Source organism: Caretta caretta, chromosome 2 (assembly GCF_965140235.1).
Source record: "Caretta caretta isolate rCarCar2 chromosome 2, rCarCar1.hap1, whole genome shotgun sequence".
In the NCBI taxonomy this organism is placed as follows: domain Eukaryota; kingdom Metazoa; phylum Chordata; order Testudines; family Cheloniidae; genus Caretta; species Caretta caretta.
The window spans coordinates 194305322-194570744 of NC_134207.1; the positions used below are offsets into that span (position 1 = coordinate 194305322).

Below are 265423 nucleotides of genomic sequence, written 5' to 3' on the forward strand. Positions count from 1 at the left end.
CGCAGATGGTTCCCTCTAAGTTGTGCACCTGGGTGGCCGCACACGAGAGACTGAAGGGCCACCCACCTAATTAGTGGAGCTGCGCAGGCGTGGCTTCACTAATTAGGTGCCTGGACCCTGGAGAGGATGCACATGTAAAGTGAGGTGGTAGCCTTGAGGGGAATAGGAGGTAAGTGGGAGGGGGTAGTGGAGTGAGAAGAGGGGGTGGGGGGAATTTGGGATGTGCAGGGCTGCGGCGGCCAGAGAAAGAGGTGATTTTCCCCAGTTCCAGGGCTGCAGCTGCTGGGGAGAGACAGCCCTCCTTCCCAGCCTCTGCTCTGTGGCTGCTGAGGCGGGGCAGAGACCCCCCTCCTTCCCAACCCCAGCTTGGGGTCTGCCACGGCAGGGGAGAGAGGGCACATCCATCACATTAGAAAGGTAAGACTACTGATATTAAAATATGAGTTGTGTGCTTTTATTTGTAGAACAAAAAAAACGTTAATTATTATTAATAGCACTTTTATCCATAGCACTTTACAATAGTTAGCTAACGGTACAAACAACATTTAGAAAGATCATTAAGTGGTCCACTGAGACCCTCAGCAATTTTCAAGTTGTCCACGGAAAAAAAAGTTTGAGAACCACTGCCCTATAGTCTATCTAAAGAAATTAAAGAAGTCAGAGGAAAACAGTCTCATTATCCATAAATAGATGAGTTTTGGATAAATTCTTTCAGTATATACTTGGATTATACTGGTCCAAAGTAGTAAATCTAATATATTAAATTATATTCTTGACTGAGTCTATTTAATATTCCACAATACAACCAAAGTAGAGAGACTTTTTCATATTAGACACTAAAGAACAAAATATCTACCCAGCAAGTGATAATGCACTATTGTTTCTATTTATTTACATAGCACTAAAAGTGTACTAGATTTATATTATAATTATGGAGCACTAATATAATGAAGCATTCGACCATTAAGAAAATATAGTGCAAAATGCAGTACTGCAAATGAATTACAGATTTATACAAGCACAACCACATGCCACAAAAAACCCAGAATGTTAAGATTGCATGTTATATACAAATAGAATGATTTTGTATAATATATGTGGGGTATATATAGAAACACACACACAAATAACACTAAATAATTGTCAGAGTATATTATCCTTGTGATGCCTGAGCATTTCCTTTTTAATAATGTACATATATTCTCAATGCCTTAGAACTCTCACATCACAAACTGCTAGACAAATATTGACACAGTGAAGAACAAATAGTGTGATTAATTTTTCATGCAGTATCCTTACACATGACCACCAGTGCAGCACCATCTAGTGGGATACAAGCAAAACATGCGAACAAATCTACAGCATGTGTGTTTCATCTAGAAGCCATTTTTCTATGAACAGGCACATGTAGAATTTTATAGTTCTTCTGGACTTTTTTTTTCCCCTCAGCATGGATAAAATAATTCAGCAAGAAAGATTTAGCTGTTGCAAGAATATTGTAATCATTTGCAGCTCCGTGGCTAAGAAAAAATTGGCAAAGTATAAGTTAGGGGTGTGAGCCATGGAAATTTGGAGTATTCAGCTTTTGTTAAATCTTCACTCTATAAAATGCCATGACTATTCTATAGTGTGTCATAGTTCAGGCTTTTGATGGCTTACAAAGTGACGACTCCCCTGTAAGCTACCATCTCTCAGGAAACAGAGAGATGTAAAATATGCATAAATCATCTACATTTTCTCCTGATTAAATGCATGAGGCTCAAACTTCAGAGAGAAATCAGCATTTGAAGTTAGACTGTTAAACCGACAAACTTGGGAGCAGAGATGACTTGTGCCTGTCGATAGTGGAGAGGCTGAATGAGGGCAGCTGGCTTCAGAAGGCCATGTGAGCATTCTCAGTACAAGCCAAACAACAAATCTGGGGGGCACGTGACCCTCGCATGCTCCCACTCACATGAAGTAAGGCACCTAACTGCATACTTAGACACCTCACTAAATGCCTGTCCTAATCAGTGCTATGTTAGCCAAGAGTCAGGCTGAGCAACCTAGCCATAAACTGGATGATTGTTTTAGAAGTGCCATGGAAAAGGACAAATGCAAAATATTTATAGAAGTAAATGTACTGTGATTAATTCAGCTGAACAAATGAAGTAGGCCAGGCTGTGGACAAGAGATCCTATGCCAATGATAGTGACAGTGACTGTGGAAAACTAGCCAGTGTTTAGTACTATGGAGGAGATGGTTGTGATTCCATAATTAAAGAGGAGTTCCATTTTGTGCTTACAGCAAGGATTCAACCTCTTTGTTGTGTGGAGAAAATACAGTGCATACTCCCCAAGGTGACCCCTCACAGACTAAACCAGTTGTCCTGGTTGGAAGCTATTGTCTGGAGCAATTACATTTCAGTGGTCAAGCATTTTAAGTCAACAACCCTCTTTTGTTATTCTTTTCCCTCCAGCCTCTGGAATTTCAGCCCAACATGGAAGCAAACCAACAACAGAGAAAACAAAAGGCTGCACATTCAAAATAGAATTTGTTGGTTGATAAAGATTCGTAGAGTTCACACAATTCATAAATTGTACAGGCAAATTCCCAAATTGTCAGACGTTTTGTCTGGTGGACAAACACCAATAGCCAAATTGAAAAATTGACTAAAAGATGTAAGATCTGTCAACAGGCACAAACAAGGCACCAAACCACTCTTGAGGGTGGCCATACTTACCATGCTAGTGCATACACATGGATTTTGTGGGACCTGTCCAGGGGCTCATGTCCCTTGCTGTGATCAATGACTCTTCAAAATGTCTGGATATATTGTGCATACTACCTACAATAGCATATGCCACTGAAATATAAGGATATTCTTTCAAAAGGACTGGTATCCCACAGCAGACCATCAGATATAATTGGACACAATTTAATTCATCAGAATTTCAGAGGTTTATTAAATGGCATGACACATTTAAAATTTAAAATAAAATATAATTTTAAATTGTGGGCAGTGGTTTCAGCTTCTTGTTGGGTAATTTCTTCTGATTCCATATTTCTTGTGAAACACATTTTATCACAAATACTGGGGTCCAGATCCTGCAAAGACTCATTTAAAGCAGTAGTTCCATTGTGACATTATGCCCCATATTCTTCATAGATATATTGTTATGATATGAATATGGCATACCTAAGATATGTTCTATGCAAGATGGGTCATGTGAAATATCATTGGGACTGTTATGAATGTGATTATCCTATTTGTATGCATGTATAGTTTCTGTATCTGAAGTTAGGAACATTGACTATGTATCAGTTACTAAAGTGTTTGCACCTGGGAAACGCCCACCAGACAGTAGGCAATCAGCCTGAATGGGCCATTAGGAAGGACAATAGGACTTTGAAGATGCTAATCTCCCACTTTCCCGAGAAGCTTCCTGGAATGCTGCTTTGACACTGCAGGGTCATGTGATCAAGTCATCTGGTACTGGACACCATCTTCGACTGCTGGTATTTTTCCACTGGTAGGGGGTGGGGAGCAAACTAGGAAACAAAGAATTCCCTCCATATGTAAATCCTATTTAAGGCTGCGGAGGGAGTTAATCAGGGTCAGTTCTTCACTGAATCCCCACCCAAGATGACTGCTAAAAACACCTAAGACTGCACTGTGGAAGAGCTGGACCCAGGCTAGAAGGTATCTGGCCTGTGAAGGGACTATCTGGAGTTCTAAGCTGCAAGCAAAAGAAGTTTGTCTTCAAGAATCTCTGCAACCTGCTTCAAACAACATTTAGGGTGAGAAATTACTACTTGTAGCCAGTTTAATCATAGAATATCAGGGTTGGAAGGGACCTCAGGAGGTCATCTAGTCCAACCCCCTGCTCAAAGCAGGACCAATCTCCAGTTTTTGCCCCAGATCCCTAAATGGCCCCCTCAAGGATTGAACTCACAATCCTGGGTTTAGCAGGCTAATGCTCAAACCACTGAGCTATCCTGTGGACTTTGAATGTGTTTTTCTTTTACTGAAATTCCCATAGCTCTGGGGCTTTTCTGGTAAAGGAAGAGCAGCCTCATGTGCCCCAAAATATCATATACAAGAAAAACTGACCTAAATAGTATTTCTTCAAATAGACTTTCACTCCATGTGTCCTTCCTGACAGCAACCCTGTAGCCTCCGAGCCTTCATTTTCATCTGGTACTGATCAAAAGCAACATCAGCTATAGCTAACATGCAAAAAGTCATGCTCTGAGAGCATTGCTGCACATGACATGGCAGTGTAATAGGAGTCTGCTTCATTATATAATACCCATGTGAGCTTCCTCTTTGCTCGTGGGACGCTGAAAATTGACCCAGGTCACCTTCCATTTTTTCCAGCCTTCTGTCTTGTTCTCCAGAATCTGTAGCTTGCATGGTTGCAAAGAAAATTTTGAACATGTGACCCAAATGTAACCAATGCACAGCGTCTTCCTGAATTTGCACACAGCCGGAAGCATACCCGCGACGAGAGAAGTGAACTGCTCCATTTATCTCATGGAGGGTACTTACTCATCCCCAGTTAGGAGGATTTAAACATCAACATCATTAGGTATTGCACTGCTGATCAAAAGAGGCATGTAAGGAGATGGATGAGATGAGTAATAAGATCTGCACAATCTACTGCAAGTGCCAGCTCATTTTGGTGACTCTAGGGAGAATACGAACACACACGCCCCAGTCTGCCTCAAGGAACCAAAATGAAAGGGATCATCTGAGTCCCACCAAGGCGAAACCAAACCCACAGAGCCCAATAGTGCATCCAAGCCTCCCCACTGACCAGCTCACGCTATCTCCACAGCAATGGGAGCCTGGTCTGCTTGGGTGATGGGTGTGGAACCTGGTGGCTTCCTCCCTCGCTCCAGGAGATGCTGCACCTGTCTTTGGCGGCTGTGTGCTTCTTTAAGTATATTAAGCTAAGTTTGCATGTTAGCTTTATTTGCTCAGTGATCTAACTCAATCTGTTTGCTATCCCTTATAATCACTGAAAATCTATTCGTTGTAGTTAATAAACTTGTTTTTGTTTTCTATAAATCCAGTTTGTGCAACTCATAACCGGGGGGACAAAAGCGGGAGGGGCAAAAAGCTGTGCATATCTTCATCCACATTAAGGGAGGGAGCAAATTTCATGAGCTTACGCTATACAGTTTTCTGTGCAGCGCAAGACAATACAATTTTGGGTTTGCACTCCTGAGGGTGTGTGCACTTGAGTTGATCTCACTGTCTGTGTCTTTCTGCAGCTGGGTGTGTCCCTACCTGTGTGTGTGTGCTGGAGGAGGCTTGAGTGCCTGGCTCCGCAGGACAGGGTGAGGGAGCCCAGGCTGGTGGAATAGGCAGGCTCAGTGGTACCCCGAGTATATCAGGTGGCACCCACAAGTGGGGGGTAACGTGTCACACCCATGTCTATTATTTGGAGCCTATATCTATTTTTTGCCATGCTGCCATAACATTTGATACTACAATTTGGAAACACAGTTTGTTTCTTTTTAATAGAAGTCACAGTGATCAACATGTATAAAATGGATATATAGAAAGCGGTTTTCAATTATTTTGTACTACCCTTAAATAAGTAAGTCCTGTATACAAAATTATTACTACTGTAGAATTAATTTTAACCATTACTTGCCTACAATTTACAAGTCCTTTGAAAGCCATTGTGTCATTTTTTCCCCTTGGCATTTTCAACTAGAGCAAACATTTAGAGGTAAGAAAATCTAACCTACTAGCCATAATCTATTTATCTCCTAAAATATTTTATGAGTCTGTAGAACAGTCCTTATAATTAATTATAGTTATAAAATTTTAATATAATAGCAGGAAAAATATAGCTTACAAACCTCCATAAATATCTAAATGTCAAAGGCACCATAACTCAGTATACAGTAGTTTCTACCTTATTAAAACATGTAATTTCATTTGCAATATATACATTTTAATATTACAAAGAACAATATTGTTTAACAATATACAACATTTCTACTTAATTTCTTTTTTCAGTCTATTTTTACTAATGAAAAACTAACTGTGGGGAAGATCATTATAATTAACATTAAGTGTCATCTGTATCCAGCTGGAGACTGCTAGTGGTGGTATTTATACTTTGCTGAAGAATAGAAAAGACTAATCTACAGGCATTCCAAATATTTTGGGAAGTGCTTAATAAATTAGCCAATATTTAAAGATTATATATTACAAAACTCTTGAATCGGCACCCCGTCCAAGAATACTGGGAAATATTATTAATATTAGTTAACGTTTATATGGCAGCAACGCCTCACAGCCTCAACCTGGTTAGGCCCCATTGTGCTACGCACCGTACACATATATATATAAAATGAGAGTCCCTGCTGCAAAGATATTAGTGTCTAAAAGAGAAGGCCTAACATAGAGAAGAGACAAACAAGCGGGTTGGGGTGTGGGCAGGCGAGATAGGCGAGACAGGGTAACAAAAATTATAGCATGTGCATTCCAGTGAATACTGTTACAGTGTACATTACTCCTTTTGAATGCCACATGTGTGCACCAATCTCTCTGTGACCACACAGCTCCAGGGAGGACTTTTCTCTTTTTTAACCTGGACCCTGTGTTAAGTCTCCTTAGTCAGAAACCAGTCCCAATGCAAGGAAGGGGTGGATGAGCAATGTGGTAGCAAGAGGTGGGGAACAGCAGACCTGGTACTTCTGTGAGTGTTCAGTGGATATAGAGGTTGGACACTATAGGGGAAAGCTTTAAGGGGACTGGGATACACCGAATGCCAGAGCCAATGGTCAAGCCAGAGTCAGGGTCAGCAGTTGGAGGCCAGGGTCAGAGCCAGGACTGGTAACTGATGACTGGGGGTGAAAGGCAGGAACTGGAAAAGAGGCAAGGATCAAGCATGGAGCAGGGGCATGATTGGAACAAAAGCAAAGGCAGGAGTGAGGCAGGAGGCAAGAGCCAGGAGCAAAGGAGGAAACAGGAACCGGGTTGGATGCAGGCGCAAGCAGGGTCCAATGCAGCCACAACAGGAAATCACCCTGTTGCTCAGACAAACTTCCTGTTACGCCTTCTGGATTAAATAGTGTGATTGGACCAATTGGTAGAGCAGGGCACTCCTCCAATCAAGGTTCCCGGAGGTGATGCCCTGGCTGAGGCTATAGTCCTACTAGCTTCTCAGCCCACCAGCTTTCAGCAGACATTGTGTGGAGGCCAGGATACAAGAGCTATCTGGGGACGTCCAGGCCTGGAGTCATAGACCCAGCACATCACAAACTAGTGTCTACCTATCTTGCATCCCCTGTTCAGCGCTCTTGGGGGCAGTGGTGTACATCTGCATTGCACTATGGCTCCAGGCAAGGGTGTGTTCATACAGGTTATACTGAGACACCATGGTGATGTTTAAACAGGACCAGTTTATTATTTATTTCTTTAAGATTAAGACACCTACACAAGAGCTCTAGGTGTCCTGGCATTTAGTCTTATAACACCATAATATGTCAAGCAGCCTTTTAAAAAAAATTCAAACAAGAACAAATTAACTCAACACAGCCAACATATCAATTATAATAAATCTTCTTTATTCCCCCTCTTCTTGAAACATTTTGCACTGAGCCCAAAACCCTAAAAAGACCACACCCTGGCAGGAAGAGGAAGAGTATGAGGTTGTCAGGAAGCGCAACTACATAGAGGCTGACGGGCTGCAACAAAAGTAAATAATGAACACACTACCCTGACTTTTCAAATCAGGCAGTAGCTGTGTTAAATTATTATCCTACTTCTTTAATAAATTTATCCTATAAAGTTCTGGAACATACTGTATTTACAAATCTATAATTACACTGAAGAAAATGTGTTATTGGGAAATATCCAACATGAGTCATGATTATTATTTATATTATGGTAGAACCTAGCGGCTCCGCTCAAGGACTAAGGCTTTATTGCACTAGGCGCTGAACAAATAAGTAACGAGAAGATAGTCTCTATGCCAGGCAGATCACCGTTTAGATTTAGAACAAAATGCAACATGCAAATGAAACAGAAAGATCAGGAGAAGGGGAGGAAACGATGACCATAAAACAAACATGTTTTGCATCACACTCAGTAGTCTCTGCTCAGCACCTGTTTAACCATGATCACCTTGGCAGTGTTTTGTGGGCATCATGAATACTCCAGTATTCCAGAGTGATACAATTGATTGAGACCATTTATGACTTTTCTCGGATTGTTGAGCATACGGGGGCAGATGTATATTACTCAGGCCTTTGTAAGATCAAAAACTTAATGTGAAACTCACTGCTCTAAATATAAAATACATAAATATGTATTGGCTGGTGTCTGGAATATGTGCAAAATAAAATTCAGATGTAACTTTGTGTGTTACAAAGGAGAGTGTTCTAGACTTAATACTATTTTTTATTTTTATAGCTATAGCCAGGGAAGGTGATACAAAAACAATTACTAAGATGTGGCCATGTATATTCTTGTTGATGCAGAACTTGTCTTTGGCTCTGTTTCCATGGAATTGGGTCAGTTGGTCTGTTCTATCACGCAGGGAAAAACAAAGTTCTGAAACCAGAAGATTGATGGGAGACGGGAAGAGTTTAAGTGCTGCGATTAGGAACTATGGGCAATGTCCTTATGAGGAAGATATGCAGATGGACAGCAATGATTTGCCCAGAATATAGCAAACAACCAAATATGGTGAGATTATGATTTTGTGATTCAGTTTACTACTGCATGCACTGAAACTGTGTGGTAGGGAACTTGGTAATGCTTTTGATCATGAGGTTTTACTGGTGCATTTGTGAACCCTAGTGGGAATCACTCTTAAATGATTCCATTCTTTCCTGTTTGAGAAATCCCAGAGTTGGTTTGGGTTATAACTCACATACATTCTCCTGAAGAGTTTCTCATGTGTAGTACCATAATGTTTTCTTTTGTTTCATCTCCTTTTTGACATATATAGAAGGTCATATGGACTATGTAATTGGCATGTAGATGTCACGCAGCTCTGTGACTGATTTTCATCATCTCTGAATGGAATAATGTCTTTGCTTTGTCAGGGTCTAGATGAGACTGTGATATGAATACTAGCCAGCTGACTGACGCTTAATCACTTGGGAAATAGGAAACAATGTAAACTTACATTTTAAAATGGGGAAGCAATATCATTGGGGTGAGGAAAGGTTGTCCAGGTACAGCAGGAATGAATCCCCATTTTTGAGGGAATTTGTTCTCCCCTTTAGTTCAAGTTGTTCACCCTCCAGCTTTTGGATCCCTGACTTCTTCTGGAGTCTCAGGTAGCAGCAGTAGCTGAAAGCATGATTTCCCATTTTCAACTAGCTGAGTATTTCTGATTGTTTCTCTCAGATCCAGTCCTTGAGTAATCTATGTATTTTGACCTCCACAATGGAATACCGCAATGCACTCTACTTGGGGCTACACCAAAAAACCACTAAGACAGTTCAGCTACTGTAGTGTGAGGCTGCCCACCAGGTTGGCAGTGTTAGTGACAGACAAGTGGTTACCCCAATTCTTTGCTAGCTATACTGTCTTCCTGTTGCTGATAGGTAGAATTCAAGATTTTGCTATATATAGCCCTTGGGTCATGGCTCTCTGACAAGCTACCTGTACCATCATAGCAACTGAGTTCAGCGAGGGACCTTGAGCTAAGAGTTCCCGGCCTAAATGAAATGAAGTTGGTGGTCAGCTATCCTCAGTGGAGAGTCATTGTTAATAAACAAACCTCAGCAAAAATTTTCTCCCTAATCTTACCTTTACTGTTCCTAGGGTTTCTCACACTGAATGTGAGAAAAGCTGCAATATGAGCTGCAGCAGACCAGGGGGCTCTTAAGAGCTATTAGTAGGGACCCTCTGAGGAAGAACACTGAGGAGTCCAGCAGCAGGTCCAGCAGCTCGGATGACTCTGAGGCAGAACGGCTCTGCAGATTGCCTAGAGACAACTAGAGACCAGGAGGATGGAAAAAAAGAAATCAGCCTTCAGCTCCCCTTGAATCATCAGTGTAGGAGGGCAGTAATTGCCCCTGGCGTCAGTGACAACCACCATAATTAGTTATAGACCTGGCTCGTCTCGACCACCAGAGACCCGCCATGAAATTAAAACATACACCCGCCAAGCAGGCTCGCGTCGTTGGGAAGGCCCTCGGCCCACTCAATCTGAACACAGCCCTGGATTGGTCAGAAAAGGTGAACTCCCTTCCTGGAATAGGGAAGGAAGATGTTTCTGCCATAGCCAGGGAGTGCATGTCCAGTGAGGAGTTCAGTGTGCTTCCCATTAACATCTAGGTGGCTGACACTGAATCCTCACTGGAATTGTTTGAGGGCATTCTAAGGTTTTACCACCCGCACCAGAACTTAATCGGCAGGTATTATTACGAGCGCCAGCAGCCTCATGAAAGGTGGGAAAAATACCTGAACTGAAAGGCTCTTATGCTGGCTAATGGGCACCCCGACTTGTAACACTCCCGAATTCTGGATTGACCCGAATCTTAAAGGTGGCTCTAGGGCCAGTAGACCACCTATCCACCTCCCTACAAGAGCTAGAAGAGAAACTTTAGGAGGCATACAAAGTCCAGTGGGACACTTTCCCAGCCCCCGGAGCCAGGAAGGTGGCGGCAGTGGTCACCAACAAGAACCACCGAGGGAAGGAGTCTCCAAAAAGAAACCCCAAGCTTCAACAGAGAGACAAGAGACCTGCTGCTTATCAGAGCAAAAGCAGCCATTTGACAACTTCAACAAGGAAAAGCAGAGGTCATTTAGGAATACCCTCTGGAAAAAGCTGTTCCAGTACGAAACCAAAGAGCATTGACAGACTACCTACGGAGGAGCTGCTGCAGAGGCTGGCTTGTCACAAGAGGAATCAGCAGCAGCAGGAAAAAGCTCCAGATCTACTATGATGGGGCCAGGCTCCCCCTCCTTCCCCAGTAACAGCACCCTTGACCAATGATAAGTGGAGAAGACCTTCAATATCTGTGGTCATGGAGGGAGAGTTTGGACAGCTCCATCAGCAAATGTTAGTTGACAGGATGCTTCAGTGTCCATCTGGTGCACGGACGCTGAGCCAAGAGCTAAGATCCCCATACAAGGAACCAAGGTTTTAGAGGGCTTCAATATGGGTAAAAGTGTGGTCCCCTTCACCCAACCCGTCAATTGCAAAATATACTATATTCCACACTATAGCTGCTAAGGCTGCCTTTGGGCTCCAAGCCCTGAGAGGTCAAGGCATTTTAGGAATGGACCTGATTTCCAAGTTGAGCCTCACTGTAGACCTTCCCAATAGAAGGTTGGTCCAGGACAAAAACAGCAAGCGTCATGAGATCATACCAGCATCTCAGAGTGGCTACAGAAAAGGCACCAGAAGATCTGGAGATGCCAACGTGGGAAGAGGACATGGCCAAGGTTGCCCTCAAGCACCAGAAGGTATTTGCCAGGAACAAGTTGCAGTGCGGCAAGATAGCAGCGAGGTCAGAGTCAACAGACCTGACCCAAAGCTGCAGAAGCAATATAGATACCCTGTTGCTGCTGAGGAAGGCATCCAAAATACCAACAAGGCCTTGGTCAAACAGGGAGTGCTTTTGACAACAGAAAGCCGCTAGTCATGAAAGTGTATGGCAAGACTTGGCAATTAACAGTTGACTACAGGAAGCTTAACAAAGTGACACCTTGGTTAGCCCCTGTAGTGGCCAAGTTTAACAAGGTGATGGCTGCCCTCTCATCAGGGGTTAAATGGTTTTCTTTCTTTTCTATTCCCCTGCACTCCTCAGCATGGCATAAATTTGCCTTTACTTATAACGACAAGCAGTACACTTTCAGCCGGCTCCCACAGGGACTACATAATGTGCCGTCTATATGCCATCACCACTTCTCCAGTATTTGGAGCACCTTGAAGAACAGAAATCAAATCCTTAGCTACATGGACGACATCCTCATGGCAACTACCATGAAGGAGGAAAATCTCGAGATGCTAGACGCAGTCGCGGATCAGATCAAGAAAACAGGCTTCCTGATCAATTTGGTAAAGGCTCAGCTTGTGCAACCAGAAGTCAGCTATCTGGGAATGACAATTGGTAAAGAAGGCAAATGTCCAGATACTCAGCATGTCAACTTAATCTGTAAACTTCCAGTACCCCAAGATATCTCTGGATTAGGTCGTTCCTAGGACTCAAGGGGTTTTTGAGGGAATTTATAGAAGGGTATGTATGCTGAGATGGCCAGGCCACTGTATGTGCTATTAAAGAAGAACCAACAATGGAGGGTGAACGACAAGCAACTGAAGGCTTTCTGTGATCTAAAGCAGGCTGTCACCCAGGCACCAGCATTGGCTTACCCAAAACCCAACCAGCCATTCCACCTAATGCCGGCAACATCAGATAAGGGTATAAGCGCGGTGCTCCTACAAGATCAGGGATACAGCTTTGACCTGTCACCTATGGGTCGAAGACTCTGAGTAAAGTTGAGAAGCAGTTTAACACTTGCGAGTGAGAGGTCCTAACCCTGGTGTGGTCACTTGGACACTGGGAATACCTATAGGTATGTCCTCAGTGATCCTTGAAACAGCTGATACCCCACTAAAATACATACTCTCAGGGTGCATCAAAGAAGGACATGTGTCAAGTCTTAGGCTGGCCAACTGGACACTGAGCCTCATCAACAGAAACCTGGAAGTACAAAAGACTCCCCGACTAGCCATCCTCCCATATGCTCTACTCACAGAGGGACAGGATCATGAGTGTCCGATCCCCAGTCTGGAAAGCAACTTACCCAAGTCGCCTTTTATTGTGGAAAGCAGTTATCAGGAAGCAAAAGAAAAGGGCCTGAAGATCTGGGCTGTGGATGGTGGCTGCTTCCACAAAAAGGGGAGCCCTCATGCAGGGTATGCTGCACTTCAGCCAGAGTGCCATCAAGTCCTGCAGAGAACGGTATGCCAGTTTTCAGCCCAGGCAGCTGAAGTGGTAGCGGTATTGGCTGTCCTATACGCAGAAGATCCTGAAGCCAATAACTGCGTGTGCTCAGACTCAGATTGGGTTATCTAGGCATTTAGAGTGGATGACATTCTGGATCCAGTGAAAGATGAAGTCACCAGACAGGCGGCCCATTGCGCACACAAAATATCTGTTGCACGCGTGGGAGCTGGCCACCAATAGACCAGGTGGCACCCACCTGCTCAAGGTGAGGGCCCATCACTGAGACTTTGCAGAAATCTGCAGCCTCAACAACAAGGTTGACTAGCTGGCCAAACAGGCGGCCTTGTTAGGGGACTTTGGGTCCACTCAGAGGAGAAGGTGGTGAAAATGGAACCTGAGACTGAGGATCTCTCTGGTCAGCTTGACATTAAGGGACTGCAGAAAAGAGATCAAGAAATCCAAGGTCTCTTAGGAAAGCAAGAGCACTGGAAGTACCAAATCTTCCAGGACAGATGGACAGAATGTCCTTGAAAAAGGACATACAACACCTGTTCTTCTGCTACCTACATGTTTACACCGAGAGATGGTTGGCTTAGTACATAGCAATGGCCACTTTGGCATAGACAAGACTATGAATCGAATAATGACTGTGGCCTGGTGGCCAAGCATCATGCAAGATGTAACTAAGTACATCTCTAGTTGCCTCAACTGTGCTAAAAACAACCCAGATGCCAAGGTCATCAAGAGCCTGATGCATCACCAACTTATCGGAGAGCCATGGATGTACTTTCAGATGGACTTAATAGGCCCCCTGCCAAACACCGGCAGAGGCCACAAGTATTGCCTAATTATTGTAGACTGCCTTTGTAAAGCCTTCACCTAGTGGATGGAAGCCTTCCCCACCAAGAATAATACGGCAATAACAACTGCCAGAGTGCTCCTAGTGCAAACCTTTTGAGGTCTGGCCTGCCAGAATGTATTGACTCAGACCAGGGACCCCACTTCGTGGGTAAAGTCACCAGAGCAATGTGCCAAGCCTTGGGGATCCAGCAGAAACTGCATATTGCAGGTCACCCGCAGAGCTTGGGCCTGTTAGAACGCACAAATCGCACCTCGAAACAGCGCTCTGAAAGATTGTCAACTCCGAAGGAATGGACTGGGACTTAAAACTGCCCGTAATCCTAATTGTATTTAGGTCATCAATAGCCTCGCATAGGTTTATGCCCCATGAGGTTATGATGGGTGTTATGAAAACACCTGAGTACTGGTGGGTAGATGGGGCTCCACCTGATGACTATCAATCTCGGCTCCAGGTTGATAAATTTATGCAGAAACTTTTACAAGATATAAGCTCCATCCAACACAACGTAGCTATCCAACTGAAGTCCAATGCTAGAACTATGCACAAAAGTCTGGGAAGTTCTCTTAAGTCTATTGAGTGGAAAATTGGGGATAGAATGCTCTGCAGATACTATTCAGAGCAAGAGCATACCTTCAGCCCCAGGTGGGTTGGGCCTGTATGCATCACCAATAAGACAAGCTCAGCCATCTACGAAGTAGAGCTTAAAGGTGCCAAGGGAAAGAAACAGCTTAAGTGGTTCCACTGGTGCCAATTAAAGGAGTGGAAAGGTGCTAGGAGCTGAGCATATGTAATTTCATCATGTAATTGTTTCTCTTTGTCTGTTTGCATCACAGGAGCCAAACTGTGCCAACTGTCTTTTGTTAACTATGTTACTTGTAAATATATGTTATGCATGGTTAATAGAGGAGAGAAATCACTACTTTTGTTCAGCTGAGTTTATAAAAGGTATCACAAAGGCTGAGTCGACTGGTAAAGAACCAGTTAAGGTGTGGGGAGCTTACCATGGCCTAGTCTTAGAGGACAGCATAGGTCCTGTAATGATTTCCGCATACAAAAATGGTCCCAATTGCATATTGTATTGGAAGGAGGAACTGGGGACAGGTCAAATATGGTTATGGTCCCATACAACAGTATGCAAACTGCTCTGCTACACAAGAACTCAGAGCCCTTAGGTAGGGTGGTAAAGTTCAAAAATAGCTGTGTTTGGGAACTCCAGGATAGAAGAAGAGTGGTAAACTGCTCTGGTGGGTTAGTAACCAAAGACCCCCTTAGAGGCACTTCTATGTCTTCAAATCTGACTCATCGAGTCAAGGAGGGGACACTACAGGTAGAGGTATTCATCAGCACTCAAGACAATATACATTTTACCAGAGTAAGAGTACACTCTCCCTCAACAACTATGTTTGTAAAATTAAACTGTAGTAGTAGTGCTCGTGCCCATCGATGAAACTGTTCTGGCAATGTGAATAATTTCTGTCCTTTGAGCAGAGTTATGTTTTTAGCTAACTGTTATGGTTTCATAACTATTTTGGTTTCCACAAATGATTCTGGGACCGGGTACATGTCAGGAATGTTTGGAGCAAAAACATGCCAAGAGGTGACTGTCATTCCCAAACCCCATATTAGCAGAATGGGTCCAGTTGTGGTTAAGCAGGATCTTAAATGCTTGCTTATCATTAACACACTCCTGAAAGAATTGTAGTAAGCATGCAACTTCAGGCCAAGGATATACAGCCTGAGCGTGCACCCTATCTAAAGCCATCTATGATGGGCTGGGATGTATGAGTGATACCCCAGAGTTAAAAAGGATCTTACGGCTAAAGTCTTGGGCAGAGCTGGCAATGGATTAGGGGTAGTTAATGCCAGGAGTGCTGGCACACTACCGCAAAGAGTTAGTAACATGGGCCATAACATGGCAGAGTTGGAACAACCATTAACAGCACCCCTAACTCAAATTAATGATTTTACCTACAATATAGTTTCTACCATTTGGGCTGGATGCCCAAAACCAGAGTCAATTCCAGATAATCAATGCCATAAGTGGCTTACAGAAAAATATATCATGGGCACTTGCCTGCATACAGGTTCAATCCTGGTTGCAGAACATGGCAGCGGGTATCCTTAGAGTAGAGTACCAAGGAGTTATTTCTGTTGAAATCAAGAACCTGATGATGAAAGATGCAACACCTTTTGAAAAAGGACATAATCAGGGGTGGAAACTTTTAGATTTTGTTTACAATCCAGGCTCTAGAGAAATAGTCGCACATATCCTTACCATTTCCAATGCCAGCACAAACTGGGTGTATCCATTAATTTCCTTAGGAGTTATTGTCAACAACACTATCTTAACTCCAATAGATATCCCTAAGTGGGCTCTTGAAAGTCAAAGTGAATACCACAGTGTAAACATAGACGCATGCATCTGGGAGGAAGGCAATGGTTACATTTGTTCCACCAATGTATACCAGGGTCAACATTTGCCTTAACGCCAGTCAAGGCAAATGTCACTAAGACTTAGAGCCACACAAAGTTAAACCAGTCCCAGGTAGTCATTGTAAATAGTAACTGAATCTGCATTCGTAGTCTTTGTAAAAAGTTTCTGGGGAATTTCTTTTACTGTGTTAAAAATGATCCATATGTATACCTTGTATTTGTTTCATATTAGTTGTTCAAGTATGTGATGTCATGTTTATTTCAGAAAAATTAAATGTGCAGCGTATCAAGGCAACTTATGAGCTGTACAGAAATGTTGACCCAGTCAACATAGTAGTCAACATTGACACTTTTAAACAGCTGATGCAGCATTCTGATTTGGAAGCCCATAGCAAAAATTTGGAAAAAACAGGGCAGCAACTTAATGATCACTGTGCATCATTCAAATGCACAAACAGAACAGGTGCTCAAAAGGGTACGCAAAAGTTCAAATTTTGCCCATTCCCACAGAGTTATCCCAAACATGGCGCGTCCTTGTGCATCCATTTGTTGTAATTTTAATCATTCAAGGTCTTACTCTTGTGTTAATTATAATGGTGGTGGGATGGATAAGGTTGAAGTTAAAAAGAATCACCAACTAATCTAGATTTTCTAACTCACCTGGAGTATAGTTAAGTGCAGGTGTTGTGACAGGGTAGCAACGTTACGAAGGAGGGGAAATGTTGGGTTAAACTTTGTTCTGTTACGTTTTCCCTCAGTTGCCATTTTGGATTTATAAAAGAACTAGTCCTTCATTTCGGGACCCCTCCTTCATGAAGTGTTTGGTGACTTTTTCCCCCGAAGAGCGGGAAAGGTAGGGTCATGTGACAGCCTAAGTCTGCCCAGCAACCGCTGACTACTTAAGGGTGGCACGCCCGTCACTCTGGGCTGTCCATCAGAGTGGCAGTCAGTCTCCCACACACACAGCCTGCTGCTATTAGCCCCAGAGCAGACCAGGATTTGGGTGAATTCTTGGGATCCATCCAGCTTCCTGTAAAGAGTCACCTGCACTCATCTGTCTTAACATCGTACAGGGAACAATCCGTATACCACACACAGGACGTCATGTTCAAGAACAGAAGACGATCTGGGAAGAAGGAAGGCCACTTACTTGCCTGAGTGATCATCTGTGTATCCTGTGTTCCTGTTCTCGATCCCGTCTTCCTGCTCCCCGTCCTTGTCAACGTCACTGTCTCTCCTGTGTCTACAAGAGATGGTACTGTAACTTGTCTCCTCAGTTTCCCTAGTAACTGTAATAAGGGTTTTGGGGCTCTGGGTTTCATATCCACATAACGTCTGTTAACAACTGAGCCATTATTCATTGTTGTTTACTAGTTTAGTTGTGGTCTTGGCCTTATTGTATCACCTGTTGCTGCAATAAATGTTATCTTGTTTGCACCTTCATCCTGCCTAAGTTTTCATTCACTGTTAAACACCGTTGAATAGATGTGGATGGGGGGTAAAACTTGTAGATAGCCCATCTTCTGACAAGCAATTTTAGTATAATCTGTCTCAGGGTATCAGGACCAGCCAAGCAGGATCAGTGTTAGACTCTCTGGGGCGGCCCAGGGCAGAAAGCTGAAGCCTTGGCACATGGGGTCAAAACCCAGGACCGTGAACCTGCCACCCGGGGCTCAAGCCGAAGCCTGGGCAATTTAGCTTCGTGGAGCCCCTGTGGGGTGGGGCCTCGGGCAACTGTTCTGTTTGCTACCTCCTTATGCTGGCCTTGGCTTTTATATGCAGAAAAATAGTTGTTGTAGCACTGGTGGGCTGAGGAGTTTTTACAGCACGTGGGGGTCAGGGGGCTCAGGAAGAAAAATGTTGAGAACTCCTGGGATAAGAGCTCCCTCCAGCCACATTCAGAGTGATGTGAAGGGCATGCTTGCCTCTACCAGACATTAATACGTGACTTTTGTTACAGCAGCACTGTCAATTAAAATTGTAAATGTAGTTTATTCTGAAATGAAATTTTTGGACGGAAGTGTAGACTTGATTCTACACTTTGTATAGTTTCAATAATTTACCATTATGTGTCCGGTATAATTATGCTGCTGCAAAGACGCACTCATTAAGAAGTTTTCTGTCGAAAGAAATGCATTGCTTCATGTCAGACCTTGAATCCCACAGGACCCCAGTGGAGTTTACACTATGGATATTTGTTGGTTAGTAAAAAACTTTTCCAGATTTTGAACCAAATGCAACTGTTTCTATGAGACTGACACCTTTTTTGTCTGGAGTGGACCAGGAATTAGAACTGAAATGAGAGATGTGGAAAAATAATAGAAAAGCATTTTTTAAAAAGCCAGCCTAGCTGGGAGGACACTACAAGCTGCACAAATCGTATCACCCCCATCACTGTGAGAGTTTACAACTATGCTCAGCAGCAGCCATATTCAGCCTGTTTATTCAGTTTCCTCTATAGAACAATACTTACCTTCAGCTAGTACTAAACCTTAACAGCAAATAGACCAGATACAGACAGATATGAAACAATTTAAATGACAGCAACACCACTTGAGTGGGGAAAGCTATTCAGGGAAGAGAGGGCAGGCCCATTTCTAAACCCTTCTCTTCCTCAGTAACAATCATAAGTTTCTGCTGCCAGAATCCCATTAAACATGCAGGAAGCACGCTCTCTCCCAGTGCAGGTCTTCTCATAGGCAAGAGCTCTTCAAATAACAAGTTATGTCCGCAGCTACTTACTCAATAGTCTGATCACTACTAAAGGGATTAAAATCACAACAGCCATGATGGAAATAAGCCACATTACTCCTTTGACTTATAAAGGTGATACAGCAATACCATTAATCTAGCATTACACAGTACCCCATGCAGGTACTTGCAGACTAGAATCAAGTCACCCCTTAACCTTCTCTTTGTTAAGCTAAACAGATTGAATTCCTTGAGTCTATCATTATACAGCATGTTTTCTAATCCTTTAATCATTCTCATGGCTCTTATCTGAGCCTTCTCCACTTTATCAACAGCCTTCTTGGATTGTGGACACCAGAACTGGACATAGCACTCCACCAGCAGTCACACTTTCCCAAATACAGAGGTAAAATAACCTCTTTACTCCTACTCAAAATTTCCCAGTTTCTGTATCCAAGACAACATTAGCCCTTTTGGCTACAGAATTACACTGTATCCGAATCCGATGAAGTGGGCTGTAGCCCATGAAAGCTTATGCTCTAATAAATTTGTTAGTCTCTAAGCTGCCACAAGTATGCCTGTTCTTTTTGAGCATTACACGGAAACTCATGTTCAGCTGATTCTCCACCATGTTCCCCAAACCTTTTTCAAAGTCACCTCTTCCCAGGATAGAGTACACCATCCTATAAGTATGGCCTGCATTCTTTGTTCCTAGATGTATACATTTACATTTGGCCATATTATTTGCTTGCACCCAGTTTACCAAGCAATCCTAGATCACTCTGTATCAGTGACCTGTCTTCTTCATTATTTACCATTCCCACAATCCTTTTGTCATCTGCAAACTTTATCAGTGATGATTTTATGTTTTCTTCCAAGTCATTGATAAAACTATTGAATAGCATAGGGCCAAGAATCAATCTGTGTGGGACCTCACTAGGATGTGAAGAGCAAAGACACTCCAGTACAGATATGTATCTGTTGCTGTGATTGTTTAGACCTCTGTATCATACTAGCATCTATTCCAGGTACCCACCAAAGCATCATACCTTGGCCATTAATCCTCAGATTTTGCAAGATGTTCAGATTGTATCTCTAATGTAAGAAATAAACTAAATAAGCAATGAAACTGTAGTCTGAATAGATACCAGATCCAGAATATCTGCAAGTGAAGATCTTAATATCAATTTTCAGTCTTCACTTCGGAGTTCCTAACACAAATTGCTGTTTAGACCATTAATTTAATTGTCCTTTGACACTAGGCATCCTGAAATATAATCATTTAGCTCAGAATTCTACCAATATAAATCACAATTTATGGAAAATGTGCAGGAAAACCTACAACTGAGGTAGGACTTTTTGCAGAGCTTTGGAGCTGCTATGTATATTGGTAAGGGATTTTTCCTTTACTATAGTCTAAAGGGATTGCCCAAGGTGCTGCAAAGCTGAAGGGCAGTTTAGTAAACACCTCCTTCTTCAACAGAGATATACATTACTACCTCACTAGTATGATATGCTTCTATTGCTGACAATTAAGATGGCTTTCTGTAATCAGATCATACAGAACTGGATGGACTTGCTGATTGTTGGGACACTGACTGAAATAATGAAAGGCCTTACTATTGCTTGCATGCTCAGTCCTACCAATCAAATTACATCCAGGCAGGCTACGTGGACAAATCTTACATTTTATACAATATGGAGCCTGAATGACTGCCATACAAAGCAATGCACTTTTTGACTAGAGAAACATTCATCTGACTGAACAGACTTTAAAAAAAAAAAATGGGGGAACCTGCCCCAAACATCTGCTAGATAGTAGAATGTCCTTGCAAACAGCCAATGGATTTTGGAGGAGCCAGTCTTGTCACAGACTCCAGTGGCTGATGTACCACCAGTCCATGCCACTCAGCTACTAAAAACATGAAGATGTGTAAGCTGAAGTTCTTAGCCAAAGGATTTATGCCCTGCTCCAATCACCCACTGAAGCCAATGGCAGGACTCCTGTTAACTTCAGTGGGTGTTGGCTCAGGCCCTTACTGGAGAGAGAGACAGCCCATAGTGTCCACCTGTTTTTTGTGAAGGACATTTCCCAATTTTTTTCAGGAAGGTATAATTAGTTTTCATACGAAGCAAACTTAAGTATAAAAGTAGGCCAATATCCTGATTCCCTCTCACACACCACACATCAATTTGCGGTGCCTATGAGCTAATAATACCAATTTATGCATGTACTCTTTCCACAGACTACACTGTATGTGCTAACAAAAGGAAAATAATATGTTAAATGGATAAGGGAGCAGAAATACCTTTGAAGTTTTTAACTGATTGTGAACGGTATTTGGGTGGGGAGGACAGCCTGATGCTTCAGTCAGTAAGCTATTCAATGTAGTGCTTGTTGCTGTATGTTACCAACTGTGAAACTTCCTTTTTTCCTTAAAACTAACTTTAAATAATATTGCTCACTGAATGAAGTAAATATGGTTAGTAGCAGTCACTTCACAAGTTAGTAGCTGTGACCTGTACCAAGCTCATTTCAAGAGTCTTCAATAATTGCAAGCACATATCCCAGTTTCACACATCAATGCAAGCTACCTAAGTGTTTTAGGGTTCATGGCTGGCTCATCAAAAAGAAAGAGCTTGCAGGTACGCTTTCCTGATTCTTGTGCATCACACAGTCAGACAGCTGCACTGACACTAAGTGGACATATATGTATGGCATTAGAAAGAGGATGAATGTGGTACAGAAAATCTCACTTAAGCAGCCGACCAACCACCCAAGGAGGGATGTCACTAAGTTTCAACACTGGTTTTCAATGAAGACTCCTTCAGCTTCTGATAGTAGCTTGTGATGGGGTAGGGACATCATCCCATGTTCATATCTGTTTACTTTATTTTATGTGCAGTACTGAGGCTGGTCTGCCACCGTCCATCAATGCCATGTCAATCAGTCCAAACTATGAAAAATGTCTCCTCTTTTGCTTTGCCTCAGTGTTCAGATTTACCCTCTTTCTTTATCCCTTCATTCTCACATTTAATGGTACCACCTTAAACATCTTTCTTTTCTCATTTCTCCCTACTGTACATGCCCTTGTTCAATTCCTTTGTTTGCCTTCTTACAATCTTTTTTCTGTAATTTTATTCTTTGCTACTATTTATAAATGATATTCTTTTCTTGCCACAGTTCTTTGCATCTCTATTCCCTCTCTCCATTTTGTTGACTTTCTTATTTAAAAAACACATCTCACCCTAATTTTCATAGTGTTCCAATTCAGTGATAAATTAGGAATCATAAGAGCTGCCAAAAGACTCCATAAGGTACATTATGAAATTCACCAGCTGTCCTCCTCCCCCCCCCCACTTCATTTATCTGCTAAACTAGTGAAACATAGGCCTCTTGAATCCATTAAAAAGAGCCCAAAAAGAGAAAGTGGCAACACATATGGGTCAAAACATAGTTATTGATGGCTGACTGTGGAGTCGGCCAATGTGCCCTCAGATTAAATTCCTCCATGATGTGAACTGCTCAGATTTTAGTGGAACTCTCCTGCCCAGCAGAGCACGCTGCATGTGTCTTCTGAATGCCTCTGCTCCCAATGCCACATTGGTTGTATGCGTATCACCAGGTGCTGCACTGTCTGTATATAAGTATTATAGTGCCAATAATGTGCTAGTTGCTTTCCAAATAAAGACATGATCAAGAAGCTCAGAGTCTCAAGATAGACAAGTAAACAAATAGCTGTTAGGATAAAATGAAGCAACAAATATACAGTTGGGCTAGTAAATATATAAGTAGGATATTATATCTAAGTTATTCATCAAGTGTGTGACAGTGTCAGTTTTAAATAGGTATCATGATAGAGGTGGGTACTTCAGGATGGCCTTGGATATAAAGAGGGTATAAGGTCTTCTGGATGAGCTCAGGAATGTCTTTCTCTCAGGTGAATCCACTACACATAAACCACAAGCTTTTGTGCTTCCTAGATAGAGAGGACTTTTTTTTTTCCTTAGAAATGGCACCTTTTATAAGGACCACCAATTAATAAAATAGTGTTGATTATATTATAAAAACAAAACATTAACATGAAGTAGTGATCAAAAGAAAATGAAAGTAGGAAAACTTGTGTGGTAATGCTGTAATACAGGTCCAAAGTGTAGGGCAGAAAACAGCCATTTAAAATGACATAGTAAAGTCAATATGAAAACAGCAGAGGACAAATAATTAGTGATAAGAAGTGATTTAACAAACAGATAATTCCCTGACACATCTTCATTGTCTTGATAATTGTATTTCTTCATCTGTCGTCTTTATTTTGGTTATATTTTTCTTTGTTCTGTAAAATCAAGAAAAAATACAAAAGGTAAAAGTACTATTAAGCTTCTGCTATCTTTGAGCAATGATATGATCTACAGAATATATATAAAAATAACTGAGTCATTGCTCTCTCAGATCTTGGGTTCGGAGTAATTATCTGATTTTTCAGTAAAACCTTTTATCTTGACACAGAATTTTCTATAATATCATTTTTCTTTCTTTCTTTAGATGCAAAAACCCCCACCCTAGAATAAAGAAAGTATTCTGCTTGCTTGAAACTAGAGCAAAGTAAAAATTTCACAGCAAACAACGTATTTGACAAATTGATCCTCTTTCTGCTTGCAAAACATCCATAAGCAGGTATCAGGTTTCTTCAATATACTGTATCTGTTATTCAAAAGTATTCTATTAATAGATTTTCAAAATTTGTTACTATATGGATTGATCGCAAATATTCTGAATTTGAGCTGTGTTGCTTAGTTGTGATTGATCAGATAGATCACATGGTATTGTTTCTCTTCCCTGATTGCATAAGAAAACACAGGCACTTCTGGTGTGAATACTGAAGTTTGTTTTGACATTCAACTTTCCACAAATATTTGTGCTAGTAAATTCTACCCTAATAACTTATATACCTATATCATCAAATTGATAAGAGATTGATAAGAAGAGAACTGAAGAATATTCTCAAACCTCTATAGCAAAGAATGGTATGCCACCTAACTTTGATTCCAGTATCACTGCTTACCTTTAAAATATTGGATGAGATTTCAGGAAAGATTGTGATTGTGTGATGAGGGCCTGTCAGAATTAATTCCTAGGCAATCTTGATCCCCTGTCAAAAAATTTTAAGGTGGCTGTATACACTCAGACCCTAGGGAACACAGAGCAATCCCCAAAATAATCTTTTTCTTCGTCATACAAATATATGAAAAAAACATGTCTACGTTTACTTTGCTTGAGTGCTAGGTCTTTGCAAAACGTATGTCTCAAACATAGTAAATAATAAATAAGATGAATTATAGAATGATGCATTTTTAGACTTATTGGTCTTAAATTCTTCCCTATTTGGCTTCACTGATGTTACAGTAGGGATTAATCTGGCTCATTAAAACAAACTAATAGGTTATATACATGCTGCAGAGCTCAGTCCCAATTATTACAGCACAGCCAAAGTCCTTCTCCCAAGGATTGCTAGAACTGACAAATTTATCCCCTAGCCTATAGCAAAGATATAAGCAATGCAAAAAGGAAGAAATCCAAGGGGAGGGTTTTTCCCCCCACATTGCCTTATAAGACAATTCATTTTGAAGTTAATTCTCTTTTGTTCCCTGGGTAAAAAAGAAGACAACTTGTGATGTCGCGTGTGTGTACACCAGCAAAGCCTTACAAAACATGGACCCAGAACTATTTGAAAGATTTTAGCTGCTTGTTTACATAGCTGTCATTAATGCAGGATCTCTCTCTCCATTTTTATGTTTGCCAGATGAGACTATAATGAGTCTCAACAAGTTCTGGGTGTGTGGAAGTGTGAAAAGGAAAAAGAGGATTTGTGTGCAGTTATTTTAGTTTGGTTGAGAGACAGAGCAAGAAACAGGCCTGTCTTGTTTGTCTGACTTGTTGCTGACAAACTCAGCGTGAAGACTCTGTTTTCTTTTACAAGTTGGTGCCGTGACTCGGATAGCAACGCCCGGCTGAGAAAGCGACAACTACTACGGACCGTTCCCCTTCAAACCCCAAGGCGCCAATCAAGAGGTAAGAGACATTTTGAAATCTCTAATGGGATATTGGAGGAGGACTGCCCGTGGAGCCGTCTGTCCCTTTTGGGCTCACACCATGCGAACTTATTGAATCTGCAACAAGGTCAGATGCAAAGTGGTGCTGAGGAACTTTTGCTGCCCTCATATAAGGTTAGTTATACACGGTGCTGAGGATTTATTTTTGCCGTCCTCAAGTAGGTTAGTAGTGTAAAGCGGTGCTGAGGATTTTTTTCTGCTCAAGTAGGTTAGTTGGTTGTGTAGAGGAACTTTTGTTGCCTCATATATGGAAAAGGTCAGACCTAATCAGCGCTGAGGGGTTTCGTTGCCCCAAACAAGGGAAAGGTTTTATTAAGTCTGGACTTTGGGAATTATTGTAAATGAGATGCATCTAGGTATGAGAAATGAATGAGAGTGAGTATGAGTGAATGAAGGGGGGGTATAAGCCGCTGACCAGGTCTAAGGCTTAAGCTGACTCCAGCCGCACCAAGGCTACCCCATGTGGGAGTTCTGAAAGCAAGGGGGGGTCAGCTGAACCTTGTGACCCAGTGGATAGGAACTTTCCCTTACTTATGAGCTGCTGACTCAGCGGACAGGGCACCTTTCCCCGGAGTGTGTGAAACCCTTCTTTAGCTTATGAGCCACTGACTCAGTGGACAGGACACTCCTGTGTGATTGGAAAATGGGTGGGGGATAGTCTAAGAATACCCCTACACCACCGAAGGGCACCCCTGCATACTACATGTACATGCATTATGGTCCTAGGACCTGCAGGTATTTAGAGAATTTAAATTTTTACACGGGTGATAATCCATCTAAACAGTTGCCACTAGAAGGTACCTTTGATCTAGATAAAATCATACATCTCAGATGAAGCCACAAAGAGACTCTATGAGTCTTGAGTGTGGAGTCTGAAGGACTCCCAGGCAAAATTAAAAACTCAAGTGCAGGATTTAAAAAAACAACATAAAGCATCCAGATGCCTCCCTACCTGAACTACTGCATCAATTCCCTTGGCTCCTTTATATCCCCAATTAGTTAAGGCTGAAAGTGAAGAGGGAAAGAAATGGGTTAATTTGAAAAGTCAGCTTGGCCTAGAGATAAAGAGAAAGCTGCTCTGCGTTCAAGGTCAAGAATCAACACAGACTATGCCAAGTACAAAAAAACAACAACAACAAAAAACTGCTTTCAGCCCCAGCTGGCTGTGAAAAATATAGACAGAGGCAAAACAAAGGCAACACAAGTTGCCGGACTGAGATTACATTTGCAAAGGTTGGCGACCCAGTGAGACCCAACAGTCTGCCTTTGCAACCCTGGAACAGGTGTGGTTTGGGGACGCTGAAGGAGCCACAGGCAGCCGGCCTGGACTAGAATACTGAGCAAAAATCTCTGAAAGGAATGCGCCAAGAGACCCCAGGGCGAAAAACCCTCTGAAGAGCGGAAGCAAGTTGGAGACTTCTTTTTTTTGCAGTGTACCTCTGGACAACCTGTGCACAGGATAACCTCCCAGATCCACCTCTCTCTCTCTCTCCTACGCCCGGGCCTGGCCAGCCATAGCAGCATGTTGCGAGTTTGAAAAAAGGTTGCAGGTCGGTCTACCCCCAGTGGTAGCAGGACTGGGCAATAAGAGGAGTTGGGGAAAAGGGAAGAGATGTGTATCTGACCGCTAGAGAAAACTGAACAGTTAAAATGCCAATTGGCCATGCATTCTGTCCAGGTGGCAAGCCTCATGGCGGAGGACTCAAGTAGCCTTGTGAGTGAGAATGTTTAAGGACAAGACCAGGAGGGGTGGGGACTAGTTGAAAAGCCCACCCTCCTTGCTAAATTGGTAGTGGAACAAAGCCTGTGACCATGGAAAGAAACGGTTCAACGAGAAAAGGAGGATCAGGCCCAGGCAAGCAGGCAGGCAACAGATAGAGAGATTGGAAAACAGGTTGGAAACTTTGAGGGCATAGTGGAAGGAAAGGAGTAAGTAATCACAGGCATGGGAAATTGAAATCCCTGGAACAATAGTTGGAATGGTAAAATTTGAGTTGATTGGGGTGTCGTTGGGAAAATAAGCAAGTGATTTAAGGAAAGAAAGTGAGAAATTAATTCCCTCCAGCAACTATAGAGTTATCAGTTGAATTTTGTAAAAATGCTAAAGAAAAAGAATTCTTGGTTTCTTTGCAGCCATTCTGAAGGAAAAATGGGCCCTTTTCCCAAAGAAACGTCTAAATAAATCCAGGCAAAAAGATTTGACTGAAATCAGTTGGCTATGAACATTTTAGTCGGAGTAGAGAAAACATATGGAGTGTCTGTTGGAATTTAACCACCCAAAATATATGAAAGGAATGTCAAGGAAAAGAACACGTATAGTGTATATTGTAAAAGGGGTGAGGAAAATGCAAATATGCAATGCTACTTAATTAAAATCCTATTAGACTCCAAGGGGCTACAATAGGTGGTGTTTTCCTTTTCGGATTACTGTGTGTTTTGAAAACAGGAGTTAAAGGTAACAGGCAATCAAATCTCTGGTAAAAGTTAATTGTGTCCCTTTTACGTAAAAGTTGTTAACCTATGAATGACTCTGGATCCAAAGCAAACCAGAAAGCATCTGTGTTAATGCAAATTACCTAACTGATAAAGGTAGAAGCCACCGAAACCTAGCCTGCCTATGAAAGAAACACAGAAAAATATGGGGTAATTCCTCTGTTTTGCCCGCAACCAACAAGGGTATTTGTATAAGAAAGAAATATTTTAAACAATGACCAATTGCCCCAGAAGGGGTAGAAAAATGTTTTTGTCTTTCAGAAAATTAGAGAAAGCTAATGCCAGCTAAAGAGCAATCCAACAAACCATGCTTTACTGGCACAATAGAAATTGTGTTCTGTGTTCTTGTGGTGTTTTGTCTTGTGGCTAGAATTGTTGTTTAATTTTCTACAGGACAGCCTAGTTCAAAACCAAATGGAAGGGTTAGAGCTAAATGCAGATACTTGCTTTATCCAGCTTGGAATACAAAGTGTTTTGGATACTATCAGGAAATACTAAGGTTTTAATATACGTGACAGAGGGTGTGCCAAAAGCTGAGAATGTTCTTGGAGTGCTGCTGGGTGCACTTTACACCCTGATCACCTTTGGCACTCTCTGGACGGCCGCCTGGTTGCGCCTCAGGTGCTCTTGCCCTATTTGCTCGCGTGCACCACTGGATGGCACACGTGAGCAAAGAGGGGATGACTGCTGCAGTTAATGAGACTGGTACGAGACTGGTATGTACCTAATTTTAATTTGCCTGGTAGTTTGTGTTTTCCATCTTTGGTAGTCTTAGATCTGCTGTTCTCCTTCCTGCTGGCCTTGCTATTTTGCAGGCCTGTGCAGCTGGATTTCTTTCGGTCACATTCAAGCCCTCGTCTTTCTCGGCTGTCAGCCAAATCTCGGCTGTGAGCAGTGTCCTTGGGCAGCAGCCAGCATCTTATCTTCGGACAGAGCTTGCTAGCTGCAGTGTTGAATTCATTCATTCTCTGCTCTTTTCTTCTTCTTCTCTTCCCCCCCTCGGCCTCTCGTATCTGCAAAGGAAATTTCCACTTTCCACTCACACACCTTTGACCCCACCCAAAATGCTTTGCGATGCTTCCAACAGTGTTGGCCACATACAGTGCTTGTCTGCCTTCCCTGGAGACTCACTGAGGGAGGAGAGTAAGCAATATAATATTGGAATAATACTGCCAGTTATATAATATTGGAAACGCAGTTAAAGCTTAAAAAATAAAAGCAGCATACCCCTTAGGGACCTTTTGTAAATATTCAGATTGATTTTATTCAAATGTCTAAATGTTGTAACTATGAGTATGTTGTGTTAGTATTAGTTGATGTTTTTTCAAGCTGGATTGAAGCCTTCCCCTGCAGAAGGGCAGACGCCAAGTCTGTTTTGAAAATTTTGCTTAAGGATTTCATTCCAAGGTTTGGCATACCTGTGAGTATCAACAGTGATCATGGTACTCATTTTACTGGACAGATTGTAAAGGAGTTATGTGCAGCCTTGTAGATCCAACATAACCTCCACTGTCCCCACCACCCGCCGTCTGCCGGGACAGTGGAATGTCAGAATGGGATCCTGAAGAATAAACTGGCTAAGATTTGTACAGAAACAAACTTGAAATGGCCAGATGCCCTTCCATTAACATTAAGGGTCACCCCCAACCGAAAAACTGGACTTAGCCCACAGAAGATCCTGACAAAGTGCCCGAGGCGACTTCTGGCAGCACCTCTGCTGGCCCTAGCCCAGATGGACATTCATCTGATGTATGACACAATGCTCAATTACTGCCAGGCACTGATGAAATGTGTTCGGTCTCTTTATTCACAGGTGAAAGAAGCACTACTCAAGGATCCTGAGCAACCCTGTCATTCATTAGAACCAGGAGAGTGGGTCTACATAAAGGTCCATCAGCGAAAGACTGCTCTGGCTCCGCACTGGAAAGGCTGTTACCAAGTTCTGCTAACTACCAACATCACTGTGAAGTGCCAAGGACTAACTGCCTGCACTCATGCATCTCACTGCAAGAAGGCCCCTCCACCTCAGGATGACCCTCCGACTGCTGATCAGCCTGTCCCTCCTTATGGTACTACTTTTCCTCCTTCTGGACAGCAGGAGAAAAGGACAAGGAGAAGTGCTGGTAACTTCTCCCTTGTTCACTAACAGAATCACCATACATTCACCATCTCTGGAGGAACCCAGTTATTACAGGGTGACATGCTGGTAACCTCTCCCCTGTATGATGCTGAACTATGACTGTTCCAGAAAAAAAGAAGAAGTTATCTGTTCTTTGAAGATTTGCCTAAGGACAGACACTCTGTCTTTCCGGCAATTGCATGAATAAATTGTCTCTGACTTGTTGCTGACAAACTCAGCATGAAGACTCTGTTTTCTTCCACAGGTGGTTAATAAAATTCATCACTGTTGGACATGCAGACCTGTAAGTATTACACTTTTTCCACACTAGTAACTTGAGTGACATTACTGGGTGCACGCATTTCTCCTCCTGCGGGGAGGTTGAGAGAACAAAAACAGGATAGATGTTAATCATGTTGCTTATTGCACTACTAGAAAGTACTCAGATACTGTGGTGATGAGCATGGTATAAAAAGCCTATATTGAATAAAATAAAATAGAATAGAACTAGGCATTCTATGGGGCTTGTGTAAGTGAGCAGGTAGCCTGCATAGGCCTGCTGTTCTTACACAAATAGTCATTTGCCCAGATATCTCTTTCTCCCCTCTATCTACTCTTAGACACTTCTCAGTGTATCTCAGTTATGCTAGCAAACATATTTTTTTTCTGATTGGTCAACAGTATTATCTTTTTACTTCTGGAAATAAATCTTAGGTTTTTCCCTTTACCTTCTCTAGATAAAATCTCTACAGACTTTTTTTGTAAGTCTCTACTCTTTGAGATTGGGGTCATTTTTATCAAACTCATTTTACTGATTTTTATAATATTTTGCTTAATGGTATATATAACATATAGATTTTTAGCTAATGACCTGAGGTCTGTGTATGCTATATGTCCCTATGTAATTTAGGTGTTTATGGATCCATTTTATCAGAAGTTAAGTGGACAGGAGGGGTTTTTTATTTAGATTGACTTACAATCCTTCAGTTTTTGACTGACACTTTAAACCTGACATTTATATTGTGTCAGAATGCTTACCACCAAGAATGAATGAGGGATCACTGACAAAGAAACAGACCACGAGCAAAAACTAATTTTGTGCTTTCTGACATTGGTCACTCCTTTCTGTTATTTTCAGTGTCTCTGGTGTGGGAACAAACAGGAGACAGTTTAGAAGGCTTCCCTACTTTGTCTTAGTTCTAAAGGAAAGGCAGCATTGATGATGTATCATTTACATTAAGTGCTACCCTCAGATCAATATACATAATGGGTATCTATTTTTTAATTTAATTTTATAGAAGCAAAAACCAAATCAGTAATACTTTATGTAAGAAATTCCAATTAATGCTAGTGAAAAAGACTTGACCATATCTACAACTAGAAGAATATATCCAATATTTTCTAAGTATTATTGTTGAGCTTTGCTAGATTTTGCTATTCAGGACACCACGTAATTTTCTCTCTCACACAAAAAAGCAGCACGCTCTCTCCACTTCTTAGCAAGAATTTAAAACAGAAGTGCTGAAATGAGGACTCTCATTAAAAAGATCCATTGCTTTTACAAACTATCCTGTGGAACATTTAATCATTCTCATTCACATTTTCAAAAGACTCTATAAACTTGATCTGTTTAATCCTCACAGTATCCTTATGTGGTAAGACAATATAAACCCCACTTTCCAGATGGGGAAACTGAAACAAAGGAAATCATGAGACTTACTCAGGTCACATGCCAAGTCAGAAGAAGAGGCATGATTAGAACTCAGTAGTTCCTGGCCTTCTATCCCCACAGTGTACCTACTTCATCACATAGCCGCTCTAAACTTATTTATCTGTTTACTAGTATACTGTGAAGTATTACAAACAAAATCAAACTTTTTTATCAAACAGTTGAAAAATGTACATTGTATGATGCATTATTCTTGCCTTTTTTACTATTTGTTTGCTTACTTGCTAAATTATAAAATCTAGTAATTTCCAATCCACTTGTTAGTGTAAATTAGCAAGGGTCCACTAATGTCAAGTTCTCTATAATATTATTGGGTATTCTTTTCTTGTATAGCTCCCAATTGGTCCTTGTAATCTATGGAATAGCATTAGGCTTGTACATGTATTTGCAAGTGTCTTTGTTTTTTATTTGATTTGTATTTAATAAAACTATATACTAAAGATGTCTGGTTCAGCTGCTCTTTTGTAAACTGAGACCATCTATAGCTATAATAAGAAAAGGAGTACTTGTGGCACCTTAGAGACTAACAAATTTATTTGAGCATAAGCTTTCGTGGGCTACAGCTCACTTCATCGGGTGAACTATAGCTCACAAAAGCTTATGCTCCAATAAATTTGTTAGTCTCTAATTTTCCACAAGTATTCCTTTTCTTTTTGCAAATACAGACTAACATGGCTGCTACTCTGAAACCTATAGCTATAATAATTTTTTATTGTTAGACAATCCTCTAGGAACTCTTTTCTTCCATTTTGAGAGCTGGGGTTCACAGTTTGCACAAGAAGCAATTCAGTCTTCAATAATTCAGACTTCCTCCTATAGTCTATAATCAGTGTTTCTCAGCCTTTTTGATACCAGGGACCGGTTTGCTGCCTTCCTAAACTGTGTCAGGGAAATCTCAGGGACAGACACAGGTCGCTGAGAAACACTGGAATACATAATTTCTGATGAAAATCTCCTGAATGCTTCCTATGTTTCTGAAATTTTGAGTACCCATTTTTGGATCCATCTGTTTGAGAGGTTCATATACACTACTCTCTTGCCTTAAAAGAGCCAAAAATCCTTGCCCTTTGACTTCACTGGATTTTAAATTAAATCCCTGTTACAAAACTCTGATAATTGGCTTATCCATTATGTAATTTCTTCCTGGAGCCAAATTAGTAGAAAGAGCAGAAGAAATTTTAACAGGGGAATTAAATCCCCTTTTCTTAGTGCAGCCCCATTTTACCATGGCTAGATGGAATGCTGGAGTTCACAGTTCCATGGCTGTTCGGATAGGACAGTTGATGCTTCATTGGATGAAATGGGACTCAAGTGGGCTTGAGAAGTAGCTGAGGCGGAGAACCACTGTGCCTAGCTAAGCAAAATAAATCTTAACCAGACAGCAAGGAAGGGAGCAGGGAACTGCTGTTTCTGAAGAGGGGGATCCCCTCTCTCTGCTGGGCCAACAGGGACACTGCAATGGTTTCTAAGCCCTCTGAGAGGTCAAGCTATTGTGCTAATAGAGGTACTATCAGGAACTGAGATATAAGGAATCCTACAAAGCTTCGGTGGCCCAAGAGCAAAGGGGTGTAATATCTAAGAGGGAGCCACAAGGGAGCCTCCAGAACACTGATCCAAAGAAGTGCTGGGACCCCAGATAATTGCTGGCATCTTCTGCTGCTGCTGCTGCTGCTGTAGAGAAGGAGACACACTGAGTACAGGGAAGGGCAAGTATTACTTCACTGAAGGTGCTGAAATATTTTTGTTGCAGGGTCTGCAGTCATGTGATACGTACATTTATAGGTTCATAGATTCCAGGACCAGAAGGGACCATTGTGATCATCTAGTTTGACCCCCTGTATAACACAGGTCACAGAATTTCCCCAAAATAATGCCAAGAGCAGATCTTTGCGAAAAAACATCCAATCTAGATTTAAAAATGCCAGTAATGGAGAATCTACCCCAACCCTTGGTATATTGTTCTAATGGTTAATTAACGTCACTCTTAAAAATGTATGCCTTATTTCCAGTCTGAATTTGTCTTGCTTCAACGTCCAGCCCTTGGATCGAGTTATACCTTTCTCTGTTAGGCTGAAGATATCATTTATCAAATATTTGTTCCCCATATAGATACTTACAAACTATAATCAATTCACTCTTACCTTTGTGTTTGTTAAGGTAAACAGATGGATTACCTTGAGTCTCTCACTATAAGGCACATTTTCTAATCCTTTAATCTTTCTTGTGGTTCTTCTCTGAACCCTCTCCAATCTATCAATATCCTTCTTGAATTGTGGACACCAGAACAGGTCACAATATTCCAGCAGCAGTCATACCAGTGCCAAATACAGAGGTAAAATAACCTTTACTCCTACTCGAGATTCCCCAATTTTTGCATCCAAGGTTCACATTACCCATTTTGGCCCCAGCATTTCACTAGGAGCTCATGTTCACAACCCCTAAATCTTTTCAGAATCATTGCTTCTCAGAAGAGAGGCCAACATCCTGTAAGCATGGCGTACATTTTCTTCTAGATGTACACATTTACATTTATTGTATTAAAATTAATCTTATTTGCTTGCACCCTGTTTACCAAGTGATCCAGATTGCTCTGTATCAGTGTCTGTCCTCTTCATTTTTTAACACTTCCTCAATTTTTGTGTCACCTGAAAACTTTATCAGTGATTATTGTATAATAAGGTATTACAAACTAGTTACTTTCTTCTAGCCCTGAAATAATGTAATAATCACTTTTATATATATTATATAGATGATTATTTAAACTCAATTTGTTGTTGCTCTGACCAAGAGTAGCAGCATCAGGATAGAATAAACTCTCTTACATTAAAATTACCACAGTCTTTCTGATTCTTCTAGAGATGCAGTTAATCCATTTAGTTAGCATTCAGTGAAATGCCAAATGTTAGCTCTTGATATTTGTTGGACACAGTACAAATCTGAAAAGGTATTAGTTGGAATTTTGGTCTGTCTAGGTTAAACAGGAGTCTGACAGAGCTACTTTTGAAGCAACACTCTTGCCATGATCTCATTTGATTTTTAAGTAGTATTTAAATCATATCATAATGAATATTCCATCATAAAAGTACACCGTGCTGCACAGAATGTGAACTGGGCCACACTAGTAACAAAATCTCTACCCTGATTTACTAAATGCACAGGCTGACGCCATACAGTATAGAATGAGTACAAACTGTGTTGTGGCCATTAGAAGTTTGTTTTAAGGAGAAAAGATTGGGGTATATTGAGAAAGAGACAGACTTAGGCATACAATGCCACATGAAAAGAAGTATGAAGTTGTGAGTGGGTAAGAGACAAAAATAATCGTCAGGAAAGAAGCATGGACAAAGCAGAGAGGAGGAAGAGGTGTAAATGAGAACAGAGATCATGGTGGGGTGGATTTATGGAGTGTATTACAGATGGGATGGAAAGTGGGATGGAAACTTGAAATTTTTGCAGAAGAGTGGAACCACGCTATTAGAGAGATCTGAGGAAACACTGTCAGAGTGTCAGGAAAGGAAAATGATCTCCATGACAGCATTTTGATTACCTGGAGGAGAGAGAGATACCAATAAGAGCAAGAAGGCTGGAGAAAGGGGTACTGGATAATCAAGGCAGGAAATAATCTTATCTTATTGAGTCTTTAGCCTTTAGAGGGGCAGAGGAAGGACTACACTGTCCCACTGTGTGCTACATTTTTCATATTTTATTTTGCATTAATTGTAGAAGGATTGGATCCTGCTTTCTTTTTATATTCTAAAGTACAATAAAGAAATTAAGGGGATCCTATAAAGTTGATTTAAGCCTAAAATGTAAGTACTTTGAGAACTGAGATTTCAAAAAACCTAGCAAAAACAAATATTTACATATTCTTTTAAATTCCAATTAAAACAGCATTTTTAAAAAATGTAGACACATTCCTCTATAGTGTTTGCAATCTGTATGTTGCTGAAGTGTGCTAGCTAATGCATGGGAACAAAAATATGAAATTGACTATACCTGAAAGTGAAAATAACTAGTTTATTTTATTGTCTTTATCTGAGCTGAATGAAAAGAGTGAACAGTGCTAATTGTGCAAATTGAGTCAGATTATAAAATTGTTTCCATTTTAATAACATAAGGTTTTAATAATAGAGGTAAAGAAATTAGATTTTATTAAAATATTTTTAACCTCACAGTGTCTCTTTAAAGTCTTGACTCTTCTTTCAAGAATTCTAAAGCACAGTCAAATTGAGGCACTTGGATGGGCCCGTTCCATGCCATCTTTTTTTAGAAAATTCTTTGAATGGAGCACCACCTGGTTTTGCAACACAATCCACATAGCTGCTGACATATGTCCTTTCCGGAGGTCTGCCTTCCCTTATGATCCTTGTAAAAGAGATTTTCAAGCAGCATGATTCAAGTCAGTGCTTACACTTCTTAACTGTTCCTCATTTTGAAAGAATCATTTAAAGTACACATTTACATTCATTTCACACAAACCTGGCTTGATCCCACTTTTCATTATTGTACATAGTTGACATCATAAATACTCAATCTGAAGCTACAAATCAATAAAGTAATTACTATCACATCATTTCATAGCTCCTCCTCTATTCCTTTCTGTTGTGTCTCTCCCTTTCTTGATCTTTGTTATGCACCTTAAAAGCCTGTGTTACACATCTGAGTTGGGAAAGGTTGAAATTTGCTCTCCAAATAGGTCAGACATTATACTTTTTTACAAATACCGGGTCTGAAGAATGCTGTTATTGCTGAATGCTGTATAGCTAAATCCCCTTATTGGATCTTTTTTGGTTCTGAGGACCTGGAACACCATACACTTCAGATAAAACCTTGGTTATCTGTACTCTCTGCCTTGATTAGCTTTAATTATCTGCCCACTGTCCTTTTCTGCAGCTAGTATCTTTAACACACACAGGCACTCAGTCTAAAAAAAGATCATAAGCAATAGAAGACTGCATACTGTTTGCTTCCCAGCCTACATGCTGCTTCTTCATTCACAGATGGCTTATGTTGAAAAATCTTATTATATTTCCTCTGCCTCATTTGAATTAATGATACATTATCTCCATTTTACAGATGGAGACATAGAGGCATTGTAAAATTGATTTGACTAAGGTCACATAATGAGCCAGTCAGTGGGACTAGTATCTAAATCTATTCACTCCCAGTCTGTACTCTTAACTCCTAGGTTACCTCATTAGTCCTATTATTTAGAATATATTAAAATACAAGTGTTTATTTACTATTCCTAGGTCCCAGGTCTAGAGTTCCTGAAACGTGAATGCTATCAGGCAACAAGTCAAGGTGCATTGGATTTTAATCAGGTGTCTTCTCTTTCAAAGAACATCCAAGAATAGTGTGGGACTATTGGGTAAAACACATTTGTTAAGGTATGTACAATGTTGGTGCCACTGCTACTATTTTTAGTTTAAAATGATTAAATATTGCTAAGTATAATTATTTTAATTTTGATAGCATGTGTTGGTAATGTAAAACTCCTTTAGAATAATACTATTCTGTACACTTATGAATTTTTAGAATGATTGCATAATTCTAAAACATGGAAGAATATTCTTCTCTTACTTTGTGAATTTTGTGTCTAACAAATGAACTATCACTAAATTTGAAACTCAAGCTGTCTCTTTGGCTATGTCTCTCACAAGCTAACAAACTTTCCACCATTGCAGTATTTACTAAGAAATACATGTCATCTCTTTGGAATTCTAACTTTATTAAAAGTAGATACAGAGAATGAGCCAAATTCTGTTGATATCTGTTGACACTGAATCTAGTTCATTGTGGACAAAAAGAGAAATGCAGGCTAATTTCTTTCACTGGATAAAGCGGTTTTTTACTAATTTTGAGATGAATACCTAATGTTCTTCAAATTCATGTTTGAGTACACTGCAAACTGGTTTGATTTTTAACAATAAGCATTTTGGGGGTTTTGCAGGTCTGTGAACTTATCGAGATAACTTAAGCAGCTACCAATCCTCAACTCGTGTTAGGTTGAACTACATTACTTAATGGGTTGTCAGGTTCCATTCCGGGCCTAGCCTATATTCTAATCCATATTCGTTTTAAAGTAAACTTTCAGACCGTATTTAGTATCGATAATGTGCTATTTGTGGTGATTTTGTATTTGAATGTCTTCCTTTAAAGAAACAAAAAGGGGAAACACTCCTCCACAAAAGGTAAGTAACCTATCACCTGACACAGCCAAGGGCTACTGCTGAGGAAGGGGGGAGGTTGAGATCCTAGACAGTTCCTCCCATTTTAGACAGTGGAGGGCCCCGCCATTTTTCCGTGCGTCTGAGGTGGTCTGTAGCCTCCACGCATTCCTTGCAAAGGGCCTAGAGATTCCTCTTTCTCTCGCCCGAGCTCTTGCTTCCTAATGCTGACTATGCCGCGCACGCTACCATGGGCAGCGGTGGTTGCACTGTTGTCTCCCGTTTACTCGATTTACCCCGCCCTGGCTTGGACCCAGCAGGGACCAACCTCCCTTCTAGCGAGCGTGGCAGCGGTCGGAAGCAGGTGCCCCAGGCCTACAGAGCCGTGAGCAGCTGAGCAGATCTCCTCGAGCTAGCGACAAGGAGCCGCGCCAGCGCCCAGAACCGCTCCCCGGAGAAGCTCGAGAAACGCTGCGGCTGCGGGGGGTGAGGCGCCTCTTTCACAACTCGGCCTCAGCCCTGCGCCTGCGCAGCTCCCCCCCCCCCTGCAGTGTGCGCCTGCGCAGGAGGCCGCGCCGCGCCCTGGCTGCTTCTGGGCGAGCGCGGGAGGGGGCGCGCGCCGCGGGGCGGGTGGCGGCGCGGCCTAGTACTGGCAAAGGCGCTGGCTGAGTGACTGGGGTGGCGGGGCGCTGCGGGGACACGGCTGGAAGCAGCAGGGTAGGCTGAGCAGACAGGCGGGTGTGAGAGCTGGAGCGGCTGCCAGCTGTGAGGGGCTGTAGGCAGCGGTCCTGCCCGGGGATCTGTATTTGAGCTCACAGGTCTTTAGTTCGTAGAGGGCGCGGAGTTCAGAGACCTCGGGGCGGCGTGGAGCCCGTGAAATCGGCAAGAGACTCCGAACAGCCCCCGGCCAGGAACAGCAGGCGGCTGGCTGAGGGCGGCTGTAACTGTTCCTCCCCTGGCCCTAGCTCGAGGGGGCGGTTTGTCGCGTGGGGGCTGGTTGATATGCACCTACTCTAGAGGCAGGTGGAGCTTTCTGACAGAATCCCGCTGCTCTGCCACGGGCACCATCGCTCAAAGTCTGAGCCCTCCTGGCGCATTGGGAGCTGTTTTTAGGAGGCTACTCAGGTTGTCCCCGAGTTTCCTCACCATCGGTCCTGCTCTCTCCCCAGATACTGAGGCTACTGCCAGGTTGGTTTGTAGTCTAGCTGCAGGACTGGTTTCTGCCGTGGCTGCTTGCTTCTAAAGGCAGTTTTTCTGCAGAGCCTGGGGGCCCTTTCCTTGCCTTCGGGATGCCACAGCTAAGACCTCGGAAAGTGCAGCTAAGTAGGGCGGCACTGACTGCTACGATGGAGCCCTGCCCACAACCTGTGGATGTAGGGATGGGTGCGCACTCTGGGGACTTCTCTGTGGCCAAGGGGAACCCTCAGCGGGAGGCAAAGAGAAAAGCAATGCATTCCTTATCCTGCTCTTCATCACCTATCCTGTTCACCAGGGTCCCATGTGAGCAGCTCCCAGCAGTAGCATCTATGGAGGAGCAACATGGAACTAATACGAGGCTTCTAGGTAAAAGAAAGGAAGGGAGACGAGGCCGCAGAGGAAGAGGCATTGCTGCTGGAGGCAGAAGAGAAGCAGCTTTACAGGTTTCAGACCATGCTGCAACTGAAGTCTGGGACCAGGTGATGGTGCCAGTAGGGAGGTGTTGGGAAAAGGCTATCCAGAGAAAGAGAGGACAGGGATTGCAGCAGTTTTCCTCTGGAACTAGGTTGGAAGAGAAATTGGCAACAGAGATTGAGGGAAAAATAAGAAGTAGCTCCTCAACAAATTTGGGACTGTTAGGAACCCAAGAGGGATTAGGAAGTCCAGGGAAAAAGAGCAGACATTCCTTAATGGAATTAAATTTACAAATTCCATGCCCCAAGGAAGAACTGATGAGCCCAGAGAGGAGTGTCAGATGCACCTTGTCAGAATCAGAAGTGCTGGGGCCTAGGAAGGATGCAGGGAGCCTGATGGCACTGGACCTGCAAATCTCAGACTCTGAGAAGGAAGTAGTGAGCCTGAGTGAGAGGAGCCGATACACCTTGGTAGAACCGGGGCTTCAGGAGGAAGTGAGGAGGCAGGGAAAAAGGGGCCGGCGCTCATTTTCAGAACCAAGAGTGCTGAGGCCCAAGGAGGGAGAAGAAAGCCCAGTGAAAAGGGACAGATGTTCGTTGGCAGGGACAGAGTCTTGGGGAAAAACAGGGAGCCTGGGGAAGAGGGGAAGGCGCTCCTCATCTGTCCCGGGACGCCAGGAGAAAATAGGGAGCCCAGGGAAGAGGAACAGATGTGTTTTAACAGAGGTGGGGGTGTCAGGGCCTCTAGATGAAAAAAGGAGCCTGAGAAACAAGGGTAGGCAGTCTTTGGTGGAAGTGAAACTAAGGAGCCTGGGGAAGAGAGGCAGACACTCATTGGCAGTGCTGCAGCCACAGAGACTAAGCCTCCGAGAAGAACCAGTAAACTCAGGAAAGAGGCTCAGGCGTTCCTTGCAACTACAAAGCTCAGGCCCCCAGGAGGAAGTAGGAAGCCTGGGGAAGAGGGGTAAGCAGTCGTGCACCACTGAGGAATCGCATCTCCAGAGCTCAGGTCCCCAGGAGAGTACAAGTAGCCCAAGGATAAGGGGCAGGCATTCCATGGTGGTACTGCAGCGACAGAGTCTAGGCCTCCATGAGGGAGCATGTAACCGAGAAAGGAGAGGCAGGAGCTCTTTTGTGGAACTATGGCTACCAGGGCCCCAGAAGGAAGCAGGGACATGTGGGGAAAAGGGTAGGACTTACTTGGAGGCGACAGGAACCTCAGAACACAGGAAGAGGAGCAGGGGCTCCTCAGCAGATGAAAGGGTGAAGATGGTGACCCGGGCTGCTTCTCAGCCAAGGCTGATATGTGGGAAGGATTATGAAGACCAGCACTGGAGGCCAGGCAGGGGTTCTGCTGCTGGAAATACTCGAGGGAGCAGACGAGGGAAGATTGAGCAGCAACAGGTTGTAGGGCAAGAAGTGGGTTCTACACCCGCTGATGATCTGTTCAGTAGTAGAATAGAGGACAATGGTGAGAGTCAAAAAGGTGGAAAGGAAGAGGCTGTGATTTCAGCTGAACTAAAGTTAAAGATCAGAAAGCCTAGTAAGATCTTATTCTGTATCTGCCTATATATTTGTTCGTTGCTATCTTATATCCATACCCCCCCCCCCGCTTCCTCTGCGTATATGTTGCTGTCTTTCTTGTTGCTCCTCTACTTTGTAGGATGCTGTCCCAATTGCTTTAAGTTCTCAACCTTATTGCCTCTTTTTAAATACCATTCAAAATAATATCCCACTAGCAACAGAAACAAAAAGTGCACTTGTGAGTGGTGGGTTTTTTGCATGTTAATAGTGATTTTCTCAAAGTGGGACAAATTGAACTAGGGAGATATTTAAAAATGAACAAAGTTGTAAATTTTGCTGAAAGATACAAAGTAAAATCTTCATAAGAGGGAGAGATTGTAAATATACCTGTAAAATTAATCCATTTGTGAAGGAATTTCTTTCCAGTGAATTGGAAACTTTGATCAGGTCTATGTCCATAAATATGCGGGTTGGGAACTAGGAGCACTGATGTTGCCTCTAATTTATTGATGGAAATACAAACTTTTTTCTGTATTCTTGTTAAAAATAGTAGTATGTATTTGAGCCCTTTTTCATATAGGCATGATTTATTGCAATAGGAAAAACTGTAATAATGAAATTATGACCTATTTTGAAAATTTAAGATCTTACTAAACAAGCACCTTAGTTTAGTGGTTTTCAACCTTTTTTCGTTTGCGGACCCTTAACAAATTTCGAATGGAGGTGCGAATCCCTTCGGGAATCTTGCATTGTCTGTGGTGTCGTCCCCCCACCTCCTCTGGGATCCACGGACTTCAGGTTGAAAACCATTGCCTTAGTTTAATTATTTTGTTACATTATGTAAAGTATTTTTAACTTTCTCACAAAGTTTTACCAGTATGTTTTGAGATTTGCAATGAAATGTTCACAAATAGTTTTTAGATCTAATGAATACTTCCTGTTAAAAGAACAGTAATTTTTTTAGTATAATAAAGAATTTGTCTTTCTGATTCTTCTTGAACAGGGACTGTAGTTCTAAAAAATTATTAATTTTTTTTTTGCTCTTTGCTCGAGTGATCTTGAACACATTGTAATTTTGAATATATTTATTTCAACACATGATATGTGAACAAAAGGTTTTACCTAAAATTTAAAAGTGGGAATAGTATCTAACATTTTCTTGCAAAAATATGTTAGTTTGATGTGCCAGTTGGGATATGTTTGAAGTTACTATCAGTTCTTTCAATTTTTTTTTCTTATAACAGCCTAGCGTTCTGTAAAGACTTTATATAACAGATATTTTAAGCCAGTTAATATGCTAGTTATTTTCTGTATGTAAAAATGTTAGTCAAAATGTAACACAACTACATTTCACCTCTATAGTTTTATTTGGTAGATAATAGTCTTGAAGAACCATGTTTGCAGTATTTTTTCTAAAAAGGCAATAGTTCAATTTTTTCTTAAAACACTTGTATTCGTGTGTAAGACTGACTGTGATTCTTTTTTTTTTAAAATCAGCAAAGAAAAAAATAACAGTTAAGGAAGACTCAGATGCACAGGATGGAAAGCAGCTAGAGACTAATCTAAATATATCAAAAGATTGTAACATAAAGAAACCACTAGTAGCGTGCTCTGAATATCTCCAGGTAGCGAAGTCAGATGGAACTCAGAGCAAGATACCAGTATGCCCCGGTTTAACAAGGGGATTTGCAGTACAGTGTAACAGGAGAAGAAATAGAATCACCAAGATCAGATGTTTACAGAATTTGGATGTAAAAGTAACTGAAAATAAAGTGACAAAGAGCAGACTGGTAGAGTCTGAGGATGAAAAGTGCAGAGAAGCCCCAAATTATCATAATAGCTTGCCATCCACAGTAGAAAAGAATCCAGTTGTAAAATTATATGACTGTCAACACCTTAATACATTTGTAAAGTCTTCAGTTGATGCAACCAACAGCAGTTACCAAATTGGTGGTGGATTCTTGCATGTAGCACAGGGTAAGAGAGAGAGTTTTTGTCCTGACAGTGTTATGGGACAGAGTGACATGAATAGCAAGCTTAATGTAATGCAAATTCCCACACAGAAAAGTATATCATTTGACAAAGAAGGAATATGCCAAAATAGAAAAAATAGTCAAAACGAAAACAGTAAGTGCTTGAGGGAAAGAAAGTGGAGTATTGATAGAAAGCCCAGGAAAAGGATGAAACTTTCTGAAAAATCATCAGTCCAGAATGTTCTCCCAGGTATGGACAACAAATACTGTGAATATGAGTTACATACGGAAGATAAAACTGTAACAACAGACTCTTTAGCAGTTTTAGAGTTAAATAGCAATAAAACTACTTCCTCATCTTCGTTCGATCAAAAATCAAATCCCCATCTAGAACCAAATACTCAAGGAGCACAAAATGGTTGTAGTGCCTCAGTTAATAGAAAAATGCACTTGAAACCCTGTACAACAGAAGATAGTTTTGAGAAGAGACTTGAGCTATCTGAAATTGCAAAAGGAGAAAAGGGTGGGTTTGATTCAGAAAGCATACAACAGCAAGACCGCTTGAATACCTCAAATAGTCCAGAAGTGGTTACTTCGGTCAGTGACTACATTTCTGAGTACTACAATGATGCCAGTTGCCAAAAGAGAGAGAAGATAGTGTCAAATGAAAAATTGATAAGTAATGTTGAGAAATTACAACTATATAGCTGTCAAAGAATAGTACCAATGTCTGGTAAAAACGTTTGGCCTCGTGAATCATGTGCTAGGACTTCTGAATGGTTTCATAAAAATCACATGTCTCTCCTGGAAGGAAAAACTTCAACTTCTGGTTCTCAGGAATGCTCAAATGAAAACAATACCGAAGCTGTAAGAGATATGGTTTTAACTGATAACTCCAGGCAATTAGATCGAAGTATGTTAGAGGCAGAAAGTGTCAAAGAATCTGCATGTAAAATAATAATGGATTCTAACATTGAATGTCTGACTTCTGTTAGAACATCAGAGTCATCGTTATTGGATATTTGTGGGACTTTGAGGGTCACCTGTAATGAAAATCTAGAGTCATCAGTGGATAGTAGTCCCATAGTTTCTAAGTCTGAAGGTGTCCATGAAGCTCAGGTGACCTTAAATTTGGCAGTAAAACAAAATGATAAAAACAAAGGAGCTTTAACAAAGAAAAATCTGATGATGGCTCTCCAGGATGGCATACCTGAAGATGACAATATAAGTAAAATGATTGTTAATCATAAGACATCAATGGTGAAAAAAGCAGTTACAATTCCAAACTTAATGAAAATGTTAAACACGGGAAATCTGTCAAATTTCAAAATTCCTTTACGCAAAAATAAAACTGAATCCAGGAAAGTGGACTATATTAGATCATTAGATAAAGAAACATACAGTCCACTGGAATGCCTTCACAATTCTGCTGCTGCTCCAGCAAGGCAGAACAGATCCAAGGAGAATTCCTCTAGGGTAGTCTCTGAGCAGCAACCTGTCTCTGAAGAGGCTGATATCTCTGTAATCCCCTTAAAGGAAAATGCTGACCAAATGAGCAGTAAGGACTTTGGCAGTGGTGATTCTGAAAGTCTTTCAAATGAAATGAATATACTTTCTGAACATGTTTCTACATATCAGTGTGCTTTTCTTGAGGGAGAATTGGAGTCATCTGCTCTTGAAGATGTTGTTGACTCTTCTGGTACTGCACATATAGATCAAAGTCACACACTAGATTATTCCAGTAAAACAGTTGACCATTCTGTTTCATTAGAAATGCATGATGATGATAAAAAGAAATCAAGAATGGATCTTGCACAGAATAAGATTGAAAACTTTCCAGATGTTCTTAAGGCTTATGAAGATGATATTCTTGTGATTGATGTAATTCAGGATGACCCTGACCTTTTTGGAACCACTGATGAAGGGGAGCTTGCATTCACAATGAACCATGTGACTGAAAAGCGCTGTAATATCAGTACTACCCCGGAGGAAAAACAAGATGTCAAGCCAAAATGCCTTGTCCTTCCAGAAACTAAGAATTCAAGGGATTACTTTAGGTATGCATATCATTACTTTACCTTCATAAAAATACTTGTGTAATACTGAGTATGTTGAGACATCAACTTAGTTTAGTCCAAGTATTTAGGTTTCTCCAAAAACGCTGTACATGTGTATGTTTAGCAGAGTGGGCAGCACAGTTATGCATTCAATGTGAACAGAAACGTTTTCATGAAATTGAAAAAAAAAATCAGTAAAAATGGACTTTGGGAATTGAAACATTTCTTGGCAAAGTTCTGAATCCTAACACAGTGTATGGTTACTGCATGAGAACCAGAAAGTAAAAGTGATTATAAACCAAAGTAACTGAATTGGTCAGGCTGAGTGAAATGAAAAAAAAATGCTGAAAAGTACATTAATTATTTAAAATTCTTTTTAAGTAAGGTGTGGGAGTAATACTGGTAATGCTGTAATGATGTATATGTGAATTATCTCATCAGTGTCCCTTAATGATAGCTTTAGGTTGTAGTATGACATTTCAAAATATTTATAACTTTTTCTGTGGCTGTAACTTCTGCTGTTTCTGCATTCCCATGAGTAAGTGATTTTGGCTATCCAAATAGTAACAATACATTTTTCTCACATGCTGAATAATTTTTAAAACTATCCTTTGTCTACTAGATTCTAGTCAGTATTTTTACCAGTCTTGCATTTTGGTGTTTGATCTACACATTGCGATCATAGTAGGGTTCAGTAAGGGGGCGAGAGCAGAATTAAATGTACTAGCAAACTTCTATAAATGGCAGCTCACCGTGTGTGTGATTCAGTAGTTGATCAGCCCTGAAGTTTTAGAGAATATTTAATAAGTCTCTCTAAACTCAAAATCTTTTTATAGCTGCTTGATATATTAGCTGTTGTACAAAATTGGTCTTATGAGAAAAGTATAAAACTTGCATCGAGGTTTATAGTACAGAATTTTCTCCAGACCTGAAGACAAGTGCCTTCCCCTTCAATTTTTATTTGCTTCCTCTTTGCTCCCTGTCGTCTTAACCTTTTTTAGGTTAATACTACAACTAATTGTAAATTTGTAAATTTTAAACTATTTTTTTTAAAATATTGCCAATTTCAAAACAGTCAAGGAAGATTTCAAGGTATCTCCCTCTTCCTTTCCTGAAACTATGGTGAACAAAGGATGAAAGTAGGAAGTTTGCTTAGTGTAGTGCTGAAGTGTGTGATTTAAATATCCATTTTAAAGTGTAATTTTAACTGTGTATCTTGGAATCTAACTTTTGAGAAAGTAAAGTAGCAGCAGCAGCAAAAAAAATCCCAACAAAAACAAATCCAAAGACCTTTAGGACAGTTTCTTAACTCATGCAGATAAATGTTGGTCTCAGGGTTTGATAGTTTAGTGCTCCAAGAAGGTGACATAATTATTAATAGAAAATGAAGTTTTCTGTTCCCAGAAGAAGTGATAGATCATTGTCGGTGTTGCAACAGTATTTCTCACATGTTGCCTTACCGCTGATCCTTAACCATGAGCTGAGGGAAATATGTTTAAAGATCAGTTCCCATACCCATTTATTCCTTGTCCTTTTTACTGTGGGCATCAAGGATACCAATTAATGGTGTGTTTCATGATATGAACATGCGTTGCTAAGAGCTGAATGGAGATCACATTGTTTCACGTAGATAATCGGGATGTCAGATAGTAATACTCAAATCTTGTCAGATTGAAATCCTGTGTAAAGCTTTGTATGCCCATTACCAAACTCCTGAGACATCCAGTCCACATGGGCTTTCATATGCTTATAACCAAGGGTGATAGCTTGTGGTGACTGCTGTAGTTTGAGATCCTAGTTATCACATGCTCATAACCAGGGGTCAGGTTGAGGAGGGGAAAGGTGGGGAGTGCTCTTCCAAGAGCTTCCCTCGTAAGGCACCAAAATGAGATACTACCCACCATGCATTTTGCAGATGTTCAGAATATATTTTTGCATGCCCTCTAAGCTCCACTGAGCTCTTTGAACTTGGCTCTCCCTTGATGGGGTTTCAGTATGCCATGGGCTTTGCTGGGCTCTTTGATTCGAGAAAAAAATAATTGCTGGTATCTCCCAAATGCCACCCTCTTTTGGCATCAAAATGAGACTTGACTCACAGTATATTGTATAGATCTGTCATTTTTCCTCTCCTTACATGAGGAATGAAATAATTGAAATGTCAACATTATTAACTATCGCTGGGGTATGAGTTAACACCTTAATGAAAGAACAAATATCAGACTTTTTGTTCCCAGACTCTAGAGACTGGATTTTTCTGCCTTGATGTTGTTTGGTTCACGTTTTTGATGTTTTCTTCACAACTATAACAGCTAGAAAATTTGTTTTTTAAATAGAAGCTGTGATTCTGAAGAAGAAAGTAGTAGCTTCAGAGAAGTGCTGGTACAGTTAATTTGTAGACCCCCCCACCCCACCCCACCCCACCTGTTGCAGAACCCAGGCTCATTCCAAAATACTCATCTTTGGGCTGAAACTTTTTGTTCGTGGTCTCTACCCCAATATGACTTCTTGGTGTTTGAAGGAGAAAAAGTCAGTTAAATTTTCCTCATTGTTGAACCAAAAAAAACAAATAAAAAAACCCCCTTAAACAGTCATCAGGGAAAGCTTGAAAAAACATTTGAGAACCGTTTAGTTTTACACCATATCATGATGCATATATAGCTGAAAATACTTTTTAAAGGGTGGCCTTAAATGTTGATATGATACAAAGCTGGCTAACTGTATAATGATTTACATAGCAGGGCTGGTCAAAACATACAAATGCTTAAAAGCTAGAGGAGTTTGTTCCACCCCTCAGGCCATGAGGCCTAAAGTAAAATACTCAGGGCTGGGAGCCTAAAACTTCTGAGCTCTTTTCCTTGTTAGTTGCTGTGTAATATTTACTTTTATATAATACTTCAATAAAATTTTCTTAGGTTTCACAGAATCTCTATACAATAGGTAAATATAACTCCCATTGTATAAATGGTGAAATTGAGGCTCATAAATTAAGAACAAGATTATCCAAGGATTAGATGTGGGCACACTCTCTAATTCAGGCCTGCCCAGCTGATGGCCAGGGTTGGCAGTTTGGTTGGTCCAGAAAAAGATGATACTTCACCCAGCTTGTCTCTTAAATGAAAATGTAGGATTCTGTATCTTGTCAGAACCTTCCCTTGATTTGCCATGGAAAGTTAGTTATATCTGCTTGCCATATTCTTGCATCATACATTCTATAATTTATGCTCTATAATTAGCTTTTTCCTCCTGACTCAAAATCGAGGAGCTAATAGACTGTTAGTGGTTATAATGGGCCAGTTCTTTCTTGTCTCTAGGCTTTTTTGAGGAATCAAAGCATTGAAAACACGTGAATGGTAGTTGCTGTATCCTGATGAATCTGTTCTCTATGTGCAATGGCAACTTTAAGGGTTTACCCTTTCACATTTTTCATCTCTGATAAGTTTTTGGACATAGCAGTGGAAACAGTTCTGCTTTATGAGTTCTAGCATAGCATTTTCTAGCTTCAGTCACAGTGATGAATTAAGTTGATACAATACAATATGCCCTGTGTCTTGTCTGTTTTGATCTCTTTAAGAATGACCCTGAGTCTGCTTTTTCAGTGTGTGGATGACAAACAAAGCCATCTCTTTTTGATCATTGTCTCCAGTGTTCAGACCTGACTAGCAAAGCAGTCTCCATGGTGAAGATCACCCAAAAATAGCTCATTTGCCTCTAACGCATCAACAAGAGCTCCTGTACTTAAACAGTAAAGTGTGAAAATCGTTCTAAATTCAGTCTTTATGATAGGGAAATCTCTTTTGCTACCCAGAATAGAAAGTTCACAGTTGTGGTTGATTCAATACACAATAATGTGAAGAGTTTCTTGTCTAAACTTGTCCTGCAGCGTGCCATTTGAACAGCCCACATTCACTATACCATCTAAATTCAAGCCAAGCATGTTTGACTGTAGCTATTCTAATTCCTAGACCTTCTAATACTATTTCTATGGGATACCATCAGCTGTTCTCTATTTCTAATGTGCTACATCAGCAAAGACAGTATATTTTCTGGTCCTGCATGAATGTGACGTCCATAGGCTCGTTACTCAGATGTAGGCCTATGAATGGATCATCAGCAAGTACAGTAATTAATCTCAATTTCTGAGACAACCTCAGTTGTTTCTATAAAGTCTTTCACACTGGATACTTATTTTAAGATACTTTGAGCCAAGATTTAGGGCTATTTTTGGCTTGCCAGTTGCAAAGTATTTCAAATCTCTAAAAATAAAATCATGTTTGGCAGGTAAGCAGTGATAACCAGGTAGCAAACTTCTGGATCTCTTGACATTCATTTTACAGGGCAGTTAATAATTGTGAACAAAATAACACATTGTCTGATCCTTTGAATTTCATATGACTAGCAAAGATGTCACATATGTGTTGTGGGGAGAAACAGGTATAAAAAGACTGCCTTTTATCAGAAAGCTCCATATAGTTTCTGCAAAGTAAACATGTTGTTTGACGTGAAACTCATGGATAATTAACTTTCTATGAATTTTTGTCAGTCCACTGAGGTATTTGTATTTAAGCCAAGAGTCTATATACATCAACTTCCGCATAATGCAAAACCTTGTACTCTGTTTGTTAAACTTCCCCAAGGTAGAATGTTTCTATTCCTATCTGCCCCCTCTGATCATCTTGCTAAGACTAGCAGCTCATTACTGCTGTGCCATGATGTTGCTCAATATGCCCCCAGGTGTCCCCTGTTGCCTTTTGCAGTTTCTTGCCTGCTGAGTAAGTCTGGTTGCACTTTTCAGATAACACTTTTACTTGTTCGTGGTTTCTGGGAAATAGTAATTTTTCAGACTGTACCAATTTATAAGCCACAATGTTTGTTGAATGCAGTACTCTTCTTTTCCTAGCTTAAATTGTGTAGTGTTGCCATACTGTGTTTCACTCCAGAAGTGGGTGAAGTCTGCGTAACATTTTCAGTAAATACCTTGTGGGATTCATCTAGCAGGAAAGTGTTATAAATATTTTGAAATTGGTGAACTGGTTAACTAACACAGTATTTACAAATCTTCCTTATTTTCTGTAACTGCTGGATTTGTCTGCCGTATGATGTGAAAGATTCCCCCAACAATATTTTAGGCAAAGGTGTGATGAGGAGAAAAGCCAAAATTGAAGAACTTTAATAATGTAAATATTAGTACTATACTTACGATAATACTAAAACAATTGTGAATGTGTTTAGAAGGGGGGATTTTCAAGGAAAGCAATATGTGACTGTAGAAAAACCAACTCATAGTGGGACTGTTATGCTGTAAACATGTTCTGTCCATAGCTGAAAGCATTCATTGTTGGACTGGAAAGCTTTGATTTTGTGTAGTTAGGTTAGATTAGTCTGCCTCTGTACTAGAGATTTTAAATGTACTTTTTGTTTAAAACAGAGAGAGTCCCATTCAAGAATCTGGAACATTGAAATCTGTCACAGATTCATATGATGCACTGCTGATAGGTAAGAATGGAAATTTTTAAAATGCGTAGTTAGGGAGAACAGATATGTAGGTAATCAGTAGCAAAACCCATACCTTAATTATTTTCTAAAATAAATTGGAAAATTTGTCAGATCAATAGTATCTTCCTTCTCTATTACTGTAATATTTACTTTGAAGAAACTCTTTTAAGCTTTCATATTGAAATAATTGTATACAAATTTCACATATAGAAAGAAATATGAGTTCTTAAATTTCATTGCTATAACAGCTCAGTATGGGAGACTTCGCAGTAATATGTTCCACCTTTTCAGCTAATGAGATTCAAAAACATGATTCCTCAAGTGGAAGCTGTCCCTTGGGAGGTGTAATTGAGGAGTCTTTCGAGGATGGGCAGCTGATTGAATCAGATGAACTCTTAAAGGATTCTCACATGGATGAGAAGGTACTAAAGAAAGTACATTGCATTATGTCACAAACTAATCTAGGCAGGAAAGATAGTAGTCCACATAGAAAATCCTAATTATTAATGGTATTTCATACTCATGTTAGACTTTAATTTTATGTAGTAAAGAGTACTGCTGCTTTTCTAAAGAGGGTTTTATTGATTACTTTAATATGTGCTGTAGACCAGGTCAGAGTCTTATTTGACAAACTATTTTTCTGTTTTGTTACTGACACTTCAATTTTAAAATTTTATCTTGAATAAGACATTACCATATCAATTATAGTAACATTACTCATGTCTTACCAATAATATAAATCATGTTATTCTAATAAAAATATGCACAAACACTGCATATATGTCCATTAAGACTGGTCTGTATATAACATACCTAACAAAAAGCAAGGAAGCGAAGTTATGGCATCAGATGTTCTCCACGTTGCAGCCTGCTTTGGACCTGCAGGGGAAGGAAAAAGAATTGCCTCACACCCCTCTTCTGCTGGACTTAAGAAGGGGAAGACAGTTGCTCTGTGGCTGATTGGTTGTGGCAGAAGGGATGCCATATAAGCTGATGGGCTCCCTAGAACCTAACAGGGGAGTTTATAAGCCCTTCCCCCTTCCCAAGGGGACCATTCTACACAAGGAAGAAAAATTCTTCCTTCCATCCCTTGAAATTAGAGTAGGACTGGGTTTTTTGGATCTTGTGGCCTCATGCTAATTACCTTTTTGAGTTTGGGAAGGAATTTCTCCTCACTGCCAGATTGGCCAGGGTGCTGTGGATTTTTTCACCTTCCTCTAAGCAGCCCGGGTAGGTTAAGTTGTAAAATTAATTCTGTTGCGTCTTGGCAGATGCTCAGCTCAGGTAGTGATCAACAGGGGATCTGATTCCCTAATAAACTGAAATTGGAAGCAAATTCGCTTTAGTGTGTGGGTGCTGTGTGGTACTCATGGTCTGTGATACAGAGGAGGTCAGATCTGGTGGTCCCTTTTGGCCTTAAACTGTGACTCCATCTCCTAAAGAAAATGGGGAATTGGGGTCAGGGCTCCTGATGTGAGAGGCAGTGGGTAGACAAACCCTCTCTTCATCACACACTTAACCCTCATATGAGGGAGGGCGATGATATGAGCAACAGGCTGGGACCAGGTAAACAGGGTGAGAGGAGTGATAATAGTACTTCGCTGTAAGGTATGGATTACAGAAGAAGGAAGAATGACCTGTACTAGATGAGTAATTCCAAGATAGCTCCTATATGTGTTACTTAATAAAGTTGCAGCCTAGTTAAGCCCCATTCCTGGTGTCTTGTCTTGCCTTTTTGTAGTGACCAAGACAGCAATATATGCCGGGGTGGCCAAACTGTGGCTCATGAGCTGCATGCGGCTCTTTTATAGTTACAGTGCAGCTCACGGAACCCCCTGCATCTTCACTGTTCTCCACCTATCAGACTTGGAAGTATAGGACCTCTGCCTTGCATCAGGGTGGTGGGGTAGGGGCTTCTGCCCAGTGGGAAGAGGCGTCTCAGGGCTTCAACGCCACGGGGCACGCCTGCTGGGGCTCAGGTCTTCAGCAGAAACAGGGTTGAAGCCCCGAACCCCAGCAGGTGCACCCCGGCTCTCAAACTAATGAAGATTGTCGTACGCAGCTCAGAGATTCAGTAAGTTCAGCAACCCCTGGTATATATCCTCTACTCCTCACCCCAAGGTATAAACCTTGCCACTTGAACAACCATCATATACCACATACAACACATCATATCCTCAACTCTTCCCCAGGGATGGAAAATCAGTCATTCATGTTTGGAGAAGGAGATGGTTAAATGGAGAATATTTGTTTTGAGTTCCCTTACCAATTTTTGTGTGTTCAGCAATATTTTCCTGTTTCTTCTTTTTCCTGGGGTTGTGGGGAAAAATCCAACAAACCTCAGGTGAAAATAACTATGTGCATAGCCTGTTTCATGTTTTTCCCATAATCTGAAAAGGTGTTTTTCCTCTATTATTTCATTTATAATAATCTTACGTGTAGCAATATTAGTTTAAGAAAAAGTCAGAATGTAGTTTTTAAATTTGTTTCCCTTTAGATAACAGTAGTTGCCATTATCTGCATTAGATTTTATATAGTAAAATAGTCATGTTTGAGCCCCCATTAAAGTGAGGATGATATGCAGAAACTTAGTGTTTGTAAAATATTATATGTACAAAAAAGAACAAGATAAGTTCATGCATAGGCACCGACTTGCCCTCTTTCCTGTGGGTGCTCGACCCGGCCCCGCCCCCCACTCCACCCCTTCCATGAGGCCCCGCCTCTTCCCACCCATTTCCCCACCCCCATTCCAACTCCTTCCCCAAATCCCCGCCCCAGCCCCACCTCTTCCCTGCTCCTCCCCTGAGCACGCCATGTCCCCGCTCCTCCTCCCACTCCCAGAGCGTGCTAATGCTGCCAAACAGCTGTTTGGTGGCAGCCGGGCAGGAAGCACTGGGAAGTAGGCGGAGGAGCGGGGACATGGTGCACTGAGGGGAGGAGGAGGAGGTGGTGTGAGGGGAGCTTGGCTGCCGGTAGGTGCAGAGCACCCACTAATTTTTCCCCGTGGGCGCTCCAGCTACGGAGCACCCACGGAGTTGGCGCCTATGAGTTCATGGAGGATGGGGCCATCAGTGGCTATTAGCCAGGAGGGGCAGAGATGGTTTCCCTAGCCTCTGAGCTGGGAATGGGAGACAGAATGGATCACTTGATGATTACCTGTTCTGTTCATTCCCTCTGCGGCACCTGGAATTGTCCACTATTGAAAGACAGAATACTGGGCTAGATGGACCTTTGGTCTGACCCAGTATGGCCCTTCTTATGTTCTTACATGGGGCACAGTTATGAAAGATTGTTTGATATACAGGATAGAGTTATCTGAATTTGTTTATTTAAACTATAATAATTTCACAGCACAGATTTGCAGGCAAGTTGGCCGCTATAAAAGAAGAAAAAGTTAATATTCATGAAGCTGAAAAAAGGTATGTGCCGTGACATACCTTTGAGTAATGTATGCCATTTCTTCTTGAGTAATGTATGCTAATGATAAAGTGAAAGGCAACTTCTTTTTTTACCAAATCTCATCAGCCTGATTTTATTTACTCTTTTCTTTCACTTACATCATCACTATTTATGTAGAAAATTAAACTGACATAACTTAATATGTTTACAGAGCCAGAAGTATCAGAGGTGTAATGTAGTTACTGTTATATCCTGGTATATTGGACAGAATTTTGTTTGTCTGCAGTTGATTTATTTTGTCTGATGTATATCCATGTCTTATCTATTCAAGCATCTCAGAATGAATGCAGTTGAAAATGTATTCCAGTATGGATGATCAGTCTTGAGATGGTGAACTATAAAGCAGTAGTATTGACTATATTTGGATTTGCTGTTTTGTAGAACTAATAATTTGACCAAATTAAATAATCCAGGAAATAATTGGCTATGATAAGATTTTGTCTAAAACTGCTCAAGTGCAAATATTGGCTAGTTTTTTACTAGAATATGGCAATGTGAAATTCTAGCAACTCTATAGAAAACATAATTTTACATTTATTATTATGTTGATTTATATCATAATAGCTTGTTTGGAACTGCAAGACATTATTTGGTGTCTAGACACTTCATAATAAAAGATTGGAAATGGAGGGGAAATCTAAATGGAAAAATTAAGAAATTTTGAAACTGAAGAGGGAGGAGACTTTTTTTTTTCCAAATCAAGTTGTAGCCTAGTTCTTCCAAAAACAGGGAAAATGCTTAAGTTGCTGTAATTCACATAACTATGAAAGATCATAATCAGTTGCTAACTGTGGGTAGTGTGAGTGTTGCAAAAATAGAGGTACGAGTCTTTCATTCTGTAGTGTCACCAGTTCTAGCAATACTGGACATTTGCTCTTCAGTATTTACAATATAGATATTGGGAGTGACAGAGGTGGTATTCTTATTAGTCTCACTCAATATTTTCAATAATAGAAATAGTTTTGTTTCCTAACCCTAGTGTTCAGATAAATTGTATATCTGTCATACTACAAATATTTATTTCCATTGAAAACGATTCCCCAGGCTCTGACAAAATTTATTGTCAATGCTTAAAAAATCCACTTATATTTGACCAGTAGGAAACTTTTCCAGGTTAATGTCATCAACTTCTGCAGAAACTAAGCTTTCATTTTTTTAATTAAGCTTTTAGTTCTTAAGCTTAATTAAGTTTAAGATTACAAATGTAATCTTGCAAATGTGAACCCAGGGTTAAACCATGAAGTCATATCTGCCAGTTCATAGACAGCTCAAGTGTCTCTGTTGCTGCTCAAAGATTTTCTAAACTGTCGGAGTGAAAATAAAGAGTGTAAATGTTCACTGCTGCTGTTTAGAACTGTGCAGCAGTCAAAGAATTGGATCAATATCTGTCCATTCTAGCATTGGAATTCTTTGATCTATAGCAGAGGCAGGTTGCAGAAACTATGTACTGTGTCCCTGAGATAGCAGGACACTTAAGCACATACTTAAATTCAAGTATGTCCTGTTGAAATGTGCATGTGCTTGTGTGAACTGGGATTGACCCAAAAGCTGAGAGTGGGAGAAAACTTTTGAGAAATACATGTATCCAGTGCAGCATCCAGGAAACTGGAGGAAAGGTTGGGTAACTGAAGTTTGAGTCACTCACTCAGCAACCAGGAGGCTCTGGAAAGTGGGAAAGAGAGAGAGACAGATTATGGCTACACTACAGAGTTTACAGCGTCACATCTGCACTGTAGCATTGCTAGTGCAGACACTCTAAGCCAATGGGAAATAGCTCTCCCGTTGACTTAATTACAATAGCTCCTGTGAGCTGTGGTAGCTATTTCAGCAGGAGAAGCTCTCCTGCTGACATAGTACTGTTGACACTGGCACTTAGGTCTTTATAGTTGTCACCACTACACAGGTAAATAGACTACACTGGGCACAAATGTATTTGCATCTGATTTTTGTTCTATGCCAGTAGTAAAATCCCATTGCTTTAGCTTTTCTTCTGATACAGCATTGGAATAAAGATGTACTCCTTTACTTGAAATGCACATTTTGCACTGTAGAGAGAGAAGACCTCACAAACAGACCTCACTATCTTAAAATTCAGCTTGTGTGGTAGTCAGCTAAATTACTTTACACTGCTGATCTGAAAGAAATTCGATTTAGTGACAATCTACTTACAGCATCAGAGCAAAAAAGGTTGACTATGAACCAGTTTAATTTACCATCTTGACAAATCAAAAATTGTGAACAAGTTTAGAAGAGTGGTAGCCTGGAAAGATTAGCTAATGGACAGGAATAATTAAGAAAAACAAACTTTTTCAACAAGAATGAACTAAAATAATGATGTACTGCTCTTAACAAGGTGCACACACAAAACCCCAACATACCAGCAGTGCATGTGTTTGCAAACTGCAATAGGGTCTGGGGAATAAATTTACTTTTTATTCCCATTTAACAAATACACTTTCTCTGTGCTAAGGTTCACAAATCTGTTATAATGTGTACTTCAACGTCTTTGCAGCTTGGGGACAGAACCAGAACCAGTCACTAGCAGCATAGGAATGTTCCTCCTCCTGAAGTTCCCTCTAGTTTTATCTGCCACCACAGCAGCTAGCAGCTCGGCCATATCCCCTTGCTGTAGACATTTCCTGAGGAAAATTCCAAACTTTATCTCAAATTTTAAACCAATAGTGTGTTTCAGTAACTGCTGTATGTCCAGCTATGTCTGAGGGCTGCGCTTGATTTTTGGGGTGATTGGTCCACTTTGCTTTTGAGGCATTTTTGGTAGCTGGTGTTCCTGCAAGCTTCAGGGTCAGAGCTAGGCCAAAAAAAGTCTCTCGTGCTCTTCACTGGGAGATTGTCTGGCTCTGTGGGCAGAGGTAGTTTCCCTTACAACCCACTCTGGGTGGCATGACTTCAGCTCCCCTTCCCTGGGCAAGGAGGGAACTGCCTGTCAGGATCAGAAAAGCTGGCTCTTTTGAGCAAGAAGCAGCCCAGCCTTGGCAGAGTTGTTTTGGTTCCCTGTCCCCCAGCAGGAAAGGAGACAGTCAAGATTGGAAAAGAACTGGCTCTGGGACAAGTAGCCCCCACTCTCTCCATCTCCATGAGGTGACCGAATTCAGGAGGGCAACATGACAAATGAAAGACTGCACCTGAAGTCCCTATAGTCCATACCAGCCATCACACCTCTGACTGTGGAGTTCAGCCACCTCCTGCTCCAACTTCCCCTCCACTTCCCTACAGGTTGTGGATGGAAGACACCAGAGACAGCATGGATACCGCCAACACTGGAGAATGTGGTAAGGGGGTCTTTGGGCCTAGCCTTCTCCCTCTACCGCCACTTCTATAGCAGGTGCATCTTCCCTCCACCCAAGAGAATCCTGACTCGTATCCCAGGCCAAGAACACCAGGCAAATCAAACCTGTCTGGACCATATAGATTCCATGCAATGTAGAGGGGCATAGCTTCTAGGAAGCCCATACATGAGCCTCAGACCAGTGCCTTCCTTGACAGACCCACAGTGGGCATATGTGGACACATGTTGTGTTAATTTAGATGAAATAAATGTGCCCAAAGAGTAAAAGGTGTTGACATGACCTATAACTGCCCGACGCTAAATAGTTTTAAACAAGGTTTGGGGTTTAGTCAACTGACCTCGGCCTACTTAGTTCTACTGCACATATGTAATTTAAAATCTTTTAATTTTTTTGTTAGATACAAAAAACCAAGGGAAAACAGTTAAAACAACTTGAAATGTAAAGTATAAAATATTTTTTTCATTTTAACAACATCCCCTATTCCCTTTTCTTTTAGCTGTACAGTAATTTTTAGAGGGAAAATCCCTTTATTTCAACAGTCTCTTAGAAGGTAATAACTGTCCTTTTTGGGAAAGAGAGAGAGGAAGTTAGTCGAGCTGGGCTGGAGCTATTGTTGAAATCTGGTCCTGTTTCCTAGAAGACAAAACAAGACACACACACAAAAGGGGAAAGAAAAGAGCAGCAAAGATAGAAAATGCAGCTGATCTCTCTGGTACTGACTCACTTGCAACCTTACAGCTAGAGAAACACTGACACATCACACTGTCTTATCAGCCACTCTGAGAGCTGGCACACTTGTACCAGCATTGGTCTATTTAGGGTATTGCTTTTAGTTGCCTCTCTGGTCACAGGCTTACAGCAATACTGCAAAGTATGCAGTCATGGCTGGCTAAGACAGACTCTTATTGGACTGAAGGAAAAAGAGAGGAGTAGGGAAAGAGAAGAAATAAGGTGAGGAAGGAAGAGGACACATTGGGAGTTGTAGGGTGATGCAAAGTCTCCAGATGGTGTTCAAGATTTAGCTGAGTCTGGTGGAGGAGGTGGTGTCATCTGGGTCCGGTCTGGTCAGGACATTTCAGGATTAGGATGAGAAAGGCACAGTGGTGTTCTGTTGAATCCCAGGGTCCAAGGAGCTGGTGGAGATAGCAGCCATGATGGTGAAGCTTGCTCCTTCCCCTTCTCTCTTGTTTTTTAGTCAACCAGTGTTCATATTTGTTCCCTCAAAGTCTCTTTGAGGATCCCCAAAAGGAATGTGGGTTGAATAGCCCATCTTCTCATTATTTTGTCCGCTAATTAGGCCCAATTTCTGAGAAACCAATTTTGGTTCATGGATTTCCCACACTTCTCTTATTTACCAGGCTTCTTCTTAACCCAGTCCTAGAATTATATCAGTAGGCCTCTTTGTTTGGACTAATTTAGTTTTTCTGACCCTTTTGCACCTTTTCCCATCAACACACACTGTTCTAGGTTATTGTGACATTTAATAGACTTTTCACAGTTGAGCTCACACTTAAGGTAAATGCCGGAGGCAAATAAACCCAGCCTTTTTGAGGACTGGGAGATCACTAGCCACGTGTAATATTTTCAGAGTAATCTGAGCTCAATTTCACTCTCTCTGAAGCATTATTATGTGGACAAACTCCCAAAGGGAGTTTCTCATTTTCACAGCGTGCAGCAGGGCAGATAATCCTTAGCTCCTAGTTTCCGTGCTCACCCTCAAAGAGTTTAGCATGGCAGATCAGTGCAGAAAAGGCCAGGACATAAATGTGTGTGGATTCCTTTAGGCATCGGTACACACCACCCCACAAAGGGAATTCTTTCTCCTTCAGGGAGGAAGGCCCGGCATTTCAAGTCTGAGTTAGCGAATGAAATAGTAAAATATATTTGAAACAATCACCTGCTCCCCACCAAAAAAACCCAAAACAAAAACCAAAGGATAGACTCTTTCAGACAAGTATTACTGGTTATTTTAAAACTATGCGTAGGAGCTCGGCAACTGCCTTAGGGGAGCCATAGTTATATATCCATTCTGATGCATCCTGGGAAGTTGTAATAGTGGGATAGGAATTTCCTGTCATGTCTAAAACACTGGGAAGGTATCAGGTTGTCATCCTGAAATGCTAGTGTGGGTCATGATGCCATAACTATTGGGCTGTCATTCCCAGCTATTGCTGTAGGTCATCATACCCTAACGTCCAGGTTATTGTTCCCAGCTTCTGTAACAGGTTGCCATGTCTCACCTCTACCACCTCAATCCAGTAGATGGCTGTGGCGTATGAGGGACAGCGGCCCAGATGCTGAACAACCCACAAGCAGAAAGGGGCCTCTTGCCCACTGTTTCTGCATGCCAGCGTCTCCCACAATTTTTGACGTCTGAGCTGCTCTCTCCTCTCTCTCTCTCTGCAGTTCAAAGGAAGATCTGAGTTTTGGAGCCAAATGGTTTGGCCATGCCCCCTCAACTGCTGCTTGCTTCCAGTTTCTCTGCCTTCGTGGCAGTGCAGATGATGGTTTTTGCAGCTCCCACTTTCACATTTGTCTAGGAGGACTTTTTTTTGTCAAAATGCGGAGGAGTGGTGAACCGTGATCTCCCTCCCATCCCCTTCTCCCTCCTGGGCTAGTTTTTGAGCTGTGTTTTGAAACCCCCCAGAGCCTCAGCTGTGGTGCCTCCCTACTGGCTCCTCTGCAGCTTCCAGGTATGGCAGAGTGACTTAAAAAGCACTGAATGAAATCTAGACAGTGCTTCATATATGTGACTCCCCTTCCAGGCATGGCAGGCAACAATTTATGCCTATCTTGCACCCAGCCTTCCAGCTCTAACTCTGTTAGGTCCCAGGGCATGGAGTTGGACAGGCATGTGGGATTCTCTTCCGCAACTCTGACATAGGAAAAATGGACCAGGAGTCTGAGTAGAGCAGAGAGAGACTCCAAGGACAAGGAGGACCCCAGTCAACCAACTCAGAGGTAATTCTCAAGTGTCCCCTGGAGAACAGAGGGCAGATTTGTGGAGTCACAAATCCCCCCCGCCCAAGTCCTAAAATGGGCCCTGAGCACCCTGGGGGAAAAAAGCTGGGCTCATAAGCACACAGCCCCCCTTTGTAGTTTGGCTAGGAGGGCTCTGGAAGAGTTCCCCCCGACACCACCGTGGGAGAATGGGATCCCAGCAGCGAAAACTCAGGAAGAGAGCTCGTGAGAGGACTTCAGGCCCTCAGCAAGGCTACCTGCAAAAGACATCACCAAAGCTGCAACAGCTTGTACGCTCTAAGCAAGCTAAAAAATCAAAGATAGCAAAAAATGCAAAGGAAAACATAAAAGATCTAGGAGGTATGAGTCCTGACTCCTCTTTCTCCTCCTCCATAACAGAGAGTGGTGAATTGTCTGGAGGATGGGCTCTAAGTCCAATCAGGACCAGAGGAAGCCTTAGCAAAGGCTTTTTTTCCCCTAAGAAATTGGAGGCCGTGTGCAACAAGGTTGTATCCACTGTTCCGATTCAACCTGAACAAAATTATCAAGAGTAAGCCTTTGAGCAAATTTCTTCTCCTGAAATCGTTCCCTGTGGCCATGATTCCCCTACATTCCGCTTTTGAGGAAGTAATCGGGGATGAATGGGATAAGCCAGATGAGGGCAATCACATTAACAAAAGAGATCTTAGGTTCTATAGGACAAAAATGTCAATTACTGAGATACCAAAGATTGACACTGTCCCTGGCTAAAGTTATGTTTGTCCCCTCCAAAGGGAGTTCTATCCTAAGGACCTCACAGAGGAAAAAAAAATGTAGGTCACTCTCAATACTTTGAGGCTTCCTCAAGGTGTCCCAAACAGCTAATTGCTTTGCAAAGCCATCTCTCTCCTGGCTGGAAAGATCTCATAGCCTTCACATATAGAGATCAACTTGACTTTGGCTCTGTTTCCCTGGCAACAGTGTTGTTACTGACGTGATGAGATTCTCAGCCAAAGCCCTGTCCTCCAGCTCAGTAACCAGGTGCCACTGATGGGTTCGTCCCTGGACACTTGAAGCAGGTGCTGTGCTTTGCCAAATTCCCCGGAGCCTTGCTTTTCAAAGACAAAGTAGTAGCGGACAATGCCACATCATCTAAATGGTCCCTTCCAATCACACACGATGCCGCTAAGAGAGACAAGAGGCCAGCCTTCTGACAAGGGCATTCCTTTTGGCCACCATCCTTGCAGAAATACCAGTGAAGAAACAGCAAGTTCTCCCGAGGAAAGCCCCAAGGGAATCCTGCTGCTCTCAAAACCTTTTGACAAGAAATGCAAGGGTCTCTGCCTAGAGCTGAAGCTTGGGGGCAGGATTTCCCATTAACTGGAGGAATGGGTTGCGTTGACCATGAACCACAGAGCTAGTGAACCAGGAATACTCTCAAGTTACAGGCTCCCCATCTATTTTTCATCCAGTCTCTCTTCTCTAATGACCCCGTAAAGCGTGGTCTAATCCAGAATGTGATTTCTTATCTCCTGGATATGGAAGTAAGAGGGAGTTCCGTCAGAGGAAAGACAGGGTTCTACTCCATCTTCTTAATTTTTCAGAAACATACAGGGGGAATCAGAGCCATTCTAGGTCTCAAAAGGCTCAACAAGTTGATGAGAAAAATGAAGTTCCGGATGGAGACCCTAACCTCTACACTGTCATCCCTGACCAGGGAGGATATTCTGACTTCAGTGGATCTGATGGATGTATACCTCCGTATCCCCATCACTGTGCCATCGCAAGTTCTTAAGGTTTGCCAATAGCAGGAAGCAATGTTGTTTATTTGATGCTCCCATTTGGCTTGTCCTTGCTTACCCCCCCCCCCAAGTCTTTATAAAGATTTTAGTGGTAATCCTAGCCAGGCTCAGGTCACAGGGGATCCACCTGAACATCTTCCTGGATCTTCCATCCACAGCAACAGCACATAGAACTACATACCTGTCCTTGAATCTCCGGCAGGTGCATGGCTTTATCATCAAAATCAGGAAAAGCTCACTGATTCCGTCCACTCAAATAACACCTTTGGGAGTGGATATAGGCATCTTTATAGTCAAGGTATATCCATCTCTAGAGATGTTCTAGAAGATTCAAGACCTCCTTGCATTGTTTTGGCACTGCAAGAGGCCAACTATTGCACTGAGCCTTCAATTGCTATGCCTCCTGGTATTGTGTATGGGGAGCACTCTATGGGTGCAGTCACACATCACGCACCTTTGAGGCTTCATTTTAAAGGTATGGGATCACTCCCTGGAACATATAAAATATCAAGTGAGGGTTCTGACGCAGGAGATCAACTCTTTAAATGGTGGTCAACCTAGGGCAATGTCCACAAGGGCATACCCATGTGACTTCCTGAACCCCTGATACTCACAACCGAGGCCTTCCTGGGGAGCTAGGGAGCACACCTGCGATCCCAAACAGTTCAAGACATCTGGAACCTGGAGGAAAGGACCTTACAGCATAAACCTCATAAACTAAGAGTAGTCAGGCTGCCACTATGAAGGTTCCAGTCCAGCCTAAAGAGAAACATTCCAATTCAGTCAGACAGCATGACTAACCAAGGGGGACAGGAAGCCCAGCGCTACATACGGAAGCAATGGAAATCATGGAGTGAGGAGAGCATTCTCTCCCCTCCCCCAGGGCAGCTCACATAAAGGGAGTCCTGAACCAGAAGGCGTACTGGCTCAACAGGACCAAGGTGAACAACCCCAAGTAGTACCTAAATCAGGAAGTCTTTGAGTTAATCATCCAGTCATTCAGCGTGCCCTCAACTGACTAATTCACGAACCGCATCAATGCAAAGAGACCAAAGTATTTCACCAGGGAAGTAGACCCCAGATCCATGGGGAAGATACTCTGTCCCATAAATGGTCACAGGATCCTCTGTGCATTTCCACCCTTCCCATTGTTTGGAAACGTGGTCCAGAAACTAAAACTAGAACAGGCAACAGTAATATTGGTACCTCTACATTGGCCAAGGAGACCATGGTCTTCGGAGTTGATAGAGCTGAAATTGTGACCGCCTCTACAGCTCCCAAAGAGACAGGACATCCTCACAACATGCATCTGCTTCATCTAAATCCAAACTGGCCGCATCTAACAGCCTGGCTGTTGAAAGGGAAGTAATTGTGTCATTGCATTGTCTTTTAGAAGAGTATTGACTTTGAAAGCATATTTTTGGACTAGATTTTATGACTGGTGCCAGGAATCTGAAGTAAATCCTAGAAATCCAGGAATTATGGCTTTCTTAGACTTTCTTAAAGAAGGGTTTGACGGAGGTCTCTAATCCAGCATCATTGTGCATCAGGTGTCTGTCCTTAGTAGCACAATGTTTGCAGGATCTGAGGATTCTTTGGTAGAGAATCCCCAGGTACACACATTCCCTAGTGCAGTCTGGTTAGCCAAGCCAGCAGTTAGACCTCTTTTCCCCCCAAGTTGTACTGAGAGTCTAGAGAAACTATCCCTTTGAACCACTGATGTCAGTTTGAGCATTTTATTTGTATATCAAAACTTGCTTTCTGATAGCCATCGTATCAGCCAGGCAAGTGTCAGAGTTGGCAGCACTCTTTATTCAGGAACTTTACTGTGTGTTTCATGAGGACAAGATGGTGCTCAGGACTCAGGAATTGTTTATTCCAAAGGTGAACTCTTTTTTTACATGTTTCCCAAGGAACCTTCATTCTGACCACGGCCACAACATCCTACTGAGGAAAGGTGGCACACCTTAGATGTCAAAAGGGCTCTGAAAATTTACCTCAGACATACAGAAAGAGCTAATGCATCCACAGCAGAAATGTGTAAGGTGTTCAAAAATGCTACCATCTTTATTAAGCACTACAAGATAGACTTCCTATCCACTGCAGAGTCATCCTTTGGCAGGAAGGTGCTGCAGGCGGTGTCCCAGAAATGATTTTGCCCTTTGAGCAAATATTATAGATGGGGAGGGGACACTTTTTCCTTTTTCTGACTTTTCCTGTAGTCCTCTCTACATTGGTTTACTGCTTGCTATTTCGCAGATATCAAGAATTGTGAGAAACGGAAACGGAAAATTTCTTACCAGTAATTTCATTTGTTAGCACCATCTCCAGCGATTCTACCTACCCGTGAGGGCTCATGAGTCAAGGGCCAGATATTAAGTGGCATCATTACCACATGGCCATCTTTCTTGTTCTAATATACTTAGTTATTATGTTATCTATGAAATATTAACAGTGATGTTATGCAAGTTTTACAGCTTGGGAATAACACATCTGGAAGCAGGAGTGCTGGAACCTGTATAGAAATGGGCAGGGGAGGGCACTGGTACCGGAACCATGACCCCCTGGTCCCCTGGCCAGGCGGAAGCCAGAGCCAAGCAGTGGTAAGAGCTGCCCAGAGAGTCTGGCCCACTGTGGGGAGCCTCAGACCCTCTACCTGCCCTGATTGGGAGGGCTGGAGTGCCCAAGAGCAGGACCTGGCCCGTGTCCCCACCCTCTAGGGCATGCCTCCCACGGAGATGGAGGGTCTGGAACTCCCTACAGCGGTCTGGGCTCCCTAGACGGCTCTTACTACTACCTGGCTCTGTCTTCTGTTCTGGCCAGAGGGTGGGGCTTTGGGGGGAAGAGGAGGAGCAGGGGGCAGGGCCCAATGGTGAGGTGGGACTAAGGCCCACCTCAGCCCCCCATCTGGGAAGAGGCTGGTGCTGCTAGCAGGGGCTGCACTTGCTGTGGGGGAACAGATCACCTTATTAGTTCCCCTGCCATGCCTGCGTGAGGGTACTACACCCATGTTAAAAAGTGGATGGGCATGGCCCTCCCACTTTTAAAAGTGGGGGGGGCATAGCTCCCCTGCCCACTTCTCCACCCCTGATTCCAGCATTCCTGTTTGGAAGCAAGCAGGAATGCTGGAATCAGGGGTGGAGAGGTGGGCAGGGGAGCTATGCCCCCCCCCACACTTTTAAAAGTGGGAGGGTAAACAGGAATGCTGGAATCAGGGGTGGAGAGGTGGGCAGGGGAGCTATGCCCCCCCCACTTTTAAAAGTGGGGGGGCCATGCCCGTCCACTTTTTAACATGGGTGTAGTACCCAAAGGAGGCTTGTTTTCAAAGTATTCCCATTTTACAATCCCCAGATAATTATGTTTTGCAGATAGATTTCTGCCTTTTTGTTTTCCCAGTTTTCAGCTTCACCATTTGATCTTACCTGTACTCTCTGGTTCTCTCTTTGGGATCATGGTAGCAACAATACTGGCTTTAGGGAAGAAGGAAATTCAGTTATGTCTTTCTGGGCAGTTTTTCTGATCAGTGTGTTTGCTCCAGCTTTCTCTGTACAGAACAAAGTGGTACAATTTCTGGAGCATCCTGGATTTAGAACAAACATTCATATGTGGTGCCAGGGAAGTCAGTCATAGGCCTGGGCTGAGGATGAATACAATCCAGTACATGATCTCCTTTCAGAAGATGAAGATGGCTGTAATAGAAAATAAGTGGGGCTACAGAAACAAATCCAATTCTTATTAGAGCCTATTGGAATTCTGATCTCATAAACAAGTATACTTCAATGATCCAGAGTCCATATACCTATCCATTAATTGCAGGTATCCCTCTGTGTATCTGCCTATCTTATCCATTGGCAGAGATCTAGCTCTAATGTATATTCTCTGTTCCCCCAACTGGGAAATACTGGGAGTCAGATTTTTTTTAAGGGACCTTCCCAGTTCAGTTCAGGCAATTGGGTACCAGAAAGAGAACACCACATCCAGCTGCTGGCATGCAATGATTCATTGAGATCTCAGAGCACTGTTCTTTCCATGGATAACAGACCTGTTCTTGTCACGATACTCAGTGTGTCTGATAGGGTTGTTACAACTGAGAACAACACAAACAACCCTACCCCAGACAGAAATTCTCCTGTTCTGGGTGAAACAAAATTTCTTATCTCCTATGTGCACTGCTCACCAAGGGAGAGAGGAACACCAAGACTTACATGGCAGAAGCCTGAGTAGCAGAGTGGAACCGGTGTCCATAAGTATTCTCACTCATCATAAGTCGATATAGTGGGCTGGTAATCAACCTCTTTGCATTTGGAAAAAATAAAGTATTTTTGGGAGCCTCTGTCAAGACCCAGGATGTGAGGGGATGAATGACCTCTCTTAAAGCTGTGGAAGGACCCTGCTTTGTCTTCCCAGCTTTTCCACTGCCCCGGAGGACAGTACAAAATCTAGGAATTTGATAGCAGAAAATATACTTTTTATGCCTTTCTTGTTGTAGGGGCTATGGCTTAGTGGCCTGATAGTATTGTATCTTCAGAGGTCTCTTTCTTGCAGAGGAAGTCTGTTATTGAAAAACCAATCTTCCATCTGGGACTAGACAGGCTTGAAATGAATACTTGGATAAAGTACTTATTTCTCTCATGGATCCCAAAAAAGACAACAAATGCAACTTATTCTACTGGCCGGGCAGGGGCGAGCACCAAAGCAGTCTAGGGCTCAGGCAGGGGCGGTAGACCAACACAGGCCTCCTGGCCTAAGGTGGGGAAGCTTTCACCCCAGGGGTGGGATGGTAGGGGGACATGGGCCTACCGACTCCACCACGTCCCAGCCCAAGGCCCTAACAGTGGCAGAGTGGTGGCATGCTGACATAGGATCAGGCCAGCACTTAACCAGACGATCATTTAGTTCCCCTGGGCTACTTCCTACATCCCCAGGGTTTAGTACCTCTAACGTGGGGATCCTCTGTCTCCTCGGGGAACTCTGATGAGTCCTCAGGTGGCAGCTCCAGCAGCTCCTTAGAGTTTCTGTAGGCTGGCAACCCAGGGAGATCTGGCCAGTCCTCAGCATGGTGGAGCTCCTTATAGGTAGCAGCAGGCGGGATGCGTCTGTCTCCCTTGGCAGCTCCAGCCCACCTGAGCTCCAAGGCCCGTCTTTTGTACTTCCCCTTCCTGTCCCACCTCATAGCTTCTGGTGTGTTGGGCGTAGATTTCCTGGTTCTGCCCACTGGGGGAGGAGGGCGTGTTTTTTGGTCCCTCCCTCTCAACCTCTGAGGGAGGCCATGGCTTCTCATTACAGCCACATAGCCATCAATTCATAAGTTCACCGAGTTCTTCATATTGGTCATCCAATCTTAGCCAGTCCCATTTCCTCTCTTTTGGAAGAAGTCTCCATGCTGTGGTGCCTCAGGGAAGATGTAGTTTATATATAATCTACCTTGTTTTGGATGGCTGCATTTAAAAGATGATCCTGCTTCCCACCCTGGAGGTACACTATTATGAAAATACCATTGTAATGGGTCTGTGAACCTTAGCACGAAGAAGAGGAAAATTTTTATCCGTCCTTACCTGAAGATTTCCCTTCTTAGAGTAATAAGGTCCATAGATGCGGACCATATGGGAGACCAGTGGATTCCTCAGAATAGAGTTGGAAATTGACATCCAAGAATTTGGATTTGTCATTGTTAGGTGTAATTTGCCATGCTCTTTAGTAGGAGAAATCATGCTTCTTCCTCAAAGTATATTAAGCACAATCTGTTTGAATCATCTTGGCTGTAGAAGTTACCTCGCTGGATTGAACTTTGCGGGGATGGGACATTCCCATACTGCCAGTGACTGACAGGTCTGGTTCTGCCCCCAAAACTGCAAATAGGCTGACGTGCCCATTGTGATGCATCTGTGTACCTTATTACTCAAAGAAAGGAAATTTTCAGGTAAGTAGGGATAAATTTTCTTATTTCTTTAACTATAACCAATGAAGGAAACAACAAACATTTTGCTGCACTTGCTGAAAATATTCATACTTAGAAAAAATATACTGTTTAACAGTGTTGAGCATATATATTTGAAATCAGTTGTGAGGTAGAACACTTAATTGGGGCTCAGGAATATTTTCCCTTTGAAATATTGTTAAAAATTCTTCCTTTTAGTGTAATTTGTCCATTAGAAAATTATAAGATTTGCTCTTCAGAAACAACTTTATAAGCCCCACAGATTTCATCTCTGGCAGGGAAGATTTAGCAGTACTTAGAAAAGGATTTAACTCAAGCATACACTTCAGTTATCCCAACTTTCTTTTCAGTTTTATGGCAGAATTTTAAACAAGTGGCTCACAGGTGCTCCCTCCACCAAGTTACTGCATTTAACTCTTAATTACATAGTTGCTATCGCCTTCTCCCTGCTTTAATATAACTATGGACAAGTTGAGATAATCTTTCACTAAAGCAATATTGGGGGATTGCTCTTCAGCTACTTAAATTTACAGTGAATATTTAAGATTTGCTTTAATCGTTGAAGAAATTATCTAGTGTTTTATAGTTAATACATGACATGAAGAGTTAGAGAAGAACTTGTCTTATTTTGTTAAACATGTGTTTTTCTTTTACTATTTAGCAATGATTCTAAATATATAGAATTTGTGAGCAGTGAACTTCGGTTAGGATTGCAACCGCCATCCCTGCAAATAAATGCCTACCAGGAAGAGACAGTACTGAAACCCTGGATCAATGGTATTTTATTCTGTAATTCAGTAGCTTGTGCTTTAGCTTCATGCTCTATTTAATCTACATTTTAATTAGAGCACTTTAACTTCAGCTGTTAGGGCTCATGCTTCTTTAGAAACTTGATTGTATTGTCCCTTTAGCTAGCATTTAGAGAGAATTCTTCCATAATACCTACATATTTTGAGTTGTCCAGATAAGAGAGTTTGTTAGGGGGCTCCATTTCAGCATCTTAGCATGATTTTTGCACACTGTCTGGTGTACTGTTTTTTTTTATTTTTTAGAATCGGGTTTTTCAAACTGTTAATATGCATTTGCTGTCATTTCTGATTTGAGTCAGATACTTATCAAATATGTTGGATTTAATGTGGGTGACCAGAACTCCCTCCTCAGAAAACATTTGCTCTTGAATGATTGCCCATACTTAAAGTTGAAAAATAAAAAAGAGTAAATCTAAAAAGCTCTAAATGATGCTTTCTGAACTAACTGGAGGAACCCCCAGGGAAGAGGCTGGGGAGGGGGTAGAAAATTGTTACTGGAGCAATAAGATTATTTTGCTTATTATATTCCCAGTTAGTTATTTGGAATAAGAAGTATAAAGATTTTTTTAAAGTGACTAGTGATTTTTGGGTGCCTCTGTTCTTGGGTGCACAACTTGAGACACCATAAATGGGTCTGATTTTCAGAAAGTTCTGAGCACCTGCCTTTTGAAAATCAGGTTCTTTCAAGGAGTCAAATTGAGCACCCAAAAGTTGAGGCACGCAAAAACACTATTCACTGTTTATATATCTCAAAAAACTAAACTAAGATTTTCAAACAACACTTGTATTAACTATTATTCAAAGGAAAAAGTCTTTTGTCTTATACGGTGGGAGGTGTGTACATGACATGTGTATAGATAAATATGATTTTATTCAAGTCATTCTAAAATTTCGTGTTTTCATGGTGCAAATATTTATAGTATATCTGATCGGTTTTCCTGCTACAGTGCAAAAAGTAGGCCTGTCTTACATATGTAGGAAATAACCTGAAATGTCATTAAAGGAAAATAATAATGAGCTGTTTTCAGGATTTAATTAATTTAAAGAAAACTAAGATTCATGACTAGTGTATGACCCATATTATTACGCAATCCATTAAATATTCTTATCCTGAATCTTAGATTTCAGATACTCAGGAAAAAGCTCTCTTTTGCCGTTGCCAAATTCTGACTGTTATGAACCATGGAAAATGGACAAAAGTGTGATGGTAAGTTGCTAAACACTTAATGAACGCTTGTAATAATGGGTTAATTTTGTTCATTATGGACATTTAAACAGTTCTTCATAAAAATACTTAGCCAAAACTTCAACCACCTTAAAAATGGCATAATTTAGTGAATAAATAGTGAATAAAGTGCATAATCAGTGATGAACAAACATGTTCAAAATGCAGCCATGTTGGCTTCTGCTCCACTAGAAAAACAATGGTTTTTGCTAATTGGGAGGGATAGTAACATTTTTTTTTAAGGTTTAGCAGAAGCTGCAATGTCTGTTAGATTGGTCATTAGACTGAGGATAAGGGGACCTGGGATATCATCACAGCTCAGTCACTAACCTGCTGTGTGACTTTGGACAAGTCATTTCAACTCTCTGAGCCCATAACTTCTCCCACTTGTAGTCCGTTTTACTTATTTAGATTATAAGCTTTTTGGGGTGGAGACTCTTACGGTGAGTATGTGTACAGTGCCTAACACAGAGTTAGGGTTTTTTAATGTTTTCATCAGTTTGTTACACTTTTTTAAAATATATTTACATTTTAGAAGAAGTTAGACACTAACTATACTTCTTTTCTAATGAAGATGGAAAGGAGAAATTATATTACTTTGAGTGATGGTCCCTATGTGTTTTGCACATATGGGTATGCATGCATGCCATGCACCTGAGTCTGGAGATTTTTACTAAGCAGGGTCCATTGGTTCACACATGTGCAGTTCTCCTTGTACTCTGAACTGAGAGTATAAGAGGCAGTGCAGACCAGCATCTCTCCATTTCCTTCTTACCGCCACGTGGCCTGAGTCAGAATCTGCTTCTGTCCACAGCTTCCTTTGACTGCTTCAGTCTGTAAATGTATTGTAAATAGTTTATTTTGTTCATTTACTCTTTGGTCTTAAGTACTAGTGTAGTTGTTTTTCCCCCATCCTGGGGAAATTCTTCCTGGGAGTTGAGTATTATAACTAGGTTCAAGAATTGTTTCCTTTTCAGTGAGTGATGAACGTTGCCCTTACTGCATAGCTGAAATGTGAGCCTCACATAGGTGCAGCATTTGCCATTCCTTCCCTCCCAGAACTTGTGAGGGTCAAGAGCTAAGACTTAAAAAAGCATTTGAGGGAGACACCCCCCTGTTCCCCATATATCAACCTCAATCAACAGGCAGCACCCCTTTGAGCACAAGCTCAGGACTTGAGGTTAAAACTTCCAAGCCTAAGAAGAAGGCTTCTCATGAGATTAAAAAGAGACAAGCTGCCTTTTTCCAAATCTGCCCCAGAGAAAAGAGATTCCTCCCTGATTCCTTCAAAGTCGGGAGAGTCCTTGTGCATGGGTCCTAAAGACTGAGGTGTGAGTAAACCTGTTCAGCGGGTAAAGGAGCATAGATTCATTGGTTTCTATACCAGTTTCAATGTGCAGATTGAAAGACAAACATCCACCACTACTCCCTTCGACATCCAGATCAGCTTCTGTGCCAATGTCATCATAGCCACGGAGGAATCTGACTTCTATTGTGACCAGGGAAGCACCGGATCCAATGGCTCCACTAACTGACTCATCCTGTGCCCCAGAACACTCTGAGACCTACATCTCCCCAGAGGACATTTTTGCTCTCTATTGTTCTCACTCCCCACTCCTCTCAGGTCCGTCTTTATTCAGAGACGGTTATGCAGGAGTAAGAAGCTATCCTGGAGACACAGAAGAAACTTCCTCTTCCACCCGTGAGCCTGAGTACTCAATCATTGGTACCCTTGGTTCCAGCGGAAGTTTGGGATCCAGTTTTTTCATCCGATGAGTCAGCAATTCAGAAGAAGGCAGATCATACAGAAAGCGGGCTGGACAGAAGCCCTAAGATATCTTGGTTCTGTTCTGTGACCATATATGACTTTCCAAGAGACATTTGGTACCCAGTGCCAGATGGTAGTTCTCAGCTGGTTGATTCCTTGTACTGATATTACTGGGGTCCTTAGGAGCTCTATTCTAGGCATCTAGGATCAATACATTTGCCTTACTTACCATCTCCTGGCTAACAGCAATTGGCCCCATCGGCGTATGCAGAAGATTAATTTGAACTGGATCCAACAGTTCTGGGAGCAATTTCATCATCTTCCGTAGATGAGGAGAATACCCCATCTTCACCATCTCCACCTGATGACTACAGTCAGGTGCTTCTGAAAAGGGTGGCATCTGAGTTCCAGATACAGCTTGAAGAGGTTCAGGAGTCCCAACATAGATTGACTGACTTCTTGCAACTTTTGGGTCCCAGTTGAGTAGACCTCCAGATTGAGGACACTATGGATCCAGCTAGAACAATGTGGCAAACTCCTGCTTCTTGAACTCCCACCCCCAAAGAGGGCTGAGAAGTGCTGCTACTTTCCTCATAAGGGGGCATAGTTTCTAGTTTCTCACCAACTGCTGAATTGTCTCGTGGTACAAGCAGTTACTAAAAGATCCACATTACATCAACCCAAAACTATACCCTTGGATGGAGATATCCAATGACTCCCAGTGAGAGAGGTTTTCTCCTCTGCCTCTCTCCAATTTAGAATTTCTAATTATCAGACGACTCCTAGCTAAATATGATTTCACTAATAAAGCAAAGTTGTGGGATTTAAAGGACAAGCTTCCTCAGGAAGATAGAGCTCGGTTTCAGTCCTTAATTAATGAAGGCAAATTAGTGGCCAAAACCTCTCTCCACGCCAAAGTAGATGCTGCAGACACTGTGTCCAGAGGGATGGATACAACCATTGTCATGAGGAGAGATTCCTGATTATAATCATCAGGTTTCCCTAGAGAGGTGAAAAGTACCATTCAGAATCTGCCTTTTGAGGCAGTTACTTTGTTAAATGAAAAGATGGATTAATCTCTCCATCTTCTCAAGGATTCAAATACAGTGCTTTGTTCTCTGGGTATCTATGTTCCTGCCCCTAAGAGGAAACGTCTACAGTGCAGGCACAGAGCAAGACCACCTCAACAACTATTTTACCATCAACGCCCCCTGGAACCATCACACAAATGACAGAGGGTACAAAGGCCCAAATACACAGCTTCTGCGACATCCACTGCCATACCTCACGCTAACCCACATCCAAATAATTTTTTGTTGGGACTGTCCAGACCCTTTATTAATTCCACATCATCCTGCCCCTCAGTTTTTTAAAGAACAGTTTACCCAATTTGCTTAAAACTGAAGGGGTTTGACAATAGACAAATGGAAATTATTCCATTTACAGCTATCTGAGTTTCTGTCCACCCAAACCCACAAACCTCTTTCCCAGTTCCTTTTTTTTGGGACCACTTTCACGAGGAAAATCTGTGTCAAGATGTGGACTCCCTTCTCCAGCAGGGAGTCATGGAAAGAGTTGCACCTCACCGTCAAAGGAAAGGATTCTACTCCCCATACTTCTTAGTCCCCAAAAAGAATGGAGGATGGAGATTGATTCTTGACCTGTGCTGGCTAAATGTATTCATCTGAAAATTAAAATTCCACATGGTCACAATGGCATCAATAATTCCCTCTTAGGGAGAAGGCAGGTGGTTCATTCTAGACATAAAAGGGGCATGCTTTCCCATAAACATTCACCCATCACACAGAAGATCCCTTGGGTTCCTCCTTGGTCACGACCAGTACCAGTTGAGTCCTTCCATTCAGGCTAACTATGACATCCAGGGTCTTTATAAAAGTCTTTTCACTGGTGGCAACTTGGGTAAGAAGAAATGGGTTTTATCGTCTTCCCATAGCTTGATGACTGACTACTTACAGCAGATCATACAAGGAAGTCCAGTTGGCAACCTGACTCCTGCTCCATCTTCTACCTTCCCCAGGACTTTGTGTCAACCATGAAAAGTCCACTTTGAACCCCCCCACAAGGTCCTTTGCCTTCATAGAAGCAACCTTGGACTCGAGTACAGCAACTGCCTATCAAGAGATTCCATGCCAGGAGCGATGTCATAAAACAGGTCACCCTCAGACTTCAATTAGAACTTGCCTTTTCCTTCTCTGCCTCATGCACACACATGATGCCATTTGCCAGGCTCCGTCTCTGTTGCCTGCAAACCTGGCTTTAATCAGTGTACTCACCAGAAAAAATCAATATCAATGCCAAAGTAACAGTTTCATCCAGGGTTCTGGGCTCTCACATCTGGTGGACAAAGCCAGAGAAAGTTCAAGTGGGAACTCCTTTCCTCACACTTACTTCTGAGGTTATCATCATTACTGATGCATCACTGTTTGGCTGGAGAGCTCATATGGACAATCATACTGCACAAGGCATCTATACCTCTTGGGAGTCCAGGATGCCTGTCAATTTACTGAAACTAAGAACTGTCCATCAAGCCTGTAGTGCTTTCGTCCACTCATCTGGTCCCGGCACATCCAGATAGTTTTAGACAATATGACTGTCTTTTATATAAACAAACAAGGGGAAACAAGATCCCTTCCTCTGTGTGTAGAGACAGTCATTCTCTGGATTTGGTGTATCAGACTTCATAAAACCCTCTCAACAGCATATTTGTCAGGTTTGCAGAACTCCGCAGCAGACAGTCTCAGCAGATGTTTTTCTGAAGACCATAAATGGCAAATTCATGATTCGGTCCTGAATAAGATCTTCACCAAGTGGACAATGCCATCTTGGGATCTTTTCACCTCACAAGCAGCAAAAAAACCCTTTCTCCGTAGTGCTCCAGAGCAACTCTAGGTAGGGGCTCAAAGGGAGATAACCTTCTACTACCATGGAAGGACCACCTCAGATATACCTTCCCTCCCATCCCATTAATACCACATGTCCTGCAAAAAATCTGTCATTAAAGGGTTCCAGTCATCCTTATTCTGCCCAGTTGGCTGAGACAGTTCTAGTTCACAGACCCAGTAAGACTTTGTCTATCTGCCCATCAAAATCCAACCATTTCCAGACCTGCTAATGCAACACAATTGCACCGTCAGGCACCCCAACCCAGAACCATTGCAATTCAAGGCCTGGTATTTGGATGGGCATCAAATGTAGAGTGTTTATGTTCCAGGGCATTTCAATCCATCTTCTACCAAAGTAGGAAAGATTCTATTTAGCAAAATTGAAGCTTTTCTCCTTTTGGGCACAGCAATACCAGTTATCTCCAGATTCTACTGGGATCCCTGCTATTTTAGACTATCTATTTACTGTTAACACATAGGTTCTCAGTTACTTCCCTCTTGGTTCATTTGGCACAGGGGTTCTCGCAACAAATTTTTTGGTCGCCTCAGAGTACCGCCACCAGCTCTGACAATTTTTCCTAAAATACTTAATCAACTTTAGGAAAAACAAATAAATATGCACATATGCGTGTCCCAAATCATTGTAATTTATTTATGTAGGGTTTTTTTAGCATACTCAATAATAAAAATAACGTACAGTTGTCTCTGTTCTTTACTGGATCTAAACGGAAGAGAAGCACAAATAAGATGCTTTGCACGTTCTTGTCTTTTTTTCTTACTGATTCTTTTGCTTTTTTTGGTTGCTTTTTTTTTTTTAGACTTGCTAGCTACTAAGTCTGCTGTGAAAAGTGATATTAGCAAACACGCAAATATCACTTTTCACAGCAGATTTACTCAGCCCTGGCAATCCAGGGGACATATTGAGCCATGGATGGGGAGAGTGAGTATGGAGGTAGCGGGAGCCAGGGGCAATGGGGCACTAGGGGAGGCAGCGGGGGCCAAAGGTGATGGGAGAGGTGGTGAGCTCAGAGAACGGAGCCCAAAGCCCAGTGGCTGGAGCCTGCCACCCCAGGGCTAAAAGCTGACCCATCTCCCCTGGGAAGGTGAGGAACTCAGTGGCTGCTTGCTCCTCCAGCTTTTGTGCCTCCAGAGAGGTGCCACTGCTTTGTCCCCACCCCGCCCCCGCACCAATAACCACCCAGAAGGCTGTGGCCACAAGAAAAGCCCCTGGTGGCAGCATGCGGCCATCGTGGCCGCATTTGAGAACTGCTGATTTAGCAGCAATCAAAGCTTTTCATCCCCCTATCGACAACCACACTATTTTCACTCATCCTATGATGACTAGATTCCTGAAGGGACTTATTGGATCCTTCCCATCATTGGTGAAGTCAACACCTCAGTGAAACCTCAGCCTCCTCGTTCTTTTGTCTTTCATCAAATCTTCCTTTGAACCTTTAACTTCATGTTCTATATCCCATCTCTTGATGAAAGTTGGCTTCCTAGTTGCCATCACGTCAGCCAGAAGGGTCAGCTAGCTGGGAGCACTCATAGCAGACCCACTATATACTATCTTCCACAAGAAAAGGTCTGTATTTGCCCACACCCAAAATTCATCTCTAAAGTAATTTCAGAGTATCACATGAGTCATACCATCCACTTAGCAATATTTTTTGTGAAACCGCATGCCTCTGATGCGGAAAGAATGCTTCATTCTCTAGACATCCCAAGAGCACTGGCCTTTTATCTATAAACAACAAAAGCAATTAGAAAGACACCTAGACTTTTTGTTACCATAACAGAGAGATCAAGAGGTCTAGCTGCATCTGCGCAGAGACTTTCTAAATGGATCTCATTACCCTGTGTTACCCACTGGCTCACCTCCCTCCGCTGGAGAGGTTGAGGGTCCATTCCATCAGAGCCCAAGCAACCATTGCTGCATCTCTGCAAGATGTACCTCTACTAGAAATATGTAGGGCAGCTACCATCACAGAACATCACACTTTGTTCCAATCTTCTGCTACAGACACAGCTATAGGGACAGCAATATTAGACAGCTGTGAAAAGTGATATTTATGTGTTTGCTAATATCACTTTTCACAGCAGACTTAGTAGCTAACAAGTCTAAAAAAAAAAAGCAACCAAAAAAGCAAAAGAATCAGTAAGAAAAAAAGACAGGAACGTGCAAAGCATCTTATTTGTGTTTCTCTTCTGCATTCTTGCACCTACCTCTTGTTTGACTACTGCTTGCTAATCTCCCACATGTGGAATACAGATTGGAACCAGCACTTGAAGAAGAAATGGAGGTTACTTATCTGTAACAGGTGGCTCTTTAAGATGTGCGGTTCCTATCTGTAGTCCACTACCCATCATCTGTCCCTTCTGCTGCAGATCATAGTTAGATTTGTGGAAGGAGAAGGAACTGTGCCGGTCTGCACTGCCCTAGTACTTCAGGTCAGAGCATGAGGAGAACAACTGCAAATGTGCTGACCAACAGACAGTGCTTACAAAAAATATCTGGACTCAGGTGCACGATACAGGCAGGGACCTCTCGAAGAACCTCCAGTTATAGACAAGTAACCCTCCATTTATCTGATGTTTAGGTTTCCCATCTGATCCAGCAGAACCTTGGGATGATTGAGTTGCCCCGTAAATATTGCAGATTTTATTTCAGTACATTGCGTGGCTGTGAGAGAGTGGAATGTTGGTTTTGGCATGTTCCTGAACAGGGAGATGAAAAGGTAAAAGGGGTTTAATTTGCGAGAGGGAATCCTCAATTTTAACACTTTCTATTTTGTATAAAATGTTTTGTATTCAGTTGAGTTCAGTGTGAGTTACCTTTGAGGGTGAGAAATCCGAAGTGGGAATGCAGGAGAACTCTTCCTTCCAGGTGCTTTTAACAATTCTTTTAAAAAATGTTACCCTAGAGAGACTGTAGAACTTGAGTCGGCATATTTTCAAGAGAGTGGACTGCAGCAAAATTATATAGAATTATAGTATTAGCCCACACTCTGTAGAAGGTAATGATGTATTAATGGGAATGCCTCAGTAAACCCAAAAGACCAGATAAGCAAACCCAGAAATTGTATACGCTCCAAGGCCATCTACGTTATGTCATCCTCCAAAAGATAGGTAGCAATGGCATGTACAGATAATATAATCCTCCTCAAAGAACTGGAAGACTGAGTAGAACTGTCCTTGTGTCCCAACTATGAAGCATCCTTGGCAGGTTCACAAGTATCCATAGCTTCCACCTAGTTTGCATGAGTCACCATGATTTCTAGTGATTCTGTATTTCAAGATGTCCTAAAAAATAACGAAATATTTAAAATCTATTCTCTATAAGATCTCCTTAGTGGCAACATTGTATCACTTATTGTTTTGCACATGTCCCACATGGTAGCCAGGGAAGTACTTGTGGAGATATTGGTTGAAGGCTAATAACCAGGCCAAGCACTTCATGGTTGCATCAGAGTATACTTATGGGAAAACTAGTGAATCAGTGCAAAAGAAGTGATTGAGCCCAAAAACAAGGAAAATAAATCTTTCAGGAACTTAGACCACTTGAGATGGGCTGGCCAGAGTTGAATACAGTATCCAGGTGAGAATGTGACATTTTTTATAAAACGGCATATTTTCAATATTTTTTATCCCATTCTTATACTTCCCAATGTTCTATTTGTATTTGATCACCAGTGTAAATTGATTAGAGATTTTCATTGATATGTTCATAATAGTGAACATGTCTCTTATTTGAGTGGTTACAGTTAATTCAGAATCCAACATTGGAGGGACCAGTTTGAACTATTTATGCATTCCCTTGCATTTATCAACATTGAATTTAGTCTGCCATCATGTTTTCTAGTTAACCGTCTGTTAGGTACCTTTGGAGTTCCTCAGTCTTCTGTGGTCCTAACCTTCCTAAATAATTTTTTTCAGATGCACATTTTGGCCACCTCACAGTTTACCGATTCACTTTTCCAGATCACTTAATAAATACATTGTACACAGTATGCTTACATGGAGCATCCACCATAACCTTTTTCTGTGTTGAAAATTCAACATTTAGATTTTGTTTTCTTTTTGCCAGTTTCTGAACTTCACCTCTCACCATTGGTTACTTAAGGTGGGTCTTCGCAGCACAGTTATCTTGAGTTATAACTTGAGTATTAACCCAAACTCAGCTCCTCTCCATGCACAAAAAAACTTAGTTCAAGCTAAGGTGGTGCTTTAAATTCAAACCAGCTGGTCCTTCAGGAGGGTTGATTGACACTCCAGTAGTGCTGGTGCTCAAACTAATAATGCGGTGGGGATATAACAGTTTGTTATAAGCAATCCATCAGCAACTAATCCAGTCACTGTTAATCCAATCACTCTGTGCTGCTAATCTAATCTGTGTAGTTTTGCCATCTGGTAGCTCTCACTCGAGCTCGGGTAGCTCAAATGCAGTAGCTCAAGTGTACTAACTCGAGATAACTTTCAGTGAAGACAAGCCCATAGTTTTGAAACCTTCCTCACAAGAGAATGATAAGGAAGGTCCAAATAAATTATATCAGTTGGTTTTCTGGTGTCTGCTATCTTGTTGACTTGCATAAAGAGTTGAGCAGATTAAAGGGGCACAATTTTTCTTCACATAAACTGTGCTGATGTGTCCCTATCATATATTAAACTGGGTGAGAGCTTCTGAATCTGAAATTATGTACCTAGGGGGTTGCAGCCACCCTCCCTTCCATTATGGCTGGATGAAAAGCGTCCTGAAACTTTTCAGTTACAGCATGGTATGGAAAACATGAGATCCACTCATCTAGTTGTTTTAGAACTCTATTTAAACAATGGTTTCAAACAGACTTCCTAATACTGAAATAGGGCTGTAATACCCACCAATTATCCCCTCATACTTTACTTAGAGATAGGTGCAATATTTTCTGTCCTCCATGCGTCTAGTTATTAGCTGATTTTAATCAAAAATAGCATATGTTTGTTATCAACTCAGACACTTCATTCTTAAATTCCTTCAGAATTCTTGGATGAATACCAGATGATCCTGGTACTTGGTTTTTCTTTAATTTATCAGCTTCTTTACATTTCCTCCTTTGACATCTGAGTCTGACAGTGCCTTCTTTGTGTTGCATGTAAAGAATAGATCTGCAGATAGATATCTCCCCAGTATCATTTGTAAGATTGCAGAGAAGCTAAATGGATTTTTATGTATCATTTCCCCTATCTCCCTTGATTGCTGTCTTTAATCCCTGGTAGACCAGCATACCCACTGACTCGCACAGAATTTCTCCTTTTATGTCTTTGGGTATTTGGACCTTCAGTTCACTTGTACTCCTCTTGATTTCTATCAGCCTTTTACGTGCCATAATCTTGTTCTTTTCTGTTGGCTTCAGTTGGGAAGCTTCCTTCATTCAGGAAACAGAAAAGGGATTTTAAACTAGGCTAAAAGGTGTAGGTTCCAAATGAATGCCTACTTGCCTTCTTTGACAGAGAGACACAACAACTGTTTCAGAGAAGAGTGAAGCTGAGATTAGAGAAGGTAGATTCAGAGCTGTTTTCTCAAAACTGTAACTTCTGCATTTCCCATAAAGAGGGGCCTCCACAATACGAGCAAGGTTTATACCTTTGAACTTCAGAGGAACAACCAGTTCCTTCCCCCACTCCATATATACCAAATACACTCAAGCCAGGGAAGTAATTATATATGTGCTGCAGATCAGAGCAATAGAATCAGCCCCGCTGTCAAGGAATTTACTGTCTTTTTTTCCTGCCTGTACAATCTAGGGGGATCAGACTGACTTAGGTCTAAAGGACTTGAACAAAAATATACTATAAGGAAATTGAAATACAAACTAGAAACTCTAAGGTATACCCTTGCATCCATTTCTCAGAACAGTCACCTGTACTGTATTTACATGAGGTAAGCATATCTATGTATTCCAATAAGAACCTCACACAGGAAATAGCTCCACTTCTGATACGACTAAGACCACTGTTAGTATAAGGCTTGCTATACTTGGCAAAGTATTCGTCGAAGTGTTTGTGGTTATAGTGATAGACCTCAGAAAAAAGGGAATTCATATCTGCCCCTTCTTGGAGGATTTCCAAATTAATCCATTAGAAATTAGGAAATAGCTGCAACTGTCTTTCTCCTGCAATAAAGGGATAACAAACATTTTCACAAGTCAGCTAATAATCACAGAAACAGCTACGGTACTAATTGATATGAGATTACAAAAGGTGTTTCTGTCAAAAGAGAAGACTTAAGTATCAAACTAATGTGTTAGTCTTGTTCCCATTGTACAGTCTAACCTGTCTTTTGGAAATACCAGTCTCATAATATTCTAGTTTGAGGCTGGTTTCATGAGGCCCTCCAAAGAATTTGTTCTCTTCATCCAAGCAGTCAAGATCAGCCTTCACTAGCCTAAAAGTTCCCAGCAAAATAAACTCATTCTTAATTCTGATGAAGTGAGCTGTAGCTCACGAAAGCTCATGCTCAAATAAATTGGTTAGTCTCTAAGGTGCCACAAGTACTCCTTTTCTTTTTGCGAATACAGACTAACACGGCTGTTCCTCTGAAACCATTCTTAATGTGGTGAACAGCAAAACGGATTGTGAGCTTGTTATCCCATCCCTGAATCTCTGAAAATCAGTCACCTTGAATGAAGTCTCTAATGGTGGGGAATCTCACTTGACCATTCTCACAGATCCTGGCCACCCACTAGGACAACTGTGAGGGGAAGCCAAGCTTGTGCACTCTGCATCCCCTGGAGTGTTAAGCTTCAAAAGCCCCGGCAGGCTGCAGCACTGGTTCCTCTCTTGGCTTCCCTGACACATTTCCTGGCACTGACTATCTGCTATCCCTTCTGAGAATTGGGGCTTTTTAGCTCACCTGTCTTAGGCCTCGAGGTCCAGTGCTGACCCCCAAAATACTCCAGTTACTTAAGCTTCATACCTTTGGAAGAGGGGTATACTTCCGGTTTACATTTTAATACTGTCAGGGACATGCAGCTTTTCTGAAGCAGTCAACACAGACACTTTGCACAGTTTAACACCTTTGTGTTTTTATATTCAATCATGTAAAGCACAGGGGAATACAGATCATACAAAGCAATAAACAAGAAATGCATGTCCCTGCCTCAATTTCCTCACCAATCCAGGGCATTCTTTGGGCTGGGGTCCAAGTCCTTTGATTTGTCCAGGGTCCTTGGAGCTGTCTCGGCTCAGGAAAGCAGGCAGGGCTCCCTACTACATGAGGCTGCTACATGCTGGGTGACCTCTCACTTCTGGAGCTCCTCACCCAGCTTCTGTGACCTTGCTGTCTTCCACCATGATTCCTCTTCTTGTCTAGGCCCTGTTCCTTTGTGTTTCTTCATTTTAAATCCATCCTGGTCACCTGGCCTCTTTTGTTTGCCTGCTAACTTTACACTGCTCTTTTCTTCCCCCTCCCTTCAGATGAGTCAGCTAAATTGGTTTTTCTAAGGATGCAGCTGCTTTTTTTAATAACCTTTCTCAGGTCTAATTACTACAGTTAACCTTAAATATTTTTCTTTGTATTCGTCTGGGGTGTACATGCTGCAATCCCTGTCAGCCGTGGTGGAGCCATATACAGATAGACGCTCATAATAGCTGTTTTTCATAATATAACTTCATAATATCAATCATAATTCATAAGTTGCACAGATATAGCTCCAGTTCATCACACCCACTCAATGTATGGCTGGTGGCAATCAGTAGAAGCCTCCAGTAGTATAAACTGACTGGAAGTGATGGCCACATGTTCAGCTCTCTAATGTAATTAAGAAATAGCACATTACCTTTTTAGATGGCCTTTAGCAATAAACAAGGGGAATGAGGTCCTCTCCGCTTAGCAGAGGAAGGATAGTTGTCCAGTAGGTTAGGATTCTAGCCTGGTACTTGGAAGATCTGGTTTGAATTCATTGCTGTGCCGCAGATTGTGTGACCATGGGCAGGTCACTTAGGCCAGGTCTACATTGCTTAGGGGTCTGAAAAATCCACACCCCTGAGTGATGTAGATAAGGTGACCTAACCCCTGGTGTAGACAGCATACATCATATGACAGTTAGCACAGGTCAACAGTGGCACCTGCTCTTCTCTTCTTCGCGCTCCCCTCCCTCCTTTCCCCCCATTAGAGAGAGGCAATCAAGCTATGGAATTGGATGCTACCTACATGGCATAAACCCAATAGCCCTACACGTACCAGGAACTACTTGTCAGACTTCTTAAGCAGATAGTCTTTCAACAACCCACAAGCGATCATTGCAGAAATCCCTGTACAAAGTTTACATTACACCAATGGGGAAACTGGTAATAGATTCTTTACCACCACGAACAATGCCAAGTGTTCAAATTTCTGTTCTGAAGGAGGCAAGATCCCAGGATCTTTGCCGGATGCCTTCCTTCTAGAGTAGAATCGGGGCCTCCTTTACACCTTGCCACTGGTTGTGCTAATCCCCAGAGTGATTGCCAAGGCCAGAGATGACTAGGCCACGCTCATCCTCACAGCTGCTTATTGGTTGAAGCAGTTCTGGCTGATAGATCAGTGACAGATGTCTACATAACCACTCATCAGATTGCCCAGACCTATTGTTGAAGGATTGAGGTCAAGTGTTACTTCCAGACTTGAAGTTGCTGCACTTCATAGTCTGGTTGTGGACTGTTGAGCTCTATGGAAAGGGATTGCCTCTCATGCATTGATTAAATCCTGGCACAGAACAAGAAATTATCCACAATAAAGACTCACGCCTCCAAATGGAAAAGATTCTCTATGTGGGTGGCCCAACATAGCCCAGACGTGGTGCATGTCCCAGTACTGAAGATTCTTGACTATTTGCTGAAGTTAAAACATTCTGAACTTTTTCAGTGTAGGTCCATTTGGCAACAATACTAGCATTCCACACAGCCATTCTCAGTCATCTCTCATCTGTCCGTATCCAAATTCCTTAAAGGCTTAATGCACTTACCTGCCAGTTGGAGAACTTACTCAGGTAGGGACCTGAACTTTGTCAAGCCATTTCAAGGGTGCTCCATCCATTATCTTATTCTCAGAACAGTATTTCTAGTGACCATTGCTTTGGCCAGTAGAACGAGTAAGATTCAGGCACACATGGTGGAACCCTGTTTATCTCATTTCATACGGGCAAGTTTGTACTCAAATGTCACACAAAATTTAATCCCCATGGTGGTCTCTGAGTTCCACTGAAACCAATTAGTCAGCTTATCTCTATTCTTTCCAAAGCCTCATTCCATACAGGGGGAGAAAAAGCTCCACGCCCTGGACATATCCAGAGTTCTTTGTACATCAACAGAACAGTATTTTTCAGATTGTCCAAATGTCTATTTGTGGCTATAGCGAGCTGTTCCAAAGGTCAGTCCATTTCATCACAAAGATTTTCCAAACAGATGATAAGATGTCTGTCTTCCATCAAAGTGCATTCCACCAGAGCCCAAGTGTCACCGTCTGTACAATATGCTGATATCTGAAATCTGCAAGGCAACTAAGTGGAGCAGCCTACTCATGTTTGTCAAATATGTGCTGAATTTAGCTCTGAGATTAGATCCCAGATTTGGAGGTGTGGGGGTGTTACTCCAATCCCTATTCGACTGACGCCGCTTATACTCTTCATCCCCAACATCGTGTAGAAGTTTCTACTTGCCAGTCACCTATAGTGGGATCCACATCAACACATACTCAAAGAAGAAAAGTTACTTGTCCTTCCCTAACTGTTAGTCAGTGTGAATCCTAGGACGCACCCTTCATCCCTGCTTTTGAAGTTCTGTTACCATTGGCTTTGAATTACAGATCTGCTGAGGGAGGGTTGAGACCACTCTGCTCTTTTTGCCCTCAAAAGGAGACACAGGCACATGCATGGCACCAATGGATGCTGCTATTCAGAAGATTCTGAGCTCACATCCATGAGGTGCATGCCCGATTACAGTGGGGTCCACACGGATTACAACATCTTGAAGAGCCAGAGGTACTGTTGGACACGTAACCATTCTTTCCCTATTTCATAGGGGTGTTGTGAAGACAAATTACAGTAAAGCTGGTGATGTGCTCAGATACTACACTAGCCTCTCAGACCTTGGTTCTAAGATCTAATCATTAAGACATTTCTTTTTATCTTCCCATCAGGGAGTATCTCCTGGCATACTATCCTCTAAGGCCATCAAACCCAGGGAAGCCCCATGTGGTAGCTTGGAATTTGAAAGGAGAGAGAATATTTTCAGCAGTCATAAACACACTTTTGCCTTTAGTATATAGACAGACAGATATAGATTAAGTCAGAATATCATCAGATATGAGGTAAATTGAAGAGGAAAAATTTATAAACCAGACCTGCCAAAATTCCTTTGATATTAAATTTCCTACCTAAATAGTTATAGTCAAACATGCCTCTGCTTTCTCAAGTATGCTGGGTAAGTAAACCAATTTTGATTTCCTCACTGTCCTATATGAAAAGATTAAGAGTAGTGGCATTGCTTAATCCTTAGGAAATCCAGCAAGTAAAGCAATGGAAAATTTAACCCTCTTGTGGATGCCCTAAATGTTTTTGTGAACCTCTATGCTATTTTACCTTTGTATTAAGTTAACTTTCTTAGTAGCAGCTACTTCACTATGACCAACTTCTGAACTACTAATCTTGTCTATGGAGTCCTAGTATTAAATTTTCCATTCTTATAGGCTCCAGTCTTCATTCCTAATTAAAAGGTGGTGCTTCCTTCCTTGTGTTATAAAACATTTGCTATGAAAAAAGAATGACATTGACTGGATATATGAAGGGCAGTTAGAACATATCTAGAGAGGGCTAGATCCTCTGTTCAGCTTGTCATTCAGCAGTTAAAAGAATTAAAGTTGTAAAGTTCTTGATTTAAGGGTTAAAACTGTATCAAAACTTAGAATTCTAAAGATATCAAACCCCTTGAATCAGCAACTGATTATCAGACAAGATTAGCCTTATTTTGTGCAGAAAAGTCTCCTGCCTATGAGACTTGTGAATTGGCTGCCTAGTCATCTGTCAATAAATTTTTCTAAGTATATGGACTTCAGTAGACACAGAAACTGGCAGAAAGCTACTGCATATAGTCCCACCCACTTTCCTGGCTGCAGTTTTGTTTAGATACTTGTTTGGAGTCTCATTGTTGTTAAAATCCTGCTGCTACAAGTAATTAATCTGGCCTTGAGGGGAGAGAAATATGCTTACCAGATATTTTCTTCAAATGGGTAATTATCCATTCTGGATGGATTATCTTGGCCTCATTTGACCACTTCCATTGTCTACAAAATGTAACAGGTACAGGATTAAGGTTTTTAAATACAGTGGAATGCATAATCTTATCAATTAGAATATATTACTATCCTAGAAACATTGTTTCGGGCAGGGCTTCCAAGTAGAGTAGCCATCAGTCTGTCTCTGGTGATGGATCTGGTGTGGACCTAATGTTCAGAGGGGCAAAAGGAAAAGCCCACTGATAGAAACAGTGAAGCTTGATATTTGGAAGAGAAAAGTCACTAAGCAAGAAAATTTCTTTCTTATCTTAATACCTCACAGTCATGAAGGGCTTTTACTATTCTGAAATTTTTCATTTTTGTTTCAATTGCTATAAAAGGAGCAGACAGTTACTGGCTGTGAAGCGTCATTGGGCACAGTAGATGCATACCACCTGCTGATGAGATATTTTAACTGCTAAGCAATTTGTTCTAAACAGTTCAATTCTGTTTGTGTGCATTGATCAAATTATAAATAATGTATTAATATTTTCCAAGAACAGGTATTACATATAAACTCCTCTTTGTGCCCATCTATAGTCTGTACAGAAATTTCTATAATACATAAACTTAGTCTACATGCCACTTCAACTCTGGCATGGATGGCTGTTTTCCATTATAGTCACATAGAAAATGTACAGATATGCACAGTGTAGCTTTTGAAACATAAGCTTTTCATTAGAAATATGATTGTAGGTTTGCTTTGTCTTTTACTTTAAGAACTGTTTCCTGACTTTATGCCACAAAGTAGTGCCCTTTCTTTGTCTTGCCCAGTAACTTGATTGGGTCTTTATTTTGCATCTGTTAAGAGAAATGTCTCCTGCAAATTACTGCTGCCTTTATTATTCTGTCCTTCCAGTTATGGTCATCTGTATCGATCTATGAACCTTCAAGTGAAAACACAGTGAATACAAATTAGGGAAGCTTCAGTCTAACACATTCTTCATTGAATCCTCATCCTAATGTAGTGCTTTAAATGAATTCATATGTGCTGCTGGTTTTTTAATGTAGTGGATCATTGTATGGGTGGTGATCCTTAGAGATCTTCCATGCTAATCAGTTGTTCCCATATGAAACACAATCATGTTGGCTTCTTTTTCATAAAATTAAGCCCTGTGTAAGGGAAACTGTATGTGGAATCAACAGGAGCCTTTAATAAACAGCATGATTTCCAATCCCACTTCAAATCAGAAGATTGTCACACTCTGATTTTTAAATGTTACTAACTTCTAGGCTTCAATTGACCTACTTTTCTGATGGATACATCAACTCCTAGTCTAGAATCCAGCGTTGTCATTAAAATTCTTCTGGACTCTTGCATATTGATCTCCTCAAAATTACTCATGCATGGAAAAGTATATCTTCTCAACTTTTTTCGAATTAAAGTTGATGTGGCTCTTTCTGAAACTGTCTGTTTTCTACAAATTAATGACTTAATTGAAACACTTTCATACAGGAATCAAGGATTTTAAAATCCATTGCATTTTCAGATGCCAAAAGCTACTGTCCCTGTCCATCATTCAATAAAACTATGTCATAGAGGCAGATTTGGACTAAATTCTCCATAGAAATTTAAGTTTATATATCCTCTCCCATCTAAATTTATTACAATTAACTCTAAATTTAGACTTTCCTATTTTTACATGGTCCATAGATTCAATTATACCCCTTGTAAATTGAGACAATTAAATCAAGGAAAGTCTCATGCAAGCTGGAAATGAGGCTCACAATTAGGCTCTTTTATGCATGTAATGTGGACTTGTCCCATGATTAAACCTTTCTGCAACTGGATTTTCCAAGCAATTTCACTAATATTTGGAACAATGATTGCTCCAGATGCAGTCTTGGTATTTTTGGGCATCAGTCCAAAGGAGGATGAAAATAGATTCCAAAAGAAAGCAAATTAATTTACATACTTTCCGCCTGTGCTAAAATTTGTTTTAAATGCCCTCAGCCACCTGGATTTTTAGATTGGGTTAAATTAGCTCATCCACTGCCAAGTGACATTGCATTTTTTCTAACAGTAAAAGATCCCATGTGAATTTTTTCCAAAAGGGAACTTTTTATACCTTAACAAAAGGTGGTACTAATAGCTACTAAAAAAATTAAATACAAACTATTATTTTTGATGTTCTGAATAAGTTTTATTTATAATAAATTGGAGTACTAAAATTCTAAAGTGTTAAGAGTGTCTGGTTCTTTGACTATCAGCCTTGCTGATCTGCAGATGTTCATTTTTTTTAGAGAAGAAAGATTGACTTATGGTTAAGTCATTGCTCAGGTTCTGACATTAACTCACTGTGTCACCTTCGACAAGGTACTGGAAGGGACACATCAACTTCAAAATTAAACTGTCTATTTTTTGTTTCTTGTAGTTGCTACAAGTAACAAACAAGTCTAACATGAAGGATACAGCAAAAAAAATGCACTTTGTATATTTGATAGCATACTTATGTATTTTTAGTCTCACTATTTGCTGGAATAGTCAGTCAGTTCCCTTTTTTGGGTCTTTCACAGAACGATAGGGGAGCAAAAGACATTTAAATATAAGGGAATGTGTTGTAAATCCACAAAAATTGAAAAGGCAATTGTACCTGAAACTTTTTTTTTAACTGACAAGATTTCAAGTTAGAGAGAGAGAGAGAAGGAGAACATAAGAATGGCCATACTGGGTCAGACCAAAGGTCCATCCAGCCCAGTATCCTGTCTACCGACAGTGGCCAATGCCAGGTGCCCCAGAGGGAGCGAACCTAACAGGTAATGATCTAGTGATCTCTCTCCTACCATCCATCTCCACCCTCTGACAAACAGACGCTAGGGACGCCATTAATGGACTTAACCTCCAGTTCTCTTTTAAACCCTGTTATAGTCTTAGCCTTCACAACCTCCTCAGGCAAGGAGTTCTACTGGCTGACTGTGCGCTGAGTGAAGAAGAACTTCCTTTTATTTGTTTTAAACCTGCTACCCACTAATTTCATTTGGTGGCCCCTAGTTCTTATATTATGGGAACAAGTAAATAACTTTTCCTTATCCACTTTCTCCACACCACTCATGATTTTATATATCTCTATCATATCTCCCCTTAGTCTCCTCTTTTCCAAGGTGGGTGAGGTAATATCTCTTATTGGACCAACTTCTGTTGGTGAGAGAGACAAGCTTTCAAGTTTACACAGAGCTTGAAAGCTTGTCTCCCTCACCAATGGAAAACTGTCTGATACAAGATATTACCTCACCCACCTTCTTGTCTCAGGGCTACAACAACACTGCATACAAGATTTCAAGTTGACAGTGTCCTTTTAATCTGACTGGCCTTGGTTTCTTCATCTGTAAAATTACAGGGGAATACTTTTATATTGCAAAGCTAAATTCATTAGTGTTATAAAGCATTTTAAGATCGTCAAATGAAATTCTTGACAATATTTTAAAACCTAATTTTAATCTTGCAAAATAATTATTTTAAAAGGCTCTTTATCACTGGCATTGGTCTCTAGTGAAATAACTTCAAATCAATTTTCTGAGCTCCCTTACATGCCTTACCTTATATTGCTTTATGGGGAAAAAGGTAATATGTGCATGTGTCTCCGTTTTATTTCTGGACATCCTTTTGACTTGGAGTCTCTGTACATCTTTTCTTCCACACTTGTGTTTTCTACCCTTTTCTGTTCCCTTCCCTGAATGCCTGTTTTCACCTTTTAGTGAACTCTGGTAATACCATGGTAGCCTTTTTTATTTTCTGCTTGATGCAAATATCTGTGTGGTAATCTTTTCTCCTGCTTGATGCAAATATCTGTTGGGAAATTCTGATATAGGTCTATTTATACACATATGCAGTTATTCCCAACAATTCCCTCAGAAAGGTCCCAAAGCAGCCATTTAAAACCTTTTAAAGTTGAAAGTATCTGTCTTGCTTTAGCGCTGCTTTGACTATAGGCCAACTAGTTTATCATGCATGCATTGTCATATGTAATTTAAACAACCAGAAGCAACCTAATGCTTACTTGCAGTATAAAATTGACATTCAGACTACTCATATGTTGGAATACATCTTACATTGTTGTAATGGATTCTGCTTATGTTCTAGATTTGCATGGCAATACTTAAGACGTATATAAATATCAATGAATCAAGTTTGCTACAACGTTCAGGTATGGTATAACAGAAAATGAATGTGTAATACAGTGTTTTATAAAGTAAGTCTGGGACAGGAGCCATGAGCAGAGAGAGAGACTAGTCATGTGAAATCACAATGAGTAATGATAACTACAAGTTAGTTAATGCATGAGAATCATGATTGGTCCTTTTTTTGTGCAAACCTCTCATTGACATTGGGAGCTTTGCTGTAGATTGATGGCTGTACGTGGTCCTAAATGTATTCCCATACAAACTATGCTAAGATAAAGTTAAGTTGAGAGTGCATATCAACACTTAAAGATAAAAAATACAGGGATGTAATCATTCCAAAACCAAGCATTACAAACCTAGGAAATTCAGGGTTAAGGTTACATTTAAAAGAAATTCAAACATGTTAAGGTTAAAATTTGCAGTTAAGGCACCCAAACAACTTTAACTCTGCCCTGTAATGATACCAAGCAGTAACCATACAATTATGATTAAGGCATTTTAGTATTTGATTCCAGATACATTCAGGTTTTTTTATATTTTTCCATCTCATGACATCACAACAGGGAGTTTAAAGAATAGGGATAAGAATGTTGAAGGAATGGATTTCTGATGAAGACTAAAAAAGCTAAATGTGCATAGCGTGGCTTCTGAGATAGTGTGAAGAATATAACGCTGTACAGGTATTTGAAGGGTGCAAATGCTAAGGATGGACAGCAATTTTAGGCCCTGATCCTGGAATCAGATCCATATAGAAATACCTATGTATGCATACAGAGCTCCATTGACTTCAGTGGAATTCTCTGCTCACATTATTCAGTTGCAGGCCTACAGCCATAAAGATTGGTACACAAGGAACAGGAGAATTATAACTGGGAGTAATGGGATCAAATTGAACTTGAAATCTGTTTAGTTTTAAAAAAATAGCAGATTCAGGGAATATAATGTTTCTAAGTCTCTGCCAATTTTGGTCAAATAAATCATTGTCTTGTGTGTTAAAATGTTTTTCTCTTTCCTGTTTTTACGTAGAAGGCTCACACAAATGCCAAATGTTGTCTGAGACACAAAGTGCATTGACAGTTTTTCTCTATTTCATTTTTAGCAATCTTAGTTACAGTAGTAGATGAAAAGTATTCAGATGGAAGGCTGACTTTAAGTTGACAGTGTTTCTTTGAGAGGAAACATAAACTTAATGTCAGGTGGAATGCTTGCTGACAATGGGAGGTGTTGCTAAATTGTCTTCCCAAAGTGGTGAAGCCATATTATTTGGGGCACTTTAAATCAGTTGGAACAAGTGCTCTAGTCAGATTCCCTGTATTTCCAGTGAGGCTGGACTAAATTTACTGTAGAATAGTAATAGATCTTCTAGTAATATCTTTTTCATTGATAGTTTCTGTGATCAATGAAAATATGATGAGCAAAGCTGAATGGCTCTGAGGATTGATAATAGAATATGGATCTTTTAATCTCTAGTATTCTCTCTGATTAATACCTGATTTGGGGATTGACAAAAAGTGATTGCTGTCTGACACTTGTGTGGCCTGTGTGAAATAGGTCCAGTTAGTGGACAGGTGTTGACATGACATAACCACCATCTCAGTTTGCACTGTATCTTTCTCATCCATCTCAGTAGAGTTGCCAGTCACTAAATGGATATGGAGGTTGAACTCTACCTTCTCTTAAGTGTTCTCCAGTGCATGGTAGAGGCTCGTCTGCGTGACAATATAGTATAGTACTGCTGATCCTTTTACAGTATCTGTTTTATGGATAATTCAGGAATCTGAGTCAGTCTGGCTCCCATTATCACAACTAACTCAGAATTTATTGCAAAATATTTTGTTTTCACTTTTGTATTTTAATATAGTGCCTGTATTAAATAACTTCAGTTTCAGAAAATAAGTTATTTAAATATTTAAGAATTTCAGATACCTGAAAATAGAATTGACTGTTTCATTTTTTTTCTTTCAGTCCAGATATTTATGAATTACTACAGAGAAGTAACTCCTGGTGTGCATTTTGATTCACAAGTGCTGAATGATCTTCTCATTTCTTTGATCAAGTGTTGTTTGTTGAAAGAAGTATTTCAGTTGTTAAATGTTGCTGTAATGATTAAAATGCTGGTAAGTGACCATGAAACATTTTGAAAGTCTGTTGGATTCATGGGATCATAATTCTCCTAAAACTCATGAAGTTAACTGTACTAAGTTTTCTGTTTTGTTTACGTGGGCTCAGTTCTGAAAAACAAAACTCTGCATAAGGCAACTCATAAACTACTATTATTGAAAACTCTAAAATCTTTACTGGAGACAAATGATAAAACTGTTAGAATTTTTTTAAAATACTATATTTTTTTTATTTAGCCAGCTGTTGATGTAGTCCTGAAGGTGTTTGAGCATGTGGCTTCCATGAATATAAGAGATGCTGTGCCTTCATTAATAGATACCTTTTGTAAGGTATGACTTTTTTTTCCATTGTCTCCTCCTGTATGGCAGTTTCACAAAAAGATTTTGCCTACTTTTAAAGATTGAATTAAAACAAGCATCTTTTCTCTAATGTAGCTAGGTTCTTTGTACAGGTTTCTCTTTATCTCTTATTTTTTTAAACTCTTCTCTCCCACCTTTATTTCTTATGCTATATTTTATAGCCTCCATTGTGCTTGGTTCTGGAAATATTTCAGAGATGCTAATTTGTATGTACATCTGCATTTTTTCTTTTGATGCTACAGCTTTTTGATGCTGGGATGGTTTTTGAGCATGAACATTTTAACTGTATTATTAAGTTCCTTCACCAACTGCAAGTTTCCAGTCAAGAAATTAATGTTGTTTTGAACATGAAATCAAGGTGCGTATTTAGTTTAGGGAGTTATTTTACAGTTAATGTGCAAAATATATTTAATGGTTTCTTCTGGTTTTCATTTAATACAAAATTATGTAAAGAACAGACAAAGTACATTCCATTTTTTGGATTTGTTGCTAATTAGAAAGCATGGTAAAAAGGTGCATGTTTTATACACTTTCTACAAAAATGAGAAGTTTAATTATTCAATAACTACATTTTCATGATATTAAAAGGGCTGCCAGTTTAATGGAGAGTGCTAACGCCAAGTAATGGGAATCAGAAGGCCAGGATTTTTGTTTATTTATTAGATTTTCCACAGCATTCATGATTATTAAATCTGAGTAGCACAGCTGGGAATAGCATGCACAAATTATGGTGTGACCCTGGAAAAATCATCTAATGAACTCAGTGTTTTAAATTATTTGCAACACCTATGTGAGGTAGGTTGTATCATTTTTACAGATAAGGAAGCTGATGCACAATTAAGTATGCTGTGCACGGTGTCACAGAATGTCAGTTGCAGAGCCAGAAAAAAACACCTTACAACCAGGCTCTTGCTCTGTTCACTAGTTCACACTTTGTGTAATTTGACATAATTTGAGACTGTTATAGAACTTAGTGGGATATGCGAAACTCAGTTTACATTTTGTCTTATCACTGCCTTTTCATTAATAGTTACATTAAGATAAATCTTTTCTATTGCAAGTGAGTGCCTTTTTCTGTGGAAATAATTTTCTCACTAGAATAATATTTATGAGAAATATGATACGTAGTCTAGTAAAATATTTGTTGAAAATGATTTGTGTAGTATTCATTACAATAGTACACTGTTGAAGCACAAATAACATTGTTAATACGATTAAATATATTTGTCTTTTCCCTCTTGAGCGGTGTATGTAAATCCATGGTGCTGGAGGGTTAAAAAGGTAATGATCTAGGACTGAAAACAGTGCTTTTTTTTTTTAAGTGATAATACAAAGTACTATAATCTTAAACAGGTAACTATAATTAACAATTTTCTCTTGTTGAAGGTTCCAGGCAAGAAAATTTAAAAAGAACTGGCTTTGTGACTTAAATTTGGCAATAGCTGAAATTCAGGTACAGTATGAGCATTTAGTTTTTGGAAACAAATTTCAGAACTAACCATACAAAATATATAGTACTTAATCCGTTTGTTTTTGTTAGTGTAGTAGCTGGTTTTATTTCTTTAAAGTCATAGAGTGTAGCAATGTTTTGTCAGTCATAAAGGAATGTTAGTTACTTTTACTTTGAAGGCTATTAAGAATATGAAAATATGTTCCTTTAGTCAAAGCAAAATTGTAGACAAGGATGGCTAACCTCCAGTTAGAAGACCATCTTTGTTATAAAGTGATGTGTCAATGGGGCTTTAATGTTATGGATATTTGTAGATTGTCTTTGTCTTAAATGACTTTGGATTTCAAACTATTTTTCTTTAATAGCAAGTGGTTCAGTTTACCTTTTTAAAACGTTAATGTAAACTGAGAACTTTTTATCTGACAATACCACAATTCAGATTCAAGCACCTCCTAGAATAGGAGGTAACATAACAAATACCTAAAGCTCTACAAGATCTACATTACTTAGTGCTGAGAGCTAAGATTATGGTGCTACCAGGAAGATAATGAGTTTAATTGAAATAGAGCCTCCAAGGAGCCTAATAAATTTTGTTGTTTTTGTCTGAAACAATTGTATGACAGCTTTTGATTTGTCATGGTGTATCATTCCTTAACAAGAATATACTTTTTATATTCACTTACAATTAATACGATTCATGTCTTATGCAAAAAACGATTCCAAAAGGGGCCTATTTGGAGTGATAATGGTTAACGAATTATAAATAAGAGCAGCAATGTGATTTTTTTTATTAATACGTATTTTATTTTGTAGTATCTGTTGTTTGCACTGACAGTAATACTGTGGTTTTTAAAGAACTGTCCCCAAAGCTGGTGTGCATTTGAGCAAGAATTTAAGGAAATAGTGGATGGAGGTTTCTTGTTAAATAGGAGGGGAGAACCTTTAATGCACCCCAATTAATGTCATGATGAAGAATCAAAACCCCTCCTATTTTGAGGGGCTCAGGTTACTGACACTTCATAGCACTTAATCAGCATGAAGCAGCTTCATACTGAACAGGAGCATGAGAGTACTACACAAGCATTTCAGCCAACCTCTGGTGAGAGAACGCACACTGCAGCTGCTGATTTTACAGCATTGTTTGAAATGGCCTCACATATGAGACAGCTGGAATAGATGATGAAGCACGAAGCTGGCTTGATTCATTCCTGTCTGATATTTCTGAGAGAATTGTGAATGGTAACTGCTTTACATTTCCAAGAGTTCTCTCAAAGCTCAATCTGTCTCTTCTTTTTCAGTGTCTTTCTATATCAGAGACCTCTATCCCCATCCACTATTGAGAGTTTTTGAACACCAGTTATCAAACTAGTGCACTGTGGTGGGCTCAAGTTGGGTTTACCAGTGCTCCTAGACACACACAGCAATAGTAAAAAGAAAGATTGTCTTCCCCCTTCTGCTGGGAAGGAGAGTGTGCCAATTCCTCTCAGATGCGGACCAGACAGTTGTGCTCCACTCTTTCATCTCCCAGTTTGAGTACTGTGACTTGCTTTACCTAGGGCTAAAGAAGAAGGCCACTTAGAAGTTCTGATTCATGCAACATACAGCTGCCTGCCTCCTATGGAGGAAAGACCAGCAACAACAAATGTCAGTGTCCCATTTGCTCCCCATTTAACTTCAGTTCCAATCCAAGATTGTGGTCCTAATCTTTAAGGCCCTTTGCCCTACTCCAGCTTGTTCTTTTACAGACAATTTCTCTGTTGTAACCCACCAAGACACTAAATTCATTGGAGGTAGTGAATCTGAGTGTGACAAGGGTAGAAAACCCACCTAATAGAAGGCAGGGCATCCAGAATAGAAGGCCCTAAACTATAGGACTACCTGCTGAATCTTAGAGTCTAACTATGTTTAAGCCATGATGTGAGATATACCTCTTCAGAAGTCGTCTTACAATGACATCATAATCTTGCATTCCTCATGAAAGGAAAAATAAGGTGGGAGGAAAAGATGAGGATGTAAAACACCTATGAAGAGCACCTGATCCACACATCAGAGAGCAGAGCTCTTAACTGAAAATTCCTTCATAATCTTTAAATATTTATCTGGCACCTCGGTCCTAGTACTATGCAATGCTTGAATTCCAGAGTTAAGCACCTTAGACATGCCACAAATACATACATACTACAGTGACTGCCATGCACAAGGGTTAAAAACTTTTCTAGTTAACAGAATTTGCAGTGGATTTTGATTTGTTTTCCATCAAACTTCCTTTCCTTGTCTATTATGAATGATAATTATTACATTACCCTTCTTGAATTTTTTTCATTAAAAAAAATTACCTAGATTAGTTGAAGTGCTGTAATAGACAAATCACAAGGTAAGAGCACTGTGTGGTACACAGTATTGTATACTTCTCTAGTAGGAAACCAGGTTTCTATAATTCTCATGGGTTATGCAACATGTGAGCACTATATATGCATTTGGTTTGTATTAGGAATGGAGGATGGTGATGTAATTGCTATTGAACATATCAACAAATCAGTATTCCTGGTAATTTGAAGTTTCAGATGTCAGGCATTAATTTATCCCCACAATGTATTATTTTGGTTATATTAAAAGGGAATCATTGCTAATTTGATGAGATTGGTAGGAGCATTGAATTTGCATATTGGTTCCAGTTGGGAGCATAATTGCCCTCCTTGAGTTTAAGCATATATCATTGAATGTAGAAAGTAGATAAAACTGTTGCTTTTGAAAACCAGTGAAGATATTTGTATTTTAAGCAATATTCTGAATCAGGCCATTGACAGGAATAATAAATGACAGTCTGCTGTTGAAAGAGAGATCACTCTATCTGTGCATAACAAGGCTGAATGCAGAGAGTCTAAGAACAGCACCTTCAGTTCTTCTTCGAGTGATTGCTCATGTCAATTCCAAGTAGGTGTGTGTGCGCCACTTGCACAGTTGTCCGAAGATTTTTCCCCTAGCGGTACCTGTTGGGTAGGCTGTGGAAACCCCCCCCCCCCCCGCAGAGAGGCGCCTTTATGGTGGTGTATGCAGGGCCCTGCCAACCCGCCGCCTCTTCAGTTCCTTCTTACTGGTAGTGACAGTCATTGGAGCTTCTTTTACTCTCTTGCCTTGGGCAAGTGATTCCCTAGCATTCTCTTTTTTTGTTTTGTAAATAGTTTTATTAGCATAGTATTGTTAGATTTTTAGTGTAGTTAGTAGTTAAGTCTTTGTTGGGGGCTTTCACCGCCCCCCCATGCTTTCCCTTTTGGGGACCAGGGAATGCCTCGGTCTCAAGGCTTCTAAGCGTGGGGGTCCTGTCAGAAGCCTATGCCTGGGGAGATTCTCACAACTCCTGCTTAAAGTGTGTGGGGGAAGCCCATCAGACTGATGTAGGATCTACAGGAGCTTCCACCCAAGAAAATAAAAGGAGAGGGATTTCAGACTTAAACTTCTCCTTATGGAGTTGGCTCTTCACCCTTAGCCGTCAGAGCCTGTGTTGGTGCCGAAACCCAGCACTTCAGTTTGGCACGCACTGGCCCAGTAAGAGAGGCCGCGGCACCAGCAAAGGACCTGGAACCCAGAGACTTTCAGCACGAACACTCTCCATCATGAAAGACAACTTCGGCTATCTCTCGGCACTGGTCACATTCACTGGTGCCGCATAAGAAGCAAAGAAGAGCCAAGAGGGGGCTTCTCCAACAGTTAAAGCCGTGGAGCACAATGGGGCCCGCAGAGTGCATCCTGTGCTGGGACATTCAGCTCCGGCTCAGGCGAAACTGGCACTATTGACTCTGGTCACTCAGGCAGGACCGTCGAGTCCTATTGGACTCCCTGGCGTGGGAGAGCCAGGTGAGGGAGTTGGATATGCCATCTACCCCAGATACATTTGAGGCCACAAGGGACCTTATAGAGGAGACGGCCCAGCAGTCTATGGCACCGGAACCAGTGCCAGGACTGCACAAGGGGACAATACTCTCCAAGGGCAACCCGGCCATGCTTTGGCAATGGTCCCCCTCACCGGGGCACCATTCTCCTTGGCACCGCTCTACGGCACCATCCCTCACAGCACCCCCGTGGTCCTCAAGGTCGGACTCCACTTTGGAATTGGAGTCATATATCTCCAGGTAGAGCCAGCACCATTCTCGTTCCCAGCGGGAGGAGGCACACCAGGTCCCTATGATACTCTGGCCTTCTCAATGGCAGGCTCCGAAGCTCCAGGTTCTTGTCTGTTGCCTCAGACAGGCGGGGCCCCCCATCTTCCTCAATGGTAAGGGAACCTCCAAAAGGATCGGAACCTGACACCCAACCCGGCACCACAGTTGACAGCTGGCACCATGCCTGCCACCATATAGACTGCATCGTGGTAGGGAGGAACCCCATGAATTGGAGGGTCAGGAGGAACCTGTGCCCATAGGGGCATCTTCATCATCTTCCCCAGACAAGGCAGTAGCAGGCTTGTCTGCCTCTTTGCCAGCCATGGACAATAGGGCTTATCAAGAGCTGCTTAGAAGAGTAGCTCAAAACCTAGGTCTTCATGCAGAGGAGGTGTCAGAAGACAGATCCCATGGTGGATATTCTGACGCCAAAAGGGCTGTCAAGGGTGGCCTTTTCCTTGATCAAGTCCATTCGTAATATCACAAAGATCCTCTGCCAAACTCCCGTCTCTATTCTGCCCACTGCAAGGGGTAGAAAGAAAATACTTTGTACCCTCCAAGGGGTATGAATACCTCTTCATCCACCCTCAATCGGGTACGTTGATAGTGTACGTGGTCAACACCAAGAAAAGGCAAGGACAGCAAGGCCCTCTGCCAAAATCCAAAGAGGCAAAGAAGCTGGACCTCTTTGGCCGTAAGGTCTATTCCATCGGGGGGGCTCCAGCTTCAAATGGCTAATCAGCAAGCGGGTGCTCAGCTGCTATCATTTTAATTCTTGGAACTCTCTGTCCAAGTTTTAGGAGCTCCTGCCAACAGGCTCCCGTTCCAACTTTGGAGTTGTTATCAACGAGGGTAAGGCGATTGCAAGGACTTCCTTGCAGGCTGTGGTGAACTTGGCCACCCGCACAATGTCCACTGCCATTGTTATGTGCTGAAACTTGTGGCTGCAGGTGTCAGGCCTCCCACCAGAGGTACAGCAGACCGTTCAGGACTTGCCCTTTGACAGCTCAGGTCTGTTCGCAGAAAAGATGGATTCTAGGCTTCATAGCTTAAAAGACTCTAGGGCAACCTTAAAGTCAGTGGGCCTCCACATGCCAGCCCCACAGAGGAAGCATTTTAAGCCTCAGCCCCAGCCTTGCTTCTACCCCTCTCAGCAGAGATAGGACTATAGCAGGAAATGGGGTATGAGTAATAGGCAAAGGCCTCCTCAGTCATCCTCGAACCAGGGCAAAGGCTTGACGAGGCAGTCTCCGGCTTCCAGTAAAACTTTTGAAGGTGTGCCCAGGGGCAATGCACCAGTCCACGTCCCGGATCCTTTCCCACCTTTTGTGAACAGTCTGTCTCTTTTCTACCGTGGTTTGGCCCAAATAACCTCAAACCGGTGGGTCCTGAGCATGGCAGAATTGGGATATTCTCAACCCACCCGCCCCGTCCCTCTTCAGGGACCTTTCTCACAAGCAACTTCTAGTGCAGGAGGTGCAAGTGCTCCTACATCTCGGGGCAGTAGAGGAGATCCCTCTGGAATTCAGGGGCAAGGGTTTCTCTCCCGTTATTTCCTAATTCCCAAGGCCAAGGGTGGGTTCAGGCCTATTTTAGACCTGCGAAACCTCAGCAGATTCATGAAGAAGCTGAAGTTCCGCATGGTCTCCCTGGCATCCATCATCCCCTCTCTGGATCTGGGGTACTGGTACGCTGCCCTAGACTTGAAGGACACATATTTTCACATCTCCGTAATTCCATCCCACAGAAGATTTCTTAGATTCATGGTAAACACCACCCACTACTGGTTCATGGTCCTCCCCTTCGGCCTCTCAGCGCCCCTCGGGTATTCACCAAGTGCATGGCAGTCATGGCAGCATTCCTACGGAAGCAGCAGGTGCAGGTATTTCCCTACCTGGACAACTGGCTAATCAAGGGTCAATCTCAGGCCCAAGTGGAGGCCCATGAGAGTCTGGTGCACATGACATTCCTCGGGCTTGGCCTCATTCTGAACATGGCAAAGTCAACTATAACCCCCACTTAGAGGATAGAGTTTATCGGAGCCCTGCTAGACTCCACCCAGGCCAGGGCTTTTCTTCCGGAAACTCATTTCCTTGCCATGAGTGTCAGGAGATTCCCCACCACAATGGTGCGGGATTGCCTAAAATTACTGGAACATATGGCTGCTTGCACATATGTGGTACAGCACTCCAGACTGCCCAGCTTTGTCCCCTTCAGGGTTGGCTGGCCCGGGTCTACAGGCTGAACCGAGACCATCTGGACACGCTTACCCCTCAGGTTCTCGAGTCCCTCTGGTGGTGGCTTGACCCACAAACACTATGTGCAGTAATACCCTTCTCCAAACCTCAGCTGACGCTGTCACTAGTCAAGGATGTTTCAGCAATGGTGTCATAAATATAAAGGGAAGGGTAAACACCTTTAAAATCCCTCCTGGCCAGAGGAAAAACCCTTTCACCTATAAAGGGTTAAGAAGCTAGGATAACCTCGCTGGCACCTGACCAAAATGACCAATGGGGAGACAAGATACTTTCAAAGCTGCGGGGGGGAGAAACTGTTACACCAATAAAATAAAAACCAGAAGGATCTTGTTAAAGGGGGAAAGGCAAAATACCACATTTATTGTGAATACAAAAAGAATCATAGTAAGCAGTTAGTTTATAGCTATAACATTCCATTCCATATTTATTCACACATTCATTCATACACACACAGGTTCTGCAAGGTTGTTATCATAGTTACCAGCCTTAGAGTTGCTCATGCCAAGCCACTGGCCAGGTGGCCTGGACATGAGGAGGGAGCAGGGCCTTGTCAGATGCACATCTGATGCTCCTAGAAGTTGGTTTGCAGAATCAGACTCCAAAGTTCTCAGTTTCTAGAGTCTATTTTTATAGGAATTTCTTCCTATGCCAGTCTGTGGGAATTGCTTCATCATGCTGTTGTTGAATCAGTCAGCAGATGTCACATTCCTGAAGGCTCCATGCTGCCAGATGTTACCTTGTTCTTTGGTTCTCCCATTCTTGAGGCTGTTGGGTAGATTCCAGTCTGCCCTCCGGGGGTCCTCTGGTTATTTCCACTTGACGCCTTCTTCAGCCAATGGACACTGCATTCTTAGGCTGGCACCTCCCTGATCATTCAGTTATTATCCACACCAAGCATCCATCCACATACATCCTCTATCTCTATTTTAATCACAATTGTTAACAAAGCGAGATGAATACAGCAAAAGGGCGGGGAGTGTCTGGGTGCTGTTTCTATTGTTACAGAGTATTCCTTTGAGTCTCTCTCTATGTGAATAGTTGTTGTTGCAAAGAATTGCTTTGAGAACAGACTCTGTCTTAGAATGTACTAAAACAACTAGCAACTTGCAAGTTTCACACATAAAGGGAGAGAAACAGTACCAAAAACCAAGAGACCTCTTAATTAGTAATACCCTGGAATTTAAACAATGGGGAATCAAACTCATTTGTGATTTTAATACAGAACTTCTTTAATATGATCCAACAAAACAAAGGTTCTCTCTGTCTGTGTGATGCTTTTGCCGGGAACAGAAAAGGAATGGAGTCTTAGAACTTAGTAAGTAATCTAGTTAGATATGCATTAGATTCTGTTTTGTTTAAATGGCTGAGAAAATAAGCTGTGCTGAATGGAATGTATATTCCTGTTTTTGTCTTTTTGTAACTTAAGGTTTTGCCTAGAGGGATTCTCTGTTTCGAATCAGGTATTTACCATCCTGATTTTACAGAGGTGATTTTTTTACTTTTTCTTCTATTAAAATTCTTCTCTTAAGAACCTGATTGCTTTTTCATTGTTCTTAAGATCCAAGGATTTGGGTCTGTGTTCCCCTATGCAAATTGGTGAGGATTTTTATTAAGCCTTCCCCAGGAAAGGGGGTGTAGGGTTTGGGGGGGGAAGACGTTTCCAAGTGAGCTCTTTCCCTGTTATATAGCTGTTAGACGCTTGGTGGTGGCAGCAAATAAGTCCAAGGGCAAAAGGTAAAATAGTTTGTACCTTGGGGAAGTTTTAACCTAAGCAGGTAAAAATAAGCTTAGGGGTTTTCAAGCAGGTCCCCACATCTGTACCCTAGAGTTCAGAGTGGGAAAGGAACCTTGACAGATGGGATGGGGGGCGCACTTAGGCGACCTCAGGACTCAAGGTCTATGGTCCCAGGCAGAACTTTTGCTGCATTATCAACATCAAGGAGCTGCGTGCAGTGTGGCTTTCTTGCCATACATTTCAAACCCATTTTCAGGGCAGATGTGCGTCAGTATTGACGGACAACACCACAGCGATGTTTATATAAACAGACAAGATGGTGCTCGCTCCTCCCCCCTGTGTCAGGAAGCCCTCAAGCTGTGGGAATTTTGCACTGCCTACTCACTACAATTGGAGGCCTCGTATCTTCTGGGTTCACAGAACGAACTAGCTGACCACCTCAGCAGGTCCTTTCACGGCCATGTTTGGTCTCTTCGCCCGGATGTTGCCATCAGTATTTTCCAAAGATGGGGCTCTCCCTGTTGTCTCATGAACAGGACACAACGGAAGTGTCAGCAGTTCTGCTCCTTCCCGAATCACAGTGAAGGCTTGCTCATGGACGCCTTCCTCCTTTTCTGAAAAGGGTGCCTGCTGTATGCATTCCCACCGTTCTGTCTCATCCACAAAGGTCTCATCCTCATCAAGGTCTGACAGGACAAAGCGTCATTAATCTTGGTAGCTCTGCCGTGGCCACATCAGCACTGCTGGACCTGTCTGTGGACACACTTATAACTCTGCCCCTGGTTCCGGACTTGATCACCCAGGACCACGGCCGCCTCTAGCACCCAAACATGGAGTCTGTCCACTTCACGGCATGGAAACTCCATGGCTAAACCTGTTGGAGCTTGCATGCTCAGACTCAGTTAGGGAGGTTCTCCTCGACAGCAGAAAGCCTTCCACTCATGCCACTTATCTGGCTAAGTGGAAGAGGTTTTCCATTTGGTCACTTCAGAAGGGCACTCCTCCATTGCAGACCTCAATTCCCTTCATCCTGGACTATTTACTCCAGTTAAAAGCAGCAGGGGTTGGCAGTATCGTCAGTAAAGATTCACCTGGCTGTGATTTCAGCTTTCCACCCCGGTGCAGTGGGCCACTTCAGTGTTTGCTAGCCCTATCATTGGCCCTTCTCTCAAGGGTGTAGAGAGACTGTACCTTCAAGCAACCAATCCCCCCATGGGTTCTCAATTTGGTGCTCTCTAGGCTGATGGGCCCTCCCTTCGAGCCTCTGGTAATTTGTTCTCTCCTTTACCTTTCGTGGAAAGTAGCGTTCCTAGTGGCTATAATATTGGCCAGAAGAGTGTCTGAGCTCAAGGCTCTGACGTCCGAGCCCCTTTATTCCGTGTTTTATAAGGACAAGGTGCAGTTATGACAACACCCAGCTTTCCTCCCAAAGGTAGTCTCGCAATTTCATGTGAATCAGGACATCTTTCTGGCGGTGTTCTGTCTCAAACCACATGCTGATAACAGGGAACGCATGCTCCATTCCCTGTATGTTAGACGCATGCTAGCTTTTTACATTGAGCGGACAAAGCCGTTTAGAAGGTCGACGCAGCTCTTCATGGCCATTGCTGAGAGGATGAAAGGTCTTCCTGTTTCATCCCAAAGAATCTCCTCTTGGGTCACAGCCTGTATCAGGATGTACTATGACTTGGCAAACATTCCGGCTCCACCATTGACAGCGCACTCTACAAGAGTGGAAACTTCCTCTGCCGTGTTCCTGGCTCAGGCCCCCATTCAGGACATCTGCAGGGCTGTAACGTGGTTGTTGATTCACACCTTTATGTTGCACTTCACCATCACTCAGCAGGCTAGAGACAATGCCGCATTTGGTAGAGCAGTGCTTCAGTCTGCAAGTTGGTGAACTCTGACTTCTCCAGAGGACTGCTTGGGAGTCACCTACTTGGAATTGACATGAGCAATCACTTAAAGAAAAAACAGTTACCTACCTTTCGTAACTTGTTCTTTGAGATGTGCTGTTCATGTCCATTCCAAGGACACTCACCCCCACCCCCTGCGCCTTCCCTCTCTTAGAGTATCCAGCAAGACAGAACTGAAGAGGCGGCGGGTCATCAGGGACCTATATACAGTGCCATAAAGGCACTGCTCCAGGCAGCTCTACAGCTGACCCAATGGGTACCGCTAGGGAAAAACCTTCCAACGACTGTGCACGTGTGCACAGAGATCTACTTGGAATGGACATGAGCAACACATCTTGAAGAACAACAGTTATGAAAGGTAGGTAACCATTTTTTCTGGGAACAAACGCCATTCTCTTTATTCCTGTATTTCAAATAGGAAATGGTATAACTAACTGTTTTGAAGGGGCAGCTGAGTTCCAGCTTGTGTAGTTATTGGCTGGTTTTGAACCTCAAACCTACCCCTAGGGCTTGTCTGCACATAAACCATTACAGTGAGACAGCTGCACCACTGGAGCACTTCAGTGAAGACACTACCTGTGCCAATGGGAGGGCTTCTCCCATTGGCAAAGGTACTCTACCTCCCCGAGAGGTGGTAGCTAGGTTGATGAGAGCATTCTCCTGCTGACCTAGTGCTGTCTACACCAGACCTTAGGTCAGTTTTACTGCGTCGCTCAGCATGTGGATTTTCACACCCCTGAGCAACATAGTTATACTGACCTAATTTCCTAGTGTAGACCAGGCCCTAATCTGCCTAGAGGGCAGTAAATACGCCAGAACTGATATATATGTGTGATCGTTCTCTGAAAAGTGTGTCCAAACAAATATACATTAAGAGGTTTGTTTTTTATCAGTTATTTCCAAATGACATTTGCTCAATTTTCAAGTGAAAATGTTACTTCTAATAATGCTTTACTTGTAAAACTGAGTAAATTCAGTGTGAAAATGGAGACACACTAAACATGAAACCATACAATACCACTTCTAAAGTCACTTTTCAGAGTAGAACAGAACTTTGAGTGTATGTTTTGGAAAAAGATATTAAATATGTTTATAAATTTATCTGGTTTTTGAGGCTATCAGTTTGATCAAATTTTCAGATGATTCAGAAATTCCATGTATAGCAAACACAATATATGCTACAAGAAAAATAAAGACTTACATTTTGAAGGGCTGGTTTGATAAACAACTCTAATTGTATACATTTGGAAAGGGTCAATATTAAACAAAAATAGTAAATGGGAGAATGTGATAGAAACATTGCAGAAAAACATTTGAGTTGGTTGAACGTGCATAACAGACATGGAAAGCAGATTATAAAAACTTGTAATGTGAGGCTATAACAAAATACCTGGAATGTGCATACTGAGGTATTGCATATAATACTATTAATGTTCCTTTGCCAGTAGTGATGGGGACCTCATTTTCGTTCAGTTAGGGGGTTTTCACTTTAAAAAGGCTGGAAATAAACAGCATGAAGAATGACAAAGAAAACGGGGTTGGAAGACATGATACTTGAGGAGATACTAATAGAATCATAGAGAAATGGAGTTAAAACAGTATGAAAATTTGAAAGGAAATATACAAAAGAGGGGATGACCTACTTGTGGCTAGTCAGATGTATTACAAGAATTACTGTTTTTAAATTAAAGTTAGGAAAAACTAACTTTCTTATCTGATCTAGACAAAATAAGAGCAATAAAACAGCCTACTATAAAAGCTGGTTGAGACATCATTGGGGGAAATGTTCAGACGGTTAGATAACATATTTGAGAATATAAGAGGAGAATTTGCACAAGGTGCATTTTGAACACCTAATAGTTCCTGCCAGCTGTACCATCAGAGTTATAATAACTAATAACTGTATCATGTTTTATAGCAAGCTTATTTACATTTATTATTTGACTTTTAACAGCACTGTAAAGAAAAAAGTGACTGGGCCAAATTGGGAACTTTGTATGTTAATATGAGAATAGGATGTGAAAATTTTGGTGACCTTCAGAAATTGAGTGTATATGTTGCTGACATACTAACAAGAGACTCCAAGGAAGAGAGACCAGGAGTTCCTTTTTGTGAATTTGCAGAAGCAGGTAAAACTAAGATAATGTATACGTTGCGTTTTGACATTTTAGCATTCACTCTCTTCACTGAACAGGTGTAAGAAGAAAACTGAAATTATGTGCTGAATTATAAAGCTACCATTTTCTTGACCTTACTTATTTAAATGGATATTGTGCACTAATCAAAATTCCTCTTGCTACATGTAATATTAACATTAAGTAAACATGTTCAATAGTAGCTAAACTCCCTGACCCCCCGGATCAGAAAGAAAAAGTAAAATCCATCACATTCAACTACCCCTTTAAAAAAAAAAAATCAGAGTAAATCTATTGGCCTTTCAGTGTGCCCTAAAAAATGCAAACTTTGCTTGTCAGGCCAAGAAGAAAATCATGTTCCAGAGTTGAGGGCCCTCTACTGAGAATGACCTGCTCCAGACAAACAAATGTAAGAACCAACAGCTTGCCTACGTCTTGGGTAATGGCACAAGGAGAGGCAGACATAGGCTCTTAAGTGCACACAACATGACCGAACCATTAAGGACTTCAGTGGGCAAAGCAAACACCTTGAATTGAACCCACAAACAAATTGAAACAATTAATGTTTCTGGAGCAGAGATATAATATGCTGTATGTATAAACACTGTTAATTAAGGAGGAAAATACATTTTGTACTAGCATGCAGTGTGAGGAGGTTTAAAGAGATGCAGTCCCTGAGTGAGACTCCTCATTTGTTCAAGCTGACAGAGCAAGGTCTGTCCCCTTTCATCTCAACCGCCCTTACTCTTTAAACTATTTATATATAGTTCTTGATTTTTGTTTTGGTTTGGTTTTTTTAGGTTAAATTGTACTAAAATTGTGTTTTATACTGCTGGGTCCATGCCATTGTGCAACATTGTCATGATGATGGTGATGTCATGGTAGGGGTCTACTAAAGACCACCAAACCAGGAAGAAAAGGTGGATGATACTTTTTTTAAACAACTAACAAAATCATCCAAAGCACAGGACTTCGTGGTGATGGGGGACTTCAACTACTCAGACATCTGTTGGGAAAATAACATGGCAGGGCACAGATTATCCAACAAGTTCTTGGAATGTATTGGAAACAATTTTTTATTTCAGAAAGTGGAGAAAGCTACTCAGGGGAGGCTCTTCTAGATTTGATTTTGACAAATAGGGAGGAACTGGTTGAGAATTTGAAAGTGGAGGCAACTCGGGTGAAAGTGATCATGAAATGGTATGGTTCATGAATCTAAGGAATGGTAGAAGGGAGGACAGCATGATAAAGACAATGGATTTCAAAAAGGCAGAGTTTAGCAAACTCAGTGAGTTGGTAGGTAGAATCCCATGGGAAGCAAGTCTAAGGGGAAAAACAGTTGAAGACAGTTGGCAGTTTTTCAAAGAGACGACATTAAGGACACAAGAGCAAACTATCCCACTGCATAGGAAAGATAGGAAGTATGGCAAGAGACCACCCTGGCTTAACCAGGAGATCTTCAGTTATCTAAAACTCAAAAAAGAGTTCTGCAAAAAGTGGAAACTCGGTCAGATTACAAAGGATGAATATAAACAAATAACACAAGTATGTAAGGACAAAATTAGAAAAGCCAAGGCATAAAACGAGATCAAACTAGCTAAGGACATAAAAAGAAACAAGAAAACATTCTACAAATACATTAGAAACAAGAGTAAGACCAAGGACAGAGTAGGCCCGTTACTCAATGAGGGAAGGAAAGACAAGAACAGAAAATGTGGAAATGGCAGAGGTGCTTAATGACGTCTTTGTTTCAGTTTTCACCAAGAAGGTTGGTGGCGATTGGACATCTAACATAGTGAATGCCAGTTAAAATGAGGTAGGATCAGAGTCTAAAATAGGGAAAGAACAAGTCAAAAATTACTTAGACAAGTTAGATGTCTTCAAATCACCCGGGCCTGATTAAATGCATCCTAGAATACTCAAGGAGCTGACTGAGGAGATATCTGAGCCTTTAGCAATTATCTTTGAAATGTCATGGAAGACGGGAGACATTCCAGAAGATGGAAAAGGGCAAATATAGTGCCCATCTATTAAAGGGGAAATAAATAATAATTCTCGGGAATTACAGACCAGTCAGCTTAACTTCTGTATCCAGAAAAATAATGGAGCAAATAATTAAGAAATCTATTTGCAACCACCTAGGAGATAATGTGATAAATAAGTCAGCATGGATTTGTCGAGAACAAATCGTGTCAAACCAACCTGATAGCTTTCTTTGACAGGATAACAAGCCTTGTGGATGGGGGGAAGCAGTAGATGTGGTATATCTTGACTTTGGTAAGGCTTTTGATACTGTCTTGCATGACCTTCTCATAAACTACGGAAATACAACCTAGATGGAGCTACTATAAGGTGGGTGCATAACTGGTTGGAAAATCGTTCCCAGAGATTCATAGTCATCCTGGAAGGGCATAACAAGTGGGGTCCTGCAGGGATCAGTCCTGGGTCTGATTCTGTTCAATATCTTCATCAAAGTTTAGATAATGGCATAGAGAGTACACTTACAAAGTTTGCAGACAATATCAAGCTGGGAGGGGTTGCAAGTGCTTTGGAGGATAGGATTAAAATTCAAAATGATCTGGACAAACTGGAGAAATGGTCTGAAGTAAATAGGATGAAATTCAATAAAGACAAATGCAAAGTACTCTATTTACAAAGGAACAATCAGTTGCAAACATACAAAATGGGAAATGACTGCCTACGAAGGATTACTGCGGAAAGGGATCTGGGGATCATAGTCAATCACAAGCTAAATATGAGTCAACAGTGTAACGCTGTTGCAAAAAAAGCAAACATCATTCTGGGATGTATTAGCAGGAGTATTGTAAGCAAGACATGAGAAGTCATTCTTCTGCTCTACTCCACGCTGGTTAGGCCTCATCAGCTGGAGTATTGTGCCCAGTTCTGGGCACCACATTTCAGGAAAGATGTGGACCAATTGGAGAAAGTCCAGACAAGAGCAACAAAAATGATAAAAGGTCTAGAAAACATGACCTATGAGGGAAAATTGAAAAAATTGGGTTTGTTTAGTCTGGAGAGGAGAAGACTGAGAGGAGATATAACAGTTTTCAAGTACATAAAAGGTTGTTACAAGGAGGAGGGAGAAAAATTGTTCTTCTTAACCTCTGAGGATAGGACAAGAAACAATGGGCTTAAATTGCAGCAAGGGCAGTTTAGGTTGGATATTAGGAAAAACTTCCTAACTGTCAGAGTGGTTAAGCACTGGAATAAATTGCCCAGAAAGGTTGTGGAATCTCCATCACTGGGGATTTTTAAGAGCAGGTTGGACAAACACCTGTCAGGGATGGTATAGATAATATTTAGTCCTGTCTTGAGTGCGGAGGACTGGACTAGATGACCTCTCAAGGTCCATTCCAGTTCTATGATTATCACAGCTTGTGTTTTCAGCCCATCTTGGAGACAGTAGTATGAACATCTGTCCTAATCAGAATCATTCTCAAAGGTGTCTAAATCAGAAAAGATAATGAGTTAACTAAATTTGTGCCTGAACTCCCTTGGGGGAGAATTGTATGTCTCCCTGCTCTATTTTACCCTCATTCTGCCATATATCTCCTGTTATAGAAGTCTTGGAGGATGATACCTCACAATGACCTCACGACCCCCTGAGGGGTCCCGAACCCTAGTTTGAGAACCCCTGCAAAGTCTGACATTGTAGAAAATTTAGAAACATCCAAAATATTTAAATAAATGGTATTCTGTTATTGTTTAATAGCATGATTAATCGTGATTACTTTTTTTAATCGTGCGATTAATCACGATTAATTTTTTTAATCACTTGGCAGCCGTAGTTACAATAGAAAGGCTGTCTTGCTTTTGGTGCTCTTGCTTTCAGCAGAATATTCCAAGTAAGGTGGAAAATATTTGATTTGAGGGACTAGAGCTTTTAGGCTGGAAAGTAAATTACGTTCTTCAGGAACTATAATACTTTAGATCCATACTTTATTGGGGCTGAATCATCTTTTTTATAAAAAAACAATTTTCTCTTTTGGTCCAAAAATAGCAAAGCTCATATGAGTAGCCATTGGATTGTCCTCTCAGATTCTTCCAAAAGAAAACTGTTTGTGTGGAGGCAGAGAGTCAGGCACTGTGCTCCTAGAACATCTTTTGTTACTTCATCTTTCAAACATCAGACTTGAAGGTGTTTCTGGGAGTTCAAAACAAATAGGTGCTGGAAATTATTCAGAGGTTACTCTATTTCTACTTCATGCTGCCCCCAACATTTTTTCCTGGAAAATTGAGATGAAGTTTTCCCTTCTGTTTGGGACATTCTAAGTTTCTAAAGCAGTATTGAGAGAATGGGAGTCTGCTCCCAGTATTTTCTATTCCCATGACTGTACCCTGCATAATTCTCTTATTAAGTATATGCAGTTGGTTTGGAGCTCTTGTCATGATGCATGCTTTATATCCATCAGACTAACACATAGAAGTAACTATGATTTTGTATAAGTGAGAATCATAATCAATACAAAATCCTCCCTTTGGATGTTTCTAATTCCAAGAATTATCAACAGGTACTCAGGTGTAGTGACAGCCTACAAGAGACTTCTGTATGCACTTATTTAGATGACTGGCTGTTAAGAGTTCGTTTGTAGTCTGCACCACAGGCATGCTTAGAGTTTCAGTAATGTTAATGCACAAAAAAGGGAAAAAATCATCTCAGTTTAGTGAGAACTTTCATAAGAATAACCATCAACTCATTCTTAGCACAAAGTGTGATATCTTCCACAGAACATATTTGGAGAGATGATGCATATCAGTCGAGTAATCAAACACACAATCTGAGTCTTCTGGGGACTGCCATGTTCCATGGGTTCTTGCATACTATCCTATTTGTTAGACTCAAGCTGAAGCTTGTGTATTATTACCTAATGAAAATGTATATATTGCAGCGGGACAATTTCAATTAAACTTGAAGGTGAACCTTAATTTTTTTTTAAAGTTCAAAAAGTTACGAGATCCCAAATTATTGACAACAATCATTAATTTCAAATACATTTCAAACAATTCTTGAACATTGGTGCCTCATTTACTCACTGGCTAAGAAGTTTGTTTTCTCTTCAGTACTAAGCCCTGGTCTACACTACAAACTTATTTCGGTATAACTACATCACTCGTGTGGAAAATGCAGTTATACCACCCAAACTTCCGGTGTAGACAGCACTGTGTCAAAGTGAGGGCTTCCCTCATTGATGTAACTACTACCTCTTGGGGATGTGGAGTACCTGCTCCAGTGGGAGAATTTCACTGAAGCGCTATAGCATTGCTGCGTTCTAAGTGTGAACAAATCCTTAGTGACGTTATGTACACCTATAGTAAGAAATGCAGCACCACCACCTTCAATATCCTCTGCATGTTAGCATTCATGAGTTGCTCCAACCGGTGCAGCCTGAATGGTAGAACTCTAGCTAGCAGTAGCAGCTCACGTGACCCTTTCCCTCTCCCCTCTGTGAATGTCAGTTGTTCCAGGGCATGGTGCTTCAGCTGCCTCAGGTCCTTCAAACTGAAAACAGGTGAACAAATCAGGGAATGCTCTGGACTGCTTCCGGATCCATACCTTGTCAGCTAGTTAATAATTTCTAGTTAGAATTAATTAATTGTCTGTTAGTGTTGATTAACTTGGTTGTAAATATTTTGGTTTTGAGATGATAAAACTGAAGAATAAAAAGCCCCGTTTTAAAAAGGTGTATAAAGTCTGGTTCTATTTCTGGCATCTGACACACATGCCTGGCTCTTGGGTGAAAGACACTCACTTTTAAAAATGCTTTATTTGCATAACACAAGCAACAAAGGTGAGACAGAACAGGCTTCAGGTGACTTTATTACAAGAAGCACTGTCAGCAAAACTGTATGGAACCAAGCAAGCTTCAAACAAGTCTCAGAGACCAGTGTCAGCGTCGAGTAAGTCTGTAAGGAAGAAGGACAAATCCTCCACCTTGGTACCCAGTACTAAAGGATCTGAAAGTGGGCTTCTGTTTCCAGAGCTAGTTCACTGTGAAAGGACACAGCTATTATGGAGAGCATGAGCGCTCAGTCCTAGTTGGAGTCGGCCTCTTTTGAAGAAAGAGTACATGCGAGAGAGAGAGGGACAGACATCTGACCAAAGGGTCTTCAAGGAACATATGCAGGATACATATTCCTGTGGTAGAGTCAGACGTTCTTTGTCTGATTTAGATGAGCCAGGTCCAAAAGCATGAGGTAAGGATCTGTTGAGGCAGGGGAAAAATATATGGAAGTGGTAGACAATATTGACACAGCACTGCAACAAATAGTAGTTATGGCACAATTTCATCAGTTGAATCTGGATCTGGCTCCATTGGTAATTAACCCATGTATTTCAGTTGAGCAGAATTGGACATTTTGTTGCAACCGATTCAATTAAATGCTCCCCCAAGGCAGAAGGAAGAGTTGAAGAATTCAGGTTCTCTTCTGCTTCTGCCATCTCAGACCCCTTCTGGGTGTCCAGAAAAGAGTTTTTCCTCTGTTCTCCTTTATTCAACCAAGGAGACTGCTGTCTCTGGTTCCATCTGAACTGAGAATGGGCTCGGATTGGAGAAGAAGTGCAGCTCAGAGATCTGATCTGGAGAAAAAGTATTATCAGCAACCTCATTCATGTGTTCTGGATCCATATGGACAAAGAAATGTCCAACTGATCTGAGTATGGAGTTTTGGCCTGACTGGCAAGTACCGCTTTCAGGTGTCATTGGCTATCTCTTGCATCTTATCAGCATGTTTCTCTATATGGCAATAGACAATTGCCAGTTTGGTACTGAGATGATATTATCAGATCTGAAGGATACATATCCACCAATGCATCTAAGTTCTGATAAGTCTACAGTGGTAAGCAAGTTATCATTAGACGAGGAGGAATTAGTAGCAATACAAGAGTCAGATCCAGACTCTGGAGGGGTGCCTTCTCTAGGGGAAAATGTGGGCAACACTTCAGCAGCACCACCATCAGAGGATGTGGTGTCATTTCATGAATTATGGATTGCATGACAGACATCATATATGTCAGTATCTATTGAGGAATTCTCACCTGTTTTTTTTATATTTTTCTCCTTATTAGAATGGTGGCTTTAACCAGCAAAAACAAGCTGGAATGCTCCCTCAGCTGCCTATGTTGAAAAAGACTGCCAAATTATACCAATTCCCTCATAAAGATCTTGCTATGTTTATACTTTTATGCTCTGCCATCTCCTGCTTTGTTGGTGATGGAGGCTGACCTGCATAGATGGAGAGATGTCCAAGTTCACTGTACTCCTGAGAAAGAAGGGGAAAGACTGGATATATTTGTGAGGAAAAAATGTTTCCTTCAGCTATGTTAGGTGTGCATATTTAAAATCATGAAGATCTCTCATGGCTGGATACCAGCATCATCTGTGGGTGGAAAGTCATCATTCCTCAGTTCTTCACTGGAAGAGCATAGAAGGTTAGCAAATGCCCTTTTAATGAAAGGGCAGAATGTTGCTAAACATCAGCTAAGGGCTGCATTTGATTCTTTGGTTGCTTCAGCTAGGGTAATAGTTTTGGTTATTGCATTTGGAAAGCATGCATGGCTGCAATCAGTGGGTCTTCCGCCAGAGATTAAGATGAGAATCAAGGATCTTCCTTTTATGGGAGAGTAGGGTCTGTTTAGCATGCAGACAGACGAGGTGTTAGAGAAAATGAAGAATGTGAGGTCAGCTAAATCTTTAGATTTCTTTAATATGACATAAAGATCATCTTTGGTTCCACGATTCAGATACCAAAGGCAATACCCATTATATTCTTCATCAATTCCTTACCCCAAAGAAGGAATTATTACCACCAGTCTTCAATATTATTCTTGTCAACATCAGCGATTGAAGAAGAGAGAGTTTAAACCTTGTAATAATAAAGGGAAATTTTTGACTTCATCTTCTGCAACTCCTGCAAGGTTTCAGATTTGGCAAGAGACCCAGCCACAAGTTAATCCTGTTACACTCTTTTACCTCTCTCTTTGGGGAACATTTGTCCTGTTTTCACCATCAGTGGAAATTAATAGCATCAACGGGTGAATTCTGGAAATTATTGCAAATTGGAATTCAACACAATTCATAACTCTCCTTCCCAAAAAACTACCACTTCCTTCCTTGATTGGGGATCAGGTTCAACTCAGTTTGCTCAGAAAAGTATTCAGTCTCTATTACAGTTGGGTGCGTTAGAAACCGTGCCTTTCGGACACAAAGAGCGGAGTTTTTATTTACGCTATTTTCTAATTCTGAAAAAAGATGGGCACCTTCATCCCATTTTGGATCTCAGAAAATTAAACATCTATATACAAAGTTTTGTTTCTGCATGTTATCTCTAATTTCTAGGATCCCTTATCTTTCCCTTCAGGATTGGTTTGCAGCTCTGGATTAAAACATGCATATTCCTATATTTTAATAAAACCATGTAATTGAAAAAAACCTGTGCTTCGTGGTAGAAGGGTACCATTTTCAGTACAGGGTTCTTCCCTTTGGTTTATCCACAGCTCCAAGGATGTTTACGAAATGTATTTCTGTAGTGGCAGCATATCTAAAGGAATGGAATTTATGTATATCCTTACTTAGATGACCGCTTAATAAAAGCGTTGTTGAAGTAAGAAGTCTTGCTATGTGTGGAACAAATTTGTTTACTTTTTCCAAACCTGGGATTATGCATAGATTGGGAAAAATCATTCCTAAATCCTACTCAAAGGCTCCTTTTCATAGGGCCTTAATCAGACTTGCCTTCAGCAAAAGCCTTCTCCCAGAAGAAAGCTTTATGAAAGTGAAATAGTTTATACATCTCCTTCTGAAGTCCCCATAACAGTCAATACTCCTTTTTTCTGGTTCACTAGGTCTCTTAGCATCAACCACATCAGTGATGCCATACTTTGGATGACTGACCTGCAACACTGGCTAGTGAGAAATTACAAAACAGGCTTAGACAACAAGCATGGCAGATTAGTAATTCCACAGCAGGTGTTGACAACACTGATGTTGTGGACATGTGCTCTAACTGTAATGAAGGGTATATCTTTCAGTCTCTCCCTCTCTGCCATCAGTGGTACTTAGGCCATGTCTACACTACACAATTCAGTTGACCTATGTTAGGCTGATTTACAGCCACTGCAGTAATTACTGTGATTTTTCATTTCCACATACCCTCCTTCTGTCTGTGGTGTGCGTCCTCACCAGGAATATTTGCACAAACTTGAGAGCTAAGGTGGGGGGCTGCGAGCTCTGTGTGGGGCAGGGAGCTGAGAGCCCTGACGGCAGCTGGGCTCCAGTTGTCAGCTCTGCTGGAGCTCACAGCTGGAACACCCTCCCTCCCCTCCCCTTCCTCCCTCAATTTCAAAACAGGGACTCTACCAGCAGTGAAAGTGGCATTCTTGTCAAGAAGTCCATTTCACAGCTCCAGCCAACAGGTGATGCAAGCAACACAGTGTCTGTGCCATAGGCGTCGACTTCACCTTTGCCCGATGGGTGCTCAACCCCTGGCCCTGCCCCAATTCCACCCTCACCCTGCCTCAATTCCACTAGCTTCCCACAAGTCCCCACCCCTGCCCTGCCTCTTTACTGCCTCCTCCTCCAAGCACACCGCGTCTCCATTCCTCACCCTCGCTCGTGGAAAGTCCTAAGCGCCGCCAAACAGCTGTTAGGCAGCAGACGGGAAGCATTGGGAGGGGGAGGAGCAGGTACGCGGCATGCTCGAGGGAGGAGGTGGGAGTGGGAAGAGCTTGGCTGCCAGTGGGTGCAGAGCACCCACTAATTTTTCCCCGTGGGTGCTGCAGCCTATGGTCTGTACAAACATTGCGTCGCCCAAACTACGTAGTCATAAGCCTTAAGCCTCTCGTCGAGGTGGATTTACTAGGTTGGCAGAGTGGGCACGTTACAGCAGCAGGGGGAACGCTGTAATATGTAGGCTCACATAGTTAGGACGACATAAGCTGCTTTACCTTGATTGCCTCTACTTCCAGTGCGTCTACTCTGGGATGGCAGGCCCATTTAAACAACGATCTTTAGTCCGAGCTCACTGGTCACCAAAGGAACATGTCAGTATCTTAGAACTGAAAGCAATCATGTTGGCTCTAAAGTCATTTCTGCTTGAGGTCAAACACCAGGGGAGTGCAGGTGGTGACAGAATATGACAGCATTAAATTATCTAAACAAACAAGGCAGGGCTCATTCCCTGCAATTGTGCATAGTGGCAAGGTATCTTTGGTATTGGTGTATATAACAAGACATTCACCCAATAGTCATTCATGTTTCTGGGGAACAAAATATCCTACAAGTCATCTAAGCAGGTTGACTTCTCAAATACAAGAATGGAAGAACAAAATAGTAACACACCTTTTCACATTGTGGAGGAATCCTATAATCTTTTTTGCATCGGATTTTGTTTGAGAGCAGTGTCAGATGCATTCCTGATAAATTGGGGTCAAGGAGTAATGTATGTGTTTCCCCGTTTCTCTTCATTTAAAGAGTAATAAACAGAATAAGACAAAGCCAGAGTAATTTTAGTAGCACCAGCATGAGCCACACAACAGTGATACCTGGACTTAATTTGCCTGTCCAGAGGGTTAATTGAACTTTTGCCATTGTACCAGATTTGTTAGACCATCCCTTCTTGTTGTGTTATCTCCCAGATCATCAGTGTGTGTCTCTAACGGCCTGGGGAATAAAACTCTGGGATTGATAGAAAAGTCTTATTTGTTAAAGGTGTAAAATGTACTGTTAAATTCAAGAAAAGAGTCCAAATGAAAATGTTTTATAGTCATAAATGGAAAAGATTTTTACTGTGGATTTCCATGTATGATATAGAGCTATATACAGCACTCACTAATTATATATTAGAATATGTATTATATTTTAAGAGAGTGGGTTTCTCACTCTCTTCCATGAAGATTGACCTTTCAGCTATATCAACATACAATGTAGCTGTGGAAAATAAATAATTTTTTACTCATGAAAGAGCTATAAGATTCTTAGAAGGTCTTACTAATGTATATCCTTCAATAAGAGACCCTATGCGATCTTGGGATTTGAACACAGTGCTTTCACAACTGATGAAACCTCCCTTTGAACCTTTGGGAAAACTGTACATTGTTCCACCTGTCTATTAAGACAGTGTTTTTTGATAGCTATCACTTCAGAAAACACATAAATGAATTACATGCCTTACTGGCTAATCCACCATTTATTGTTCTTCATAAAGATAATTTTACGTACGCACTCAAGATTTTTACTAAAGATGGTCTTTGATTTTCATATAAATCAGTCTATAATTTTACCAGTATTCTTTCCCAAGCCTCATGCTCAGGATGGGGAAGCTAAATTACATATCCTAGATGTTAAAAGGACTTCAGCCTTTTATTTAGAGAGAAATAGACAATTAAGACAATCTCTGAAATTCCTCTTTTTGTATGCAATAAACAAGGATAAAGTTGTTTCTTTTTCAAAGGCTCTCAGGATGGTTAATTATGTATTTACGAAGCTTATAGATTGATGGGTTTGTCTCTTCCACAGGGAATTAAAACACATTGTACTAGATTGAAAGCAGCTTCTGTGGCTTTTTTTAGATACATTCCTCTAATAGAGATATTTAGAACAGCAACATGGAGTTCAGTACACATTTTTACTAAACACCACTTGTTAGATTTGGAATCTAGGTCTGATGCAAAATTTGGCAAGCCAGTTCTATGGTCCTTGTTCAAGTTGAATTCTGTGGTTCCAAAATCCTAGATCAGAGTACTGCTTTTTAATCTATCCCATGAGTGGGAATATGCAAAAAACATTCAAAGGAGAAATGAAGATGACTTACCTGTAATCAGTGTTCTTCAAAATAGACTCTGCGTATTCACACTCATGGGATTTTCTCCCCTACCTCAAAGTCCTGTCGTAGGGGAAGAAACTGAGGCGGCTGGAGTGCCACACCCCCTTTATAGCTTTGCCCTGAAACATTTATTCATTGAGGGAGGAGGTGATGGAAGTGTATGAGTGTTCCAACAGCTACTGCTAGCTAGAGCTTTACTGTTCAGGCTGCATTGGTTGGAGTATCCCAGGAGTACGAAAATGCAGAGTACATCTTGAAGAACTCCTTTTACAGGTGTGTAATCTTCGTTTTTGCTTATTATCAACAGCAGCAAGTTAAAGCACACGTTTCTGACCTCAGATCTTTGCAGGTAAAAACCTTGCAAAAATCTTTAAAATATTTATTTGTAAGTTGTTTACACAAACATTCTTTTATTGGTTTGGAAACTTAAACGTCTTATTTTTTTTAAAAAAAATTTTAGTTCATCTCAAAATTCACTAAGCTGAAAAAATGTTTTTTCCTCAACTAAATTATTTTTTCATGGTAACAGTTCCCCATATTGTCTTTCAGAATGGTAGCCATGTTAGTCTGTATCAGCAGAAAGAACAAGGAGGCACCTTAGAGACTAACAAATTTATGCTCAAATACATTTGTTAGTCTCTAAGGTACCACAAGTACTCCTCGTTCTTCCATATTGTCTTTGCAGATGATAAATTAAGTCAAAAATTTGATTCCTGACAAGGGATTCAGTAATGGTAATTTAAATATTCTGGATTATTTGAAAAAAATCCTTCCTTTTAAAACTGAAAATTCTACTAGATATATTTGTTTGTGCCTGTACACACATTTGTTTAACAAGATTACATAGCAATTAGTTTAACTTCATTTTTGGATTTTCAGAATTGTTTAATCCTTTAAGGGCTAAAGGAATAGCCCTTAAGGGCTACGTGAATAACGTAGATGAAGTCGACGTACTTAGATCTACTCACCGCAGTGGGTCGACAGCTGACGCTCCCCTGTTGACTCCGCCTCCACCTCTCGCTCTAGTGGAGTACCGGAGTTGATGGGAGAGTGCTCGGTGGTCGATTTATCATGTCTAGACTAGATGCGATAAATCAACCCCCGCTGGATCAATTGCTGCCTGTCGATTCTGCGGGTAATGTAGACAAGCCCTTAGTCCTTTTCACCTGTTCTCTTACCTGTTCATAGCACTGTTCCTATCAGAACTTCCATTCTGGAAAACTGGATAGCTCAGGGTGTTGACAGTAGGATAGCAGTAAGCCTTTTGTCTTTGTAGGTTATTGGTTCAAATCTAGCCTGGACTGTTACTAACCAAAAATTACCATCTGATGGCTATTTGACTCAAATTATATGAATCAATTATATGATTGTGGTCTTAGTCCAATTCACACTTTCATATCACAAAATCACTATTACAGTTGGGAGCCTGAACTACCTTTTCTGCCCTAGAGGCTTACATCCATAATGAAGTTGAGGCAGATTGGTAGCATAGTATGGAGAAGTTTGCCATACTAACACCCATTCTATACCAGTTCTGTGTCTGGACTTTGTTCCCCAGTAAGGCCATTTTGGTAAGCTTTCAGAGTCCCAGAATTCACTTTAAAAACAAAAACTTGTTCTGTATTGTCATCACTTATTCAGGCATCTTATTGTCATGGGTGAGGGAATAAAGTGATGTACTTTGAATAAAAATGTTAATGGATTAATTACCTTAACTTTTGTATTAAGACATAACAAGAAATACTTGTGCCCAGTGCCATGTGTTCAAAAAATGTATCTTATATACTTGAGAAATAGGTTCTTTTCAGAACATATATTTTCTTTAGACTTAGCGTACATAAAAAAAAAAAAGTCCTATGCCAGGATTTGAAAATAGCAGTCATCAATCTTTTTTTTCCACCCAGTTATCAAAAATCCACAACATAATGAAGCAGACAAAGATTTCCTGGGAAGGACTGGGATCAGTGTAATGTATTCTTATCACACAGTACAGCAATGGTCAAAGGTATTTTACTGGGTTATAATAATTTGATGGGGAGACTGTGCCAATTCTTTTTAAATTTTAAACACCAGGGTTTCTCTAACTGAAAAGGTTAATATGAAAAAGAAAATATTTGTTGTCAATCCTACTTAATTGACTTAAAGATACACCTTCAAAAAGATCATCTTAGTTGACATTCTACTTCAAAAGTGGCTCTACAATTGTCTACTTGTTGCCTCTGAGTCCCATATTATGTATGCAGAAATAAAAACATGTTTTTTCCTAACCTCAAGATCTGCAAACTCAGCAGGGATGCAAGAATCAAGCTGGGCTATCTCTTTGCACATCACCACCTTAAATAAAGATTCTGCAGGCCAAATTATGGCTGGAATGACTACTGTGCAATTCAACTCTTTAGCATGTTTGCACAGGAGCAATTGATACACCTTAGTAAATAGTTCTGTTATTGATATACAAAAAGGAACAAAATCCAGTTTGTAGTGCTACCTGAAATAAAAAGAAGTAAAAACTTATTTTAGTTTAATCAAGTAAGCAAATATGACTGAATTACACAAAGTGTAACAGATAGTGTCAATAAGAGTTATGCTTTTTGCATAGTCACTTTTCAGAGTAGAATCACAATTCAGACTATCTCTGTAAGATTATCTATTAAACAATTTGAAAAGATGAAAAAAGTTCTGTTTTAAAATTTAAAACATACATATTTTAATACACATTAAAATTGATCTTTTTAATATAAACCTGGTCCTAGAATCTGAACAGTTGGCTAGTGTTGCTACACTTAGCTTAATTATGGAATATTATGTATTCGCTACGTCCATTTGCACCTCTGCTTTTTTTCTCTCTTGCTTTAGGGCAGGAAGGTTTTGGATAAACTACATGAACTGCAGATTCATTTCACAAGCTTGAAAGGACTTATTGGTCCAGAGAGGTTAGCATCAAGATGCCAAATTGTTAATGCTTCTGCAGAAATCTTCCTTAAAAGTGGAAGTCTGGATGGAGCAACATGGGTATTGAGAGGTAATGTTATTTTTTCAGAGTCAAGTTTTGTAGTTAAACTCATATATAATATACTGGTAAAACATAACTTGCTTGTTTTTAAATCGTTCTCTTTGTGAAATATTTGAGTTCAAGATTATAGTCTGTTCCACATGTTAGATTATAGAAAATACACTAATATTGAGAGCACTAAAAGGAAATGTGACTGCCTTAAATGATAATACTATTCTTGATAATATAAGAAATATTATGCTTAATCTTAATTAAAATGGGAATTATTTTCAGAAATATCTTTTATAGGAGACTAAACTCAGTTAAAAATGACCATACGTGGGGTTTTTTTTTAATAAAAAAAACAAACCCATGCCACTGTATTGGAAAAAGACCTGCCTGTTTGCGGTCCACTTTGACCTTTAAACTGTCTCCTTTAGCCCAATGGACACCAAAATGATGTTTAGCACCAAAAGTTTTCAAGAGCCACATTAGTGACATGTTCTGGTCCAGAAGCATAGTGCTAACTGTGTGTAATGAAACTAAAATTGGAATATTGTACTCTATTTCATACTTTACCATAAAACAATCTGTAATCATTGCACTTTTGGCATGCGTACTGGCCTGGGCCTGAAAGAAAAGACAATGCACAGAAGTCAAAGAGAACAAGGATGTGGTGAGGCAATAGAGAAAGTGGGGATCCAAAATTTGGTATTTCACATAATTCTTGATAGAAGAATGTTATGACTCTTTAAAAGAGGCAAGCTATTGAAAAGAGCCAATTTCATGTGGCTTTACTAGATTAAAGGAATAATCTTAAAAATCAAATTTGTGAGAAACTGTTATTTGTTTTTAACAAAAACCTGGTAATTGGTGCATTTTTCTGTGAAGTTTTGAAACTCCTCTTCCATGTCAGTATTCAGTATGGGTTTCACAGTCTATTATTTATTATTCCCAGTTTTAGTTCAAAACAATTCTATTGTCTTCACTTCAGAGTCAGAATGGATAATAAATACACCATTGTGGCCCTGTGATAGAATGGATGTCCTCAATCGACACAACCTTCTGTGTGCAATTGCATGTGAATATTTGACCAAGAATCTATGTAGACAAGCATTTGAAGTTTTGCAGAATCTACCAGGTTTCCAAAGTTGTTGTGGTAAGTAAGAAAAGTTAGTGTGAAGAGCCAACAAATTAAAAGATGACAATCTGGTACTACTAAACATGGTTTCTATCCTATCTGATTTTCTGGTTCAGTTTTTTAAGATGTGTTACAGAGCAGTGCAGATTTAGAACTCTTATTTCTTAGAGGAGACATGACAATTCAAAAAATAACATAGATAACTATACTTAAATCTATAATCCAAACAAAAATAACTGCAAGCTGGGTTATCATATCCATCCCCACTTCCCCCATATTCTTAGCCAGTCCCAATTTCCTGAGGTCCATGAAAATGGAGCACCATTCCTGTATATCTCCTAAGGATTTTAGGCAGTCTATTAAGTGGGATGGAATAGGGACATTCAAAGATGGATAGATATCACATTAGTAACCATCCTATTATCACTACCTACAGCTCCCCCTGACCCACTGCATCCTGAAAACACCCTTCCCCACTTCCCCTGTCATCCTGCTCCCTTGGCTTTCCTGTTCCCAGCTGCTCTCCAAGTGGGGGATGAAGATCTACTGTTTGACTACTCCTTGAATAGCATCTAGGGAAAGGTGATCATTTCCCAGTCCCCCTTCCACTTTCACCTCATCACAGCAAAGCTTATTCAGCTGACACGCCTGTTTAGATTTACAAGCCTCAAATATCTGTGGCATCCACCAAGGAGCTCAATAGCCTATAAGTGATTGTTGGAGAAGTGAGGAAGGGAATCTTCATTTCTCAGCACACCCACATGTACTGGGGAGCAATAGGAGGCAGCGTAGTGGGTTGTAAGAAAGGGATTCTTCACTCCCTATCTGTCTTCTCCTATTCTCTACCCCGATAGACAGGAATTAAGAAATCTTACATCATCTTCCTTATCATTATCCTACTGTTTTTGAGCCCCATTCAGTGATCCTGGGGAATGAAGCCTCCTACCTTTACCTGACCTTTCAACACCCTCCCCCCAAGGCTGGCCATTCTAACTGTGATTATTGGGAGCCAGGTGGATTTGATTTAAATCACTAGTCAGGAAGACTCGATTTAATCATGGATTTCTACATAAAAGTGCATTCTTGTTGGTTGTTATAACCTTAATACATATTCTTCACAACTCAGAGATAGATGGACATTTCATTTGTAGAAGGTCGACACTACATTTTTTAAGCGATTTATTTTGAAAACTTTTCAGATTAGTTTTACAGCTGTATCTGAAAATGAATGATTGTTTGGTTATTTCATTTACCAAAGGTAATTGAAGCAGATATTTATGAAGTCATTGGGATGTGAACTATCTCCAATTCAACCGGTTAATCATTAATATTTGGAGGATTTTCTTGCCATGCTGTATTAGGAGGAGAACATCACCAGACAGACATTTAAATAGTTTTATTTAACTAAAACAACAATGTTATGTATTCTGGATTTTTATCTTCAACAGCAAACATATAATATTTTAACAAAACAAGCATATGAATTTTTAAATTTAGTTAAACATTCAAGTTTTTTAAAATCAGGTTTGTTTTTGTTAAAATAGTTTATAACTAAAATAGTTAAATGAAATATTTTTAAAAAAAATTAAATCAACTATGTCAGCCAGGTCAACGTGAGAAACTTAAAATATTGTCTTCTGCAGCTAACTCAGTCGTCTTCATCTTCATTTTCCTGTTTGTTCATAATCTGGAAAAGAAAAACAAGCTTTCCTGCTTCTTTAGGTCCCCAACCATTTCTCAATTTGGAATGAATTCTTCCAAAGGAAGAAAATATTCTTTTCACACCAGCAAAAGAAGCTACTGCTGTTAAAAGTGAGATTATCACTTCAACAGTCTCTGAATCCAAGTGCTTAAGTGACTTCCACCAGTTCACTGGTGTGACTTTCTTTAAAACATCATCAGCAAACGTATTTTTTGAATTACAGAAGATTGGAGTTGGAAGAGACCTCAGGAGGTCATCTAGTCCATCCCCCATCAATAGAACTACTCATGTGCTTAAAGTTAAGCATGAGCTTCAGCTCCCTTGCTGAACTGGAGCCTAAAGAACTTGACAACATTTATTTTGATTGGGAAAAAAATCAAACAAATCGTGGGCCCAATAATATGCGAAAGGTTACTTGTATTTCTCCATACCATGCTTTTACTGCTTATTGTCGATTTAGAGACGAAGTGCTTCAGAGCAAGGCCTTTCATAGAGAATCAGAGGATTAGGGTTGGAAGAGACTTCAGGAGGTCATCTAGTCCAACCCCCTGCTCAAAGCAGGACCAACCCCAACTAAATCATCCCAGCCAAGGCCTTGTCAAGCCAGGCCTTAAAAACCTCTGAGGATGGAGATTCCACCACCTCCCTCGGTAATTCATTCCAGTGCTTCACCACCCTCCTAGTGAAATAGTTTTTCCTAATATCCAACCTAGACCTCCCCTACTGCAACTTGAGACCATTGCTCCTTGTTTTGTCATCTGCCACCACTGAGAACAGCCGAGCTCCATCCTCTTTGGAATCCCCCTTCAGGTAGTTGAAGGCTGCTATCAAATCCCCCCTCCCTCTTCTCTTCTGCAGACTAAACAAGCCCAGTTCCCTCAGCGTCTCCTCGTAAGCCATGTGCCCCAGCCCCCTGATCATTTTTGTTGCCTTCCACTGGACTCTCTCCAATTTGTCCACATCCTTTTTGTAGTGGGGGGCCCAAAACTGGATGCAGTACTCCAGATGTGGCCTCACTAGTGCCAAATAATCACGTCCCTCCATTGCAACACAATATGCCATTAGCATTTTTGGCAACAAGGGCACACTGCTGACTCATATCCAGCTTCTCATCCACTGTAATCCCCAGGTCCTTTTCTGCAGAACTGCTGCTTAACCACTCGGTCCCCAGCCTGTAGCAGTACATGGGATTCTTCCGTCATAAGTGCAGGACTCTGCACTTGTCCTTGTTGACCTCATCAGATTTCTTTTGACCCAATCCTCCAATTTGTCTAGGTCACTCTGGACCCTATCGCTACCCTCCAGCGTATCTGCCTCTCCCCCCAGCTCAGTGTCATCCGCGAACTTGCTGAGGGTGCAATCTATCCCATTGGCCAGATCATTAATAAAGATGTTGAACAAAACCAGCCCCAAGACCGACCCCTGGGGCACTCTGCTTGATACTGGCTGCCAACTAGACATTGAGCTGTTGATCACTACCTGTTGAGCCCGACAATCTAGCCAGCTTTCTGTCCATCTTATAGTCCATTCATGCAATCCATACTTTTTTAATGTGCTAGCAAGAATACTGGAATGGTTCACCCTTAGCTCTGAAGTTTATTATAGTTGGCATTATGGAGGGATGATTGCTGGATGTCCATGTCATAGCCAGCTCCTCTTCTTCAGCAGTTAAGGTTTGACCCTAGTACCGAGTACTGAGAATATTTGCAAGAAAATGAGCTGGAGATAGTGCTTGTCCCATTCGTTTTTTTAATGCTTGTAATTTAACTCTGTCATTGCATATTCCTCTTTTTAAGATCTCACTCAGTTCCTTCCAAATTTCAACAGTGTCAGCAATAAAAGAGCTATTTCCCTGCATTTTGTTCAAGGCTACAGAAATAGGCTTCAGGGTACTCAGCATGTGTTCACCATTTCTCTTAAGCCCAATGTTGAGAACTTTGGCTGTGACCATGGCATCTGTTTTTTCACGATTTTGTTCACAAACTGTCATCAGATTTGGCCAGTTCTTGATATAGTGCTCAAAACAGTCCACTACTGAGTTCCATCGCACATCTTATGGGAGAGTTAGCTTGGTTCCTCACAGTTTTTTCAGAGCAGCTGCTGCAAAGTGGTCGTTACGGAAGTATTTTGCAATTTCAACATTAGCCTTTATTTCTGGAACACTGAAGTCTTTGGCTAGGGGGTGCATCAAATGAGCACTGCAACCGTACGTTACAAGCTTGGGACTCTCTTTACTCTCTCCTAAATTTCTTCTCATCTTGGATACGTTTGCAGCATTGCCTGTGACCAAGCTGCGTACTAGACATCTGAATTTTTTTTTCACAGTTTGTTATGGCTTTTACTGCTACTTCTTGTAAATATTCTGCTGTGTGTGCATTTCCTGATGTATCAGTAAGGAAGACATTCCCTTCTTCTGTTGTCACATAAGCACATACAATAGGATCATTGTGGACATTGTTCCACATATCAAGACTCAGGTTAACAATTTCACCCGCTAGACCTTTTGCACACTGTTCAATTTCTCTTTCATACACTTTATCCAGCAATTTGCCTGTGACATCTGCTCTGTTGGGTGGCCTGTATCCTGGTCTTAATGACTGAATCATGTTAATGAAGTGTGGGTTCTCAATCATACGGAAAGGAGAGTTTGTTGCATAAACGGAGCAATTTTTTCATCAATTACCTCTTTTTGTCATCTACTGGTTCTTATCACAAACTTCTCTATGGTTGTTTCTGGGTGATGGAGTTTTTTTTCCTTTTGCTACAGATGATACGCTGTGGCTATGTGACATACATGATGTGACTGAAACACTATCATCAGCAGAAAACTCTAAAACTATAGAAGATGATGGTGATCTTGAAGGTGGATAGTCTTCAGAATCCTGCATGTTGAGGATGGATTCTCCTAAACAAAATAAGTCAATGCAGTTATTTAATTACTATTACTGTACTGCTCGTTTAGTATTACTCATTGCATTCACTGACACTCAGTACTACTTTAAAGGTGAAATTGTAAAAGGAAGATCTGCCTATTTCAGCTATTTATCTTTTTATCACAACTGCATCTAAAATGATAGTACCATAGAGTAACAACTATATTTTTTGCTCAAACATGAGAATTCAAGAATAGTCCAGAAGGAAGACAGGCAGTCCTTAAGAAAGAAGTATGAAATAAAAAAGTTTACCAACCTGAAGATCCTGCATGTTCAGACATGTTCCTTCCATCATCTTCAACGCAGCTTCCGCCTGAGAAGAAACACTTCTCATTATATTGTTTCATTTGGGCAAGCAGGCCTTGCGTTTCTTTGTTTCACTGTTTGCATTTTACACACATGCCTATCTTACCCACAGGTAGAGGAACTTCATTAAAATATTCCCAAACTGGGTCTCTTTTACAGCCTGCTGCCATTATAGGTTTTCCCTTCTAGTGACAAAATGGTATGGTAGATCTCAAATCAATGAAGGCTACACTCAGAAAGACCTCCAGACTTCTGGAATATGCTGCTCAAACAGTTTCACTTTTGTTTCTACTGCCTGTCCCTCCCTTCTCACATTTATCTCCAGACTTCTTCTCCTTGTCCAGATCTATTCTGCCCCCAACAATCTTCTATTCATTGAACTTTTTGACATTTTGCACTTTTAGAGAGAGGTAAGGGATTGACTCTGGGTACACACATTTGTAAAGGGACAATAAGGTTGAGGTACTTTCTTTCTGTCTGTCTTTCTTTCAACATGTTTGCTGTTAACAAGCATATTATCTTTGGAGACACAAATCCACAGTTTGAGAACTGCAAAACTAAGCATGTCTGATGGTATCTTCTAGACTGAGCACTGAGTCCCATTGGGTAGATAGAAAGATAATCTATACAGAAGCCCCTGGAACTCCATAAGATTGGGTCCCTAATCCGTGAACTATTGGAACTCATTTACAAATTTTTTCTTAAACATTACACAAATATATTGTTTCATACCATAGAATTAGAATTTGTAATCCCTATTCCATGATGAGATATCTTTGAGCTATAATGCATCTTAATTAAAACTATCTTTAGAGAGGTTTTTTCCTCAAAAAGCATTTTATCAAAAAAAATCCGATGGGGGTGGGGGGCTAAACATTAATATTTATCCACCCTGGTTGGGAAGCTGAAGAGCCCAACAAGGCATATTGGGCTGAAATGGGGAGGAGAAGAGTCCTTTGGATGAATAATTCCTACCCTAGTCTTTCCACCAGGTCCTAATGCTGTCCAAGAAGCACAGCAGGGGTTTCTTCATTTGAAGCCAGGAAGGCATAGGAATTGGAGGGGAGTTCTTCCTCTATTACCGTTGATGCTCAAAGCCTTCTGCCAGTTGCTTCTCCCTTTCTTGAACCCCATGGAGAGCCCCCAGTACTTCAAGTCTCTGCTGAAGGATAAAATTGATCTAGGGATCCTGTACTGCTTAACAGGATTCAAACACCCTTTCTACAGACCTTAATATTATTTTATATCCCTGAAAAGACAGTTGGTGTTGGTAATGATAGCATTATTGCTCAGTGTGAAAATGTGTTGCTTCAATGCATGTTAACATAACATGGTATTTAGGAATCAGTTTTCAATACACCATCAGAATTCACTGTCATCTTAAAAGCTTTTTTATTTTATTTTTTTGCTTTCAGCATTAAATTATTTTAAACTGAAACTAATTATCACTTGATCTATTAACACTTTTTTAAACCAATGTAAACAAAATGTGTGTCATTGGGATCTGCACAAAGAGACCTTCCAACAGGGAGGAAAGTGCATCATTATCATAAAGCATTTAACTCTGATTTGCACCATTTTGTTTCTGAAACCACCTGCTCTGATTTAAGGTTGAAGAGATTGAACTTTTGGTATGTTTATAGGAAGTACTGGGAACATATCCAGCAATTAGGATTGCTTTTGACTAATTTCAGGAATTAACGTTTTTTCATTTCAGACACTCTAGATGTCTCCCAGTACAGCCTTCTTTTTAACAAACTTCTAGATGCCTGTATTGAGAGCAAGAGCCTTGGTATATCTTCTTCTGTAACAGACTTTATGCTGTCAAAGAATATCCCCATTGATTTTACTTTAATTAGAGGATTAATTGCAGCATTGGGAAGGAGCTGTTTGTGGCTTAAAGCCAGGACCTATTACAAAAGTAAGTTTCCCTTGAAATCTTATTCACTGCTTATGATCCTTGAATAAGTTGTACTCATAAGAACTTAATATTTTCGGAAATAATGGGTAAGATTACTACTAGAAATCAAATACATTTTTATGGTAAATCAATTAGAAAAGTAACATTGGACATTTAGCGAACTAAACTGAGTGCCAGACCCCATAGACAACTTTTCTGTGCCTGGTGTTGGGCTGGGTATAGGTCCCCAAAGGTGGCGCTGAGGTACAGGACAGTCACAGAGTGAAACTTAAAGAAGCCTCATGGCAGCTCTAAGTGTCATAGGCTACAACAGCCTTTAGGGGTCATGCTGACACTTGTGGATCACCAGAGCACAGCAGTACTCTAGCCACAAACCTATGCCAAGGCCAGAGGATGTGGCGTGGAGCACACATTCAGCTGGGAATTCCCCTTTACCTGGGGAATTACTAACCAGTCAGATAGAATAGCTTCCTGCCTACTTCATAAAGTTGGAGTGGTGTAGAAGAGGAGCCAGGAGTTAACCCTGAGACTTCAGAAAATTAAATAGAGTAAAGGTGTTTACGTTTTTCCGTAGTACAGAATGTTCATATGTAAAATCAGAAATTCATACAGTTCAGTCTATACAGAGTTAAAAGGCATCAGTCTGACAGAGTATATCATGGAACTATCAGCCTCATCTTTGGTGGAGAGAAGAAAATAATCCTGTCTGCTTCATTGTTGAGCATTATTTTATTGTAAAGAAAAACTTCAATAGAAAACGGTTAAGATTGACACTGTGAATCAGTGGAATCTACCTAACACCCTGAAAATATATTTTCATAAAATAATTCTTTTTCAGTACAAAATATCACAAATCTGAAGCTCTGAAAATGAACATTTAAAGAACGCATCCATTTTACTTATTCCACATATTCCCTCTTCATTTCAATCACCCATGAAAGTTATGCTTCAGCATACAACTTTAACTTTGATCCCCTATAATTTTCATTAATGTGACACTCAAAACAATATATGACAAGGCGATTGTAACATCCCATTTTCTTATTTTGTGCTCTAACATATAATACACGTTTATTTTAAAATTACAATTAAATATCAGTTGGTAAATGTTGTGGACGAGAGCCCCTTGTACTCCATGGCACAATGGGACCAAATTGTAACTGGCAACAAACTCCGAAATTGCCCTGCACTATTAATTTATGTTAAATTGCCCTGCACTATTAATTTATATATTCTTTGTGAAATATCCTTCGTTCCCAGCTTCTGACACACAGTTATGGCTCAGCTGAAAATACTCATTGGTGTAAAATTTGTTGATTTTCTATGGGGATTGTTCAGCAGATGAGGGTTTTTATTATGCCCTCAGGCAGCACACTCCACTCTTCTTTGCTGCCACATTACTGTCTCATCACAACGCACAGTTAACCTGTGGAACGCTTTGCCAGAGTTTGTTGTGAAGGCCAAGACTATAACAGGGTTCAAAAAAGAACTAGATAAATTCATGGAGGCTAGGTCCATCAATGGCTATTAGCAGGGATGGTGTCCCTAGCCTGTGTTTGCCAGAAGCTTGGAATGGGCGACAGGGGATGGAACACTTGATTACCTGTTCTGTTCATTCCCTCTGGGGCACCAGACATTGGCCACTGTCGGAAGACAGGATACTGGGCTAGATGGACCTATGGTCTGACCCAGTACGGCCGTTCTTATGTTCTTAGTCTCAGAACCTCCTTCCCCCATGGTAGCAGGAAACTTGTAACTGGTTTCAGCAGCTTGTCACTCCAATCCTTAGCTGCTGTGCTGTTCTTCAAGCAGCCCAGCTTAGCATGCCGTACTTCTGCCTCCCCCCACTCGCTAGCTGCAATCTAGTCTCTAGCTCTCTGATTACTCCTGGGGGAATTCTGTGCCAAAAAATTAAAAATTCTGCAGAGAATATTTCAAAATTCAAATTTTATTTGTCAAACTAACACTACATAATCACTCCAGTTTCAATTATTTTGGTAATTTATTTCAAAATACCTGTCAACAAATATGTCTGTAACAATGCAGACATACCCAAAAACACCTGCACCTCTCCCTAAAGTAGTCCCGCCATTCCCCAGCAGCCCAGAGACCTGCACCCCAGAGCCCAGGGATCCAGAGGGAAAAACAGCCTGATGCTCAGTCTCCAGTTTGTGTGGCGTTTCCTGCGCACTGCTCTCTCCTTCCCTCCGGGCATATGGGGAACTGAAGCTGCTAGGAACTCTCTACTCTCTCCCCCTCCCCGCAGTGTCTTCTATGTTTGAACGGGGCTGTGCTGGGTCCAGTGGCCCCTAGTGGCAGCACTGTAACCCATCTGCACAAAACACATGAATTTCCGCAAAATTCTGCCTTGCACAGTGGCACAGAATTCCCCCACGAATATCTGATCTTCCATTTGTCTGACTCCACAAAAAAGTGAAGGGAATGTGCACTGTAATCCAATTAAATCCTCTTTGTGGGGAAGCAAGTAAGCAAGAGGCAACTGCAAGTTGATCCCCATAAAGCAGGGAAACAAAACAAAATGCTGTGTATGTGGCGAATTCTGTGACAAATGCTGAATCCATGGTATTTTGGGGGAAAGCAGATTAATTCCACAGGCACAATTTATTTATAGATAAGCATAGCAGGTGCAGTTGGGGTCAGGATTTTGCACTAAAAATTAGTGTTGGGGAAGAAAATGAATTAAACTCCTGTATGAAATTACTTTCTTCAAAGTTTAGTGCTTTGGAAAAGTAAAGATCTCAATTACTATCATTGTAAACAAAAAGTCTGTTCAGATACTTAGGGTTGTGAGGGTTTTTTTTTTGCTTTTCCCTGCATCTCAAGCTACACACACACATTCAAAATAGCTAATAGTTCAGTGTTAACCTAACTTTTGCATTTATGCTTCCACTGTCAGGTGCTTTATCATTGGGTTGCTACCCACCGCTAGAGGGAAATTTATACCGCAAACTTTTACTGATTCCTTCTTACATGTCTGAGATTGAGATGTTGTTGGCCATTGAAATATTCCTAGTTTCAAATGCTAGTAATATTCAGAGTCCGAGTGCCACCAGTCAGACACTTCAGATAGTACTGAAAAGGTTAGTTGGTCAATTTTTAGTACTTTTCTTATGTCTGATTCTCAGTGTATGATGATATAATATCTGGAAGAGAAAAAGTTTGCTCATGCATTTAATTTTAATTCGCTGTTGTGCTTAGAAAAGAAAATTCCTTTTTTTAAAAAATTAACATTTTTTTTCCTCTGGTTACAGAGGGCAGTAAATATGTACATGAAGAACTTTAAAGAAAAATTATTTCAGATTCAAATAGGGAGACTAATTACCCTCCCAAATTGTCCAGCACAGTAACAATGCACCATATTCTCAAAAAGAATAGGATTCTGTGATGTTATTATATAAAACATTGTCCTATACTTAAGCATATAGAAATGTATGGTTGAATCAGAAAACATAGTAACACTCTTCAAAGAAACACTTTGTCTGTTCTGTTACGGAATATCCCAACCCTCTGTCCTTGGCCTTCTCTGTCTGGAATATTTCATTAGTTACAGCTTTGGAGAGCCCTTGTAAACAGATGATATCCTCTCCTCAATTCTTCTGCTTCTTTAGTTAAAACTAAAGTTGTCCCCTCTGTCTCTGACTCCACTGCCACTCTTGCTAACTTAGACCTTCACTTTGTTCCCAAGACCAGTAATCTTTGTTTGTTCTTCAAGTAATTGCATATGTCCATTATAGTAGGTATGTGGGCATTTTGTGTGCTGGTGCCAGAGAGTTTTCCCTAGTTGTACCCACAGAGGTGTCCATCTCTATATCCTGGTGTTCCTCATGTGCCAAGCTAAGGGTATAAAGGGTGAAGCCACCCCACCCATCCTTCAGTTCCCTCTTACAGTCCATGATTGGTGGTCGGAGCATGCTGTCTGTTCGTTCCTTCAGCAAACATGCCATTTTTAGTTAGTTTATATTGTTAGTGAAACTTGTTTATGGGTCCTCGGACCTTTTTTCTTTCCCTGATTGTCCATAGTGCATGGATGCCAGGCTCCACACAGTACCAAGGGAACCCTATGCCAAGGTCCCCTGGCTTCTAACCCTGCTCCAAGTGTTACAACTGATGCCCATGAGCAACCCTCACTCTCACTGCCTGAAGTGCTTGGGTGAGGGTCACATCGGGGACAGGAGTACAGTTTGCTGGGGCTTCAAGACAAGAACTAAAGCAGAGGGAACAGCACCTCTGGTACATCCTCATGGAGGCTGCTCCTCGTCTGCCATTTGTACCATCTCAGTCAACTAGAGGGAGTTCCTCCCCATCTGGGGAGGAACTCCCTCTATGTCTTATCTGGGGAAAGAGACAAAAGGAGATTCCCTTTGTTTGGACAGACCTCAAGGGGCACAAGCACTTAGAGCACCCTTAGCTTCTGAAGCTAGAGACGCAGACAACTTCCATATCCTCTAAGTCCTCAGTGTTTTGACTTCTTAACTATAGAGGCAAGCCACTCTGATACCAAAGATGGAGTGCGCCCTTTGGCCTACTGCTTCCCAGTGCTGAATCCTAGTAGCATCAAGAATCAAGTAGCAGCTTGACCAGACCAGAGCCTTTGACTCCACTTCCTGTGCTGGGTCCGTCAAGGCCAGCTCCTTCCTCATTGAAGACACTGGAACCCTCACTTCTGCTCACAACTGGGCAAAGGCCCATTTTGTCACTGACTATCACAGAGACATACGCAGCTGGGAAGGATCTGCTGAGCCTCTTGGAATTACTCTCATTGATTAGTCGATTGATTGATTAAGACAGTGCCTTGCCAAGCCTGTGGCACATGGGAATCCACATGACTGGGATCTGCTACAGCATCAGTGACTTCAAGCAATCTCGATGCTGGCTCTGAGACCAACAGTAACTGCTCTGCTCTGATGGCTAGGAAGCCCCTCATGTTGCTTCTGGTACTGCAGATCCCTCATAGAGCACTGTCCCAATCTCCCATGAAAATACCCGGTACTGCTCCACCCTGGCCTTCAGAGTATTCCTCAGAGTCTGAAGAGGGTTTCTACATCTCCCACTTCAGGGAATCCAGGACTTTCTTCAGGGAACATCGCCCCGTCATAGTAACAACATAGGAGTAATCCTGACGAGCAGATCAAGAGAATGGAGTGCCTGGTTTAGATGCAGCTAGCCTCCGTTACCATACCAACTCCATCATTTTATACCAATAAAGGTTGTGGAGGAAACTCCCCAGAAACTCAGACATTTTGCACCCAGCTACATCAGGGAAGGTTGCTCTCCCTATAAATGAGGTAATTATGTAGCCTATGAAAGCCTTATGCCAAACTCTGTCATCCCTCACACTGACAGAAAAGTGCGCGGAGTGCAAAAACCAAGTTCCTTCATAAAGGTATAAACTGATTTATTAGTACCCCATGTTGGGCTCCCTGGCAGTGGTGGTATTAAATGAAAGACACCACTCAGGTAGAGCAAAAGTAAATCCCAAAGACAAAAACACAAAAAATATTGGACGTTTATTGGCAGAAAGATTTATTCAGCTGCAGGGTTACAACTATGCATAGTGAATAGTCAAGCCCTTTTGGCCCATTGTAATTATTCCAATTGGGATAAATTGGCCAAATTCCTTAACAAGCTGCTAGAGAACTCCCAGAGTGAGTTCCAGTCTCTCCTTGTGGAAGTTTATCTGGCTGGAAGGTCCGCACTGCAGGCTTCCTTGGATGCTGCAGATTCAGCTGCAAGAGTCATGGCAATGGCAGTAGTAACCATGTGCTGCTCATTGTGACTGCAGTGATCAGGGATTCCTGAAAAAGTACAACAAACTATTGAAGATCTCCCCTTTGAGGGTTGTGCCTTATTTTCCTCAAAGACTGATGAAGCTCTACGTATGCTAAAAGATTCAAAGGCAGTGCTGAAATCACTGAGTCTGTACACACCAGCCCTGAAAAGAACAAAGTTTTGTTCTCCATTTCCACCGAGGCAGCAGTATTACAATGCCTAGACAGGCAGATCAGTACAGGCAGAATCACAAGCAGCAATGGAGGCATCCACATGCCTCAAAGCAGTGTTAGAATCCTTCATCAAGGACAGCATACCAGAGAATCACCCATCCTTCAGGAACAGGTTGTCACATTTCCTAAGTGCGTCGTAGTTCATCACTTCAGATAAGTAGGTGATAAGCATGGCGGAATCAGGATATACTCTGCAGTTCTTGTCTCTCTCACACCTTCCCTGTCCCCCTTCAGGGATCCATCTCATGAATTTACTAAAGCAAGAAAGTGCAGACTCTACATTCTTTGAGACGCCTACTCAGTACTGGGGAAGGGGGTTGTACTCCTGCTACTTCCATATGGTTTCCCTCACAACTATTATCCCTTCACTAGATCTGGGAGATTGGTATGCTGCCCTCAACTTTGAGGAATGCTTATTTCCATGTAGCAATCCACCCTGGCCCCAGGAAATTTCTGAAGTTCACAGAAGAACACCACCTCCGTTTTGCAATTCTCGTTTGGCCTGTTAGCCACGCTGAATGTTTTCACCAAATGCATGGTGGTAGTAGCAGCCTGTTTCTGCCATCAAGATGTACAAGTATATCAGTACCTGGACTGGAAGGGGTGGGGTCACTCTCATCAGCACATAAAAAGAAGTTTCAGAGTAACAGCCGTGTTAGTCTGTATTCGCAAAAAGAAAAGGAGTACTTGTGGCACCTTAGAGACTAACCAATTTATTTGAGCATGAGCTTTCGTGAGCTACAGCTCACTTCATCGGATGCATACCGTGGAAACTGCAGCGGACTTTATATACACACAGAGAATATGAAACAATACCTCCTCCCACCCCACTGTCCTGCTGGTAATAGCTTATCTAAAGTGATCATCAGGTTGGGCCATTTCCAGCACAAATCCAGGTTTTCTCACCCTCCACCCCCCCACACAAATTCACTCTCCTGCTGGTGATAGGAGAGTGAATTTGTGTGGGGGGGTGGAGGGTGAGAAAACCTGGATTTGTGCTGGAAATGGCCCAACCTGATGATCACTTTAGATAAGCTATTACCAGCAGGACAGTGGGGTGGGAGGAGGTATTGTTTCATATTCTCTGTGTGTATATAAAGTCCGCTGCAGTTTCCACAGTATGCATCCGATGAAGTGAGCTGTAGCTCACGAAAGCTCATGCTCAGATAAATTGGTTAGTCTCTAAGGTGCCACAAGTACTCCTTTTTATAAAAAGAAGTGTCCATCAAACGCTCTACCTGTTTTTATGCTTAGGCATGGACAAAGAGAGCTTGATCCTCGTACACCTCCAGAGAATAAAATTTATCAGGGCAGTTCTAGACTCAACCCTGGCCAGAGCTTTCTGTCTCTTCTGAGGCTTCTAGCTTTGTGAGATCATTGTGCCTCCTTCAAGGACCATCCCTGAACCTTGGAGAGGAATTGACTCAGGTTTCTGAGGCATATGATGGTGTGTACTTATGTGATCCCCCTACCAGGCTGCATTTTAGATGGTTACAGACATAGCTCAAGTCAGCATACCGCCCTCCATTACATTGTCTGAACACACAAGTATGCATCCCAGACAAAGTACTATTATTTGAGCCCTGCCGATCTGCGGATATCCACGGACTATGTTTGCGGATCAGATGTGGATATAAATTTTGAATCTATGCAAGGCTTTAACTATTATTCCTAGATTGGTGGTTGAACCAAGACAGCATTTTCAGGGGAGTCCCTTTCCCCCCTTCTCTTCCCTCTATGTCTTTGGTAACGGACACTTAAGCCATGGAGTAGAGAGTATACATGGGGGACCTGCAGGCTCAAGCCTGGTGGTCCATCCAAGAGGTCAGGCTGCACATAAACTTATTAGAATTACAGGCACTAGAGCCTGCCGCCAGTTTCTACCTCAATACAGGGCAGAACTATCCAAGTATTTAACAACACGAAAGCAATGTTCAGCATTAGCAAGTTGGGGGTGCTAGATCAAAGAGGAGGCAGTCAGGGTCTGGAACTTCTGTATGCAAAATTCCCTGGCTCTCAGAGCATCACACCTACATGTACATAGCAGACCTAACCAGATCAGCCAAACCATCACCGGTTCATTCACCTGCACATCCGCCAATGTAATATACGCCATCATCTGCCAGCAATGCCCCTCTGCTATGTACATCGGCCAAACTGGACAGTCCCTACGTAAAAGGATAAATGAACACAAATCAGATTTAGGAATGGCAATGTACAAAAACCTGTAGGAGAACACTTCAATCTCCCTGGACATACAATAGCAGATTTAAAGGTAGCAATCCGCAGCAAAAAAAACTTCAGGACCAGACTTCAAAGAGAAACTGCTGAGTTTCAGTTCATTTGCAAGTTTGACACCATCAGCTCAGGATTAAACAAAGACTGTGAATGGCTAGCCAACTACAAAAGCAGTTTCTCCTCCCTTGGTGTTCACATCTCAACTGCTAGAAGAGGGCCTCATCCTCCCTGATTGAACTAACCTCGTTATCCCTAACCTGATTCTTGCTTGCATATTTATACCTGCCTCTGGAAATCTCCACTACATGCATCTAAAGAAGTGGGTATTCACCCCCGAAAGCTTATCCTCCAATACGTCTGTTAGTCTATAAGATGCCACAGGACTCTTTGCCACTTTTACAGAACCAACACGGCTACCCCTCTGATAAAATAAATTTAGGCTATTTGTTACCCTCAAGAGTCAGGTTTGGCAATCAGCTCTAGCAAAATGCACCTGGCTGCATACCCTTATGTTACAAGTAGGACTGTATTCTCTAACCCTATGACCATCAGGTCCCTTAAAGGCCTAGAAAGATTGTTTCCACCTATCAGGGATCCTATCCACAGTGAGAGTTGAACTTAATGTTATCAGTCTTAATGGGGTCCCCCTTTTAAACCATTCAAACCTGCTCACAGTTACCCCTTTCAGCTAATGTGGTCTTCTTAATAGCCATCATCTCAGCAGAAAGAGTAGGGGAACTTCATGCTCTGGTGATGGATCCTCTGTATGCTGTTTTTTAGGAAGACAGTGTAAAGCTTAGGCCAAACCTTAAGTTTCTCTCCAAAGTAGTATCTGATTTCCACCTCAACTAACCTCTGTAGTTACCTGTCTTCATTACAAAGCCACATGCTCAGAAAGATGAACAAAAGCTCCACACTTTGGATGTTGGCCAAGCACTAGCTTTTTATCGGGAAAGAACAAAGCTTTTTGGGGTCTGTTCCCAGCTTTTCTCCTATGTGGAATGAATGAGGGCATCCTGTAACAGCACCATAGCTGTCCAGGTGGATCATCAGCTTTATTGTCGTGCTACAAGATTAAGGGCATCATGCCTGTGGAAAAGCTCTCTGAACGTTCAGCCAGAACATGCTTAGCCTCTAGGGCATTTGTGGGAAATGTCCACAACAGGGACATCTGCAGAACAGCAACATAGTCTTCAGTCGACACCTTTGCTAGACGTTATGCAGTGACTATCGCATCAAGGGAAGATATGAATCTAAGGAAAGCAGTTCAGCATCTCTCTTCCCATAAGACTCCTAGCCCCTCTCCCTGCCCATTGGCAGGTGCTTGGGTAATTGTTGGTCTTAGAGATGAGTTCCATCCATTGCATGATCCATCTTCCTTCCCCAATATATCAGAGTCTATCATCTAAAAGTCCAGTGTGAAGGAACTGAAGGATGGGCAAGGGTGGCTCTGACCTTTATAATGTGGCTCAGGGTATTAGGAATATCAGGGCGCAGGTGTGGCTACACCTACAGGTATTGCTAGAGAAAACTCTCCAGCACCATTGCATGAGACATGCCCACATCTAATGCAATGGACATATGCAACACATCTCGAAGAATAACAGTTACAAGAAAAGGAATAACTTTTTTCTGAGCTTTTCCTCCTGCCCTCCCCCGGCAATCTTTATCCATTAATCATCAACCAGATTATTTCCAGGATACATCCTTCTTTACCCAGGGTGTCTTAAGAAGTTTATTGCCTCTGGGATTCAGTTGAAGTCTTAAACACTTTTCTAGGACTATGATTTTCTATTAAAATTCTTAAATTATTAATATGTATTTGTAGTTTGTCTTGTATAAATAGTTCAACTCTTGATCAGTCCTTTGTTAGTGATGTCAGGTTGTTAGCTGAGGACAGAAAAGTGCCAGTCTTTTATCTGCTCATAGGTGGCGCTACCTAAGGCAGAAGGAAAAGGAGCAATCCAGTTTCCAGCTTGTTCGTGCCCCCTAAGCAGAAACTCCATTTATTGAGAAGTAGAACAAAATCTGCTACTGACATGGGACATAGCAAGTCATTTTTTAAAAAACTATAGTTGGTGGTGTAAAACTTTACAACCCAAACTAGATAGCCAGATTTAAGTCTGTACTACCATAACTTTTCTTGTAGGTTTCCCCTATCCTGAAAGGTCTTAAGCACATCCTTTAACTTTATGTACTGTGAATATAGCCACAGGTATGGCCAAGTTCTTGCCAGGTCAGTGCCTAAGATGTTCTACCACTCGTTTCTAATTCTCCCACTCCAGAGTCTAGTAACTCCTGATGGAGTGTGCTATTGTGGAAGCTTGCGACTCATTTGTCACTGAGATGTTAAACTCCTGAAAGCACCAGTATTTTAAAATGTGTTACGTTTTACTTTTTCTGATAGGTGCTAACTTAGTTCATAAACTTCAGAATAATCAGCTATCAGCGTCTAGCAGTTTACAATATTTGCATTAGGAAATATGAACGCAAGGATTTTTTTTACTGTTTTAGTAATTTTGATGCCAATAACTGAAAACCATGTATGAATGACATATCTTAGTGTTTGTGTTCCATGATTTTTGTACTTGTGAAAACTCTTTTGCAGATCCGAAGAACAAAAAGTGCGGAGTAAAGATGACTATCAAGCAGCAGTTGAGAGACTGATTCAAGCTGCTCGTATATCTAATCCAAAGCTTTTTCTTAAGCACATGACAATGAATATTAATATGGAACAGGTTTACAGTTTGGAACATAATTCTGCTCTAAAATGGCTGAAAGAGAATATGAAATGGGCTGGAAAGGTCTGGCTTTTCAGTAGTCATTAGTTGGTAAAGACTTCTTTTTTTTTCTTTTTTCTTTTTTTGAATAGTTGAAGTAATCATTGTTGAAAATAATAAATCAATAGATAGTTCCCACTGTGTTCAGACTGTTATTGATTAACTGTAAGAGTCAACACTTGATTAGATAAGGTTTCAAATCTTAACCTGTTTTTGGAATGTTTATAGATTTTCAGAGATAACATAGGACCAGAATAACTTTTTTCTTGAGGCAGGTATCATTGCATAGATTACCTCACTAGAATCACTTTAGCCTCCAGTGACTGACATCAGAAATACTCTGAATATGGTTGAATATCCTCCACAGCTGCCAGTTAACTATTTCCTTTTTCCAACTGAGAAATGAGAATCATAATAGATTTTCATTTGTTTTAGTTCTTCAGAATATCTAGGTTACTTTTTGAAGTAGCCATATTTTTTCTATTTTGAGTATTTTTAAACCACCAATCACTATTTATTTGAATTATGCTAGTGACTAGGAACCCTATAAGCATTGTACAAACAATAGAACAGTTTCTGTCACAGAGAGCTCACAGTCTACTTGTCAGACAGGACACAGACTTCCATCTGAAGTGGAAGTGAGTTGGGAAACTGAAGTAACAATATAATGAACAAAATAGTGTAGAACAGAACTCGCATCTTGGCGCTTACCTAAGAAATGCCAGACATCCAATAGAAATGACACCTCCCTTTCTTATCTGCCTTGTCATTTTTTCTAAGATGCAAACTGCCATTTTTCTTAGCTGCCTATCAAGCTTCTGAATTTAAGAGATTAGACAGTTCTGTTTGATCCAGTCCATTAAAACATAGCTAGACATGCACACCATTGGAGAAATTCCTATGAGAAAAGTTCTGCTTAAATTACATGGAACACAAATCCTCAAGCATATAAACCAAAAGTCTTTTATTCAGAACTCCTTTATGATTTTGGAGATCTTATGCAACTATGTGGTGAGTCATCTTCTCTCCCTTACAGCCTATTTGTTTTCCCCCATACCTAGCCTGGTACCTATATTTTAAATGATATGGGCATGCAGGGATTATTTGCAGTTCTGATGTTTTCAGTGTGCGAGGCCTCTATGCTTTCATGGACCTACAGCATATATTTTACCCTCCTGTTAATTTTTAATTGTTTCAACATTATATTCACAAATTTATAAAACTAAAATGTAATCTAGTTCATCTGCATAAGTAATTTTAGATAATCTGCTCTAACTAAAGGTTTAGTTTATTTCCTACATAAAAAATGAAATAGATCCTGTCCTACCTGTATCTCTAGGCAAATATTCAGAAAGGCCTGGGAGATGCTGAGTAAAGGCTGAAGATAGTGTGAGTAAAATAATGTTGAATGGTCATAAAATTTCAGAAGCAGAAAAAAAGCTTAACTTCCCATTCCTCCCCTTCATAGGTCGTTGCTGAAGCTAGTCCCCTATGTTTAAAATGTAAGGGAATATCCGTTGGGCACATTATTGGTAAGACTTTCCAGATGAATGCCTTTTTCACCCCGATTACTTTTGAACCAATAACTGGCTTAGAGGTGCCTTATTCCAGATACTCTTCTCTTAATAGAGCTGAATGATCCCTTTTAACTCCCAACCAGTCTCCTTCAGTAAGAAGATTTATGAACTTTGGCCTGTATATAGTCATAAATGTTTAGTAGGTGGGACACAGGACATGCCCCCACTTTCCCTTTCTCTGAATATCTGTTACATCTCTAACTACACATTTTTCTCTTTAAAAAGGTTAGTTTTTTATTAAATAGTAGGGGCCAGACTTGAAATTTCTCAGCTAGAATAAAGAGACATGTGGTATGGAAGCTTACCATAAATTAGTGATCAGGACATACAGATTCACAAAGAGAGACACAGGGATGGATTTAAGTAGCAGGCTGCAGTTTTATTAATTTAATGCCTCTCTGCGGTATTATCTTCCCTTATTCCCCAGCTCTCACGTACCAGGCATTGAAGTGGGTTCAAAGTGGGGTTACAGAGCTCCATTATATAACCTCTCTCTCTCAGCCTACTCCAAGGATTCAGCTCACTCCTGAATCCTCTCACCCTCGTGTGTACTGCCCCTTCCCCCATCTCTCCTGCCAAACTACTGAATACAGACCGCCTCAGCCCTGGAGCTTAGCTGTCATCAACTTGCTAACCTGGCCACCCTCCTGTGGGCCCAATGCGCTACACAGTGTTGCAGTTACAAAGAGTCAGCCTTGTTTGGGGATGTCTCCTGCGATCACAAAGAAAGGACCCCAGCAAAACTTTCATAGGGACAAACATAAGCCTTGTAACAGTTTGGTTTCTAGCACCCTATTGCCTGAACTCTCTGGGAATCAGAATCCTCTGATGCTGTGCATGTCACCACAGGCGCCAACTTTTGTCGGTGCCGGTGGGTGCTCGTGCCCCAACTCTGCCCCTGCCTGCCTCTATTGGTTCCCTCCCCAAATCCCCAACCCAGCCCCGCCTCCTCCCCCAAGTGCTCCAAGTTCCCCCTCCTCCTCCCTCCCAGGCTTGCTGCACGAAACGGATGTTTCATGGCGCAAGCACTGGAAGGGAGGGGGGAGAAGCGGGACGCAGCGGCGCGCTCAGGGGAGGAGGCGGAGGTGAGATGGGGCGGGGTGGGGAGCTGCCGATGGGTGCAGAGCACCCACCAATTTTTCCCTGTGGGTGCTCCAGCCCCTATGGCTGTCACTGCACTAATAGTGAAGGAAAATGTACCAAAATTAAGAACTAAGGCCAATAATGCCTTCTCCATTACAGCAGCAAACGGATATCTGGTCAGATAGCCGTCATACCAATGTACAAATAGTGGGCCAGGCTCAACTTTCCATAGGGCTAGAAAGGCTTTCACTGCATTTATACAGCACAGATAGTAATCTGGTGGGGGTTGGACTAGATGACCTGAGGTCCATTCCAACCCTAATCTTCTATGATTCTATGATAGTCATCCAAGTGTTCTCTTAGCAGCACCAAGGCTGCTTTTCCTGTTTGTTTTCAAATACCTCAAATAGACGCAAAATGCTCTTTGTGTAAACCTTACATCAGTTATTTCTAATGCATGCTTGGACTTGTCCCCTGCTGCCTGTGGCACCCGCTCACTAACCCTAAAAGTACCAAACAAATGCATCTTTAAATAGAACTGCCTCCATCCTAGGTAGAGCATCCAATAACCCTAACAAAATCTGTATTTTTATGCGGTGTTTGTTGTCTTCCCTGCATCTGTCACCTCTGGACCATCTCTCCAAGACCTTCTTTACTAAGAATTCTCTACATGGGTTAGGAACTCCTGCTAGTTCTGCACCAAAAGAACAGACTAGCTAGATGACCAGATATAGTGGATGAAACCAATCAGTGGTGCATCAGATTTCTTGTATCTCATCACCTGATGCTTGGGGACAGGCCAAAGATGCTGGAGGCCTTCCCTAGCACTAAATTCCCTGAACTCAACATGTTGTAAACCCTGAGTTTCCTGAAATGTTTTTTTTCTGCTTAAAATTTCAAATTTTCAGTGAAAAATCAAAACATTTTATTTGAAAACTTTCAATTCAGAAATGCTGCCAAATGCTAGGAGTTGTCATTTGGGTGCTCTATACTCCATTTTCCTCTATGGGCTGGTGTCTCTGGCTGAACTATAATTCTCATGATGTACCATGTTCTCCCTTCTTACTGAGCACTTGCAGTACATCATGGAAGTCACGGGCTGTGAAGTATCGTGGGAGAGGTCATGACTGGGAAACTTCGGCCACAGAGGAGAATGGAGGCATGAAGCAGCCAAACAACAACCCCCAGGAGGCACTGTTGCAATATTCCTAATCAGTTTTTTGTTTGGCTGGGGATTTGGGGATGGTTCCATTTTTTGACAGAAACTCAAAATTATCTAGTGAGAAAAGACATTTTTCATTTAATCAAAAACCTAATTTTGTCAAAAACCAGTTTCAGTGGAAAATGTTTGATCTACTAAAGGTAAAGCCAATGGAGGAGAGAGAGAATCAGCAGGTGACATCACAGAAACCTACATAATTATACAACCAATTTGCTTACATGACTTATTGACTGGCATTTATTAGGATGCAAAAACACCTAATACTTTGTATAGATTTACATGTAATGCTGACATGTTGTAATAGTTACAATGCTTTTAACTTTTTGAATATTAACTCTTTAAATATTTTGTGACCCTTGCCCTAACATCCTACAATTTAACATTTAAATTGATAAAAATAAAAAAAAGTTCAAAAATAATCAATATCCATCAAAATTATGAAAAAAAAATAAAAATAAGATTCTGTCAATTCTAGGTAATAGTCATGGACTTCATATATTGCCTATTACTACTGAATTTAACTATATGTTTATGCTTTGCATTGAATCCCAAACACCATTGTTATTGTGTATGTAGAGTGCTCAAAAATCTATTAGAATGTTGTGAAATTCTATTTGATCACCAACTTGCCAGAAATAAGGATAAGGGCTGTATTAGCATCTGACCATCAACCTCAGGGCTGTACTTTGTGTGTTTATTTAAAAGGAATACAGTGTCCCCTTTAAAAAAAGAAAAGGAGTACTTGTGGCACCTTAGGGTATGTCTACACTACGGAATAAGGTCGAATTTATAGAAGTCGGTTTTTTAGAAATCAGTTTTATATATTCGAGTGTGTGTGTCCCCACAGAAAACGCTCTAAGTGCATTAAGTGCATTAACTCGGCGGAGCGCTTCCACAGTACTGAGGCTAGAGTCGACTTCCGGAGCGTTGCACTGTGGGTAGCTATCCCACAGTTCCCGCAGTCTCCGCTGCCCATTGGAATTCTGGATTGAGATCCCAATGCCTGATGGGGCTAAAACATTGTCGCGGGTGGTTCTGGGTACATATCGTCAGGCCCCCGTTCCCTCCCTCCCTCCGTGAAAGCAAGGGCAGACAATCATTTTGCACCTTTTTTCCTGAGTTACCTGTGCAGACGCCATACCACGGCAAGCATGGAGCCCGCTCAGGTAACCGTCACCCTATGTCTCCTGGGTGCTGGCAGACGCGGTACGGCTTTGCTGCACAGTAGCAGCAACCCATTGCCTTCTGGCAGCAGACGGTGCAATACGACTGGTAGTCGTCCTCGTCGTGTCCGAGGTGCTCCTGGCCACGTCGGCTGGGAGCGCCTGGGCAGACATGGGCGCAGGGACTAAATTTGGAGTGACTTGACCAGGTCATTCTCTTTAGTCCTGCAGTCAGTCCTACTGAACCGTCTTATGGTGAGCGGGCAGGCGATACGGACTGCTAGCAGTCGTACTGTACCATCTTCTGCCAGGCAGGCAAGAGATGAGGATTGCTAGCAGTCGTATTGTACCATCTTCTGCCAGGCAGGCAAGAGATGAGGATTGCTAGCAGTCGTATTGTACCATCTTCTGCCAGGCAGGCAAGAGATGAGGATTGCTAGCAGTCGTATTGTACCATCTTCTGCCAGGCAGGCAAGAGATGAGGATGGCTAGCAGTCGTACTGTACCATCTTCTGCCGAGCAGCCATGAGATGTGGATGGCATGCAGTCCTTCTGCACCGTCTGCTGCCAGCCAAAGATGTAAAAGATAGATGGAGTGGGTCAGAACAAGAAATAGACCAGATTTGTTTTGTACTCATTTGCCTCCTCCCCTGTCTAGGGGACTCATTCCTCTAGGTCACACTGCAGTCACTCACAGAGAAGGTGCAGCGAGGTAAATCTAGCCATGTATCAATCAGAGGCCAGGCTAACCTCCTTGTTCCAATAAGAACGATAACTTAGGTGCACCATTTCTTATTGGAACCCTCCGTGAAGTCCTGCCTGAAATACTCCTTGATGTACAGGCACCCCCTTTGTTGATTTTAGCTCCCTGAAGCCAACCCTGTAAGCCGTGTCGTCAGTCGCCCCTCCCTCCGTCAGAGCAACGGCAAACAATCGTTCCGCGCCTTTTTTCTGTGCGGACGCCATACCAAGGCAAGCATGGAGGCCGCTCAGCTCACTTTGGCAATTAGGAGCACATTAAACACCACACGCATTATCCAGCAGTATATGCAGCACCAGAACCTAGCAAAGCGATACTGGGCGAGGAGGCGACGTCAGCGCGGTCACGTGAGTGATCAGGACATGGACACAGATTTCTCTGAAAGCATGGGCCCTGCCAATGCATGCATCATGGTGCTAATGGGGCAGGTTCATGCTGTGGAACGCCGATTCTGGGCTCGGGAAACAAAGCACAGACTGGTGGGACCGCATAGTGTTGCAGGTCTGGGACGATTCCCAGTGGCTGCAAAACTTTTGCATGCGTAAGGGCACTTTCATGGAACTTTGTGACTTGCTTTCCCCTGCCCTGAGGCGCATGAATACCAAGATGAGAGCAGCCCTCACAGTTGAGAAGCGAGTGGCGATAGCCCTGTGGAAGCTTGCAACGCCAGACAGCTACCGGTCAGTTGGGAATCAATTTGGAGTGGGCAAATCTACTGTGGGGGCTGCTGTGATGCAAGTAGCCCACGCAATCAAAGATCTGCTGATATCAAGGGTAGTGACCCTGGGAAATGTGCAGGTCATAGTGGATGGCTTTGCTGCAATGGGATTGCCTAACTGTGGTGGGGCTATAGACGGAACCCATATCCCTATCTTGGCACCGGAGCACCAAGCCGCCGAGTACATAAACCGCAAGGGGTACTTTTCGATAGTGCTGCAAGCTCTGGTGGATCACAAGGGACGTTTCACCAACATCAACGTGGGATGGCCGGGAAAGGTGCATGATGCTCGCATCTTCAGGAACTCTGGTCTGTTTCAAAAGCTGCAGGAAGGGACTTTATTCCCAGACCAGAAAATAACTGTTGGGGATGTTGAAATGCCTATATGTATCCTTGGGGACCCAGCCTACCCCTTAATGCCATGGCTCATGAAGCCGTACACAGGCAGCCTGGACAGTAGTCAGGAGCTGTTCAACTACAGGCTGAGCAAGTGCAGAATGGTGGTAGAATGTGCATTTGGATGTTTAAAGGCGCGCTGGCGCAGTTTACTGACTCGCTTAGACCTCAGCGAAACCAATATTCCCACTGTTATTACTGCTTGCTGTGTGCTCCACAATATCTGTGAGAGTAAGGGGGAGACGTTTATGGCGGGGTGGGAGGTTGAGGCAAATCGCCTGGCTGCTGGTTACGCGCAGCCAGACACCAGGGCGGTTAGAAGAGCACAGGAGGGCGCGGTACGCATCAGAGAAGCTTTGAAAACCAGTTTCATGACTGGCCAGGCTACGGTGTGAAAGTTCTGTTTGTTTCTCCTTGATGAAACCCCCCGCCCCTTGGTTCACTCTACTTCCCTGTAAGCTAACCACCCGCCCCTCCTCCCTTCAGTCACCGCTTGCAGAGGCAATAAAGTCATTGTTGCTTCACATTCATGCATTCTTTATTCATTCATCACACAAATAGGGGGATGACTACCAAGGTAGCCCAGGAGGGGTGGTGGAGGAGGGAAGGAAAATGCCACACAGCACTTTAAAAGTTTACAACTTTAAAATTTATTGAATGACAGCCTTCTTTTTTTTGGGCAATCCTCTGTGGTGGAGTGGCTGGTTGGCCAGAGGCCCCCCCACCGCGTTCTTGGGCGTCTGGGTGTGGAGGCTATGGAACTTGGGGAGGAGGGCGGTTGGTTACAGAGGGGCTGCAGTGGCAGTCTGTGCTCCTGCTGCCTTTGCTGCAGCTCAACCATACACTGGAGCATACTGGTTTGGTCCTGCAGCAGCCTCAGCATTGAATCCTGCCTCCTCTCATCACGCTGCCGCCACCTTTGAGCTTCAGCCCTGTCTTCAGCCCGCCACTTACTCTCTTCAGCCCTCCACCTCTCCTCCCGGTCATTTTGTGCTTTCCTGCACTCTGACATTATTTGCCTCCACGCATTCGTCTGTGCTCTGTCAGTGTGGGAGGACAGCATGAGCTCGGAGAACATTTCAGCGCGAGTGCGTTTTTTTTTTCTTTCTAAGCTTCACTAGCCTCTGGGAAGGAGAAGATCCTGTGATCATTGAAACACATGCAGCTGGTGGAGAAAAAAAAAGGGACAGCGGTATTTAAAAAGACACATTTTATAAAACAGTGGCTACACTCTTTCAGGGTAAACCTTGCTGTTAACATTACATACATAGCACATGTGCTTTCGTTACAAGGTCGCATTTTGCCTCCTCCCACCGCGTGACTACCCCCTCAACCTTCCCCCCTCCCTGTGGCTAACAGCGGGGAACATTTCTGTTGAGCCACAGGCAAACAGCCCAGCAGGAATGGGCTCCTCTGAGTGCCCCTGAAGAAAAGCACTCTATTTCAACCAGGTGACCATGAATTATATCTCACTCTCCTGAGGATAACACAGAGAGATAAAGAACGGATGTTGTTTGAATGCCAGCAAACATACACTGCAATGCTTTGTTCTACAATGATTCCCGAGTACGTGTTACTGGCCTGGAGTGGTAAAGTGTCCTACCATGAAGGACGCAATAAGGCTGCCCTCCCCAGAAACCTTTTGCAAAGGCTTTAGGACTACATCTAGGAGAACCGCAAATGCCAGGGCAAAGTAATCCTTTCACATGCTTGCTTTTAAACCATGTATAGTATTTTAAAAGGTACACTCACCAGAGGTCCCTTCTCCGCCTGCTGGGGTGGGTTCGGGGGGTACTGGCTCCAGGGTGAGAAACAGTTCCTGGCTGTCGGGAAAACCGGTTTCTCCGCTTGCTTGCTGTGAGCTATCTACAACCTCCTCCTCCTCATCATCATCTTCGTCCCCAAAACCTGCTTCCGTATTGCCTCCATCTCCATTGAAGGAGTCAAACAACACGGCGGGGGTAGTGGTGGCTGAACCCCCTAAAATGGCATGCAGCTCATCATAGAAGCGGCATGTTTGGGGCTCTGACCCAGAGCGGCTGTTCGCCTCTCTGGTTTTCTGGTAGGCTTGCCTCAGCTCCTTCAGTTTCACGCGGCACTGCTTCGGGTCCCTGTTTTGGCCTCTGTCCTTCATGCCCTGGGAGATTTTCACAAAGGTTTTGGCATTTCGAAAACTGGAACAGAGTTCTGATAGCACGGATTCCTCTCCCCAAACAGCGATCAGATCCCGTACCTCCCGTTCGGTCCATGCTGGAGCTCTTTTGCGATTCTGGGACTCCATCATGGTCACCTGTGCTGATGAGCTCTGCATGGTCACCTGCAGCTTGCCACGCTGGCCAAACAGGAAATGAGATTCAAAAGTTCGCGGTTCTTTTCCTGTCTACCTGGCCAGTGCATCTGAGTTGAGAGTGCTGTCCAGAGCGGTCAGAATGGAGCACTCTGGGATAGCTCCCGGAGGCCAATACCATCAAATTGTGTCCACAGTACCCCAAATTCGAGCCGGCAACGTCGATTTGAGCGCTAATCCACTTGTCAGGGGTGGAGTAAGGAAATCGATTTTAAGAGCCCTTTAAGTCGAAATAAAGGGCTTCATTGTGTGGACGGGTGCAGGTTTACATCGATTTAACGCTGCTAAATTCGACCTAAAGTCCTAGTGTAGACCAGGGCTTAGAGACTAACGAATTTATTTGAGCATAAGCTTTTGTGAGCTACAGCTCACTTCAGCGGATGCATACTGTGAAAAGTACAGAAGATCTTTGTATACACACAAACCATGAAAAAATGGGTGTTTACCACTGCAAAAGGTTTTCTCTCCCCCCACCCCACTCTCCTGCTGGTAATAGCTTATCTAAAGTGATCACTCGCCTTACAATGTGTATGATAATCAAGTTGGGCCATTTCCAGCACAAATCCAGGTTTTCTCCCCCCCCCCGACACGTCTAGCGCAGGAATAAGTAGCAATTGCTGGGTAGCTGCCATGTATCAGAGGGGTAGCTGTGTTAGTCTGTATCCACAAAAAACAACAAGGTATCTCGTGGCACCTTAAAGATAAACAGATTTGTTTGGGCATACGCCTTCGTGAGTAAAAAACCCACTTCTTGATGTGGGTTTTTTACCCACGAAAGCGTATGCCCAAATAAATGGGTTAGTCTTTAAGGTGCCACCAGACTCCTGTTGCTGGGTAGCTGCGTTCACAAGCAGTGAAAATTGATTTCCAGCTCAGAGACAGAGCAGCGTGGGGCTCCCCAGCCAGGCTCGCTACTCCCGGTGCGTGGGTGGAGACATTGCCAAGCCCCCACTCGCAAAATCCCGGCGAGGAACTCGCAGCAGCGGGAGCTCAGGGGCGCGCGCCCGGCGGCCCCGCACAGCTGCTGCGGCGTGTGCGGTTACAGGCAAGGCCTTCCAGGTAACAGGGTGAAACCCCCGACGTGACGCGCGCGCTTCCTTGCTGGAGCGGTGGAAGCCTGAGGAGGCCGCTAAACTCCGGCCGGTTCCGCTCGGCTGAAGTCACCGGCGCTGGGATGGGAGTGCGGGGCGCCGGCGTCGCGAGCCTGGGGCCTGCCGCTGCGGAGGAGCCCGGTAACGGCGGCAAGGCCCGGGGGGGAGGAGGGGCGGAGAGAGTCCGTTCATCGCGTTTGCGGGGCTGGGGGCCGGGCTCCGCCGTCGCTCGGCACCTGGAGCGTCACGTTCTGCTTCCCAGAGGTCAACAGCCGCCGCTGGGGGCCGGCCGAGCTCTCGCGCATGCGCGGCTACACTGGCTGTCTCTCTTGGTCGCAGGCTGGAGAAATGCGCGAGGTGACGCGGCTGCGCGCGACCCCGGACCAGCGCGCGACCCGGAGCGTGGGCGGAGCCGGAGGAGGAACCGGCCCGGGAGGTGGGAAGGTGACGGCGGCGACCCCGCCCCTCAGGCCGCTCCTCCTTCTCCCTGTCGGGAGCGGGGGGCGGGTCACTAGTGTCAGGTCCCTGCGCCCGTGCCCCGCGATGGGGACCGAGCCCCGGCAGGCGGGGGCCGCTGTCACGACGCTGAGGTAAGGAGGCGCGCGGGGTTCTGCGCCCACGGGCCCTTCCGCGGCCTACGACCCCTCGGGAGCGGCCCGTTGAACGTGCTAACGGGCCCAGGCGGTGATCGGTTTCCACGTGACTCATTTAAATCATCCCGCTGTCCCGGGGAGCGAGGCCGGGGGCGGCGCTTTCCCGTCACGCGGTGGACTGGGCCCCTGGCGCTTTTGAAGGCAGCCCTGTTTGTGCCCGGATTGTAACCCCGGTGTTGTGCGGGGCCAGCTGACGAGTGCTGCCCGCGCCCGCTTTGGCTCGGACGCACCCTCGGAGAGGCTGGATGTTAAACCAATAACCCCGTGGAAACGCAGTCCGCCGGGCGGGGCGGCTGTGTCTGAGCGCCCTTCGTGGGGTCTCGGGGTCGGGCGGCTCTGCTCAGGGGCTGGATGCAGGCTAATGTCCCCTGGGCTGTAATACTTGGGGCTAGTTTAGGTGGTTGGGTTTAGATGATGTTGGGGGCCTGCGATATGCAAGAGGTCAAGGTGCCCTCTGGCCTTATACGCTGTGGATGGTCAAGAGCTGGAAAAAGAAAAGGAGTACTTGTGGCACCTTAGAGACTAACCAATTTATTTGAGCATGAGCTTTCGTGAGTCACTGTGGCTCACGAAAGCTCATGCTCAAATAAATTGGTTAGTCTCTAAGGTGCCACAAGTACTCCTTTTCTTTTTGCGAATACAGACTAACACGGCTGTTCCTCTAAGAGCTGGAAGGCACTTGGCTTGTGTTGTGTTTTGTAAACTTATTCTGTAGTATGCTGTGCAAGCCGCCAGGCCGTGTGGGTTCTGGCACCCTGCGCAGCTCCTCTGGAGACCAGGCTAAAACTCCTCCTTTCCTGCCTCTCACAAAAGACTGATTTGGAACTGCAGTTACATGACTGCATCTCAGATCCCTCACATAATGCAACATAGGCCCAACAGGTGTCCGCCTGAGGCAGCAAAATGTTTAGTCACGTGTTAATGGTGTGGGTTTCAACATGGTGTCTCTTAAATTTTCCTGTTGACAAATCAGCCCTGATTCATTCTCTCTTGCATGGAGCTAAAGACTCGCATTTTAGATTTTAATTTTAAGGCCGTTTTTTACAGTCTGGAGGTAGAATTTGCTGGATGCTTCATGAAATATTTTAAGAACTTACTCAAGTCTTTGAATTTTTGTAATTTACATTGCACTGCTTATGACCACTCTGAATTTGCCTGAGGTAGCAAAAAGCCACAGAACCAGCTCTAGTGTTGTACTCCTAACCTTTGGAAATATTGTAGCTAAAATATTTATATGAACGTTTGTTTGGTTAACTCCGTGTATACTGTTGTTGAAATAGCCATGCTGCAGTCTGGCTAATTAGGGAAATGGGTAGTTGCTTCAGCAGGCATAAGATTAGAATCTAAAATAGTGTGTGATTTGGTGAAAGAAGATGTCTGTAAAGAATGTGTTGGGATTTTTTAAATTGTTTTAGAAAAGTAATCAAATTGTTGACTTAACTGGTTAACCATAGCAGATTTTGTGCTGTATGAGAAAAGTGAATATTTCCTTTGTATTTAACTCCTTCAGCTTTTGCCTGTTCATGACATCTGTCATTCTTACTAACATTGGTATACCTGGAATGTTCAGTTATTCAGTTCAGCATGCTGCTGGGAATGCTCACAGCAATCAAGTGTTCGGTTAAATGTGAGGAGCTGACAGCAGACACTATTTATACACACACTATGCTGCTTCCCTTGAGGAGACTGCCAATTATGCTGAACTATTTTGTGTCTTTCCAAGAGGAAAAAAGGGCCTACACACTTATTAGCAAATAACCTTATACTTGACATAAGGAAGTGTTTGGCCCTACATCTATGGAGAATTGCAAAAGTATTAAAGCAAAAATTATTAGGACTGTTTTTAAAAATATGTGGTGAATGGACTATTAAAACACAATTTGTTTCAAGCTGCCCTAGATATCACTTGATTAACACTCAATAAAAATTAAAAAAATACATTACAATGAAAAGACTCAGATTTGTTTTTTTTTAAATGCAGTAACTTTTTGCTTGTCACTCTCCCTTCATGTAAAGGTTGAGAACTAAGGCTCAATAGGAATATGAAACCAAATGTATTCACTTTGAGTTCTGACGTGATAAGGCATAAATGATGCTTTATTCTCAAAGACTTTGGTGTTAGAAGTGGAGTATAAATCTAGTTTGTTTGAGGAAATAAAGTTGTGTTTTGCTCAGACACAACTGTCTTTTGATTAGGATGCAGATGAAATAATTGTGTGTGTTCAGTTGATCAGTTTAATAACATAATTAATACAGTAGCCAACACCAGATGTTTCAGAGGAAGACGCAAGAAAACTGCAGCAGGCAGTTATGAGAGAATCTGCCTCCAGAAATACTCCCTCCTAACCCTCAGTAGTTAGAAATTGGCTTAAGCCCTTCCAAAACTGTTTGGTGGCTTTTCTTGGTTCATTTATTTAGTGTTTACTACTGTGATTCTAGATTTTTCTTGTTATCCATACAAAAAATTGCTAATTTCATTTTGAAATCTGCTAAGCTTTTTGCCTCAATGATCTCTTGTGGGAATAGATTCCATATCGAATTATACATTGTATGAAAAACTATCTGCCACCTGTTTTTAAAGGGACACAACCAACTTGAAAATCAGATTTTTCAAAACAAATATAAAGTTAAATGTAGCACCTAAGATAACTGGAAGAAGTTTGAGTGAAAAACTGTTTTGCTCTGTTTTTTGTTTGTTTTTGTTCTGTTTTGTGGATTTGATAGCACTTTGTGCATAGTCAATGTTGCTGTTTTCCCCTGTGTAGCCAGTCAATTTCTCTTGTGCTGAAAAGACAGTTATAAATATCAACAGGGAAACTAAAAAACATTTTAAATATCTCAAAGGATTTTTTTTTAAAAGCCATACTCAGAAACTGGAGTATCTTTAAATTATTCTGTTTAAGATTTTCAAATAGTATCAGTTCAAATCCACCTATGTCAATACAGAATTTATCACATAATTTACTAAAGGATACTTTTTTCTTTTAGCTTAGGAAAAAATCTAAAACCATCCTTGTGTAAAACCAAATCCCACATTGTGGATTTTCTTAGTTGTTCATTACCACTGTTACTTCAATTGTAAAACAGTTTTTTAGAGAACTGAAAGGAGAAAATATACATGGACACAATCATTAAATATACTTTCCTTCTGTATTCTTCTTTAAGTGATCTAGCGGATGTCTGAAAGTTGACTTGAGCATAAGCAGTGAGATGTTTTCCCATTTGGGGTCTGTGAGGAGGTAAGACTGATTGCCAAATTAATCTACCCTTTAACTTTGTAATTAAAAACTGGAGGTTTTGTGTTTCAGAGAAAAATTGAAAAATATTAATCGGTCATTTGTTATCCATGTGCCGTTTTTACCACAATAGCTGCAATAAACATTCAGTCATCCAATGGAGGATGAGTTGTCAGACACAGGCTAAACAGAACATAGGTTTGAGTATGGCCTTGTGAAATAAGGTGATATAACAAAGCTAAAATTAAATATCCAAAATATAACTGAATTCTTATGCTATTAAAGTTCAGTATTACAGATAAAGTGAACTGTAAGGATAAAGTAAATTACTTTTACCAAAGATATTCAATGTGAAAACTACAGGAAAAAGTTGAGTTTAATAGATTTTGACACCAATCTTCAACAGGGGGTATTATTTCATCAATAATTATGTCTTGCAATCCTATTGCATAACATCTTATTGCAGAGATTTTGTTTGATAATATCTTTCACAATAGTGAGACTGCCCTACTCTAGGTGGTAATGATTTTGCTTTTGAACATGAATCCCTGTCTCTTCTTATCCTCCTTAATCTGAATGCGATTTTGGGGGGAAATTTTCACTCCTTGAGCAAAAAGTCAAGGGCACCTTCTTTGCATTTTTTTCTCTAAATTCATTTTAATTTCTTAAATTGGCGCTACAGCTATGGGATGCCTCAAAGGTCTGTCTTCCATCTTTTCTGTGTATATTCTTCATTCTGTTAAGTTAATTATGGTCTGTGAGTGTTCCTCCTTTGAGTAAATTCAAAATAGGCTGAGGATCCTAGCAAAAAACTATCTTCTAACATGGTAATGTTACATATAGTAGTTTTATTTATTTTGTTTCCATCTATCGCCATTTTTCTCATTAAGATCTTGGACAAATGTGATTTGTATGTCTCAAGACATACGTTCAGTTACAAGTTTTTCCTCATAACTTTTTTTTTTTATGTTAGCCAGAGGTAACTTTTAAAGATGGGAACAGGTAACAGGACGCCTAGGCCCTTTGCCAAGCAACTATGAAGGGGTAGGGTGCTGGCATTCTTGTATGGGTGTTGTCCATGGATCTTTTTTCAGACTCTACTTTTTTTTTTTTTTTTTTATGAGCTTCTAGCTAGTGGGTGTCTGATTAAATGTAAAGTACTTAAGAGTGTCTGGAAGGGAAAATCTTTCTCTTACTGTCTCAGAGCCTCCTGGTTACTGTAAAGATGGTGTATATGGGAGGGGATAAATTTTACTACTGTCCTTTCCTGAATAATAGTGGTGAAGCTGACCAGTCTTGGTAATTTCAGTCTGCTTCTTGACAAAACTAGGAGTAACAGAAGAGGTGGTAGAGTTGTCTCTCTGCCCATACAAGACTCTGTTGCTTTGGTTTACATTTGGTTCACATTTCAAAGGTTATTTTTATAACTGTAAGGGCTCCCCATCTTTGCCAGAGAAAGCTTTGTGCTTGTCACGGTCAGATTCTTCGAGCCCTGCAAGTTTATTTGAATCTTAAATATTCACCTACCCTTTTTTATTAGCCTCATCAGTTGTTGCTGTTGTTAACTAAAGGCAGGGCTTAAATTCAGCCAGAGCCATCCAGAACAGAGTGCTGGTAAATATTTTCAAACCTGCGGGAGCCCTGGCACCAAGCCCCAAAAAATACTTGGGAAGAATTTAAGACCTGACAAAGTGTTAGAGATACTGACAAACAAGATCAGGGTCCTTATCTCAACTTGAGAACTCAACACTTGTTTTAAAAAATTGTTAAAAATAAAATTTAGCCATGCACATGAGACTCTGATATCTGACCTTGTTTTAATTGCTGGATGGAAAGGTATTCACATGAAGGAATCTGCTGCCCAAGTGCTGTAAAAGATATTTGGAGATGACCCTAAAATGTTATGGATCTAAGTAAATTCTATTTTAATTTGACTCACTGTTTAATGATTTTGGAAAAGAAAAGATTTTTCCCAAAGACCAAACCATCGGGTTGTTAAGAGAAAGTGCAATGTAAAGTTAAGTTATTTGATTTTCAGAATATCCATATTTGCACAGATCTTGGCTTTTAAAACATTCTTTGATTGCCTTTCTTGGGTTTCTTGATGATGGTTTTACTAGATCTCATAAAATTTGAACTAACTGCGATTTGGCTATGGTGTTTGTTTGCAAAGGCATTTGACTAGTGCAATAAAACTTGATTGATTGATCTCCCTTTTGGTCATCTTATTTCAGCCTTGCAAAATTATCAAGATAATTTTAACAGTCCAGGCACATACTCCTCTACCCAACTCCTCTCCTCCCTCTCCCTGCCACAAAAAAACAAAAAAAAATCTGTTAGCCAACTTTTTATAGGGTAGGGGTAGACACAAAGAAATGTTCGTCACAATTTATTCTCCAGTAAAATTACTCACCCCAGGAAATCAGACAAATGGACTTTTATAAGGCTGTCTTATTATTTTTATATGGTCCTCATTTCTATGTGAAGGATATGCAACTATGCCTCTTATCTTTCATTTATTCGCCTGTCTTGAGTTTATCAACTTCTGACCATACTATGATTTTGTCTGTCTTGTATTTAATTTTGTGAAGTGTGGATTTTTTTTTTTTTTGGTCTATAGTTTAAATGAAAGACACTGCATAAATGTAGGTGTTTTACTGCTGAACAGAACTGAAGTGCTCTTCGTCATCTTAGTTTCAAACTGAATGTGAATGCTGATGGAAAGAAAAATTACTTCTCCTGGTAAATTAATTAGTATACTATGTGAAATCAGTTGCAAAGGAAAAATTCCATTGTTAAATATTTACTATTTACATGCTGGCCTTGATATTTATAAGTGTGCTGTCCTGTTCATTTAACACAATAACTCAGACAACTTTGTACTATGGTCAGAAACCTTAGTGCTCTTTTACCCAGAATTTGCCTTTTCCTCTCATTTCTCTAATCTGCCATGCAAGTCTGCTCTTTGTCATTTCCAGAATGTTGCCAGAACTTGCCCTTACTTCAGTTCTGCCTCCTGAGATCCTTCTGGGGCGATCAAGAATGCTGTGGTCATATAACTCTGCCACTCCAGGAAATGGAACCATATCATATTCATTGCATCTTGTTAGTTTTCACATTAGTTCAGAATTGTAATCCTGGTATTTACAAATTTCTAAAGCCAAAGACACACTACCTCCTATTTGCCCACTACTTGCTCTTACAACCTTAAACTCTCTCCTTTAACTGTCCACAATTGAAGTTCACCCTTTAACTTGTGCTTTCTGATCTATCTATCCAAACACTCCCTCTCTTCAAATCTTACTGTAAACAATCTTCTTTATCTATGATGGAAATTAAATCTGTCAACATCCCTCTTCTTCCCTCTGTTCTTGCATCTTTCCTCATTTTCAAATAAGCTTATTTTCTTTTACTCCAGTCTACCGCCTTACATCATTTTGTCTTCTATACAAGAATATGCTTGGGAAATGAAGTAAGTTTGCTCAGGTTTAAAAATAGCCATGGGCATGTGGGTCTCAGAAGTGAACAAGGGATGCCTTCTCTGTGTTGAAATATGATTATTTCTTTTTCAAGTGCTTGTTCATGTCCATTCCAATTAGGTGTGCACGTACTGCATGCATGGCAGTCGGAAGGTGTTTCCCCTAGCAGCCTCTGTTGGGTTGGCCTGCGCGTGCCCCCTGGGGTCACGCCTTCTTTATGCTCAATATAGGCCCTGCCAACCTGCCACCCCCTCAGTTCATTCTTACTGCCTGTGACAGTTAGCCTGAACGCTCGTGGCTCTTGCTCTGCAAGTGCAATTCCCCTAGTTTCTTTAACTTCTTTGTGTAAATAGTTTGTATACAGAGTATAATTAGTGTTAGTTTTAGATAAGGTTTACTTGGGGGTGCACCCTTTGGGCCCCTCCCCTTTTTTCTCTGGTACTGGGGTATGCCTCTGTCCCCAGGGTTAAAACCCTGCATAGACTGTGGCAAGCATATGCCAAAAAGTGACCCTCATGCTTCCTGCCTGAAGTGTCTGGGTAAAGGCCACCTCAAGGAGTGCTGCAAAATCTGTAGAGGTTTTCGGCTGAGGACCCAAAAAGAGAGGGAGCAGCACCTCAAGATACTGCTAATGGAAGTTGCTTTGCATGCCCATTCGGACCCCAGCTCAGCGGAGCCAACGCTGAGCACCTCAGCACCGGGGCGCAGTGCCATGGAACCGTCAGGGCATGAGTCGGCACCAAGAAAGGACTCCAGCAGAGACTCTCGGCACTGGCAGGCGTCTCTTCACAGGAGCTCCGTGCACTCTCATTCTCCAGTCCCCCACAAGAAAAGAAGACCCGAGAGGGGACGCTCCACCATGCCCAGAGCAGTGCTTAAGGAGCCCACCGCTGTGAGACCTGCGTCAGGCCACACAAGCTCAGCATCCACATTGAGGGTCGTGTTGACTCCTGACTCTCCCTAGGACCTTTTGAGTCTGGACACCCTCCCCTCCCTTGTCTGGGAGAGCTGTGACTTGCAGATACTGTCCACGCCGGAGGCATTCGAGGCGGTTGAAGACCTGATCACCCTCACAGCACTGCCTTCCCCCACCCCCTGAAACAGGACAGGATGCCCGCAGCAGTCTAAAAGCACCCATGAGACCCCAGCGCTGTCCAGGGGCAAACCAGCGATAATGCCATGCCAATTGCCATCCCCTCAGCACCGGTCACCAGTGCTATCAACGAACTTGCGGGTAGCGGAGCCACAACAGTCCTAGCCCCAAACGCCACTCTCCGGCACAGACGGGCTCCGCTCCTCGCTGGTCGTCTTATACAGAATCCTCGGAGTCAGAAGCAGAGTCCTACTGCTCCAGGAGGAGCAGGAGTTTGAGGTCCCGCAGACAAGAATAGCATCTCCAACTGAGACCGTGGCCGGGTCAGTGGCAGCCCAGTGGCCGTTTTGGACCCCTAGGCCTTATGCCCGGGTCACGGCCACTGGTCCTATTCTAGGTCAGCGACATATGTGCCCTCAGCCTCCCAGATGGTCGCTGTACCTCCGGCATCATTGATGTTGGCCGTACTCACTGGGGTGCCGACAGCGGCACCAGCCCTGGCCACCATGGCACTAGCTGCGCCAAAAGATCCCCTCAGTTCTGGGGGTAGCGAGCAGGACCCACTCCCAACTAGGGCCTCGTCGTCCTCCTCGCATGACAAGGCAGTGGCGTGCACATCAATGGCCCCAGCCTTAGAGGACAGTAGAGTGCTCCAACAACTGATGTGGAGGGTGGCACAAAACCTGAGCATCCAGGCTGAGGAGGTCATCGAGTCCTCTGACCTGGTGGTGGACATCCTTGCCCCTTCTGGTCCCTCCCATATCGCCCTGCCTCTAATACGGACTATACAAGAGACCACTAAGACATTGTGGCAGACTCCAGCCTCCTTGCCATCAACGGCAAAGAGGAATGAGTGGACGTGTTTCGTTCCCTTTAAAGGGTTTGAGCCCCTGTATACCCACCCTCCACCAGACTCCCGCTCATTTGCCATGGCTAGGGAGTGCCAAAGCTGCCAGGGCCCCTCCCCAAAAATCAGGAGGCAAAAAAGATGGACCTCTTTGGGAGGAAAATTTATGCCACCAGGGAGCTACAACTCTGGATCTCTAACCACCAGGCTGTCCTCGGCAGGTACAGTTACAACTCCTGCGGAGTGATGGCCAAATTCAGAGTTGTTGCCGGAGGACTCCAGGGCAGAATTCTCTCTAATGGAGGAAGGAAAGCTGGTTTCCTGAGTCTCACTTCAGGCAGCCCTTGAAGTGGCATTCTCAGTGTCCCATACCATGGCCTCGGGGATAGCCATTAAACGGACCACCTAGCTACAGGTGTCTGGGCTTCCTTAAGAGGTCCAGCATACAATTCAAGATCTCCCCTTTTGAGGGTTCAGCCCTGTTTTCGGAGAAAACAGACTCCCAGCTTCATAGCCTGAAAGACTCAAGGGCCACCCTCAAGTCTCTGGGCCTCCGCACTCCAGCAAACCACAGAAACATTTTAAGCTGCAGACTCCCGCCTTGTTCATACCAGCCTCAAAATAGGCAGGACTTCTCTCATGGATGGGGTAGAAACAGAAAGAGGCCAGGGCTCTGGTCAGGGGAAGCAGTCTGCTGGCTAGAAGCAGACCTTGTGAAGATGCGCCTGGGCGCGACCCACCAGTCTGGACACTGGATCCATATCACCTTACCTTCTCGTGCCAACAGTCCCCTTTCTACCCCGTGTGGGCCTGAATTATATTGGATCTCTGGGTACTCTACACGGTAGAAAGGGGATAGTCCCACCAATTCTCTGCCCTTCCACCCCTTTTCCCCGTCCCTCTTCAGAGACCCTTCTCACGAGAAGCTCCTCATACAGGAGGTGCACTCGCTCTTGCCACTTGGGGCAGTGGAAGAGGGGGAGGGATAGCTCCCTGGCCTGCTAAACCCAGGGTTGTGAGTTCAATCCTTGAGGGGGCCATTTAGGGATGTGGGGAAAAAATTGGGGATTGGTCCTGCTTTGAGCAGGAGGTTGGACTAGATGACCTCGTGAGGTCCCTTCCAACCCTGATATTCTATGAAGAGGTTCCTCGAGTTGAAGGGCTAGGGCTTCTATTCCTGGTATTTCCCAATACTGGAAGCCAAAGGCGGCCTCAGGCCCATCCTAGACCTGCAAGATCTCAACAAGTTCATGAAGAAACTGAAGTTCCCCATGGTCTCTTTGGCCTCCATTATCCCTTCCTTGGATCCAGGGGACTGGTATGCCACCCTCAACTTGAAGGATGCTTACTTTCACATTTCAATTAAGCCATCCCACAGAAGGTACCTCAGTTTCATGGTGATCCACAATCACTACTAGTTCACGGTCCTCCCGTTTTTGACCTGTCAGCAGCTCCTCAAGTTTCAGAGTAACAGCCGTGTTAATCTGTATTCGCAAAAAGAAAAGGAGGACTTGTGGCACCTTAGAGACTAACCAATTTATTTGAGCATAAGCTTTCGTGAGCTACAGCTCACTTCATCGGATGCGTACTGTGGAAAGTGTTTACCAAGTGCATCACAGTTGTGGCTGCGTTCCTGCACAAGCAATAGGTACAGGTATTTCCATACCTCAACAACTGGATAATCAAGGGCCACTCCAGGACGCAAGTGGAGGCACAACTTGGCTTCATAAGAGCAACTTTTGACGAACTGGGCCTTCTCAGTGTGTAGAAGTCTCTCCCATTTAGCAGATAGAGTTTATAGGAGTGGTACTAGACTCCACACAGGACATTGCGTGCCTCCCGGAATCGTGGTTCTGGTCCCTGGGGACGTCATTCAAAACCTCAGACAGTTCCCTACAACCACAGCAAGGAATTGCCTGAAGCTTCTGGGACACATGGCCGCTTGTACCTATGGAGTACAGCACGCCAGACTCAGACTCCGGACTTGTCAGGTGTGGCTAGCCTCAGTGTATCACCCGGTTCAGGACAGTCTGGACAAGATTGTCACTCTACCTCATCCAGTCCTCAACTCCCTCCTATGGTGGCTCGACCCACAGGTAGGGTGTGCCGGGGTCCCCTTCACCAGACCTCACCCATCCTCCTTGCTGGTGATGGACGTGTCAGCATTGGGGTGGGGGGCACACCTAGGAGACCTCAGGACACAAGGTCTCTGGTCCCAGGTGAAGTTCCCTTCATATCAACGTCAGAGAGTTGAAAGCAGTCCGCCTAGCATGCCAGACCTTCCGAGTTCATCTGGAGGGGAAATGTGTATTGGTCATGACAGACAACACAACAGTGATGTTTTATATAAACAGATGGGGTACATGCTCCTCTCCCCTGTGCCAGGAAGCCCTTAGACTGTGGGACTTTTGCATAGCTCACTCGATCCTCCCTGGAGTACAGAACAAGTTGGCAGACTATCTCAACAGGTTGTTCCATGGCCATGAGTGGTCCTTGTGCCTGGATGTTGCGAACTCTTATCTTCCAACTCTATGTCCTGCTCCTCCACTCACTGCACACTCCATGAGGGCACAAGCTTTCTCAGTCGCATATTTCCTGGTGCATGTTGTTATCAGTGTACATTTTTGCCTCGCATTACGCTATTACCCAACAGGCCAGAGATGATGCAGCCTTTGGTAGAGCAGTGCTACAGTCAGCAAACCTTTGAGCTCTGACCCCACCTCCAAAACTTGGGCTTGGTAATCGCCTAATTGGAACTGACATGAACAAGCACTCAAAGAAGAAAAAACAGTTACTCACCTTCTCATTACTGTTGTTCGAGATGTGGTGTTCATGTCCATTCCAATTCCCATCCTCGTATCCATCTGTGAGAGCAGCCGGCAAGAAGGAACTGAGGGAGTCGCGGGTCGGCAGGACCCTATATTGATTGCCACGAAGGTGTGACCCCAGGGGCCGCCCTGGCCAACCCAACAGAGGCCACTAGGAGAAAAACCTTCCAGCTGCCATGCCCGCAGTGCGCACACACCTAATTGGAACTGACATGAACAACACATCTCAAAGAACAACAGTTACAAGAGGTAAGTAACTCGGATTTTTTTTAGCCCAGAACTAATGCTTTGTTTTTATAGCAAAGTGCTTTACAAATATTAAACTTCTTAGCTACTTTCGAACTTTCAAGTTATGGGCATTGACTTGAGAAACACCAATTCCAAGATGGCAGCCCTCAGTACCTCTGACTATTCCAATCACCAGTATTTAAAAGAGGTATTTCTGTGGAGAATTTCATATATGAACTTGTAAGATTCATCCCTTACCTTCTCCAAATACCACTTTTTGAATGCCACTAATCAGAACTGTTAGCATCAACCATCTTTGTAACACAATAGGCCTGTTATGGTTAAATAGAATTTTGTTGATCCCATGAGACAAAATCCAGCCTTCTAGTACGGCTTATTTTTAAGTGATTGTATTTCATATGAGTGTTCACACCATTCTGGTAACATTTCTTTTATGTAGTTTATATTACTTCACCATTTGGAGGTTACTTTAATACATAAAGCTTTTATTTCTTGTTAGGTTGTATCTGGAGAAAATATTGCTACAGTGGGTTCTTCAGGCAAGACCTTTGTCAGGGGCTGAAGTCTTCAATGCTCTCAGACCTTTCTATTTTGCTGTGCATCCAGATTTCTTTGGCCAGCATCCCAGAGAGAGGGTAAAAATATATTTTTGTTTCTAAAGGTGTTTTCATGTATATGGTATATGAAGAAAGGAAATATTTTATTAGTTTAGATTTTACACTGTCAAAGTTTGATCTACCATTTGTAGAACTAACATGGTGATCAGGAAAATACAACTTTAACAAGATAATGTCCAGCAAATTCTTATAATTTGGACAAAGTATATCCCCAAACTCACTAATCAGCCTTTCACTATACATTGCTTTCCCTGACACTCTGGAGTCTTGAACCATACAAAACATAGAACTAATGCAACACTCCATTTTATTTTTTTTAAACCTGTGACAGCCCTTACAAAGAATGACCTTTTACTTTTAATCAAACCTAATTTTTTACCTGTTTTTGGAAGCTATCTTGAACATTATATATGCTTTAACTTCTGCTTTACTCTTATCTACCATCCAGTCAACTATTCATGCAATGAAGATAAATTTTTAATGAAATTACTCAGTCACCTTTCTATGTGGAATACATTGATGTGTTTTCATGGAATTGTGAACTACGTTTAATACGTTGACATTTAGTTGTATCTTATTAAACTAACACTGTTAGCCTACTTTTAAATAAATATGCCATGTTGAGAAAGCAGACAAAATTAAGTATTTACAGTGGCTCTTATTTTGTTTTCTACAGGAAATCAATGAAAACTCTCTTAAGAGGTTAAATGGCTATTTGGAGAATCTCCAGAAACCAGGATTTAAGTCTTTTAAGCCAACTCAACTCACTTTTTACGTGAGAGAGAGAGAGCAAAACTCTTCTGATGTCCAAGAATCCTTCAGTGCTGCAGGTGCTTTTTCTTAATCTGATAATTTCTCTTGCAAAATTAAATACTGAAAATCCATTCCATAGTTTTGTACTATTCACCCCTTTTTTATAGTGCCTTATCTACTACCCACTGATGTCAATTGGCATTGTATCAGGCCCTTAAAGGCCATCCCAGGTAATTACACATTCTTCTAATGGAAAATCTTTTTTAAGAGCGAGTGGTTATAATGGGTTTAAATGTAAGTAGGAGTCCAGTCAATAATCTTACAATGAAATTGAAATAATACCCTGACATACTTGCCAGCTATCAATGCTTTTAATTCAACTGTCTGTGTATAACTTGAAGATAGTTATAGTTTAGGGTGTTACTTTTATTTTCTCATTATTTGGTCTAGCTGTAGCATGTAGACTCTCAGTATGTTATAGAAGTGCTGAATGACCAAGAGCAGCAGAGGTACATTTTAAAGTGCAGTTTGTAAATTTCAGTTAATATTCGCTTAAGAGAACGTAGGATGATTCACTGGCAAGTTTGGTATGCTTGTCTCTGAATTTTCCTCAGATTTTTTTTACAATTCTGTCTAATGACATGTTAGGCTGTATTTTAATTCATGTTCTGTTTTTCTAGTGGTCAGAAAATTCTCACATAAATGAATTTTGAGTGATCATTCTGCTAGAAGAAGAAAATCATACTAGCCTGCAGAGAAAAATAGTGGTATATTTGAGCCACTTAGATATAAGAATAAAGGGGGGGTTGTTTAGTAGTTAGAACAGGAGGGACTGGATCTATGTGGTTCTGTTCCTGCTTTTGCCAGTGACTTGCTGTGGCACTGTGCGAGCCAGTTAACATCTCTGTGCCTTAGTTTACACCTCTGTGTATAACAAGTGTAATGCTTGTCTCTTGAATTTCATAGGTGTTGAGGCTTATTGTTTGTGAAGTAGTCTTAGATCCTTGCCTGTCTACAGTATATTTAATCCAAAGTAGTATTTTTTTGTTAATAAATCTTACATAAAGGGCTCTCGAACAAAACTGTTGGAGTTAAAGCAATAGAAATGTTTGCGCCTCCTTCATATTTATTTTCTATTTGTCACAATTGCAGATAAGCTTCAGACTTACCCACTGAGCCAAATAGTTGAAATATCCTAATAGTTATAGCTCTGGACTTGTACAATTGTAAATATTAAACTAGATTCTGATGCCTTCTGCCATGCTAATAGTTTGAAGTCTATAGTACTTGTTAAATAAATGTTATAATTTCACTGTGAAACTTATCATATAATACATGTATGGTGTGTTTCAACTTTAAGACAAGAATGAAACAATGTGAATGCATCTAAAAGTTCAGGTATTCAGCTGAATGTAATATTAATTGTTTTGAGGGTTGCGTTTTTTATAGGTTTTCGAGCCGTCAGTTTTACTTTGCACACCAGGGACTTACTAAGCACAGTATTAGACATTCTCAACTCCTGCAGCTTATCTACTGAGCATGTCCAAAGCGTGAACTCTCAACCTCACAAAGAAGTAAAAGGGACGTTTTATAGGCCTATCAAATGGGACAAGACTTATTATTCATTTACTGGATTCAAGGATCCTGAGGAAGAACTAGAACAAGCCCAGAGGGTGGAAATTACTCTAATGTAGGTAAAGGTTTTTATTTAACTAAACTACTGTTTTGTAATATACATTAGTCTGCTTTTAATAGTGGTAAAATAGGATAAGAATTTTTGACAAACTGCAAAATGTTTATCACCCCAAATATTGTTCCTTACCCTATAGTGATGTAATTGAAGGGTGCTCAGATGAGCAACTGCAGTTAATCATCGACTCTGGTGAAAGATGGGCAAAGAATGTCATGGCTCATAGTCAATGATTGTTTCAAATGTGGATGTTTAATCCTAGTTTTTCATTGGTTTGCTGTGGAATACCACTGTAGATTCATCAGGGGAGTCAACAGATTTCAGGTGTTAAAACTCAGTATTTTACATCACTTGTAATATACTTAGAGCTTTCAGAACACAAAATAATACATTTAAATCTATGCAAGTCAAGACATCAATTGGGTACCATGTTATAGAGCCCTATAAAAATGCTTATATCTGTATTGTGTGGTTTTTGCTGTGCCTAACATCTGTTTCAGCCTTCGGGCACCATCTTAAATATCCAAAGTTTTGGCAATGTAATATATGCAGTTAACTTACACAAAATGCATTATAGTGTGATTTAGAAATCAACTGCTGAAAATTGCTTAGTACTCTTAATTGTTTATAACTCTTGAATAAGCTTACTACAGATTTCTGAAGAAATAAATGCTGATCATGAGACACTTTTTAAAAATGACTGAATTAAAATAAACAGCATTATACAATTTAATTTTTATTCCCTTGAATATAATATAGTGCAAAATGTGTGGTGTTTATGTGAAGTGCCAGACTAATTGGAGTGTAAGTTCTTCAAGGCAGAGAGCATGATACCTAGCACATAAGGTCATTGTACTACTGTAAAACACATAACAGATCTAAGTTGTACATGAGTTTTGTTTTCTGTCTGTGTGTAATTGTACATCCTTTTCTTCTATATCATGAGCCTGTTATGATTACTTCATGATTTGTATAAATTGTCATTTGAAGATGGACTTTTTTCTTGTATCTGTTTTATATTCATGCTTGAGTTTAGTACTTTCTCTTAGCGGTGGAGTATAATATTGCTCTTGTAAAAACAAGAAACTGCAATCAATCAGTTGTGTATAGTGGGCATTTGGATAGCTGAAATGGTTGAAAAGGGTAAATAGAGTAAAGGAGATCATTAAGTATCTCATAGAAATAATTGATTTTAATCTTTCTCTGAGTGTCTCAAATATTTTTCCAGTTATAGCAAAAGCTCTACCTACCAGGTTTCTGACCAATATTACAAGCATCATTTACTGTTTTGTTTTGAGGGGGTTTTTGTGTGTGTGTAGTAAAGATAACATTTCCTATCGATCTATATTCTGACTAGAAAACAATATACACTGTTGACTTAGGTCATGTCTACACTGAGACTTCACACTCTGGCTTGCCATGTAGGAATCTACAGCACGTTAGCTGGCCACTCACTGACTGACTATGCGGACTGCTACTGTGCATGAATAATTCCAGTGTGTGCTTTGATGAACTGCACAGAACTACAGATCTTTTGTTGTGCATTAGCAGGGTCCACATGGCCAGTTACTGCATGGCAAGCTAGTGTACTGTAGAGTCACACACACATGTGGGCAAGCCCTGAGAAGTCCATCTGCTGCTTGAAGTTACATCGAAATTACAGATCAGTCAAAATACCTTCCTGTAATCAACTGAAATCCCCATCACTGACAAGAAAGGGTTAAAGGCCAGTTGGGCATATTCACTCCACATGGGTGGAAATTAGATCATTATCAGCCAGAGAGAGGGGACAAAAAAAATCTGGGGATAACTCAGCAGACACCTGGGCCCTATAAATAGGCTGAGAGAGTTCAGCGTTGGGGAGAAGACCCACCTGCTTCCTGTGGCTGTTCCTGCCAAGAACCAAAGTGCCAGATAATAGTGGAGGCTAGAGGCCTCAGGAAGATTTAGACTCAATGAGACAGTGCTTGATATCAGAACTGAGGAAAAGCAGTGAAACCCAAGGAAAGGGTTAAGCGCAGGGGCCCAGAGGATAGATTGATTTTTTTGGTAGTTTGGATTACGCTTGAACGTTTTGTTAAACTGAAAGGGATTTGGACTAGCAGCTTCTCAGCCAGAGGGCTGAATGGCATGCAAAGACAGGTAGCCTGCAGGGGCTCTGAGTGGTCATAGTGCCCCTCAGGTTTGGCATGGCTGCTCTTCTGTCTCCGTCTGTGGAGGGATGGATGGGCCAAACCTGAGTGGTGCTGTGACAATGTGTCCGGTCACGATGCTCATAGTGGGGACAGGAGCTGCGACTGCAGGGTGGCCTCAATGTGGACTTTATTCAAATTCACAATTACCATGAACACTAATGCTATGATTTTGACACACACATCACAATCAGGGCAAAATATTGGCTAATGGTATGGATTCAGCTCAGAAAACAAGTTCATAAAAGGTGTGGTATCTGAAAACGTTCATATCTGAAATGTCACTAAAATATGGAATGTGATAGTGGAATAATTTTTCTCTTGTTACTTTAGGATTGTAAAATAATGCTCTAGTATTACTAGTGTAATTGCATTTTGCTGTTCACATTTGTGCAGCACAAAAGTAATGGGCTATTTTTAATTTTGTAGATGTGGCCTTAATTGTATTTAGTGCACTGCACACAACTGCTAAGACCTGAGATTTTGCACTCAATAAATCCCTCTCTTTTGGTTCAGTGGGCCTGGTAAAAGCACCCATGGTTTTAAAATTAAGTGCTGTTGTACGTACTTCACATTGTCCTTGCTTAGATATTTAGATTGCCCTGTTTCCCTCCCCTGCCCTACAGCCATACCTGTATGCTCCAGAAGTCAATTCATTTCTGATGGGTTATCAGTGACGAAGGAACCCTAGAACTGTGACTTCTACTCATCAGTGTTCATCCTATCTCATGTGAGGTATCAAAGTATTTCATCCCTCATATCTCTCCCCGTGCTCTATTATATCCTTTGGCTCTGCTGTCAGTTTCCTTAAATTTAAACACAAAACACACCACAACTTTTTGTGTTAGTCTTCAGAGGCACTGACATCTGACAGAGTTGTTTTAGAACTGCTCGTGTAAACCACGCCAATCCTCAGGTCTCTACCTTTCACTCCCCTCAGAACAGCTAGAGGTAATAGAGTGCATCTCTAATAATACCAGAGGTTTCAGAGCAACTTGTGTGGCAGTTGGTGCACAGCTTTTGTGGAGCTCAAGTTCTCACTTATAGGTACATCAGAGGCATTCAGCAGCTTCAGTCACTTATGTCTCATTCCCATTGGAACATCACTGAGCTTGATAGACTGACCTTAATGCAAGGGCATCTTCAGTGCCCTTAAGGTCTTGCTCCTCCGAGTGTGAAAAGAGTGTGTATCACTGCTGCGCTTTATCTTTGAAGCACCAGTGACATACTTCTCAGCACATTTTCTGGATCAGGTGTGTTTTCTGTCTGCTTCCCTTTCTCTTTCACATTGAGAAGGGCCCCCTGCAGCTTTAAAAAAAGGTGGATGTGGTCATACTGTATCCCTCACAAGTAGGCATGATTGCTGTGTCCTGCTTCAGTGAGGATCACGATTGACTAGGCTGTGAGATGATCAGAGATGTCAGTGTGAGCCATTAGGTCCCAGTGGGAGTTCCTCCTTATAAATTCCAGTGCTTCTGATAAGTCTGGAGAGAATTTGGCCTCAAATGAGTCAGAATTGATACCTCATCCTTCACATCAGGGCAGGCGTTAGGGGTTGGCAACCTGGGCAACCACCCAAGGTGCTGTAGTCAGGAGGGTACCATTGGTGAAGAAGCAAGGGTGTCAGGCTCCCCCTTGCTGCCTGCAGGCTGCAGCCTGGCATGACAGGAGAGCCCACCTCCTTGCTCCGGAGCAGATGCCCCCTGCTTGCCACCACACCTGGTTTCCCAGCCCACCTCCCAGTCCCACCTCTGCACTCTGCAAGCCAATGAGCTCTTCCCCTCACCCTCTGGGACTGTCCCAGCCTGGGCCATTCCTCCTTCCATGGGTGGCCTGAATGAAAGCAGTGCTTCCCAATAGAAAATGAGTGTGGCATCTCAGCCAACCAGTGGGAACTAGAAATTTCTGGCCTCTTCTCTGAAATTTTTCTCTCTCTCTCTCTCTCTCTCTCTCTCTGAAACTGCAAGAGAGAGTAGGGGGAGGGGGTTTCCTGACCCCATGTCCCAGCTCTCAGAGGGCCTCCCAGGGCTTCCAGCTCTTCCCCCCCCCCCGCACCCCCCAGGTTCCAGGGGGACCCTCCCTATACCCCCAGCTCCCAGGAAGCCCCTGTCTCTGCCCCCCAGGTGCCAGCCTCCCAGTTCTCAGGGCCCTCCCATTCTCCCCAGTTCTCAGGGTATCCCCCAGGTCTTTGAGGTTCTCCCCTCCCCCATTCCACACACTGACCACCCAGTTCCCCAGCTCTCAGGGGCTCTACCTTTCTCTTGCTCATCCCAAAGGAAGTTGTCACTGCAGGGGGTTGGAGATATTTCGGGAGCGACCCTTCCTCCATCACCACCCATCCTAGCTACTCCAGTGCACTGGAGTGCATTTTAATCTTCCCTGCCCCCCAATAGCCCCCCTTCTGTGGGACTGGGAAGGGGCAGTTTAATATTGGGGATGCTTAGTATTGGGGTGTGGGGAGAGATCTGCCCTTTTGGAGCCCCCTACCCCTCACTACGTGTCACTACCCCTCCCCTGCCTTCCCACACAAGCAAACTATCTGTACTCCTCTGGTTCCCTCTCTCCTTTCCGGGGCTCTCTGGTCACCATGCTTCCCTGCCACCATAGCTCTCTGGTGCCTTCCTGTCGCTGTACCTCCCCTTAGGCTGCTGACCCGTTGTAGAGAGCCCAGGGAGGCAGTGGGGGCCAGGGACACCAAAATACAAGTTCACCCAGGGCGCTATTTTCCCTAAGGCTGGTCCTACTTCACAGCAAGACTGAATTGGCATTTTCTATGGTGGTGTAGGTCTGATGGGATAGATCTCATCATTCTACTTCCATCCTTTCAGAGCAGTCAGCTAGATATACAGTATCAATATTGCTGTAGTGCTATGAGCATGTTCTCAGTATGTGGTTCCTGAAGCTGACTTCTGTGGTTAAATGAGGCATGATAATACTCCCATAGTGCTTAAACTCATTCGGTACCAATAGGGCTCAAAAGACTTGTAGCTGACTTTGCCAGTGAGGTATAGCTGTGGTTTTAAAGTAACTCAATAAATTTATGCATTCTCTGGGTGCATTGAGAGCTGTGATAACATACACAGAGGGAGCTTCTGTGGCACTAAAGTGTCAGACTATTGTTTTGTCATGCCATAGTTGGTACAAAGACTTGGGAAAGAGCTCGAACACATTTCATTGCCACAAGAGTGGTCAAATTTAGTATTTCTGTATCGGCTAACTGCCCTCTGGTGTCCGTGCCCTGTCATGGCGAGACAGCTCGCATGCTGTAACAATCCCCAGAGTCTGGCTCAGCAAGGACTTTTGCTCCTGGCAGGTTCAACCATGCCGGACTGGTCTGTAGGGGAGGGGCCAGACAAAAGATTAACAGCAGCCTTGGGAGAAACTTTGCTGTATTGATGGACAACATTCTGAGGTTGTTTCCATCTTTTTGGAGAAGGGAGTGGAGCGGTCCCTGCTTGAGTGGAAGTCAATCAGCAGCAGTCTTATGAGAGCCAGACTGAAAGGGAAACACAGTAATCACCCCGATCCAGTGCTATGCTCCAACAAATGACAGTGATGAAGAAGCAAAGGACAAATTCTACCTTGCACTATAGGCGTAGTTAGAGAGAGTACCACACTACAACCTAACTATTATCACGGGAGACCTCAATGCCACGGTGAGTAAGGACAACACAAACAACGACAGAGCAATGGGAAGACATGAGTGTGGCACCATGAATGAAAATGGAGAGGCTTGTTGATTTCTGCAATATTGAACGATCTAGGCATCAGCGGAACCCTATTTCAACATTGTGAAATTCACAAGCTGACATGAGGTTCTCCAAATGGCAGAAATAAGAACCAGATTGACCATACGATGATCAATGGCAAATGACGACACTTGCTGACAGATGTGAAAGTGAGAAGGGGAGCAGACCACCACCTTTTGACAGCCTCCACCAAACAAGGGACATAGACGTTATGATATTGACAAGCTAAAATCCCCTGAAATACAGAAAGCTTTCGTTCTGCAGTTAAAGAACAGGTTTCAGGAACTTGCAGCCCTTGATGAAGGGGGGGGAATGCAAATGAGGAGATCAACAAAAAGTGGGACAATCTATAAACAAAGCAGTGAAGCCTGTCTAGGCTACCGGCAGAAAAGAAGAAAGGAGTGGATTACACCCAGCACGTGGAACGCCATATAAACCAGACAAGCCCTGAAGAAAAAAGTTTTAGACACACAATCCCAGAAGCTAAAGGACAAATACCACAAGTAGTAGAGCAAGGCACACCAGGAGGTTAAACGCCTTGTGAGAGCGGACAAACGACATTATATTGATAATCTGGCAACACAAGCAGAGGATGCAACTGCTCATGTTGAACAAGGAATAGTCTATCAAATGACATGGCTTATCAGTGGCAAACAGGAGACACCAACAAACATTCTCATCAGGGACAAACAAGGCCACTTACTGACATCAGAAAAAGAACAAGAAATGGTCTGGACAGAGCATTTCAAAGAATTGCTGAACAGGGAGCCACCTATAGAGGAAGCAAACATTCAGGAGGGAGAAGAAGATCTTGATATCAACACAGACACCCCAGCTCCGAAAGAGATCATTTAAGTCATCAAATCCTTAAAAAATGGGAAAGCTCCTGGCAAGGATAACTTACAGAATTGTTCAAGGTAAAACCTGAGTTATCAGCATCTATACTGGCCCCTCTATTTACATTTGTCTGGGAAAGGGAAAAAGTGCCAAATGAGTGGACCAATGGGGTTATAGTGAAGATACCAAAGAAAGGAACTCAGTGATTGTAATAACTGGTGTGGTATCACACTTATCTGTGCCAAGCAAAGGTATTGTGTAAGATCATAGTCCAGTGTATATTAGAGGCAGTTGATAGCGTTCTTAGAAAAGAGCAAGCCTGTTTTCGAAAAGGACCTGGATGCGCAGACCAGATCTTCACTCTACGAAACATAATAGAACAATGCTTAGAATGGCTATGGCAACTCTAGATAAACTTCATAGACTTTGAGAAGGCTTTTGATAGAATTCACAGGACCAGCCTATGGCGCATTCTGCGGGCATATGGAATCCCTCTCTGTATAATCAACATCATCAAAAGCTAATTTTCCAACTTTACATGTAGTGTTGATCACATGTAAATCATGTTTACATGTGCTCAGTTGCATGAGCTCAGTTTTGAAGTCAGAATAGGAGTACATCAGGGGTGCATCATGTCTGCAGTCCTCATCAATATTGCCATCGACTGGGTAATGCGGCGTACAAGAGAAGACCTATCAAGGCATTAACACCCTTCACATCCCTTGAAGGCCTGGACTTCGCAGATGATCTCTCTCCTATCACATACCCAACACTGTATACAAGAAAAAACAACTCGACTCAACACATTCATTCAGCAAATTGAAAATCAACCGCAGTAAGACGTATCATGACCTTTAATATTGGCTCACCATCACCAGTACGGATAGAGGATCATGCTCTCATCAATGTAGGGACATTTACATGCTTGGGCAGTACCATCAGCCAGAACAGTGGAACAAGCCAGGACATCCAGAACAGAATCAGTAAAGCCAGGAACACCTTTAGGAGTTCAAATACAGTCTCTGGAAATCATCAATATACAACACCAAAACCAAACTCAAGATTTATCTGAGCTGTGTACTTTCAACACTACTTTATAGTGCAGAATGCTGGGGAATAAGAAAGCATGACATGTCCAAACTGTCTTCATTCCATACAACCTGCCTCAGAAAAATCCTTATGACGACTGGTGCCCCCCCACTATTGGGGGAGCGGGAGCACCAGCTAAAGGGGAGGATACGTGACCTCCCCATGTGTCTCCACCCTAGCCCAGGGCCCCCATGCTCTCCCTATCCCACATTACCTGTGAGGGGATTTCTGTGTTCTCGCTGTGCTGGCTCCTCCTCCGGCACATTTGGCTGCTCTTCCTGGCAGGTAGAGCCAGGCAGGGAGCAGGGCAGAGCCACTCTTGGCTGCTGCCTGGGAGAATGCCTGGCTGTGGCAGCAGCAGGCTGCCTCCTGCCCAGGCTTAGCTTCCAGGATAGCAGCTGAGCAAATCGGTGCCCCCTCCCTACCCAGCATGCTCAGTCAGCTCCTGTCCCCAGAAGTGGAGCCACGGGAGGGAGTGGCAGCAGCCACTGTCCTTCTGGGACAGGAGCCGACTCTGAGCATGCCAGAAGCTGAGCTATGGTGGGGGGCAGCCTACTGCTGCCACAGCCAGGTGCTTTCCCCGTCAGCCGAGACACTGCGCTGGTAGCATCCCAGGAAATGTGGCTAAAAGAGACTCTGGCCCTGCCCCTTCACTTCCGGCTCTGGCCCCGCCCCTTCGCCCCGCCCAGACTTGCTGCTGGGAGGGCACTTGACCTTTCATGACCCTCCTATGAGTCGCTTCCGTACAATCTCAAACCAAGACCTATTCACACAGTGCAGCCAAGAAGATATGAGCACCATCATTAGGAGGAGGACTGGAGGTGGATTGGCCATGTGCTTCAAATGGAAACTGATTCAATTACCAAAATAGCATTAAAATGGACACCTGAAGGCAAGTGAAAATGAGGCCACGCAAAAACATGGAGAAGAGCTGTGGAAGCTGAGTTGAAAAAAACTGGGACACAGCTAGGGAGCCATTGAAAGACTTGCCAGAAAACAGACAGGAGTGGAGGAGCTTCGTCACTGCCCTAAACACCAGAGGCATAATGGGAACATGTTGATGATGATAATCTAGATCATTTCAAAATGTTTTATCCATTAAATCTCTTAAGATGCTGCTTTTGAAGTGTTCTAGACCCGTGGGAACATGATTCAGTGACTGATCTACAGTTATCTGTTGGTTATACTATAATAGAAATGTTACCCTAAAAATAGATTTACTCTTTTTTCAAAAAACCATTCTTTTAAAACATTACCTGATCTGGTAACTTGACATAATTCTTAAAGTAGACATTAATGTTTTTACATAGCAGTACAATGTGCCTGAGAAATATGGTTTTGAATAGCCTTTTTTTTTTTTTTTTTTACAGCTCCTGGTTAGATAATAGTGAAAAAAGTGCAGTAAAGAAGCTGAGAAACAGCTTACCACTTAGGGAAGAATTAAACCGTTTAAAAGATGAACTCACTCATCAGCTACAGCTCTCTGATATCAGGTAATGAAGTACAGAAGATCTTACTTAAAAGTGTCAAAACTAGCATCATTTACAATTTTGTAAGGCCACAGTCTAAAAACAAAGTAATGCAGTTAAGCTTTAAAAAAGTGTATTCCAGCAAAATGTCTATTTTATATGTAATCATAAAGGCAGAACTCCACTGAATAAGATAATATTTTCATCAGACTTGTATGGGACTAAAAATTTGCATTTAAAAGTCAGGAGATTGTACTACCTAGTAGAATGGTCACCAATTCAGGAAAACACTTAAGCATGTGGTTCGGTTCTGTTGTAGTCAATAGGACCTAATCATGTGTTTATGTACTTTGCTGGATAAAATTGGTTTCCTGAATCGGGGCTTGAGCTTTCTTATATAACTAACTTAGCTTAAACAACTTGGCTTTTCTTCTGATGCTACATATGGTACTTATTGACAACTTGTGAATACTTAGTAAAGGTATTGTTGTCAAAAATATCAGAAACAAGAGTCCACGGAGGGAATATTGTAATAGCTTTAAAAACCAGGCGGGGTTCTGTACTTGGGTTTCTTTACTCCAAAATATTTCTTAGAAAATACAAGTCGTTAATATTTGAGAACAAAAATGCATCTCTTCAGGGTATATTGTGAAAGTTTTGAGTTAAATAGCTTTTAGGTTTGTTTAGTGCAGTAACAGAGTTTAAAGCTAGAAGGGCCCACCAGATCATCTAGTCTGACCATCTATCACAAGCCGCCAACAGCCACACAGTAACCCAACAACTGAAATTAAACTCAAGTATTTCAGCCCACAGAAGACTAGACTATTATGTGCCACAGGCAGAAAATAGGAGGGACCAAGGTGCACCTATGACAGTGAAATGAATGAGAAATACTTATGAAATGAATACAGATAATCCTTGCAAGTGACTCACACCCACACATTGCAGGGGAAGGTGAAAAACCCCCAAGGTCCTTCCCAACCCCACATATGGCGATCAGTTAGACGCTAAGCATAGGAGCATTTGAGGCAGCCAGGCCAGCCAGGCATTTGAGAGAGAGAATGCTTGGTGCCACCTCAGAGTCCTGATCCTCCATGTCAAATGGCCCTCTCCAGCCATGGCTGTCCTTGATGCTTCACAGGAGTGATATTAAGAAAACCCAGAATCCACTGGGGGGAAGTAGGGGGTTGGGGAAATATCCCTTCCTGACCCCTGCAGGTGGCTGGCTAAAAACCTGAAGCATGAGCTTTTAGGAACATCAGACAAACTGGACTGAGCTGCCCCTTACTGTCACAAGCAACCCCATCATACAATCTCACTCATACATTTGTACAGCTCCCTCTTGAAACTAACTAAGTTGTTTGCCTCCACAACTCCCAATAGGAGGCTTTTCCACAACCTCGCCCATCTCATGGTTAGGAACTTCCTTCTAATTTCCAGCCTGAATTTGTTTGTGGTCAGTTTATATCCATTTGTTCTTGTGCCAACACTGCTCTTTATCTTAAATAGCTCTTCACCCTCCCTGGTAATTTACTGCCCTAATACATTTTTAGAGAGCAGCCTTCTTTTTGCTAAAGTTAACAAGTCAAGCTCTTCCAGTCTCCTCTCATAAGATTAGGCCCTCTATTCCCCTGATCACCCTATTAACTCTTCTCTGCACCTTTTCTGGTTTGAATTCATCTTTCTTGAGCGTGGGTGACCAGAATTGTACGCAATATTCCATATGAGGTCTTATCAGTGCCTTGTACATGACATTAATATGTCTGTCTCTACTGGAAATGCCTTGCCTGATGCATTCTTGGATCTCATTTACCTTTTTCACAGCCGCATCGTACTGGTGGCTCACAGTCATCCTGTGATCCAACCCACAGATCCAGGTCTCTCTTCTCCTCTGTTGCTTCCAACTGACGAGCTGCTAGCTTGTAGCAAAAATTCTTATTAGCTTTGTCTTACTGAATTTCATCCCATTTCTGTCACTCCAGTCCTCAAGGTAATCCAGATCTTCCTGTAAAATGTTCCAGTCTTCCTCTGTATTGACGATGCCTCCCAACTTAGTATCCTCAGCAGATTTCATTAGCTCACACATACTTTTTGTGCCACCGTCATTAATAAAAATATTGAAAAAGATTGTTTCCAAGACCAATCCTTGAGGAACTCCACTAGTAACCTCCCTCCAGTCCAATAGTTCACCTTTCAGCACAACCCGTGGCCTTCTCCCCATTTAGCCAGTTCCTTATCCATCTTACAGATCTTGTACTGATCCCCATCTTCCCTAATTTAACTAATAATTTCTCATTTGGTACCATATTAAATGCTTTACTGAAGTCCAGGTATATAAGATCTACTCCATTTCTCTCATCTAAAATAAGAGATTTTTCTGAAAGAAGATCACGTTAGTCTGATGTGATCTACTTTTGGTAAATCCATGTTGCATTATGTCCTTTTAGCATTTTATCTCCCATGAACTTGCTCTTTCCTTCACAATTTGTTCTAAAGCCTTGCATACTAGTTACTGACCTGTTGTTCTGACTGCCTGGATAACTTCTTTTACCTTTCTTAAATATAGGTCTGACATTAGCTATTCTCCAGTCATATGGGATTACCCTGACTTAATTAAAAATCCTTGCTACTGGACTAACAGTCTCATGTTCCAGTTCTTTCATATTTTGGAATTGAAATTATCCAGACCCCTGATCCAAGCACGTTAAGATCTGTTTTTCTTCCATCTCAGATGTAGTAATTTCCATTTCTACACAGGCTCTTTCATCAACTATACTGCCTTCATGCACATGTTCCATATGATCATCCTTATTGAAACCCGGCAATGAATTCATTTAGTTTCTGAGTCATATCTAGATTATCTTTAATTTCCTTCCCATCCTCACTGCATAGCAGCCCAATTCCACCCTTCCTTATTCTATTTTTATGTAAACTAAAAAAATTTTAATTTCCTTTGCAAGAGTTAATGCATCTTGATTTTTTATAGTTCTAACTATTCTTACATTTTTATAACCTCCAGATGTAGCTTTCTTTATTGATCAACCCTTTTTTCCATTCCTTACAAACTCTCAGCTTACTTTTAATAATCTTTTTGAGGTGGCTATTCATCCAGCTGGTGTGGAGCCTTTCCCTACAAGCTTTTTTCCTTTGCTTGGGATGCAAATTTCAGATAACTTTTGTATAGTTGTGTCATAGGGTGGTCCCCTGAGAGTCATTTCCAGCCTCAGTGACTAACCACAACAACTCCAAGTTGTCTTAAACACCACTGTGCTTTATATTCCTTCAGAAGGCCACAGCCTGGAGCGTTATTTACATACTGCTTACACTCAGTAGCCAGCTTCCTCACTTGCTTCTGGGGAAAGGGTGGAGTATTAGCAGCAGCCCGTCCTGTCTATTACTGCCTTCCTTCCTACTCTCCTCCCTAGCACTTCCTTCCTGTCTACTTATATAGTCCCAGCTGCAGGGGTTTCTTCTACCCAATTAGCCTTGAGCTATATATTTACTCAGTTAATTGGCACACTGTGCCAACTACCTGTCTTTCAGTCCAGTCCCAATTAATGTATACTGGTGAGGATTTGAGTGACGGGGTGCTGAGTCAACTCATGACTCAAAATGCCCTGCTAGAAGTTGATTTTGAAGAAATTCCAAGCCTCCTCCACATTTAAGTCCTTGAGCTTTTCAGTTGACTTCTTTAACTAATTCCCTTAATTTGCCAAAGTCTGCACTTTTGAAATAAAAGGTCATAGTTGACGAGCTGATTTTGATTATCCTTCCATTTAATTTAAACTTAATTAGCTCATGATCGCTCGATCCAAGGTTATTTCCTAAGACTAGCTCTTCTATGAAGTCCTCACTGCATAGTAAAACCAAATCAAAACAAGTTGATAGAATCTTTCTGAACATAGAATGAAATTTGCTTGTTTGTGGTTTTTAATTTTTTCTTTCATAGTCAGTTATCAAAATACTGTAATGCTATATTGTTAGATTTTATGGAAAGTTCACATTATAATGAAAAAATTTACAAAAAAATGCAGCTTCCTGTTCAGAAATTTTTTTGAACTGAGAAGTAATTATATCTTAATGGGAAACTGCTACTTCTACCTCTTACAGGTCAATACTAACATGGTTGGAGGTTTTAAAAGTAAATAAAGGGCTTGATCCTCAGCCATTTCAAGCTTATGCTTGGGACATTTTAGCAGAGGGTGCAGACTCTAAGCCACCTTTTTTGAGTCCCCAATCCTGGAGCTATTGAGGGTCAAAGAAGCCTGAAAGTGTAACATGGAGTAGCTCTTAGGCTGATCTGAGTTATGCCTTGCTGTAGTTGTCCCATAAGGGCCCTTGCCTGGTACCATCCCTCTGCGCCCCTGATGCTGAATTGCTACGCTGGCTTTATGCTAACTGAGGATTCTCCTATTTTGTGGTAACAGTCAGTTTTATGTTTGAGGCAGTTTTACATACACTGAAAAGGGACCTAGGCAAGCTGAAGATCTGGCCCATAATTGTAAACTCTGTTAACATAATGTTGAGGGTATAGTGACCAAGAAACCTCAGAGTTTAATCACTATCTGAAACATTATCCTTAACTTGCCTGTTCTGTGTCAGTGTTGAGGGGATCTCAAAATGGTGAATGATTTTTTTTTTTTAATATACACATGCTGTAATACCTGAACAGAAGGTGAATTAAAGTTCATGTATTTTTGTGGTTTTAATATAGGCACATTTTGATAGCAGCAAAAGTTATCCTAATGTCTCAATTAAATATTGTAAATCATAAACATCTGTATGAATCCAGCTATGAAAAGGGCAACAAAAATGATTAGGGGTATGGAACGGCTGCCGTATGAGGAGAGAGTAATAAGAATGGGACTTTTCAGCTTGGAAAAGAGACAACTAAGGGGGAATATGATAGAGGTCTATAAAAATCATGACTGGTGTGGAGAAAGTGAATAAGGAAGTGTTATTTACTCCTTCTTATAACACACAAACTAGGGGCCACTAAATGAAATTAATAGGCAGCAGGCTTTAAACAAACAAAAGGAAGTATTTTTTTCACACAATGCACAGTCAACCTGTGGAACTCCTTGCCAGAGGATGTTGTGAAGGCCAAGACTATAACAGATTTCAAAAAAGAATTAGAAAAATTAATGGCAGATAAGTCCATCAATGGCTATTAGCCAGGATGGTCAGGGTTGGTGTCCCTAGCCTCTGTTTGCCAGAAGCTGGGAATGGGCGACTGGGGATGGATCCTTTGATGATTACCTGTTCTGTTCATTCTCTCTGGGACACCTGGCATTGGTCACTGTCGGAAGACAGGATACTGGGCTAGATGGACCTATGGTCTGACCCAGTATGGCCGTTCTTATGAATGGATAACTTACTCTGACTGGACATTCAAAAAAAGCAAAGACACTACTTTCTGCACGATATGATGCAGGAAATTTTTTAGAGACGTTTTTCCTCCTTACTTATAGTACATGCACATAAAACTTTCAATTCCAGTACAATAGTTCCCCTAATAGCAAGCCAAATCAACCCATTCAATATATGATCTAAATACTTGGCTAAACTCTCCAGGATTCAAGGGGAAAAGGAATCTTTCCCCCTTGCTTGGCTGTAAAGCACCTGTATAACTTAGTAATTAAGGGCTAGTTACTTGTAAGTACACCTACTTAACTTTATGCTGTGTGAGTAACCCAATTGAAATCAATGGACATACTCATAGGCGCTGGCTTCCTCCAGGGGCGCTCAATCCCCTGCTCCGACCCTGCCTCATCCCACCCAGTTCCGCCCCCTCCTCTGAGTGCACCTCGTCCCTGCTCCTCCCCTCTCCCCTCAAGCGCCTCCTGCATGCCATGAAACAGCTGATCGCATCGGGCGAGAGGCACTTATTGGCAGAGCCACCAGTGGACTGGAGGCGCTGGGGAGGAAGGCGGGCACTGGCTGCCGGAGAGTGCTAAGCACCCACTAACTTTTTTCCAGGGGTACTCTAGCCCTGGAGCACGCATGAAGTTGGCGCCTATATACTCACTGCATAAAGTACATGTGTAAGTCTTTTTAGGAACAGGGCTGAGGCTGCAATAGACTTTACAGTCCTAACCTTTTGTCCTCTTCTAAGAAATCAGTAAGGTTTTATGAATAAAACTTTTGTACTGAACTCCCTTCTGTGCATAGAAAAAATACAAAGAAAGTATCCAGAGAAACAAATAGCTGCTTTTTGCATATCCAGGTTATAGTTTTTAGCTTTTTTCAGTTTGTTTTTCCCCATTTCACCTGCACCATCTTCAATATGGCACTCACTGCAAAAGAAATTCTACATTTTCCATTTTAATTACCTTAATTATTTGTTTATATATAAAATTTGAGTAGTGTATGACTCAGATCACTTTATACACATTCCCAGTTGGGTTATTTGCTATTTATTCCTCTCCAGTGACTGTGATTTTTGTTGCTATGAATTACTGTTTTATTGTAAAGATCTTAGCACACTTTGGGCACTGTCTTACATTTTTTAAAAAAAATCCTTTTAAAAGACTGAGTGATATATTCTCAAGTAATTTTTCTTTAGATGGCAAAGAAGCTGGGGTATTGCCCATCGTTGTAGCCAGCTACACAGTCTAGGTCGTTTAGCTCAGCAGAGTCCAGAAGTACTAAGGAACGTTAAAGGTATATTTCCTATTACTTTTCTCTTTTGTGTGTCATGATATAGTAATCATGTAAAGATAAGCATGAATCTTATGGTGTTCTTCATGAAAGCATAGAACAACCTGTCTGAGTTACTTAAGAAATTAGCAGTGATACATAGTTTAAAATTCAAGTTATTTTATTTCAATACTGACGATTGTCTAGTAACTGTCTACAATATCAGGATTTAAAGGTACTTGCTTATTTCAGCTTGAAATCTTCATCTTGACTCATCTAAAGACTGTACTTTCAGATATTCAGAAACTCACAATTTAAGGTATTCATACTATCAATCTTACAGTAAATATACATATGTTTATACATGTTTAATAATGACAGGTGAAAAATAGTCACAACATATCAAAGTGATCACAAAATATAACTATAAATATGATTCTTAGCATTTCTTGTTACTGTCAAATTATAGAGTTGACATTCATTCATATTAGCCATATTAAACACAAATGCTTAATGAATACCTCAAAAGAGGTTTGAGTATTTGAATATCTGAAAGTACACTCCTTGTAAATAAAGCAGCCATAGATGCAGTATATTTGATTTATTTATTTATTTTATTGGCATGCTGATTTGTACACTAAGTGTTAACCCTTGCTTTAGGATCCAGTATTTTTAGTCTTCACGCGAGTCAACTCCATGCTTCCAAATACTGAGTTGTATTTTATTTGCCAGAGAAACATTTAGGTATGAAGGCACAGACACTTTAGAACAGGACTGGGCAAACTTTTTGGCCCGAGAGCCACATCTGGGTATAGAAATTGTATGGCGGGCCATGAATGCTCACAAAATTGGGGTTGGGGTGCGGGAGGGGGTGAGGGCTGTGGATGGGGGCGTGGGCTCTGGGGTGGGGCCAGAAATGAGGAGTTCAGGGTGTGGGAGGGGGCTCTAGGCTGGGGCAGGTGGGGCGGGGGTGAGGGCTCTGGGGTGGGGCTGGAGGTGAGGGTGTAGGAGGGGGCTCCAGGCTGGGACAGAGGGGTTTGGAGTGTGGGAGGGGGATCAGGGCTGGGGCAGGGGGTTGGGACATGGGGTGGGGCTGCAGGCTCTGGGGTGGGGTTGGGGTGTAGGAGAGTGCTCTGAGCTAGGACAGAGGGGGATCAGGGCTGGGGCAAGAGGTTGGGGCATGGGAGGGTGGCTCAGGGGTGCAGGCTCCAGGTGGCACTTACCTCAAGCAGCTCCTGGAAGCAACTGCATGTCCCCCCTCTGCCTCCTACGCACTGGTGCGGCGAGGCAGCTCTGCTGTGTGCTGCCCCATCCACAGGCGCCGCCCCTGCAGCTCCCATTGGCCAATGGGAGCTGCGGGGTCAGTGTGCGGAGTAGAGCCCCCTGGCTGTCCCAACACGTAGGAGTCGGAGGGGGGACATGCTGCTGCTTCTGGGAGCCGTGCAGAGTGGCCGCTAACCCTGCTCCCCGGCTAGAGTGCTGGAGTGGGGCAAGCCACAGACCCTGCTCCCTGCAGAAGTTCAAGGGCCAAATTAAAATTGCTGACAGGCCAGATCCAGCCCGCAGGCCATAGTTTGTCCACCCCTGCTTTAGAACCTGAGATTCCTATACACAACCCCCTTATTCTTATGGCCCATGTGAACCTGGGCTTAATGCCCCGTCTCTTTGCATTCCTTCAGAGAAGTATACATGTAGGAATCAAGATGTATTGTCATCAGAGTGTCCCAGATCAACTCACAGGGGTAGCGATGACTGCTCTTCAAGAGGATCCTTCGGATTAGAAAGGGTGAATCATTGGGAAGTTATTTTCAGTAAAACAGGGGTGGCCAACCTGAGCCTGAGAAGGAGCCAGAATTTACCAACGTACATTGCCAAAGAGCCACAGTAATACACCAGTAGCCCCCCATCAGCTCCTCCCAGCACCTCCCACCCACTAGAAGCCCCACCGATCAGCACCTCCCCCTACCTCCCTGCACCTCCTGATCAGCTGTTTCGTGGCGTGCAGGAGGCTCTGGGGCGGAGGAGCAAGGGCATGGCAGGCTCAGGGGAGGGTGTGGAAAGGGGTGGAGTGGGGGCAGGGCCTGTGGCAGAGCCAGGGGTTGAGTGTGAGCAGCCCCCAGCACATGGGAAAGTTGGAGCCTGTAGCTCTAGCCCCGGAGTCGGTGCCTATACAAGGAATCACATATTAACTTCTGAAGAGCTGCATGTGGCTCCAGAGCCACAGGTTGGCTACCCCTGCAGTAAAGGATTAGAAGCTCCTTCCTCCATCTTTAGCTCTCCTGACCTAGATGACACTAGACTCAGCTTCTGTCTTACCTCTTGATGAATACAAGTTATTTAAGGTTCATTGGATAGACAGGTGAAAGAACTACATTTGCCTGTTTGCACTATGGAGGAGAAATCCCACAAATAGTTACACAGTCCAGACAAATGACTCTAAGATAGCTTTTTCTGTCAGAGGGACTTCTGAAACTACCTGAGATCTGTGGCTCTCTGCTTCATCCATGCCACCAGTGTCCAAGAAGAATGATAAACTAACAGGTGCCCCAGGCAGGACAAAAGTTCATAGATTCATAGATACTAAGGTCAGAAGGGACCATTATGATCATCTAGTCTGACCTCCTGCATAACGCAGGCCACAGAATCTCACCCACCCACTCCTGCGAAAAACCTCACCTATGTCTGAGCTATTGAAGACCTCAAATGGTGGTTTAAAGACTTCAAGGAGCAGAGAATCCTCCAGCAAGTGACCCGTGACCCATGCTACAGAGGAAGGCGAAAAACCTCCAGGGCCTCTTCCAATCTGCCCTGGAGGAAAATTCCTTCCCGACCCCAAATATGGCGATCAGCTAAACCCTGAGCATATGGGCAAGATTCACCAGCCAGATACTACAGAACATTCTTTCCCCTGGGTAACTCAGATCCCACCCCATCTAACATCCCATCACAGGCCATTAGAACCAGAACCAGATACTGGGTTCACTTATGGTCTCTGCTACCCTGGAAATGAGTAAGTTGTTGTAGTAATTATAATCTTTCCTTGGGGACAAGGAGACAAAAAGATGGATCACTAACTCTCAGAATACCCAATTACCTGGCCAGTAGGGCTTCTAAGAACTTTTTTTACTTGGGTCAAGTAATCTTCTCTTGTAGATCATATTCCGGAAGACCTACATTCTGAAATCAAATCTCTTGTCCAAGAAGGATTGAGCATCTCTGAACACTTTCAGGTTACCATGTGACTCCTCTGATACAGCAGCTTGATCTGTGGCAATAACTGTTGGCCAGCACACATGGCATCACACTTAGTCTTTCTCAAAATTCTCAGTTTTGAATAATCATTCGTTCACTTGAGAACTCACTTATTAAATTAAAAGACAGGTAAGATTGTCCCACATTGTTCAACCCTATAAAGAACCTTGGAAAGGTAATGTTTATCGATGAGAAGTATCAATATGCTAATATACGATTGTATATATAATTATTCCTTGGACCCCGCAAATTTGGCCTCTGCCCTAGATGAATACTCGGATGATTAACTGTGTCCGCAGTCTCAGCCTTCTTTCCCACCCCCAGGAATAATTACTGTCTTACAGGTAGGTAGAGGTCATTATGAGAATACTTTTATTTCCTTTTATCCCTGTTTTTGAGATGACTCCTTGGGAGTGTTCCTTTCAACTCTGTCTTTCTCATGGAAAACTAATGCCATGTCTGCACAAACACTTCTGAGGGCAAAACATTTGTCACTCGGGTGTGAAAAAAGCACACACCCCAAGCGACATAAGTTTTGCCGGTGTAAGCACTCGTGTGCACAGCATTATGTCGGCGAGAGAGAAGGCTATCAAACAGCACAGAGGGTGTGTAGGATTGTATATAGGTTTCAGAGTAACAGCTGTGTTAGTCTGTATTCGCAAAAAGAAAAGGAGTACTTGTGGCACCTTAGAGACTAACCAATTTATTTGAGCATAAGCTTTCGTGAACTACAACTCACTTCATCAGATGCATACTGTGGAAAGTGTAGAAGATCTTATTATATACACACAAAAAGCATGAAAAAAATACCTCCTCCCACCCCACTCTCCTGCTGGTAATAGCTTATCTAAAGTGATCACTCTCCTTACAATCTGTATGATAATCAAGTTGGGCCATTTCCAGCACAAATCCAGGTTTTCTCACACACACACCCCAAACACAAACTCACTCTCCTGCTGGGTAATAGCTTATCTAAAGTGACCACTCTCCTTACAATGTGTATGATAATCAAGGTGGGCCATTTCCAGCACAAATCCAGGTTTTCTCACCCCCCCCCCCCAACACAAACTCACTCTCCTGCTGGTAATAGCTTATCCAAAGTGACCACTCTCCTTACAATGTGTATGATAATCAAGGATTATCATACACAATAATATACACATAATATAGGGATACCTGGGGTCAGATATCTGCATAAAAGTTCACCAAAGGGTGGCGTGTGAGGTCTCTACTGAAAGCCAGTTATCCACTGCTTGTCATAATCCATTGTGAAATCCATGTACATATAATATTTAAGAAGTTATGTATCTGTACTGAAAATTATGCTCTTAAGGTCTTGAACTTAATGCAGGTCACCAGGAGGTGATGTACCATGGAGATGTTCCTTTCAAGAAGGAGGTAACTAACAGATACCTGTCTCTTTGTCTGGCCATTTGTGTATTGTATGCTTATTTGCATACTGAGCTGGGTGCAAACTGAGAGATTGGAAAATCTGCAAGAGAGGAAATCTGCAGGAAGAAACTAATAGTGGGGGGGGGGGTGTCCTCTATGAATAAAGACAAAGGATTGCTCTGCTTTATTTTGGAGTGCAAAATCCTTCATCTAGGACGCAAACTGGCAGCATGCATGTCTCATGAAAAAAGGGTCACAGCCAACCTAGCTGTAAAGCACTGCAAGGATTTTGGGTGAGCAATACTGTACTAGACATGAGAGTATCTTGTTAATTAAGTCTGGCTCTAGATTGTGTGTTATGATTTTATTTAATATGTAACCTTTGGTTTACAATATTTCTCCTTGTTACTATTTGAATCTCTGTGCTTTGTTAAACTTGCATTTGATGTCACTGTAAACGAACCTAAACACTGTGAGTTAAGTGGAGTGGTGATTTGAGGTGCAACTGGTAAGCTGGGATGTACTGTTTCTTTGGAAGCAGCAAATCAGTGAATACTGCAAGTGGCCAGTAGATGGGGGCTGGACACTCCAAGGAGATACTTGGAGGGCTGGAGCATGCCTATCACTAACCTACAGAGTGACAGAGGCCTAGAGGGGAGTGCTTATATTGCCAGAGGCTGATGAGGTTGGGGAGCTGATCCATGGCAGGCACAGACAAGGCTTCTTCACTCTAAGGGCAAGTGGTAGAGAGGTGCCTCACAACCCTGGGTGCCCCCCAGGAAATGTTATAGTGGTGATCTGGGCAATATTTACCATATTCAGCTTAAAGTTACTTTATTTAATACAAATAATAGTGATCTAATGGTTTGTTTCTTGAGTGCATACAGTGTTCTGTGGGTTGTTTAAATATGGTATTGTCCCAATATTGATAGTTGTCCAAAAATAGTCTCTCTATAAGATAAGATTCTAAGTAGTGAAACTACGCAGTGGGAGGGAAGGAAAATACTAGGTCAAGTTTCGTGTAGAAAAATCCTTGAATTTAAGCTTTCAGAACGAGAGTTTCCAATTGATGGGAGTAGCAAAAGCTTCTACTTACTTTTGTCTGTGTTGTGAAGATTTACTGTTGGTGAAACGCAATAGTATTGTTAAGGCTTACATAGTTGTGGAAAGTGACTAAAAACTGTGTTTCATTATTAGGACATACAGTAGTATTCACGGACTGTTCAGGTATGAGTGCAACAGGCCACGTCATGCTAGGCACAATGGATGTTCACCACCACTGGATCGAAGTAAGAGAATTTCAGATAAAGGATAGTTAATATTTTTCTTAATTTAGTTAATGGCACCTTGTATAAATGACTTATTTTTAAAAGGTTTATAACCAAGATATGAATTGCTACAGGTAACTGGTAAGTAACTTAACGTAATGCATGCAGTTACTATGTTCACCGTAACTTGATACTTGCATTATAAACCGAATCCTTTGCAGTAGATGTTAATAATAACCATAATCTTTCTGGTTGAGTTTTTACTGCAGTTTCTGCTAGTAAATCAACTTCTGGTCTAATGCTAAGGGTGAACAAAATTGGCTTTTTTCACAACTAGAATGCAACATGATCACACACGGGTGAAATATTTCTTCATCCCTAAAATGTCTCAATGAACCAAAAAAAACCCACTACCACTGGGAACTCAGTGGGAATTTTTTGCTCTTTATTTCAGTGGGAGCTGTGTTGATCACAAATTCTTTTTGCAACATCTACTAAACTACTCTTTCTGTACCCAGCACTCCATCTTGTTCATTAACTAGCCATCTTATACTGAAAGAATCCGTTTGTGTCTCCTTTATTTACACACTTCTATAGGTATTTCAATGTTTGTTGTTGCAAACAGGCTGTGGCAAACTCTGTGGCATTTTTTAATAATAATATATAGTTTCCAAAGAACTATAGGGAGTAATCTTTTAACATAATACAGATACCACCAGGATATCACTTAACAAAATGTCTGAAAATATTTGTCACTTCATTCAAACATGATTTTCATATATTTCATAGTTCCAGTGAATTTAAATTTAGCAATGTGCAGTTCAATTATATGAATTGTAGGCATTGAAGAGGAGATTTACATAGGGCATATGCAGAATTATCACTCTTCGCACCAATGAGTTTAGTTCAGTATTGTCAGGTCTTGGCCCACATAAGTGAGTAGCATTTGGTCACCTGAGAAGTTACTGCTTTTAAAGGACTTGCATAAAAGGAGACAAATGTGGATAAAATTCAAAAAGAAAGAACGGGAGGTGGGTGAGTGAGTTATCTTGTTTGGAAATGTACAATGTTGCAGTGCAGGACCATAAAATTACTATCTTACATCCTGCAGTTAACATTGCAGTCAGCTCCTCAACACAAAATTCTATAGCAGATGATTAGTTCCTTGTCTATGTAAGCTCAGTAGAGTGAGAGGTTTCTATTAACTCTCTTTCCTGTTTTGTTAAGATGAATGATTTATATCTTTGGTAAATTGAGAAATTGGAATTAAATGCAAAATTCATTCAAAAGCATATTGAATAGAAAAAGTTTGAGAGAAGGTGCTTTGAATGTTCACACTTTTTAATAGAAGTTGCATGTTCAGATTCCAAACTACCACCTTGTCTAATTAAAAAGAGAAATTACAACTTCTAATGATTTAGTGTCTTAAATGTATTTTTAAACATTGAGTCGGAAGCTGATGTTTTGAGACTAGTATAGGATAATGTGTGATTTAAAGTCTTTAAGTTCTTGAAAGGTAAATTCACTTCCTTTTTGAAATATTGTAGTTAAAACTAATGAGAAATTGACCAGCATAATTAAAACAACTTAAAATAACTTTGAAAGTCACCTGCTTTGTCATCGTATGCAAAAGGTAACAACTGCATTACCTGTATAACCAGATTGGACCTCCTGCTGCAAATTATCATGGGAAATTGCAGCTTTCCCTTTGACTTCTTCATGATGGAAATAATGCAACATTAATGAATATTGCTAAATTAGCTGTCCATTCTGGGGTATAATCACTGTTGGCAAGATCTGCTTTCATTCTTATCTGATCAGCGTTTGCTGTTTGGAAGGTCTTGTCTACAGCCAAACTTCACCAGTTGAACTGAATCTCTCATTTTTATAGGCTTAAACCAATCCTAAACCAAAATAAAAGTACACACAGTCTTGCACTGATTTAACTAAATTGGTTTAAAAACACACCTTTAATTAAACCAGAGCAAATCTGTATGTAGACAAGGTTGTATTTCCACTTTAGTACCACTGAGTGTTTGTCACGGTCTTTTCTTTTGAAACTATTCTCTATTCAGTCAAGCTGATAGCTCAGACTTTTTGCACAGAAGGAAGAGAAAGATCCTTCAGTTCACACTGCAGCATGGTACGCTGATGCCTGTGTGCAATTCTAGTATATGTTGGCATCGGTACATCTACAGCTAAAACGTTTTCTTTCTCATTTATGTCCATATGCACATTTAAAAATTCAATGTGTATAATTAATGTACTTTAGATAAACTAGCACATATACAACCTATAATTCATAGGCCATGTCATACTAGTCATCTTATTTAGTATATCAAGGTAATGTGTATAATAATGGGACACAAGCGGTCATATATTTTTATATATAAATACACAAAAGTCATTCTGAAACAGGGTTGCTACATATACAATGTGACACACACACACAGCTGCCTAACAGTCACGCCCTCTCATTCTTCATTCACAAGCACACAGCTTACTGTTACCACTTCTATTGTACACTATGGACCATACACATGGGGCTAGAAGTGCAGTGAGAGAACACTTTTTAATCTGTCAGTAGTTGTGTATGAGCCCTCATGTCAGTGGCTACACATGAATGCTTCTTTGTAGGACAAAATCCAGCAAAAAAGCATAACTTCTCATAGAGATTCTGTGTAACCCTCTCTCTTTCCTCAACTGGCCCCCCAAAACAACATTGTCTGTTCACCCAGCCCTACCAATCAAGTTTGTGTTCACAGTGCATAAAAATTTCAGTTGTAACATTTAAATTCTCTGTTTGAATCGTTAGATACTTAATTTTCTTCAGGGTTCATTCCGTTGTGAATTAATAAGCGCTTAATTTCTTGGAGAGAGTTTTATCATGTGTTGTGTGTAATTATAGGAAATGTATTTTTGTGTGTGCAGATTTTTGAGAGATTGCCTAGCTATTATAAACTTCAAAAGAAGATGCTGCTTTTGGAGGACCGTATAAGTCATCTTCTAGGAGGCATACAAATAACATACATTGAAGAACTGCAACCACTGCTAACTCTTGAAGAGTATTACACCACTCTTGATGCTTTTTATAATAGATTGCTAAACAGTAGGCTATCATTTCACCCTCGTAGTCTGCGTGGCTTGCAAATGATTCTAGAAAGGTATGTGTCTGCAGGATAGCTGCTTCTATAAAGCTTTTTGGTCATTTTACACTCTATGCTGATTGTAGTATTACTAAGAGCAATACATAAAGTCTCATTTGCTGAAATATTGTTCCTTTGGCATTTTCACATCCCCTGTTTGTAATACATTTTACATTTTTAAAGTAGCGTCAGGAAATATTAACTGCCTGCATCAAGTTAATTAAGACTGCACAACCTGTAAACAATATGCACACATTACAACTTACTAGGCACTGTCAATCCTGTTTGTAGTTATGGAATCAGTATGATCTGTTTCTAAATGATGTAACTGTGTCAAACTGTTTTTCTTGAGTTGGAGATAGGTTAGCTAGAAGGAAATCATGCACATCCAGCGAGGATAGCATTTTTGTCGTTCTAAACTCATCTGCACGGAATATAGCATTGAATAGATTAAACAATCTGTCAAGCATATGAACAGCTGTTACACTGACACACAAGTATGTGCATCTAATAAGCCACTGTAGTTCAATGGGGGTAGAAGTCCCTGCCCAGGGCATATGTATTTAGGCTTTGTTTATGTGACTAAGATAATGTGCTATTGCTAAGAGAGTACTTGGCTTGAATTCATTTCAGAGCAAGCTTTTCATCCACGTATGGTGCTAATAAGATCATTGGACTGGTTGAACGCAGGATTCAAGAAATTCAGTTGCAGTTGTTTTGTTAGGGTTCTGACAAGACTGCTAAATGTAAAATTTTAATGTATCTTAAAATTGCTAAACTAATGGAGAAAGTCCTTTGAAATCTAAATCTTTGTTTAAATCTCTGAGAAATTATCTGGAAAAAAAGTAAGTTTTGTGAGTCAATAGTTTGTCTGCAGCAGGAAACTAATATGTATCTTTTGAGTTGCTTCTGCTGATCCACACTCCTGAAATTAAAAAAAAAAAAAAAAAAAAATCAGAACACCTAAAATAACATTCTGTACTCATGCCTCAAACCTTTACCAAAGAATTATTTAGAATTTATTGATCAGGTGGGATTTTCTTATCCTTAATTCCTCATTCTGTTGTCCATGACCAATATTTTCGTACAAAAAGTGATAAGATACACCTATTTTGACTTGCATCACGTTTCATTACAGTGATAAGTATGCTCCAAGCTTGCATGAACTTGGTCATTTTAACATCCCAACAATGTGTGATCCAGCAACCCTTCAGTGGTTTATTATTACCAAAGCACAGCAAGCAAGAGAGAATCTGAAAAGAAAGGAAGAGTAAGTATTCTCAACAAGTTTGTACACTAGCTCTTGTGTTTCTCTTCTACTTCTTGTATTACTGAATTATTTGTTTTACATCTATAACAATAAGAGAAATTTGAGGATATATAAAAGGGAGTTAACTTTTTCCTACAAAAAAGGTTCTCACCTTTCCCGCCACTGTTCTATCTGCTGTTTTACCCAACTTGAAAGCTTGTCTCTCACCAGTAGTTGGTCCAATAAAATATATTACCTCATCCAACTGTCATTTGTTATGAACTGCTGTTCAGCTGACTGCTTCCTTATCAGTTTACATAGCAGCTGTATTTCATTACAAAATTAATTTTTTTTGTTTATAAGATATAATGAAACTTTCTCTTGATGATTTTTCAATAATCTTTCTAAAGTATGCAGAAACTCAATAATTTCCACAATTGAGCATTCTTTATTGAATATGGAAATATTTTATGATACATACAAGTAAAGGTTTTTAAAATCTTCCTTTAAGGTCCTGAATCCTTAATATGGACTCAAATTAGAAATAAATATGTTTTAAAACAGCTGAAAATTTTCCTCTTTTTTTACTTATTTGGCAAGACCTGAATTCAGAGTTAGTGTCAGTGAAATCACAAACACGTAATGCAGCATGATGATGCAGCTCCCTTCACTGTTCGAGAGCTTACCATATAATCGGTACTTCAGGAGAAAATAAGAACCCAGAATTTTTGAATACCAATCTAACCAATTAAAACTGATCTTTGAGGACCCAAACTTGCAGCTGGAACAATGCAAGAGGCTGCCCCTGATGCTCATGCAGAGTTCCAGGCAGGTGCAAGGGGATGCCTGCACCAATCCAGTTTCAGGATCATGGTGTAAAGGTGTAATTTTTAAGGCCTGCCTTACACTTCAAAATAGACAGACATAGCTACGCTGCTCAAGAGTCAGTATGTACACCCCTTACCAACATAGCTCTGCCGACCTACCCCGAAGTGTAGACGCATCTATGTCAGTGGAATAGTACTTCTGTCAATACAGCTATTATCATTTGGGGAGGTGGTGTTTTTGGGAAAACACCCTCTCTTGGTGTAGGCTGCACTTGCAATATATGAGATCATGCTGGCATAGCTACAGTAACAAAGTTATGTTGGTATAGTCTCCATAATGTAGACACATCCTAAGTCTGCACATGTATCCTGTTTATTATCTGAATCTTAAGCACAGTACATGTGAAACTTTCGGCTGTTTGTTTGCATCCTCCTTAGGATTGTATTAAATAAAGGAACTGTATATCCTCCCATATAGGATATGTAAAAGTGTTTTAGCAATACAGGATTTAGAATGGCTCAGTTTGTCTATCATTTATCTGTACCAACACTGTCAGATTTGTATTACATGACAGCTTTTTAAAACTGCAGTTCTCAAATGTACATACATACTAGCTTTTTCTTTAGAGAAGCTGGATTTGTCAGTTGGTTTATTCTTATTCCTTTTTGTCTACGGTGAACTGAAAAATAATTTAATTTGCGAAGTCCTGAGTTAAGAATTCTGAATTTCTCTTGCAACAGTAAACTATATTACAAACACCTAAAATAGAGCAGGTGGCTACACTCCCCTTTGTTTGATGTCATCCAGTGTTTTCAGTCACCTGCAGAATACTGAATATAGGGTTTGATAGGTGGGTACATGAGGAAATTATTTTTATACTTTCAAGCCTAGTTTCTTAATGCTGACTAAATATCTCAAAAAGGAACAAACGTTTTTATCTTTAAGATGCCTTGAAAATGAAGTCTCATGACTTTTTTTAACGACAAAGTGCTCTTCAAATAAGTGAGTCAGCAATGTTTTTAAAATGTGGCCTCCTTTCGTAGGTACTCAACTTGGCATAATCACTTGCGCGCACACAGTTTGCATATTTGTACACAAAAACGTTAGATTTTTACACGTTCAAAACTGTCACACTATACCTACACTTGAAAAAATTGAAACTAAATGCACACTGTATATAAATATTTGTCTTTCAAGGACATTTGGGGGGGGGAGGCCCAAGCACTAATTTTATCATTGTATTTGGTCCTCATATTTAGCACTAATTTCTAACTTTTTAAAATATACTAGGTTGACAGTGATGGAAAAAGAGCTAATCAGTGCTTCCACTGAAAAATTTTCTCTGAAACAACTGTATAAGGAGCCAAGTATTTCACATGCACAGATGATAGATTGTTGTAAGCGACTGCTGGAAGAATCGCTCCCATACCTGCAAGGCATGCACCTCTGCATTTCACACTTTTATTCAGTGTTGCAAGATGGAGACCTCTGTATCCCTTGGAACTGGAAAAGCTGAGGCCTGTCTAATAGGCAGAAGAACTGTCTATTTTCACTAAGAAGCTATAAACATGAATTATTTTCTTTTAGAGTAAATTATTTAAATTTGTATTTTGATATCAGTATTCTGACTAAGCCAAGAATTTTCCTTTTAATTGCTGCTCAGAAAGTAGAACTTCAGTTCTTGACAGCTTACTGAATAATGTACAGTATAGCTAGTTCATGCATAAAATTCTGTATGGTTTCCATACTCCTCTTGAAGTCCCATCATAGGGAAGGGGTAATGAAAGGGCATTTCTGATAGTTAAACAAAACTTTTGAATTGGATTTGAAGATTACAAAAAGGGTTTTGGTTTGTTTGTCATATACATGAATATTCCAGGATGGATTTTGTAAAGTTCATAGAAATTGTACCTTTAAAGCCAAGCACTATGTACTAACTAAAGTAGGTGACTAACTCGATTCAAAAATTAAGAAATATCTTGTCAAAGTAGTTCTAGGGGCGGCAAAAGCTGTAGAAGTAATTCTAGAGTCCTTTATATATCATTAATTATCTGGTGCCAATATTGTAGTTACATATTGCTGTATATCTTACTATATAAGAAATATAGAAGAATGAAAAATCCTTCAGTGTTTTTATATGCAGACAGGAACAGTACTTTGAACATTTGTTTAAGAGGAGTTTATTTTAAATATCAATCCAATATCTGCCCATTGGAGTAGGTGTTCACACTTAAATATTTGACATCTTCTTTGTAAATATATCTCCAATCTACATTATTGTTACTATCATTTGTTACTGGAGTATAAAATGCATCAATTGTTTTTAAGTACACTGTAGCTATGGGCATGACTATGAAACTCTTACTCACACTGGTGAGTGCTGATTTGCATGACTAGTCCCAATGAAATCTAGGGATGGTAGAAGTCAGTGCGACTACTCATAACCGTAAGTGCTCACTAATGTAAGTATGAGGCTCACAATCGACCCTGAGGATCAGGCATAATGAATTTTATTTATACTTGATAACTCCAATAGCTGATTGAGAGCTTATTTTCTGAGTAAATGTTAGACTCGTTAAAAAGCTGCTGTTTCACTGTATTTCACACTAAAATACACACCATGTTTGAGTTCTACATCTTGCGAAATCGTCTGAAAGGAACTAGCCAGTTAACATTTTTTGGACTTGGATTCATCTTTCAGAACTGGCAAAAATACTGTAAAATAAATGTGTATAAATTATGTATATTATTGTTTGTGTTGTTAAAATTGCCCACCACCTCCCATTATAAGATCATGTTTTCACTTGCTTATAACTTTGCTGTACTTTAACAGTTTGGGCCCAGATTTTTAATACTAATTTTCTGCCTTCAGCTGGATTTTTTGGAAAACTTCAGCTGAAATGGTTCACCATTTCTGAGAATGAAGCAAAGGAAAAAATATTATTTAGCCCAGGTTAAATATTTCTTGCTCTTCTTTGAACTGCCTTAGCACCCCTGTGCTTTGGAGCAAGAGGGTTGATTTTTGTGTCAAGGATGTGACTCTTGTCTTCCCCATGAAAATCCACTTGAATTTGGCCAAGTTTTAAGTCTTTGAAGGAGCAGGGGGCCAGGCGCATGGTGAAAAGTGGACAGGACAGGCCCATCCACTTTCAAAAGTTTGAGGACCATGGCCCCTTGGCCCTCCCATTCCGGCGCCCCTGATTTCCCATCTGAATTTGTCTATCTTCAGCTCCCAGCCATTGGATCATGTTATACCTTTTGTCTACTAGATTGAAGAGCCTATTATCAAATATCTGTTCCCCATTTGGGTGCAGACAGACTGTAATCATGTCATCCTTTAACCTTCTCTTGGGTAAACTAAATAGCTTGAGCTTCTTTAGTCTATCACTCTATAAGGCATGCTTTCTAATCCTTTAATCATAGAATCATAGAATATCAGGGTTGGAAGGGACCTCAGGAGGTCATCTAGTCCAACCCCCTGCTCAAAGCAGGACCAATCCCCAACTAAATCAAGCCTGACCTTAAAAACTTCTAAGGAAGGAGATTCCACCACCTCCCTAGGTAATGCATTCCAGTATTTCACCACCCTCCTAGTGAAAAAGTTTTTCCTAATATCCAACCTAAACCTCCCCCACTGCAACTTGAGACCATTACTCCTTGTTCTGTCATCTGCTACCACTGAGAATAGTCTAGATCCATCCTCTTTGGAACCCCCTTTCAGGTAGTGAAAGCACCTATCAAATCCCCCCTCATTCTTCTCTTCCGCAGACTAAACAATCCCAGTTCCCTCAGCCTCTCCTCATAAGTCATGTGTTCCAGTCCCCTAATCATTTTTGTTGCCCTCCGCTGGACGTTTTCCAATTTTTCCACATCTTTCTTGTAGTGTGGGGCCCAAAACTGGACACAGTACTCCAGATGAGGCCTCGCCAATGTTGAATAGAGGGGAATGATCAAGTCCTTCAATCTGCTGGCAATGCCCCTACATATACATCCCAAAATGCCATTGGCCTTCTTGGCAGCAACGGCACACTGTTGACTCATATCCAGCTGCTCGTCCACTGTAACCTCTAGGTCCTTTTTTGCAGAACTGCTGCCGAGCCATTCAGTCCCTAGTCTGTAGTGGTGCATGGGATTCTTCCGTCTTAAGTGCAGGACTCTGCACTTGTCCTTGTTGAACCTTATCAGATTTCTTTTGGCCCAATCCTCTAATTTGTCTAGGTCCCTCTGTATCCTATCCCTACCCTCCCACGTATCTACCTCTCCTCCCAGTTTAGTGTCATCTGCAAACTTGCTGAGGGTGCAATCCACACCATCCTCCAGATCATTTATGAAGATATTGAACAAAACCGGCCCAAGGACTGACCATTGGGACACTCCACTTGATACCGGCTGCCAACTAGACATGGAGCCATTGATCACTACCCGTTGAGCCCGACAATCTAGCAAACTTTCTATCCACCTTATAGTCCATTCATCCAGCCCATACTTCTTCAACTTGCTGGCAAGAATACTGTGGGAGACCGTGTCAAAAGCTTTGCTAAAGTCAAGGAACAACATGTCCACTGCTTTCCCCTCATCCACAGAACCAGTTATCTGGTCATAGAAGGCAATTAGATTAGTCAGGCATGACTTGCCCTCGGTGAATCCATGCTGATTGTTCCTGATCACTTTCCTCTCCTCTAAGTGCTTCAGAATTGATTCCTTGAGGACCTGCTCCATGATTTTTCCAGGGACTGGGGTGAGGCTGACTGGCCTGTAGTTCCCAGGATCCTCCTCCTTCCCTTTTTTAAAGATGGGCACTACATTAGCCTTTTTCCAGTCGTCCGGGACTTCCTCCGATCGCCATGAGTTTTCAAAGATACTGGCCAATGGGTCTGCAATCACAGCCACCAACTCCTTTAGCACTCTCAGATGCAGTGCATCCGGGCCAATGGACTTGTGCTCGTCCAGCTTTTCTAAATAGTCCCTAACCACCTCTTTCTCCACAGAGGGCTGGCCATCTATTCCCCATGTTGTGATGCCTAGCGCAGCAGTCCGGGAGCTGACCTTGTTTGTGAAGACAGAGGCAAAAAAGCATTGAGTACATTAGCTTTTTCCACATCCTCTGTCATTAGGTTGCCTCCCTCATTCAGTAAGGGGCCCACACTTTCCTTGACTTTCTTCTTGTTGCTAACATACCTGAAGAAACCCTTCTTGTTACTCTTCATGTCTCTTGCTAGCTGCAACTCCAGGTGTGATTTGGCCTTTCTGATTTCACTCCTGCATGCCCGAGCAATATTTTTATACTCTTCGCTGGTCATTTGTCCAATCTTCCACTTCTTGTAAGCCTCTTTTTTGTGTTTAAGATCAGCAAGGATTTCACTGTTAGGCCAAGCTGGTCGCCTGCCATATTTACTATTCTTTCTACACATCGGGATGGTTTGTCCCTGTAACCTCAATAAGGATTCTTTAAAATACAGCCCGTTCTCCTGGACTCCTTTTCCCCCTCATGTTATTCTCCCAGGGGATCCTGCTCATCAGTTCCCTGAGGGAGTTATAGTCTGCTTTTCTAAAGTCCAGGGTCCGTATTCTGCTGCTCTCCTTTCTTCCCTGTGTCAGGATCCTGAACTCGACCATCTCATGGTCACTGTCTCCCAGGTTCCCATCCACTTTTGCTTCCCCTACTAATTCTTCCCAGTTTGTGAGCAGCAGGTCAAGAAGAGCTCTGCCCCTAGTTGGTTCTTCCAGCACTTGCACCAGGAAATTGTCCCCTACACTTTCCAAAAACTTCCTGGATTGTCTGTGCACCACCGTATTGCTCTCCCAGCAGATATCAGGGTGATTGAAGTCTCCCATGAGAACCAGGGCCTGCGATCTAGTAACTTTCATGAGTTGCCGGAAGAAAGCCTTGTCCACCTCATCCCCCTGGTCCGGTGGGCTATAGCAGACTCCCACCACGACATCACCCTTGTTGCTCACACTTCTAAACTTAATCTAGAGACTCTCAGGTTTTTCTGCAGTTTCATACTTGAGCTCTGAGCAGTCTTACTGCTCCCTTACATACAATGCAACTCCCCCACCTTTTCTGCCCTGCCTGTCCTTCCTGAACAGTTTATATCCATCCATGACAGTACTAATCATTCTCGTGGCTCTTCTCTGAACTCCCTCCAGTTTATTAATGGACACCAGAACTGGTCACCGTATTCCAGCAGCAGTTGCACAAATGCCAAATACAAAGGTAAAATAACCTCTCTACTGCTACTCAAGATTCCCATGTTTATGCATCCAACTATTGCATTAGCCCTTTTCGCCATACCATCACACTGAGAAGTCCTATTCAGCTGAATCCACCAAAACCCCTATCAGGGTTCCTTCTCCACTCTGAACTCCTGGGGTACAGATGTGGGGACCCGCATGAAAGACCCCCTAAGCTTATTTTTACCAGCTTAGGTTAAAAAAATTTCCCAAGGCACAAACTTTGCCTTGTCCTTGAACAGTATGCTGCCACCACCAAGTGATTTAGACAAAGAACAGGGAAAGGACCGCTTGGAGACTAACAAATTTATTTAAGCATAAGCTTTCATGAGCTACAGCTCAGCTTATGCTCAAATAAATTTGTTAGTCTCTAAGGTGCCACAAGTACTCCTTTTCTTTTTAAAGAAACCCTAATGCATTTTCTAGCTAGATTACTTACTAACTTTATAGGAGTTGGAGGGCTTGTATCCTTGATCTGTTCCTGGCAAAGGTATCACACAGACAGACAAAAGCCTTTCCCTCCCTCCAGATTTGAAAGTATCTTGTCCCCTCATTGGTCATTTTGGGTCAGGTGCCAGCGAGGTTACCTTAGCTTCTTAACCCTTTACAGGCCAGGAGGGATTTTATAGCACTGTATACAAAAGGTGGTTACCCTTCCCTTTATGACAACCCCAAAATCTTTTTGAGTCATTGTTTCCCAGGACGGAGTCCCCATCCTAGAAGTATGGCCTATATTCTTTGTTCCTAAATGTATACATTTGCATTTAGCCATATTATATGCATTCTGTTTCCTTGTGCCTACCTTACTGCGCTCTGTATCAGTGACCTGTCGTCTTCATTATTTACCATTTCCCCCCAATTTTTGTGTCCTCCGCAAGCTTTGTCAGTGATTATTTTGTTTTCTTCTTAATAAAAATGTTAACTAGCATAGGGCCAAGAACTGATCCCTGTGGCACCCAAAAGTTTTCTACAGAAAGCTTTTTTTGTGTTTTTTTTTTCACTAAAAAGACAGTTGTAAAGAACATATCCTTTCCTGGAGTAACAGAGAAATGCTCTTGTCATGCAGTTTGTTTTTACAGATGTTTATTCCTGATGTGATTGTTTAAATAACAAATAATTTAGTGCTCAATTTTAGCAAAGACTCTAATGGGGTACTAAATTGCTGAATAGACAGGTTGGTTGCATTACCAGCTCCTTACTTCAATAAAATAATCTTTTTAAATTGTTTTATTTAGTGAAACTAAAATGTTTTGGTTGATTTCTGGGTTTTTTTCATCTTTCACGTTCCACAAATTTTCTTGTAATGTTCTTTCATTTCCCTGAGTTCATTTGACTATTCTCTGGATTCTTTCCACCTTTTTATGAAATTTAGAACTATATAATCTACACTATATTCAGATCTCAAGCATGTGCATTTTTAAGGTAGAGTTAAAGAGTTTATCCATGTATTTTGATTTGTAAGATTAGAAATAAGTGCCTATCTGATGCTTTGGACTCATACATAGTTTTAAAAATTCACAATATCAGACATTTAAAAATCTATATAATAGTTCTCTGAGTTAATCAAGAGTTTGTATAAGAGTTTGAGTTCTTATTGTGTCTTAAAAAGGATAGCAAATCATTAATGGTAGGTTTATTTTTTCTATATTTATAAAACTTCAGCAGAGTTTATAGGGTAGAAGAAGGCCTAGATTTCATTAAGCTAAACTCCAGTGACCTATTAGAACAAGAATCTTGTTCTAACTTTTTAAGTAGGCTGAAACAGCTGTGTTGTAAGGGAGATTCATTCCCAAAGCATGATTGTACTACCCTAGCCCTTCCCAGAATGTTTTGCCATGAGAAAGCCGTTTTAAATTATATACATCTGGCCCTGCCTCCTCCTGGGATAGCTCAGCCCATGCTGTGAACTGTACTGACCACCTGGCTGACTCCAGGCCTCTAATACACTGTAGGTTACAAGTGGCTTGGGTTGCCACAACCCTGTTTCTATCAGACTACTACCAAGGACACGGAGCTTGGGTTTAAACAGGTGGAGTGAATGGCATTGATCAACAGTAGTGGTAGGTATTTCCTTTTATAGCTTGAGCAAAAGTGAGTGGTTTCAACCACAACCTCAAATTTAAGTTGACACAAGGTTTGATAAGAAAACAATCCCTCTTTTTTAGATTTAGTACCACCTTGTCTTCACCCTCTCCTGTATTTACAGCAGATTTGGAGATCAAAAGGCAGTTAGATTTAACTTGGCCACATTTGATTTCTTTTTAATTATTTCTGGGTAATGTTTTGTTTTTAAACATCTGTTCTGTCCGACTCATTTTTATACATATTCGTTTTTCTTGCAGCATGCAACAGCAGGCTAGTGAACATCAGAGGCATGTGTATCTTCAGCACATAATGAAACATTCCGGGATTCATTACTAGAACCAGTAATGGTTACCTGGTATCCTCCTTCAAGTCTGCTATTGTAGACCCACGTTCTGTATATGGCACCCATTTACTAGCTAAACATAAATATAGTTCATTATCAAGACACTTCCTTGATACCGCATCAACCTGCTACACATTATTCTCCCCATCAAATTGCCATGGTCCAGGGATACATTTTTCTAATTCAGTGTGTTTTTATAAACAGGTGCATATTGAGCCCAATTAATGATATGTACCAAGAATACGGGTTACTTTTTTCTCTAAATATATTGACATTCAAGAGCTCAACTGTAGGAGTTACGTTTCTAGCCACAGTCACAGATTCTTTGAGCAGTAGTTGGCCATTAAGGGGTGTACATATGCATACCCCCTAAGTCCCAGCATTCTGTAGACTGAAGGTATAAACACCACATCTCTTCTAAAACAATGACTTTTAAGTCTGTTCTTGTGTTGGACTGTAAATCCTTCAGGACACGCTGTGTATTCAGGGCCCATTTCGGTCAATTTGTAACTGTGAAAGCAATATACGTACAGTGAACCAGACTTACTACTGGTAAGTTAATGTTCTTTCTTCATGATGACTGATTATAGAGCCCCACTGAGATGAGATACCAGTGACCTTCCTGAAGAGGTGGGCTGAGGAACCTTGCTAATTAAGCACTAACTGAAGAATTCCCTTCCTGAAACCAGAAGAATTGAGACCATAATGATTCATGAAGTTATGCACCAACTCTGCATTGCAGCCCTACAGATTTCAAATAAGGGTGCATTGTGGATACATGTCATTAAAATTGCCATCTTCCTAATTGAGCAGGCCCTTAGATGTTCATGCACAGGGACATCGGTTCATAATATGACTGAATGCATAGTACTACCCACTTAGTCTTTGAACTCTAGAACTTTCTCCAAAGGTCAAAAAGTCTTAGACCAAGCATGACTAAGTAGTTTAAAAAGCTCTTTGGGGCAGGGACTGCCTATCATAATGGAATCCTGGTCGAGGCTAGTGCTCCTAGGCTCTATGGTATTTCAAATAATAAATAATTAGAAAGCCTAAGTAGTAGTTAGTGGCCCTTTGCCATTCAGAGTGTGTAACCTTGCCTCCCCAGTATGACTATAGGACAGAAATTCTGAGAATTTGGTTTACTGGGTCAATCCTGTTGAATCTTCCTCAGTATTTGGAGGGGTGGGGAGAGAGGAAATGGAAGCTAACTATAAATCTGTCAGTTTGAACATAGCTGTATCTTTGTATGTGACAGAAAGAGGGATGAGGATAGTTTCATGGACCCTCCAGCTGGTGGACCGGGAAACTGAGGCTCAGTTGGGGTACAAGATATTTACACTGTTGGTGTATGGAATGATGGGCTCAAGAGACCTATCCATGTGCCCAGCCATGCAAACTATAGTTCAAAAAGTTTCTGTGACAGTATGAATAGGCATGTAACTCCTATATGTGTGGCTCTGTGGTGGCAATGTCATGAAGAACTGTAATTTAACTATTCAGTGTATTGATAATTAATTTAATTAGTCAAACTTGGAACAACCCAAACAAAATGGGTTTAAACTGCATTCAGTGTAGGCACTCAATGTCCTTAAAAGACCTGAAGATGAGTCAACAGTGTCTGTCACACAACTTAAAAGATGCCTTGTGATCCCACTTTGCCTCTCAAGCAGCTGTTTAGCTTGGTTGTAGTTCTTTTTCCCTGACTCTCACTTCGTGTGCTGGTTAATACGCTATTGCCACGGACACATTCACTATCAAAAACTTCAGCTCCTCTCAGTTACCATGGCTTTGGCACCTATTAATCTTCAGGAATAAAAACTGAAGTTGTTGGTACTCTCTCCAGTTTTCTTTTATGGTGCTTCTCTGTCAACACTTTCCCTTCTCTGGGATTCTTCTACAACAAAAATTCTATATCTTCAAGAGGGTTGGGGGGGCATTATTTCAGAAATCCGGGGTAATAGCTGCAGTAATCTAAGATTAGGATAAAGCTGGGGAGGACAAACTACAGCTCCCTGCCTGCCCTGGCCCCACACCACTCCTGGAAGCGGCCGGCACCACGTCCCTGCACCCCTTGGGGGAGAGGGGGCAGAGGGCTCATTGCATGGCCCTCACCTGCAGGCACCACCCCTGCAGTTCCCATTGGCCGGGAATGGGGAACCGTGGCCAATGGGAGCTTTGGGGGTGGTACCCATAGGCAAGAGCAGCATACAGCAGAGCCGCCTGCCCTGCCCCTCCCCGCCCCTCCCCTCCCCCAGGAGCCACTGCTGGATATGCTGGCCACTTCTGGGAGCGGTGTGGGGTCAGGGCAGGCAAGGAGCCTGCCTTAGCCCCGTGGCGTGCCACTGCCATCCCGGAGGTAAGTGCTGCTACCACCTCAAGGTAAGCGGCGCCAGGCCAGAGCCTGCACCCCCCCGCACCCCAACCCCCTGCCCTGAGCCCCATAACCCCCTGCCTTGAGCCCCCTGCCTCACTCCTCCTGCACCCCAACCCCTTGCCCTGAGTCCCTTCCTGCACACCGCACCCCGTCCTGCACCGCAACCCCAGCCCTACATTCATGGCCCTGCATACAATTTCACCACCCAAATGTGGCCAAATGTGGTGAAAAAGTTTGCCCACCCCTAGGATAAAGGTTACTTATGTACAGAGTAAGATGTGTTCTCTTTGAGGCCTGAGATCTGAATCACTTATTTCTGTATTTTCTCCCTGAATGATATCTGATCAATACCCTGCAAACTATACCAACTTGGCCTGCGTTCTCTTCATCTCATAAACTAAGCAAGTTTAGGCGTAATAAATATACGGAAGGAACATTCAAGGAAAACCTAGGTGTTGTAAGATTTAATACTAAGCGGTACTCTGCCCTCTGAGTTAAAGATGCAACCACATAGAAAAATTGAGGGACCTCCAGTGAAAATAAATGAGATCTGGAGCAGTAATGCAGAACATCAACAGGGTCATAAATTGGTGAAGATGAATGTGCCCCGTGGTGCACCTTTGTGTAGTCATAATCCAATCAATGTGTTATCCAGGTGCTTTCATTTATATTTAGGATACCATAAATCTATTGCATGTCTAGGAGCAAATATTGCCATTTAAGTTGTCAGCTAACAGGTGCTCTGCCTTTTTATTATCAAAAAGAGCTAATAAATCATAGATTTCTGTGCTTACAATTAAAATGGTGCAGTCCTCTTTCACATTAATGTTTGCATTCTTATGCATTTTTTTCCCATCTAATTTTATACCTGTCAGTATTGTAATAGTTTTCCTGTTCTGTCCACTAGTGAGCTTTGCTTCTAAAATTGTATCAGTTTTGCATAAATAAAAAGAAAAAATGTAAACAATGTTAACCCACGTGTGAAGTTTTTCCTGTTCTTGTATTTATTTAGCCTGGGTCTCAGCAGTACCATGTTACAGCCGCTGTCTCTCCACTTTTCTGGATAGCAGGTTTTAAAACTGTTTTATTTTATGGTGCATGCCATCTACAGTGGCCATGGAAACCATGTTAGCATTCTTCTGGCAAGAACCATCTTTAAACTATGGGCTTTGCTCTCGTCTAAAAAAATAAAAACAGAATTTGGGGGTGCTGTGTTTTGGTTTTTTACCCAACTGTATTCTGTGCCATTTGGCATGGCTAGTATGGATGGGGATGAATTTTATGAGCAAGTTCCAAAATGGTACGTTAGCCTACGCTTCTAAAGTAGAGCATGGTTTGGAACTTGCTACTGACATAACTTAGTCTAAATGTTTATATGTGTAGGGCAAAGGAAGAGAAAAGAGGAGGAGTCCCTTGAGAAGAAAAGGGAAAGATCATACGCTAAGCAAGTCTCTCCGCTCATCATCCTCCTTTTCTCTCATCCCTTTGCTGTCTCAGGTGCTAGTTCTCTTTGGCTCTGTGATGGGGTGTACTCCCCACACTAGCCCTGCAAGAGCTGAATTGAGCCAAATAGGCTGCAATCTGAGAGAATGAAACCTCTGAGGAAAGCCCTAATTAGGGGAGGCTCACCTGTGGGAACAGGCGGGGCTTATAGAAAGAAAGGAAATTAGAAGCAGATTACTGCAGTTACTCTCTGGGAAGAAAGGGTGCTATAAAGACAAGTAGCCCATTGTTATTCCCTAGGAGGAGGGAGCTGAGAGGCTGGCAAATCCAAAGGAGTAGGGAGGGCCAAAAGGTAAGGAAGAGGCTCAAGAAAAGGCAGCAAGGTGTAGGAGGGAACAGACCTTGGCTACTGTTTAGAGGGTCCTTGAGCTGAAACCTGGAATAGAGGATTGGCCTGGGTTCCCCTGAGGCAGTGAATGGGAGGGCTGCCTGAGACAGCTGGTGAGCAGAGACTTTGATACAAATCCCCAGAAGGGGAAACCAGAGTGACCTGGCCAGAGGGCTAAATCACGAAGAGAAGACTGTAGTTCATGGGAGGAGGGAGGGGCCGCAGAGGCAGAAAGAGACAGAGTGCAACCGCAGGAAGGCGTGTTGGCCATGGAGAGCTAATTCCTAGAACGGCAAGGAGGGGGCGCCACCTGGGGTCATCACAGGCTCCTTGATCTGAAATGGCCATGGAAAGATCCCCGCTCTCCCAAACTGATAAATATGACAGTAACAAAGATGGTGTGCACTCAGCAACTCTGAGAGTGGATTTTCAGAAGTGCTGAGAATCCCGTTTACTCTGCTCCCACTGAAGTCAAAACTTCTGTGGGAGCTGAGTTAGGCCAATATTGAGCATTTTTTAAAATTCCATCCTCCTAGTATAATAAAACTCCATCTGTTTCATTACAAAATCTTTACACCTCGCTTGCCCTTGGACCTAATGCACAGTAGATGTGCATTTAAATGTGGCCTAGCAGTTTTTCAACCTACCTGTGCTTTATGAAAATTCTGATACTTTCATAATCAAGCTGGGTGAGCTAAGGTTAGAGGAGGCATCTTTACTAAATAGATCCACCTCTCTGCTCTTTCCTGATGCAAAGATGAACCTTTCTGGTTTTTGTGAGCCTCAAATGTCCTTTAATTTAAATGTTAAAGTTTATAAAAGAGAGGTTATCATTGGAATGTATGTTCTTCTTTGAATGCTTGCTCATGTCCATTCCTGCCTCTGCTCAACCCCCCCCAAGAAGGCCCTGCCCATGCTCCACCCCCAGCTTGACCCCCTTCCGAAGAACTCCTGCTGCTTGCACCTCTTTGCCCCATCCCCCCCTCACGAGCGTCTCCTCTTCCCTTCCCCGAGGAAAAAAATTCTCTGGCAACTGTGCACGCAGCACGCTCATATCATGGAATGGACAAGAGCAATGGATCTCAAAGAGCAACAGAAACGGAAAGGTTAGTAATCGTATTTTTCAGTATTAGCAAGCCTTATTAAGGAACCACTGAAGATCACCTTTCAAAAATCCGAGCAATAAGATCTGTTAATGAGAGGTTTCACTACGAGGAATTGATCTTGTGTCTTCATTATAGTTGCCTAATTCTAAAAGGACCATTACAAAATGTTAATCCAAGCACCTTCACTCCAAACATATAAGCCTCCTGCAGGAGAAGGATCCTCATGTAATCAGTTAGCAACCTGGCATCACAGTATACCTACTCCTAGTTCAGAGTATTGTTAAATCACTCCTTCCATCCTCCGCTATAGAGGATCAAGGTGATGAGAAGACTTTTAAATTAATAACTGCACCTTTTTATGAGACTTCCTTTACTGCCTTTTACCATTTTATGGAGAAGTGAAACTCCATTCTAGATACTGAATTGCTCAGTAGCAAATATCCTAGAGTAATCTCTGAATTTTTTTTCATGATTTTTTTTTTTTAAAAATCTAGATGTAGCAAACTCCATAAAGCAAAAGATCATCTGGGCATGCTTGCTAGAAAGGCAGTATATTGTAATAAAACAAATCAATATTGTACACTATCACAGGGCCTTCTGTAATACGTTCCCAGGTCTAGTAAAGAGTGGCTTGTAATGGTCTGCTGTGTATATTTCCACAGCTACTGGAACTACTCAGCAAGACAGGGTTTCTGAATAAAACTAGGTTTCAGAGGAGCAGCCGTGTTAGTCTGTGTTCGCAAAAAGAACAGGAGGACTTGGGGCGCCTTAGAGACGACCCAATTTATCGGAGCATGAGCTTTCGTGAGCTACAGCTCACTTCATCGGATGCATGCATCCGATGAAGTGAGCTGTAGCTCACGAAAGCTCATGCTCCGATAAATTGGTTCGTCTCTAAGGTGCCCCAAGTCCTCCTTGAATAAAACTATTTAACACTTGATTTTCAAAGAGTTTTACAAACCCTAATTTTTACCTCACTTCGGTGAGGCCGTGTTCCTGACTTACGAAAGAGGAGCCTGAGCAGAGAAGACCAGTGACTTGTCTAAGGTCACAGTGAAGGAGAACTAGAGTGAACTAGAGTTCACTAGAACTCAGGAGTTCCTAGCTCCCAATCCTGTGTCCAAGGCTACACGATGCCCTTCTTGCAGAGACACATCATGGAGGAGCTCCATGTGCCCGAGGAGAGCCAAAGGATTCACGCAGAGTTTCAAGCTGCAGCCAACACCTTTTCTGCAGGAGGAGGACAGGTTAGGACTCCTTACAAATCCTGGCCATGCTGTCCTTTTAACCTCCGCGTGCACGCGTGTATTCATGAGGGAGCTAGGAATCCCTGAGTTCTAACCTTAGCTCTGAGAACTGGTGCTCTTTATGGCCATGGGCAAGTCACTTAACCTCTCTGCCTCAATACCTGGCAGAACAAGTCGAAGAGCGTTCTGAGTTATGGGATGAAGGTTGAGCCCCTTTACTGCAAAGAAGATTAAAGAGTTTAACTGAGGAGCAGATGGAGGTATACTGGAAAGATTACTCTCTGCAGTCTCTTGATGATAGAGTATTATGCTAACGCTGCCTAGGTCAAATACTTGCATTCAGCCCAACTAATGGAATGTTAGGTTTGCTTATCAATAATCATAAATGGGCTAGGACTCCCACTTTTGCTTTATGTCAATTTATTGGACATTTATATAGGTTGTACCCCCAGTGACAGTCACAAGTAACTAATACTGAAGAAAAGTTGCATATACACTGTTCAGTCAAAAAAAATTGCCACTTTCCTATGGCAGATTCAAAAATACAAATGAGAGTACAAACCAAAAATCACTTGGGCATTTTCTGCGAACTTTGAGTATTAACTTCAATAGCACTGTATAGGGATCTGGTATGTGGCTTTAAATCTGGAAGCCTGAACACTTGAAATGTGAAAGGCAAACTGGAATAAATGCAAGATCATCTTGTTTCCTTTTTGATGTATTTGTTATTGTAAACCTAGTGCCCAGGTCATAACCCTAGGATTGGCTCTTTAGTTATGATCTTATTTAGAGTCAAATTTTGTGTCCTATCGCTTTAACCATAGCCTGCATTATTAAAAATGAATTTAGTGGTCCTCTAGGAGCGGACTCTGCAGGTAGCAAACAAGCATCTTGGTATATATTGTCTTCAATTATTCATTCTGGACTATGGGGATTTGTGAAATGTATTTCTAGCTAAGCTCAAAGCCATTATACTCATGCTAGCAACAGGGCTATGCTATTTAGTTTAACAGAAAAGGACATGATTGCCCTCTTCAAGTTTTCTGTTTGTAATATTTTATTGCATTTAATAAAGTTTGCTGCAATTGTATGTATATATTGTGGACATGGCCAGTCATTAGAGAGTGTTGCAATGCAATCCATAACCAAATATCACAAATTGTTGGATATTTATTACAGAATGATTCTTTGGTAATCCTCCTGGGGCTTCCTAGACACACACAAGGAAATGAAGGATTTGTCTCTCATCTGTTAGTAGCTGCTCAGCTACAGAGAACCCCTGGTTGGAAGAAGAAAAATAGTCCAACCATAGAGGAATGGTTCCAAAAAAGAAAAAGAGGTTGTATTTCTGGAAAAATACACACAGCAATTACATACTCTGCAAAATAGACAGAGGACAAATACCTAAATATCTCGCTTTTATTCAATCCTCACAAAAAGTGCATTCACCATGGGGGGAAAAAACCCAGACCTGCACAATATTTTTAAGATTAACATTCGATAGAGCTGATTAATCTATTCCTGTACAATGTGCCCTTAAACAAAAGCTCACTGTTGTAATGATTGTTTCATTTCTGATATTCACATGGCAAGGATTTGTGAACCTGTTAGTACTTCCTAACTAAACACATGGTAATAAACATATAAATGTTTCCTACAAATGTTACTTGGGAGGGAAGTGAGGTGGAGGGAGAGGGGAGTTAATTGTAAATGGCCTTCTTGTCAGCAGGAATTCATATGCATTATCTTGTGCACTGTGTGTGTGTGATGTAATCAAAATGGTTTTACACACAAATTGCTTGCAAGTAAATGCTGTGAATAATTTTGCTCCTGTCAGACTTATGTCTCTGGCTCTCTGCAAACTCAAACAAGCTACTGGTATCCACTGATATGTTTTGTTTAAAAATCAGAGCCACTCTCTCAAAGAATCTGTTTAAGTTTAACTACGGGCTCACTACTGCTCCTTCATGGATTTTATTTTAGAAAAAATGTCTCATGCTGCTCTCACTTGTACCATATTTACACTAGTATAACTCAGGGCTTGTCTGCATGAAAACGTGTCACCAGTTATACCAGTATAACTACCCATCTGGATATTCTTATTCTGGAATAAGATTGACTTTTTTTTTTTTTAGCTTAAATCTCTTCCCAAACTAATCTGAAAAAAGTTGCACTTACAGAATGAGGGCATGGCTACACTTGCAGATGTAGAGCGCTTTGAGTTAAACCAGCCTTCGTAGAGCGCAGTAGGGAAAGTGCTGCAGTCTGTCCACACTGACAGCTTCAAGTGCCCTGGCGTGGCCTTGCAGCGGCATTGGGAGAGGTGCATTATGGGCAGCTATCCCAGCATGCAAGTGGCTGCAACATGCTTTTCAAATGTGGGGAATGGGGTGTGACAGGGAGGGTGTTGTGTGTATGTGGTGGGAGAGACAGTGGGTTTGTGGGGGACTGACAGCATGTCAGCATGCTGTCTTGTAAGTTCAGATAGCAACAGACCCGCCTCTCTCTCTCTCTCTCACACAGCATTCCACACTAGTGGTTGCTTTGTCTCAGAGCAGATAAGCAGCCAGCTGTCAGAAACGGAGCTTTCAAAGGGTATATCCGTATTCCTACAGTGATTCAAAAACAATGACAAGAGTGGCCACTTGACTTAAAGGGATTATGGGACATTTCCAGAGGCTGATCAGAGCGCAGTAATGCAATACCTCGTCCACACTGGTGCTGCAGCGCTCCAGCAGGGGGCGCAGCAAACGTTATTCCACTTGCCAAGGTGGAGTACCAGCAGTGCTGTAGCCGCAGAGTCAGAGCGCTCTACGTGCCTTCCCAGTGTGGATGGGTAGTGAGCTAGTGAGCCTTGGACACTATATATTCATGGCTGCCCTTCTCCCTAGAAATGGCCCCATTTTGGTGATGCTCTGTGATCCTTTGGGCTGAAGTGTAAGAGGATATTATAGGCAGTCAGGGCAACAGAATTATTTATTTTGGTGGCGGTTCAAAAATTTTCTTGAGCTTCTAAACAGATTTTAAAAAACCCCAAATCTAGGATCTACCATTTGGATGTAAATTGCTTCTCCATAGCAGAAATCTGCTTCTCAGATCCTCATCTCTAGCTCTGCTTCTCACAGCCAGATGGGTCTGGGCTATTTTAATTGGAGCCTTTCAAATTATTAGTGATTTTCTTACTGCACTGAATGTGAACATTGTTTTTAATGCAACAAGTTTTGATAGAGAGTCTCCTACTAAAAGCTTCACGTTAATTGTGTGCATTCCCACTAAAAGTGCTCTCGTCTCTGGAAACGTTTGCTGTCACTTAACCCTGCCCTTTTGTCACTAGAAATTCCACAAAAATATGGTTTCCCCTGCAGTATTACCATTAGAAATAAAACAAGAAAGCACTTTCCATTCATATTACCGGTAAGATTATGCACTTGTGAAAGAAACTCAGCATGTTCTATTTAGTGCATTAGAAATGTAGCAATCTGCCTTTTATGTCCATCCTGGACATTTGTTTGCTGATTAGTGGATAGATAATATGTACAAAACCAGATTAACTAAAGCCCTACTGATGCTTGTCAATGCCTGCTTCATTCCCAGTAGCATATGCACGACTTGAAAGGTGATTGACTAGTGACATTTTATCACAGGCCTGAGGGGAGTAGATCAACTGCTGTCTTCATTAGACAGAAAACAGATCCAAAGAATCAATAGGAATGTACACAATTTACTCTAGAGCCTCAAGCATCTGGGACCTATCAAGCCACTAGAGGGTAGTATGGAGGGGACATGTTTAACATTTTATTTATCTATATAGAGATTTTGATCAGTGTCCATTGCCTAAGCACCTAGGATGAATAAACATTAATGAGGTAACAAAATATGAGCCTTTCAACCTAAGGGAACAAAATCAGAACCTCTTGCTCAGTAACGCACAAAAAAATCCCTCTTCTTATTACACTAATCTTAAAGGTCCATCAACAGCAGCATCAAACAAGTAAATTGTATCTTTGGCCCAAAGCTCACCAAACCCAGGCTCTGGAAGAGTGCTGGAGGTAGCAGATCCCTGAGGCATATGCCCTGCAGCTGTCCTGAGAACTTTTAAATCCTGAGAGCTAAGAACAACCCACCAAATTGTAACCCTCCTGAAGGACTACTGATGATTTCTCAGATAACTGGGTTCCTGACCTTCAGAGCTTGGCATATTGACCCTCATCCCAAAGTGAGTAGGTTCCTCGCAAAGTGAAACAAAGCTATGATGTTATGTGTCTATGGCATATCAAACTGACTGTTATGTGTCCGTGGACATGCAAAACTGCATGGAAGGGGCATTAAAACACAGGGAAAACTCTGAGGATCATGTACACAGTAAATAATTATATTTGCTGAGCACCTTTGATCCAAGAAGCTCAACATGGTTTGCAAAACTTAATATTCCCATTGCATAGATGAGGAAGCTGAGGCACCGAAAAGCTAAGTGACTTGTTTAAAGTGACACAGTCAGTCAGCAATGGAAACAAGACTAGAACCCAAATCTCTTGATTCCTAATCCCCTGCGCTAATCCCTAGGCAGCGTTTCCTCCTGTGACTTCCACTATGGCAGTTGTTCTGGCACAGCAACCATGAGCACATGTGTGTTTGAGAGAAGGAACAGTTGTCACATACGTGCATCAATTTGACGGGAACTTTCTCTAGTCTGTTGCTTGCATGTTATATGCCATTTGCACACTGCATGCCTCCTCTGTATAATTTGTTTCCTTATGTGGTTTAGGTTTCCTCTGTTCCATTACAGGGGACTGGGCCTTGTGTTGCTGGTGTTCGGTTCCTTCAAGTTCTTTCCATGCTCAGGTGATGTGGAAGTCCCCACACTTATCTCTCAGGGTCTCATTCATGGATCTCTGCCTTCCTCTGTATCAAAGCGGCCACTGGCCCACACAGGATGATCAAGAAAAGAAGGGGCTTTGCCAGCTGTTTCTGAGCCAGGATTTAGGCAGTGAGTACAGTGAGCTCCACAGCTGGCTGGTCCCTCAATGCTCAGTAGCAACCGTATGTTATTGGGGACCAGCAGCCTCTGGAGATACCAGACGGAAAGGAGGATAAAGTTCCAGTTGTCACAGCAGCAATGTGGTTATGGATCCATTTTGAACACCCAGAAGTCTGGGGATAAAGAGATCTGGGGTTTTTGGTTCAGGGACCAAATGCAATATTCAGATGCCAATGAACATTTTAATTCTGCAATATCCCCTAAGGAAGTTTGGAAGTGTTAAGATGAATGGGTTTCATTCCGACCCTTCTCCATCAGCAGCGCCTCTTCCTCAAGGTTTGAGCTGTATGTCTATTCTAGTTTATTTATTTGAGCCCTTATATAGACTTGAATATATTCTTAATAAGGATTCTGGACCAAATTCAGCTCTGACAGAAGCGGCTGCAGCCCCACTGAAGTCCCTGGAGCTGTTCTGTACAACAGTACTGAATTTGGCCCACTATCATCATGCCAAAGGGGGAGCAGCAGATTCCCACTTACTAAAAAACTTTTCAGTTGAAGCCTGTTCTGACAGAAGGGAAATTCTCTCTGTTGGGGGCTCCTTTAACCATGGGCTCTGATTCCATCTTTCAACATCGTTTGGCTAAGCTTGCCCAAGGAAATGAATTCATAACAAAGCCCTTTGATGTTTCAGAAGAGTTTCTGCTTGTGGCCAACGTGCTGAATAGTCCTGTACCTTAGATTCTACTATTAGGCTTAACAGCAGGATGTGTGCAGTCATAAAGCATGTGTTGCACTTTATTGCTCCTGAGGATCATCAAGGCATTGAACAACCTGCACAGGGAGTGTGAGACCCCAGACTCTGGTGAATCTGTAATGACAGTGGTTTGAGCATTGGCCTGCTAAACCCAGGGTTGTGAGTTCAACCCTTGAGGGGGCCATTTAGGGATGTGGGCCAAAAAATTGGGGATTGGTCCTGCTTTGAGCAGGGGGTTGGACTAGATGACCTCCTGGGGTCCCTTCCAACCCTGATATTCTATGATTAGAATGAACCTGGTGGCTACCAGCTCCTCCGCTCAGGTGAACGTCTAGCCAGTGGAGGGCGCTGTGTTTCCCAGTTTAACATCCAGCCAGCCAGTAGAGGGCTCCATAATCCTCCTCATACAGGACAAGGCAGCAATGTTCTGAGGTCAGAGGGGATGAGGCTCAAAAGAGCTAAAAGCTGCATGAGACCAGAGGCAGACCCCAGTGTGCAGAGAAGGCCAGGCAATAGGCAGCCTGCGAGTTGGGCAGAAATGCAGCCTGCTGCTGGCAGGAGGATGTTGTGAAGGGGTAAAGTGAGACAGTTACCTTTATAATCCTGCTCTGGATGACTCCTAGAGGCTGGGCTGGGAATTGCAGAGTTGATTTTTTTAAAGTGAGTGTTCAAAGCAATTTGTGCTGAAGTCTTTGCACCTTTATTTTCTGGCAGCCCAAGTGGAGGGTAATCCTTGGTTACTTATTCACAATGTGTGAGTGTTAAGGGGAGCCTACTGAAAGGGACAGCCTAGAGCCTACGGCGCTTGCCTCTGAGCTCATGGTACGTTGTGCACGCTGCCAGATGCTGCAGGGGACGGAGGGCTACCACAGCACTTGCAGTGACAACTTGAGATAGGGGGCTTGGTTACAGCGTGCTTCTATTGGTGCCACAGAGGGAGGAGAAATATATATTTTGATGTCTGTTCTTTACACCGCTGCAGAACCACAGGATTGCAGTGAGACACAGGCCAGCAAACAAACTAAGCAAGGCTAGCAGCTCCCCCTCTCTCCTAGGCATGTTAGACAGCATTCCCTCCCACAGCTCCCCCTCCTGTGTCAATCTACTGCAGCCACTGAAGTGGTGGTTAGACTAAGAAAAGAACTACTTGCAGGGCTTTGTTTGTAGACCAGCAGGCTGCTGGCAGCAAGCTAGGAATAGGAAAACTGAATGCTTGCTGGGGAAGCTGTGTGTCTAATGGATAAAGCACCTGACTGGGAGTCAGGAGAACTGCATTCTATGCTCACCTCTGTGACTGACTGACTGTGACTTCACGTACATCATATATAAATTACCAAGGACATCTGCCTGGTATCTAGTGACAGTGAGAACAGCAAATAAGATATTAGCATCTAGCAGTGGGCACTAGTAGAGGTAGACTGTTATTATTTTTATTACAATGGCACCTAGATACCCCAAGTAACATTGGGGCCCCATTGTGCTAGGTGCTGTATAAAAATATAAGCGACCTTGAAGACACCTGCCTTGAAGAACTCACAATCTAAACAGACAGGACCAAGTATGGGTGGGAAACAAACACAGGGAGATGAAGTGACACAGCAGGTCAGTGGTAGGCTCAAGAATAGGCTCCTGGTCTCCTGATTCCTATTGCAGTACCTTATTTGCTGGACTATACCAATTCTCTCTCTTAAACCAGATGGATCATTGGCCTCTCCCTTTGTGGCAAATTTCTATGTTTCAGCTCTAACAAAATCTGACACTTGGTAGTAAAGATGACCTGAACGAAACAGGGAAGTGAAGGGCTCATTTTCTGATCCTTGAAGATGTTTGTCCTACCGCTTTAAGGCCTGATCCTGCCAGGTGCTGAGTGCCCTCAACTCCCATTGATCTTAATAGGACTTGAGGGCACTCAGTACCACGTAGGATCATGCCATGGTCTTCAATGTGTAAGACTGTAGCCTAGGGATTATGGTATTAGTGCTATGGAGACACCAATGGCTCCATTCGCCTGTAAAATGATCCACATTCTGTAATTTTTATGGGACATTGGAAGTGTGGGTTATTTTTGTTACTTTTGGATATTGATGATAACAATGTTGTATTTAGTCTAGCTGTCCAGCTGCTCTCTTTACATTTTTAAAAATACAAAATGCCAATGTTTTTTATTTCAAATATCTCCTATCTTAGCTGTGGGGGCCAGTTCCGAATTAATCTCAAAATCCTTTTAACAAATAAAAACACATTTTAGAGCAGGAGTTTCATCCTAGTGGGCAGGCAGACCCAGCAAGTGTGATGAAAGATATTCCACTAGGGGATTTCTGACACACACTGCCCATAGATTTCTGGTATTTATTATCGAGGCAGGGGAAGACATAAGCTCCAGGGAAAACAAAAATCTAGGTCTGCCTCGGGTTATTATAAACTGAGAATTGATAGGCATTCTCAATTGCCTGTTGCTAAGCAGCCAGCGAAATTGGTTGTCCATAGTCTAGTCTCATTTTAAATAAAAAAATACCGTGGTGTGTGTTCGGAGGGTATGCGATAATGTGTACACATTACATTATCATGCTGAGTGCCTCACAGGGGTGACTGAAGATAAATCTGTTAATGATGTGAGGTGCTCGTTATTAGTAATGGGGGTCGTGGCAAGTACCTAGGCTGACAGAATAACTGAAGTCAATGGGATTATTCTAATAGGAGTTGGCAGGTTCAGGTGCTTACATTCGGAGTATTACTGCAGTATAGTTTTGATTTGTAGTAAACTGGTAAATAGCCAAAATGACTAAGGAATCGATGTGGTTAACGCCGCCCCGTATTACCCCTACCTCCCCACCCCCCAGTCGGATAGTTACAGTATAAAAACAACTGGTGGATTTGATATTTGTTTGTTTTCTAAATAATCACTTTGCATTCAGCCAAAATCTCTGGGCAGGGAGAGGAGAGGTTATTGTGAGGTTAAACTAAAATTGTAAAATAGAATGGCTTGTGTGTATTTCAAAGGTCCTTATCAGGTCACATTTTGGATGTAGATTGTTTATCATGGAATTATCTAATGGAGAATGTTGTCTGGGTGCTAAACCTCTTTTTGTTGTTTTAGTTCATATGTTTGCCATCTTACATGGAAATAAGGGACTTGGACATCAATGTTTTGAAACAATCAAACTGTTAAATTGGTCAGTCTCTGTATTCCACCATGGACATCTTGGTCTAGAATCCACACACTTCCTTTTGGCAGCTTATTTTTATCATCACTTATTATATTTATACTGAATGATCTAAGTACAGAATCATTTTCCATAAGCTAGAGTAGTTTCCAAACACACCCATTATTCCTCCCTTAGTCCAAATTGCTCTGTAAGCTTCTTCAATTTAGAAGCTAGTCCTGTATGAATGTAACTGATAAGCAATCCCAAGCAAGAACCAGCTACGATACACTGACTCCTCATTCACAAAGAAGAGAGAGAGAGGGAAGGATTGTAATATAGGCGGAATTTGGGAAGAACTAGGGAAACTATCCCACTACAAACCCCTACTCACACAGAAGCACAGACACAATCTGTCATTCTGTCTAGTCTGAATCAGCATATATGAACACATTGCTTGATTACTACAATTCTGGTACCCAAAATATTTTTTACGTCTGTGCGTGGTGGATGCTGCAGCTGCTATGGATATTACTCACCAAGTTAATGTTTTCAGATATTTCTATAAAAGTCCTGGGCTTGAAGAAACACCCCACTTTGAGCCCAAAATGGTCTTACACATGTACCTCATCAGAAAGTTGACCAACACTTCACTCACCAACACGTCATATAATCACAGAGAACAAGTGGTTATATCAATCCATCAGTGTTCTGACATTTATTTTTGCGGAGTCCCAAAACTGTCACCCCCACCTCACTCAATAATACATCTACTCCTAAAAAATAATTGCAACAACAAAATGGCTGTTGCTTCAATACCAAATTTTACTTTTGGTAAAGCAAATTGGTATCGCTAAAGAGATACGTGGAATATTGCTCAGATTTGCACATAAACATGGGGTACAGTGGCACAGAAAATCAGAGAGCAGCACTAGTGTGCCAGGTTCAGTTACCCTCTCTTACCACTCCTCCCCCAGCCATGTGCCTAAAAATAGAGATAATCAGGTTTCAAAGAGAAAAAGAAATGAAAAGGTCAAGTGTCATGACCTTAGACATATTTTTGAAGCTGCTTTTCTCTCCAGCTTGGCTTTCCTTAGCTGGGCCTCAAGCAGCGGTTTCCGTTTTAAAAGTGGATCTACAGAGTGCTCTTGGGTACTGATCATGGTCACTGATTATTTCTTACTGTTTGGTTTTTGTTTTGTTTTTTAATCTGACCTGGCTTCCTGCCTGCTGCTCCTGGCTCCTTCCTTACTTAAAAATAAAATTAAAAAACCCCAGAAAAACTGAATTCTACAATAAGAAAAGGAGGACGTGTGGCACCTTAGAGACGAACAAATGTATTTGAGCATAAGCTTTCGTGAGCTACAGCTCACTTCATCGGATGCATTCAGTGGAAGTGAATCCGAGGAAGTGAGCTGTAGCTCACGAAAGCTTATGCTCAAATACATTTGTTCGTCTCTAAGGTGCCACACGTCCTCCTTTTCTTTTTGCGAATACAGACTAACACGGCTGCTACTCTGAAACCTGAATTCTACAATGTTCTTTATTAATGGCCCAAACAGCTGTATGAATCAGTGCTACTGTAACTTTTGCAGCCCGAGCAAGTAAAGTCAAATGTGCCCTAGAACTTTTGTGACAAAAATGCTGTCGCTAAGACTGAGTGGCACTTCCATGCAAAACCTTTATGTACAGCCAGCTGTAATTTTCACACAATTTGGGGGATGGCACTTCTGCTACTTGATGTCAACCCAGAAGCATTTTTTAAAAATTTTTAAAGCTCGATAAAATTCCATTTTGTGCTGGGTGAGAATTAGGTGATAGTGTTTTTCTTTAAAGACACCACAAATATTAGATTCCCACTTCTGGATCTTGATCCTCCAGTATCTGGCCAGTACAGTTGTGCTTCTTCATCCTAGTCTGTTCAAATCACAATGTACTAACTGGATAATTTCACACTGGAAGTATAAGACTCAGAAGTAGGGCTTCCTTGGGACACACAGTGTCTTCTGAGAATTAGAATTACAGGTAAACAATTTCTTTTTTCCAAGCTGTTAAGACATATTTTCACTGTTTTTCCCCCACTCATGACTTTAAAAAAAATTTGCTGAAAAGTTCATCCTTTTACATGTACTTTGAGTAGTCCTGAAGCAGGAGTCAGTGCCTCGACTAGTTTTTCTTTTTCAAAAAACGTATTTAAATACAGAATATATCAACACTGATCACTATGTGTTCTGGCATGACTGCAGATACACATTCAGCATTTTCCATTTAGAGACCCTTGCGCTTAACTTTTTTAATCACTTTGCTCAACATAAGAAGAAAACAGTCATTGGAAGGACAGGGTGGGGGTGCAAAAGTGAGATAAAAAATTCAGTATGTGATCAGCATGTTGCACAAACAAACTTTAAATTAAGTGCACCAGAGAAGGGGCATGCCAGTCAGATAAAAACAACACACTGACAAGAAGGAAAGCAGTGCTACTGTGATCAACACACAATATATTGTTTGAAGGCAATGGGTCAGATCATTGGCTGGTGTAAATTGGGGTAACTCCACTGAGTTCAATGAAGCTGTGCCGAGCTGCACCATCTGAGGATCTGGGTCTATGTGTTCCTCTTTGGGCCAGGCACTGTCTTTGTTCTGTGTTTGCACAGTACCTAGTACAATGGGGTTCGGGTCCGTGACTGGTCTCCTAGGTGCTACCATAATTCAGATAATAAACAACGAATATGGTCACACACACACACACACACCCCCGGTGGGGCATCTTCCCCATCTAGGGGTGAAAGGAGTAAAGGTGGCCAGGCAAGCCAATTAACTCTATGGGGTGCACCTGGAGGAGGAGCCAGGGAACATGCCACTAATTAGAAGGAGGCTCAGCTGGGCAGGAACAGGTGGGAACAGTATAAAGCCCAGGAGGGGTAAGCAACAAGGTGGCTGTAGGAAGGCAGGGAAGTAGGCTGTAGTCACTCTCTGAGTGGAAGGCTGGCAAGCCCAGAGAGGGGAAGTCAGATGAGCAGGAAGAAGACTAGGGAAATAGCAGCAAGGGGTCAGACCATGCAGAGACCTTGGCTGCTTGTTATAGGGTCCCTGGGCTAGAACCCAGTCTAGCAGGCATGCCTAGGTTCTCTTACTGGCCACTGGGGAATGGCAAAGGCACTGGAGATGCCAGCTAGATAGTGGGTCTGGAAGGACTGTGAGTTCCCCAGAAGGGGAGGACCTTGCTGACTTGGCCAGAGAGCTAAGCCACAAAGAGGAGACTGCAGATCCAGGAGTGAAAGGGGCTGCAAAGTGAGACAGAATGGGGGAAGACACCACTGGAGGGAGCACGTGGATTCCCAGGACAGCCAGCAGGAGGGGCTGCTGGTGGTCAGTGATCCCTGTGACAATTGGTGGAGAACAGGGACGTGCAGCCATCCCAATAGAAGGGGAGTTTAAGAGACTGGAGTGAACTGTAAAAGACTGCATATGGTGGTCACCTTGATACAAGGGGAGTATAAAAGGCCACAGCAGGAAATCAAAACAGGAAAAGAGACAGTGGAGCCGTGGCACAAGAAAGCTTTGTGGAGGGCCCTTATACCCTTCCAGGCTGGGCTCCGGAGTCAGAACCCCTGCAGAAGGGGGGAGGGGGTGACAAACAGCGGGTATGGAGCCAAGTCCTGCTGAGGCATGTGCTGGAGAACCAGCAGAGACATGGTGAGGCCCAGGTGTACCTGTACAATTATTTGATGCAGCTGGTCGAACAGCGGCAATGCTTATTTAAGCTCCTGCAGGAGGAAATTGGCAGGGGCTGTGGAGTATGAGAGGTGAAGAGAGGTGCCTAGGCCAGAGGCCCAACAAGGGGAGCACTATGCTTGCGGGCGATAGGGACGCCTAAAATGAGAGTGCCCCTACCTGTACAGGGACAAGAAGCCTCACAAAGAAGGAAGCCCAAAAGAGCCCATCCTGTAGGGAGAACAGGAGAGGCAGGGGCATGTCTTGCCTGCAGTGAGCAGGGGCACCTAAGAAGGCAATGCCCATCTATAAGCTGCAGGGTGAAGGCTAACCCAGGAGGAGGTGTGACTAGAGTAGGGGAGGCCAAAACGTGGCCTGCTGAAATGACTAAGCAAAGGGTATGTTTCAGTGCCATGAGGTTGCCCATATAAAAAGTCACTGCCCTTTTAAGAAAGGGCTGGTAGCAAAGGGGAAGGCACCAGCCCCAGAGAGTTTGGGGAAGAGAGGGTGTCTAGGGACTGGGATATGCCAGAGGCCACCAGGGTAAACATGGCGGTGATGACCATCAATACACGCACCCAGTAGTGGCTAGGAAGGAACTAGCAGATAAAACGACTGGGACAGAGAATGTCGTCCGACAGAAGTATGAACACCAAAGCAAATCGGACAGCGGTGGAAACTCACTCCCTGAGGGAAAGGGAGTCGGGGGGGGTGGATCCTGTGGGGCAACCGAAGGAGCTCCAGAGGAAGCTAGTAGCAGCCGAGCAAGCCCTGTGAATAGCTGAAGAAGAACTGGAGTCCCAAAAGGACAAGCTTTGGGATACTATGGAGGACTATCATAATTTGCGTCTCCAGATGGAGAAAGCAAAACAGGAGAGGAATGACCTGAGGCCCCATTTATGGCAAATGCAGGGCAGGAGGAATCCATACCCTTCCCCTCAAGCCTAACCCTAAGGGGTTTGTGAGAGGGTGTCTGCCCCATCCAGTGTTGAGGAGTAAAGGTGGCCACCTGGAAGAGGAGCCAGAAAATATGCCACTAATTAGAAGGAGGCTCAGCTGGGCAGGAACAAGCTGGGGCAAGTATAAAGCCTAGGATGCCTGAGCAGCAAGGTGGCTGCAGGAAGGCAGGGAAGTAGGCTGCAGTTAGTCCCTGAGTGGAGAGAGTTGGGAGCAGGGGTGAAAGTAAGTTAGAGGACTTACCGGTACACCAGAGGACTTACCGGTACGCCGGAGTCCTGAGCAGGGGGTGTGGCCTCAACCGGAAGAGGCGTGGCCTTAAGTCCCCGGCCCTTTAAATCTTGATTTAAAGGGCCAGGGCTCCAGCTGTGGTAGTGGCCGCAGAGGCGGCTGGGAGCCCCGCGGCTTGGGGGCGATTTAAAGGGCCCAGGGCTCCAGCTACCGCAGTGGAGCCCCGGGCCCTTTAAATCACTGAGAAGCCCTGGGGGCTCCCGGCTGCCACCGCTACCCCGGGGCTCTGGGCTCTGGCAGAGCTTTAAAGGGCCTGGGGCTCTGCTGTGGTAGCAGCTGCTACTCCCCGGGGCCCTTTAAATCCCCGCCTGAGCCCTGCTGCCCGAGCCCTGGGGTAGTGGTGGCGGGGCTCTGGTGGGGATTTAAAGGGCCCCAGGGCAGTAGCGGCGGCTGGAGCTCTGGGGCCCTTTAAATCCCTGCCAGAACCCCATCACCGCTACCCCGGGGCTTGGGCAGCAGGGCTCAGGCCAGGATTTAAAGGGCCCTGGGGGGGGGCGGGTAGCAGCAGCTGGAGCTCCGGGGCCCTTTAAATCCCCGCCACAGCCCCGCCACCGCTACCCCAGGGCTTTAAATTGCCTTCTCGGAAAGCCGGTCCTGGTATGGCGCATCGGCTCTTACTGGTACGCCGTACCGGGGCGTACTGGCTTACTTTCACCTCTGGTTGGGAGTCTGGCAAGCCGGGGGGGAAGCCCAGGGAAACAGCAGCAAAGGGTTAGACCATGCAGAGACCTTGGCTGCTTGTTGTAGGGTCCCTGAGCTGGAACCCAGTGTAGAGAGCAGGCCTGGGTTCCCTTACCAGCCACTGGGGAGTGGCAAGGGCACTGAAGATGCCTGCCAGATAGTGGGTCTGAAAGGACTGCGTTCCCTGCAAGGAGAGGACCTGAGTGACCTGCCCAGAGGGCCAAGCCACAAAGAAGTGACTGCAGATCCTGCCGAGTGAGACAGGACAGAGGAAGACACCACCAGAGGGAGAGCACATGCCTGGCGGAGATAATTCCCAGAATGGCCAACAGGAGGGGCTGCTAGCAGTGAGTACCCATGACACCCTCTCATCAGTGAATCAAAGTTTCAAAACCTTTCTGACTAACTAAGGAGGGGCCTTGTGGCAAGAGGCTTAAGATGAGTGCCCAGCAAAGGTTTGGACGCATCCACTGGCATAAGCGTCCAATAACCCAACTCTAGAAGTACAGGGATCCATGGAACCACCAAGAGAAACGGGAAATAGTCCATTTTGGCAAAATACCTACCCATGTGGCAAATGTGGCTTATGAGAGAAGCTGTCTAACGGATTTGCCTATTCAGCTCTGACAATGAAGCTCCCCAAAAGATTATGGGGATAGCAGGAGCAGTATAGTCTGTAGCTATGTTTAAAAATAAATTGCATATCCATCTCTTCTTCCACTGCTTGCTCTCCATCTTGCTGCCTTCTGTTTTCTGTCTGGCTTCTCGTCTTCCATCCTATCACTTGTGCAACGTTTGGTGTTTTCCTTAAGAGCGCCAGCCCTGAAGCCAAGTGAGAATCTCATCACTATTTTTGGCTTAAGTAAGTTGTCTTAAAGCTTATGGAGAAAAGCTTGAAAATGTGACCTCGCCCAAAGGGCTCAAACAAAAAGGAAAGGGGGTGGGGAATAAACCCCAATTCTTGTTTTAAAAATCATGAGCTAAATAAACCCCATGATTTTTGAGGCTTGACTCTTGATTTTTGGAATGCTTGCCGTTGACGGTACTTTAATTTTCCATCTTCAGTATGTGGCTCATCTCTTTTGTTCAAATTCCCACCCCCAGCTTCTTCTTGTAGATAGCTTTGCTTTCCTTTTGATGACCCTTCTGATCCTTGCTTTTCTCTCTAACCTCCTTGACATAACATGGCTTCTCATAAAATGCAGTCGAGTATTCAGTAGAGAGACTTCTTTATATCGGGTTCATCCATTCCAGCTTTAAAAAAAAAAATGGTGGTATGAGGGTAAGCATTGTGTAATGCAGCAAGGCCTTCTTTCATAAGCACAGAATAGGGACTGGTGACTTAGGGACTGGTCCTGCAAACACATTAGTACGTGTTAGCTGGCCTGACTTGCCTGAGTGTGCTGGATGAATGCAAATCCTTCTCTCCCGTTTTTCTGTACTTTCCTTGGACCGGGTAGCTTTCTTGTCTTTGCTCAGAGCATCTTGTGACACTTCTGTGGGTGGTGGTTTTTTCCCTCCCATACGCACAGAATAAAAAAAATCAAAACATGGTTTGATTTCAGATTAGGGGAAACTACAAAGTAAGAACAAAAGTAAAGTCTCCATGACAGGAAGGTAGCATAAGAATGGTCACATGAACACAGTGAAGCACTGCAGTGCTCTACATCTGAAATGAAACATAGTCACAGCACCCCTTCAACAAGGAGGGAGGCACCTCTACATTTAAAGGTGCAGTGCAATGAAAGCTGAATGACAGTCTAATATCAGCTACATGGCACAGCTTCTGGGTTTTACAATACTGTTAGAATGATGATGATTTATACAGTTATCATTCAAAGGCCCCACTCAAGACTGGAGCCCCATTGTGGTAGACTTGTAGTTCTCTGCTTTTCAATAGCAGCATCCCCCTTTCCATCTAGCCAGGAACTGCCTCCTGTTTAGCCGTCGGGAAGGGGAGGGTGGCCATGACCTCTTGATAGCTGTTCATGACCCCCAAGGGGATCATGACCTTCAGATTTAGAACCCACCTGCTAGGCAATGTACAAACACATAGTGAAGCTTTTAGTCTCAAAGCCCCTCTGGTTTTACCCCCAAAAAAACCTTTCCAAGGCTCACTGAGGGCAGAAGAGGAAGATGTGAAAACAAAACAATTAAAAGGCTTAATTTAGCATAATGTAAGTAAATATAGGCGTTTAGCCAAGGGGATGTTTTTATTTCACTTATCTTGTTTGGAGTTATCTAATGATCTGTGGAGCATATCCCCGTTACTTGCTCTTGGCTTTTAGTAATCTCTAGGATTATTAAAGATATGCAGGATGGGCAGTTTTGTTTTTTTACCGAGTTGTAGGAAATATGGCCCAAATTCAGCCCTCACATGGACAGGTGCAATTCCTGTTGATATAACTCGTTTTTGCTGGGGCTGAATTAATCGCTATATTTATAATAAAAATGGTTTTGATCTTAAGAGTTGGAGGACAAAGTGAGTCTAGAAACAGAAAAGGAACTTGTTGGGAGTTATCAAGTTGGGAAGGAGCGACTGTAGGCAGATGCAGGCTAAAATCATGTTAGTATGGAGAGAGTAAAATTAGTTTTCTGTGCATTGGCACCCATGTTTTAAAAACTTTGGATTTTTAAGAATATTAAATACATGTTAATGTTCATACAAAGATGTGGAATGTTAATAAGCACCAACACTATGCAATGCACAGGCTTATGAAAAGGTATTTTGAAATATTTTCTCTAGTCTGGGGGGTTAGGCACTATATATGAAACTGGAGTGTTCAGTGCATAACAAGTTGATTGTTTTAAATCCCTGCTGGTTTATCTGGTTCCGCCTTTTTCTGTTTCCGCACATTTTAACTTTAATCTGGGCGAGTGCCTTGCTCTGTAAACTTTTTGTAGGAACTCTTTTTGCACATCAGTTAGCTACATATTTGCTGTATCTGCAGAACTTGGATCCCCTGTGTGAGGAGGTGGTGCCCTGAAAGTTTTAAAAACTGCTTTAGTTCTGAAACTGAGTCAAAGAGGTATTTTTAAAACTAGAAACAAGCCTTTATAATGGATGCAGAGAGTCCTTCCTTTCAGATGGGATTTGACATGCAAAGCTGGAAATAGTTTCCCGGTGGGACCACCATACACTTGACCTATTATCTAGAGAATACAAACTCTGTCTTGAGTTATTGGAACAAGCTGATTCATCTGAATAGAATTTTTGGCCTTGTGGATGCTAAAATCTGTAGCAAGTTTTTACATAATGGAAAATTTCTGTTTTGATTCAGACACAACGTAAGCTCCGTGGGGCAGGGACCTGTTCCTTTTTTATGCTTGTGATTCCAAGCGCACCAATATTCTGTTTAAAGAACAAATGAATCCACGGGCATCTGTCTGAACAGACGTTGCTCCAACACTAGGTCATCCACCATAGCTAATGCGTGCACTCAGTCTTCCACGTTTGTTTTTTATTGACTTTTTTTATAGTGCTCATCAAAATAGTATGAGAGCTGAGCTGACGCTTTTGTGAAACCACAGAATAAAAATCATTAAGGACCTGATTCAGCAAAGCACTTAAGTATGTGCTTAAGTCCCAGGCAGACTCAGTGAACTACTTCCTATCCTACCCCATCCCCAGCATGCTTCTGTGCTGCCTTCAGAGCTGGCCGGAAAACGGCAGCTGCTGGCCAGGCGCCCAGCTCTGAAGGCAGCACTGCAGAAGTCAGGGTGGCAATGGGCAGCCGGAGAGTGGCGGCTGCTGTCTGAGGGCCCAGCTCTGCAGACAGCAGCACAGAAGTAAGGGTGCCTATACCATCCCATCCCTCCTTACTGCTGTGAGCTGCTGGCTGTGGGGCTGCCTTTGGAGCTGGGCTCCCGGCCAGCAGCTGCCCCTCTCCAGCTGCCAAGCTCTGAAGGCAGGGCCTCCACCAGCAGCAGTGCAGAAGTAAGGGTGGCAACACCATGACCCCCCTACAGTAACCTTGTGATCTCTCCCACCTCCCCACTACCTCCTTTTGGGTCAGTTACAACTCCGTGTACAGTTACAACACCGTGAAACTTCAGATTTAAATATCTGAAATCATGAAATTTATAACTTTTAAATCCTCTGACTGTGAAATTGACCAAAATGGACCGGGAAATTGGTAGAGTCCTATAAATAATTAACAGAAGAAGTATTTATTTCTGATAGGACAGTTTTTACTTTTTCTGTAGTTCATTGTTATAGCAACAGTGTGTGTTTTCATAATTACTTTTGAAAGCATTCTTCACGTTTTACAGGCTTACAAAGGTTAAAAATATTCAGCCCATGACTGCATTAGACTGCAGAATTATATATCTTTGTTCTTCCCTTGTCGAAAGCCTTGCTGTCTTTAATCTCTGAAGCAATAACTGGAAAATGGCTGAGGGAAGCCAAATTTCTCTGGACTCCCTCCTCCAAAACATGGTACTTCACATAACAGAAGAAATGCAAGATGATGCCTAACTATGTGGCTTACATAAAAAGGGGAAAGGTTAATGTGGTGGTACCCACTCTACTTTTCACTAAGTCTGCAATCCACTGATTCCGTTGTCATTGTGAGCTAACAGCTCTGTGCTGGAGGCCATGTTGATTATGGATTACTCTTAAAATTATAAATCTCAACAAATACTTGTCTCAGCTCAGTTTTTGATGGATTAAAAATACCTCTTCGCTGACCGGCTTCATTTGGACTTCATAGAATCATAGAATATCAGAGTTGGAAGGGACCTCAGGAGGTCATCTAGTCCAACCCCCTGCTCAAAGCAGGACCAATCACAAACTAAATCATCCCAGCCAGGGCTTTGTCAAGTCTAAAAACTTCTAAGGAAGGAGATTCCACCACCTCCCTAGATAATGCATTCCAGTATTTCACCACCCTCCTAGTGAAAAAGTTTTTCCTAATATCCAACCTAAACCTCCCCCACTGCAACTTGAGACAATTACTCCTTGTTCTGTCATCAACTACCACTGAGAATAGTCTAGATCCATCCTCTTTGGAACCCCCTTTCAGGTAGCTGAAAGCAGCTATCAAATCCCCCCTCGTTCTTCTCTTCCGCAGACTAAACGATCCCAGTTCCCTCAGCCTCTCCTCATAAGTCATGTGTTCCAGTCCCCTAATCATTTTTGTTGCCCTCTGCTGGACTCTTTCCAATTTTTCAACATCCTTCTTGTAGTGTGGGGCCCAAAACTGGACACAGTACTCCAAATGAGGCCTCACCAATGTCGAATAGAGGGGAATGATCACATCCCTCGATCTGCTGGCAATGCCCCTACATATACATTCCAAAATGTCATTGGCCTTCTTGGCAACAAGGGCACACTGTTGACTCATATCCAGCTTCTCGTCTGCTGTAACCCCTAGGTCCTTTTCTGCAGAACTGCTGCCAAGCCATTCGGTCCCTAGTCTGTAGCGGTGCATGGGATTCTTCTGTCCTAAGTGCAGGACTTGTCCTTGTTGAACCTCATCAGATTTCTTTTGGCCCAATCCTCTAATTTGTCTAGGTCCCTCTGTATCCTATCCCTACCCTCCAGCGTATCTACCTCTCCTCCCAGTTTAGTGTCATCTGCAAACTTGCTGAGGGTGCAATCCACACCATCCTCCAGATCATTTATGAAGACATTGAACAAAACGGCCCCAGGACCGACCCTTGGGGCACTCCACTTGATACCGGCTGCCAACTAGACATGGATCCATTGATCGCTACCCGTTGAGCCCGACAATCTGGCCAACTTTCTATCCACCTTATAGTCCATTCATCCAACCCATACTTCTTTAACTTGCTGGCAAGAATACTGTGGGAGACTGTGTCAAAAGCTTTGCTAAAGTCAAGGAACAACACGTCCACCGCTTTCCCCTCATCCACAGAGCCAGTTATCTGGTCATAGAAGGCAATTAGATTAGTCAGGCATGACTTGCCCTCGGTGAATCCATGCTGACTGTTCCTGATCACTTTCCTCTCCTCTAAGTGCTTCAGAATTGATTCCTTGAGGACCTGCTCCATGATTTTTCTAGGGACTGAGGTGAGGCTGACTGGCCTGTAGTTCTCAGGATCCTCCTCCTTCCCTTTTTTAAAGATGGGCACTACATTAGCCTTTTTCCAGTCGTCCGGGACTTCCCCGATCGCCATGAGTTTTCAAAGATAATGGCCAATGGCTCTGCAATCACAGCTGCCAACTCCTTTAGCATTCTCGGATGCAGCGCATCCGGCCCCATGGACTTGTGCTCGTCCAGCTTTTCTAAATAGTCCCGAACCACTTCTTTCTCCACAGAGGGCTAGTCACCTCCTCCCCATGCTGTGCTGCCCAGTGCAGTAGTCTGGGAGCTGACCTTGTTCGTGAAGACAGAGGCAAAAAAAGCATTGAGTACATTAGCTTTTTCCGCATCTTCTGTTAGGTGTGTCTAAAGGATGTGCTGGAAATCCAATAATTGCACTCTTCCATGGAACTTCCAGAAATTTTATCTGGAAGAATGTTTTATTTCAGGGCCAGATGAAGGCATAGACACTAGAAGCCTGTACCTAGGGCCACAACTTCTGAAGCCTTGTGATTACATCACAATCTCATCTTTCCTTAAATACTAACCCTCATGATTGTGAAGAAAATTTTAACATGAACCAAGTGTTGGTTGATGTAGTGACATGTGCCTGAGTCTGCAGAAAGCCTGAAAAAATTGTCCTGAAGTATAATTTGCCTCATATGACTTGGAGAAAGACCCACAGATCTGGGAGGCCCTGTCAACTTAGGACTCTGTGTGACAGGTGGATTAGAGTGCAGCATGCTCAACACACCTCAGCAGCCAGGATGTATAAGGGCTGAAGGCCCTCTGCTGTTCCTAGAGGGGCGGAAGGGCCCAGTGATTCTGCCTTGTCTTTCTACGGGTGGAAGAGCAGGGCCATAGTGTGAGGCAGGGCTATGGGGTGGATCCAAGGAGACTCCCATGTTGTGGTGTCCCAGGGCCCTGGATTATCTTAATTTGGTCCTGCCCCTTCTCTGTGACCTGCAGTGGGATTTGTTCAATTGGGCACTTCAATCCTCCTTTCTAAGGAGCTATCCTGGGGGACAAAGTCTGCCAGATACCACCCTATTCTGAGCTGTAGCAAAACTAACATTTTTGGCAGTTGCTAAATAACATTAAACTAGATGCCAGAACTGCATCTCTGGTTCCCTCAGCAACTCTCCATTGTCATTCTGGAATGTTCTAAGGTTACAGGGTTACATTTCTTTCTTGGTAACAACAGGGAATTCAATACTGTAAAGGTCAGAGGACCAGGTACCACCCTACCTCTGTGGGTCTGTCTCCTGACTGTAATGAGGTTTCGATCTGTATCCCCTCTTGCTTAGAAATATAAAACAAGGCACTGACAAAGGATGATGATCATTAGAATTGTGAAAACTGAATGCTAGGCTTCTCACTAGCCCAACTACTAGCTCTACTGAGGGGAATTTCCTATTTCTAAATACTAAATAGGAAACATTGTGTTATTCACATGGCCGTGAAACAGGCAGACTTCAGCTGTGATTTCTTTAGTCACTGGCATCAGTAGCTAATTTTGACAAGCCTGAAAGATTTGCTTTTCTTTTGTGAGGCACGATGGGCTTTCAGATATTAAGTGTTTTGGAGCAGAAATTCCTGAGTGAAGTCAGAAGGAATTAGAAAACCAGTGTCAGCTGTGAGAAACCATCAGAAATATGAGCTGAAATGAGCTATCGCTCCCTTCAATTTAGCACTTCATTTTCCTGTGCATGGAATGGTTTTTGAGTGTAAAGTCACTGAACTTGAATCATAGAATAGATAGGTTGGAAAGGCCTATTGGTCTCACTGAATGGCTAGAACTATTTATAATATCTGACTCTTGTAAATACTTAATCTTTGAATGTAATTGATGTTCCCAGTATATTGGTTATATGTCTAGCACGTCCTATAGCAGCGGAAGATGGAGCCCTATAGGTTGGTGAACAGGGCGGGCTGTGTTGAGTTCAGTGCCTGCTTTTGTCAAAGGATATGGTAAATTTTCCCATCTGAGGTTTTTGTTAAATCAATATTGGACGTCTGTGTACAAAATAGGGTCTAGTCCAACCATAAATGATTTGGGGCAAGATTCAATGGCCTGTGCTACGAAGGAAGTCAGGCTAGCTGATTATATAATGGATTTTACGGTCAGAAGGCACTGTTAATCTGTACAAGCTAAAATTCCCATTTACTTTTCCCAGTTGTATACTCCTTATGCAAGTAAAGCTTCCACTGATGTCTTATGTTATAATGTAGTAATATTTGGTACTTGCCTATCAGCTGAGCATCTTAAAGAGCACTATGATCGTAACTTAATCCCGGAAATGAGCCCCGGCTGAAAAGTTTGGATCTGGGTCTGAATCTCATGTTGCTCAATAGTGACTCCTTTGGCCAACTAAGCAGCATTATTACAGGACTGAAGTGAGCCCAAGTTCTCTTCTAAACCACAAAATATAACCACTTCTAACATGGATTGAACACAGCCATATTTATAAGATTTTTTTTTTCTCCTGCATATGGACATTAAAAATAGTTACAGCCAGGCTAAACAAGAAGTAAGACTGAGTGGACTTGCAGGCTCTAAAATTTTACATTTTTATCTAGAATGCAGTTTTTTTGTACATAATTCTACATTTGTAAGTTCAACTTTCATGATAAAGAGATTGCCCTACAGTACATGTATTTTTCAATTCACCTAATACAATTTATTTTGTTTTTTACTTGTAATCAAAAATAAATATGAAGTGAGCACTGTAAACTCTCTATTCTGTGTTGTAATTGAAATCAGTATAATTGAAAATGTAGAAAACATCCACAAATATTTACATAAATGGTATTCTATTAACAGTGCAATTAATCATGCAATTAGTTTTAATTGTGCAACAGCCCTAGTATTTAATCTAAATAAAAATCTGATTTTTTAAATGAGCAATCTTTATCCACTCTACTTGAGTCCCAGTCCAGTGCCCTAGCCGCAAGGCCATCCTAGCCCACCTTCACTGCCTCCTGTAGAGATGCACTCATGGTTGTGATAGGGTGCATATTCCACACTGGCAGTGACAGGGTTAAGGGGAAGTGGCGAACCCAATTAGCCCATTCTGTGACACCTTGAGGGGAGACAGATGATTAAGAATTAGAACCAGACTGGGTGGTTCCTATAAAGAAAGGGCAGCAGGAAAAGGACTTTGTTGCCCTGGAATCAGGGGGGACTAATAGTGACTTGGCTGGAGGGTTGAGTTATGAGAGGAGGCAGACTGCCCCTGGGCCGAGGTGGCTATTGGCAATGGATGCTGGATGAAGAGTCAAGCCACAAGGGGGTGCGCTAGTGGCAAGTCCACTCCTCTACAGATGGTAGACTTTAAGAAGCCTAGTTCAGACAAGGATAGAGATGCTGTGACATTCTGTGATTGCACAGAGACGGGAAAAGGGGTGGATTCAACAAGGATAAGGAGGTCCCATCACAACAGGACATTTTCTTTAGCTGTGAAAAAGCCTTTGTAGCTCATGGAATATTGGCATAAACACCCTAAATTCTATCAAACCTCACAGCTTGTCAGCTCTGTCTTTGAGGAATTTTATATTTCACTGGATGAATTGCCCTGTGAGAGATCTGGTCATTGCTATGGCAACTAAAGTTAAATTTAGCTGTTCATTGTAAGCTGTGACTTTCAGAATTTTATCCTCTCGGATACTTTGAACTCCATTAGGATGGAACTCGATTTAGAAGCTGTCAGCATGGATGCTGTTTTCCTAATGAACTGTTTTTAATTTCAGGTTTCAGAGGAACAGCCGTGTTAGTCTGTATTCGCAAAAAGAAAAGGAGTACTTGTGGCACCTTAGAGACTAACCAATTTATAAATTTATAAATTGGTTAGTCTCTAAGGTGCCACAAGTACTCCTTTTCTTTTTGTTTTTAATTTGCTGCTCTAGAAGTACAATGCGCCAGTTTTCTACCTATTTTTTTGGGTAGGCCTTATCTAGACACACGAGTTGCACCAGTTTAACTTAACTCAGTTTTTAAACCAACTTAGTTAAAACCAGTACAAATTCTTATGTGAACATTTCTATTTCATTGTAAGAGTGGCTTATTTCAGTTTAGTTTAAACCTGTTCCTAATGTATTTAAGGTGAACTCAACCTTAAATAAGTGTCTCAAAGCCTTCTGTGCCAGTTTATCATCACATCTCGTCAATTAAGTTGGGAAAGCTTGCTCACGTAGACAAGCCCTGACTATACAAATTAAAGGACAATTTGGCAAAGAGTCACTCCCTAAAGTTGGACCATTGAAAACCTAAAAACTCTTCAGAAATGGCTATTTGCTTATAGAGAGGTGCCCTGAAAATCAACTGAGTTCTCCCCGTCTGATCTCCTATATAGAAGAAACGTGAGGGGACCCCTAAATCTTAATAGATGCTCCTGGGAAGGGGACACTGAGGCAAAGAGACAGTAACTGAATATACACACAGTTCAGAACAAAGTTAAGACATGATGGATGTTCAGACAAATCTCAAGGACAGTCAGTCCCAGCAAAAGGCGTTGTACGACTAACACACTTGTAAGTGCCCCCTTTTAAATAGGGGACTTGGTGTTGGTGTTAAGATCTCTGGGGGAAAAAGTACAAAATGCAAAATTTTTGGGAAGGACCTTTTTGAGGTGAATGAAGATACGCCTGTTAAACCTCATGGTAATGCTGTCCCACAGCTGGTACATGTAAACAGGCTGAAAGCTTATCACAGCTGTGAAGCCATAGCAAACATGATCTGTTGTGCCTCAGTTTCCCCTCTCCACATCTCCCAATTGATTTGATGGCTGAATGCCAAACTGACTCAGCTCTAGAAAGCATCAAGTTTTTGCAGTGAGTTAACACCAATTGAAAAAGCAGAGGTGTTGTCTAGCAAACGGGGAAGACTCACTTGGTGACTCAAAATCATTTCAGTAGGACCACAGCCATGTCCCAACAGAAATACAAAGCATACTGCACCCTGCAAGTGGTAACCAAAGCTGGTGGAAACAAGAGTGTGACTGAGGTGTGCTGGACCAGGACTGCAGCTATACACAGACTCTCAGAGTGTGACCTGCACACTGTTTGTGAGGGGCCCAGGTTGGGAGCTACAGCAGCTAAGCATTGTGAGACACCCCAGGTTGCAGGGCAGAAGTGACACAGCCCTTCACTGGTCTAGATTGCACCCTAATATGTCATACCAGCATGTAATTTAAAAACATTATCCATTGAATTACCACTCTTTTAATTACCCTTTTGGGTAAAGATTTGGGGGTCATGGTGGATAATCAGCTGAATGTGAGGAAGGATGTCAATAGATTGGAGAGGGTTCTAAGAAGGTCCACAAGAATGATTAAAGGATTAGAAAACCTGTCTTTTAGTGATACACTCAAGGAGCTCAAGAGAGGTTAAGGAATGACTTTTTTTATAGCTTATAAATAACTACCTGGGGAACAAATAATAATGGAGTCTTCAATTTAGCTGAGGAAGGTATAACACAATCCAGTGGCTGGAAGTTGAAGCTAGACAAATTCAGACTGGAAATCAGGCATACATTTTTAACAATGAGGATAATTAACCATTGGAACAATTTACCACGGATGATTTTTTTAAATCAAGGTTAGATATTTTTCTAAAAGATTCTGCTCCAGGAATTATTGGGGGAAGTGCTATGGCCTGTGTTTGTACAGGAGGTCGGACGAGATGATCACCGTGATCCCTTTGGCCTTGGAATCTATGAATTGAAGTGCTGCCTGAATTATCAGGAAAACATCCTGGCTATGATCGAATAGACCAGAGTAGTCTTCTAAGGAGTGTAGTGGGTGTGAGAAGCTTGGCAAAGCCCAGTTACTTGAAAAGTTTAAAGTCGGTCAGGAACCAAGGGAAAATACCCTGCAGGATACAATCCCGCAGTGGCAGAACTAGATCTAGTAGGTCTTTTCCATCTCTGACTTCTGTGAATAATAAAAATAGGATTTTTGTCTAGAATTCAAGTGAACTATTTAGCTTTTTTGAAACCAGTTTCAGAAAAATGGCTGTAGGTCTGGATCAGGATCCCTGGAACTTCTGCAAAGCTTTCCATGTGACTGTTTAAAGGAACAGCCTGTCATAAGATCGAAATGCACCTGTAATGCCTATGAAATAACCCTAAAAAAATTTGCTCCAGTTTCCCAGTGGTTACATCCTTGACTTGCAGGATACATTGGTGCATATTACTCTGTGGCATGAACATAAGATTGTCATTCTTGTATAAACTGATTTAGGACTCCAATGTTTTGTTTATTCCCTGTGGCTAACAGCTATTGAAGTCATGTCTGGATTACTGAAGATTTCTCTGCAACATGGCTCAGGGTCTTAAGTGTTGTAGAGAAGGAAAATTCCTACCCAAAACATCTGTGTGTGTGTGTACACACACACAATCTTTGGGATGTCTGTTCTCCCTGCTTTCCTGCCACCACCAGGTGAAATAAACTTTATCACCATTCCCAGCTGTTAATTTACCAGTGTAGCCCTTCCATTTTCTCTAGTGCTTCAAACGTGGTTGCTCACATTGCAATGGGTGGCTCCTATGCCGCACCAAGACTTCTGGAAGGGTGCCCAGCCCAGCAGCCACAGCAGAGGGCTGAGAATGGGATTTTCTAAAGGGCTCAGCATTGGCCTAACTCTGCTCTCCTTGAAATCCATAAGAGTTTTACTGTTGATTTCAGCAGGAGCAGAGTTAGACCAATGGCAAACACTTTTGAAAATCCCACCCTAGATGATACCCATCCGGTTGCATGTTTAGGCCACAACTGCCCCACCTAAAATTTGATCTATAATTGCCATATTCACTCCTTCTCATAGTGGAGAGGGGTGACCTGATTACGACTTTTCTGAAGGGAACTTCAGGAGCAGTAGCCCCTTCTGATTATTTAGTGGAGGGGTTTTTATGAAATGACTGTATCGTGAATGCCAGTTTCATGTTTACCCAGCCCAGGAAAGGGTAATGACTTCCACTTGAGAAGCAAGCCTGCTCCTTCCAAGATATCTTGCCACAGCCCTGCAGATCCTACATCAGAGGGCGGATATGCCAGGCAGCACAAAGGCAGGGAATAAATCAACAGCAACACCTAGGACACACCCTTGGAGTGTACTTGTGGTCAGGGCTGTACAGCTGCAGGTATACGGCAAATTTCCCTGAATATTTATTTCCCAAATATTTATTGCAAATCCACATCACAAGAATAACCACCACAATTTGTAGGCTTCTTGGTAGTCCCAGTTTAGAAACCAAAGATTTGAATAAATATGGAAAGGGAGTTATACTTCCACTCCAAGGCATGGACCCTCCAGGTGAAGGCTGAGACTCTGACGTAAACGTGGTCTGGATTGGAACTTGAAGAGTTACCTACGCAGTGTCTCCAAGGCAACCCAGGGATGCACTTTCCCCAGCACCTGGCTGGAAACTACTTCTAAAGACTAGCCTGGAGCTCTGTGCCACTGACCATATCTGCTGCCTGTGACTTGCTGGTGGGAGTCTGGAGCTGGAACCCACACCAGCGGGAGCCTAGTTTCTGTGACTTGCTGAGTTGATGGTAGGAGAGACAGGGGAAAAGCTGTGAGATCCTAATCCAGGGTTAGAGCCCAAAACTAATTCTCTCCTTCCTGAGGATACTGGAGATCTAAACTTTTGAGTGCATGGGGGAAGACAGTTAATTCTCAGTTGGCTCAAACAGCTGCAGACCTTATGTGAAAAATTTTCTTTATCTCTGGCAAGGTGCAGTTGCTGTGTGTAATAAACTGCTCTGAGCTGGATTTTTGTTTCTTTAGACTCAATTTTAACTGAGGTAAGGGATGCAATTTCGGGGCAAAATGACAAAGTATTTTATGTAAACATATCTAATTCTTAACAGGGCCCTACAAGTAATAGGTGGGAGACAGTCATTTTTTCTCTCTCTGCTTCAAGCCCAACTTTTCCCCCTTCACTTTTCCCTTGAAGTGGGAAGTAGCTATACACAGAACATGGCTATAGACTTACAGCTATTGTCCCACCAATTAGGGGGCAGAAGGTTTATTGCAGTTTTTTGTGGGTATGTACATTATTACGCATTACACTTCGTAGGACACGCACACAACTGCTGCGAATTACACCTGGTAGGACACGCACAGTTCGAATCTAGGCTGAGGCACATAAACAAAGTCCACAACTGCAGAGTTCCCAAAAAACACCAAGTTTATTATGCTCGAGCGTGGTGCCCCCCTGCTAGCCAGGAGGGGACCCCGAATACAGATTATACAAAGGTTATATACTTTTTAGCAAAGCATGTTGCCCTTGTGCATCGGAAACCTTAGCCAATAAACAAACCCTTTTCTTATCTACCACCTATCCCTGCTTGGTACAACCTCTGGTGTCCAATAGCTTTCCACCCTCCCCAGCCCTCTGGCTAGAAATTTGAGGTAGCCAGAAGGATCCATGTATAATATGGGGAGTGGGTTAACCTTTCATGTCATTGCTTCCAAAGACTGTTGGTGTGCAAATTTTAACAACACAACATATGAGACGGTGGTGGGACACAATGAAGCAGGTGTGTCTAGTCCTTTTGCAAGGGACAAAATTGATCTTATTTTAAGGAGCTCATCAAGAGATTCTCTCCCCACTTTCTTGTCAATGACCAGGAAAATTGCTGAGATGATGAAACGATGAAATAAAGACACTCAGATGTTTAAATATATAGTTTTAAATAATTTACATGCTCTTACTTTCCAGCTTTAAATCCTTATATCTGGATGAGGGTGCACCACAGTACAAAAAAGATCAAGATGTAAAATAATTAACTTGTATTGATATGAAAACCCCAGTAAAGCTGACACAGCCCTAGAAAAGACTGATCATTAAGTGCCTTTCTTCCTTTTTGGATTGTTGACGCCATTGAGATTCAAATGATTTAAAAATACATAAATGAGCTATAACTAGTAATAAACACCTCTAGCTGTATATGCATAAGCATTCATTGTAAATTAACAGGCTAAAACCAGAATTTTTTTATTCCTTGCTTATGTTCTTCAAAACAGCATCGATTGGGACTGATACAGTTTTTAAATTTGGTGTTCCCCATTCCTGCTCTTTATGTCTTTCACATTTCACTCAGCTTAGACAATGAAACCAGACAAGTCAGAGACACTTCCTGGTTCTTCTGCATCAGTACAACACAATAGACCCAAACTTCAATAGGGTTTTAAGTGCTTTCACGATCAGGGCTATAGTTTTTGAGGCTTCAGCACAGAAGGAGAATATAAAGGATAAGAAGCATGGTCTAGTGAGTAGGGTGTTGGACTTTGATTCAGAAAATCTGGGTTCAGTTCCTAACTTAACCAAGAGCTCCTTTGTGGCACTAGGAAAGTCACTTAATCTACAGTGTGCCTTAGTCCTCCATCAGGGAGGATAAAATCCATTAATGATCATGAGGCGCTCCAATGATGAGGGGGCATATAAGAGCTGAGAGAGAGAGAGTTTAAATAAAATACACTGTTTTCACTGGAATCTAAAAAATATTAATCCACTTCTGTTTGTAACTGACTTGGTTCAGGCCTTTCTCTTTTTAAAATTAAAATTAAAATGTGGTCTTGACAGCTTGGCAAAGACCCTTGAAATACAAGGTTAGTGACTGTATAATTTCCCACTGCCACTCTTGACCATGAATGATTTGAAAAACATAAACAGAAGACATGAACACTGGAAATAAAAATTGCTCTCAAGTCTTAGGTAAAATAAAACAATTATTTGGCAATTATTTAATTGCCAGTTAATCCATAGGTTGGTTCCAGAGTAATAAAATACAGAGAGATTTAGTTCAGGAATTAGATTAGTCCATCAGTGTTCGGCAAATAGAGTCTGCTTCTTACCACAACTCCTGTTCCAGACAGCAATTTAACACAACTATTTTTATGTGAGGATGCCCTATTGGGATAGCGCAGTGAATCTAGTCAGTTGCAAAAATGAATGCTTTTATTCTTCAAATAAAAATAGTGTCATGGATCTTTCAATCCTCCCTGCAGACAGAAGCTTGATTTAAAATGTCATCTGAGAGACCATATCATGAGAAGCACATATTTCCTAGCTCAGTGCTTGGTTGTTGGCAGAATGCAATAAAGGCTTCTCAGACATGACATGAGGGTAGATACTGTGGGTCCTGAGGCAGATCTCATGTTCCATCATTGCTTCACAATACTTAGGCATCTGATCCACAAAATATAAGGGTATAGGACCAGGTTCTGCATTCTCTGGACCATGATTACAGGATGGTCCCCACCCAACGTAATGAATTTATCTATGCTATTTAATATAAATGTTCTTTTAGGAAGAGATGATAAAGCTGAAGCCTTCATAATGCAGCATTTACTAAAGTATTTGATGTAATTTAATTTTCCCCATAAACAAAGTGACTTTCAGATAGTTAGTATCAATAATATTTCAAGTGTAAAGTTCCTTAAGTAGAAAGCTCTCTCTATTATTATTATTTAAATGCTGCCCCCAAAAACCATCTTTCTCTAATGAGGCCAACAAACCCTAGTTTCTCCACACTAAGGCCCGCATTCAGCAAGGGGCCTAAACTCATGCCTAACTTTAAGCATGTCAGTAACCCTGTTGACATCAATAGAACTACTCAAATGCTTAAAGTTAAGCATGAGCTTCAGCTCCCTTGCTGAACTGAAGCCTAAAGAACTTTGACAGCATTTATTTTGATGGGAGGGGAAATCAAACAAATCGTGGGCTCAATAATATGCCAAAGGTTACTTGTATTTCTCCATCCCATCCTTTTACTGCTCATTGTCCATTTAGAGATGAAGTGCTTCAGGGCAAGGCCTTTCATAGAGGATTAGGGTTGGAAGAGACCTCAGGAGGTCATCTAGTCCAACGCCCTGCTCAAAGCAGGACCAACCCCCAACTAAATCATCCCAGTCAGGGCTTTGTCAAGCCAGACCTTAAAAACCTCTGAGGATGGAGATTCCACCACCTCGCTCGGTAACTCATTCCAGTGCTTCACCACCCTCCTAGTGAAATAGTTTTTCCTAATATCCAACCTACCCCTCCCCTACTGTAACTTGAGACCATTGCTCCTTGTTTTGTCATTTGCCACCACTGAGAACAGCCGAGCTCTATCCTCTTTGGAACCCCCCTTCAGGTAGTTGAAGGCTGCTATCAAATCCCCCCTCCCTCTTCTCTTCTGCAGACTAAATACACAGCTTTGTCCTCACGTGTCTCTGTAAAATGCCCTAGTCCTCATTTGGAACTGTATAAATAACAATCGTATTTCATTATTTATACAGTGCCAACAGTGCGTAGGTTCCAGTGTCTTAAAACCATCTGCTTGGCGCTGTATAGGTCACAAAGAAGAGCTCTGCCTTGAGAAGGTAATAAGATAAATGCAGAATTTACTGGGCTAGAGAGGAAAGTCTAGCCATAGGGAGCGAGATGGAAAAAGGACAGAGTTTGAGAAGGAGATGAAGGGAGAGACGAGGCAGGTATCATGGATGGAGTAAAGGAGGATGGTAATAAGAAATTAGGCCAGAGGGGTAGGTAATGGTAGGTGAAGAATAGATGTTTGAACTTCATGTTGAAGATGAGAGGAAACCAGTGGAGGATTCAAAGATTGTGGCGAAACTAGTCTGAATGATCATCAGGAAACTAGTTAGCTAACTGTTGGCTGTGTGGGATTGAGGATGGGTGAACTGGAGTGGATGTGTTCAAAACACAGGAAACGTGAAAAGTTTGCTGTGCGTCTGCATTCTGGCTTCAGGCCTGACTGTCAGTTGAAATACTATGAGAAATAGCTGCTTGCTGTATCTCTGATCTGCAAGCCCTGCAAAATCTCCTGAGAGAGAGACTTCTTGCCATGTTTCCAGCCCAATTTCTTGATGCTCTGGAGAGGGAAGGAAGTATCTTGTTACGGTGGGCTGGGTGAACCCGAGGGGGCAAAGTGTGTGGGTGGGGGGGAGAGTGTGTGTGTGAGGGTGACAGGGCACTTCACAGGCAGCAACTTGTGTGGGGAAGTAGACATATTCTGGGGGAAACAGCTCTTTCTATTTGGGGCCAGGTATATCATTGAGTTGCTCCCCACCAATGTGCTGGCTCACAGAGTTGCTCAGTTGGTAAGTACTTTGCAGATGAAAAGTTTAAATGCTGCTTAGTGATTTGAATGCATTCAAAAACTGGTAGGCGAACACTTCAGCCTCTCTGGCCACTCAGTAAAAGATTTAAGGGTGGCAATTTTGCAACAGAAAAGCTTCAAAAACAGACTCCAAGGAGAAACTGCTGAGCTTGAATTAATATGCAAACTAGACACCATTAACTTGGGTTTGAATAGAGACTGGGAGTGGCTGGGTCATTACATATATTGAATCTATTTCCCTGAGATAAGTATCGCTCACCTTCTTGTCAACTGTCTAAATGGGCTACCTTCATTATCACTACAAAAGTTTTTTTTCTCCTGCTGATAAAAGCTCATCTTAATTAATTAGCCTCTTATAGCTTGAATGGCAACTTCCACCTTCTCTGTGTGTGTGTGTATATATATATATATATATATAATCTTCTTACAATATGTTCCATTCTATGCATCCGATGAAGTGGGCTGTAGCCCACAAAAGCTTATGCTCTAATAAACTTGTTAGTCTCTAAGGTGCCACAAGTACTCCTGTTCTTTTTGCGGATACAGACTAACACGGCTGCTACTCTGAAACCAGTGATTTGTAAGTAAGCTTCCTGCCTAAGGGAAATCAACAGGGTTGGAATGAATGGGGTACATGTCCATTTACACTTGCAAACATGCTAAACATTTGGGCTAAAGTTGCCAAAACAGTTTTTAAGGCTGGTCAATTTCCATCCCCTGCTGTTTCTCAGGATTTTTCATGTTACAGGATTACACTCCCCAGCCCTGTTATTTGCTTAACAAATTCTGGAATTACAATATTAAAATACCTTTAGTTTTAGCATGTAAATCTCTGCTATATTGTAGAAATACACTGACCCTCTTCACACACACCCCCATTAAACAATCTTAGTTCTGAACTATGCAGCAAATATTCATGGCTCCTTGCCCTATCTGAGGTGAATGTTTTTTTTTTCGATCAAATTCTTTTTCTGTTCAATGCATTCATGTTCTCTTCTCCCCCTTCCCCCTTTTCTCTCTTTCTCTGGTAACTTGGTATTTTTAACACTAGGTCAGGAGTACTCGCTTAGCATATGGCCTCAGGGTCACATGTGCTCTGTAAAGGCTTCTCAGGTGACCTGCAGAGATGTTTTAATGAAATAACTAAGCCATTTCAGAGCGTTTTCCTCCAGTTCTGATCTCCAGTGATTTGCTAAAAGGAGGGTAAAAAATAAAAATAAGCAAGAGATGAAGGCTAAAGCAGTTATTTCTGGCAATATTGAGGAAGAAGATCTGGGAGGAAAGCTAGCTGATCTGATGGAATATTAAGACAATCCTTCCAAATTTTCATCATTTTAAAAGAGATGGTATTGGCTTGGCAATGGCTCCATCAGGCATAGATAGTAGGCTGATTGGCCCTTGAGCAACTTTGCAATGAATACCAATGTACTAAATCACCGAGGGGTTCATATGCACTAGCCACCACCATTGCTAAATGTAAGCAAGAACTGGGGGTGAGGGATGGGGCCAAGAAACTAATGACTAAATGAGAGCAACAGAATTTGGGATTTTACCCAAAAAAGCTGAAGGAACAGATTTCATTCAGGCCAGGGTACAGACTGCAGCAGTAAGTTCAATTCTGATTCTATTCTCAAATATTTCTTGGGAAATGACTACATACTGAATGCAGAACTTGCTGTCCACAATCAAAAAACAAGCTTGATTCACCCCCTGTATTCCTGAACACTCTGGTTGTGTAGAAATACAGTACTCATTTTAAATTGACAACAGTGAAATAGAAGGCTTTGAGAAAACAAACTCCCTCCAAACTGATCCTTAACTTCATTTCCTCTGATGGCTCTGCTTATTTCTGAGCTGGATTTCATAGGTCACTTGCGGGGGGGTTTCTTCTAATTTTAATTTTTGTCCCATCAGGGGTTGTTCCTTCATAGGATTTCTACCATGAATTCTCACATGGAGATACGGGTCAAGAAGGATACCTGACTGCCTTTTTAGTTGCTGGGTCCTAAATTATTCCATATTTTATTCATTTAGGAAGTTTCTCTGACATAACTCTCCTGAAACAATGAGATCACATTAGAAAAGTAGATTATGGGCCTGTCCTGGTTTTTTTTTTTTTTAAGAATATAACACTTTTTTTTAAATGGACTTGGTTTTTACCAAACACCATTCCTATTGAAATGTAAATCTTTTTCAAATGTTTCCAAAAATACACGCAGATAATCCGTATGAATAGTTTATTTCTCAAATACACTTAGTGTATTTTTTCAGTTGCTGAATAGTAAAAGCTGCAGAATATATTTATAAAATACACTAGAAATAGCCTGGAGACAGTTGTGAAATGTCAAGGACATGGGAGTTTTGCCAGAATAAAGGCTGCAGAATCAGGCCCTGTACTTTTTTTTTTTTAAATTGTCCAAACCATCTGACACATAGAATGTGTATGGAATGATAAGCTGCCCTTTACTGTCCTGCATTTCCTCCATCCTCACTAGATCAGGCATTCACAGACCTAGGTGAACCAGATGCTAGTTTGCTTAATGTGCTTTTCCTGTCTTAGAATCTTGCTCTCTGGATTCTGCCAACACTTGCTGTAGGTTTTAGAGCTGGTTTTCATGGACACTCAGGCTATTGCTTGCTTAGTACGGGCTTAGTTATAAGGCAATGGGATAAATCATTTCCTGCCATAAGTCCGTTGCCATAAATGGGGTATTTTGGACCCAGGCTCTCAGGTGATGTAAACTGAGGTAGCTCCATTGAAATCAGTGGCATATGAGCACTCACTGAGAAGCCTCCTTCCTGCCTGAAAAAGGAAATGGGATTGCTTCATTGTGCTCCTAATATCTTCTGCATAAATATGATGGTTGGCTGGACTAGGTTTGCTATAGCTCAGACAGTGCCCTGGGCAAACCAAAATGTAATGCCCTTTTCCTTATGATCCCTTTTCATTTGACTGTCAAACACCCTGTCTTCCCATTCCTGCCGCGGCTTGCAATTCACTTATTGATATGACTTCTGTCTGGTTTCCTTCACTTGCAGCTGACTGCATCATTTTTTTTGAGCTTTCATGCATCAAAGGAATCAACTTTCAGCCTGTTAAGACTTCTAGATACAGCTTTGAAGCCTGGATGTATCCTGGAGGCAGAACAGAAGCTCTGCAAATGAATGAATGCAAGAGGCAGAAACACGGACTATAAGGGTGCAGGACTTAGTAGATTTTGCCAAAACTTCCCAAACTTGGCTAATCCAGGGTGCCAGCTACTTCACCCATGTCCTAGAGCCCACTCTGTGCTAGCCTTAGAAAAACTTAGGGAGCGATTTTGGTCTATTAATCAAGAGTAAAATCTGCAGCCTACCTTGATCACAGCTACCCACTGTTTCATTTGCACATGCTAATGCAATTTTGCTCTGAATGAATCTGGTCCGTTAAGTTGATGAAGAGAACATTTTTTTTCTAGTAAGTTTTCATTTGGTGCACACGCAGCCTGTCACCTTGAAAGTTAGAACTGGAAAATGTATTCTTCGGATAGCTAAAGAAAAAAACGCATGATTAACTAATCAACCACTGGGTGCCACTATTGCGCTACATAAATGAAGCTGAAAGAGTAAAATAAACTAAAGATTTTTAGACTGTCACATTGGACACATTCAGCATTTCCACAGTGTTTAAAGCGATTTTAGAAAATTCTGTTACAACTAAGTTTGTCCAAAACTGACAGGTGTCATTACAGAGAGGAATATCCACCTTCCCCCTGCCCTCCCCCCCGCCCCCCGCAACACACACACCTTTACTACATGATCACCAGACTTGCTGAAAAGTTCACGGAGGCCTACTACCTTTTTCTATTACAAACTCATCCCCCAACATACTATATTGTCAAAGCCGAACACTGCTGGTTTAGTTTCTCTATGGTATGTATATTAGAGGTGGAGAATGTGAAAAGCGTTTGGATTTGTAAAAAGAAAAGGAGTACTTGTTGCACCTTAGAGACTAACCAATTTATTTGAGTATAAGCTTTCGTGAGCTATAGCTCACTTCATCGGATGCATGGCTTTGTGTAATTGAAACTAGTTGGTGTAATTGATGGTAGAAAGATAGACTTCTTCTCAAAGCTCCAGTCTGTCATGATTGTTGGTAAATATATTGGAACTCTATTAATAATACTTACCACTTAGATTTAAAAAAATCTGTCAACCTGAAAGTACTGTACAAAAGGCAAGAAATCCCTATTTTACAGTCTGGGAGACTGAGCCACAAAGAGGTGAATTTGCCCAAGGTTCTATAATGAGTCAAAGGCAGGACCAGGAACAGAATCCAAGCTGCCCGAGTCTTAGTCTGACTCCACTACTCTATGTAGTGAACAACACTATCTCCCACACTGTGTTATAGTGAAGTTTTAGCTCAGAATAACTCTCTATAAGAGGAGGTTCCCTATAATAAAATTGCCGTTTGAAAGAACTGTTGAAACAGTAGAATAACCATCCTGTAGTAAAGACACTGGACTGGACAGCAGAAGATCTGAGTTCTATTTCAGCTCTCCCACCGACATCCTCCATGACCATGGGCAAGTCCACTAATTAATCTGTGCCTCAGTTATCCATCTCTAAAATGAGGATTAAAACACTTCCTTACATTATGAGGATAAATTAATGAACGTTTGTGACGCATTTAGCAACTAGTAGGTTTGGAAAGATTAGATTTTTATCAGTAAATATTAGTAAATGTCAATTTCACTGTACACACAGGAAGAAGTATTTTCATCAATAATTAAAATTTAGAGGCAAAGTAAGAAAAATGCTGCTTGAGAACTTATGAGAGTCTGATTTAAGGATAATTAGTGTGTACATTTTGACATGTGATGTTGACATTTTGTGTTCGAACCATTATAATGCTTTAGCTTCTTGAATCTCAACGTCTGTCAGTAAATAGTCTTCCCGCAGTTCCCATTGGCCGGGAATGGCAAACCGTGGCCCCTGGGAGCTTCAGGGGGCTGTACCTGCGGATGGTCAACGTAAACAAATTGTCTCACGGCCCGCCAGTGGATTACCCTGATGGGCCGCGTGCCGAAGGTTGCCGACCCCTGCTCTAAGCCCACAAGAGAGCTCTCTTATCAATTTAAATACCTCAGCTCCTGCGAGAAGCAGTAGCTATGTCGGCAGGAGAAGCTCTCCCACCAACATAGCGCTGTCCACAGCGGCACTTAGATCAGTGAAACTTGCGTCGCTCAGGGGAGTGCTTTATTCACACCCCTGAGTGACAACTTATACCATCTTTAGCTTTAGTATGTACATAGGCTTAGATTGAGCTTTAAAACAGCAACAACAACCAAAAAAGCTGTCTTAGGTGTTGAAGCCCTTTTAGTTTAACAGTATTGTTTATGGCGTCCCTTTCTCAATGGTCCAAAAGCGTCGTCGTGAATCCACGTGTGTAGCCTTCAGGTGAATTTTTTCAATAAGTTTTCAATCTATGTGACCAAGGCCCCATAATCTAAGAGTGAAAACCCCATCAACCACATCTTCTGGGAACCTTAAGGAGTCTCTTCTTCTACCATATAATTCACACTGTAATGAAACTTCCCTTTGCCATCATGCCCACAGCTTAGCATATGTCTTTCTCCCATATTGCTTTTACCTTATTCAGATATGAGGCTTGCGTTGCATTGATTTTGATGGGCTTTGGATCAGGCTCTTGGTATTTTAATAGATGACTTGTTGAAGGAAATTCTTCTGAAGACTTCTCACCGAGATCTCAGGCCTGCTTTTAGGATAATATTTTTGTCCAATTTACAATCAGCACACAAGTGAAGATACACAAATGGTGTCTTTCAGTTCAAACTAATGTTGAGTATATTGGATTTGATATGGTGTAAGATTAACCTCTGCTTAAACTTCATGTCAGAGGATGTTCTCTAAAGAAAATGTTCTGTCTTCAATCTCTCTCATCACCTTTCTCTTCAAATTATTTTCCAAATAATTGTACATTAAAATAAATGATACATCCATCTGGGATACAGACAGATATACCCTCATGGGCCAGAATCTACACTTCCTGGAAAGAAAAGTTTAGCTTGCTCAGTTGCTTTTCCATTCAAGCATTGTGGTAAAAGGAGTTATCCATAGGCTGGAATCACCTGTTTAGGGGTTCGTGCAAATTAAAAGGTCTATATCCTGCCATCAGTCTGTGTGCGGAACTCCCTGCTGAAATCAATGGCAAGATATGGCTCTACCAGAAGGATCCCCAAAAGCTGTTTTAAAGGCTTCAGAAGCGCTTGCTTGGAAAACTCATTAAACTAGTGGATGTTTATTTGCATATGCAAAATTGTCTCTAATTGCACTGGCCACCTGAATTTCTCTGTCAATTATTAATAGTCTTGTATATAGCACTGAAAATTAACACAGTGCTTTACAAACCAAATGCCCTGATTCTGCTTTCATTGAAGTCAGTGAGAGTTTTGCCATTATTTACATGGGAATATGATTCAGCCCACAGAATAAAACAGGTTTTGGCCCCCAAGGAGTTTATAATTGTATGTGAAATAATAATGTGACATAGCATATGTCCATTAATACTGACCAGTTGATGCTTAGCAGAGCTGGCTGAATAGCATTTGTGTAACCAAATATCCAGGAAATACTGGGAAAGATTTCAGTTATAAGCAAACCAAAAATTTAGCCCTTTTTTATTTTTAGATAATTGGAATCTTTCCTAATACTGCTGAATGCTGAATGTATTCTCTGAATGCTTTGGACAAATTTTCATCAAATGTTCACATTGACTATTTGTTACTGCATTCATTGGTCATATATTTTAATACTTTCTGCTTGAATGAGATTTTTTCCAACAGGAGAGGAATGAACACTGAATCCCAAACAAGCAATAGTGCATTTCAAGTGCAAATTATTAAGTTTACCAGATTTGTAAACATTTTCATGGATATCCAAAGGTCTTCTGAGTATTTTGTGAATAGTATATAGTATGACCCCATGTATACCAGCAAATTGAATTTGAGTGGTTTATTCACAAATGTAATAGCGAAGCTATCCAATGACGTGAGCTGTAGCTCACGAAAGCTTATGCTCAAATAAATTTGTTAGTCTCTAAGATGCCACAATACAGACTAACACAGCTGCTACTCTGAAACTTAGCCAGCTCTGTTATTTAGTCAGAACAGAATTTTTGTTTCAACTGGTTATGTTTTAACCACACACTTGATCCACGCCAGGTTGATGCTGATTTGAAGATATTGTCTAGCATAGTTCCATGTTAGAATGAGTTACTTTTATCTCCTTGCTTTGTCTTTCTCAAAATAACATTGAAAGATAAGGTTATACATTCGTTCTTTGATCATTAAGCTCCTTTTCTTGAACAGTGACCACAAAGGATAAGTATATGTTGAACAAAAGATATAATGATCAGCACGTGGTATTGTTTCCAGGAGTGAGAAAAGTTGTTAAGGGGGAAAGAAAGTAGAGTATAAGTACTTTGAAAAATCTGCATGAGGGCAATGAAACGAATACAGTATGTGCATTTTTCTCCTGCGTATTTCTATTTTCACGATATACCATATTGCTAAAAATAGTCTAATTGGAAAATCATTATTTCAAGTTGTAAGCTCTCAGAGGCAGGAATTGTCTTAGTTTGTAATAGCATCTAACACAATCAGGTTCAGACCCTAGATGTTACCTTAATACAGATAATTAATCATAATAAGGTTGAACAGTGTAGCAGCAAGTCATGAGGATGATGCGATAATGATACAGCCTGGTGTAACACAGGATATCAAGACTATATATCTCTATACATTCTATCGAGTTTACCTCTACAGTAAAGATGACTTTTTTTCATCCCAGATAATGTATTGCATCACAGCAGGAAACTCCATTGTTGAGTCACTATGTCCAATCTCAGATTTCTTCAAAAGCTTGTGTTTTTTCTATGCTAAGTTACTATCCTAATGATAACTAATAAATACCAATATAACGCATATCTAAATAACCTAAACAACATATAATTGCTGATTTTTCCATGTGATAGGGGACTCTAGCTAAATTGGCATTCCGACTAAATTATATTTAATTTACTCTTCCCCGTAGCAGGAATGTTTCTCCCCTATCAACCCTAAAGTCAGCAAGCCTGATAATGCTCCTATTGAAGTCAATGGAAGTTTTGCCATAGACTTCACTATATGCAAGTTCATGCCCAGTGATTAGACTGAATATGAAAAGTCACATTCAAGAATCTGCTCCAATAGCTGATTTATATATTAATAGCAATCTTTATGGGCCTGATTTATTGTCCACTGAAATCTGTAAAAAGTTTCTCATTGACCTCAGTGGGCTTTGGCACCAATGCTATATTCTCAGCTCACCAGACCTTAACATTCTTTTGCATATGCCGTCTACCCAGTTAATCTTTCTAAAGAGCAGGACAGTGTAGATCCTTCTTTTCGAAGGACACAGTAATTGTTTTATTATCCAATCTTTTGTATGGCAACTATGTGCAGTAAAAGATAACAGCAGGGATAATGTAAGCCAGCAATGGTCAAATGGCCATTCCTCCATTCACAATTTAAGGAGCAAGTTCTAACAAGATGGATGTATCTTGCAAGAATGAAGGCAAAAATCTTTGGAGCAATGCTCACTTTAGAGAAAAAATTCAGAAGATAAAACTGTAAAAGAAATGAGACACATATGCCTGAGTCAAAAACAGATCATTAACACCTATTTTCCCAGCAGTTGTACTCGTGTGGGCCCTGGTCCAACAAGGCACTTAAGCGCGTGCTTAATTTTGGACATGTGACTAGTCTCAGTGAAATCAGTAGAGCCATGCATATGCTTAAAGTTACACCAGTGCTTAAGTGCTGTGCTGGATCAGGGTCTTAAGGAACATAGGAGTCTATCAGATGAGCGATGAGGAGGGAGATACTATCCTAATTTCAAGGCATTGACATGCAGGGTTTTGTTTTTAATGAGACATTATTTTTAAAAAAGAACATTCACTTCCCCTGACTGCATAAACTGTCTTGTAAAGCTGACTGGGTAAAGTTCTTTCTACAAAGCTTTTCTAAGGATACAAGAAGTTTATGGTCCAAATTACCTGATGATATAATTCCATTGACTTCAGCCAGCAGACATTTAGCTTTTTCTCAGAAAGGCGTTTGAGATTAGGTTTTTGTCATTTAAACATTAGAAGAAATTCTGAATTTCATATTGTTGGGAACTGAATTAGCTCAAGAAAAGTGTCCTGTTCATGAGTACTTTGAAGGTATAAAGAGCATTCACAGTACATGGAGAAAGGGTGCCAGTATATATGCCCTGTTTAAATGAGGGAATATCCAGAAACCATTCCTGAAGGGAAACTTGACAGACAAATCCCATTAATGTTACCTGAAGGGAAGATCCTCTTAAATTTGTATCCTCAATAAAGGAGACATTTCCCCAGCTGCAACTGAGATAGGACAGAGTTTGGTTCCACCTCACAGAATAAAATAATGGTAATATAAAATTCCACATTCTGTCTTTTGACAACTTTCCCCCGCCCCCTCCCCCCACTGTTAATGCTGCTCAGTCAGATCTCAGTCTGATCCATAGATCTCAATCCCTCATCAGGTAAGAGGATGGTCTGATTTTTATGTACTACTACATATTTTCCACCTTGCAGCGCAGAGAAGCTTCTTCAGTTAATTCTTCCATAGTTTCAGGAGGTTGGCTTTCTAGGCTTCATATGGAATTTCATGTTCTGGCTACTCCTGGGGGAATTCTGCACCACTGCACAATGCAGAATATTGCAGAAATTAATGTGTATGCAGAATTTCCTTTTTTCCCCTCACAGAAATGGGCTGCAGAGATGTTGGCCACCACTAGGGACCGCTGGACCCGGCAGAGCCCAGCTCGTAAATAGACACTGCTGGGGGGAGAGAGAGGGGGAGGTAGCTGAAGGTTTCCCAGCAGCTGCAGTTCCCAGCATGCCCTGAAGGAAGGAGGTGGCGGCGCACAGGAAACTCCTTGCAAGCCTGGGACCCAGCATCAGGCTGTTCCTCCCTCTGGATCCCTGGGGTCTAGGAGGGTAAAGTCCGTGAGTGTCTGGGCTTGGGGTGGTTTGAGCTAGGGGATGGGAGTGTCTGGGCTTGGTGGGGGGGATGTGCCTGGGCTCTGGGGGTGTAGGGAGGTGAGTGTCCGGGCATGATAGGGGATGCAGCTGGCCTCAAGGAGGGGGGGAGATTGTCTGGTCTGGAGGGGCCCTATGGTTGGGCTCTGGGGGTAGTAGGCGTGTGAGTGTCTAGCCCCCTTGCTGGGCTCAGGGGGAGAGGGGGCAGAGAAGCAGGAACAGGGTTGTTGTAGGGGTTTCTTTAACTCTCTACTCCTAGGAGAATTTCTCTGTCTGTCTGTATTGTTAGACATATTTCCTGATATTTATTTTGAAATAAATGACCAAAATAATTGAAACTGGTGTGATTATACAGTATTATTTTGACAAATGTGCAGAATTTTTAATTTTTTGGTGCAGAATTTCCCCAGGAGTATCTGGCACAGACCAGAGGTGATGACAGTTCTTTCTTATGATCTAGCCTCCACACTGTGGGAACTGAGTGTCTGTCCACAAAGCCTTTTTGGGGGATGCACCATCAAGCTTCACATTCCACTACCTGCAGGTATAAGTACCTCACCGCCTTAACCATCATTCAGTTCCTCTTTACTGCAGTTTCACTGGCCGGTGGATAGAGATCTTCCTCTTCATGCTATTTGTATATAGGTAGCTTATAATTTGCTCATAGCGTTAATATAGCAGTTTAGTTGTTAGTTTGTAATGGTAGGAAAGCGACTACCCCCGAGTTGTTAGTTTTTCAAATACCACACAAGACATATTTTGTGCAAAGATTATTACAGTAGTGTGTCAGGTGTGAATACAGGGTTGCTTAGAGTCACAGAACCTAGTTCATGTTAACATAGTTTGAAACAATACCGCAGTGTGAACTAAGTGTGACTAACCTCTTTGAGGGTTGATACAGGGTGGTTGCAGCACAGTGGAGCATGCTAGTGTGCGCCGCAATTCACACCCCCCCATAGTCTGAACTGCAGAGCCATGTAGACATGGCTTAAATCCCACTTTCAAAAGTGATGTAGGCACTTAAGAGCCGAAGTCTCACTGCAAGTCAAAAAGCATGTAGCCTCATAAGCACCTACATCACTTTTGAAAGTGGGATTTAGGCTCAGTCATTTAGGTACTTTTGAAAATGTTACCCTGTGTTTGATGGGTTTTTTTTATCCCAAGCCAGGGGTGAGAAAAGGCACAGCCTCCTGTTTTTCCAAATACAGGAGGCTCTACTGATTCATGGATCGGCTTAGGAATTCTCTTGAAAGAATTCTCTTGAGTCCTGGCAGGTCCGATCCATCCTGACATCATCTTTGGTTGCAAATGTCTACTCTTACTAGGAAATCTTATACTTCTAAGTGGAAGTAGTTCCAGAGATTTATTTAAGCCAAAAGGAATGGACCTTATTTTTTTCTCTCGTTCCTGTCATACTGTACTTTTTTTTAAAAATGGGTGAAGTTTTCAAAATTATCTTTATCAATAGCTAAAGTTTATTTAGCTGCCTTCTCAGCCTATCATTTTCCCATAAAGGGAGCTTCTAAAGTAGTTTCTAAATGGTCCTATGAATATATACCTTCTAATCCCCAATCTTTGTGCTAGGATACAACAGCGTAGAGGCATGTACGCTGGGTGAGGAATGGGGTAGCCGATCATGGGGGAAACCTGCATTCAATATTGCAGAATAAGGTGCCGTAAATCAACTGAATCTAGAAAGGAAACTCTGATTTCAAATCTGAGCAGTCCAAATTCATTACCCTTGGAAGGCAAGCAGATTAGGGTGGAACCACTAATACCTTTTCCTACCAGGCCAGTGTGGCAAGCCCATGAGCTACATAGGGAGGATTGACCTACCAAGCTATTACATCTGAAATGTACTTGTTACACAAACAGTACAGGTTTCAGAGTAGCAGCCGTGTTAGTCTGTATTTGCAAAAAGAAAAGGAGTACTTGTGGCACCTTAGAGACTAACAAAAGCTTATGCTCAAATAAATTTGTTAGTCTCTAAGGTGCCACAAGTACTCCTTTTCTTTTTATAAACAGTACAGTAAGCCAGACTAATGTGGTTTCAACCCAGGTCTGTCAAGCCTAGCAAATGGAAATGATCATGGATTTCAGATAACAGCTAAACATATTACATGTGTTGTGAACTGGAATGTTAGAATGATTATTTGCTCCAGGCCAGACTGAGTTATTAGCGGAAGAGTTAAAGAAGTTACCAGTTTCTTTTGCTGCCATAAAGGAGACACATTGGCTGGCTACAAGAAAGCTCACTGTTGGAAATTATACTTTCCTTTATTCCAGACTGTCAAGTGGACAAGCAAAGCATAGGTGTTGCTATGGCAGTGGACAAGATAAAAATAAACACTGGAAACCAGTGTCTGAGAAAATTGTTTATAACCAAGTTTACTACTGCCTACAATGCACTATGGCTAACTGTGATCTGCTGTTACTCACCAGCAGAAGTGGAAGACAAGGACAGATTTTATCAACAACTGAATAGCATTGTAGATGAGGTTCCTGATCACAATAGTTCCCATTACCAAAATCATATGAATGCAAAGTTGGTAGCAAACATGATAAGTAAATGAATACTGTTTGACCCAATGACATTGGGACAGCAAAGAATAATGGGGAAAGGTTAAGAACTTGCAGTGAGATGCAATTTGATTATTGGAGGTACTTGGTTTCCTCACAAAGATATGCACAAGGTTTATATGGAATTCATCAGCTGGTCAAACCAAAAACCAGATTAGTCAAATTATTATATGTAAAAGGCATAGACCATCACTGTTGGATGATGGAGAGTATAGAAGTGCTGAGTGTGGCAATGATCATTAACTACTAATGGGAAAGATTAATTTACATTCCAAGAAAAGAATAGGTGCAACTGGAGCCAAATTTTATCTTGAGAAGTTAAAGGATAGCTTTGTGAGGGAGACATACAAGGTAATGCTTGGAGGGCACTTCAGGCAATTTGTTGTGATGAAGAAATGTCACTCTAGACTGGATGGAAAATACTGAGGGACACAGTACAACATATAGTGGAGGGTGTTATTTCAAGGCATAGGCAAACAAGGAAAAGCTGGACAAGCACTGAAACAAGAACAAAACAGGAAAAGTATAAACTAGCCAAGACTATTGGGAAAGAGAAAAAAGTAAAAAAGTGTTCACAAAGCCGTGAAGAAAGCACCAAGATTGGACAAGCAGAAGTTCTGGAAAGTAAAGGTTCAACAACTAGAGAAGGCATCGGGAAAACAAGATATGAAAAATCATTTGTCTTCATACAGCTTAACCATTTTGTAAATCAGGCCAGCAATGCAAGCTGTAAGAGAGGCTTTAGAACCACAGAATACCAGGGTTGGAAGGGACCTCAGGAGGTCATCAAGTCCAACCCCCTGCTCAAAGCAGGACCAACCCCCAATTTTTGCCCCAGATCCCAAATGCCCCCCTCAAGGATTGAACTCACAACCCTGGGTTTAGCAGGCCAATGCTCAAACCACTGAGCTATCCCTCCCCCCCACAGGCTACCACTGAACTGACGACAATATTGAAGAGGTGCTGGAAGTATGGAAGGAGCATTTTGATAAGATACTGAATCTTGTAGTTTATCCAGATGCAAGCATTTTAGATAGGATAGAGATGAACAGGGCATCTTGCAGGAAGAAGGGATATCAACACTAACACCACCATCAGAAGAAGAAATAAAGAGTAATGAAGCAGTTAAAAAATGGGAAAGCTGCAGGAATAGACTTTCTTGTTCTAGTGATTGCTCATATCAATTCCAATTATGCGCGCGTGCACCGTCATCGGAAAGTTTTTCCCCTAGCAACACCTGTTGGGTGAGGTGTGGAGCCCTCTGGAGTGGCGCCTTCATGGTGCTCAATAAATGACCCTGCCACCCCAGCGCCTCCTCAGTTCCTTCTTACCGCCCATGACAGTCGTTGGAACTCTGGTGACTTGCTTAGCAAGTTCTCCTAGTTTTCCCTAGCTTTTCAGTTTAGTTTAGTTCACAGTTATTCCTAGGCTTTTTAAGTTTAGTTTTAGTGTTTTCAGTTGTTACAGCAGATAGCGGTTGGGAGTGGGGGGTTTTCCCCTTCACCCCGACCATGTTCCCCGTTGGGACTTGGGGTATGCCTAAGTCGCAAGGGTTCAAACCCTGCAAGTCCTGCAAGAAGCCCATGTCAACAGGCAACCCCCAAGATGCTTGTTTAAAGTGTCTGGGGGGGAAGCACACCAAGCGGACAAGTGCAGGTTTTGGAAAGGGTTTTGCCCCAGAACAAAAAAGGAGCGAGATTTTCACCTCAAGCAGCTCCATATGGAGGCGGCACTTAAACCACAACCTATATCGGCATGGCAAGACCCGACACCAAGCTCATCAGTGCACAGCACCCTGCCAGCAGTGGTAGAAGCGGGACAGAGGAAGGACTCTGGAAGAGACCCACAGCACCGCTGCTCCCTGGCGCCAAAACTGGCGGGATTGACCCAGCACTGGTCCCATTCCCCAACACAGAAGCGGCACCGGTAGCAGGGGAGGAGTGGATCTCCGACTCAGACCCACCCCTTTGGAACCAGCCAATGGGGCGTGTCCCAGAGAGGAGCACCCAGGGCCAAAGACTTTGGAGCCAGCACAGTCAACTTCGGCCCCATAACGGGGACCATTGAGTCCAGTGCCATTGGACTCTCTGAGCCAGGTCATTGTGGAGGTGGAGTTGCCATCCATCCCAGACACCTTTGAGGCTGCAAGGGACCTCATCGCCATGACAGCACTGTGGTCCCCAGTCCTTTGAGCCAAGCCTCACGTACCGCAATGTGTGGCACCGTCTTGAAGCAAACCGGTGATGCTCTGTCCCTCAACACTACTGCTCAGAGTCCCAGCACCGGTCACACTCACGGCACCGCTCCAGGTCATGCCAGCACTCCCGATTGCGACACCGATCCTCATGCTGATTCCTGTCGCACAGCAAGTCCCGCTTCCAGCACCGGTCATCCTGGCGCTGCTTCCCCAGCCTTGCAGCACTGCCCTGGCAGTCCCAGTCCTAGTCTTCGGACTCAGAGACAGGGTCTAGATACTCAAAGTGGGTCTGGTACCAGCCAGGCCGTGCAAGACTTGAGTTGGGGGCAGGGCCATGTCCTGCACAGTGGCCATTTTGGACCCCATGGGCATACCCAGGGCGCCTAACACAAAGGTTCCTATTCAGCAACCTCTGAACCATGGGTGCCAAAGGCATCAGCCAGGTACCCCACCCCTAGGGGTGCTGAGAAGGTACTGGTCACACTACCTCCCCTTGAGCCAACCCCTGTTCCTGAGCCTGATCCAGGTGTGGTTGGCCCTGACAGAGAGGCAGGACAGGAAGCCCCGGCAGAACAAGAAGGTCAGAAGGACCCTGTTCCCCCATTAGCCTCCTTGTCATCCTCCCCAGATGAAACAGTTGTAGGCACCTCTGTCTCTGGACCGCCCCCTATAGACAGCCGTGCCCACCAGGACCTCCTTCGCAGGGTGGCACGAAATTATGGGCTTGCAGGCTGAAGCGGTGGTGGAGTCAGAGGACCTGATGGTCGTCATCCTAGCCCCGGAAGGCCCGTCAAGGGTGGCTCTACCCCTCATCAAGACTCTACAGACCAACACTAAGACCATTTGGCAGAGCCCGGCCTCCCTCTCCACACTCTTTGAGGTGGGAGGGATGAAGTATTTGATCCCATCTAAGGGGTCTGAATACCTCTTCACATACCTGCAGCCTTGCTCATTGGTGGTGGCTACCATAAATGAAAAGAAGAGGCAGGGACAACAAGCCCCAGTGCCTAAGTCCAAGGACACCAAGTGCCTAGATTTATTTGGGCACAAAGTATATTCCACAGGGGGGAGGGGAGGGTTTGCATCTCAGGATTGCCAACCACAAGGCAATTGTGAGTAGATACAGCTTCAACTCCTGGAACTCGATGCTCAAGGTTTAAGGAGCTGGTGCCAACAGAGTCTGGGAGTTTGGAGAGATAGTGGAGGAGGGCAAGGTGGTGGCATGGACCCTTTTACAGCACTGGATGCTGCAGACTCGGCGGTGCTCACCGTGTCCTCCGGTATTACCATGAGCGTAGCTCATGGCTGCAGGCCTCGGGACTCCCACCTGAGGTTCAACAAACTATGCAGGACCTGCCTTTTGATGGGGCAGGTTTGTTTGTGGAGCAGACTGACTCTAGGCTGCATAGCCTAAAGGACTCCAGGGCTACCACAAAATCCTTGGGTATGCACACTGCGGCAACCCAACGTCAACATTTCAAGCCTCAGCAGCAGAACTCCTATCCTCCTCAGGCAAGGCAGGACTTTTACAGGAGAAGGGACAGGAATGGCAGATGAAAGCCTTCCCACCCCCCCGCCCGGGCAGGGCCAGGGCCCAACTAAACCATTGTCTGGTTCAAAGCAGGCCTTTTGAAGGGGGCATCCAAGGACGGTGCACCAGCCTCACTTCCGGATCCTTCCCCGTCTTTCTTGAATTGTCTGTCCCACTTCTACCGTGCTTGGTCCCAAATAACTTCGGACCACTGGGTTTTCCATATGGTAGAAGTGAGATATTCTCTCCAATTCTGCTCTTGCCCTTCCTCCCACCCCATCCCTCTTCAGGGACCCCTCTTATGAGCAACTCCTTATCCAGGAGGTGCGGGCGCTTCTCTCCATGGGAGCTGTGGAGGAGGTTCCTCAGGAGCTCAGGGACAAGGGATTCTTCTCCCAATACTTCCTAATCTCCAAAGCCAAGCGGGGGGGGGGGGGGGGGTCTCAGACGCATTCTAGATCTGCGTGGACTCAACAAGTTCATGGTAAAGTTGAAGTTCCACATGGTCTCCCTGGGCACGATTGTTCCCTCTCTGGATTCGGGAGACTGGTACACCGCCCTTGACATGAGACACGTACTTCCATATAGTTATTCAGCCTGCACACAGGCAATTCCTACGGTTCATGGTCAACAACACAAACATTATCAATTTACTGTCCTTCCATTTGGCCTCTCAACAGCCCCCCAAGTGTTCACCAAGTGCATGTCAGTCGTGGCCACTTTCCTCCATCGGAGGCAAGTGCAGGTATACCCCTACCTTGACGACTGGCTGTTCAGGGGCTGCACCAGGGGGCAGGTGGAGTCTCAAGTCTGATTGGTCAGATCCATATTCGAGAGACTGGGTCTCCACCACAACTTGTTCAAGTCAACCTTGGCACTGACCCAAAGAATAGAATTCATCAGGATGGTGTTGGACTCAGTTCAGGCAAGAATATTTTTGCCAGAGTCCCAATTCCAAGCTATCACTGACATCATTCAAGGCCTCAGGCAGTACCCCACCATTACAGCAAGGGGATGCTGGGGCGTCTCCTCGGCCACATGGCAGCCTGCACCTATGTGACCTGGCACACCAGACTGAGGCTCAGGCCTCTACAGGCATGGCTCGCTTCAGCCTATCGCCCGGGATGCAACAGCCTGAATTCAGCGGTCACAGTGCCGGGGCAGGTACTTAGGTCCCTTCAATGGTGGCTTGACCCTCGGACAGTGTGCGAAGGAGCCCCCTTCAGCAGCCCTCAGCCCTGCTTGTCCCTAGTAACGGATGTGTCAGCTCTGGGATGAGGTGCGCATTTGGGAGACCTCCAAACACAGGGCCTTTGGTTGCAGGACGAGCTCTCCCTGAATATCAATATCGAGGAGCTGAGGGCAGTGCGACTAGCATGCCAGACCTTTCAGGCCTGACTAAGAAGTCAGTGTGTAGCATTTCTGAAGGACAACACCACGGCCATGTTTTACATCAACAAGCAGGGTGAAGCCCGTTCTCTATGTCGGGAAGCTGTGGGAGTTCTGCTTAGCTCACTCCATCCACCTGGAAACCTCCTATCTACCAGGAGTTCAGAACACACTGGCAGACCACCTCAGCAGGTCCTTCCGCACGCATGAGTGATCCATCCGGCCAGATGTTGTACACTTCATCTTCCAAAGGTGAGGGTGTCTCCAGTTTGGTGTGTTTACCACCCCGAGCAACAGAAAGTGCCCAGTGTTCTGCTCCTTCCAGGGACACAGCCCAGGCTCAATCACAGACGCATTCCTGCTACCCTGGGGAGGCCGCCTGCTCCACACCTTTCCCCTGTTCCCTCTTGTGCACAAGGTCCGTAGGGATGAGGCAGAGATAATTCTGGTGACACCAGCGTGGCCTCGACAACATTGGTACACCACATTCCTGGAACTGTCGGTGGAAGCCCACATTGCCTTTCCTCCCCAACCTGATCACTCAGGACCATGGTCGTCTTCATCACCCCAACCTGCAGTCCCTCCACCTCACGGCTTGGAAGCTTCATGGCTGAACCCCAAGGAGCTTCTGTGCTTAGAACAAATAAGAGAGGTCCTACTCGGCAGCAGGAAGCCCTCCACTAGAGCCACCTATCTGGCAAAGTGGAAGAGATTTACATGTTGGTGTGACCAGCGTCTTACACCCCCTCTCCAGGCACCTATACATCTCATCCTAGAGTACCTTCTGCACTTGAAACAGCAAGGCCTGGCAGCGTCCTCCATAAGGGTATACCTCACTGCTATCTCAGCCTTTCATCCGGGAGCATCTGGAAGCTCCATCTTCGCCAACCCTATGTTTGGTCAGTTCCTCAAGGGTCTGGAATGCCTACATCCCCAGATCAGACAGCCTATCCCCACGTGGGACCTTAACCTGGTCCTCTCCAGGCTAATAGGGCCCACATTTGAACCACTGACGACTTGCTTCCTTCTCTATCTGTCGTGGAAGGTAGACTTTCCGGTCGCCATTACATCAGCAAGGAGGGTGTCTGAGTGAAAGGCCCTTATCTCAGCCCACCTTGTACAGTTTTCCACAGGGGTAAGGTGCAACTAAGATCTCACCTGGCCTTTCTCCCCAAGGTGGTGTCACACTTCCACACTAGTCAGGACATTTTTCCTGCCTGTTTTTTATCCTAAGCCTCATGCCAGTAGGCATGAGCAGAGGCTGCACTCCCTAGATGTTCAGCGAGCATTAGCCTTTTACATCAAGCACACTAAACCGTTCAGGAAGTCGAACCAGTTGTTTGGATGAAATGACTCCCAGTCTCATCCTAAAGAATATCCTCCTGGATCATGTCATGCATCCGCACATGCTACGGGCTGGCCAAAATACCAGCCCTGGCTCTTATGGCACACTCCATGAGGGCCCAGGCCTCATCAGCGGCGTTCCTCGCCCAGGTCCTGATACAAGAAATCTGCAGGGCAGTAACTTGGTCCTCGGTACATATGCTTACCTCTCATTACGCCATCATCCAGCATGCCAGAGATGATGCAGTTTTCGGCAGAGCAGTGCTCCAATCTGCGATTCCATAACTCCGACCCCACTGGGTAGGTAAGGCTTGGGAGTCATCTAATTGGAATCGATATGAGCAATTACGTGAAGAAGAAAAATGGTTACTCACCTTCTCATAACTGTTGTTCTTCGAGAGGTGTTGCTTATATCCATTCCAAACCCATCCGCCTTCCCCTCTGTCAGAGTAACCGGCAAGAAGGAACTGAAGAGGTGCCAGGTCAACAGGGTCATATATTGAGCGCCATGAAGGCGCCACTCCAGGGGGCTCCACAGCCAACCTGACAGGTGCTACTAGGGGAAAGACTCTCCGACAGCTGTGCACACGGCACCCACACCTAATTGGACTGGATCTGAGCAACACCTCTCGAAGAACAACAGTTACGAGAAGGTAAGTAACCGTTTTATATAACAGCTGACCTGCTGAGAGTTAGAGAGGGACAAGTTCTGTCAAAGCATTAGGAAAAATACCTTCTCTTGCTCTCACACCTTCTGTGTATCAGATGACTGGCTAAAGGAAATAGTTGCACCAATCCTGAAGAAAGGAGACCCTGCCCAATCCGAATAATTACCAGTCCTGGGAAAATCCATGAAGTAGTGGGCAAGGAACAGTGCGGCTTCACAACAGGCTGAAGTTGCACTGGTCCTGCTCTGACAGTTGATTGGGGGGGAGGAGTGAGAATGAGAATTAAAGATGTTGATTGTTTCATTGACTTCACAACGGCATTTGATTCGATTTTGGAGGGAAGCATTACAGAAAGTAGTAAAATCATATGGTGTTCCAAATAGCTGCAATTATAAAAAGTTATATATGAATGCTCTTATAGTGCCATTAGAATTGGTGGAAAATTAAGCAACTGGTTCAAGTCAAAGTTTGGTGTAAGACAAGGGGGCATGGAATTGCCATTGCTTTTCATCATAGTCTTATCTTGGATATTGAGAATAGTAGACAAGTTGGAAGGTTACTGGGTAATCTAGAATTAAATTCATTAGCTTATGGAGATGACATTGTGCAACTGGCAGATACATTTGAATTAATGATGCTACTTTTCGCTAAAACTGGTGTGGTCAACAAATGCTAGGAAGAGAAAGTGATTGCATCTTGGGAAAGGGACAATAGATAAACTGTTGAAATGCAGCAGCGATGAAATCATAGAAAAAGTACTTTTGTGTGTACTAGGAAGCTTGATCAGTGCCAGTGATTCCACTGAGGATATTTTAAAGGAGATGTATTTTAGCTACAAGGTCTCCCCAGAAGTTGATGAAAGAATGGACTGATAAAAACAAATATATTTTGGTAACAAAGTGAAAATTTATCAAACCAGCATACTAACAATATTACTCTGTGGTCTGGAAACAGCTACCTTTAATGAAGTAGATATCAGCTGTCTGGAGGCAGTAGAGAGGAGAGTTCTTTGGAAGAAGGCAGCTGTAAAGTAGAATGATTTTAAGACAAATGAAGTTAAAAGGAGAGCAGGATGTGAAATCACGGTATGGGATTGGCTGCAATTGAAAATATTAGGATGGTGAGGACACTGTAATAGACAAACAGAATACAGGATGCCAAATAAAATAATGCAAACACAACCAAGGGTTAGTCCCATCTAGAGGCCAGCCACCAACTAGACAATGGGACCTTTTATGCAGGGGCATGATCAGGCAGGCCTTAATAGAGGAACAATCCATGGACAGGAATGAATAGTAACACTGTACTGCTCCCCATGCATGTCTGAAAGACGCTTTGGGATGAGAAGAAGAAATTCACAAGTCTCCTAATCTATGGATCGTATACACTATTTTTGTGGAAGGGCTCTTTGAGCCAACAGTTCTTGCTATTATCAATTCCTGACGTTTGTTCCCTGCTAACTATTTAGCCTGGAGAATCTCAGAACTGCAAATGTTGTTTGCAAACCCATTTTATTATCATTGTGTATAAAGACAAGATAGGTCTCAGACTTGCTTCCTAATTCCCAACCAAGATCATTTCTGGCTTCCATTTACATTAGTCTTTCTTACTGCCTGTTTTTTTTATTTGTTTTTTCTCCAGAACTTCATAACCTTCCAGGAGAGGCCGGCTTACAGTTAGTCGATGTCAAGAGAGCTGTCGGTTATTGCCTAGCTAGAACTCAGCTTTTTGGGAAATGTAAAACATTATTCAAGAGCTTTGGAGGAAAATCTAAAGGTCAAGCTATTTTGGCCTAAAGGTGGATCAGATTATGCATTTCAGCCTTATAAACTGGCCAAGGTTTCTGTACCTGAAAGCCTTAAGGCTCATTCAACTTGCCTTTATCTGAAATCTATAGGCTGCAGATGTAGTTCAGTTTATAGCTTTGCAGATCTCTTTCTCTCTGCTCATTTCTCACGAGATCAGATGCTATTTCAGGAGAACAGTGCTTGAGTCTTATCTAAGTATAGGCTCTCAGACCACCTCCTGAGGAACATTATGGCTAGTTTGTCTCATACAGTTTGGATCTGCAAAGCCATTACATTCACAGAACAAAAGTTGAACAAACATCTTTTATCTAACAAAACTAATTGGTTCATTCAAAACCCTAAGCTAGCCAAACATTAAGGCTAAGAATTCAAAACCTATCCTGAAATGCAAGCCACGTTTTACATACCACGTAACCTAAAATGACACTAATCTCAGACTCACATACAGTAGAAATTGAACCATAGTCAATGTGACTGGGCTCCGATATATCATCTATACCAGTGGCTCTAAACTTTCTAGACTACTATACCCCTTTCAGGAGTTTGATTTGTCTTGAGTACCCCCAAGTTTCACTTCACTTAAAATCTACTTGCTTACAAAATCAGACATAAAAATACAAGTGTGTAACAACACACTACTACTGAAAAATTGCTTAATTTCTCATTTTTATCAAATAATTATAAAATAAATCAATTGGAATATATGTAAGTACAATATTTTTCAGTATAGAGAGCAGTTAGTTAAACAAGTCATTTTCTGCATGAAATTATATTTTGTACTGACTTTGCTAGTGCTTTTTATGTAGCTTGTTGTAAAACTAGGTAAATATCTAGATGAGTTGATGTACCTTCTGGAAGACCTCTGCATACCACCAGGTGTACTTGTATCCTTGGTTGAGAACCACTGATCTACTACTGCCAAGCTTTGGTGCCTTCGTAAACCATCATTTCCCATCCCCCACCCCGAAAAGCTATGTGAACTATGAAATGTGTTGGCCTGTCCACCACAAGAAAGTTGCCCAAGTGTGTTTGAAATAGTATATTCTGGAAAAATCTGGACAGCAATCCCATACTGCTTAAACTGTTGTTGTCAGAAGCAGAGAATTTTGGATGTTTTTCTGAGACACCCACTTTCCCATGGGTGAAAAATATTCTGGGATTTTTGTTTTAGAAGTCCCAGACTTTATCAACCTCACTAGGCATACTTTCCATCAATATCCACAATATCCTTAAGGAAAATGTGAACATCTAAAATGCATAGAATGTTTCCACTTCATAAGCCAAATGTTATTTCTGTGTTAGAGAGATGCTTTCATAGTTATATATTAAGCTATTACCAAGGTGAGATACAAACGAAACTCCAAGAATTAAGATTCAGTCTAACGGGGATCCTGGAAAACACTCAGGAAGGAGGAAGATGGAAAGGAGACTGGCTCCAGATTATCATCACAACTATTAGAAAATATTGCCTGCATACCAGATGCATAGAACCTCTATCCCTCCAGAAGCAACAACATAATCTTCAACCACTTTGACTGTCCATGTTGTTGTAATGGGGAAGGCACCCAACTGCATCTGTTTGAAGCATGCCCACATTTGAGGTTTTTTAGATCACATCAATTAAAAAAAATTAATATCCTTCCAGATCCAAAGCTATGGCTTTCTTGCTCTGTATGGAATATGTGTGCACAAACAGGAAAAGGTAAGAGGAAGTTCATATACATCAGATCACTACCCACAACAAATAACATGTATGATATTAGGTCCTTTGCTTCTGCTGGAGGAATAGCTGTGAGCAGTTGACAATTTCCCCACATTTAGTTCTTTGAGACATATATTTAACTCTCTACATTGATCATAGACTGTACTTGTCAAATTTTGTGGTTTGAGTTGTGTTGTGTTCTGTTCTTTATAGGTTCTCACAATATACTTATCATTGTGGCATCTGAGTACCTTTAGTAGTTAGTCAAGTTCCTTATTACACATTTGTCACTTGTGGTTTGGTCTTTCATCAAAGGCAAAGAAATACCTTGCACTTGGGGCAGAAGGTGGTAAGATTTGTAATGGTCCTTGGTGCCTGTGGGAGTTCATGCCACAGTCTTGGACTGGCCCCTGAGAAAGTTCTGTCTCCCGCACAGACGAGCTTTATCCTTATTGTAGAAAGTTCCATTGTGCCAGAGGAGCATAGCTATCAATCATGGTCTTCATCCTGGAGCCTTGGGTGTTCTTTTAAGATATCCTGGGACCAGGTTGTGGAAAGCTTTGAAGATCAGGAAACTTGATTCAGTATTCTATGGGAAGTCAGTGTATAGTGAGGAGGACAGACTTCGTGCACTCTCAGTAGCCTGTGTTGCTGAGGAGACATGCTGCAGTTCTGCACCCCAGTTGGAGTTTCCTAAAAGCTGATGGCTTCACTTGGATGTATATTGCATTGCTGTAGTCGCTAAGAACTGACAAAAGTGTGAATAACTGAGGCAAGGGCATTGTCCGCTGAGTCTCCTAGCCAACAGAAGATGATAGAGAGCACTACTCATAGCTGCTGCTATGTGGGAGCAGTGAGGAATCCAAGAATACTCCTAGATCAGACTGAATTGACCAATTGTGGATGTGTATCTTCCACCAGCAGAGACTGCACCCTGGCTGCAAACTCTTCAAAATGCTTTCCTCTGACCACCAGCCACCTGTTGTGAACCCACGAGCTGATCTCATCCAAGCACGGCGCCATCTTGTTGGTAGTGGTGTGGTTGTACATGGCGACAGATAGGTAGAGTTGAGTCATTTGCATTTACTAGCACTTGAGTTCATGTTGTCTGACCAGTTCACTTAGTGGTCATATGTAGATGCTAAAAAGGACCAGAGAGAGAATTGATCCTTGTGGGACTCTACAAGTGAGGATTCTAATGGTGAAGTCCAGTTTCCCATCACTGGTCATTGGTATCTCCCTCCAGGAAGGTCTCAGACCATTTTAGCTCAATACCATGGACCCCTGCTACCTCTCTCATGTGAGACAGCAGTAACTCAGTGTTGGTTAATTGTCATTGGTTTGTGTACACCTTTTTGGCCTGTGTGGTTAGCCAACGTTTGGGGCCTTATCAATTTGTGCTCCTAATAGAAACAACTTGGCAATACAAGTCAGGTATTTTTTGGTGCAATCCTATCTGATTACAAAGAATGTATACCATGTCATATTTCCCTGAATACAGTAGGCAGGAGAAAAA

General features: G+C 42.2%; 3 protein-coding genes and 1 long non-coding RNA gene across 12 annotated transcripts; 3 read left to right on the plus strand and 1 right to left on the minus strand.

The window, feature by feature from the left end:
* The first annotated feature begins 8552 nt into the window (after nt 1–8552).
* LOC125631658 (uncharacterized) lies at nt 8553–31796 on the plus strand. The gene is made up of 4 exons (XR_007355003.2): nt 8553–8695; nt 23448–23579; nt 24883–24974; nt 29322–31796. It is a non-coding gene; the product is annotated as an uncharacterized LOC125631658 (long non-coding RNA).
* Nucleotides 31797–38109: 6313 nt separating this feature from the next.
* TOPAZ1 (testis and ovary specific TOPAZ 1) lies at nt 38110–139890 on the plus strand. Of its 6 annotated transcripts, none has more exons than XM_048838657.2 (20): nt 38116–40679; nt 42158–44690; nt 50116–50183; nt 50475–50605; nt 53535–53602; nt 68292–68407; nt 69561–69646; nt 76936–77073; nt 89704–89767; nt 91710–91861; nt 92102–92194; nt 92467–92582; nt 93611–93677; nt 105698–105872; nt 119624–119724; nt 120576–120741; nt 121706–121870; nt 128511–128714; nt 131632–131815; nt 139584–139890. In XM_048838657.2, exons 1-20 carry the CDS (start codon nt 38816–38818, stop codon nt 139801–139803), a joined length of 6711 nt encoding a protein of 2236 aa, XP_048694614.2. In that variant the 5' UTR covers nt 38116–38815; the 3' UTR covers nt 139804–139890. The 6 variants fall into 6 exon arrangements, with proteins under 6 accessions (XP_048694618.2, XP_048694619.2, XP_048694614.2 ...); XM_075125715.1 differs by having other exon boundaries at nt 38118–39089; XM_048838658.2 differs by lacking the exon at nt 76936–77073.
* A 7410-nt stretch (nt 139891–147300) lies between these two features.
* Nucleotides 147301–149852, minus strand: LOC125631651 (myb/SANT-like DNA-binding domain-containing protein 7). Its single transcript, XM_048838678.2, has 2 exons — nt 148427–149852; nt 147301–147839 (listed from the first exon to the last, which is right to left on the minus strand). The coding sequence occupies exons 1-2, from the start codon at nt 148983–148985 to the stop codon at nt 147754–147756; spliced, it is 645 nt and encodes a 214-aa protein (XP_048694635.2). The 5' UTR covers nt 148986–149852; the 3' UTR covers nt 147301–147753.
* Nucleotides 149853–149969: 117 nt separating this feature from the next.
* TCAIM (T cell activation inhibitor, mitochondrial) lies at nt 149970–204676 on the plus strand. 4 transcript variants are annotated; one of them, XM_075125716.1, is made up of 11 exons: nt 149970–150080; nt 150452–150702; nt 162997–163132; nt 163791–163944; nt 165317–165557; nt 174795–174917; nt 181459–181556; nt 187374–187465; nt 190376–190608; nt 191729–191860; nt 201244–204676. In XM_075125716.1, the coding sequence occupies exons 2-11, from the start codon at nt 150461–150463 to the stop codon at nt 201320–201322; spliced, it is 1530 nt and encodes a 509-aa protein (XP_074981817.1). In that variant the 5' UTR covers nt 149970–150080; nt 150452–150460; the 3' UTR covers nt 201323–204676. The 4 variants fall into 4 exon arrangements, with proteins under 4 accessions (XP_074981817.1, XP_048694631.1, XP_074981818.1 ...); XM_048838674.2 differs by lacking the exon at nt 201244–204676 and adding an exon at nt 193958–200128; XM_075125717.1 differs by lacking the exons at nt 150452–150702; nt 201244–204676 and adding exons at nt 153931–154004; nt 193958–200128 and having other exon boundaries at nt 149973–150080.
* The last annotated feature ends 60747 nt before the right edge of the window (nt 204677–265423 follow it).

Excerpts from the sequence above, each read along its gene's own strand:
- TOPAZ1 (XM_048838657.2), top strand. The coding sequence starts at position 38,816 with ATGCCACAGCTAAGACCTCGGAAAGTGCAGCTAAGTAGGGCGGCACTG. Across the intron at positions 68,408-69,560 it reads ACTGAAACCCTGGATCAATG|ATTTCAGATACTCAGGAAAA; the intron begins GTATTTTATTCT and ends CCTGAATCTTAG. Across the intron at positions 89,768-91,709 it reads AAGTTTGCTACAACGTTCAG|TCCAGATATTTATGAATTAC; the intron begins GTATGGTATAAC and ends TTTTTCTTTCAG.
- LOC125631651 (XM_048838678.2), bottom strand. The coding sequence starts at position 148,985 with ATGCAGAGCTCATCAGCACAGGTGACCATGATGGAGTCCCAGAATCGC. Across the intron at positions 147,840-148,426 it reads AGGCGGAGAAGGGACCTCTG|CTGCATGTGTTTCAATGATC; the intron begins GTGAGTGTACCT and ends TTTCTCCACCAG.
- TCAIM (XM_048838674.2), top strand. The coding sequence starts at position 150,461 with ATGCGCGAGGTGACGCGGCTGCGCGCGACCCCGGACCAGCGCGCGACC. Across the intron at positions 150,703-162,996 it reads GCCGCTGTCACGACGCTGAG|GTTGTATCTGGAGAAAATAT; the intron begins GTAAGGAGGCGC and ends ATTTCTTGTTAG. Across the intron at positions 163,945-165,316 it reads AGAATCCTTCAGTGCTGCAG|GTTTTCGAGCCGTCAGTTTT; the intron begins GTGCTTTTTCTT and ends CGTTTTTTATAG.